The 223,125-nt window shown below is 42.0% G+C and overlaps 16 protein-coding genes across 16 annotated transcripts; 11 read left to right on the top strand and 5 right to left on the bottom strand.

Annotated features, from left to right (window-relative positions):
* Positions 1-1,528: 1,528 nt before the first annotated feature.
* On the bottom strand, positions 1,529-19,277 carry znf106a (zinc finger protein 106a). Its single transcript, XM_078289634.1, has 21 exons — positions 19,197-19,277; positions 18,830-18,891; positions 16,837-17,031; positions 13,340-15,283; positions 12,335-12,833; positions 12,052-12,121; positions 11,582-11,736; positions 11,318-11,378; positions 10,914-11,219; positions 9,511-10,381; positions 8,853-8,902; positions 7,967-8,112; positions 6,923-7,057; positions 6,691-6,807; positions 6,286-6,477; positions 5,628-5,690; positions 5,310-5,429; positions 5,013-5,084; positions 4,584-4,655; positions 3,787-3,933; positions 1,529-3,294 (listed from the first exon to the last, which is right to left on the bottom strand). Exons 1-21 carry the CDS (start codon positions 19,248-19,250, stop codon positions 3,238-3,240), a joined length of 5,388 nt encoding a protein of 1,795 aa, XP_078145760.1. The 5' UTR covers positions 19,251-19,277; the 3' UTR covers positions 1,529-3,237.
* Positions 19,278-22,921: 3,644 nt separating this feature from the next.
* Positions 22,922-29,233, bottom strand: pacc1 (proton activated chloride channel 1). Its single transcript, XM_071909579.2, has 8 exons — positions 29,043-29,233; positions 27,866-27,977; positions 26,771-26,980; positions 25,824-25,978; positions 24,867-25,009; positions 24,392-24,533; positions 24,176-24,283; positions 22,922-24,084 (listed from the first exon to the last, which is right to left on the bottom strand). The coding sequence occupies exons 1-8, from the start codon at positions 29,076-29,078 to the stop codon at positions 23,923-23,925; spliced, it is 1,068 nt and encodes a 355-aa protein (XP_071765680.2). The 5' UTR covers positions 29,079-29,233; the 3' UTR covers positions 22,922-23,922.
* Positions 29,234-30,285: 1,052 nt separating this feature from the next.
* Positions 30,286-31,912, top strand: nenf (neudesin neurotrophic factor). Its single transcript, XM_071909570.2, has 4 exons — positions 30,286-30,440; positions 30,552-30,612; positions 30,934-31,037; positions 31,688-31,912. Exons 1-4 carry the CDS (start codon positions 30,300-30,302, stop codon positions 31,862-31,864), a joined length of 483 nt encoding a protein of 160 aa, XP_071765671.2. The 5' UTR covers positions 30,286-30,299; the 3' UTR covers positions 31,865-31,912.
* Positions 31,913-35,280: 3,368 nt separating this feature from the next.
* Positions 35,281-53,268, top strand: ezra (ezrin a). The gene is made up of 12 exons (XM_071909539.2): positions 35,281-35,367; positions 35,674-35,769; positions 37,216-37,490; positions 38,702-38,785; positions 39,480-39,626; positions 40,185-40,281; positions 40,839-41,002; positions 41,176-41,306; positions 48,714-48,874; positions 49,825-49,917; positions 50,964-51,239; positions 52,127-53,268. The coding sequence occupies exons 1-12, from the start codon at positions 35,305-35,307 to the stop codon at positions 52,289-52,291; spliced, it is 1,752 nt and encodes a 583-aa protein (XP_071765640.2). The 5' UTR covers positions 35,281-35,304; the 3' UTR covers positions 52,292-53,268.
* Positions 53,269-53,994: 726 nt separating this feature from the next.
* On the top strand, positions 53,995-55,699 carry kcnk3b (potassium channel, subfamily K, member 3b). Its single transcript, XM_071909571.2, has 2 exons — positions 53,995-54,277; positions 54,807-55,699. The coding sequence occupies exons 1-2, from the start codon at positions 53,995-53,997 to the stop codon at positions 55,697-55,699; spliced, it is 1,176 nt and encodes a 391-aa protein (XP_071765672.2).
* A 4,230-nt stretch (positions 55,700-59,929) lies between these two features.
* On the top strand, positions 59,930-64,087 carry marc1 (mitochondrial amidoxime reducing component 1). Its single transcript, XM_071909573.2, has 7 exons — positions 59,930-60,218; positions 61,003-61,173; positions 61,606-61,768; positions 62,126-62,269; positions 62,674-62,735; positions 63,086-63,157; positions 63,616-64,087. Exons 1-7 carry the CDS (start codon positions 59,968-59,970, stop codon positions 63,740-63,742), a joined length of 990 nt encoding a protein of 329 aa, XP_071765674.1. The 5' UTR covers positions 59,930-59,967; the 3' UTR covers positions 63,743-64,087.
* A 5,941-nt stretch (positions 64,088-70,028) lies between these two features.
* On the bottom strand, positions 70,029-78,782 carry hhipl2 (HHIP-like 2). Its single transcript, XM_071909582.2, has 9 exons — positions 78,543-78,782; positions 76,528-77,180; positions 75,705-75,848; positions 74,701-75,032; positions 73,979-74,105; positions 73,101-73,246; positions 72,910-72,991; positions 71,260-71,342; positions 70,029-70,651 (listed from the first exon to the last, which is right to left on the bottom strand). Exons 1-9 carry the CDS (start codon positions 78,780-78,782, stop codon positions 70,029-70,031), a joined length of 2,430 nt encoding a protein of 809 aa, XP_071765683.2.
* A 1,634-nt stretch (positions 78,783-80,416) lies between these two features.
* Positions 80,417-87,173, top strand: wdr32 (WD repeat domain 32). Its single transcript, XM_071909575.2, has 7 exons — positions 80,417-81,097; positions 82,224-82,337; positions 84,314-84,511; positions 85,446-85,648; positions 86,144-86,224; positions 86,310-86,455; positions 86,792-87,173. Exons 1-7 carry the CDS (start codon positions 80,625-80,627, stop codon positions 87,161-87,163), a joined length of 1,587 nt encoding a protein of 528 aa, XP_071765676.1. The 5' UTR covers positions 80,417-80,624; the 3' UTR covers positions 87,164-87,173.
* Positions 87,174-90,648: 3,475 nt separating this feature from the next.
* LOC139919725 (putative carboxypeptidase X1) lies at positions 90,649-103,522 on the bottom strand. Its single transcript, XM_071909540.2, has 12 exons — positions 103,418-103,522; positions 101,930-102,069; positions 101,303-101,387; positions 100,870-101,020; positions 100,192-100,280; positions 99,841-99,964; positions 98,009-98,205; positions 96,379-96,558; positions 94,397-94,691; positions 93,457-93,596; positions 93,145-93,247; positions 90,649-91,564 (listed from the first exon to the last, which is right to left on the bottom strand). Exons 2-12 carry the CDS (start codon positions 102,046-102,048, stop codon positions 91,230-91,232), a joined length of 1,818 nt encoding a protein of 605 aa, XP_071765641.2. The 5' UTR covers positions 102,049-102,069; positions 103,418-103,522; the 3' UTR covers positions 90,649-91,229.
* Positions 103,523-109,911: 6,389 nt separating this feature from the next.
* LOC139919749 (RING finger protein 145) lies at positions 109,912-120,391 on the top strand. Its single transcript, XM_071909578.2, has 11 exons — positions 109,912-110,145; positions 110,375-110,648; positions 111,108-111,216; positions 111,753-111,844; positions 112,754-112,995; positions 113,466-113,641; positions 114,255-114,395; positions 115,193-115,375; positions 115,567-115,714; positions 116,800-117,156; positions 118,619-120,391. The coding sequence occupies exons 2-11, from the start codon at positions 110,480-110,482 to the stop codon at positions 119,792-119,794; spliced, it is 2,793 nt and encodes a 930-aa protein (XP_071765679.2). The 5' UTR covers positions 109,912-110,145; positions 110,375-110,479; the 3' UTR covers positions 119,795-120,391.
* Positions 120,392-120,582: 191 nt separating this feature from the next.
* Positions 120,583-128,388, top strand: LOC139919751 (ubiquitin-conjugating enzyme E2 D2-like). Its single transcript, XM_071909580.2, has 7 exons — positions 120,583-121,019; positions 122,170-122,233; positions 123,005-123,036; positions 123,204-123,281; positions 124,141-124,246; positions 124,915-125,008; positions 127,007-128,388. The coding sequence occupies exons 1-7, from the start codon at positions 120,996-120,998 to the stop codon at positions 127,050-127,052; spliced, it is 444 nt and encodes a 147-aa protein (XP_071765681.1). The 5' UTR covers positions 120,583-120,995; the 3' UTR covers positions 127,053-128,388.
* Positions 128,389-129,634: 1,246 nt separating this feature from the next.
* On the top strand, positions 129,635-147,233 carry manba (mannosidase, beta A, lysosomal). Its single transcript, XM_071909583.2, has 17 exons — positions 129,635-129,832; positions 130,770-130,864; positions 130,974-131,079; positions 131,514-131,687; positions 132,503-132,626; positions 137,348-137,517; positions 137,837-137,947; positions 138,491-138,642; positions 139,215-139,332; positions 139,750-139,836; positions 140,215-140,382; positions 141,160-141,378; positions 142,144-142,308; positions 142,985-143,129; positions 144,040-144,182; positions 145,391-145,648; positions 146,152-147,233. Exons 1-17 carry the CDS (start codon positions 129,635-129,637, stop codon positions 146,374-146,376), a joined length of 2,658 nt encoding a protein of 885 aa, XP_071765684.2. The 3' UTR covers positions 146,377-147,233.
* A 661-nt stretch (positions 147,234-147,894) lies between these two features.
* slc39a8 (solute carrier family 39 member 8) lies at positions 147,895-159,695 on the top strand. Its single transcript, XM_078289578.1, has 8 exons — positions 147,895-148,119; positions 148,839-149,001; positions 152,372-152,541; positions 153,275-153,397; positions 154,361-154,508; positions 156,763-157,023; positions 157,965-158,149; positions 159,281-159,695. Exons 1-8 carry the CDS (start codon positions 147,895-147,897, stop codon positions 159,425-159,427), a joined length of 1,422 nt encoding a protein of 473 aa, XP_078145704.1. The 3' UTR covers positions 159,428-159,695.
* A 1,543-nt stretch (positions 159,696-161,238) lies between these two features.
* Positions 161,239-163,563, top strand: LOC139919744 (putative N-acetyltransferase camello). The gene is made up of 2 exons (XM_071909572.2): positions 161,239-161,354; positions 162,008-163,563. The coding sequence occupies exon 2, from the start codon at positions 162,021-162,023 to the stop codon at positions 162,693-162,695; it is 675 nt and encodes a 224-aa protein (XP_071765673.1). The 5' UTR covers positions 161,239-161,354; positions 162,008-162,020; the 3' UTR covers positions 162,696-163,563.
* An 8,859-nt stretch (positions 163,564-172,422) lies between these two features.
* Positions 172,423-205,106, top strand: dctn1b (dynactin 1b). Its single transcript, XM_078289407.1, has 27 exons — positions 172,423-172,656; positions 173,959-174,037; positions 176,297-176,328; positions 187,276-187,455; positions 188,204-188,227; positions 188,967-189,164; positions 190,070-190,274; positions 191,968-192,046; positions 192,497-192,656; positions 193,247-193,351; positions 194,162-194,353; positions 194,834-194,950; positions 195,366-195,518; positions 195,730-195,890; positions 196,121-196,289; positions 196,714-196,782; positions 197,138-197,350; positions 197,817-197,978; positions 198,604-198,735; positions 199,322-199,450; positions 199,536-199,678; positions 200,041-200,207; positions 201,480-201,607; positions 202,211-202,397; positions 203,035-203,108; positions 203,645-203,734; positions 204,469-205,106. The coding sequence occupies exons 1-27, from the start codon at positions 172,429-172,431 to the stop codon at positions 204,604-204,606; spliced, it is 3,714 nt and encodes a 1,237-aa protein (XP_078145533.1). The 5' UTR covers positions 172,423-172,428; the 3' UTR covers positions 204,607-205,106.
* A 1,771-nt stretch (positions 205,107-206,877) lies between these two features.
* On the bottom strand, positions 206,878-222,865 carry alms1 (ALMS1 centrosome and basal body associated protein). Its single transcript, XM_078289334.1, has 18 exons — positions 222,819-222,865; positions 222,028-222,208; positions 221,738-221,858; positions 219,692-221,546; positions 219,194-219,353; positions 217,106-218,275; positions 216,184-216,299; positions 214,372-215,503; positions 213,645-213,767; positions 212,622-212,777; positions 211,290-212,344; positions 210,737-210,854; positions 210,337-210,552; positions 209,631-209,902; positions 208,771-208,936; positions 208,411-208,468; positions 207,468-207,567; positions 206,878-207,147 (listed from the first exon to the last, which is right to left on the bottom strand). Exons 1-18 carry the CDS (start codon positions 222,831-222,833, stop codon positions 207,103-207,105), a joined length of 7,059 nt encoding a protein of 2,352 aa, XP_078145460.1. The 5' UTR covers positions 222,834-222,865; the 3' UTR covers positions 206,878-207,102.
* Between the last annotated feature and the right edge of the window lie 260 nt (positions 222,866-223,125).

Genomic DNA, 223,125 nt, shown 5'->3' with positions numbered 1-223,125 from the left:
TCTTCCTGCACCAGTCCAGCGAACAGTGGATAAACTGGTGCATTGTGGGAAAGGATCATTCTAGCTGTTAACACACTCCTCCCAACCCCAACCCCCCCCCCCCCCCCCAAGTTACATTTCTGAAAACAAACCCTAACTTCCTACACTAGTCCCAACGAATATAGCGCTCTCTGGTGGACAATGGATGAACTGGTAAACTGTGGGGAAACAGTGTTAACACTCAGGCCTTCTGTTCATCCCGGCTCCAGCCAACGGGACCCCCCCCCCACCCCTTCCTCTCCCCCTCCCCAAACCCCCCTCCCACCTCCCACCCCCCAAACAGATAACTCTTGACAACTGTACAGTCTGCCAGTCTTTCAGCTCTGCATGTGGATGGATGAGATTCGAGACCTGCCAAGAACACAACAAGAAGACTCTCCGCTGCAAGAACAACAACAAAAAAACAACAACAACAACAACCAAGACGCTCGAGGTTCTAACATGGAGTTGTGAATATGGCTAATGGGTTGGAGCTTTTTTGTGGTTTCTTATTAAAGCTTTGGTCAAATGAGTGTACTGCATTTTTAACCATTTTAACCAAATAAATTCATTGTGTAGTTATTGGTTTGACTGCGTTACAAGTAGTTTTGGCGTTTAGTGGTGGAGGTTTGTCCCGCTATCTGCTTTGTCTGCTAAAAAAATGACTTGCTGACTGATAACAGGGTTCCCACAGGGCCTTAAAATCCTTCAAAGTTTGTGGATTTGATAAAAAAATAAAATAATGCCTTAAACATTTTTGAAAATGACTGAATGTCCTTAAAAGGACTTGAATTTTTAATTTAAATATAGCATCCAAATTCATCAGTATGCCTCAGCTCTCTGGCCCTCTTCATCCTAGGATCAACAGTTTACATCCTGAGGAAAATGAATGTTTGTGTCAATTAGGGCTGCAACTAACGATTATTTTCATTGTCGATTAATCTGTCGATTATTTTCTCGATTAATCGATTAGTTGTTTGGTCTATAAAATGTCAGAAAATGGTGAAAAATCTCGATCAGTGTTTCCCAAAGCCCAAGATGACGTCCTCAAATGTCTTGTTTTGTCCACAGCCCAAAGATATTCAGTTTACTGTCATAGAGGAGTAAAGAAACCAGAAAATATTCACATTTAAGAAGCTGGAATCAGAGAATTTTGACTTATTTTTCTTAAAAAATTACTCAAACCGATTAATCAATTATCAAAATAGTTGGCGATTAATTTAATAGTTGACAACTAATCGATTAATCGATTGACTTGACAAGATTAAAAGTAATAAATGAGGCCTCTATGATGTCTAATTTCGACTGTCATGTCTTACCCCAAAACATGCCAATTTATAGTCCTTGAATTTCACCAACCAAGACCTTTTAAAGTTATTGAAAAGTCCTCAAATTTGATGTTTGATTTGATGAGTGTGGGAACCCTGTGATAATACATACTTCATATGAAATTAATATATAACTTTAAAAAAACAACACACAGCTCATAAAACTGAAAGACACAGAAAAATGTTGTACAACATTGCAGCATCTTTATTACCTTAACACTTTTTAGATTGCATTTTCTTAAAAAATATCTGTTACAAGTTCACAACTTTGGTAATAACTCAAAAACACGATGAAGAAACTCAGGAATGCCAGGTATGAGGTACACTGCATGCTTTCCTCAGTCTTAAATAACGGGCAGATGCGGCGCGTCCGGAGGGTTTGGAAGACGGCGGCTGTGACGACAAACCCTCGACAGTGTTCACAACCAAGAGCTGCCACTACACCAACTGCACCAAAGAGAGCATCGATTGGCCTTTCACACTGGTTAAAAAAAACAACAAAAAAAAACAGCATTATCAACGTATATCTCTGCTTTTGACCTAGGAGTTTTAAGGGGGGTGAGGCATGGCATGGGAGATGAATCCTAATTCTGTCCTTCAAGCTCTTCCCTCAAACACCTCCTCTAAACTTCCTGCACCTCCACACAAACGCCTCTTCATCAAAAACAAAACCTCAACTGTGGAAAAAAAACACAGAGCTCCCGTGGCTCCGACGTGACGCTCCACATATGAAAATAATTCCAAACTTTCCATGGAGGAAATCCTCTCTTTTTAAAAACAGTAGTACAACACACTCATTCATGGTAAACAGGATTACTTAAATCCATCTGTCTGTTGAAGAAAACACACACACACACACACATGAATAAACATATGTTCTCATATGGGAACACACACACACACACACACACACACACACCACCGTGTCTTGGTGCTCTGTCACAGCAAAAGTAAATCCTCAAATGGCAATCTCAGACCAAGTCACACAACACTGCACCAAAGTCCCTCAACGCCTTAATATCAACGAGCAACACAAAAAAAATAAATGTTATCCCGAATCACTAACAACATAAAAAAAAAGCGTGTTAGCAAAGGGTTTTGAAAAAGAATGAAAATGGGTTATCATTTAAAAACCAAACCAACAAAAAATCTCTCACTTCAATGAAACTCCTTGAAAACGTTCAACTCTTAAAATATCACACTGTTGAACTGAAATATGGCCTGGAAAACTACATGAAATCTCCAAAAGGTTTCAGTCACTCGTTAGGTTACTTTATTGTCTGAACGTATCAAAACTTAAGGCTACCTTGAGCGAATAATGGCAACTGTACTTCGAAAAAAATAAAATAAAAAAAAGCTAAAAAACTAAAAGTTGCTCAACATGACACATCACAACTGCACTCGTAACAGCAACGATAAAAACATCTCTTAACCCATGCCATATTGTAGCCAACCAATCTGGAAAACGGAGGCAATATTGCTTTTTGTGGCAGTTGAAACAGAAAGCATAGCAATCCCTCTGATACCGGCAACACTCAAGTTTCTTCACTTTAAAAAAAAAAAGAACAGTCCTGTATTTCTTTGTCTTATTTGGTCAGTGAGAAGAGGAACTGTAGTGTGCATGGTCACAGAAACAGAAAGAGAGGAAGGTGTGTTTGTAGAATGTAAAAAAAAAAACAAGCAGCACAACCCTCCTTTCGTTACTAGTAAATATGGTTGGATTCCAACACCGGACATAATGGATGGAGTCGACGGACGCCGCTCGCCAGGCTCTACGTGAGCGCTGCTGAGCGGGTCCAAGGAAGATCCCCCCCAATATGGGAGGTTAAATAGGGGGGCGAAGGCGACGGGGCGGCGGGGGAGGAGAGGGAAGACAACGTTCCCTCCGGCCTCAAGGCTTCAGCTTCATCTCCTCCTCAGCATGTTTCTGCATGTGCATGAGCATTCCCTGCAGGAAACAAGTATACTGCATGTGACAACTTCCAAAAACTCAAATGTACTTTGACAAAATGAAATTTACCAATAAACAGAATCTGATGCAGCTATCCTCTGTACTGTTCAGCTATTATTTCCCCTTAAATTTCCTCTTAAGTAGCTTCAAAGTTAGAAAAAATATTTTTTCCCATACTGTACAACAATATCACATACATCTTCTGTCTCTGCTTGTTCCAATGCATCATTAAAGCTATATCACACTTATATTGAGAGTGAAATTTTCAAACCCAAGACGCCATTTTTTTATGGCTTCACCATTACATCAAATGGAAAAAATCCACGTTTGTCCAAATTGTATACACGTTTCCCTGTAATTCTGACATATTTGGTATCTTTGGAAACCTATCATTAGATGTTTGGTTGAATTAGGACAATAACACCTCTAGAAGGCTCAAACATGAACATAAGTTGATATTTAGGATGAGAGGAGAGCACAGCTTTATACCTGTTTGGAGCCGCTGCGAATGCAGAAAAACTCCTCGCAGGTTTTCCAGTGGCACTTGAGCGTCCGCAGGTTGGTGCTGGTGTGGTCGCTGATCAGGTGATGCTGCAAATGCTCCAACACCCCGAAGGTCAGCGAGCAGCCATGCCACTGCCAGTGCAAGACAGAAATAAGCATTAACAACCAGGGGCAACACCCGGGCGGTCTGCAGGAACACAGCAAGCGAGAAGAAGGAAAAAGAGGCAGGAATGGCTGATATGGTGGGAGTTAAGGCAGACTGTAAGCTGTACTATATAAGGAGGCCTAAACTGGGGACTTAAATTAAAAATCCACCCTAAAACACTTCATAACACCGTCAGAAAACGGCTATTGGCAGAGAATCAGATACTGATCCTGGTTTGATTCTGTTGTCTTCATTGCTATTTGAAATGATTATGATATTGCATTGCTTAATCGGACCAAAAACAACAATAATTTCCTTCTTGAATGAATTTAAGCTGGAGCAGGTTCTAATGGGTTCAGGTAAGTTGTTCCAAAAAAGTAGTCCTCTGAATCTAATGGAAAATTGGGAAAAGGTTGTCCTGAAGGAGGAGGGATGAAGATTATTGTCTGATCTTGTATGATAATGATGGATTCGAGAATACATTTTGAAAACAGACCGGGGGTAAGTTGTGAATAGAATGAAAAACAAAAAGACAAATTTGAAGATGGTTTACATTGACAAAGAGTGTGGTGATTATCCCTTGCAGGGCAATGAAGATTGTGTTTAAAGGAGATTATGCTGTCCCACTCTATCTTACCCAACAGCGGTAGTTCTGCATCAGGTTCAGCTTGACAGCTTGCACGCTGCCATCGTAACCGCCTGTGTAGATCTGAAATGCAAAAACACAACAATGATGGGTTAACGTCTAGTCTTTTAACCTCCTGTTTTCCAAAATCTGCAGCAAAACTCAAGATGTCACCTGCTTATTTCTTAACATATTTTGGAGCCGCCCAACAACACTGAAGACATGCAACTGGTTAAGATTCCTCATTTGAAAGTAACAGAAAGCATACTTTTTATAGTTCTGATCACACTAGAGAGCAAATTAAATTGAATAATAATATAAAGTTTAAAGTATAAAGTATAATAATAAAAAGTTCCAGTGAATGCAAAATGTGTTTACATTTCACAAAGTGACATCATGCATTTTCATGGCATATAGCGGTGGAATGAGCAGCTGCCTCACCATGCTCTTGTGGATAGCCATACACATCACCATGTCCTTGTGTCCACCGTACACCTGCAGCTGGTCTTGGGACTGTGGGGAAAAAACAAAGCTTCAAATTCATTCAAAACTCCTCAATGGGATCTATTTAAAGATATGAAAACATGTTGGAAATATGCAGAAACCTGAGCTGATGTTTACATGCCACACTATAAGATTTAAATCCAAAAAGGCCGTTTATTTGAGAAATCTGATGGGGAAATCAGCACTTTTGTAAGTTAGTCTGTACTTTAAAGGCAGATGGTCAGAGAGGCAGACCTGTAGCTTGTAGACGCGGACCAGTTTGTCCAGACATGCTGTCACCATCATCTTCCCCAGGATGGCCACCACAGTAACAGCATGGCGGTGACCGTTGTAGACCCGAACCAGCTCTCCAGTCTGTATAATGGCAGGAAAAAGAAACTGTGATGCCAAGAAATACATCATTTCAGACTACGGGTTTTATTTTCAGAAATTAATTCTTTTATCCTCAAAAGTTATGAATAATGACTTCATCCTGTGCTGCTGGTCTATTTTAATAATAATATATTGTGATGGCAAGTGCACAAAAACTCTAAGTTGAGCAGGGTGACTCACATGGAAGTTGTGTGCGTGGACAGACTGATCGCTGGAGCCGCTGAAAACCAGATCGTTCACCACCTGAGAGCAGAAGAGAGAAGCAAAGAAGAAATAAGCTCAGGATTCATCAGCATCAGCATACACTCCCAAAAATAAATTCATGCCATGCAGAAAATGTAAAAAGGAAAGCACTGAGATGAGTTGGCATCCAATTATTATCACAGATCTTTCCCCTAAATTTCTTTCCGGTGTCCTAGCACTGTTCTTTGGAAAAAAGACAAAAAGATCATATAGTATAAGATGTTTCCTGTCTTTGTAACACTTACTGACGTTTTTGACAACCGGAATGAAAAAACAAAGCATCAAAAACTTAAATATGTTATGCAAAATGTTTTCTATGTTCTCCTTATATAAAACGTCTTTATGAGTTCCAGTTGTGTCTGTTCTATACTCTTTTTTTGTCGGCTCCAATACTTTTATTTTCTCCAAGAATCAGTTATGCTCTCTTAAAGCTACTTGTGTGTGAAATTTACCCCAACCCCGAAGAACTCCTGGAGCAACCCGTGCTAAAAATGTATGCATTCAATGTCCACCAAACGGCCGATGAAGTCGCCACCATAAACTTCTCAGACAGCCAGGGAAAAACCCAGATTTCAGATTCAAAAGCCACACCTACCTGCATGCAGAGCACGGTCTTGGTGTGTCCCTCCAGAGTGCGCAGCAGCAGTCCGTTGGTGGCGTCTCTCACGCTGATGGTGCTGTCGTACGAACCCACCAGCAAAACCTTCCTGGCTCCCTCCTGCGCCGACGCCAGGCAGCTCACCGCCCGCGGCCCGTGGCAGTCAAACACATCCAGCTGCTTGTTTGTCTGAAGGAACCAAGGAGTGAAAAATGAAAATGAAAGCCTCCGGAGACAGAACATCACTCTTCCTTTATGTAGCTAAATATATTTTGGGACTTTTCCATGACAGTTACAGGAAAATGCAGACCCTGAATAACAGTATTACTTTGATACATGTGATTTGTTCAGCGCTCAGCACATTACACATTATGATTCATTGTGGTACACTGCAGTTCTCACCTTGAGGCTAAAGGTCACCACTGTGCCGTTAGCCAGGCCGGCGTATAAAACCCTCCAGCGGTGGTGGAGGCAGAGGACCCGGTCAGACAGACAGAACTGCTGCTCAAACTCCTTTGTCTGCGGACAAGAGAAGAACATCAGAGAAGGTCCGGATATGAACTAAAATCCAATAAAACCGAAAGCGTAAACTCATGCTATTAGGCACTTAGTAGAAGAAGACATGTGTTTTCACCCTGAGACTGTAGCAGCGGATGGTCTGGTCACTGGAGCCGGAGTAGAGGCGGTGATGCAGACCCACCGCCGCCGACACCAGCAGGCAGTTCACTTTGGAGCTGTGGCCCTCAAACACAGTCACACATTTGCGGCTCTGCAAGGGGGAAGGAGAGGAGACGAGAGACGTGAGAGGAGAGGACGGATCAGAACAGCTGAGGGCGAATGAAAATACAGCAGCGTTTGATTATTTACAATTCTGAAACCTGTCAAACATAAGAAGGTTCATACATGGTCCTTCTAGGGCTTCTCTAGAGCTTCTCATTTGTTAGATATTGCACAGCCTATATGTTGATGTTTTCATTTATTTTCTTACTGCATATATAATCATGTTTTTCATGTTTTCATTTCGTATATATTTTTATTCACTTTTTCTTTGCCTCAGTTATTTTGCACACCCTTCATACACACTGCAATGCATAAATATTCATACTTTTCATTCATATATTCATATGTTCTAGTGTTGTAATTGACATTATGTTTTATACCCCACATTTGCTCTTTTGTATTTGTATTCTATTTTTCTTTGCTGTATCCTAACACTATTTGCTCCTGCAACAACCCAATTTCAAGTATAAAGTTTCATCTTATCTTAGGGAAATTGTTTGGGCACTGTGGCTTTGATCCTTGCAAGTTGTAGTTGCTTGTAATATTGTAATATTGGTTATCTAGGAATCTGAGATTGTTCTACTGCATTCATTGTGCGTTGCTCTGGATAAGCAACTTAGCCAAATGCCTCAAATCTAATCATCTGAGAATGCAACAGAATACATATAAAGATATTTTCATTACTTGAATGAAAACAATCTAAGTTTTTTTTCACCATTAGGGATGCAATAAGGCCAACACACAAAGGCAGGGAATATTGAGAGAAACGCAGGAAAACAGTACGCTCACTTAAAATCAATGGGAGCTCTGTGTCCAAAAAATCCTGAAATACAAGTGAAACATGACATCCTTGACATTACATAAACGCAAACAGCAGCAGCGCTTCATCAACACGCACCACCAGGTTGAAGGCCTTGACGGTGCGGTCTCCGGAGCAGGTGTACAGCAGCCCTTTGTGGATCTGCATGGCGTTCACCGCCTCCTGGTGCCCCTCAAACGCCCCCTCAGTGGGTATATCGTCCTCACCGGGGTCGGAGGAGACATCTGGAAAACACACAGGCACACAGAGAGAGAGAGATAAGCACACACACACAGAACAAAATGTATTAATACAGTGCTAGACTTTTCCATATGGACAGACTCAAATTCACTCCTTTCCTTTCCTCATATAAATGCGTTCTAGTCCAAAAAAACTCTATGCATTTATTGTGGTGATTACTTTGCCAGGTGCTGACATTTCTGTCCTTTAAAACTCACTTTCCATTCTCTGTTTTGGAACAAAACAACTTATAAAATGACCTAAGATGAGAAGTGTTATTCGACTCGCATCTGCAAGCGAGAAGGAGCACGAAGGAGGGAAGGTAGAACAGCAATCAATCAATATGCATCAGGTTAAATATACACACTCTCAGAAAGCAGTGTCAGTGTAAATCAACTAACTGCTCTATGAATATCTTGCCCATAAAAAGTAATTTGGGCACTCCAGGGGCTATTTTAACCTGCTGAAAGAGTTTGGCATTTCTAATTCTGTCACTTCAGAATGTGATACGATTTTATGTTTGGTTACATATTCAAACTTCAAGGGCGTCCTATTTATTGGATGTCATGAATTGTATGTGTTTCCTCTGTATTCATTCAGCAGTGGTGTGTACTACCATCACAGTAACATGAACAACACTGCTACAGAAAATGCTAAATAAAAATTGATAGTGGAATTTAAATCAAATAACTAAATAGGAAAATCCTGCAACACGGATAGATCCGCAGAGTAGAGATTAACGTACCTGATGACGTCTTAGATATTTTGGCCAACGCAAGGGACATCTGCATTTCACTGTAGGAGGAAAAGGTGGAAAGGACAATGACAGGATGAGAATGAGAAAACTCCTCCGACTCTTTTAATGGCCTTGGAAGAAGCGCTGCAGTGACTGATTGGCTCTTTGGCTCTTAGTGCTTCATCTAAAATTGTCTGTAATTAGACTCCATGTGAACGGGGTTGAGGTTGTGCTGTCACGTGTCCTGTAGCTGCAGAGGCAGAAGGTCAGCTGTCATGACCTTTGACCTTTTTTTAAATATCCCTTTTATATATTTTACTGTTCCTTGTTCTTCCTTGCCTTTTTGTAAAGCACTTTGTGAACTGCTTTTGGATGAGTGCTGTGTAAATAAAGTTTATTCTTATTTGTAATACTGAGGGGTGCTAGAGCTCCTGCAAATACTTGGAGGGTACAGCGAACTGTCTAGTCTTTCTACATAGCTGTCAGCATTACGATTATTATTTATTGTTGGTATATCAACACATTATAAATTTAAAATGCAAAGCAAATGGACCCCATGGACTCTTGACAGCTCTTTTAAATGCATGAATAAATGTGTTGTTTGGGTCATGTGCTTGAAAGATAACAAATTACAAAATTTGACCAAAAAAACAAAGATCAATCTCACCTCTCATAGGGCTTGACAACAGGAGACACATCCATATCACTGGTGGAGGTGACCTCGTTACAGGCCAGACTCTGTGGCTCTGGTCTGGAGGAGTCTGGGACCTGGACTGGGGACAGGGACAGGGACGAGAAGGGGGGCGGGGCTTGGCTGTCCATCTGTGGCTGCTGGCAGACCGTGGTGACCTCCATGCTCTCCTCCGGCTCTGTTGTGTCAGTGTTCAACAGCTCAGCAGAGGCTGCCTGGGGAAGCTCCACCAAGTCTAGGGAGCACTCCATGTCCTTTTCCTCGGGGCGGACGGCGTCGAAGGCCTCCTCGAGCCCCTCCCCGTCCCCCTCCATGACCCTGTCGCACTCCTCGTCCTCCACAGCGGTCGGCGGAGTGGAGGTGCTGACGTGAGAGCCGCCGCTGGGTCTCCTGCGCGCTCGAATCCACCTCGGCCTCGAGGCTTCTCCGTCCGCCTCTGTGTCGCTGCTCTCGGGCTGCTCCACCCCTTGGGCCTTCTTCAACACCCTCCTCTTCTTCAGCCTCCTCACACGCTTTCCGGCCCTCAGTTCGGATGGGGAGAGAGGCATGGTAAGGGCCAGCGGGACTGAGGAGGGCTCGCAAGACTGGGAGGCTGTGGGATCAGCAAGGCTCCCCGCCTCGGAGCTCCTCCGGCTGGCTGAGGAAAGCGCTGCGGCGGGTTTGGAGTCCAACGAAGGGGTGAGACTGTCCCTGGTAGCCTGCACAGCCCTTTCCATCATCTGAACCACACCTGATAAGGTCTCTTTGCATTCTGCAGGGGCTCCGACGCTCTCCTGTGTAGGTTCTGTGTTAGCTTGATACAGCTCAGGCCTTCTTTCAGGAAACGACTGGCAGTTTTGGGCAAGGTCTACAAGTGTTTCAGAGACATATAGATCAGTACAGTGGAAGTATATGTGTGTGTTTAATGTCAAATTCTACCTGGACTGGGCATTTCTACTTATCCATGGATTTTCTATATAATCTAACACAATTTCCTTCAATATACACAGAGAAGCAGGGATAGGCAGAAAAAACAAGCAGGAAACAGGCTCTCATTCACAGCTTGTAGACTCCTATACAAACCATGTATTTTTAGGTAATCAGTGAACCAAATGTGAACCTCCTTTTTGTGTTTGTTAGCCTGTCATGATTTTAGTCTTGTTGACTTTTAGATATTTGGTTGTGTCCACTGTCAACAGCCTGTGAAATAGTAAGAAATGTAATGCTAACAAGTATAACGACATGCTATCGAGTTAGTTGTGCCCTGCAAGTACCTGAATGGACTGTTTGTATCTCTAACCAACATTTGTCACCATGTTTCAATTTTGTTGATTGGATTTGAATTGCACTGGGAACACTGACATGCTTTAAGTAGGAAAGTGCGCACGAAATGACGTTACCTGGGTGAGAGGCTGCAACAGGAGGGACATGCAGCTCTGGAGTGGTGCTGTGAGCACAGTGGACTGTATTCTCCACAGGGTCTGGCTCTGTGCTGACGTGGACAGGAGATAGAGGCTCCTGCTTGATAACTATAGGCATGAAGGGAAGGGTGGAGGAGGGAGGAGAGGCACACTGGGCAGCGGGGCTGGGACTGGGGACAGCACCGTCGGTGATGGAGGAGAGCACGGAGGCCATGTATGGCTCGAATTCTGCTGAATCCGTCTTTTCTTCCTTCACTTTGGGTTGAGGTGCATCCTCAAAACCACCTGGACAAAAGATCACAAAGTAGACGTACTACTGGTCACTACTGACACATTTTTCAGCATAAACTCCAAGTATATTTCAAGGCAAGATAAGTTCTTACCTTGCATCCCTTTAAGTAACTCAATGCGCTTGTTTCTCAGCGTGGTCATCTCTCCAGTCACCTGAGAAAGCATAAGCCATAAAAGAGCCATCAGATAGGAAATACATTTTTCCAGCTTGCAAGCATCTATAAGGGTAATAATTAACCTGGAATCTTAACCTTAACCATTATAAGCTTGCAGTCATCACTCGCTCACAGACAAAAACAAATAGACAGATGGACGGACAAACAGATAACAAAGGTTTCTCTTGTTTGCGGACCTACCTGCTGTTTTACCACCATGAGGCGCTGCACCTCCATGTAGGCGGCCTCCAGCGTGGCTCTGGCCTGGATCAGGCTGCTGTCCACAGTCTGCAGGGAGCGACTCAGCTCCTCCTCCCGCAGAGACACGGCCAGGAGCTGGTCCACCTGTAACCGCTCTGCACCGCGCCAAAACCACATGTAAACAGTCAGTGGCTGAGCTGTCACGCACAATTCTGAGCTGGGTTTATCGAAACCTTTGTAATATTAAGATGACCTTAGTTGCACTGCAAGTTAGTGCACTCAAATGATGACTGCAACTTAAAATAATATTACAACATCCCACCAATGACAGTGCATTCAATTATCAGAGACATACTGGCATAACACCGCAGCAAAAAACATGTATTACTGAGCAGCGGCGGGAAAACTACACCATCTTATACATCATATGAATACACTGAAATAGAACATCTCTATGTTTAGATACTAACCTCTCTTGGATTTGATTTTCCTTCTTTTATTCTTTCGTTCCAAGCAAGGAATCTCTGGGCTTGGAATATCCTAAAAGAGAATAAACAGAGACACAGTCAATACTAATACATCAGTTTGTATTTTGCTCATCTGTAGATATAAACAAAGTGATTAACATATCAGTCACAAATGTGTCACAGTGAGTCTAGCATAGGCTTATTTCCCTCACAAGTCTCTAGATGGGCTGTTTTGCTCATTTTTATTTTTACACTCCTCCGAAACAACATAATTTCCATCACTCACCCCGGCCGCTCTACGCTTCTTCCCTGCTCCCTGACCGTCGTACAGCTCCGTCCCCGAACTGCTGTCCCCTAGCGCTGAATCAGACCGCTGGAGGGCCTTCACTGCCCCCGTCGGTATTCTGTCCAGCTGTTTCTGTGCCTTGGCCTCACATTGACCAAGCATCCGTTCGTCCTCTTGCTGCCACTGATTGTCTCTGTTCCCTTGGGCTGATATGGGGCTGGGAGAGGTGGAGGATCCCTGCTGCTCCGAGTTGTGTATCCCAGGCCAGCTGAGGCCTTCTCTATGTGCAGTCTCCCTTGAGATGTGGGAGGGGAACAGGGAGTGGTGGGACGCAGAGCAGTCGGGGGCGACGCTGCTCTCTGATAAGCAGCGTTTGCGAGGGGCGACTGGGGCGGGGATGTCCATCAGCGACTCCCACTGGAGACCCTCTAGCAGGCGGATGTTGTCCTCCTCCTGGCTCTGTTCCTCCTGGTCGCACGACACCATCTCTATCCCAAACCTAGAGGGTGACGGGACATAGCAGAGGTGCTTGATGTTAACTGAAAGCACAAATCACTTTGCATTTGATGTTACTCTATGTATTGACACCCAAATGTGTTAAAACACATGATATATGTATATGACGTTCAGCTCAAGACAGATATTAGCCATGAACTTCTGCACTTAAATACAGAAAACTGAAATCTCACATTCACAGTAACTACTCATATTCAGAGTATTGACCCTTTAAAAGTGTAAAAGATAAAATCGAAGATCAACATCTCACATAAGTATACTTTACAAGAGTCACAGGAACTACTTACACTGATCATCTTGACTCTTTAGTAGTGTAAACATTGGTTTTTATAACCCCCTTGGGATTTTTATCTCAAATGCAAGAATATAGAAATTTGTTTCCATTGTTTCAGTCTTTTTTTTATCACTCTTTTATTACGTCTTTATCACTTTACTCCTATGATCTATCACTGTGCAAGTAAAATCTAAAGTGTAAGCTCAACACCTCACCTTGGCATGCCTTTTCCTTGTTCTTGCTTCTTTCTGACCTCCTGGTACACTTGCTCCCAGTTCACATTGCGCCGAGACCCCGAGGAGCTGATGAGCTGTCGCACGGTCGGTTTAAGCCCCGATTCCTTCTCGGTCTCGCCTCTCCGGGACTCGCTCACGTTCCGGACCCGCCTGGCGCTGTTCAGGTTGGGCTCGTGGCTCCCTGGTTTGCTCTTGGAGCTGATGTGTTTGGTCAGGTCACGTTTCAGCGCAGGAGGCAGGCCAAGTTTGGACAGACCGGGCGCGGTGGATCCTGAGACACTCTGTGCTTCGCCACTTCTGGAGGTGTCACTCTCTGAGCCCTGCCCTGCCTCCACAGCCTGCATGGCCTCATCTGGGGCCACTGAGCCCATTTCTTTCTCCTCTCTGCTCCTGTCCTCCTCCTCGTCTTCCCTGCACGAAGCTGCAGGCTCTGAGCTTTCCATCGTGGAGGTACTGACTTGTACTGACTGGAGAAACTGGCTGCTGTCTGAAGACGGCAATGCAAGGGCTAGGGTTACCTTCTCGTCTCCACAGGGATAAGGCCTGATCGAGTCAGGGAAAGTTGGTTTAGCCCCATTCTGCCTACAGTTGTTTTCTTTGTTCACTCCAACCTGACTCTCTGGCTGTTCTTTTTGTTGTTCCTCCACAATGTGAAGTGCAGTTTCCATCCTGTTGTCACTGGAGATATCCACAGAGCCCCTCTTTTCTAACACTGTCTCTTTCGCTTTCTTCAGCATTTCTGAGAACTGCTGTTCTTGCTTTGATTGTAGCAGCCCAATGGGTGAAGATGTAGAACTGAGTCCACTGTGCCTTGAGGCTGACTTGGACTGTTCATGCTCTTGACTGGAGGCCTTGCTGAGCTTAGCTCCGCTTTTAAGCCCAGAAATTAAGGACAGCTTCATATCTCTATGTTCCGATGGCTTATCTGCCTTCTGCTTGGAAGGGCCAGGTGAGGAGGTTTGGTGGCAATCTCTCTGAGCACTGCTGCTTCTGCTGCCGCTGCTACTCCTGTCTCGGTTCTTCTTGTGTCTGCGCCTCTTTTTACCTTCATCACCGTCCCCACTAGGGGTCAGCTGTCTTGGTTTTTCTTCGAACCGGGAGTGCCCGTTAAAGCCACTGGTGTCAGGTGCCCTTTCTTGTTTCTGAGGTGTGGGGACTTTGGGGTACTTCTCTGAGGGGCTGGGGTGAGTATCCTTTTGGGGTGCAGATTCAAAGAGCTTTGTGGGTGGATAGGGAGACCAGCGACAGGCCTTGTCCAGCTTTTGATTGCTGCCAAAGGTCTTGGAGCTGTTGCGGTCACATTCTGCATTTGGTCCCTCCCCGTTTTGATATCCATCACCCGGTTGCTCTCCCTGGCCATTGCCTTGATTTTGAACCTGGCATACAGCACGAGAAAAAAAAGTGGGTGGAGGTGGATGCCTAGGAATAGGTCCCAAGAGGCTCAGGGGCCGGCTCTGTTGTGGGCACTGGGGAATGTTGTTTCTGCCGTAGACACCATAACTGCTGCCTCCGTTGCTCAACCAGGGCAGTCGACCTCTCTGATTGCCAGAGAACGCACCCTGATCCCACTGCTTGTTGCCCCAACCCTCCTGGCTACGCAAGCTTCCTCCAGCCCAGTCTCCGGATGCCCAGTTCTGGAAGTTGGGGGGCTCCTGAGCATGCCAGGTGGCGCTCTTCCCCTGCTTCCTGTGGTGCCAGGGTCTTGAATCAGCCATAGCCTCCCCTGCTCTGCCACCAGACACGTTGTTCCCATACCAAGCTCCTTGCCGATTGAATCCGCCAAAGCCCCTCTGTGGCTGTCGCCAGGAACATTCTTGCCGGAAACGCTCCTTCGCTTCTTTCAGCCTCTGCTGAAACTCCTGCTGTTTCCTTCGTTCCGCCTCCTCTTTTGCACGCTTTGCAGCAGCAGCCTCCTCCTCTTTTCTAGAAACAAAAGATATATACAGATATATAGCATACCAAAGCGTTAGATTGACTTTCATTCATAATTTTAGTAGAATGGTCTTAAAGACCTAGACCTAGAAGGAAAGTAGTAAGGGTCAATAGTAAGGAATACAAGGGTTAGAGCCACAGTGCCATGATAATAGATGTAGAAAAAACTACACCACCTCTGGCTCAAAGCCAAAGTCAAATCTTCAGACTTTAATCCTTTGCAGTTGTGGGAAACTACACACAAATCAACATTAGATACACTGCATTTAATATGTGTACAAGACTAAGAAAGTCTACCTAGCAACCATATCTCTTGCTGCATAGCGGCAGGTGTCAAGGCTTGGTTCCCTCACAGTGTGACCTACAGTGTTGAACTCGTGGGGTGTGAGCAGAGGGGAAGGATCTGGCATGTGACGAGTTGACAGCTGCATGCCAGCTTTTGCCTGCAACAGTCTCAACACATATCACACTTTCCCAACTGCTCCGGTCAGACACCTCTCTAAGGTTTCCTGGGAGACATTGAGGTCAGCGTTCATGAGTGTAAAGCCAGTCATGTGCGCAAAAGGCCTGTTCCAAGAGGCTTTTCCCGATATCTCGCTACTGCACTCAATTAGAAATAATTGACAGCAGGAATAAGAGTTTTGTGTTTATACAATCCTAAAAATAAAAACATGAAAGGTGCAAATCATGTGAAAATCATCTATCATTTATCACAAAACTTTGAACATCACAATCTTAGAGTGAGAGGTTTGGTTGTGTGTTGCCATTTGTAGGCAGCAGAGAGACCAGATAACTTGAGGCAGAATGTGTCTGAACTTTGAGTGTGGGTGCAAGAGAGTGCAGTCATGCTTTTTTTAGGCTGCAGTCCTGACATACGACTCCAGCCTCTCGGTTCAACGTGCGGCAGCGCAGTTCAGCTAAAAGAAACCTGTGAGTACTGCTGAGCAGAATGTGACTATACATGGTTCATGGACCCAGAGATAGCTTATGGGATATCGCCAACATGTACGTTTGTGGTTCAATCATTATAAAAAAGACTAGGGCTGCACAATTAATCCAAAAAAATATATTCAAACTGCAATACTGACCAGTGCAATTTCAAGAATTTCATAAACTGAGATAATTTTTTAGAAGCCTCCTAAACAAGATATTGTGGTGCTGCACAGAATCTGGCCTACAAATCCAAGTGGCATGTTGACAAATGTATTTTGTTTTGTTGAAACTGAACAAATCCCAAGGACTAGCATCTCATTTCTCCAAGACAATTTTCTGAACATTTTATGAGCACTGAAAAAGAGAAAAGGTGTTTCTACATTTATTGCAATTAAACTCACAATCACAATATTCAGCAAAAACAGACTTTTTGATAAAAAATTACTTTTGACTGCCCATTTATTACATACATTGTAGATTATTGTAAACTATACTACGCTACAATTAGACACTATTTTTGGACTTTACAGCAATGCTGAAGGGTGTTATTCCCCCATACCAAGAGACTAACCAGATGAAAATAGGTTCTCAACAAACATTAAGTGTCTTACCGGATCAATTCCTTTCTCTTCTCAATCAAGTCCACCAGTGCCTGGTCAAAGTAGTCCTCGTCTTGGTCGTTCCCAGCATTCTTTCGTTCCGCAACCTCCACATTCTGCTTGTGCGAGGGGCTGGAAATGTGGCTGGCATAATCAGTCAGGCTCACCACCGTTACCTGGCACACTTTGCACTCGTGTCCACAGTCCCTGGGGAGGGAAGGGGAGAGCGGGCGTTCAATGGTTCCTTCAGGCATCGTTCTGATCTAGCCTGGTTCGGTTTTCCTGCCTGCAGAGCCTACAACAACGTAGAGGCTCTACTTTTCAATACTTAAAAGTCAAAATAAAATAAGGAGAGGAGAATACTCAACAATCCTTAAAAAAAGCTTTTCTCAACAAAAAAAAAGCTTGTCCAAATTCTCTACTCTTCACAGATCAGGAGGTAAACTAACTTGTAATTTTCTCTTGTTCAGTTAAAATCTTGATCGTCCTGATCTTATTTTTCTCTTCTTCAGCAGGCCATAGGTGGCAGGGCGAGGGCAGAGGGGGCAGCCAGGCTGGACCCAGGCAGCATGCTAATCTAGCGGTGTATGTCCAGCCACGCAGCACAGCGCCGGGACGCGCAGACGGGAGACAGGCGCCCTCAGCCTAGCACGCTCTCATGATGGTGTCCACTGTGCTCTGAGACTCTATAGAAGGCTGTGTCTGTATTTCACCTCAGACTCATCCCCAGCCCCCATCCAGGCCAGCATGTGTTATTAGAACAGATCCCCCATGGGCTGCAGATCCTGCTGACCAATCCGGAGCCCCGTGTAACTGGAGCCTTGTGCAGCTGCACATAATCCCCACTTTAAAGCCTCTCCCAAGTATGTCATGCTGTGGGTCTGAGAGGAGTGGTGACTTTGCTGGCCGCTGTTCAACTTCTTTTTCAAAATTGTGTCATGGCATGCTGCCATTTTCTGACCTCTCAAGTTGATAAACTCGTTATCAATAAGATTGGGTTACATTTTTTTTCCGGCATGTTCTTTCTCAGTTACAGCGGTGGGGGAAATGAAACATGAACATAAAATCAAAGTAATGATGATTTTTTTAAATTGTAATTGTAACTTGTAACTAAGCAGAGACCTCGCTAAGGGAAACTAATAGCCTTTGACTTGCCAGTGGCATCCAATTTCTGGACAAATTGATTTCTGAATAATGCACTCTCGCTAATAAATTTACCTCTTTTTCCTTTATAATTCCAAATAGATTGTATAGCCATAATGCTTAAAAATATGCTTAATCTTCAGATCAAAGTTTTTACAAAGTTGCATGAGCGTAATGTTTAAAAAGATGCTTGATTTTTGGATCAAAGTTTATATGAAGTCCCAATAAACTAGTGACCGCTCTGGCCCGGAGCCTGAATCCCTATTTGCTCTACCCTACATTTCTCCAAGTCACTGACAAGCCACATACTTTTAGTAATCTACATGGCAGTCACGAGATAGCCAGTTGCCTTCAATCGGTCATGCCTCTTGTTCCGGAGAGATTGTGTCTAAATATATATGGCACAGTTGAGACAGCTGCCCCTCTACCCACTTGCCCGTTAACAGTGATGCACACGTGCCCATGCCTACACGTGCCTCGTGACCAAAATGGTCTTGAATCAAAGTCAAAGCCTTTTAATTACAGTTACGAGTTCAATGAAAATTAGTGTGTGGAACAGAACACAATTATAGCCAAAATGATCATTCTGAATACTTTGCTAGATGTTGTGATCTGATTAGTAATCATGATTGTTTTCCCTGATTATTCGGGAAATTTTTTTTTGCACATTTTTCATCTTATACCAACTTCTTGACGATTTTCAATTACGTGGGCATTCAAAAGTAAATTAAATGTAATTATATGTTTCAATATCACTGATCTCTACAATTCAATAATATACAATTACACCCAACTGTGTAGTCATAGTGTTGAACGAATCAGTGCACATGATTTGTGTTCAGTGCAGCTTAACCCAACTCACCGGCCTTTCAGGTTCTCCAGCTCACGGTGATGTAGCATACTTCTCATGTGCTCGCCCATCTCCTGCGAATACACAACGAAAACACAGCTTTCCTTTTAGGCATCCTTCAAAGTATACGTTTCTATGTTTGGTTAGGTGATTGTGAATGAGAAATGGTGTATTCTACGTGGCACACATTATCTGCAAAGAATGGAGAAAAAACATTTGTTTATTTTCTATGTATGGTAGTTTGTTTAGTAGTATGTTTACATGGTACACCACTGCAGCATGATGTTTGGAAGTGGAGTGTGCATGTGGGCTGGGCTCCTGCAGTGCATGGCACTTGAATAAAGGTAAATACAGCATTGTTTACTTGAGGCTAAATTACCTGCTTGGAGTTGCAGACCATTTCACAAAGGATGCACTTTCTTTCTCTCCCCATTTTGAAGGCAGGTGGACATCAGCCCATTACTGTCAACAGAGAGAATGTCTTTAGTAAAAGTATACACCATTAACAGCTTACAAAGCACCAAGCTAGAAAGTTCTGCGATACCGTCCTGAATTATAAATAGTATGGTACTATGGTTCGACCTTAGCGAGACATCATGAATATCACAACTAATTCTATGTATGGTGCAGATATGCAGAACGACTGCCAGCTATCATCTTAGTAGTTGACGTCTCGGCAGCAATGCAGGACTTTGACACACCAAACCAACACTGTGAAGCAGGCTGAGGGCTCATTTTCTTTAACTCCCACACCTAGCTCTTCGACAACATGCCTCGGTGCCATAGCCAAATTCCAGCACAGATTTCAAACTGGACTCTGGTCTAATTACAGCCTGCTGATAGAGCAACTCCATAGCCAGAAGGCAGAGCCATGGGAACACCAGGGCTGTGTCTGGACTTGTTCAACATTCACAAACAGGGTGGGAAATCCACAAGCTAAATGCTGGTTAATTTCAGCTGTGGCTGGTAAGTTTGTCAACTCCAACAACAACTTTGGCTGGATGCCAACGATCATTTTGAGGCTCTGTTCTATTCTAAAATCTACCTGGTTGGTGAAACAGTGAATGTGGCTATGCATTTTGGGATGAACCAGCCACTGTGGCAAGTTAGCTTCTTGTTCTGAGTTCAGACAGAACTTCAAAACAAAGAACACGTTTCATCTTCATGTCTTTGGTCTAGGGCTGGGCAATATATCGATATTATATCGATATCGTGATATGAGACTAGATATCGTCTTAGATTTTGGATATCGTAATATCGTGATATGGCATAAGTGTTGTCTTTTCCTGGTTTTAAAGGCTGCATTACAGTAAAGTGATGTAATTTTCTGAACTTACCAGACTGTTCTAGCTGTTCTATTATTTGCCTTTACCCACTTAGTCATTATATCCACATTACTGATGATTATTTATGAAAAATCTCATTGTGTAAATATTTTGTGAAAGCACCAATAGTCATCCCTACAATATTGTCGCAATATCGATATCGAGGTATTTGGTCAAAAATATTGTGATATATGATTTTGTCCATATCGCCCAGCCCTAGTTTGGTCCATGCTGAACCAAAACCACAACAAAAACAAAAAGGGAAATATCATTACACCCCTGTCTCTGTTGTTGTTATGGTCTGATGAAGTTTGGGGAATTGAATGGTAATCTACACTGAGAGAACTACTCTCTAAAGAGACATAGTGCCATTAAAGTGGCCAATGACAGCTTTTTCTACTCAGACCTGGGTGTTGATGACATGTACCAAATAACCCTAACCCTATTATCCAAAATGGACAAACTGAGACCATCAACTCCCTACAGCCAACATCTTACCAGGCCCTGCTGTGAATATTGAGTGGTTATTTAGTCAAAGAGCAAAGTTTAATATAGAATAAGGACAAAGTCTAATATGGGACATGGACAAGGTCTGGAGATCCCATCATCATCAGTGGTTAGACCTATATTCTGTTTATGACATTATAAAATGCCTAACAATACCTCCATCATCATTTCTATTCACTCCCAAGCTACCAGAGGGCAGTTATTTATAATATTAGTATGATCCAGGGGTCATATTCCCTCACACCCAGTGAATCTCTAGGGGGCAGCAGGCTGCACAGTGAAACTGTCTCAGTTAACTGAGTTAATAGTGATGTTACCTACAATTGTACCTATGGCAAGAATGTTTGGAGACGGGTGGGGGAGGGAGAGATGCTTGATATTGGTCTAACTTAGAAAATGTTTCATCAACACGGGAACTTTCTTCTGCACGTCTCGTAAACTAAATAAACCCCTGCCAGTTTGCATTTGTTGGGCGAGTTAGTGTGCAGAATCACCACACAATATAACACTAGGCCTAAGTTAAACACTGGCCTTCAATTAATTCTGCAGGAGCAACAAGGGACAACAATCAAAACCAGCATGTCTGCCAAAAAAAGTTCTGCTAAAAACAATGAATGGTTAGCTACTTGGTGCAAGAGTGTGTCAGCACCAACGTTAACTTGCACACATCTAGTTAGTGGCTACAACAACGTCTTACTTACGTCGAGACTATTATAGTTACCACATGACTACTTAGCTAGCAAAACAGGTCCTTGCATCCTGTTTGTTGTTAGCATAGCCGGTAGCTAACTATACAGTTAGCTGTTGTTACACAATGCAGACGTGTCTCTCAATTTACTTAAACAGCAATCGGAAAATCAGCAGACCATCCAGCTTCATGAATCATGAACTGCTGATAAATTAGAAACGATTACTAATAGATTCACCGTTGACTCTAACTGTTAGGTAAAAGCTAAAGCAAGTTAGCAAGCTAACAGCTCAGCCTGCTAGCCAACGTTACTAACGACCGTAACAACACCAATGTAATGACTTAACGAAAACGTGAGGGAACATAACACAACATTTGCTAATGTTTTGTAAATATTAAGACATTACTGTCTGGCTACCTTCATAATATCCAAATGTGTGTAACTACTGCATTTTCTCATCCACCGTTGAAGCTAACTTAGCAGTACATCCTTGCCCCCAGGTTGAACTTTGACCTGAGCTGCGTTCAAGAACCTCACTGTTCATAACACCAGAGGTAGTACCCACTAGAAACAAAGGGTCTATAACTCTTATTTTACAGTTTATGGTCTATAATCTGAAATGTGTTTTATTATTTTCCGTTGCACGTTTAAAGTGGTACACCAGACTAATTCACTGAGTTATGTGATTCCTGGCTATGCTCATATAATATAAAATAATAATAAGATGATATAAAACATAAAAAACTTGATGCTCCTGAAGAGAGTTGGATCTGTATTGATAAATGTTTAAGCTAAGGAAAGACATAGGAGTCCCGTCCCTTTGATGCAATTTGTGACAATGCATCGATTAAAATAAATTGGAAATATCCAAATACGGTGATTGTGATCTCCTTAATAACGTTTTTTTCATTTTTTCACTTTTATTGTATTGTGATTTTCACAGATTGTTTAGCCTACTTAATTTTGTGTTTAACCATTGGCCCTGCCTGTTAATTGCACATTGTTCAATAAACAACAACAACAACAACAAAAAGCTCCAAATACTGTGATATGTATGATGTGTGCTCCTTTTGTGGACATTTTTTTCAATTAATTACCATAACTTAATTTTTTCTGATAGAATTTATAAAATCGTTACAAATGATAAATAAAGAGTGATGGTGAAAATATTCACTGAAAAAAACTTAACATGTACATTTTATTTTTATTTTCTCTGTATTTGTTTTATTAATTTTCCAGCAGGTATGTTCCTGTATTACTGTGGTCAATTTTTATGGTCTCCTTACTGCTGAAATGTCTATACACTTATTTTTTACATATTGTAAATATGGTGATTATTCATGATATTTTCAGTGGATCAGGGTCATTTGAACCACCAAGAGGTAAAAAACACACTGAGATATCAAAATCCACAACATTATTTTTTCCTATTCCTTGTCAAATGGAGGCAGGATCTGAGTGTATCACATATTAAAGTCTTTGTTTTGAGTTGTTCCATAAAACATGTCATGTGCAATTCTCAAACTTAGTTGTTTTATCCTTTAATAAAATTCAGCCGGTCATAAAAGTATATTTATTGTTTTTTATTTTCCAAAATCTCTGAAAATCTGAGATACAACATGGAACACGGTCATATTCATATAATAAGATTTACATCAATTCAAGTACAATCCAGATCATCCCAGATATTTCCCTTAAAGTCTTTAGGCAGAAGCAACAGGGGATGACAGTCATTTTTGAATAATGGTCACACTGATAATACATTTTGAAATGCATTATGTTAAAATCAAATAAAAACAACATATTTGAACATTTATACATAAGTTAGGCCTATAGGCAGAGTTATGCAGTGTAATATGAATAGTAGGTCACTCTGATGAAAGAAAAGTAGTTCTTGATAATCCCTTTAGAGTTAACTATTATCAATATAAACTCAATCCAGAAACATTTCCACGATAATGTATTGTGGCATTAAGTTGATCTCACACTACATCACATTGTGCACTACCTTGAAAACAGCAGGGCACACGAACAAAAGACTCTCTGCGATCTTCCCTTCAGAACAGTATTATCAACATGAGAACAATCCAAAATTTTGCAACATTTTGACATTTCACATTTGTTCAGTTTTAGGCCTCAGAGATGAACGACGTCCCTTAACAAACAACTCTCAACTCTTAACAAACGAGTCCTCAGCTTTCAGCAACATTTTCTTTTTTGTGCATATAAAATAGCATTTTCCAGTCATGTTTTTGAAAAAATATCTCTTTTGAAATGAAGATAAAATAAAAGAAACACAAGTTCAGTGACTTAATCATTGTGAATTCAACCTTTTTTTTAAAGAGATGATTGAGCCAGCTTTAATATTCAGTTAGAACATGTGACTGACATCCAGCAGGTGAGTGACGACACAATTTTTACAGATAAAAATCCCCTAGTGTCCATAATCCTCACCACCGATTGCAAAATGGTGCAAGTAGTGATCTCAAAACACGTGTTAACGATCACAAAATAAATTCTTGAAGGCACTGCCGATTTACAGAAATTGCGTCATCAGTGCAAATGCTTTTTTTCGCAGAGCATTTCAGCTTATCTTGTTCAGTTCCCTTGTTCTGTTCCGCAGATGTCTCTTCCGCATTTTGATGATCCACTGAACACTGAGTTTAGCGAAGTTAGCGGCCTTGAAGAGAGCCATGAAAACCCCACAGAGAATGGCTATGGAGTTCCAGGGATTTGCTGTCACTATCTGTTGGGAAGGAAGCAAACCAGCGTTACAGAGACGAGGATTAGGGTTAGGGGTTCAGATCGAATGGGGAGAATGTCAAGTGAGAACTTACCAGTCTGATTTCTTGCATGAAAGGATCCCGCCATTCAAACACAACGAAGAAAAGCTGATTGGTTTTCTCTGATTCAGGCCTTTTGTCATTGAATTTCACCACACCGGACTGGAAGATCCAACACGTTTTTTTAACATCAACAGTCACACCTCTAACCCAAACAGAAATTCAAAGGATGCTGAAAAATGGGTTAAACACACAAATAAAAAGCGATACCTCTTGCCGAAACTCGACGGCTTCGTTGCTTTTCCCGGATGTCCTCACTAGAGACATCTTGACCCAGGTCCTGAATCCTCCGGAGAACGTCCACATGGAGTAATTCATCTCACAGTCCATCATGAACTCTGACTTATCTGCACTGTCGGGAGGAGGCACAGCTGACACTTTACTACTTGCCTCTATCAATGAGACAAACTGTTATCAGACAGACTGGGTACAACAGCATTTGCAAATCATTCTTTGTATTTGTTTCAACAGGCATGGAGTACCAGATATCTGGCAGTTCAGATAGTGTGAGGAAAGTTGTCAGATTAAATTGACTTTAAAATACTTTCCTGTGTTCCTAGACGTCCCCTTCCCCACCAGCAAAACAAAACAAACCAGAAAAGGTATTTACAAATGCTGCGTGTTGCTGATCAGCTGTCACACCAGTCAGACATTACATCATCAATACATCAATGCTTGCTGTTACCTTTCAGTCAAGTCGCTATACTTGGCAAAAAGCATGTAAGTGATGGCGCTGAAGTCCTCCTCTGTTTCATTGTGACTGAACTGCATGAAGATTAGCTCTTTCTTTCTGACTTCAGACGGGCCGCGGACCACCAGAGCTTTTTTCTACGATAGAGAAGTGAAGAGTTAGTATCATCTGCTTTTAAAACAAAGAGATCACAATGGGGGCAGTTTCACACACAGAAATTAAGCCTGGACTAAAGACTATCAGAGGGAAATATATTTTTTGGTTTGCATTATAAAACATGAAAGCAAAAGCAATATAGAATGTGGGAAGATGAAATGCTTCCCACATTCTTCTTCACTGGAAATATGCTGTTTAACACGTTTACTATTTAAAGTGGTAATCCGCAAGATTCTTGTTTTTTTTATTTTGGCTCCATCTTTGTTGCTAAGCGCTCGTTGCTGTGGTGTTCCTGCACTGCACTTCCCAGAGATCACCTGTCAATCAAAACAGTGTGGGCGGGACTGTGACGTCTTTTTCCTTGGATTTTCTGTTTGATGAAGTTTGAGTTTCTCTAGGTGGCGCTCTTTTATTTGCCCGTTCAGCCGTGGTGGCTATCGCTGCTCAAGCTAACTACCCAGTTCTTCTTCTGTTTATTCCGAACAAACCGCTGCTGCTGCCGGAAACATAACACGCATCACTTCCTGTCCGCTGGAGGATTTTTCCCGGGAAAGAGCTACCAGAGAACATGTGTTTAGAGCAGCAAATGTAAAAGCTTTCATGAACTGGCGGTGGGTTGAATCACTATTGTGTTGTATCAGTCGGTGATAGAGAGTAGCAAAATAGACATTTAAATTGATATTCTAGATACATGATTTTTGCATTGCTGATTAGTTTCCCTAACCATGTCAGCAGACCTTTAATTCATGTCTGTGAAACCACCCAGCGAAAACAATTCACGGCAGCGTCTCTGACCTGTGTTTGATTAGAGAACGGCCCTCGGTAAGTAACTTCTTCAATCAGACAGTCTCCTTCCTGAGGTTTCCCTGGGTCCACTAAAGGAGGGATGTAGTCATGGTAGTGGTGCTTACAACCCAACAGCTGCGCTCTCCCGGGGTACAGAGCGATACCTGCTCAGAAACAAACCACAGGATAAATAATGTATGACGAGTGCTGAAGCTGAAATAACCCAGCAAGCACCAGACGGACAGCGAAGTGCAGGAGATGGCCGAGTCCAACCGCTTCGGTTTACACGACACGCAGGTTCAAATTCAACCAAAACAAACCCAAAATGTTCACAGTATGATATTACGGCACGGTAAAGGTTCACTGCATACGTTTCCTCCGTTAAACTGTTAAACTTGTTCAAACTGAAAGGTTTAATAAGGTTTAAAGAAGCTGCTTCACTTCAACACACGTGAGGAACAGTACTAGTTTGTTTATGCATTGTCAGAATCTGCTTTGTCCACGTTCATTTATGTGCTAAAAGTGTGATTTTGAGACCTGTTCCTCCATATAATGGCAGTGAATGGACAAGAGACAAAAACACAATTCTCCAATCATCTCTACCGGAGCAACAGATAACAGAGAATCAGCGATTTTGGGGTTACATCATGGAGGAAGATACACAACCCAAGCTACTACCAAAGTTTAACATAATTTTAAAGGTACATTCACTAAGACTGGAATGTGGACCATGTAGAGTCAACTGTGATACAATTACGTTGAATATTCTTAAAATAAATAAGCATAAAAGATCATTCTGAACAGCAAAACATCTGTATTTATGCCACTTGGAGCGTGACTTTAAAGCTTCACCTATTCAGTTTGAGTATAAAACAATTTCACGTAGCACACTGGCTGCTACCTGCTAACCCGTTCAATGGCCCCAGATTGTACCCCTATTCGTTATTTATACATACCAGGGGGTGCGAACGAGTCAACCTCTTTGTAGGTGACGGACATGACGGGGTGGTTGAGTTTCTCCATGAAGTCGGTGATGGTCTGGTAGGCCAGGAACACCGCCACCGCCGTCAGCAGCAGGTAGATGAAGATCAGAACCACCATGAACACGTTCTTCAGGCAGGCTTTACTGAATCTCATCGACGGGCTGCTTTCCCTCGTGTCATCCTCTGAGAAAAGGAAAGGGGAAAAGGAGGAAAACGGTGAGGGGAAGTGTAATCCCGGCGTTTTCTGACTGCCTTATGGGAGCAAAGGCTCATGGGATCAGTCTTAAAAGGTTTGTGTGGATAAACAATGAACTCCACGCCTGAACACCACAAGGCAACAGCAAATATAATTAAATAACTATAATTACAGAATTAATACATTTTTAGTAATCATTTTAGTCAGAATGTATGGGGTTTTTTTTTGTAAAGACCCTATTTTCATGAAATAGGGTATTTACTCAGGCTCAACTGATATGGGTTTTTGAAGCCTGACACCAATGCCAATATTTTTAGACTTAAGTGGCAGACAACCAATACTTTGTGCCAATATTCAATATCTTTAACAATTTTAATGCCAAACAAGTATTCAGTGTTTCCCCCAGAATGTTTTTCTTGGCAGGGTTGAAAACTGTTTTGAAGCCACATTTAGAGCATCATGGGAGAATAAAACTCTACATTGAAACCCAGACTAATGAAACTCTTTTACCACACCTGTTCAGTGGAAGGGGAAACTTTAGGATACATTAGGCCTTTAAATGAAGAATTAATTTATATATCAGAGGTGGACGACGTGACTGGCTGGTATTTGATATTTAATAAAAGGCCAATATCGGCCCGATATATCTGTCTAACCCTAGTATTTACATCAGTTTTTTACTGTAATGTATACTTAACATGTATTTTATATATATTTACATTGTATTTCTCATCTTAAAAAGTTGGGTTAACTATTTCAGAGGTAAAAAAAAAAAGTTTCGAGGGTTTGGTTCCCACTGGGGCATCCAATGCCAGAAACATATGAATATGAATGCATAATGCGACATGTTCCACCAGGTCACTGGTCCTCACCTGGTGAGATGCGACCGTTCGGCTCATCTGGCTCCAGGTCATCAGTGATATCTTGGTAAAAAATTGGGGACTGTGTTTCACCTTCATCATCATCATCATCATCACCATTGAACTGTAAGGATAAAAACAGTACACTTTAGCAGAGAATAGGAGCAGAGAGAGAATGTGGGTTGGTCCATTAATGATCTGATGACTTGGAATTATGATGACTAGTCAAAAATGAATTACAGATATCTATTATAGGAGGCTGATAAAAGTCAGTGATAAAAGTTTATCCATTATGACTGTTGTAATTAAGTTAGCTATAGGCCTACTTATAATTAATGTCATGGCTGATTGATAGATATCTTGAATTGACATTTTGACAAGTCATCTTAAAATTTTAGATTGAATTATTGATTGAATTATAACCTAGATATAGAATTATGATATAGTCATAGTAGATGTTTAGAAATCTAGAGATAAAGAAATAACATTTTGACTATTCATAACTGAAATGTATATATGTATAATTTACATTTTGACTAGTCAATTGATAGATATATTTAATTACTTTGACAAGTCATATTAGGCTATCTAAATATCTTTATATTTTAAATTCACATCTTGACAAGTCATAAGTGAATTATAGATATCAAGAATCACCATTTACACAAGTCATATTTTCAGCATAGTTCGATTAGAATTACAACTTCTACAACTCAATCAAATGTTAAAACTGGCGAACAAACACAAGGAACAAATTTCAAAGGGGCTTATAGTGTTTCTAGTGAGTTTACAGTGACTTCATCATACTTCATGGTATCATCACTGGGCCTATATTATTACCACTAAATTTCTGTAATATTCCTCCTGGGACTCAAGGTTTTGCTGTGATATTTGTATAATATTGGCTACTTCTAGAAATTTGAAAGACTGATTATCAGCTCTGTAGTGAATCAGAGTAAAATGGCAAAACATGCAGTCAGCTCCTCTCACAGTTGGCTGTTATTACATAACACCGTCAGCTGTCCTGTCACATGATATAAAGTGCGCTCTACACACACTTTTTGACAGTGTATTGCCTCTTCCATTTCGCGAGAAAGTTCAAATTAGCAGGTTATTACTTGGTTATTAAGACAAAGCTAAAATCTAACTGGAAACAGTGTAAACACAATGGGAGCTGTAACTTTCTTACCTCTTGGTATGACCGGGAGCTTTCGTTCCCAAGCATTCCGCTGCACTTCTTTCAGTGAATAAACCTATCAGTGCTTGCCTTGCAGGAGGGAAGTTAGGCGATTCACGCGAAGTCACAAAACAAACTTTAATAATAGAAGCATTTTTTTTTTTTTAGGAAATGGTGTTTCCCCCGGCTCGCGCTGCGGTCCCAATTTCCGCTCAGAGGGAGACACGGGGGGTTGGCGACGATAAAGGCCCATCCCATGATAATAAGCAGCAGCACCTACAGGCCGCGCTCCAACACAATGCTGCGTCTCATTCCCTTGGTTCCCTTGTCTTGCTTCCTACCTCCTTCTGTTGATAACTTTACTGACCTAACGCTGCCTTCACGTGCTCCTCGTAAGCGCCTTCTTCCGAGCTCAGGAGTCGTAAACAGTTTAAACGGCCCCGCCCAAATTTCGCATTCATTTTCTCCATTGACATGTCAGAAAATCCCAAGATAAAGAGTTTTATGTTTTGAACAGAACCATCTAGTTGAATCATGAGTTTAGAACAGCAGATTCAGAAAAAATATATACCTAGATGAAAACCACCTGTGTACATAAGATACAGCGTTGTGACACCATAAATTCACTTTCCTGTATTTTCAACAGTGATACTAAATAATATAATAGCCTAATATAATAACGGTGACTAATTTGTTATCGTTTTCATCCTAGCGCACATTCGTCTCCTCCATAAAAACAAGACATAATTTTTGACAGCGAAACCACAGTGGAGCAGTGCAAATCACCGATACAGGTTGCTAGCCAACTGTTAGCCTACTTAACATTACGTAAATAATGACGAAATTGACCCAGTAACAATAGTTTTTCAGTGGATGTTGTTTTACTTTGGAAATCAAGCCGCACAGAGATAGCCTATTTTGTGAAGCAGCCACATAATTAAAAAGGAGAAAATGTGCATAAGGCATGTAGCCTAAGTGATGTTTTGATTAGTCTAATTTATAAGCCAAAAATTGTTTAGCTTTTACCATCAGTCATGGCTTTTCATTTCATTTCCCCTGAAGACTTGTCACCTAAACCTCACATGTCGGCAGCTCGTGTGTCAGAGAAAATTCACACTTTCCCAGTCGCATTTACATCTCTGTTGGCTCGTTCATGCGCGCTCGACGCGTGAAACTGATATTTCCGACGACACCTAAAAGCAGCATGAGCGCCAGAGGGAAGTGGACGCTGTAATTTCCGCATTACTTCGTCCAAACAGCGAACCTGCCATGGCAACAGCGCAACTTTGTGTCATGTTGATCGCTCTTTGTGCGACTTTAGCGGACGATATTAAATTAAAACATAAACCTGCCACCAAACCTGTAAGATTATTCACTGAGGAAGAGCTGAAAAGATACGATGGCAGTGAGGTAAGTTCGTGTGTGTGTGGGTGTGTGGGTGTGTGTGTGTGTGTGCGTCTGCGTGTGTGTGTGGGTGGGTGATGATTTATCTCCCTTTCTCCCTTGTTCCGACTGTTTTAGGAGGGACAGCCCATCTACATGGCAATAAAAGGAGTGGTGTTTGATGTTACCAAGGGAAAAGGTAAACAAAACATTCACTGCACCTTTGAGATAATTCATGATTTCCCAGATAGAAAACTAGAAACAGGTGGCAAGTTACTTTCTATTCACTCAAATAAAAATGTAAAACTGAAATGGACACAGTAATGACAGAGTCCTCATTCTCAATACTTTCCTCAAATACTGGAGTGGAAAATTAACAGCAAAAGATTTCCCAGTCTTTGAATTCTGCAGAAATTGAAAATATATTGACCCAAATCCTAGACTAGAACTACAGAATTAATTGATCAGATGTTGCATTTACTGCACTCCAACCATGGCTCTATTATTTTATTCACTGCAGAGTTTTATGGGAAAGGCGAACCGTACAACATCCTGGTTGGTAAGGATTCGACCAGAGCTGTGGCCAAGATGTCGCTCGACCCAGCACACCTGACATCTGACACTGTGAGTCAGTGGTTGAGATGGTATTCTGGCACTGGGAACACTGGGAAAGAGCAAATTCCCAGTGTTACTCGCAGTACTGAGAACAAAGATCCATTAATAAAACTGACCCGTTTCAGCACGTGGCATTCAGTCAAGGTTTGAAGGTTTTACTAATAAATTACTAATAAATCTTTGCTCTCGCTATTACAACTGTTACTGCAATTTCCTCTTTCCCAGAGTTGGTAAAGAGCAGCAGGGAGGAGCAAAAACATTATTAAGAAGCTCAAACCTTGTGTCTCTCCATTTGGCTTTTCCTCTTAGGCTAATAAATTGAATATTTCATCAAAACTGCAATTGAGTACATCACTTAAAGCTGCACTAGGCAAGATTATTATGTAAAAATACACCTGTCTTATCAGCCTAAATCATAAAATGGGGCTGCAACAGAGAAGAGCGTCCCATCCCCCTTATTAAGACCCTGTAAATTTGACCAAATTAAATTCTGGTGTCAGGTACGGACACTTCTCCACCCCCAGGAAGTAACAAATTGAAACTTAAGCATGAAATACAAACTGTCTCCTGAACAGCTGTCGGTGATCTAGCTGGATATAAGGTTAAATGTAATACACAGGTAGTAAAAAGAGTTCCCCTTTTCACCTCTTCATCCACAGACGGGCCTTACCGAAAAGGAGCTGCAGTCTCTGGAGAGTGTATTTGAAGGCACGTACAAAACAAAGTATCCCATCGTGGGATACACAGCGTCCCGTATCCTCAACGAGGACGGAAGTCCCAACGAGGGCTTCAGACCGGAGGAACAGCCTCAGTTTCCAATCAAAGATGAGTTTTAGTCTTGTTTCAACTTCTGTAAAGGATCGTTTTTTTATTTTCCTTTTCATCAGGAAGAGTGTCTTGTTAGCTCTTTGAATATTTTCTCTTCACTTGATTAGAATATGAATCAGAATCACATGTGCCAAGAACAATTAAATGTACAGTAATTTATCTTTTTGACACTGGTGCAGGGACAAATCAGTAAGTGACACACACGGTAAAACAGCACCTCACACACAGTACAAGGGGACAGTGCAACACATATGATAGAGATTTTCTATTCATATTTACTTGAACTTAAGGTTTGCATTGTCCTTTATTATTTGAGTGAGTTTTATGTTCACAGGACCCAAGAAACCAATTCAAAACACATTATATCTTTCCTAATAACACGGTCATCAATATGAAAATTAGGCTGTTTTTCTTACTTCCTCAAATGTTCTTGGAACATGCAAGGTTTTGAGCTATGACAATATTATATGAGAATATTATATAATATGGTTTTGAAGGGTTTTTTTGTTTTAACTTTAGACTATATGTAACTGCAGTACATTATGTGATTGCAAGACTGTTGTTCTTCACTCCGGTGGCCAAAGTCAAAAGGGCAAATGAACTCAAGAAGAAACTGAATCTGACTTTGGTGTTGATTTATGTAATAGAAGAACTTGATCAAATGAATGAAATACCACAAACCCTCCACCTGCTCAGAAGTAGGAGAGTGCGCTGATAAATCAGATGCAGTTTATTAAATAAAGACATGTAGTCGGTGCTCATATGAAGTTGATTTTGACATGAAACGATGCCGACAAATGTATTAAAATCAAGTTCAATGGCATATTTATGGGATATAAAACCTTACGCTCTGATGCTGTGTGAATGTTTACATTGTTTTCTGCTAGATTTACTTTTCATATCATTAAAGTCTCTAAATCCCAAAGTTTTCAGAGTTTGTGTTTGCATTCAATTCACCACAAAAACACGCTCTAATTTGTATATTATGTCTTTGTGGCAGCCCATCCCTCTCTCATGTCATTTTCAAACAGGCAACATAAATAGGACCTCGAGCCTATATACCCCAACATGCTCAGATCAAAGGTCACAGCAGCCAAGGTGCTGAGACAGGTGATTGTCTTTGGGCAGGACCGTGCGTTAGTGACTGAGTCAAGCCTCCCCGTGTGTCAGTGTGAGCGATCTACAGCCGAGTTCAAAGGACAGAAGCCCAACCCTTGGGTTTGCCAGCGAGAGCAGAGCTACGTCCTTTTATCAGGTGCAGGTCCTGCTGGGAGTCGGCCACTGCAGTCTCACTCAGCCTGGGAAACACTTTCTTCTGCTGGAGCTCGCACACCGGTCGCAGCCAAGATGCCCAAAACAGTAAGACTCTCGTGCTTGGAATTTGTTAACATGACAAGATAATTAAAGTTTCCTCCTCCTGGTCGAAGTTAAATTTAACGAAACAGTGGGCAGCCAGTTGCTTAAGATTGCCTCTTCACATAAATGAACTATCGAAATGTTGAAATATTTACATCTGTGGAAGAGAAAAAGAGAGCATTTCTTTTTCTATGTTTCTATTAGGTGTAATTTGGATTGTTTAAATCAGCTGCTGACTATCTTGCCTTCATTCATTTGTTCTGTTCAGACTTGTGAGTTAATTCCAAGAGGCACCTAGCCTCCTTGGCACTTACTCATTAACCAGAGGTAGAGTTTGACCCATACTCCATGCATTCATGGCAGTAAAATACGACTCCATGGCTTAATTTGGGTCGTGTGTGTCTGGTCTTGCATAACCGGTGTGATAATCACAGGAATTACCTTTGATGACATTGGAGTGATATGTAAATGTCAAGAGTGATATTCACCAAGAGCTAATGACTGTACGGGTTAATGAACTCTCAACTGCTGTATTCACCCCCTTTGATTTTATGACTATAATCTATAATCCATTTTCCATCGGAGGTTAGGACCTTTTCCCATCAGTTTAAGAAAGCCAAAAGCAAATGAATCCATATGCACTGATTTGCTGTAAGCGTCCTGAACGTCCACAATCAGAATTCATGAGATATAAGGCATTAGTCTGTAGGAGAACTGTGATAAGAGCAACCGCCCTGTACATTAACGACTGAAGCCCTGCGCTCTTATCGACGCTCCAAGGAGAAAGCCTCTCCAGAGGGTCACACTGACATCTGTATCAGAATCTGACGTTCCTGTGATTTGATAAAGAATTCAAATTTATGAGTAATGCGAGTGCTGCTGCGTTAGGGCACATGTTGTTCTAGAAGAAGCTGAAAACAAGTTAGGCAACTTATGTGGTGTTTTTAGGCCTGTATTTGAATAAATGGATTGAATAGAGGGCATTACAAGTAGTTTTTGTAATGTATATAAACTAACAAGGTAATAAAAATGTATGATAGTAGCATAGGTGAATCAAAAGACCCTTCAAAGGTTATTTTTGATGGATTTGTAATGGATGACTGCTTCTATTATGGTAATATATCCCAAGTCACCGAGTTCAGAAGGTCAAACTGTACAGCAGCTAGCACTAAGGAATGCATTAGCATGACCTTAAGATGTTAAGATGTTATCTTCTGCATATGATCATGGAGGGTGGAAACAGTTGGGAAACATGCTGGAGGTTTTATAAATGGATGTTCCAGTTTTTGTTGCCCAAGTTTCAGCGGTTTATCTTTATAGCTCCGGGGTGTGCTCCGGTGTAAGTTCATAAAACGGTTGTGTAACTGCTGCAAGCCTACGCTTTCATGCAGCCAGGGGTCATGGGGCACTTTATGCAATTGTTAAATGTACAATTGTCATGTTTTTGGAAAAATATTTGAAATCGCTGAAGTCTTTTCCTTTTTGGAGGTGAATTGCAGAAACACGTATTATGAAAGCATTTCCTTCCTTTAATTATAGCAGCGAATGCGTGAATTCTGTTAATCAGTGGCAATTTGATTGCTCTCGTTATAACGGAGGTTGATCTTACTAACAATGGTGAAGTCTAAAGGCAACTTGGCAAGCGCTGGCTATTTTGATATTTTAATCTGCTTTTGTGCAACCTTGTAGCACCTCGCAAGGGTAGTCCAAAGTCTAATGAGATAGCGAGCAATTATGGTTTATGAACAATCCACTTCACAGCCCCGCATTAAAGGCATCATACACACAAATGACAGTATTATTTATGTTTTTTATCTTTGAAGTAGAACGTATCATGAGATGTTGGGACGTAACCTTCAAAAGATAACGTGCCCAAATTAATATACTTTTGAACAGTTATTGAAAATGGCCCAAGTGAGACAAAGGCAGCCTGGAGAGTATAGAAATTCCTCTCCAAGATCAGGGAAAAGAGCTAAGTGCTTGGGACTGAATGTAAAGAGGAGGGTCCATGTGTATCAAAACAGAAAACCTCAGAACCGCATGTGACTAACGAATGACCTCTTTGCTGCAGGTCAACGTTCGCGTCACCACGATGGACGCAGAGCTGGAGTTTTCCTTCCACCCCAACACCATGGGGAAGCAGCTCTTTGACCAGGTCGGTATGTCGCAGTTGAGAGTATACGCAAATTTATGACAAACATAAACATATCGCTGTTGTCCTGTGAACTCCAATCTTGGTTTTACTTTCAGTTGAAGGATTCCATGCTCCTGTATACTCACCTAAAAGCCTGAAATTACCTTTCACTTGTACTGAATGTCTGTTTCTCTGCGGCATGTTACGTATATTTACCCATACTTTTGCCCTTGATAGGGAAGTCAGTACAGTATGTTCTATGAAACTCTTGTTACTTGGTGATCCAGACTGTTGTAATATGTTTCCGTTCCTCCCGGTGCGTTCAAGGTGGTCAGGACTATTGGACTGCGTGAAGTCTGGTACTTCGGGCTGCAGTTCGTGGACACCAAGGGATTCGTCACATGGCTGAAATTTGATAAAAAGGTAAACTTTGAGTGAGTCGGCGTGTCGCGTCACTGATCGAAACGAATGGAGGATAAAGGATTTCTTTGTTCTTTGTTCCTGTTGGTTGCTGCTGCAGCACAATGACAAGTTTTACCTGCAAATATCTAATGAAGGTTTCTCTACTCTACTCTACTCTACTTTATCATACTCTAATCTACTCTACTCCATTCCACTCTACTCTATCTGACTCTAACTCCACTCTGCATTATCATATTCTATGCTACTTTACTCTACTTTATCACACTCTACTCCATTCCACTTTACTTTATCGTACTCTATCATACTCTAATCTACTCTACTGCTCGACTGTAATCCACTCCACTTTGCTGTACTGTACTCTTCTCCACTCTACCCAACCCAACCCCACTCTACTCTATACTCTATTCTACTCAACTTTACTTAATCATACTCTACTACACTCTTACTCTTCTTTATCATACTCCACTCCACTCTATCATAATCTACTCTACTCTACTCTACCCTACCCTACTCAACTCTGCTCTACTCTACTCTACTCTACTCTACCCTACTCTACTCTACTCTACTCTACTCTACTCTACCCTACCCTGCTCTACTCTACTCTACTCTACTCTACCCTGCTCTACTCTGCTGTGCTCTACTCTGCTCTACTCTACTCTACCCTACTCTGCTCTACTCTACTCTACTCTACTCTGCTCTGCTCTACTCTACTCTACTCTACTCTACCCTACTCTGCTCTACTCTACTCTACTCTACTCTACTCTGCTCTACTCTACTCTACTCTACCCTACCCTACTCAACTCTACTCTACTCTACCCTACTCTGCTCTACTCTACCCTACCCTACTCAACTCTACTCTACTCTACCATACTCTGCTCTACTCTACCCTACCCTACTCAACTCTGCTCTACTCTACCCTACTCTGCTCTACTCTACCCTACTCTACTCTACTCTGCTCTACTCTATTCTACCCTACTCTACTCTACTCTGCCCTACTCTACTCTGCTCTACTCTACTCTGCCCTGCTCTACTCTGCTCTGCTCTACTCTACTCTACTTTACTCTGCTCTACTCTACTCTACTTTACTCTACTCTACTCTACCCTACTCTACTCTACTCTGCTCTGCTCTACTCTACTCTACTCTACCCTACTGTACTCTACTCTACTCTACCCTACTCTACTCTACTCTACTCTACTCTGCTCTGCTCTACTCTACTCTACTCTACCCTACTCTGCTCTGCTCTACTCTACTCTACTCTACCCTACTCTACTCTACTCTACTCTACTCTGCTCTACTCTACTCTACTCTGCTCTGCTCTACTCTACTCTACTCTACTCTACTCTACTCTACTCTACTCTACCCTACTCTACTCTACTCTACTCTACTCTGCTCTACTCTACTCTACTCTGCTCTACTCTACTCTACTTTACTCTGCTCTACTCTAGGTCACAGCCCAGGAAGTAAGGAAGGACACTCCGCTGCAGTTCAAGCTGAGGGCCAAGTTTTACCCGGAGGACGTGGCGGATGAGCTGATCCAGGACATTACCCAGAAGCTCTTCTTCCTGCAGGTGAAGGAGGGCATTCTGGGAGAGGAGGTCTACTGCCCTCCGGAGTCCGCCGTGCTGCTGGCCTCCTACTCCGTCCAGGCCAAGTTTGGGGACTACAACAAGTTTGTGCACCGGCCGGGCTACCTGTCCTCCGAGCGCCTGCTGCCCAAGAGGTGAGTGTGAACCTGGGGATGAAAGAAGCGCAGTTGGTTCTTCTACCAACATGGAATGAGGTTCTACTTTAATGTGGGAATCTACTACTGTGACGCCTTTTTCCTTGGATTTTCTGTTGATGAAGTTTGAGTTTCTGTAGGTGGCGCTCTTTTCTTTGTCTGTTCAGGCATGGTGGCTGTCGCTGCTCATGCTAACTACCCAGTTCTTCTTCTGTTGATTCCAAACAAACCGCTGTTGCTGCTGACAGAAATGTAAAAACGCATCACTTCCTGTGCAGCAGAGGATTTTTCCCAGGAAAGAGCTACCAGACTCCGGGTGTTAAGAACAGAAAATGGAAAAGCTTTCATGAACTGGCTATAGGTTGAATCTCTGTTGTGTTATATCAATAAGTGATAGAGACTAGCAAAATGGACAGTTATTTATACGAAAATGCTGCAGATTATTACTTTTAATTAAAAAATATGTTAGAGTGGAAGGTGCAGGGAACTCTCAATAAATCTGGTTGAAATGACTCTTGAAATGAACCTTGTTGAGTCATTTCAAACGTTCTCTGGCCTTGAAGGGATTCCAGCTGTGAGTTGGCAGATGGAAGGTAGCTGGTAGTACATGTATATCTCTCTGAAGTGTGAAGTGTCTGCTGCTTACCTGACTGAGATTCTTTACTAAGGTGTTGGACAGCCAGTCGAACCCACAGTGAAAAAGATCTTCTGCACACTTAGATCCATGCAATTTACATTCGTAGCATGAAAGCTCGGCCTAATAAATGTAAGTTGCATGCAAGTGTGCAGACGATCTTTTTCACTGTAACTGATCTCTCTTAAGAATATGAAGAATGAATGAAGAAATATGTGTAGGGGGCTTGTGTGTGAGGAAGGATAGGAGGAAAGACAAATTCCAGTTACCTCACATAAACTGGCAAATAAATAAATCTTACTCTTAAATGTCATGTTTTCACCACAGATGGTTAACTATCCTGTTACACTGGAAATCGTCCAGCCTAGTACCATTGGCGGTCACTCAAGCTGTTAGTGACTCAGTTATTGACTCTCTCCTGAATGCACTATTACATACTCACCATTGCCAGCAAAAAGATATAGCATGTTCTGTAAGACGCAACAATGCAGCATGTGTTTGATTTTAGCACTTTATATATACACAGACTGTTTACAGTTTGACCAAATGGCTGCTGATAAGCCGTCTCTCCTCTCAGAGTGCTGGACCAACACAAGCTGTCCAAGGAGCAGTGGGAGGAGCGGATCCAGGTCTGGCACGAGGAGCACAGATCAATGCCCAAGTAAGTTGAGGCTGATTTACACCCAAACTTACCCCTCTTCCCGGCAAATGTCTGTACTGGCAACGCTGCCATGTATTACGTTACATTTTAGGCACTTTACCTCACGCTCTTATCCCGAGTTTGTTCTCGGTTTCTGAAATCACACACAATCTTGAAAAGTTGGTGATTGAATTCAAAACTTTGTAGCTTGTTATGATTCTCACCCCGTCTGAATTTTTTTTTTGTAACTCTTTATATTGAGTTTTTCATAACAACAACAAATATCAGACACTCCCAGTATAACAGATAAGGGGAAAAAATGAAATAAAATAAATAAAAAAACAGAAAACCAATGAATGAGCAGATTTAAGAGCATACATTAAATGTATATTACCATTGCATGTTACTATTTGTTAAAAGTAATAATACCTTAATTATCATCATTACTGACCTTATGTGGGGGGGTGGGGGGGGGGGGGGGGAATAAACAAATAAAATAATATCTCTAAAATATATCTCTAAAATTTTATGAAAATAATGATGATTCATTCATTAGTCCACAAGGAAATTCTTTTTGCGTCAAACAGCCACAGCCATTCACAAACCTACAACACAGTAAATAAATGATAGATGCAGTCAGCTACATGCAAGCCAATTTGTGCATCTGTTTGTTTTTTTCTTTCATTTTTCTATTGTCTTTGTCTATCCTGAACAGGGAAGACTCTATGCTGGAGTACCTGAAGATCGCCCAGGACCTGGAGATGTACGGCGTCAACTACTTTGAGATCAAGAACAGGAAGGGGACGGACCTGTGGTTAGGGGTCGACGCCCTGGGACTCAACATCTATGAGAAAGAGGACAGGTAAGACCATGAAACAGGGACTTAAATCACGGCTAACACGTCTTCCTGGTGGTTCAGTACTCTTCAGTGTCGTGGGTATGAATTCGTCCTGTGATATTTTATGTCACGTCTTTCGCTCCCTCTGTCTCTCTCTCACACACACACACTCCTTTCCTGTTCCTCTCCACTGTCAGCTGTCTCATAAAGCAGAAACTCCCTTTGAACCTCTCTCCTAACCCGACATTTGCAGCATGTATTGAGATGATGACAGACTCACAGCTCTGTAGACAGGAGGGCAACAGACTAGCAGTCAAGCCTCAGTCATTGACCCCCGCTGCCTTCCTACCAACATGTTTGACCGCATGGCTGTTGTTTTTGAGAGGCCATTGACCTAATTCTCCCCATTCTACTACAACATAAGTATACAAGGTCTTTTAACCCTGTTGTCCCTGTACCACGTGTGTCAGTATGTACTCTGAGACTCTCAAAGTTGTTGAAATTTAAAGTGTTCCTGCTTCAGATTCTGATACAAGAAATGTACCGTTGCATATGTTGAATATTTCTCATCACTTCTTTCAGGCTGTCTCCAAAGATCGGATTTCCCTGGAGTGAAATTAGGAACATTTCTTTCAACGATAAGAAATTCATCATCAAGCCCATAGACAAGAAAGCTCCTGTAAGTATTTCATGAGTATAGTATCCTCTGTCTAATAGTATCCTAAGTGTGTGTAAATGGACAATCACAAGTATGATGGGAAGGCAGACGTGCACCATGAAGGTTTGTGGAACAAAAACAGGGAATAAAAGTAGAAATGTTGGTTGTACACAGCTTACTGGAAATGCAGTTGTGCAAGGAAAGTCACCAAAGTTGCAGTATGTAGTTTAATTAATGACAAATACTCACATAATAATTATCTGCAAATGCCTGGAAATTATTTCAAATATCTTCCCATATTGTAATCATGACCTTTTGAAGAAAAGGGAATCAAAAGTAAACTGAGAGGAAGCTTCTTTGTGTGGTAAATGTAGAAGGAAATGCGGTTTCCTAAACAGGCAACACTAGGGAAACTAGAACTAGATCCTGAACTTTTTTTGACATATCAAAGGTTCAAATTTCCTTTCTAAAACTACAAAGCAGCTTTAAACGCATAAGCAGCCCTGAACCAGTGGGAAACATGTGAAACAGAGACAAACTGTCCCTGACATGTATTTTATTTTGTATTTTTTTTGCAGGACTTCATATTCTACGCCCCACGCCTGCGCGTCAACAAGCGCATCCTGCAGCTGTGCATGGGCAACCATGACCTGTACATGCGCCGGCGTAAGACCGACACCATCGAGGTGCAGCAGATGAAGGCTCAGGCCAAAGAGGAGAAGCAGCACAAAAAGATGGAGAGGTGAGCAGTTAACGGGCTAAAGGGGGATACCACTCAATTCAGTAAGTCCTATGTGATATTGCCATGGTCTCAGACGGTCCAATCAACATTTATGAACACAAACACCTCTCCCAAAGGCCATAAACCTGAGAATTAGGACTTGAACTTGGGTCTTTCCCTCTGGTGTTCTGCAGAGATCAGCTGGAGAGCGAGAAGAAGAAGAGGGAGACCATCGAGAAAGAGAAGGAGGACATGGAGAGAGAAAAGCAGGAGCTGATGATGAGGCTCTACCAGTATGAAGAGACAACCAAGAGAGCAGAGAGAGGTGAGACAGAGATGCTTGACTTGACTTGACTTCGATTGACTTAATTTGATAATTCAAAGAGTAGCAGTGTGCTACAATATACACTAAACTATCAGGGATAACATGATAAAGCCAAGTCTAATCTGTAGTGCAGTGAACTTTTTTGAAACTCAACCACATAACATGGAACTGCTGCCCTCTGCTGTTTATTTGCCTGACAGATGTACAGAAAAAAAGCAAAACTATTGCAGCAGAGAGTGGACTTAATTTTCTTTTGTTGCTCACTCAATTGCAGTATAATATGCATTTAACATTAAAAGATGTTCATCATGTTTACAAACCCTTATACACACCCTTTTGATTAAGGGTGTGTATATTTTTTGCATTCTGAAACATGCCAAAACAGTGTTAAAAGCAACTTGAGCTCACCATCACAATACTTTGCCTATATACTGTATCAGGGTGCGAAATTAACAGGGGCTTTAAAGCAAAAAATACCCCTAAAAGTTAATTAAAACCCCCATGAAATTAAAAGTGAATAAGAGTTGCCAAATCCCACCATAGGCGATTTCTGGGTGAGAAAAATTGAGTGTTTTTTGATCAGAAAACAACCCGAGTACACAGCCTGAAGCAGTAGAAAATGTTGGCACCATGCAGCCAGCAGTGGAAGAAAATACTGACTTTACAAAACCACTGCATCAACAAAAATAAAAGAACCAATATCATAAAAAAAACAAAAACAAAAAAAACGCCACAATCGAGGAGTGGAAGATGGACTAGGTGGGGAAAATGGCACCATCCTCTTCTGTAAGTCCTACTGCAAGTTCCAGCATTGGGAAAGAAGTTAAAATACATTTTACTGGTACAAACTGAGCATTTATGTGCCATTTCTAATACAAATCCATTATTACATAGTCACTAAGTAGATAGATAGTTCAATTGCTCCTGAAAATAACCGAAATGCCCTTAAAAATCAGATCAAGGGGGCAGAAAATGCCTCTGAAACAAAAGCTAATGTTTTACCCTGTATGATATATGTATGTACACTGTAAAATATAATAAGTTGGCTTTACTTAAAAAAAGTATGCAAACTCATTGCCTCAGAAAAATTAAGTAAACTTAAGATGGTGAGTTAGAGTAACTTGTTTATTCTGAGTGTGCAATACTTAAATTAAGTTATTAATTAGTACAACTAACATAAACTTTTTAATTTTATGTAACTTAAAAGTCATGCTTTGTGATAACTTAATTTTTTCATTTTGTGTGCACTGCTTGATACAAATTGAACCCTACTTAAATCAATCACTAACCACAACTTAAGACTTTTAGTTCTACTCACTCATAATTTTTCAGGTTCACTTAATTAAATTAAACATTGCCATTATTTTAGCCGATGATTCCAATATTATTGTAAATATTATCCAATTTAAAATTTACATTTGCTTGTTTTGTAGTTTAAAACTCTTATATAATAACCTTACAATAATCAATAAAATGTTCTCCATCCTTTCTCGTATTTAATATGTATTTTGAAACTAATTTTAAATTGTCCATACTGTGATCTTTGTAATGTAAGTTACACTACTGCAATAGCAATATGAATTTAATCTATTGTTCAGCCTCAAGTGTACAGACTTCTGTCCCTAAATATCAATCTCTCGTACATTCAAGTATAAAAGATTAGCTCAAACAACACACTTTGGTTTGATATTGAACTGCAGAACATGAGGTTTGCGTATGCTGTAGTATTGGACAAAGCAAAATAAAATCACATTTTTATGTGTTAATTCCTTGCACCTGAAAAGGAAGACATACTAACCATTAAGTGTCTCACAATATTAAACAAGTAAGCACCTGTTAACTACAAGACTGTGAACCTATACTGGTAAAGCCAACCGGACCTAATGCAATTCGGACATAATACATTAAAACATTTAAAACAATTAAAACATTGTGTCCCAAACCGAGCATCAGTCCTAGGATTAAACCAACACATCAACTGAGAAGAAAAACATCACTCCTTGGGTTCTCCACAAATATTAAGTATTTGTATGACATATTAGAACTCCATTAAACGTTTTCAAAATGTAAACAATGCACAACCTTTGCTTGATTCTTTTCTGGCCACATTATCCTAGCCTCCTTTGTTTTTCTTTTTTTTAAACACTGAGCAACCAACTCTTGCAGTCACAAGGGGGCGCTATTGCCACCACTGTAAGAGCATTCCATGGTACAGATTTGAATGTGAAGTGAAGATTGTAGCAATAGCTGGGACAGCAAATAAGTGAGTACCGTTTCACAAAAGTATCTAACTTCTCTCATAACAATTAACAGTACCGTTTCACAAAAGTATCTAACTTCTCTCATAACAATTAACAGTACCGTTTCACAAAAGTATCTAACTTCTCTCATAACAATTAACAGTACCGTTTCACAAAAGTATCTAACTTCTCTCATAACAATTAACAGTACCATTTCTAACTTCTCTCATAACAATTAACAGTACCGTTTCACAGAAGTATCTGACTTTTCTCTCATAACAATTAACAGTACAATAATGATTGCAAAGGTTACCAAGTGCTATCTGATAGCTGATGACTCTTCACTGGTCTAACCCAGTAGACTGTTTTTCAGAGTTAGCAGTTTTGGTGAGAGGGTTTTGTTTCCCAATCCAAGCATTACTGTTTGGATGAATTTGAGTGTATTTGCCATGCATTTTGGGTAATCCAAATGCAAAGCATATGCAAGCCCAAATAACAGGCAAACTGCCTGAGGCAAGTCTCTAATATTGTCCATGACAATACCTCCCTCAAGTACAATGGCACTGGAGAGGGGCTGGAGGTGCTCTGATTTTGGACCCTGATGAGGACTTTCTTCACTGAGAACAGTCAGCACACCAACTGTGACGGATGCTAGGGCCTCATCTCTCGCCGCATCCTGCAAAGAAACACACATGTTCTTTAGAATAGCAAGTTATGTTTGCTACCCATTGGATTTGCTCTTCTTATGAACATTCATTTTTGGTGTTAAAGTATTTGCTAGAGAATAGAGCTTTAAATACACATTCACGCTGCATTGTAACACTGTAGCCAAAGAAATATACTAGGGCTGCAACTAACGATTATTTTCACTGTCGATTAATCTGTCGATTATTTTCTCGATTAATCGATTAGTTGTTTGGTCTATAAAATGTCAGAAAATGGTGAAAAATGTCGATCAGTGTTTCCCAAAGCTCAAGATGACGTCCTCAAATGTCTTGTTTTGTCCACAACCCAAAGATACTCAGTTTACTGTCATAGAGGAGTAAAGAAACCAGAAAATATTCACATTTAAGAAGCTGGAATCAGAGAATTTTGACTTATTTTTCTTAAAAAATTACTCAAACCGATTAATCGATTATCAAAATAGTTGGCGATTAATTTAATAGTTGACAACTAATCGATTCATCGATTCATCGTTGCAGCTCTAAAATATACGTGGTATGAATAAACTAAATCTATGGAAGCATACACAACAAGGTCCGTACGTTTTTGAACAGTGACACTGACTTTTCACTCTAGACTCCTGCTCCTGAGATTTGAAATGAATTAATGACTTTAAGGTTTAAGTGGCAACTTTCAATTTTAATTACAGGGTGTTTACATACCTATCAGATGAATTGTGGAGGAATTGGAGCACAAAACACGTGTCACTGTACAAAAACGTACAGACCTCACTGTATATTGTGCAGACAGAGTTACATCTTTGTTCTACGTCTGTATGAGTACTGGATATGATTTTTCAATAAATGCAGACCAAACTGTTTTTTTGTGTGCAAGTACTTACAAAGCATGTCTTGTTGAATTCACTGGAGTTGTCGCCGACTACAATGGGAATGCCTTTGAGGACAACAGAGCGCTGTGCAGTCACGTCTGGTGTCTAATGATACAGAGACAGAAAAGATCAGTTAAGAGACACATTTACAAGGCCAGCACATTAAGTAGACATCGATTCGATTCATAACAGTTGTGCAAACTAGCAACCACTATAGCTTACAAGATAGAAAGACAAGGTACACTTCTAGCTTGCTAAAATACCATTTTCAAACAAATCAGACTAGTGCATATACTACTTTCTAACCAACACAAAATACTGATTTGTATCAATAAATCCTGTGTGTATGAACAAGATTTCTTCAACTTGAAAAGAATGTGTATTAACGTTCCTACAAGTGTGCTGAGATTTCTGGCCTCACAGCTTGAATTTGGTGCGTTTTGATTTTTGGCATTTCAGGCACTATTCAGGTCAAAAATGGTAGCTTACCTGTCTCTCCGTGAAAAGTGCTTGCCATCGTTCAACCATGTTCTTTACTATCTCTCGTCTGCGTAGTGGGAATGTTTGGTCCATCATTTGTGAGATGAGAGTGTCATTTGGTCATTTTTTTTCTTCATTTCCTCCGTGAGAACCTTTCTGCCATTTTCGAGGCTTGTTTCATCATGTCCTTCAGGTAAATTAGGCAGATAATTTGCTTCACCTCTTTTTGGCCGTTTGATATTCTTGCTTGATGATTCCTCCCTCTGGGTTGCCTTTACTTCTTTTACCCCTGTTGATTGCTACATCCTCACATCCGGCTTTTCAAAGCTTTGTGCAATAGTTGGCCATCTTAAATTTAAGGCAGTCATACCATCCCGGCTGAGAACCAGGCTCAGTAAGGCAGGGGTGCTTGCTAATCAGTGCTTTTGCAACAGCGCTGATGTCATCATCTTCGGGATAAGCCTTGAAACTGTACATTGTCTCAGCAAGCTTTTCAAGTATGTCCATCTTTCAAAAAGGCAAGATCTCCCTGTCTAAGTTTGTACTGAACATCAACTGAGAAATCGGGTATGTCAAAGAACTCCGGCCGTTGTTGTCTTCTTAGCAATGGTGATGTTCCAGCAGTCGACAGGATCTCAGTGTCCGATGATGTGGTGGGTGATGACAGGTCTGTTAAACGGAGAGTCACGAGAGGGATGATTTTCAGCGTAGCTCTTTCAGGCAAATCTGTCGTTTCAGTCAAATTGCAGAGGGCATTATTGAAGTCTTGATCTTCATACTGCAGTTTAAAGTCATACTGCTGAGAGATGAATTGTCCAATGTGTAGACATTAGGTGAAAATACCCTTTACTGCTGGGATTATGGAATGTGTGGACTGGATCTGTTTAAGCCTGAACGAGGGGCAGTTAAGAAGAATACAACAATTTAAGGCAACTATTTAAAAACAGACATTTAAACTTACATATAACATAGCAGCAATCTCAAACATGACCAAACCTCACCTCACATGTTGTGTCAAGTGCAAGTGAAAAATATGACATAGGCCTATAAACCACAAAGACAGTTCCCAGTATTGACATTTGGATATCCTGGACATGATGACCTTAAAGAATAATGTAGGCAACTGAGTATGCCAGCCAATATCTTCACTATCATAACAGGTTATGATAAAATTGAGTGTAATCACTATACTCTTGTTAAATTTATTACAATAGAAGTAGTTTCTGATGGAATCAGGGTCAAATTAGCATAATATGATAATCTTAATAATAAAAAATGTTATAGGTGATATAGCCTATAATTACTGTCTACATGACTCAACTGTCACACATAACTTCTGAATTTGTGTGGAAAACTCCCTGATGTGATGTGTGCACAACATTAATACTACTCACATGTGTTTTTAAAGGGAAAAAAGACAAATGCCTTCCGAAGAGCTAGGCTATATTATATCCGAACCTCAACTCATCCAAAAAAGACTGGATAATGCAGATAAGCCCAGTCAGCCCTTGTCTATCTTCGCATCTTTTATGTTAATATACTCTTTAGTCTATCTGGTAAATGCTGTGAAACTAAGGGTAATTCCGGTATTTTTAAACCTGGGCCCTATTTTTACATATGTTGCTGTCTAAATGACTAATAGGTACAAAAAGTTTTGGAATTGGTTAATCCTTTGGGGCAACTGCGCCTGTCAAAGTACGTCCACTAAAAGTGCACTGACAGGCTCAGATTGTTACTCTAAGGGTCTGACAACATTATGGAAAGGATCCCTACAGACATAGACCTTTTTGTTAAAGAATAAGATGCTTTTTGTTTAAGCCGTTATATCGCTCTCTTCAAAGCCACCAGAGTCCATTGACAAAAACAGTAATTTTACCTCGCAGAACACGGGAGTTGCGTTCCACCTTTCCATAATGTTGTGAGACACTTAGAGTAACAATCTGAGCCTGTCAGTGACAGAAACAAGCGTTTTAAGTGGACGTAACGTTACTTTGACGGGCGCAGTTTGGCCGTTGCCCTCAGGAATTAACGTTAACTTTACGTTGCAGCCATTGCAGCTCGTTTCGCGGCTGCCGCTGGAGGCGATCTACTGGACCAATTACTAAAATATGTAAATATAGGGCCCAGGTTTAAAAATACCGGAATTACCTTTTAAGTTTTCAAAGTCGTGGGTTGACAATTTTTACCCTCGTGGGCCAAGTTGCAACAGGATTTCGCCACATGGTGTCGGCAATATTTAAAATTAAGCTAAAGTTAGCTAACTTATCCCTAACAAGAAAGCACATAAGCCTGGCGCTGAATTAACGTTACAACAAGACAGCAAAACGGTTTGCGCAAGGGTCAAATATTTACTCACCAAATCAGTGTGCCAAGCACAAGAATCACGGTAATGCCGAGAATAATGACCGCTGCCGTTGAAGTGACATCCTACGGAGCCCCTAAAGTCCCGAAAGGTGATATTTTTTTAATTTTGTGCGCACAAGTTAATTATCTTGTGCGCACAAAATAATAACTTGTTCCCACAAGATAATTAACTTGTGCGCACAAGATAATAACTTGTTCCCACAAGATAATTAACTTGTGCGCACAAGATAAAAAAATATCACCTTGTGCGCACAAGATAATAACTTGTTCCCACAAGATAATTAACTTGTGCGCACAAGATAAAAAAAATATCACCTTGTGCGCACAAGTTATTATCTTGTGCGCACAAGTTAATAACTTGTTCCCACAAGATAATTAACTAATTAACTCAGCGCACAAGATAAAAAAATATCACTTTTCGGGACTTCAGGGGCTCCATAACATCCAGCTGCACCTGGGCTTGCTCAAGCATGTGCTCAAGAATTTTCCAGAAAGTAACGTAAAGCGCCAAGTAGATGAGGACTGATCTGCGCATGTCTAAATGTTGAAATAATTTTTTTTGTGTTGCCAAAACTCAAGTACATTGAGTTGGTCAGCTTTTTCGACCCCAAATTACAAGTAACTTTATTTAAAATGAGTGTTAATAACAGGTTGAAACTGAGTTAGGTCCACTAATTATTTTTTTTATTAAATCCCATGTTAGTATTTACAGTGTATATGATAGAGTACATGACATGACACATCATCAGACCTTTCTGTGTGTGGCTGCAGAGCTGCAGGAGCAGCTGGACAGGGCCTTCAGGCTGGAGGAGGAGAGGAGGAAGGTGGAGCAGGAGGCCGCCCGGCTGGAGGCTGAGAGGATGGAGGCCATTATAGCCAAGGAGGAGCTGGCCAGGCAGGCTGAGGACCAGATAAAGAGCCAGGAGCAGCTGGTGAGTAGGGTGATAATGATAATGATATAGCTGTGTGGTATAGCTGCGGGCGGTGGGGTTGACTAGTGGTTAGAGAGACAAGAAAACCCCCAAGTCAGCAAGCTTCCTGACCTCTGACCTCGCTGTGGAGCGGGGACAACAGAAAAGAGAATTTCCCTATAGGAGAAAGTGTCACATAACTTTATACTGTAGTTAGAAGAAAGTCTAGTATAGTAGTAATTAGGTTCTAAAAAGTCCCAATTAATATTAGCAGTATAGCTGGAGTAGAGGGATAGATTGGCCTAATATGTGAGACATTGTATATCTCTACAAAAACACAAAGCTGACACATTTAAAAACATACACTACCAGTCAAAAGTTTGGACACAGCTGATTGAATGTACTATGTTTTTCATTATCTTAAAGCCATTTTGATCTAAAGGCTTATGCTAGAAATGCTTGAAATTTGTTTCTTAGACAAATATAAATAGTGAAGCTGATGCCTATGTATGAATTTCTTTCCAAAGCCTTTGCCTTTCCATCAAGGCAAAGGGCGGCTACTTTAAAGAATCTAAAATATTATAGTTTTGATTTATTTAACACTTTTGTGGCCACTGCATAATTCCATTTGTGTCATTTCATAGTTTTGATGTCTTTACTATTATTCGAAAATGTAAAAAACAGTAAAAATTGAAGAAAAATGTGTGTGTCCAAACTTTTGACTGGTAGTGTAGTGGATATTTTTGTTAATTCATTCACTTAAATACAGGAAGCAACTTGCATGTTAACAATGGCGTTAGCAGCAGTGGGCGTTTGATTTTCCTTCAGGGTTTTTCCATCCATCCATTCATAAAATAACATCTCTCGCTTTACTAGAGACCCTCAGTTAGAGAAATGTTTAAGTGTCCAGATAAATGAGGTTGCTGAGGTAAACAGGTTTGAGACGACACGGTTTGTGCCTCTTCCCTCAGGCTACGGAGCTGGCGGAGTACAGCGCCAAGATCTGTCTGCTGGAGGAGGCCAAGAGACTGAAGGAGGAGGAGGCTGACTCATGGCAGATCAAGGTGAGTCTCCTGCAGTCCGCACACGAGCGAGGACACTGAACCCTCCAAATCACAGGGGGATTACCTGGCGAACATCAAAACGTACCCTTTCCTCCTCTTCGCCATTTCAGTTTGTTCTGTTCATTTTTTCTTTGTTTCTTCTTGAGGTGAGATGTGTTTACAAGCCCCTTTTTCATCTCACTTGTACATTCTGCAATTTCTTCCTCTGTTGTCTGTATGTTATCATTTTTAAATGTGCAAATACACTCTAAACTAAAAAGCCCCCTTTTCTGCCCCTGCGAACCGAGATCAAACTGGCCAATAAACAGTTTATGTCTTTCCAAATGTAAAAATAATGAGTAAGGAGTTTCTTAAGGATCAACAGAGATTTAGATCCATCAGCAAAACTGCTCTGTACTAAACCCTTCAACATCCAACTAATGAATGCATAGGAATTTGACTAATCAATGCGTAGAAGTTGAAGGCCTGTTACATACACATGTTTCTACAGGTGAAATCCAAATTGTTTGTAGTGCTGGGAAGAAAATAAACCAAACATCGATAAAATTACTTATTTTATAGGTTGGAAAAGGTCAGTAAACATCCAATAGTGGCTAAGACCAAGACAAGTCCAAGATGTCAGTAAAGTGGTCTTGAAACCGTAATTAAGACGGAGACTTGAGCACTAGGCTGCAGCTCTGCCTGCTGATGTAATTTGTCCACAAACTGCTGACAATCATTAGAAAATTGAGATACTGTAAATAAAGTAAACTCTTGAGCTGTATACACAAAGTACAAGACACTCTAAATCCAGTGAGAAGGGAAGAGACTAAAAGCTTGAAATTGAAAAAGCCTTTATGGGACTCAATAAAGGCAAAAAACCCCAAAAATAATCTTTAAAAAAAGCCTTAGTTGTCATGGCTTAGAGCCAACACTACTGAACAAATGTCAACACACAGGATTAGTTTAAGTCACAAGGGATGTTTACATCAGATGCTGTGCAGCAGTAACTGTCAACCAATCAAACCACAAGACATCCAGTAAAACCTCTCTCTCCTTCCTCCCAGGCTAAAGAGATGCAGGAGGATCTGCTGAAGACGAAGGAGGAGCTGCACACGGTGATGAGCTCTCCTGCCGTCCCCGCCGCCGCCTCTCCCCCCCCCGCCGCCGCCTCCTCCTCCTCCTCCTCCTCCTCCTCGGACAGCGAGAGCGACCACGAGCACAGCGAGGAGAACAGCACCTACAGCGCCGAGCTGCAGACGCAGGGCATCGACGACCACCGCCAGGAGGAGGAGCGCCTGACCGAGGCCGAGAAGAACCAGCGCCTGCAGAAACAGCTGCTGGTGAGTCCAGGATCCAGCTCAGGTTCAGACACAAGATGAAGGCCTAATTGCAGGTGTAGCTATTATAGATTAGTCTCACTTTCTACATACTTCCCAAGCTGCACTGCTGCTACACCCTCAAGAAAAACAGTTTGGTAAATTGTGCAGTATGAATGGAAGTTAGAGGCAGGGAGTAGGATTTTGACAGTAGCTTCCACTGTAGGCTATTAAACATAAATTTAAAAATTCAACCATGATCTTGAAAACCTGTCTGAGATGACAACAATTTTGTCTTAATCAGCTGTAATCTCTTGCTAAGTAAAATGTATTAGGGCCATTGTAGGTCTTTTTGGGTGTTTTTTACCACAGCCGGGGGGAAGTGGGTAGTATTATGAGAGAAAACTAAAAATTCTGAGATTAAAGTCAGAAATTTGCAAGAAAAAACCCTCAGAAACTTGCGAGAAAAAAATTCTGAGGTTTTTTTTTGGAAAATTTCTTAGTTTTTTTCTCACAAATTTCTGAGTTCACTCTCAGAATACTACCCCCTCCCCCCTGTGGTTAAAAAAAAAAATGTACACCTACAATGGCCCTACTACTCTTCCGTATTATCGCTCTCTCCACCTAGATGTAAAACCCACAACTGAAAGAAACAAGTTAATGTCCCTCTTGTGGGGGTTGTCGAACGGCATTCTGGGAAATGTAGGAAATCACTAACTGAAGTAGACCAGGCAGGTTGAGGGAAAGTGGGTTCACGAAAAAAATAAATGTAATAAACACTTCATCACAAAATAGCATCACAGATTGATGATATCTAACAGTGTAAGATAATCCAAGGGTGGATTTTTCCTTTAAAGTGGAGACAGTGAGTCCTTCTGGTTTAATAACAACTGGATGTTTTCCCCCCACAGGCCCTGAGCTCGGAGTTGGCCGACGCCAGAGACGACAGCAAGAAGACCCAGAACGACCTGCTGCACTCACAGAACATGCGAGAGGGCCGCGACAAGTACAAGACTCTGCGTCAGATCCGCCAAGGCAACACCAAGCAGAGGGTCGATGAGTTCGAGGCCTTGTAGAAACCTCAGACACCCGAAGATCTCCCGACGGCCCCAAACACCTCATGGAGGCCCTATTTGATTTGATCTTAAAGACCCAGAGAAAAACATGTGTTTGATCTGCAGAATAGTACCTCCATGATGTGTTGTAGGCTAGTCTTTTGAAGTTTTGCTTGAAAGCACTGTGGTTATTTTTTTTTTGTAGAGCTCAAACATCTCCAACAGCACTGTAATCCCATGAAAATGTCATATTGGATTTACGATTGTGTGTATATCATTTTGGAAACCATAACAGCACTGTTTTTGCCATAGTTGAGTTTTCTTAATGTAGGAACAAAGCTAGTGTGTTGATCTTTAGGTGTGCTATAGAAATTATATATGATAAATGATCTTAAGAGAAAGTTGTCATTGCAATTCGGCTTTGCAGTTTCATTATAATGGCAAACTAAAGCGGATTGTTTTTAGCGTTGTGCCACTATACAAAAATATGCCACTATACAAATAGTGCCAATAAGTGTCCAAATAATAATGCATTTTATTTAACTTGTTTTAATGTGCTAATCTTCTCACATAGCTTAAATGGGTTTTATGATTTGAAATTTCAATGTGTAACTCTTTAAACATTTCTGATGCCAAAGAAGTTGCGTCATCGTTGTTGGTTTTATCACATAGGAATATCTAATAGCCAGGAAGGATTTTAATATGCTTTTGAAACCAGGTCTCATTTAAATTGCCCCCTGCTGGAAGTGCTGCCCATCTTCACTGGCCAAAAAATTGCCCAGTGTACTGCCACTGTTTGATGCAATGCCATTTTATCAGGTAGGGTCTTTATAATCTGACATACTATAACTAAGTACTTTACCAGTAATATTTATGGGCCATCACAAGCAGAACTTTTATCTGGTGCAGCTTTATATTCAAGAGAACAATATCAATGACAGACTTGATAATAGCAGATGGTGCCGATGTTAGTATCTTATGTATCTCATAAATAATGTCTTCTTCCATGCCATAAAATAAAAAATATATATACATACTCATTCATTTTCAATGTATTCATTATTTTCCCATCTGACATTGTTAGATAGCTTGACAAAAGTTTCATTTGAGCTCGAGAGTAAACGGTGAAAAGGATGTGCCTTTTAAATATTTACTCATTGAAAGGAAGGTCATCAAATTAGGTTGCTAGACAACTTGTGAAGCCCGGAGACCTTGTGTGTTTGAACAGCCACTGAGTAAATATTGTATGTGTGAGTGAAAGCATGAATCATACTAAGTAATATTTGAAAACGTTGTTGGAGGCTGAATCGGACGCTCTGTTGAAGGGTATAACCGCAGGTAAAAGGTAGCAAAATATTTATTCAGGCTTCAGGGAAGCTGCGGTTCAGCCGCGGTGAGCGCTGCCAACCAACATACACTCTTTTCCTGCAAGAGGTTTTGTTATGAAAGTAAAATTTAAGCTACTTCAAAAAACACTTTTTGAGAGTCTGTGGGATTGCCCTCTGTTTCTTCTCTGCAGAAGCTAAATATATGCACGGTGACAAATAGTCCAAATACAGTAGCACCCAACTGTGATGTGGGGGTGGTGCTGAAATAACAGCTCCCAATCAATGTGCGCGTCTCCAAAGTCCCAGTGTTGGATCCTCATTCCGCCAAGAAGGTCGCAGAGAGTTTCAGCTCCCACCTGCAAAGGAAGCAAAACTTCAACCAAGAGCGTCTTTAACATGAAGAGGCAAAACGCCAGGACTCTCGCCCTCATCATCAGCATCTTAACCTACCTGGTGGTCGGAGCTGCCGTGTTTGACACTTTGGAGTCCAAGCAGGAAAAAACTCAGAGGAGAAAACTCGAGGCCAGAAAATATGAACTTATGCGCAAATATAACTTGACCAAAGAGAACTTTGACGAACTGGAGCTCGTCGTTTTGCAGCTGAAACCTCACAAAGCCGGGGTGCAATGGAAATTTGCCGGATCCTTTTACTTCGCCATCACTGTGATAACGACAATAGGTGAGCACCAGTTACTGTTTAACCTATTAACGGGCGAAATCGTGGTTTTGGTGAGTTTGAAGCTAAATGCATTCCATAAAAAGATACTCGATTTATGACAATAATATTAGACCACTAAATATTAACCAAGGACAAGGCGAGGGCATATATTTCTGGTTTTATCCAGTGTTTACATTGTCTCCGTTAAGAACAATGGATCAGTCTGTGAGACAAATAAACGGCTGTTAATTCACAGCGTTAAAGTCAGTTTGAATTTGCGTGGTGGGGTTTTCCTCTCACGTGATAAGTGGGTGTTGGTTTTGTGTTTGCTTTAATTCCTTATATTTGACTCAAGCAACAGTTTTGAAAAATGCTAAAGCTATCCACCTTGTACAGATAATCAAATCAGCTGAGGGACTTTATCAGATACCAGCTTCATACCAGAGTTACCAAAACACAGAACTGAGTAAACAAAATGAAACTGCTTCTTCTTCACTGTGTCATCCCATGTGTACTGCGGCTGCAGTTTAAATATCTGCTGTCTTTTCAGGGTACGGCCATGCAGCGCCCAGCACAGACTCAGGGAAAGTGTTCTGCATGTTCTACGCTCTCCTGGGGATCCCGCTCACCCTGGTCATGTTCCAGAGCCTGGGCGAGAGGATCAACACGTTCGTCAGGTACCTGCTGCACCAAGCCAAGAAGTGCCTGGGAATGCGTCAAACGGAGGTCTCCATGGCGAACATGGTGACCGTGGGCTTCTTCTCCTGCATGAGCACCCTGTGCGTGGGGGCCGCGGCGTTCTCCTACTGCGAGGGCTGGAGCTTCCTCCACGCCTACTATTACTGCTTCATCACGCTCACCACCATCGGGTTCGGCGACTACGTGGCCCTGCAGAAGGACCACGCGCTGCAGAACGACCCCCGGTACGTGGCCTTCTGCTTCGTCTACATCCTGACGGGCCTGACGGTGATCGGGGCTTTCCTCAACCTGGTGGTGCTTCGCTTCCTCACCATGAACACCGAGGACGAGCGGAGGGACGCCGAGCAGAAGGCCCTGCTCTCCGGCGGGAAGCCCAGAGGAGAGATGGCTCGCCTGGTCCCGGTCTCCGCCTCCACCTCCTCCACGCCCATCGGAGACGACAGCGTGAAGGCTAAAGATTTAAAAGGCGTCTACACTGAGGTGCTCCACTTCCAGACAATATGCTCCTGCCTGTGGTACAGGAGCAGGGAGAAGCTGCAGGGCTCGATCCCCACCATGATCCCTCAGGAACTCGCCTTCTCTGATGCCTACTTGCAGCAGAACAGTAACTATCCTCACTACTTGGAACCTGGATCTACAGGCTGCGTGTGCAGTCCACGTCAATGCACGAGCATAAGCTCCATAACAACAGGCCTACACATCCTCTCTCCGTTCAGGGTGTTCAAGAGACGCAGCTCTGTGTAGCCTCCAAAACACAGCAGATTACAGTACAGCACAATACAGTCTATACCGCCGAGTGGACAGTAGATACTTGGCAGTCCTCGCAGCAAAGACATGAATACAAGTAGATGTTTGTGGTGCTATAATCCCAGTAATCCAACAGTAGAACATGCAAAAGAGGAAAGCAGCAAATTCTTATTTATTTGAGCTGTGATGTTTTTGACTCAAAGGCAGTTGTGTGTGTGTGTTTTGCCCGGTGGTGTAGCCATCAGGAAAACCATTGGGTTACCACACGCCTACCGCAGACATACTGCAATGCACGTGGTACTCAGAGTTACACAACATGCAGGCAGCAGCACAGCGGCAGAGCAGGTGCTGCAGGGTTGAGTGAATCGCTCCAGGCCGCATGTAGCCGATAGCGTATAGGATCCTGACTGGTGACATCAGCCGCAGTTTGGCGCCGCCAGGTCATTTGGTTTCTCCAGAACTCAGTCCAGACAAGAGCAGATACTGGTCCACTTCATGGTGTTTCCAATGTGCTGCTTCCATCAGTCCTTCAGTGTAGATACACACCGGCCATCCAGGTACATCCAGATGCAGCTAATGCACTACCAACGCTGCCTGAAGATCTTTCTGCCTGTTAGCAGTTAGAAAATGATCACCTCTTACCATGTCATTGTTTGTTTACCGCGGAGTCAGAAAAATACAGAAAAGCTGACCCGATTAACATCGGGACAGGCTAACAAAAATACAAAATAGATCCTTAGATTTTGGTTCACAGATGTCTTTCAAAGTACCTGGTTGGGGTGTGACTCTAAGAGCTGCGTTTTTCCTGTTTTTTTCTGCTTTGTCCTGCTTCTCTGTGTGAATCTCTCTCTCCACTCGCCTCTTTTTGACTTGAAGGACTGTGCAGCTTCACAGAACTCAGTGCCTATCAAACCAAACACATCAGTTGTCCAGATATAGCAGTAAGTAGTAAGTGTGTAGAGCTGTCTAAATCACTTCTGGACCAAAAAGTAGATGCAAATCATTCTTAGTATTTGTTTTAGCCTGCTTGGAGTGTCAGATGGGAGGGGTTTACCATATTAGAACAATGGATAACGGGCAAGTTGTCATTCACAGAAAAGTATATTACAGTACATTGACTCTCAAACACTTTCCTGATTGTCTTACTTGGAAAATCCACCCTAAAAACAGCTATTGGGGATGTACCTTGAATTTCTAGGCCCATTTTGTTGTTTGGTGGTGTATTTTTCATTCCTGTGTATAACTGGCCAAACGTAAACGCAGAAAATGTTTCAGCGATCTAAAACATCAACGGTCAACGTCAGATTTTGGTGTCAGTCCCTCAGAATCAAAGAGCGAGGGCTTCTTTCTAGAGCCGCCATTTTGCACTGACGTTCAACAATCATACAGGGAGAAATCCATCGCAGAAGAGGCAGAGAGACCAATTTCTCCACCGACAGTAGCCATAATAGACCAGAATGCATTGCAGCCACAAGACATGATGTTGCATTTTCAATAGTTGACACAATTCTCGCTTTTTACTCAACTGGAAAACAATCGCTCTCTCTACCTACATGTATAACCCACAGCTGAATGCAACAAGTTCAGGCCCCTTCTCTTGAGGTTGTTGAAAGGCATTCTGGGAAATGTAGGAAATCACTAACTGAAGTAGAAGCAGACGAGGCAGGTTGAGGGAAAGTGGGTTCACCAAAAAAGTTAATTACAGCACTTGATCACAAAATAACTCCTAGAATGCATTAAACATCACAAATTGATGAAAAATAATAATGTAATGTAATGTTTTTCCTTTCACTTTCTGGAACTCATTGTATTGCCCTATATGGTAAAAACCCCACCCATCTGGTACACCGTGCACATAAAAACAAATGCCAAAAATGACTTGTAAATACTATTTGATCTAGATCTGGTCTCCATTGAGAAACTAGGACTGGGTCGGGTCTACATCCAGGAAACTGACCTGCTGTGTTGCACTGTACTTCACCGAACGAGGCACCGCATTTATGTACAAGTAGATACTGTTTGCACATGTTAATGAAAGGGAAATAATGACTATGATGCATTCCATTTTTGGTAATTAACAATTACTGACCCAGAATACAACAGCCTATATTTTATGCAAGTACTGTATTAGTTTTAATGGACTTTATCAAACAGTAGGACTACATCATTATGTTGCACTACCATAAACAGGTTTCTCTGTTTCTTACTTGGAAATGTTATGTACAAAACAACATTTTGTAAAGATGACAGGAGAAAAATAGTACTTGAAAACATTTGGCGTACTTGAAAAAAAAAAAAAGCACTTTTTTTTTTTTTTTTATCTTATCTTGCAAGGGATGTGTCTACTTTTGAGACTGTTCAAGAGTCTGGCAAGATAAATCAAGCGCACCTCATCTAATTAATTCAAATATTTGAATCAATATTCCACTATATTTTGCCCATGTTTGGAAAGCAGCATTCATAGAAGAACATTAAAAACATGGAGGCGTTTCTCCAACAAATCTGAGTGTTTCTGAGTTTCACTAATGCCTTGCTGAAATTTCCCTCACAAATCCATGACATCTGAATTATTAATAAGCTATTCCCAGTATGTGTTCATACTCTATCCCTAATGTTGATCACTGTGAATGATTATCACTATAATTAAAGTACTGTCTACAATCTAACAGCTCAGAGAAAAAAATGTATCGTAGTATATTGATTGGTGATTCATAGAGAAACATTTTTATCTCTGAAATTAATTTGTACGCAAGATATAGGATTTGTATATAAGATGATGTCATTCAATTTTGCAACAAGGATCTCATATGAACCTCAGTATTGTTTATGCACATGTAGTGTGTGAGAAAAAAATCCTGCTGAATGTATAGAAATCACAGTTTGGTCCAGATGGTTTCCCCATGGGAATTTTGACTGAAGTCCAGTTCTGGACAACCTACAGCAGGTTAGTCACGGGTGAGAGTATGGTGGAGTATGATGTTGTGGTACGTGAGAGTTTATATCTGATCCTATGTTATTTTTTTCCTACCTTATTTTATGTGCGTCTGGTTTTGTTTGACTTATACATTTAATTTCTATCTTGAGGTGAAGACATGATGCTCCATCACATATGCATTTGTCTTTATGTTTCTGGATGTTGTTGTTGGGCTGGTCTTGTTGTTACCTTGGTGGATTAACTTTACCAGTCTGGATATATAAAGGTCTGTTAGTCACTCAGTCAGTCAGACAGAGTTAGATGAGTAGAAGTAACACCAAGTTGACTTTATATGACAGAAGTGCAGGACTGATGCAGCGAAGAGCATCAATAAAGAAAACGATGAACATAAGGTAATAATGCAGAATTGCAAAATCAAATCTTATATACGTATATAAAAGTAAAACTCCACTAAGAACTGAAATATACCATCAAAGTGAAGCCCAAAGTACAGCTGATCCTGATGGCACAAAGACAAGATATACATACAATTACAAAACAACTGCCTGTTTTCATTTCTTTTTTCCTCTTCAAAATCATTTTCTTGTGCGTTCTCAGTTGTTGAGCATATAGAGCAATTAAGGTTGTACCTTGTTATCAAAAATTGCTTGCCATTGCAACATCAAACCAGCTAGAACTGGCCTTGTGCCCGTGAATTTGCCTTCAGCCATTAGACGCGCACAGAAAAGCAACAGAAGGAGTATCCATTCGACAAATCCCTGTATTGACTCCCTGTGGTTGGAGCATCTGCTGTTTTCTACTTTGGCCATAGACCTGAGTATCTATGTCAAAGACAAAAATAGTTTCACTGAGAAGGTCAGCTATGGCATTACGTCACTTGGTTTCTTCTCTAAGACCAACTGTTTTTGGAGATTAAAACTGAATTGGTGTCTGCCACATATTTAGGCCAATTTAACAGGGGTGAGGAGAAATGAAGTTGTTGCAGCAGCCAAATTAAGTGCAGGTTTCGATTTGTCGTGGGGCCCACAGGCTACAGAGGATTTACATTTTTACTTCTTCCACCACTGCATTTAATGCACCTTGCGCCGTGATTATATTGAATTGAACAGATGTGTCCGAATAAAGCAAACCCCATCGCCTACAGCTCTATACTTCAGTGCTCCTCCACCTTGGCTTCATAAACCTTTATTCCCTGCAGCCCAACTGCCAAACTCAAGTTCATACGTGTGATGCTCTTGAACAAACCCCCGTGACGTCACACGCGGACGGACGGAGCCGCCTCTCTGTTGAAGTTCAATGTCCCAAACAAACAAGTCGCTGGAGCTCCAAAATGGACCTGAAAGAGCTCGCTGTGAATGCGTTCCTCCAGCATAAGAAAGCCGCTCTGCTGATCGGCGGAGCAGGTGTTGCTGTTCTCGGCCTCGGTCTTGGATATAAATACTTGCGAAAGCCAGAAAAAGTTTGTCGCGTAGGCGTGGTGTCACAGCTCCTCATTCACCCCCTGAAGTCCGGGAAAGCTCTGTCTGTGGCGCTCGCGGAATGCCAGAAAGTAGGTTTGAAGTACGGAGAGCTGCAGGATCGGTGAGTGTTGCGCACGAGCGTCTGATTTGACGAGTTAGAATGAGTTACACCAGAGTTTATAACGCTCACAGTGTTAGGTTACCGGCAGAAACACATGAATCAGCTGCTTCAAATTGCAAAAAACCCTCATTGGCCACACAGACTTGGCCTGCCTCCTTTAATGAGAGCGTGTATTTCCCACTTACTGTGCAGCAGAGAGATGCACATGGTTCCCAAGTGTCTTATGGGTCTGTGCATTACTATGAGGTTGTGATTGAATGACACTTTGCTATGGTTAAATTAATGTCTTGAACCAATTAACACCAATTAAGGCATCCCACTTAATTAAGATTTTAGATAATTGTGAAATCCTTATACAAGACGAGTCCAATTCTTGCTGTTATTTTATTGCCATAGAGCTTTTAAAATGTTGCAGGATCTCTTTTAAGGCCATTTTACTTTGCACCTCTGCTAGTGAGCAAACATTCAGTTTAATTCAGATGAAGAACACAAAATGACATGAAAAAAGCAAGTCACAACTGCTTTTATTTAATTTGAGACATTGACTGGTAGTTTTGGAGGGCCATTTTGCCTCCCTCCCAATATACATAGAATTTAATTCACTCCGGGACACAAAATGGCACAAAATGAAAGAAATTCACAACTGCCTTTGCACTGACACTGACTGGTAGTTTTGGAGGGACATTTCCTTTCCCTCCTGGTAAAAACATCAAGTTTAATTCAACCAGGGACACAAAATGGCACAAAGGAAAGCAGCCCACAGTTGCCTCTGTTTTGGCTGCAGACACTGGCTGGTGATCACAGAGGACGGTCACATGGTGACGGGCAGACAGGAGCCTCGCCTGGTGCTGGTGTCTCTGAGCTGTGACGATGGCCAGGTGTGTCTGAACGGCCCCGACATGGAGGAGCTCCGCATCCCGCTGCAGCAGCCTGACCGACCCGTCATCGACTGCAGGTCGGGACAGAGTTTTACCTTCGGCACCGCAGTCTTCACTGATCGGATCAATAGCTGCTCATGTTTCTTGTGGACAGTTAAAATTTGTTACCAATAACTACTTGACTGCAGGTTGATTCAACATTTTACCCACAGTATGGCATAATAAGAAAAAAGTCATATATCCATTACCTGAAGTTCATCATTCATTTTTGAAAATATAGAGGATACAGACTGTAAACGTGTAATCATTTTGTCAACCAAGGACTTCAAGTTACCCACTGTTCCCAAAAGAAGACCATAATTATTAAGCTAAATGACTATAAGTGTAGATATGATATCTCATTTTGGACAAGTCCCTGGTTTACACAGGAACTTGTATACACGTATTTTGACAGAATCACTTAGTTTTGTTTTCCACTATCTGTTTTCAAACTTCTTTTCGTGCTCCAGAGTGTTCAGCACTGACATTCAGGGCCGCGACTGTGGCGACGAAGTGTCCAGCTGGCTCACTCGTTATCTTGGGGCAGAGAAAACCTTTCGCCTGGTGCACTTTGAACCTTGGATGAAGCCCAGGAGGTCGGCGGAAATCGAGCCGCTTTTCTCACAATATGAGGTAAAACTGGGCCTTGTACTGAAGTGTGATTTCCTTTTTTTTTCCTGCATTTTATTTTGAGGATTGCAGACACAGCTCTATTCATTTCTCAAGAGAAGTTACTGTTTTTTTGCTTTTCGTTTGCTTTTATTCTCCCTGATCAAATGCCGGTGTGTTAATAATTGAAATCCCAGACAACGTCACCTTTGTTATGTAGCCTTTTTGAGAAGCAGCAATAGAATAACAATCAAATTTGGCTTTTATGGCTAACTTTTAGTTGCTCATAATGTCGAGGGTTTACCTGAAATGACCTGTTGCATGCAGGAGAACCAGATTTCCCTTTGTGATTCTATTCTCTGTGTGTTTACGCTCATCCAGCAGGTGGCGTACCCTGATGTTGGACCTGTGATGCTGCTGTCGGAGGCCTCGGTCCGGGATCTGAGCAGCAAACTGGACAAGGACGTGACGGTGGAGCGCTTCCGCCCCAGCATCGTCGTCAGTGACTGTGAACCTTTTGATGAGGTGATGCATCCACAAGTGTTGCTCTGACTTCTTTTGTTTTGCCTTTTGATTTCTCTCTAAAGGTGACTGCATAAATTTACACATGAAACAGAAATCAGATTTTTCTTTTTTAAGTCCTGGAAACGTCTCCGATCTTCATTGCGGTCTGAACAAAGAGAGCCATGAAAGACAGACATGAAAACATAAGATCAGAGCCACAAAGGGTTAAAAAAAACAACTTATTTTTTTTATTCCTCTGTACACTCAGCTTATGAAGTTTTGTTTTTTCTCCATCTGAGGATTCATCATTTCGGTCCTACGGCTGACTAATACCTTGTCCTTTTCAGTATGAGCAGTGTGGGCTAATTTTATCTCAGACTCAAAAACAAATGCCATTTTTTTTTTTTTTTTTTTTTTTTTTTTAGGATTCGTGGGAAGAGATCTGGATTGGCAGTGTGCGGCTGCACCGTGTAATGTCATGTGGAAGGTAACATGGTTGATGCTTCACATTGGTTTTAATCAGAGCCAGAATCACTTTATTTACCAAGTACAGTGAATCCACAGCTGTACTGCAGGGTTGAGGGTTTGATTCCCGGGCTAAAAAAAAATGGAAATGTAAGGCGCTTTTGATTGAAGCGTCCACTTAATGTTATATGTTAGAAATACACATGAATTTCTCTTGGGTGATATTAGTGCAAGGATGTATGAATAGCTGCATTTACCCTTTCACAGGTCACATTTTCATCATTAGAGATCCATAATTGCCGTAAAAATAGACATTTGCAGTATTTTTCAAGAATGCAGTGCAAGCTAACCTCTAACTTTTGTTGTTGCCAGGTGCTTGTTCACCACAGTTGACCCTGAAACCGGTATAATCAATAGAAAAGAGCCTCTGGAAACTCTGAAAAGGTGAGATATTAACAAAAAATGATTCAAGGGAGGTTGATATTTAACATTTCGGGCCAATATGGTTCAGTATGTAAGGACTTTATTTCCTCTCACTCAATTTGGTGTTGGTGAATTTTTCATTTCTTATAATAGACAAATAATCATGCCTTTTTTTTTGTGTGTGTGTATTCTTGAGTTTACCTAATTCATTCATAACTGCCAACACAAGAGTTTTCCTTACTTTTGATTTAAGGAAATTTAAATTTAAATACGATTTCCATCCTGGAAATGTCAGACAAATTGATCCAAATGGAAACTTTCCCTACTCTCACCAGGCACTCTATCTTTCTAAGACATGGAAAGCCCTATGTATGCTGTTACATGTAATCTTATATTTATATAACTTGACAGTGACCTTTTTTACCGGTCGATGTCAAACCTAAACGTCCTCTGACTTACTCTGATGTCTTTTTCCACAGCTATCGCCAGTGCCAACCGTCCGAGAAGCACATATATAAAAAGTCTCCGCTGTTCGGACAGTTGTTCACGGTGAAGAAGACGGGGATCCTGCAGGTCGGCGATGTGGTGTACAAGATCAGCCGCTGAGAGAGGAGGAAAACACACCGACGATGCTCTGTCACGCGTTTGAAGGAGGAAGAGGTGTCTGTCATGAGCACAATTAGCACTTAAAATATATAATCATATAAAAGAATAGGATACTAAAAGAATATATAGCACAAAATAGAAGAAAAAAGACCGGACTGTATTTTTTAAATTAGCCCATTTGATTCACGGACAAAGAAACTAATGCATTGAAAAATACATAATTCATTATGCACTTAAACTGAGGGAGAATAACCAAGTACCTTTTATTGTGTATTTTCTTTGTTGTTATTCTACTGGGATGTATCATTGGAGGAACATGTTATATAACACTAATGAGACCTGAATTAAACATATTTCTATCAATTCCACATTGTGTACACTACCTTTTGGATCCTGAAAGCACATGTTGCTATTAAAAAACATTAAAGATATTAAAGAAATGCAGCTGGTCTGAAGTCTTCGCAGTGGAATACTTTGATCTTTATATACAGAATTATTCCTGCACCAACCAGCACAGAAGAGCACTGCTGTCCATAACCTACAGTACTGAAAAAGTACCCTAACATTTTGTTATGTTATCTAATCAACTGCTGAAAACTCATTCATATGAATAATTAACACCCCCACACACACAAATACAAACACACACATTTCCATTTCAACATTTGAAGGGTTGCTCTCCAAAATTGGATATCCACTGTTCAATTACAAAAGGATTGGAAGCACAAAACTAAAACAGCTAATGGTACATTTTAAAGGATTAGTAGGTAAGATGAATCCTTAGCTGAAAAAATTACACAAAAAGATATGATCATCTAGATTTTAAAGATACTTCATAATGAACCTAAGGTAGTGAGTTTTTCCAAAATAGATGTGCAGTATTTTGGAAATGAACCTTGTTTTACAGCAGAAAAGAACCATCGTGTCGTCAGTTTTGTTTTTGGCTCCAACGCTGTCAACATTTTTAGCTGATGCTCATTATGACAAGCCTCTCTTGGGCTCGCTGTTAAAAATGTTTTTACCAACCAACAGAGAACTGAGCCTGTTTGGTTTCAGATGTCATGGCGAATGTTTTCCAACTCCCCTGTTACCTTTTAACTAATGCTTTTATTCGAGTGACACATAGCTGTGGATCGGACCTGTGACCTTTCAGTTACTGGCCGATTCTCTGACCACTAAACCACACTGGCATCATGTTAGACCAATAAAAATTCAGTGCGTGTTGGACATCATGGAGCACATTTTCCAACTTCCTAGTAACACAACAGAACATTTGCTGCTCTCTCTCTCACCCAAAACTCTTTAGTGCCAGGACTGTATACATTTTTATCATGGGTGGTCCAGAGTGGGAATCCAGGCTGTAACTCTGGCAGTGTTATACAGGACTGCCAGCAGGGAGCAATGTCCCATTACTTATAACAAGAGCCTATAGAGTGGATTAGTGGATTAACTCTCATCTTCAGCCTAGTCCTCTTTACTTCCCTCTGATGCAATGTTTAGAGTAATAATCCACATTTTCAGATAAATAAATGTCTGTTTTGCTACTGCTCTATCACCAGTTGATATAACATAATAGTGATTCAACCTATATCCAGTACATGAAAGCTTTTACATTGTCTGTTCTAAACAGCCGGTGTCTGGTAGGTCTTTCCCGGGAAAAATCCTCGGGCGCACGGGAAGTGATGCGTTTTTTCATTTCCGGTTTGTTTGGAATAAACAGAAGAAGAAGAACTGGGTAGTTAGCATGAGCAGTGATAGATAGCCACCATGGCTGAACACACAAAGAAAAGAGAAACTCAAACTGCATCAACAGAAAAGCCAAGCTCCGCCCACACTGTTTGATTGACAGGTGATCTCTGGGAAGTGCAGTGCAGAAACACCACAGCGATGAGCGCTGAGCAACAAAGATGGAGACAAGACTTTAAAAAATGAGAATCTGGCAGATCACCACTTCAGATTTCTAAACAATACACATGTTTTAATACAGCTGTATTGAAGGTTTGAATAACTGATGGCAGAGCTTTATTGGTTTAGAAGTTAGTGATTTATCATATTTTTTTTCAATTAAAATTGGTTTCAGTAATCATAATCCTGCTAAAGAACAAAAGTCTGTTTTTCTCTTAATTGATTCCAACATGAGGTTCACATTTCACTTTGAGGTTTTGGTTGGTTTTATTTAGCAATGTGGGCCCTAATCCCATATCTACTTCCCTTTTTTTTTTCCTAAATCAAGATAGTAAGTCACGAACTGACTGGTTTTGCGGTCAGTTACAGTTCATCATTTCTACACTGAGAGTAAGTTGTGGCATGGTGCTACATTTCTCACACAGCTGAGAGGTTTCACTGGTGTTGAACTCTGGCTTCATCTTAGAGGGGATCTTCTTGGTTTTTTTTTATCTGAGAAGATGATGAACCGCTTCATATTTGATATTTTGAGGATTACTGCAAGAGACTGTGAAGACAAGTCTATAAATTATAGAATTTGGCTCCGTGTCTTCAGCTCATTTTGATTTCTCCTCTTAGATAGTCAGTGGTTTCACTGTAAAAGGGGGATGATTTAAAGACAAACCCTTTGTAGTGCAACAATAGCCGTGGCACTGTTCCTGTGTCTTCTCCTCAGTATGGATTAATATTCTTTATGTCAGAAATGCTGACAGAGCGGTGATTAAGTCATAAATCAGCAAGATGATGTGTAAATTAAATGTGGTGTTGAGCTGAGCTGGAAAAACACACCAGCAGGGAAACACATTCCCATTCAAATCAGGTATTTTTAGATTGATAGTGAACCAAACTTAACATCTATTGTGCATTTGTTAGCTTGTCATGATGTTAGCCAGGTCGACTTTTACATATTTGTCTGTCTCCGCTGTCAGCAGAATGAAACAGTGAAAATTACTAACTGGCTAATGCTTACAGGCATGAAGACACCCTGCAACTACATGGATGTGTGGTGTATATCTCTGTTTTTTATTGAAGTCAAGGCCTTTTTAAAAGTCAGTAGGCAGTACACCTTCTCTAGTGTGTATTTTTCAGGTGAGGATAAACAGCTTTGACCTTTTTCAGTGAGGATATACCGGAGAAAAAGGTGTAATAGCAAACTACTGAGACACAATCACAGTAAATAGGCAACATGCTACTCCATAGCTTACATTAAAAGCTCTATTTGTTCAATAATAATAATGAATTTGATTTACCCACTTATTCAGGAATATGTCGCTAAAAAATGCACTGAGTTTCAGATGATAGCCTACAATAGTGTGAAAAGTCATGTTTGTTAGTCGCTTTGGACAAAAGCATCTGCTAAATGACATAATGTAATGTAATGGGTTAGAGTTAATGTTAGGGTTGCATAGTCTGTAAAGATGTAGCAAATAGGCAAGTGATATTTTGTTGAACATCTACTTTTAGTCAGCTGATAGTTGAGTATCAACACTGGACTGTCCAAATAAGTTTTACTTTTATTAACATCCAAAATCAAGTGAAGTATCTCTGAACACAATTCAATTCATCTTTATTCAAGGAAATTTAACTAACATGTCAAAGCATTGTAACCCATCGACATCCTCTTTAACAGGACAGAAAATAAACATGTTGCGTGTCGCGTCATGTGTCAACAAAAGTGGCTTGTTAGCTGAAAACCGCCATGCATCGCACTCATCAAAGGGAAACCTCCTCTAGCAAAACAGCCGCAGGTAATGACAAAGTGAGATCTAAGAGGAGCAGTTGCTCAACAGGAAAGAGCCACTTCTGAACCCCCGTCCGCCTCTTCACCGCTGCAAACTGGGTAATTTAGAGGAAACATTTGTGTTTTTGGGTTAGATAAATGTGTTGAAACACCAGGTCGCGGGTTCAGGAGACCGATAGCTTTGTAGTGCCACCATGTCATCTAGACTGGTGACGCTTCAGCACAATTATGTAAGGGTGTAATTTGTGGGAGTCCTGTGGTTTAAAATGCCCTCAAAGGACCTCAACATACTGTACAGACCACAACATATAGAGGAGACACTGAACCTTTACATTTCACACCCGGCTCCTGACTCTTTTTAGATGTAGGCCCACAATCACTCATAATTTATTTGATGCATCTTATTCTAATCAGTATAAATTCCTTTTTTCTACACTGAACTGATGCATGATTGGTCACTAACTATACTGGGGAGCTGTAGTCGGGGGGGGAATAGGGGTACTGACTACCCAGAATCCCTAAAATGTCTGGACTAAAATGCCTTTTGTGGTCCTCAAGTGTATATTTATTAGTATTTTACACCTTTATTTCACACTGCTCTGGTTCGGATACAGGGTTTGGTTGAAATCTACAAAACTGCAAACAAATAAAACTTTCTCCAAAATAGGATACAGCAACTGTTGTGTTACCTGAGACGAACTGAAACAAGCAATAATAAAATGTGGCGAGGTTTTCTCTGTGCAGACTGAAACAAAGCTCCCTAGACAGATTTTGAACATGGCGACAGTTTGGTCATGACAGCCGATTAGCGCTATCAGAGTAATGCCCCAAAAAACAAAATTTCAATTACGATAATTGCTCAGTAAACGAATGTGCGGAGGTGTATTTGTGTGAAGGTTGTCATAAATGGAATAACGGTGGTGTGAGGATGAGAGGAAAGTGGAGGGGGCCCAGAGTCACTCCCTGTGCACAGGACCCATAATTCCTAGCTACACTCCTGACTGTATGCCACACTGTATGTTTGTGAATGTATATAGAAGTCATATACGTATAGTCCTCTGTCCATAATATGTACTGCTTAATCCCTTCACACTGTTCTGCACATGAAGTCCTGTTGTTCTTGTCCCAGTCGTGTCTGGATGTTTGTGAAACTAAGTTGTCAACTTTTATTGCACTTAAGAGATTAAAGTGATTCTGATTCACTTCATGATTTACTACAGAGACTTTAACAGAGAGCAAGTTAATGCTCGTTTCTGACAAGGGGATGAATGTGTCACTGGCAGGATAATGAGAACCACATCACATTGCTCCATGTCGGCTTTTGGTTGTATATCTTAGTGTAAATTCTGCACAGATGAAAAACTGCAGTACTCTGTCCTTACCGATGCAGCATGTGCATTATATGTTTAATATATTGTAGTGTAAAATGAAAACCTTACCTTAAACCTTGTTGAATGAGGGAGTGGATGTGTGTGAGTGTGAAGGAGACTGTATGCATGGGTGATAGTATGGACACATGAAGTCTTGTCAACAGCAGGTACAAAATACATTTTTATTTATGTGATTATTGTTGTCTTTTATGTTTGTATTGTGAGCAGCAGCATTTTTTCCTGTCAAAGATAAATTTCCCATCAAAGACTGATAAAGTTCATCTTACCCTATCTGATCAACAGGCCTACAATATCTTATCTTATCAATTCCTTATCTTACAATACAATATCTTATCAATTCCTTATCTTACAATACAATATCTTATCAATTCAATACAATAAATTATCTTATCAATACAATATCATCTCAATTCAATTCAATACAATATCTTACTTCCCGCAGATTAGGGTTAAACTGACATGAGAACAGCTGAGGAAAATAGTTGAAGAAAACAATTCATTTGAGTGAGTTTGGCCTTGGTTGATCTGTCTTTCACCAGAATCAAAATAGAAAAGTCAGACTGTATAAAAACATTTCATGCTGCGTTTCCAGGAATGATAAAATACACACTGCTGGTCTTTAGATTTCATTTTACCCTGTTATGTTTTGTGGCAGAATAAAATGTAAAATTGTGAGATTGGTGTAATGTGTCCCTCAGTGTGCTGCTCAATGTTACACACTTGAAGTCAGGATCGCTTTACATTTACAACAGTCATTATGCAAACCATGATCATGGTGGTTTCAGTTATGATCAGTGGTGTGGAGTGAAATTACAGAGGGCTTCTGGGACACACACACACACACACACTTTTTAATGTTTATTTTTAACACTTGAATGTGCTGTAAAATTAGAGCAATTTAACAACACCCGGGTTTGGTATAGTTAGAAGTTTAAAAACTTTTTTTGCTGCTTATTTCCACTTCAGACCTGTTTGATATGTTTTAAACATAGACAGAGCGGTGATTAACTTGAACAAATGACTTTACGACTAAAAATAAATGTCTAAAATGTCTAAAATAAATGAGTGGGGAAACGTTCCTCCTTACATGCAGAATTGCACGCAACAGCTGTGTGTGTTATACCTTTAAATATAGAGTCAACACTGATTGCATCGTGAACACAATATACTGTACAAACATCATGACTCATTCAAACAAAGGCTTTATGCTTCAAAGCACTTCTGCATCTCTTGACTTTTTGCTCTTTACCTGTACTTTATTTTGCATTATTTTCTTGCCTTTGACATTCAAGTTTGTGTCGGTTCTGTTAGCAAAAGCGTTGCTTTCTCTCGCAGACACTTTAGTCTTTATACTGTTCTTCTTATGTCCGTTTCTTTGTTTCTTCAGAGGAATCTTCTTCTTTCTGTGGACTTTGTTATCTTTAAGGCTGTTAGGGGGTTTCAGAGTCTTCTTTAACTTAGCTATGGCTGTTTGATTGTTGCCATTTTTCAGAGTGTTCTTCTTCTGTGGTGCTTTGGCTTTGTCTTTGTTGGGCTTTTTCACAGCGGTCTTCTTTGACTGTACATTGGATTTCTGTTCCAAAGTGGTCTTCTTCTTCGTTGCCTGTTTGCTCAGCACTTTTTTATTTTTCTTCAGCGTGCTCAACTTGTTTTTATTGAACACTTTCCTATCGTTTGATTTCCATTTAGGCATCACGGTAGCGCTCGTACTCGTCGTCGCGCTGGCTGTGGTGGAGGTATGTGTGGTCTGGCTCGTCAGCGGCGGTTTGGTGGTGAATTTGAATTTTCTAGGTGGAGGTCTTGTAGGTTTGTCGTCCGTGTCCAGCACAGTCACTAAAACGGCACACATGTCAGTAAGCCTCGCCTTGTTCGACCCTGAAGCCACATATGTTGCATTTTACGAGGCTGGATTAAAAATTTTGCTCTGAAAATGGGCCTGAATGTTTGGAATGTTTTCCTCTTTTGTCTCTCTCTATTTTAATCATGTTTGATGTAAAACAGGATACTGCCTTTTATAGTTTTATAGTTTTATATATGGCTTCAGTCCTATTATACAATTTGGCAGCATATAGACAGAAAGTGGAAGAGAAAAAAACTGGTTCTGTTGGGGTCAAGTCGACTAAAGAGTCAACAGATGTTTTCTGCGTGAGATCTAATCTAACCTCTAACATCAATTTAAGTGACTTGATAATACATCATATATTCATTGTGCACCTAGATCAAATCACAACAATATTTTCATTCGCTTAAAACTGACAAATTCCACGTACGTATTCCAATTTGAGGTATAATTTCACCGGCTCCACTTTGTCAGGCAAGCTCAGTTCAGTCAAACTAAGTAGCTCTTTTGTCTGGTATGTGCACCGTGCAAATAACTGACATAAAGATATAAGTATATATAAGGAAGCGATAAAAATGCAGAGGTAACTGAGGTGACTTACGTTCCCTGGGAGCAAAAGGAACCTTCTTCCCCCGCACTTTGACAGGCAGCGGCTTCTGCTTACATTTCCCTGGAGGTGCTCTCCTGCAGGAATTGAGGATAAAACAAAAAAGAGAAAATGGTTTATGAACAGGTCAAGTTGATAATGTTAATATTAAGCTAACCAATGCCAGAGACAACAAATGCCATGACGTTTTTACGCTGATTATTCCAAAAAACGTACAAAAAGGATGGCGAATTATTGTTGTCAATGCTCAGTGTTTTTCTTACTTGAACAGAAAGTTTAAAGGCCTTAAAATGAATGGCTGATCAATTTTGAGCCCTTGAATTGGTATCCAAGTGGGTGTGTATATGGGCCACAGGGTTATAGGGCCACTAAGTCTTCTGTACTCAAGACTAAACAACCTACTTCTGAAGAACAAGGTTCACAAACATCGGGGGAAAGATCAGCTTCCTCTGGTCTCATGACTGTCGGACCTTGACAGCTGTTAAAACTCCATTGTAAAATTTAAGGTTAGGGTTCTTGAGAAAATCAGCATTCGTTTCCTCATTCCTGAAAAACACACTTTTTGCAGAAACCCGGTTGCTGTCTGACAACAGCTTTATGCAGGTTTGAGGAACAAGTGAGTCAAGGCTCTCCTGAATGTTTCCATCAGTTGTGGATGGACGGGGGCAAACTGAGCATTTAGAGTCTTTAAATGAATTCAGATGTTGGTGCTGAGGTGCAGGAAGTATGACAACAGGCACATGATCATTTCTGGAGGAAGGTTTCACACTTGAATTTGGTTTGGGGGGGAATAACTTGCTTTGCTTTGAAGTTCCCTGCTAGAAATTATGATTGAAAATGTCCAACATGAATTATGTTTTATGTTTTTTACGTTATGTTTTTACATTTAGATTCTCAGCTATCACCAAAAAATCCACTGCATATGGTATCTTTCCAAATTAGAAATGGCTCATATCCTAAAAAAAACTACACTGATTTTTTGTGACAATATGTGACAAGAAAATCATCTCTGTGTCTCCTGTAGATAGCTTTGTCGGGTGCCTATGCTAACGCTTTAGCATAAGTAATGGTTGTTTTTGGTTGATGTTCTTCAGCTGAAAGAAACAAGACTGAACAACTCTCTTAATGCGCACATCAAATTGCTCAATTTATCATCAAAGATTACAGCTAGGTTTCTTGTTACTGGCTTTACGTTGGGAGACAGATGACCTAATTCATGGTGAATGAGTCACGCTCTCCTCTCCCTCAACAACAACTGTTGAGGTGCCCTTGAGCAAGGCCCTGAACCCCCCTGTTGCTCTGGTGGAGTTATTCAGTGGCTGCTGCTGCGTTCACGTCTCATCAGAAGAAGCGGAAGAACTGGGTGACTTTTCGTTGCTTTTTTATGCATTCATTTAAAATCAACCATAAACAAACTACAGCAGGATGGGTAGAATTTGTGTGAAAATAACTGAATATTTGGATTTTTCTTTTTTTTTTTTATGGATTCCCTGCTATGTTTACTGCTTGCGTTTACACACTTCCGCAATTCATGACAGCAAGCGTCTTTATCTTTCCCAGGAAAGATAAACGTGTTACATATCATCTTTCCCAGGAAAGATAAAGACAATTACACTTGTGACTAAACTGTGACTCATACTCTACCTGGATGGGTCCATGAATTTGAAAACGGTTCCAAAGGGAGACATGGCACTGGGGTACGACGTCGCGAGAAAATACAATTCCCCTGAAAAAAAAAAAAAAAACCCGACCAAGACAGCAATGCAGCTCATCATTATATTAAATTGAAGCAGAACTGTATATGTGAGATATTAAAACACTGAACTAGACGTTACCTGCTTCATCTTCAGCAAAGGAGATGACGAACTTGTGGTGATGATTGATGAGTCCGGGAAAGGAGCATGTCTTGGTGTCTCCCATACACACACTCCTCTCTTTCCAGTTTCCTGTCGTCTTATCCTCTTCCAAAGCCATGATTCGACTGGAAGATTGATAGGAAACACTCATTTAATACTAGTGTTCGACCAATATGGGTTTCTGAAGGCTAAATTGTGTTTAGTTATATCTAGCTAGACACATTCTCTGTAAAGTCCTCTGAGATATGCTTGTGATAAAGGGCTATATAAATAAACTTGTCTTGACTTGATGTTTTTGGATTGAAGCTGCCAGTCGCCGTTTTTTTGTGCTGATATGTAACACGTTTAAATTTGACCATTTTTTAAGGCCAAATAATAAAGAAACGGCATTCAGTGTTTCCCCCAGAATTTAAGTAAGTAAGTAAGTAAGTAAGTAAAGTTTATTTATATAGCACCTTTCACAGAACAAAGTCACAAAGTGCTTCACAGGAGTAAAATAGTTAAAATAAGACCATCAAATAGTAAGAAACAATAAAACATAAAAACAAAGGACATAAAAACACACAGAAATACAGACACAAGAGGCTAGACAAAGGCCAGTCTGAACAGATGAGTCTTCAGCTGCTTTTTAAAAGTGTCAACAGAGACCGCAGATCTTAAGTCCAGTGGAAGAGCGTTCCATAGTTTAGGTGCTACAATTTCAAAGGCTCGATCACCTTTTGTTTTGAGTCTGGAGCGAGGGACGACCAGTAAGCCCTGGTCAGAAGACCTAAGTGACCTGCTGGTAATGTAGGGATAAATTTAAATACTATTTGGCCCCAGGTCTGTATAGAAATGCAAAATTAACTTCATCTTACCCACTCATAAAGTCTCCGAACATGTACAGGCCATTCAGATTGGGTGATTCACATCCTCTATACACATAGCCCCCAGTCACAGATTTCCCAACATGGTGGTCATAAGCAAATATAGGGAGGATATCATCTGTTATGGTGGAGAAAGATGCATTGAATTTACATACAGTATGATCTGAACCATCAAAATTAGATTAAAAACAGGTGAATATTGCAGAACAAAAAGTTGGAGAAAGTATCGATACAACACAGTAAGACTTTTCAAAATGAATTAATTTGGGGATCAACAAAGGTAAGTCAAATAAGAATAAAATGTACATTGTATATGTACAACTAGGAATGGGACAATATATCAAAATTCAGTATAAAGCAATACAAAAATGTGACAATATGTATCGAGGGGCAGAAAAATGAATCGCGATATTAGCTCCATTTTATTCTGCTGTAGTAATCACAAATGGGATGGCTTGCCCATCACAATTTCACAAACTCTCCATTGAAATTGTATTATTTACACTTTGTTATGGCATTTTTAAATTGTTGTTAACATTCTAGCAAGCCAATGCCATTGCTAGAAAGATTTGTGTCTCAGAAATAAACATAATTCTGCTTTTAACTTTTATTTAATACATCGTATCGTGGTTGTATTGAATCATGAACCCCATATCGCGTATCGTATCGTGAGATAAGCGTATCGTCCCATCCCCAGTCCTCAGTTTACTCACTCAAGGAGGAGTTGTGGCACAGTTTGAGGTCGTAGCACTCGAAGCCCTCTTTGGCTCTCCATCCGTAGTTTCCTCCCCTCACGATAATGTCCACCTCCTCGTAGCGGTTCTGGCCCACGTCTCCGCAGAATATCCGGCCCCTGCCGTAGCGGCTGACCGGGTCGCCGCGGTCCACCGAGCAGCGCCACATGTTTCTGACGCCGTACGCGAACACCTCCGGCCGAGCGTCCGGGTCGCCGAGGAAAGGATTATCGGGGGGGATCCTGTACTGCTTCCCGCTGACGTCGCTCCCATCCACATCGAGGCGGAGGACTTTCCCCAGCAGAGCAGTCCTGTATCAGATCAAACAGGATTTAACAGCGTTTGAAAGGAAATTTAAGCAGAGGTGGGGACTCGAGTCACATATGACTTGGACTTGAGTCACAATTTTAATTGCTTGAGACTTGATGCATGAAGAGAATAGTTGAGACTTGACTTGACTTGGGGTCTGGTGACTTGGGACTTGACTTTGACGGTTTGAAGGTTTCTAAAGTCTTGACTTGAGATCTTGTGTTTGTGTAAATGACTCAGATTGAAAGTGATGAGATTTGTTCCAGCAGACGACTGAATTTAAATTCTGTTTTCTGAATTTGTTTGGAATGATTGAATTTATGGAAGTTGAAACTGATTATAGAAATCAAACTCATGATGCTCTTACCAAGTTTTTATCCTATTAAAACCATATTGCATTGAAAAGTCCTAGATATTTAGTTTTCTTTAAGATATTAAATTGATACTGGACTCTTGATTTATTCTGACTTGACTTGCTGTTCTACATTTAGACTCGGGACTTGACTTGAGACTTGTGCCTCAAGACTTGAGACTGACTTGGGACTGGAGCAAAGTTGACTTGGTCACACCTCTAAATTTAAGATTTGAAAGATGTTCAGGTATCACATCTTGCTGCATTCCAATGGATCAACTTCATTCCTCGCACATTCAGAAACTTGGAGCGCCTTACTTACTTGTTTTGTGCATTGCCGTACTTCCCAAACGGATCCCCTGCTTTTCCGCCGTCTCCAGTAAAGATGTACAAATACCCATCGAGACCGAACAGGATCTGACCTCCGTTGTGGTTTGCTGCTGGCTCCTCGATCTCTAGAACGACCCTGAAGGAAAGGAGGACAGGCTTCACTGTAACCACACACCCAGTAGGTAATATTCCTGTTTTCCAGTCACAAATATCTGGTTGGCCATCCTTCTTATATGCAGCCCTCTGTAGCCTTTAATCACAGTTACAGTCTCAAAAGGCTTCACAACATGAAACAATGAAATGAAAACGACATCCTCCAACCTCAGACCCTCACTGAGAACAAAGTAAAACTCCCACCAAAACCTCATTAGGAGAAAAAACGGAAGAAACCTCGGGAAGAGCCTCATAGATAGATGTTCAGGTGTGCAATGGGTGCCAATGGGTGGGCAAACAAAGATTAAATGTTGATAACTAAATGGAACATATACAAAATACACAGGATAAAGAAGGTAAGAACTCTTCCCCCCCTCAAGCAATCCTTTATCCACCTTTATCCTGTTCAGCACTGATGCTCTGCTGTATGTCACTCACTCCAAATCCAGTGTTTATTTGTCTTAGCAGTGAAAAGTGAGATGTTATGCACAGAACACGCTTGTGCAAGTCAGCTGTAATGCAATTCGAGCCTGAGGAGGGGGTGAGGAGATACTTTAGACTCCATGCTATAGACTGGCAAGGAGTGGGTGCAGACCTACCCATCACCTGCCACACATCAAAGCTGTAAAAAGAGCAGAGAAACTTTCCCCAATCCCGCGTACCTCTCTGAATAAGGATCAGCCGTGTTCATATCATAGGCGGAGACCCTCATCTCACTGATGCGGACCTTCTCCAGCTGGCCGTTGACCAGGATGGAGTAGTAGATGAAGAAGCGGCCGTTGTCCCGGTACCGGGGGTGGAAGGCCATGCCCAGGAAGCCCCTCTCGTCCCCCAGCCAGGGCGTGGTCAGCACCTCCCCGCTCATGTCCAGGAAGGGCCGCTCCAGCCGGCTGCCGTCCCGCAGGTAGACCCACACGAAGCCCACCTGCTCGGCGATGAACATGCGGTGCGTGTCGTCGCGGCTGTGCAGCATCAGCACCGGGTTCCTGAGGCTGTTGGCCACCTCGGTCAGGCACAGCTGCAGGCAGCCTCCGGGGGCCTCCGCCACCTTCCCCAGGTTGTTGTTGAGGTCGGTGCTCTTCAACACGTTGGGGTAGCAGTAGTCCCGGTCGCTCAGGTCGACCAGGCTGCAGAAGGTGGGCGTGTCTCGCTCGCCGGCCTCCTGCAGGAGCTTGTTCCCCGTTAAGTATTTCACCACGTGGCCACATCTGCCGTGAAACTCTGAGCAGAAGCCGAAGCAAAGGCCCGGCAGCTCTCTGACGGGGGTGTAGGGGTCCTCAGCATCATACAGGTGGGCGGCGTAGGGAGAGCACTCCTGGATGGGATGAACACAAGGTAGAATACTGTACTGATCATTCCAGGGACATGGGAATTTTCTGTAATAGAGGTGGGGACTCGAGTCACAATTGTAATTGCTTGAGACTTGATGCATGAAGAGAATACTTGAGAGTTGACTTGACTTGGGCTCTGATGACTTGGGACTTGACTTTGACTTGTACTTTGATGACTTGAAAAGATTTCTAAAGTCTTGACAAAAGATCTTGTGTTTGCGTAAATGACTTGGATTGAAAGTGATGAGATTTGTTCCAGCAGACGACTGAATTTAAATTCTGTTTTCTGAATTTATTCATTTGTATGGAATGATTGAATTTATTGAAGTTGAAACTGATTATAGAAATCAAACTCATGATGCTCTTACCAAGTTTTTATCCTATTAAAACCATATTGCATTGAAAAGTCCTAGATATTTTTCTTTAAGATATTAAATTGATACTGGACTCTTGATTTGTTCTGATTTAACTTGATGTTCTACATTTAGACTTGAGACTTGACTTGAGACCTTTGCCTCAAGACTTGAGACTGACTTACTTGAGCAAAGTTGACTTGGCCACACCTCTGATACACAGTATATACTGTATACAGTATACTGTCAGGGTGCTGTGGCTCAGATCCTTGCATTCCTTGCAGTGTTAGTGATCTAAGAATTTAAGCTTATTCTACTGTTACAGTCATTATAAGCCACTCTGGATACAAGCCTCAATTTGCCTAAAATGCCTAACAAGTAAATGTAAATGTATTGGAACACTTTGGTTACTTATTGGTTTTGTGAAATGCTCAGCTTATATAGGTAACATGACTCAAGTCTCTTGATTTATAGATATCATTACGCTTAATTATACCCTCTGTTTTGAGCCCTGCCCATGTACAACAGTTAAAGTTTGGCATACATTAGACTAAGCTTTATTTTGTTATGTTGATGTTCAGCCATATAACAAATTCAGGGTTGTATGACAGCTTAACTTTAATCTTCACAAATTTGAGCCTTGGCCAAGTACAACAGTTAATTAAACGTTGGCTTAAATTAGAGTAAACTTCATTTGTTATTTCAATGTTTACCCGATAACAGATTCATAAGTGGATACCCAGAGAGTTGTCTGATACCTAAACTTTAACAAATTGTTGTGGTTTAGGTGAATAACAAACATGCACAAATACATAGACAAGCTTCCTTCAGATGTGAAAAGAGACTGTAGTCAACTGTCAATCACCAAAATTCATCAGCAGCCAATGTTGGGAAACACGCTTTTGCAATGCCAGAAACCTTTGGCCACTTTCCATTCATTACAATAGAATCCTGAAAAGCACAACTCAACTCTTAGAGAAGAAAGTTATTTACCTGGCACATGACTTCCTTCAACAAGTCACCACACAGCTCGTATCCCGGCACATCCAGCAGGTCGATAATGTCCCAGTATCTCTCCGCGATGCTGTTGTCCGTTTTCTGGTCGCAGCAGCCGAACTGCTCGTACTGCGTGCAGAACTCCAGGTGCCACGGAGGTTTGAAGGGAGGCTGGAAGTCCAAACACTGAGGATGAGGGGACACTGGCAGAACTGGGATGAGCAACAGGACTGACATGATAAATATGATAAACCCGGGAAAGCTCCGGGTCTTTTTGGCTGATCCTGGTTTCGATGCCACGCGTAAAACCGCGCAACCGGCTGCGCTCGGATGGAGAGCAGCATGCCGCATCCCTGGCATTTTTGCCGTCTGCTTCCGAAAGAGTTGGACTGTTTACTCTCCTTGCTCTCATTGAACTGTATACGTGTGTGTGTGTGTGTGTGTGTGTGTGTGTGTGTGTGTGTGTGTGTGTGTGTGTGTGTGTGTGTGTGAGAGAGAGAGAGAGAGAGAGAGAGAGAGAGAGAGTGAGTGAGTGCGTGCGTGTGTGTTGGATGGATGCTCGTCCCCGCAGCCTCTCTCTTCTGCACTAGTTGCCTTACCTGACTCTCTCCACCTGACTGCAGCCAGGTGAAAACGCTCCCAGCCGCCAGTTTCTGTCTCCCATTAAGCGGATTAAGCTGATTATGAGCAATTTCAACAAAATTGATTCGTAATAGCAGTCAGGTTAAATGGGGATTTAGATTTTCTTCTCTTACAGATGAATCTGTGGTTCTCTGTACCGCAGCTAAAGGGCAGGTACACATAAACACCCCCCCTCCCACACACACACACACACACACACACACACTAGTGCACAGTGTCGAGGAATGCAAACATTAATCCCACAACACAAACTGTAATTTTGTCTCACATCTATGTCAGTGCCTCCAGGCAGCGCGCTGTTTTGTTCGGCAGCCTGAGCTTCATCCCGTGGATTTACTGTCACAGCATGTCTTTCCACGAACATTTGCATACACGGTAAAGCGTTGCTGTCATCATGTTGCACTACTGCCAAAAAAAACACCTCCTTCAACGCTTGACAATCTTTATTATAGGTTATGCCACAAAAGTAATCACCAGGACCAAGGGATTGTGTAACTGGAGCCTAGCAACATATAGCCCTGTGGTTTTTTTTTTTTTTTATAGGTATTTTTGATGTGATATTAAATATTTAAGTGTATGTAAACGATGCAAAAGGTGTCATCTCTCAGAGGAATGGTTAAAAGAACCAACCTGCCCCCTTGTGTGCACTGCAACAAATGAAGTGTGATGAAAATGGACACCGTAGCCTATTAGTTAAAACAGTAGGCATGTTAATTGTTCTTTTAACTAGTACCGCCCATTCTTTGATCTCAATAAAGTATCCAGTCACTTTATCATAACGCCATCAATACACAAATGAACATCCAGCAATTATCCAGCAGGTGGCAGCATCCAATCAGCGACTGCACCTCAAGTGGACAAGGAAGCGGAACTTCGTCACTTAATTTTATTTTGCATTTGTTTATGATGAGGTGAACAGTGTCAAGTCAGCTAGAATAACGATAGGAAACTTCCGTATATAATTTTCAAAATAAAACCTTTATTGACAAACGGACGTTGCCGCGTTTTGAATCACAAAGCAGCAAACTGAAAATAAAGAATACATTAAGGAGGAATCCGTAGTAAATCTAATTATTCCTCTGTGTGTTACGATACATTTTTGTTGTTATAATATGAACACCCCAATACTTGTTTTTTCAAAAGTGACAAATCTGCGCTTTTATTTTGAAGGTTAAATCTGTAAACTTCCGGTGTTGTTCCAGCTATCTCTAACCAGTTTGACGCGGCTGATGAGGCGCTGCCAAGTCTGACAACAAAATATAATTTGGCTAACGTTACGTATACAGTTGAAAATCCACAGCCATGGGACATTAAATGGTTGGAGGGAGACTTGGTTTCATGCTAGCTACGTAACTAAAGTCGGTCTACTTTTCGCCGTTGAACCGAGACGCTGCGCCCCAAAACACAAACGGGTCTCTGGACCCTGGAGAAGCTACAATGAGCTCGGAGCACCAGAGCGACAGCGAGGACGCCGACGAGTCGCAGGACAGGCCCAACAACGGCAGTGTTTCCGACAAAGAAGAAGACCCCGACATCGAGGATTCAGATGATGAAGATGACAACCCGCGGAGGGTTTCTCCCGCCCCGCCGAGGAGCAGCGGCAGCGGCAGCGGGGACGGGCGGGAGCGTAGTGCGAGGTCGCCGGCGTCCGAGGAGCGTGAACCCCGCTGCCAGACGGCCAAGGAACCGACGACTGGGAGCAGCGGCGGGACCGTTAGCGGCAGCGGGAGTAGCCTGTTCTCCTGGCTGCAAAGCAGGACTATAAGAAGAGGTATCTTTGTGGATCCAGCTAGGGATAACTTCAGGACCATGACCAACTTGTACTGCTCAATGAATCCAGCTGCAGACTCTGTCAACCTGAGCACTCAGACTCACGGCGCTGTGTTCAACCTGGAATACTCTCCGGATGGGTAAGGCAGCGCTGCTTTTACATTTTGGGCCTTTTACTGACGCTCATATTCACAGGGTTCCCACTGGCCTTGACACCCCTTGAAAGTTTATCGATTTGAGGAAAAATGAAATGAAACAAGGCCTTAAAAGTTTCTGAAAATGAATGAATGGATGGATGGCCTTAAAAGTACTTGATTCTCCCAAATGCAACATTCAGTAGCCTATGCCTCACCTCTCTTCATTCCAGTATCAACACTTCACATCCTGAGGAAAACCCTGTGATGGAGATTTTTGTTGTTACAAGAGCAGTTTTAAAATTGAGGATTTCACCAGGTTTTCCTGACTTGACAAGATCATGAGTGTAAATTCTCTCTGATGTCCTCTATGATGTCTAATTTGCCCCAAAACATGCCAATTCTATCTTTAAATTTCAGTACAGTAAACCTAAACTTAGGACGGGAAGGGTTCAAGCCTCAGCAACGAGACAACAGATGTCGCAAATAAATCCTGTAGCCAAGCCAAGCCAGGCTGAGAACAACATGGGTCAAATTCTGTCTGTGCGCACATTTGACAGCAAGACAAACTGTATTTCCTCCCTGCACACTGACCTCTGGGGAAATGCATTTGTGCAGGAATTAAGGCTGCATGTGCAGATCAAAGGATCCTAAACCTGTTCAGCCTCGTATCTAAATTTCTCAGGACCTAACTGGGAAAACTAGTGTTATCCTGGGGTACAGTGTTATTAATGTTATTCTCATTATTACTCCCCTTGCTATGGGAAAACCAACCACACCTATTATTTTTGTGGAACAGAGTTTACCCACCGTTTTAGGTTGACATGAATCTTTATGATGTAAATCCATAGTATACTTCATGGGAAATTAAGCTGTATTTCTGAAAATATAATAGATTTTTGGTTACATTGATGATTGTTTGCATTATGATAATCACAGACTGCATGTCATGGTTTACAAACCTTCTAATTTCTCACTCCCAACCCAAACGCTGGTGTAGATGTATGAATGATGTCCAGAAATGGAAGAAAAAGATGAGTTTCCTTGTGTAAAATGGCCATTGAGGTCAACCTCTTCTTCTTCTACGCTTCAGTTCAGTACCTAACTGATGGTGTGTGTCTGTTCTGACCAGGTCGGTGTTGACTGTGGCCTGTGAGCAGACCGAGGTGCTGCTGTTTGACCCCATCTCATCCAAGCACATCAAAACCCTGGTGGAGGCCCACGAAGACTGCGTCAACAACATAAGGTGTGTGTTTTATTTTTTTAACCTTTATTGATCCAGTGAAGGTTTACAGAGCATGCATGCTGTCTTTCAGCAACGTCCCGCTTCCCATTCACACAGTTAACACACATTCACACCTGGGAACTGACCAGTACAACCACCGTCTTCTACTGTCGGCCACTGGGAAGCTCTACTGGAGCTGTTTGGGGTGAAGTGCCTTGCTCAAAAGCACCTCAGTTTAGGGCTAATCCTAATCAGGGAACAAATGCTCAGGATGGCAACTTGATCCCTTCAAACATCTTTATTGGTCTTCACATTTCGGAATAAGCTCCTTTGTCAGGACATGAAACGCGTTGGCCAATAATGATGATTGAAAATTGGTTGTATCAGTTTCTTCTTTGTATTTGGTTATGATTTGTGTGTATGATTTTATGTGTGTGTTTTTATAGGTTTGGACTCTTTATCATAATAGGGTTTGTAAGCGTTTAATGTTGTTTGTGTCTAACTTTAAATTTTGTGGATGTTATTTTAAGCTAGCTTTTAAGGGTCTGTCTCTTCTTAAAGTTGTTTTGTTATCATGTGGCCTTTTTATGTCTTTCATTTCTTTTTATTCTCTCTTTGTATAGCGCTTTGTAAACTGTGTATTGTCACTAAAGTTTTACTTACTTACTTAAAGATGATTGAAGGGATCAAGTTGCGATCCTGGACCTTTTTTCCCCATTGCTAGTAGAAAAACTATTTTCCGAAATCAAATTTGTAAGGCACATCAGAACCCTCAAAATGTTTTGTAAATCGAAAAAGAAGATGCAGCTTGTGCGTCACTACGGTTTAAAAAGTTGAAAACAAATCTTGGCAATCCTTTTCCTGTTTGACAGTGTGGAATAAAGTCACATAAATGTCACTGAAGGATGGGCAGAAAAGAAGGAAGACTACAGTAAAAGTGTCCCAGTGATGTTATGTTTTTTTTTCCAGGTGATTTTATGTTTTCACATTCTTTGGACATACTTCTGTCATTTTTTCCCCCCCGTTATCTTTCCATAAACAGTAGGAGAGCAGAGAGGGATACACAGCTGGGGAGACAGAGGATAAGTTTGTGGCAGGATTCAGTTTGTAGGCCAGCAGGTGTTTATGTAGTTCCAGATCCGGGGGGGTTTGTTCACCTGTGCACCGTCTCTGCAAAGTACCATTTCTAACTAAAAGAGATTGCAGTCTTCCACCGCACCCCATTATCTTTTTTGCTTTTTTTGTGTTGTAGACCTGACCACACTCTTGGGCTCCCATTGTGCAATGAATTGTAGGATTAGACTGATACATCAGGCTCATGCTGGCTTTTTATTATATATCAGATATTGGCGGATCAATGTCATCCGCCTCCGATGTGATGGAGGTTCCTCCCTCAGTCTGTAAAGTTTGCAATGAAGTTTTTTCTTTGCATATTTTACTCATTCGTTTATTTGTTCAGTCATGTTTTTCGTAAATTAATTCTTCATCTAAAGGCAGAAATGTATCCCAAAGTTCCCCCTACTACTGAGTAGGCGGGCGGGGTGAGTCACCCTCCCTTAAAGCAGCTATTAATTGTAAAAGAATTTCATTAGTCTGCGTTTCATTGGAGACTTTTAGTGTCCTTTTATGGTCTAAATACTGTTTCAGAGGCTTTTCCATCCTGACAGTAACAAAATTCTGGGAGAAACACTGAAAATGATTAATTTTTTGGCATGAAAATGGTCAAATTTAAAGGTGTTGCATATCAGCAAGTATCATCTATCTGCGACTTCAATCTAAAAATATCGATATTGGTATTGACTTTCAAAACCCCATATCTGTCCCTAACTAACTCTAAGGAATTATACACATAAAAATCTCATAATAGACCTATTTCATATCAGCATAGCAGCAAAGCCCAAATGTTCAGACTCTATTGTTCTTTTATATGACGACGGCAGTATGTCCACTGAGAGTCTTAAATGATTTTTTTGTCTGATTATTTGCCCTCTCTACAGGTTTTTGGACAATCGTTTATTTGCCACCTGTTCCGACGACACCACAATTGCATTATGGGACCTCCGGAAGCTGAACTCGAAGGTTTGCTCGCTGCACGGCCACGCCAGCTGGGTGAAGAACATCGAGTACGACACCAACACCCGGCTCCTCGTCACGTCCGGCTTTGACGGCAACGTCATCACATGGGACACTAACAGGTGTGTGTGCAAGTACATGTGCATAATATACAGCGCACATGGTAACAAGTAAACATGGGAAAATCATAAATGCACACATTTAAAGATGAATGCGGTGATTGTGCATTGTGTGTGTTTCTCTGCACCCGAAGGTTTTCAAAGGTTTTTTCTTTGATGAGTAATTAAATCAGATGGATGCTTTAAAATTGTTGGACATAATTCTGAGAGGCACATTTACCATATATTACAGAAGGCAAGCTATATTGTGAATGTATTATGTGCTTTACCAGTTCATTGTATAATGTATTGTCTGATTTATACAATGAAATGAAAAATGGCTTTTTCACTTTGTTAGCTAAGTCTTTATATCATAACATACACCTATTTAACAGTAAATTCCAAAATGTTTATTCTCATATTTTTGTATCAAAATCCAATTACTTTTACTGGGGAAATTTTGTGGTTACTTCATGGTGTACCTGTAGGCGAATATACAAAAAAATCCAATAATAACATCACAGATTTTGAAACCTGCAATTTCACAGCTTTCAAAGTGAGATGAGTGGGTGGATTTTGGGGGAAAACCCTGTTTTCTTTTCCACCATGACAGCATGGTTATGTTCCACTGGCTGAAATGTATTCAGTTGAAAGAAACCAGATTTTGAGACGGTTTAAGATTATGCGAAAAGCATTTCACAGTAGATTGCTTCACCAACTATACCCAGTATGCAACAGGCTTCACTGCTTTACTCTCTCCATGTTTATTCTGGTCCAACCCTCCCACTTTTGAACAGCCCCTCCCCGCTTTATGTCCCGCTCCACCATCCTGTTTCAACCGGAAATACATCGAATTACAGAAGCAAGACGCCATCGAAATGCCGTGCCCTTGTGACTTTAAACACCGTTAAAACTGTTCTGATCCTTCGTCCTTTGATCCTCCGTCCTTCCTCCGCAGGTTCACGGAGGACGGCTGCCCGCACAAAAAGTTCTTCCACACCCGCTACCTTATGAGGATGCGGCTGACGCCCGACTGTTCCAAGATGCTCATCTCCACTTCCTCAGGGTATCTGCTCATCCTCCACGACCTGGACCTCACCCAGTCCCTCGAGGTGGGCAGCTACCGCATGCTGCGAGCGAGACGGACTCCGCTCAGCTCAGGTGAGATGAGGGTCTGCTGCCTGGTGGGTTTAAAAAAATCTACTTGTCTCTTATTTCTTTACCTCACACTTCTCTGTTACACACAAATATGGAGGGACACAGGAGTATTTGTTACATTTGTTGTCTTTGTGCAGTGGTTTTGCCCTTGCTCTCCTTATTTATTTGGTTGCAATTGTGGTATTATATGAATTTAAGCTTTTTCCATTTTTGCATTCATTCTGTGAATTAATGCATCAGCCAAATGCTTAAATGTAAACATTAAAGATGACCCTTCATTTTGTTTCCTTCTTCTCCGACTCTTATTCCTGCTGTTTTTGTGTTCTGATCACACCCGGATAAAAGCTTAAGACAGTTTTGTTTCGTTTTTTTTGTTCTGGTTTTCACTGTCTGTGTTAGTTCCTTTCTGTTAAATCTCCTGCCAAATCCTATTAGCCACTTCATTATCGTTTCCACTACTTGAAGAAAATCAGTTTTGACCCTCTTCTGACTCTGTAGATGGAGGCACATCGGCGTCCCGGTCGGCTGGGACTCCTCGCCAGGGAAACGACTCCAGCAAGATCCACCCTCATAGAGAAGGTCAGAGAGAAACTCGTGGTGTAAAAACTGAGTAACAAATGCCAACCCTGGTTCTCTTAACTGATCATAATTATGGTTCTCCCAGGCCTTTCTCCCAGGAACAGCCTTGAGGTTCTGACTCCGGAGATTCCCGGAGAGAGAGACCGGGGGAACTGCATCACCTCCCTGCAGCTGCACCCTAAAGGCTGGGCCACGCTCATCCGCTGCTCCAGCAACATGGACGACCAGGAGGTGAGCGGCCTTTGGCTACGGATACACCTGACATTTCACTAGGCTTGGGCCAATATCCGATATCACCTGGCTGCGGCACCATGTGATGCTTAGATCACAACTGTGCAAGCTTTTAACCTTAAAAACCTATAATCTACTAGCAACCTTCTCCCCATAAGTCGCTGTGTTTTGACATCACAACAAAAAGCCACTAATGATTGGTTGGTCTCACTGTGGGTCCTGGACCAGCAGTAATTTTGTCGTTCAGGGACGACAGCAACACAGCTAATACTATTGGTCCCGGGTCTGCTGCAGTGACATCCAGCCCCTAACCCGGTTCTCTTTTCCCCCCTGTAGTGGACGTGCGTGTACGAGTTCCAGGAGGGGGCGCCCACCCGGCCGCCCGTCTCCCCCCGCTGCTCCCTCCGCCTCACCCACTACATCGAGGAGGCCAACGTCGGGCGGGGCTACATCAAGGAGTTGTGCTTCAGCCCGGACGGACGGCTCATCTGCTCCCCATACGGCTACGGCGTGCGCCTGCTGGCCTTCGACGAGCGCTGCGGGGAGCTGGCCGACTGCCTGCCCGTCCAGACCAGCTGCCTTAGGGAGGTTCGCTCCATCTACTCGCACAGCGACGTGGTGCTCACCACCAAGTTCTCCCCGACACACTGCCAGCTGGCCTCGGGCTGCCTCAGCGGCCGCGTGGCTCTCTACCAGCCCAAGTTCTAGTATCCGCTGCTGTCGAAACGGGGATACACTGCAGACCTGGGCACTAGCAGTAGTTGTGATAATCCTGCACAGGTGTGGAAGGTTTGGGAATGTATGGAAAAAGAATTTGGTGATGTAAGTTTGAAAATTGCACAAGAACGTGTGGAAAGTACAGAAGAATATAAGTTATGTCCCAATATACACCAGACTACATGTTTTCTGTGGTTTTAGACCCCCGTCATCTCACATATGCAGATATTTGTTGCTGTGAAGAACAATCTTTATCTATAGAGTGATATGGCATCGTTAGCAGGGACAAGACGACTATCGGCGTTAATCAAAAGTAATTAAGATGTTGGAAAAAGTTTGAAAATTTGAATTGAAACCCTGAATAATGAATGAATAATGAAACCCTGAATAATTCCTAGCATTTGTTTTAAAGTGCTTGGTGGACCAGATGGGTGGGGTTTACTGCATGCAGACAATTCAGATGTCAGGCAAGGCGTCAATCACAGTCTGCCAGGATACTAAATCGACTTTCAAATACTTGGCTTAATACTGTGATTTTCTAAACTTTCCGACACTCGCTCTTTGTGGGGAAAGCCCCACCCGTCTGGCACGTAAGGAGGATAAAACAAAACCGTGAAAGTATTTGCAAATACTGTTGGGGCCCAGGTCTGCAGCTGTGGATCAGACTGTGTTTGGGTGGGAACCATCAGCTGACTGCCACTGAACTGGAAAAAAAAAGATTTAAAAGAAGGTGAAGACGGCAAGTGTGCTGACTCCACGGTCAGGATGGAAACTTCCAGCCTCTCTGACCCTGAACTTGAAAAAAAAAAATGAAAACAAAGACTTTGAGGTAAAAAAAAAAAAAAAAGGAGGGACTTTGAAGACTATAGCTGAAGACTGAGGAGAGGGTTGCAAGCCCAAACCTCAAAGCTGTTGCTCACCGCTCGCTCGGATCCAGAGATGCAACGCGGCGTCACTCAAAAGAAAACAGACGACTTTGTCAGATTGTCTGTTGGGTCTTTTTCATACTAAAGATTAATTTTGATCTATAACTATAGCATTAGATAACTTTGAATCTTATTTTGAGACTTAAGTAACACATCCCGATGTTCCTTCCTTGGGGACGAAAACACTAAACGATGCAAAGGACGGACGTTAATCGCAACGAGACAAACAAGAAAGCGGGCATGCTTTGTGTGGACCGTCCTCCAGTACGGATCGTGTTGCTGGGACGTTTTTTTTTTTCCGTTCTCAGCTGCTCCGCTCTGCTCAAGCCTTCTCCATAGGTGCTGCTTCTCTGCTCATACAATCTGAACTTTGACCCCCGGACCTCATCATCGACCTCTTTTCCTCTGCGGCTCATGGACGGTGACACCTCTCCTACCTGCTTTTTCTACTTTTCGTTCCACATCCCCACCTTAGTTCCCCTCATGGTCTTTGATGGTTTTTTTTAGCGCTTTTATCGGTGTATTTCTGAAGAATGTTGTCGACACTATTCGTAGCACGGTGTATAAGTTTGATTCGTTTGATTCCTCGGTCGCCTTGTGCGGACGTTGAGGCCCCTCTAGGAGTATTTTTTTTATTATTTTTGGAGACGCTTCTCATTTCCACCTAATATCTGTGTTACATTATGTGCGTTATGCTGTCTTGACACTAGAAAAGCCCAGCTGCTGTCAACAAACTGCTGTTTTGAATTTTAGAACTGAATGAAATATCTCGGCTTTCAAAATGTCCCGGCCTGACCTTTTCGAGACCCACTTTCTACAAACCAGTATGGTTAGATCTTGAAAACGATGCAAGGAAATAGTATTACAGACCCCCCCCCCCCCCCCCCCCCCCCCCCCCCAGTTGATGACATGTTAACCTTCTCTTAGACCCCAAAATCCACTGGTCTTTCTAGTGTTAAGGCAGTGATACACCGGGCAACTTTTTGGCCAACAATCCCAAAGGAGTTGCTTTAGGAGTTGCAATATTGTTGCCAAGAAATATTTGACTCGTTTTCTGACCTTGTAGCTCATGTTGTTGGTTTTTGCAGAGTGCTGTCCATCCACATCACCGCCCAAGTTACTTCTACTAATTTCTTCTCTAGGGAGTGAATGGGTCGCTCTGATTTCTACACTTCACAACTGTGTCAGCGTCGCCATCGCTCTTGTGTTCGCTCGGGAAAAACCAATGTAGTATAGCTACTGTAGGTCTAAGAGCCAAGCAAATGCCTGGATATTACACCTTAATGACAGTTACAACACATAGTGACTGAAGAATAGATAGTAATGTACTGTTATGTAAGGAAATGATAGACATGAGCCTATACTACTATGCATACCAGCCTTTACGAATATCCTCCTTTCTAATTTATGCGAGGGTGATGCTCTGTGTGGAGCCGTCACATGCCAAAATACGTCTTAAGATTGTTTGGTCCAGGCTGAGGTCGCTCCTCACCTGCTTCTCCTCTGCAGTGAACTGTGAGCTGAGAACTACAAGTGACCATCTGATATTTTGATCAGTCCATAAACAAGTCTTTACATGTGGCAGCAGTTGAGAATGCCTGAGTGGGAAAGTAAAAAAAGCTAGGTGGGAGGTGGAAAGTGACGACACTGAATATCTAAAAACGACTCTGAACGCAGATGGGATCTCATAATTCCCAGCTCACAAAATGTTTCATCCTGACCCGGTCCTGTATGTGAGAAGGAAGGACGCGTTTTACACTTTGTACCTCAGTTAACTGCTCAAAATGTGTTCAGTGTTCTGTATTTCACAAATGGGATCAGTTCACTTTCAGTTCATTCAATTCATATTGCACTTTTTACTAAAATTACAGTGCTTATAACCAGTCGTAAAGAAATCATTGACGATGAATCCTATTACATTAGTGACTTGTAGTTGAATTTTTTTTTTTTGACTGAACTGAAAGTTGATCAGGCCCAGCCATGCTGTATATTCACTGCTGCTTTTTAATTCACTTATTCACAAGCTCATCGGTGAGAAGTGTCTTATCTGCCATTTTCACTATGGGTATAGCAACTAAAACCTGGGTTCGTTTTTACGATTTTTTTTTGTTTTTTTTTGACAGTCATGTTTTTGGTTTTTAAACTGTACTGGGTTGTGATTTAATTGAACGTTCTTAGTTGTTTTGTCATTGCGGGTGCACTGTCACCTGGTTTGATCACAGCTGGATGGGTGGACGAGGAATGAAAACATGTTGGACGCTCGCACTGTTGTTTCCTAAATGGCTATAAGTTATCCCGACAATGATACTAAAATGGTACTTATTATCACTGAAATAAAAGGTAGCTTTTTTGCACTACTGACTGTTTTGTTTTGACTCGAGTATTCATTACTCCACACATGCAGCGCTGAGAACCTGCCACTAGATGGCAGTCAAAATCCCAGGAACCGGATGATGGAACCCCACTGAGAACCTGGAAGATGCTGCAGAACGGCTCTTATTTAGTGCAAAAACACTAGAACATGGATTACACAAAAAGGAATATTTATTTGAGACATTGTGGTCCTGGTGGACTACAGTCATTGTCAAAATACAGGTACAGTGTTAGAACAGTGAGTGTCACATATCAGACCAGCTGACACTTAAAATCCTCAACTCGATCTCTTTACAAAAATGCAACCTAATGTAGATCACTACAGCTGAATCAGCTATAATATGGTGGAATTAAAGAGTTCATTTACAAAAAAACCTATAGTTTAGTAAAAGGAATTTGTACCTTAAGTTCATCATTTGAACAGGCTGTAAACGTGTTGTCACTTTGTCGCCCAAGGACTTACCTACCATCACTCAAAAAGTTCCATAATTTGTTTTATTTGTACACTATCGATTTGTAACAGATTTTTCAAATGGTGCCTTGGGATGAAACTCCTGCTATGTAAGCATTCTCAGCTTTTCTTAGAGTAGGTTTCACTATTTTGGGACACTGGATAATTTGCTTTACTGGTGTGCTGTCAGTCACTGGGCCAGCATCACTTTTTTCAGATGGTAGATTTCTCGGTTTGGACCAAAACTCGTCAGCCCATAATCTGAATCAGATTTTCAGGCTTCATCAGCCACTCCTCCCCTCTGCTCTCATGCTCTCTGAGCCCGAACGGACCGAGCTTTCCTCAGTTTTTCCTGCTGCTGCTGCTGCTCTCTGCGGCGGTTGAGGACCTTGGTGCTGACGCGAAGCTTTCGGAACCTCAGAGCGCGAAGACGCAGCTGAAGGTCCTGGGGGATCTTCCCTCCTTTAGCCCTGATCTCCTTCAGCCTCTGAATGGGAAATTTGGTCAGGCTGAAGTCGCAGATGGTGGGGTGGGGCTCCAATCCTACATGGCATCGACGCATGGAGGGGAGGTAGCCCTCGGCCCACACCACCACCTTGTATTCCCCCGGGTTCAGCAGACGCCAGTAGTCCCCGTCCGCAGCTGCAGGGAAGGCAGTCCAGGAGACAGAAATGACCATTTATCAGAGGTGTGACCAAGTCAACTTTGCTTGAGTCCCAAGTCGGTCTCAAGTCTTGAGGCACAAGTCTCAAGTCAAGTCCCAAGTCTAGTACTAGATTACCAAGTCAAATCCAAGTCAAGTCCATGTCATTAATGTCAAGTCTCAAGTCTAAATGTAGAACAGCAAGTCAAGTCAGAACAAATCAAAAGTCCAGTATCAATTTAATATCTTAAAGAAAACTAAATATCTAGGACTTTTCAATGCAATATGGTTTTAATAGGATAAAAACTTGGTAAGAGCATCATGAGTTTGATTTCTATAATCAGTTTCAACTTCAATAAATTCAATCATTCCATACAAATTGAGAAAACAGAATTTAAATTCAGTCGTCTGCTGGAACAAATCTCATCACTTTCAATCTAAGTCATTTACACAAACACAAGATCTTTTGTCAAGACTTTAGAAACCTTTTCAAGTCAGCAAAGTACAAGTCAAAGTCAAGTCTCAAGTCTTCTCTTCATGCATCAAGTCAAGTCTCAAGCAATTAAAACTGTGATGTTCATTGCATTCTAGGAGTTATTTTGTGATAAAGTGTTCTGATTTACTTTTTTGGTGAACCCACTTTCCCTCAACCTGCCTCATCTACTTCTACTTAAGTCAGTGATTTCCTACATTTCCCAGAATGCCTTTCAACGATCCCAAGAGAACAGGCGTGAACTTCTTGCATTCAGCTGTGGGTTATACATGTAGGTGGAGGGAGTGATACCGATAGCATAGTAAGAGCAAGAAAGCGAGAGTTTTTCCAGTAGCACCATTTACTCAAAAGCCAACCTGCCTTGTGGCTGCATTGCATTCTGGTCTATCTCCTGCTCCTGTGGGTGGAGAAATTGGTCTCTCTCCTCTTCTACGATGGATTTCTCCCTGTATGATTGTTGAATGTCTCTTGGTGCAAAATGGCGGCTCTAGAAAGAAGCCCTCGCTCTTTGATTCTGAGGGACTGACACCAAAACCTGACGTTTACCTCTGATGTTTTAGATCACTGACATTTTTTCTATTGATCTCGACATGACGTTACATCATCTACGTTTGACCAGTTATCCGCAGGAATCAGAAAAATACACCAAACAACAAAATGGACCCAGAAATACAAAGTGCATCACTAATAGCTGTTTTTCTAACATTGTTTAAGTGCTTTAGGGTGGATTTTTCTACAGGATTTCTTGAACTAATTAAGCACTAATTTTGTTGTTGTTGTCCCCCAGCCAATATGTTAATGGTTCTACGAGCGTCCAGAGACGGTCTAGTGGTTAAGACCTCCGCCCCTGGAATGACATGTATGTATCTCTGCTGAACCACGAGTCAAACCAGAAACTTCTTCCAAACTCTGTGACCCTGTCGCCATCCTAGCTTCAGAGTAAAGAAAAAACACTAAGGGGAGTGAGAAAGCCTCAGAGAAAGACTAAATCTAAACCTCCTTTTCACCTCTCAAAATTGCAATCTCTTAATGGGTATATATTTTTTGCAATGCATCCCAATTCATCAGAAGACGTTCGTGTCTTACCCGATCGGATGTCATGGTTGTGGTCCTCCACCTTAATTATAGCGTCCGCAATCCCTCGTTTGGTCAGCTTGTCCCTCACCACACCTTTAATCCCTCTGTGCACCTGAGTGAAGAGAGAACGCAACACTGTGAGGCGTTCGAAGACAAACTTAAAAAGTGGAAATAAATTGATTCATGTGGGGACAACGGCGGACTGATGGTTAGAGTGTCATTTCCTATCTCCATCACATTTTTTAGTCATTCTCCAGTGTGTGCTGTCTGCCAGAATAGCGATGAATAAATAGACAGATAGAAAGATAAACAGACACTGACCTGCTCCATGTAAACTAGCAGAGACTCCTTGTTGTTTTCCCACTCGATGGGAAGCTCGCTGACATGGGGGAACTTGTCACAGGAAAGCTCCACCGTCACCTCGAAGCAGTTGGTGTGCAGGTAACTGAAGTCATTCATACCTGCAGAGAGGAGACACACAGGTCCATGGATGACAACAGAAACAGAGGGTACACACTTTTAAGAGCTATGGAGGTAAAAAAAACAAATTCAAATTCTACATAAACTGAATGCTTCAAGTGTAAAAAAGTGATTTGAAAACCCAGAGTCAGTTCTGTAAATCTAGAAACAGGATTTGTAACCCAAGTCAGTCTCAAGTCTTGAGGCACAAGTCTCAAGTCAAGTCCCAAGTCTAAATGTAGATTACCAAGTCAAATCCAAGTCAAGTCCGTGTCATTAATGTCAAGTCTCAAGTCTAAATGTAGAACACCAAGTCAAGTCAGAACAAATCAAGAGTCCAGTATCAATTTAATATCTTAAAGAAAACTAAATATCTAGGACTTTTCAATGCAATATGGTTTTAATAGGATAAAAACTTGGTAAGAGCATCATGAGTTTGATTTCTATAATCAGTTTCAACTTCAATAAATTCAATCATTCCATACAAATTCAGAAAACAGAATTTAAATTCAGTCGTCGGCTGGAACAAATCTCATCACTTTCAATCTAAGTCATTTACACAAACACAAGATCTTTTGTCAAGACTTTAGAAACCTTTTCAAGTCATCAAAGTCAAGTCCCAAGTCACCAGAACCTGTCAAGTCAAGTCTCAAGTCTTCTCTTCATGCATCAAGTCAAGTTCCAAGCAATTAAAACTGTGACTCTTCTTTCTTTCTTTCTTCCAAAAAAGCCTACACAGCATTTTCAGAGTGAAACCAGTCAAATCGACCTAATCGATCAAAGCGCCTGCTGATTGACTCACTGCCAGGAACGGTGTGCCAGGCTCCGCCGTTGATGATGTTGTTGTGCCGCTGGAAATCCTCGTAGTGGCAGATGCGGCGGTCGGGGTTGGCCATCACCAGGTTAGTGGAGGCGTAGACGGTGGCCAGCCAGCGGAAGAAACTGTTGTCCGCCGTGGGGGTGTCCTCCTGCGGGGCCCAGTCCCGGGTGCAGTCGTAGGGATACGTGACCACCAGTTCACCCCCGTGCAGATTGGCACTGAGCACAAACGGAATATCCTGCATCCAGCTGATGACGGCGCGGGTCTCAGGTGCAACCTGGGATAGATGGGTGAACTGCATTAGCTGCCGTTGTTCCTGTCACTGTGACATAGAGCTGGGCGATATATCGTATAATATCGATAGCATGATACGAGACTAGATATCGTCTGGGATTTTGGATCTAATATTATTGTGAAATAACTTAAATGTCACTTCTTCCTGGTCTTAAAGGCTGCGTTACAGTAAAGTGATGCAATTTAATTTTCTGAACTTGACAACAATGATTGGCTTCACCTGCTCATCATATCCATATTACTTAGGCTATTACTAATGAGATTACTAATTAAGATTACTAAAGATCATTACTAATTTTCAAAATTTTAAATATCTTATGAAAGCACGAATCTCCATCCCCAAAATATGGCCACATTATCGATATCGAGGTCTAAAATATTGTAATATTTGATTTTGTCAATATCGCCCAGCCCTGCTGTGAAATACTATAAATCTGGCCCAAAACTTTACATTGCTTTGTTTTGAGAGAGTGATTTATATGGCCATGATTCAATTTCATAATAAAAGATGAGCTTTATTGTTGCCTTATGCGTCAAAGCACAAGTGCATAAAACAATTAAAGTTGCAATCCGCAAGATCTGCCTTTTTTATTTTGTCTCCATCTTTGTTGCTCAGCGCTCTTGCTGTGGTGTTTCTGCACTGCACTTCCCAGAGATCACCTGTCAATCAAACAGTGTGGGCGGGACTGTGACGTCTTTCTCCTTGGATTTTCTGTTTGATGAAGTTTGAGTTCCTGTAGGTGGCGCTCTTTTCTTTGTCTGTTCAGCCATGGTGGCGCTGCTCATGCTAACTACCCAGTTCTTCTTCTGTTTATTCTAAACAAACTTCTGTTGCTTCTGCTGGAAACGTAAAACGCATCACTTCCTGTGTGGCAGAGGATTTTTCCCGGGAAAGAGCTACCAGACACCGGGTGTTTAGAACAGACAATGTAAAAGCTTTATGAACTGGATATAGTTTGAATCACTACTGTGTTATATCAATCAACTGATATAACACAATTAAGAGTAGCAAAATGGACATTTATTTATTTGAAAATGTCACAGATCATTACTTTAACTACACACACATGTTCACATTTAATTATTTGTTGCTGTCTTTTTGCTTCTCAGTAATTGACAAAGATATTGTGTAATCTCTTTTACACCAAGAGGCAGAGTTCCAAAATTTTTTCGGTTTTAACAAGGAAACTGTTACCAGACATTGAGTGACACAGCTCCTCTTCCAGTAAAATCCTTTCCTGCACAGAGGTTTTCAGTTTCCTCGGCACTTATATTATTTCCTGTTCTAAGGATATTCAGATGCTCGCGTGTGGAAACACACACATTTTCAATTTGTCCATAAACTCCCCTGAGAAAAACTGTTGGTCAGTGTGCCCTACATTTATTGATTGATCAACTGGCAGCCTACAATCTATTACAGTATGTCATTCATTTTGTTCTGAATATGAAAAGTCCCCTAAATTTACAGATTAATTCTTTGTTATTATCTGTTTTTTTGTTGTTGTTTTATTATCTTCTGTAGGAGAGTACAGTCTATTTTTTTAAAGGCATCTTCTTTGGTATAATACTGGATGTCTTTAAACGGGATTTCGGAGTCATTTACATCCTCATCACTTCCAATTATTTGTTCTAACATGCTGCTCTTTAGTAATAGAGTTAAGTCGGCTTACAAAAGCATCTTCTTTGGTGTAGTACTCTGGGATGGGGATGTAGTGGTTGGACACTTTAGATTTGTCCGCTGCGACCTCCTGGGAGTCCCACATGATGTTGTTCAGGTCTGGGAAGTTGTGGTTCAAGTCGATTCCTTCGAAGCTGTATCGTCCGTAAGCCCAGCCGGCCAGTTCTGAGCCCTACGGCGGATCGATAATCAGAATCATTAAGTACAATAAATGCATATGAATTCACACTACATACTGATACGCATTGTATGATGAAATAACGTCAACAACTGGGACAAAGAGAGATGGTTTAGTGAAATTTCCCCCCCACTCTCTGTCCCTCACAGTCTTCCCTCTGTCTCAATAAAGAAATAAGTAAATATGTTGTAAGCATGTTGTAATGATGTAAGCACCCCTTGGGCCAATCAGTAACAAGACGCATCCTCCCTCCAAGTTTCATCAAAATCAGAACAGTGGTGTAGCAGTTATGCCCTTTCAATTTGAAATTTTGAGCTTGAATTACAACGCCCCCCTCAGGCCAATCAGTGTCATTTTTTAAACGCCACACAGTGCCAAAATGCATCTTCCCTCCACGTTTGAGTTTAGAATTTTGACCTTTAGCGCCCTCATTAGACCAATCACTGTATTTTGTAAGGACAGTTTAATGTGTGTGTTAAATTTCATGTCAACCGGATCGGACTTGAAGGAGTAGAAGTTAGAGTTAAATTAGAAATGTTTAGCTTTTCTTATTGCGCCCCCATCAGGCCTATTAGTATAATGCTTTTATATGCCAGAAAAAAGTGCAGAAATGCATCATCCCTCCAGGTTTCGCCAAAGTCAGATCCGTGGTGTCTGAGAAATCACCTGAGATATCACTTTTGACAGATGGACAGATGGGCGGACAGACAGACAGATACAGCCTGATCCAATTACATTTTGGGAGGGAAGAAAGGGGGAGGGAGAAGGGGAAGAGAGGGGAAGGTAAAGGGGAAAAAAGTGTGAAATCCTGGGTGTAAATGTGACTTAACTTTATGGTTTTCCAACAAAGATCAACTATTCCTGAGTATCAGGAGAAAAGTGGTTTAATATACAGTACTTCTAATTAATAATATACAAAACCTCGCATTTTTATATACTGTATATACAGTATAAGGAAAATCCAGCAATGGCGTATGGTGTATTAAGATTTTTGTTTACATTTATGAACTTTTTTCCATGTCTTCTGCACATTATGAAAAAGTTAGTGTCAGCAAGAAACTTCCTAAACTGAAAACCATTGTGGATAACACTGTTGTGCAATGTGTTCAGGGGAATGGATGAATCAAGAATTACAGTAAATTTTCTTTCTAATGAAATAATAAAAACCAGTGTTGTGAAATGTGGGAAGTCTGTGTGAAGCACTATGGGCTCGGTTTCTCTTTTTGACGTTGCTGGTTTGCTTATCTTTGTTCTTTTGTGGATATGACTTTTGCTTTGGCTCTGTTCTTTCACCTTTATTTTGAAATCTATATGCTATCACTGTAATATTGAGCAAATAGCAAATATTGTATGTAACCACAGACATTTGCACAATAAAGATGCGTTAATAAAAACATCTTGGGCAAACTACAAGACATACGCCTTCATTTCCTCCCTTGCCCACCTTCTCATAAGCTCCTTCGTAGCCGTCGGGGTTCATGGAGGGCAGCAGGTGGATCCGTGTCTCAGTGACCAGGCGGACGATGCGCTGGTTGCCCCTCTTGTATTCGCGGCACATGTACTGCATGAGGTTGAGCACCAGCTCTCGGCCCAGGACCTCGTTCCCGTGCATCCCCGCCACGTAGCGAAACTCCGGCTCGCCTGCCGAGAGGGAGATTAAGAGACTTCGTACAAAGAAGACACAACCAGTCGCTTCATTCAGCAAGTGGTAACACTTTACAATAAGGGTACATTAATTAAGGGTTAGTTAATGCTTAATAAGCATTAACTAACCCTTAATTAACAGTTAACTAATGTGTAATTTACTAATGGTGTTCATGTTAACTAAGGTATTTATTTATACATTATTTAATAGTTTATAAAGATGACTTAAATAATGTATAAATTAATATTAGTTAACTGTTAGTTAACATTAGTTAACTATTAATTAAGGGTTAGTTAATGCTTTAACTAACCCTTAATTAACAGTTAACTAATGTGTCTGGTAATCATTTACTAATGGTGTTCATGTTAACTAAGGTATTAATTTATACATTATTTAATAGTCATCTTTATAAACTATTAAATAATGTATAAATTAATACCTTAGTTAACATGAACACCATTAGTAAATTACACATTAGTTAACTGTTAATTAAGGGTTAGTTAATGCTTATTAAGCATTAACTAACCCTTATTAAGCATGAACTAACCCTTAACTTAGTGTACCCTTATTGTAAAGTGTTACCCAGCAAGTAATACATGAACAGGAATTAGTCTCGGTGGTACTTGTGCAGAAACATGACGACAACGTACTGTATATAGTAACAGAGTACACAGAGTACTGGGGTTATTTACACATAGATGGGCATCTGGAACTGGAGCCCAGAGTCACATCAGGAACACATGCAATCTCTCTGATAAAACTTTCAACCCCTGTGTATTGTGTTAGGCAATAGTGTGAAGCTGTACCACAGTACCTTGCCAATGATTATAAATGGATTGGCCAGGCTTGACATTCCTGAATATAAAGCACGAACCGGCCAAGACTCCACAGACCCAAGATCTGCACTTGATCCATCAGCATTTCAAATACACAGTGTTCCCGTAAGACTCTATGAATAAATATGAAAATATGAAAATGTGTGAGGCCTGCCTTTCTGCTACAGCCCAAAAAAGAAGAAGAAGAAGAAGAAGAATTTGGCACCAGGGTCTAATTAACCATGACACCGCTGAAGCAAATATCAGCTGTCAAGACATAAATAACCTCCATTCTCTTCATTCTGTCTCAGGAGGGAAGCAGTTTCAAAATGTGTTGGTGCCATTCGTCTTTGAAGGAACAAAGACTAGCTCTCTACTCTCTACGCTTATTTTATTTACACTTTTTTTTTTGGCAGAAGCAGCGAGGCCACAATTCGCGTTCGGGCGGATCAGCCAAATGCGGCGGATTATCCCACAAAGCGCGCATCTGAAGTCAATACGACAAAGGAATCTTTCTTGTTTGCTGGAGAGGACGGGGGTCTTGAGTTTCAAACCATTATCAGTTTGTTTACATAAGAGAGGCCTTCTCCACAAGACACTCCGGGTTCCCTATCCGGTCCTGCTGCAGGACCCAGCCTGTGTAAACACTTGGGGATGTTGAGCCGGGCCTCTAAGCAGCCGGTATCAGAGAAACACAAGGAGGAGGAGGAAGATGAACTCTGTTAGACCCGGAGGCTGCTGGCTTTAAGGCTTCACCTCAACATTGACGAGAAAATGAAACTGCGCTCGCAAGAGACGAGTTTAAATCGCTCTTACCAAGTTCGTGCTTGCCGGGATTATCTGAGATCTCCATGACGTAGAGTTTGAGGCCCGTGTAGCTCTTCCCTATGCTGTAGATGCGGGTGATGTTGGGACACTCCTCGTTCACAGACTTCATGAGCTTCAGGGTGACAGAAGACAAGAAGTCAGCGGCTTGGACTCGGCTGGAAATGTCTTTAAAGGGTTAATGAAATCTGCACTCTGGGGGAAGAAATCTGCAAACTGTTAACAGTCTGAGTAAAAACTTTGGTATTAGCTTTCGGGGAGTTAAAGTGAGTCTTAAGGTCACAGACATTGTTACTCATCATCACGCATGTGTGGTTTCTCAGTTGTTTATCACACTCTAACCTTCCTCATCTCGTTGTAGTTGTGGTGCTTGAAGTCCAGATCATCCCTTGATCCTGGTTCTTGCTCTGAGGAGTAGATGTCGTCCGGATCTATGAGGAAACGTCATGAGATTTCAGTGCCGTGGATCACAATTAAATTGAGTTTTCCAACTGAGTTTTGATCAAGGCATAACCCAAAAATAAAGTGCAAATGAGAAGTTCATGTCCAAAAGGCTATACAGACGTTTTAGAACAAACATAAAGACGGAAAAGACGGAATTCTATTGTTTATTTTTGGTGCGTCAGCTCATATAGACAAAGTTGAAAAAAAAAACAAAGATAGCCCGCACTCTGTTTCTTCTCATTCCACTCCTCCCTCCAGTCTTGACATGGACATTTCGACTATCAAGCGTTCCTCTGCGTTTTTATACAGACGTTTTAGAAACAAAAAATACCCAAAGTTCATCATTAAATATCTATAAAATATACAGTCTGTAACAGTGTTAAACTTTCTTTTGTTGACTTGTAAGTTACCACATATCCTTATAAAAGTAGCAGAATTTGTATTCATTTTGAGCTATAAGTCAATAATGGACTTCTTATCCGGAAACTAAAGCCTTGACATGAATCATTAGACTGAATTAGCATTAGAATCAGCGACACACTTCTGCACTAGTGTAAATCTAGAAATATTTACTACCATGAACGCGACAGCCGAGTATCTCTGCCCGGAGGCAGATGGAGCCGTTGGAGTACCAGGTCTGGGGGTTGATGCGGATCAAACGGGCGACAGTGGGAACAGGCAGGAGGCCGAGCACCGGAGTCTCTGGATCCTGGGTCCCTTTAAATATCTGTACAGTTCAATGTGACATTACATGGGTTTGAACCGGTTTGATAATTTTAGGAGCCCCTGCAAGAGTCATTCACAGACTTAAGTTGCCTACAATCCTCCAAAAAGTACCATCATTTGTTTTCATTTGGAGTTATCAATTATTTTCTAAGACTAGGACACTTTTTTCAAATGGTGGAAATCTCAGTTTGGAACAAAACATTTCAAAATCTGTTTTGCATCTCCACAAGGTTCATAAGGTCATAAAATATAGGTGGTGAAAGAAAACAAAGGTAGTCCTTACTGCTTCTTCTGTCCCGTTCATGCAGGTTTCCCAGGTTTCAGAGTCGTTACTCAGCTGGACTTTGTAGGTGTGGACCCAGTCCCAGCTGCAATGAACACCAAGAAGGCAGATGAAGTTCAAGAAATCAGCGGTTAATAAACCACAATGTCCTGAGCTGCCAAATGAATGGCTCATTAATCTGTGAAAATTGTACGTTTTCTTTGTTTTGGTGACTCCTTCCTCCTTAAAATGTGCAATCCTTGATCATTTTAAGCTACATGTGTTGCAATAATTAGTAATTAAACTAAACTAAATCAAACCACACCAAAGTAAACTAAATATTCTTCCTGACTGCCCTCCTTTATTATAAATGTACAATCACAAATATTTATGAAGATTAAGCTAAACCAAACCAGCCTATACTAAATGAAGAGTTCATTTCCAAAACACTTTATAAACATATTGAAAAGAACATAATTTACTTAAAATCATCATTCAAAATCTCTAAATTATAGAGGATCCAATCTGTAAAAGTCAATTTGTCAGGACTTAAGTTACCTATTATCCTGCAGAAACTACCATAAGGTGTTATAATTTTGTGCATTTTGGAACCAAACTCTTCAGATATCGATGCGGACACTACCTGACCTCCAGATGGAGTTTCTGCCTTGCAGGACGACTCCAGTGAACAGCGTGAGGTGGATGGCGTCCACTTCAAGCCACTGGTTCCTGTCTTTATACTCCGCACACCAAGCCCCGTCGTACATGTCCCCATCCTCAATGCCAGACTAAAAATACACATTACACTTTATTAAGTCTCTTCTCGTCACGGTAGGATCCACTGAGCCAAAATCCTACTTAGAAGCACTTGGAAACAGACAGGCACAGACGTTTCCAAACTTTACAGCATAGATTTCAGTACTGACTTGAGCCATGATTGTTAAATAATTGCTTTCAGATTGCAGTCTGCAGATTTCAGACTGCAGAACGAGAGGGAGGAGGTAGGGTGGGATATTGAGTAACACTGACCGTGCGTTCAACTGATTATTTCACATAAATGCCAAGTGATTACATTCATACAAACTGTGCAAAAATACTTCATCACTTTAACCTCAGCAAGCACTCTTCCAGCAGAAAATGCGGCCACTGCAGTCGATTATGTTCATGATTTTACGTGCCAGTAAAAACTAATGAGAACAAAAGTGATGGAGAGTGTGGGCGAACCACATTCTTTCAATGTTCCAGTGGTTTCAGGACTGTACAGTGGAGATAAACATGAAACTGTAGACAGAAATGAGACAACATGCAGTGACATGGGCACCAGAATTAATATAAAGACATTCTGCAGACCAATCAATATAACCTGAGTGGTCTCTACCTATAGATATATATATCAATACTTTAGAGCAAAAGGGGCATAAGTGACATTTCATAGTAGAGCAAAAACAAAATGTTAAATTCTTGCATCGTTTTTATTCAAAACATAACAGGAACTATCCGTACTTTTACAGAGATTAAGATTCAGAAAACTGATATTCCATAAAAAGCTATCAAGTGCAGTTACGCCCTTTTTGCACCAAATTGAATTGGGTTTTCAGAGACTTAAGTATCTTGGATTTTCTCCTTTATTTTAATAGTTTATGGTTACAAATGTGTCTATGATCTATGAACAAATGTGTTGTTTTGACATCAGATTGAGCTCAGGAGCTTTGCAATGATTTATATAATCATTGGAAATTTTCAGCCAAAATGTCACTTGTGCCCCCTTTGTACCAAACCCTCAATATATTGAAAATTGAATTTATATATATGAAATGATATGTATAGTCTTCTGTCCATAGTGAGTGTTTCCTATCAGTTTCGTACCATCAGTGTCACTATATACTTTGAAACTCTGTCATTTACTGTACTTGGCATTTTAAAAGACTCTGATCCAGATTCTGATTAGACTAACCCGGATATTTAATGAAATGCAACAGAAGATCCGCACACAAAAATGTGCCCATATTAAACATTTTAATAAAGAGGTGACGTTTTGCGCAAGTAGTCTGTGTCAGATTTTTCACTGTGTGTGGATCTTATGTTTTTTGGATGTGGGTGTCTTTCTTGTGATGTTGATGTTTTTGGATGTTTGACCTGGATATTGAGCCGGCCCCTGTGAGGACCCAGTCCGGTCCGCTGGTAGGAGGAAGCCCGGATCTGGCTGTCATCGACCCGCAGAGACTCCAGGCCGAGGGGAGGGCAGTCTGGAGGGGAACCAAAGCATTAGGAGATAAAAATCTTTGCTGCGTTTCTGTCTGTGCTTGTCTGGAGATGCTGATCCTAAGCAGAAATCCTCTGGACTGACTGCCGAAGGGTTAAATGCTCATGGCCGATGTAATATGAGAGAGAGAGAGAGAGAGAGAGAGAGAGAGAGAGAGAGAGAGAGAGAGAGAGAGATGTAGGCTGTATTACACTGTTATGTTCACCGCAGTGTGGAATATCCCTAATTCTTCTGGGTCAGATCAGTGGAGGTTTGGAGGCCTCCCACAATCCCCCTCTCCTCTCCCACAACCCCCCTCTCCTCTCCTCTCCTCTCCTCCTTTCCTCTGTCCTCCTCTAGTCTCCTCTCCTCTCCTCCTCTCCCCTCCTCTCTTCTCCTCTCCCCTTGTCTCCTCTCCTCTCCCCTTCTCTCCTCTCCTCTCCCCTTGTCTCCTCTCCTCTCCTCTCCTCCTCTGAGGGAAGTGGAGGAAAGTGCTGATAAGTGAATGCGTGGAAAACTTGAATGTAACCTGAGACCGGGTGAAGGGCCTACAGAGAGTCAAGTCAAACCCGGAGCGGAGCAGGGAGGACAAGAGCTACAGCTGCAGGCTTTTTTTTATGGCTTTAAGAACAAGCAATAACATTCCCATCAATCACCAAGCAGGGCGAGCTGGCAGGGCAAAACAACTTCATTAGGTCAAGCAATGTTTTCAACTGCAACATCTTCAACATTAAAGTAGGAGTTGGCTGATTTATGGTGGTTTTAGTAGATTATATTTGCGTTCCACAGAGTCACAAACTGAGAAGCTCTGGCCGAATCCCTTTCACACAATCTTGATTTAATATCTCATCCAATTTAAGATATGAAGCATTTGGGGGGAAAAAACACGTGGCTGCAGTTATCCAGCCAGTTTCATCTTACATGTACCAGCACAAATATTTGGGATTTCAATCAGCCCAAATGGGACAAGCAACATAGTAACAAAATTAGACCAAGTAATGTTTACTTCGACTGACTTTAAAACCTTTTTTCCTTCATAGATCCACACTCCCTACAAAAACAATGTAAAGCAGCTTTACTTATGTTTCACATGGTTAGAAAATTAAGCAAGCCAGTCAAGGGATGTAAATGAATGACGGCATCATTAAATAGGCTAATTGAATTTAATTAATTGAGATTACTAATTGAGTTTAATAAAGTTGGGATTTCTCAGGTTTAACATAAGAAAGGTCTATGTGGGTTATTTGGCTGAACTTTGATTTAAAAAACAAACAAAAAAAACCCAACTTTGATAATTATTTCCTTACCGAGTGCTTTTTTGGCATCTTCTGTCTTGCTTTCTTCTTCGTCTTTACCGGTGGGTTTTTCTTCATTGTCTCGGCTGACGTCTTTCCTGTCCGGTTGATTGTTCCTGACAGTTGTGGGGAATAACTTTGTCTCCGGTGTTGTCGGTGCTGCTGTCCGGTCAGCAGCAGCGGGATTCACAGTGACAGACTCAGTCCGGTGTAAAGTTGCAGTTGCAGTCGTGTTGAATGATGAAGAAGAACTCACAGTCGTTGCATCGCTTGTCAGCCCGCCGACACCGTCAGAAGCTCCCAGGATGATCACTGCCGCCAGCATGCACAATGACTTTTCCATCTTGCTCTTTGTTTGCTGCACAAAAAAAAAACCCTGAGTGTGCAGCTTATATGGAGAGATGACAGACCCAGACCTCCATCCCTCCTCCCCTCCTCCTCCTCCTCCTCCTCTTCCTCTTCCTCCCCTCAAAGTCCTGCAAAAACCGTAATCCATAAAAAACAGGCGCATGGCTGCAGTTTACATAATGTGGGTTACACAGACATCAGTGACCCACATGTTACTACATCCAAGGAATCAAGGTTAAAATGTTTTCAAATATCTTTACTGGTGGTGGAAAAGAGAAAGTATATAGAGTTCACACTGTTATTACGACCATAGCTTATTTTGTGTCTTTGTCCCACTTTTTTTCTTTTTTCTTTTACTTCCTCCTGTAGGGAAGGTGGGTGGGGATATAAGCAAAAAAAAAATGTGCTGGTGATATTATATAACAATATGTATACCTTTCTCTCTCCACCAAAAGAGATATTTGAACACATTTTGACATATGCTACTTAATTGAAAGTAGGCCTATATTTCCATATATACAAATCAGACACATTTTGTTTGTCTGCACTCAGTTTATCAGACTTTCTGCTATTTCTTCAACTTACTCACTCACTTCTTCGATGTTTGCCTGCTTCTTCGATTCTTTTTTTCCAGAGGGGGAAAAAAAAAGAAGTTGAAATTTGTGTGATCAGCTCATTTCAAACCATGAATCTGACATAGAAAAACTTGACCACAGCTGGATTCAATACTGCATTACTAGACTGCTTATTTTCCAGCTGGTAGACCGTTTTCATGCTTTGACATTGACATTTATCTTTATTTAGCCCAGGATGGCAGAACAAATGTGATTCACTGAAGTCGCTGAAGATGATGGACTGATGCCAGGTGTTGGTCTCTGTAGGATCTCAGTCTCTCTGCAGCAAAACCCCCAAAACCAGATCCTCTACAGCTGGAATGAGCGAAACAAGCATCAGAAACAATAGAGATTTGCATCAAATGAAACATGTTTTCATATTTGCAAAATTAGCGAGAGTTTAGTGTCACATTTAGCTCAGTTGCCTCCTTCATTTGCTTTCTCCTCTCTTTAGCTTTGTGGTGTTTCTTTTGTGGACTGTAACAATACAATGGAGGTAAAATCATATTATCTATTATACAATACTGTCAATTTTATACATACATGACAGATAATTATATAAGGCCTACTAACACATTCGTAAAGGCAGTGACAGCAAAATTACTTGCATGGCACTGGTCCATTCACTCTCAATTCAATCAATTCAAAGTGGAAATTCTCAATTACAGTAACTAACCCTTCTTAATAGGTCAGGTATTGACAACATTGTTCCAAAAGGTTTTCAATATTTCATGAAGAAAATCCACTTCCTGAACTTATTGAATTGAACGTGAATTGAACCGAGCCTTGATGGATAGATAAATTATTAATTTTATGTCCTTAATTGGTGGAGAGAAGGTTTCCTTTGACACTTTCAACCAGTCTCCTGCTCTGCTCAGTCTCTTTTTCAGGCTGCTAAGGAATTGTTTCACCATGAAAAACAATGGAAGCATGGGTGCAGAAGCATCTCAGAAAATGTACATAGTAACACAGTACAGAGAGAGTACATGACAGTACATGGTGCAGGGACTACAAAGCCTTTTGCACTGAATATAAAGTCCTATTGTCCCTGTAGCATGCATGTTAGTATGTTCTGAGTCATTATATAAGCAGAAATGTCTCTGTACCACAAGCACCAACACAAATTCCTGTACATTTATTGTATTTGATGACTAAAGTGACAACAAATAGAGTGAAAGGACAATAATGTATCCTTGTGTTTGCCACAGTAGCCCTTTTGAAACTACTTAAGCCTAAATATCTCTCATTGGTAGAAAGGGTTCTCCTTAGACTAACCGGTAGATGCTTTGTGTCCTATCTGGGAGATCACAGTTCAAATTTGGTGTAAAAGACTCCTGCAGGTGCATCCTGTTGAATGGCAGAAGCTCTGCTGTATCTGCTGTAATGACAGTTACATCTGAAATCAGCTCGCTTGGGTTATTGGTGTTTTTTGCCAGGGAGCTGGGGCTTTCTTCTTTTGTCTCCAGTATATAGATTTTCCCCAGAAGAACCTAATTTCAGTGACTGGGAGCTCACAACATTGGTGGGTTCATATGATTTATTTTCATCAGTGCTGCCTGTAGCTTAACAGACTCTAGCTTCTTCTTCTCCTGTTGTTTTCAGGTCGGGTCAAAGTGCAGGTTGAAATCCTGAAAGTGACAGGAATGACAAACGAGTCGTGCATCAGCAGTGGCTTATTAAAGATGCAATAAGTCAGATCTTTACTGCACCATAGGTCCAAATGACCAGAATCTACCTGCTGCTGGGGGCTGATAGGGTTGTTGATGAGATTTCTGGCTTTCAAAACTCACTTTCTGGCCCATAGTCTGTTTTAGAACCAAGAAAGGTCAGAATTGTGATGTTGAAATAGATGACGTGTTTGGAAGACAAAAATTCCCAAGAACAAAAGCATCAGTACAGCAAGTCTGAAAAACACACTTGCTGGATACACAGTCAACACTGTTTTTAGAGGAAACCATAACATCTGTGTTGTATTTTAGTTGTCCTGTCATGAACCTGAAGCCATGTCAACTTTTACACACTTGTGTTGCTCTCTTAGCTGTCAACATACTGTAAAATTAATAATGTTTTAATGGAAGCAGACATTAAGAGAGACTGATGCCAGTTGTACCTGACATGTGCCCAACGCTGTAAATAGAGAGACAACCTTTGTTTAAGTGTCCAGGTTTGGTTCAGCTTTAAAGGTTCCATATTATTCAGTTTCCATGATTTTGTTTTCAAATCTACTATGACTCAGGATGAGAATAACGTTCTTCTTGTCTAAGCAGTTGTTCCTTGGTCCAAGGCCAATCTGTTTGCCAAATCTTATAGAAATCTGTTCATAAGTTTTTGAGATATCCTGCTCTCCTATCCTCGTGCACATTTCAGCCTTACTAAAGAATTACTGAAATTCTTTTTTAACTTCCAATCAGGCCCATTTGCAGGGTCCAGTATTGTGAGAACGTAGTCTTCAGATTCGTTCAGTTAAACTAACTCAATTCAACCTCTAACTAAACTACATTTATTTAGATTTTAGTAGCAAACTGGATCTGGTATTTCCATCATTAGATGATGATTGTTTTTTTTTTTTATAGCCATAACTATGAGACTAAAGGAGATAGACCCTTGATTTTCAAATAAGGGCATGTTTGCAGGCTCAAGAAATCAATTTAATTTAAAATTTAAGTGATAGGAATGATCCTGGTAGCTCAGTGGTCTATCCTTGAGTATATGCAGTTGAAAGCATAACCAATATAGGAGTCATATTTTCAAAAGGCTCAACCCTGGATTTGCTAAGGCCATGGTAAAGGCCTCCTCTATCCACTGAAGGGGGTAAGCTGTGTTAAGAATCTATTTTGCATATCTGAAGCTTTTTCAATATCTGCTGCATGGCAAATGCACCAAAGTCTAAAAACGTGACTTTTGCATGGTGCTGTCCTTAGTGGAATAGGATGGAAACAATTTACCATTAGTTAACTGTTTCTATCAGCCAGAAAACCTTTTCCACCCACATATCCAGGAAATGCACTTTCTTCATATCAGTCATCTTTTCCTGAGAACTGATGGCAGTGCATCAGACATCTGACTTTTCAGCACAGCCTGTAGCAGCGTGACCCGATCCTGAAGACTCATGAGAGGATCTCTACGGCGTCTCCTGGCTGCTCTGGGAAAGGGATTTGTGATTTCTTTGTTTTGCTGTGACAGGTATGTGTTGTGTACTTTGAGAGGTATTGTATTCAGGAGGTTCAAGTATATCGGCCTTCTCTGCAGTTTGAAATTTGAGAGTACAACACCTACCCTTTGTTGCTGTGATTTCTTTATCCAAGATCTAAGCAAACACGTGCATTAATAATTCCTGCAGAAAAAAAGTAGAAATTAAATGGTGTAGTAGAGAGTGTTCGTTTAATGTGTGCCTCTTAGTTTGTGAAATCTTGAAATATAAGAACAGAATATCCTGCTGGGGTTCCAGTAATCAACAGTAAGGATCCGTCAATGCTACAAAATAAATGACACATCAGTCATTACTATGTCTTCTACCACTGCTATACAGAATGTGAGAATAACAAGGCATTATTCCCACATTGGGAAAACATAGAGATGTACTTTTATAGTATTCCATTTCTACTTTCTACTTTTTTTTTTGAATTTTTTTCATTGTGTACAGGATAAAGAAATGGCGACTATAATGTAGGTTTCAGTTGCACTTTGTACACGGTTTAAAAAAAAACACTGTACAAATAAAGTCTATCATTTTTAGCAGTAGTAACTGTAGTAGGCTAGTAGTAGTAGTAGCAGCAGTTATAGCAGCAGCAGTAGTACTACAAGAAGCAGTAATAGTAGTAGTAGAAGCAGTAATATCACTAGCAGTAGCAGTAGAAGTAGTAGTAGTAGAAGCAGTAGTAGTAGCAGTAGTAGTCGAAGTTGTAATAGCAGTAGTAGTAGTAGTAGTCGTAGTAGTAGTAGTAGTAGTAGTAGTAGTAGTAGCCTAATTAAGTCCTCAAATTCAGGTTTGAGCATGTGCTTCAATAATCTTTAGGCGTGTGAATTACGTGACTTTTATTTTGAAATCGAGACATTTTCCTGAATCTGATTGGTGCATTTGGGATGTGACGTGTACACGGGAAATGGCCACGCAAGCGACTGGAATCATAACATTGCATTAAAAAGTCTCTTTACACACCCTTATATCGTTGAATATTGTGCTGTTTGGTGTCATTTTCTCTTCCACGACTATTTCTACTTATCTCGGACAAGCGGAACTTACGGAAAATCCCAACATATTTGCGTGTAATATTATGAAAACATGTTGCTGGCCATTGTGCGAGCTAACCAGCAGCACCTAGCTAGCAAATGGCTGTTCGACAGTGATGCGAGATACTGTGCAAAGTAAGTACACCAGTATCTCCTCAATACCTTGCCTCTATACATGCTAATCCAACGCTTTACAATGGTGATAAATTCGCTATCTAAAGCTTGTACTTCTCCAACGAATATGAACGGCTAAAACTTGTGAGCTAAGCAGCAACACATAGCCAAGGACGAAGCTGATGTTTTCCGATTCCAGTTTTTGGACGTCTGTTAATGACTGACTGAGGGGATTTCTGTGTTTTTACAGATGACAAGAGGACGATCGAAACAGTAGTCAAGCTGGTTATAAACTGTTCCTGTGGTAACAGCATGTGACTCAAGCTCCCCGCTCACCAAAAAAACTGGTTTCAGGATGCCTCGTTTAGAAGAGTTTGCCAATGTTGCCCTTAGGGTGCCAAGCATATTGGTGCTGGACCTGCTGTATAAATGTGACATTGATGGCTTGACAGAGCACCTCAAGGCCAAAAATGAAGACATGCTCTTCAAATACAAGTATGTCATCTGGAACATGTACTACCTTGGTAAGTATGCATGTGATTAAATAACCAGAATGCATTTACCAGTTTAACGTTACCATGTTCCCCATTTTACTGAAGATCTTACCCTTAAGTACAGATATGCACAAGCCGCTGTGTATGGTATGGGTACTGTGTTAGTTTTGTGTGTGTTTATGTATGGGTACTGTATTAGTAGTGTTATTGTTATTAGTTTGTATAATTCTATAGTCTTTTGGCAGCTTAGAAAGTCCAATAAGTAACATAAACATGGTTAAAATCATGACAGACTAACAAAAATCCAAACTAGACGTGATTTGGTTTATCAGTGATTTAATGATACACGGTTTGAATGGGATTCTTCCTTGTGTGCACCTCTAGTGTATTTTTTTTTCTACTTTCCCATGTGTGTCCATGATCTAGGCTACCTTTTGAAACTAACAACAAACGCAAGCGACATAATGAACGCTCCCATTTGCCTTCCAGGTCATCTGATTAATGTGGTGGTGTTGGTTCTGCCACTGAGACACATTGTGACGCTCTACCTCCATATCCTCGCTGCCCTTCTCCTATACGTGGGGCATCAGATTTCCAAGTGAGATACCCTACTACTACTACTACTACACTTCCTAGATATACCATACCTCGGATCAGTTGTCTGTCTTGACAACGCTTGGCTACGTTCACAGTGTCTGTCCTGCTGTGTATCCAGTATCCTGTAGCCTGCCAAGATGCTGATCCTTGATTTTAGGGATAGAGTGTCTTGTGTTGAGGCTATTGTTGTTTAATGCTCTCTTGCTTGCAGATTTTGTTTTGCAACCAGATTACAACCAGGGATGGCAATTTAGTAGAGAGCCTGCTTAGTAGTTAAACGCCTGCTGGCTTAATTCCCAGTACTGACGGTACATAATATGGTTAAAGTGCTCCTGAACAAGTGCAAGTAACCCTCATGTATATGTATGCCAGCCAGCTCCAAGGACTAGTATTGCAAACAAGCTAACATTAGCTAAATGCAGTGTAATACAACACAGCGGTCAGTTGCTTGCAGTGTGTCCTTTTGATGGTATCTGTACCACACATATACATACATTTATATAACCAGTGTGTTTTTCTTTTCTATGTGTTTTACAGGGATTATGTGCGTGAGGAGGTGCAGTTTGGTTATGAAGGAGCAGTGTATCTTGATTCTCTGGCCTTCAACCGATTCGTCTCTGCACTAACTAGTAGGTCCCACCACTTAACTCAGATACATAGCATTTAGGCTCTGTTGAATTAGGCAGCAGTCATTAGGTCATGCACGCTATAGGTAACGTTATGTTGTATGTTAACAGCCTCTTGAACCAGACTGATGTGTAATGGCACACATAAGCAAAATAGCACCTCAGGTTTGAATTATGTATATATGTCAAGAAATTTCAGCCAGTTTCAAAATCTGAAACTTAAGGAAATCATCTCTCCTATAGGGCGCCAGAAGGGCCAGAACTGCCACTGAGTCTATTCATTAATAATAATAACAATAATAAACTCTCTATTTGTGCAGCACTTTTCTAAAGAGCTACAATGTGCTTTACACAGGGCTTCACAATTAATCATATACTGCAAGTTTAGCTTCTAGAATAGGGTGTAAAATATTGCCGCTTTGGCAATACTGAAATATTTCATTTCACTTAGCATGCCCACTGTATCTGTAACAGTCAATGTGTTGATATTAGTTGCAAAAGATTCGGTAGCATAATTTGGTCATTCGTCATCAAGACCAGTGGTTCTCAACATGGGGTCCGAGGACCACCCGGGGTCCTTGAGGGGGTTTCAGAGGGCCCCCAGCAAATTGATGAATTGTTAGACTTCTCCATTATTTCATTTATAAGAAGTTAACACAATTAGAGAATGTAGAAGAATTACTATTTTGATCATAGTTTCACTGTTATCTCTCTACCTACAATACAGATAGTCAAAAATAGGACAAAATCATATCTAATAATAAAAAATATTCTCAGATTTGGGTCCGAGAGACAAAATCTCATCAAATGGGGGGTCCGTGGCCCTAATGTGGACTAAATTAGGGGTCCATGATATGAAAGCAACAGCTGTGTTAATCTGATGTGTGTTTGTGTTGTTGTTTTTTTGCATAGGTCAGATTATTCTCAGCACGCTGTGTGCCTTTCTCATGAAGACCAGGAAGGTGTGGCTGTTTTCTGCTCACATGCTGCCGCTGCTGGCCCGCCTCTGCGCTGCGCCCCACGCCACGCTGCTGACCGTCAACACCTTCTCCTTGGGTCTGACTGGAGCGGGAATAGCCATGTTCCTCCTCTCAAATCTCTTTGTGCCATATCGCCTAGCAAGGGCTGCCTATTCAGAGGTGCTTCAGTTGGAGGTACTCTTATTGTGAAATCCTTTTAAGCAAAGTTATGTAAAATTTCCAACTGTTAAAGTTTAGTTTTGCTCAGGACTGTGCTGTCATACTTCATCCATCTATTCACTTATTAGAAATCTCCCGCCTCCTCTTACCTCTTAATTCCTTGCTTGTGTGATTGTTTTTTTCTCCATAACAGTTGAATACCTGTCATATATTGAAAAATATCAGTACTTGATTTGAGTGAGTTTCATACAAAAAGCAAAGTAAAAAATGCAATACATATATAATAACATAAAAGAAAAAGAAACAAATGTGATCATACATATACACATACACAGTGTACAAAGGGCTTTTCAAATGTCTGGCAAGTAAATAAAATGCACTCAACTTGGGTAAGAGCATCAGCTTAATGGCGAAAATGTAAATGTAGATTGCTGTTTTCCTGCCTTGTTTACGTTCCTCACTACATCAGTGATTTCCTCCCTCAGGTGATTGAGCTGTACAGACTCCTGGCTGTGGGCATCTCTCTGTGGAACCAGTTTGCCGTCCCGGTGCTCTTCAGTGTCTTCTGGTTTGTTCTGTTCATCGTCCAGCTGTGCTCAGACACCATGACCGTCAGCGCCTCAGCGGGCCATCAGGGAATCCTGTTCTTTCTGCTCACAAGGTGTGTGAGAGAGTAGAGAGAGAGGAAGAGAGAGTGTGAAGAGAGAGAGAGGAAGAGAGCATGTGAAAATAGGGCTGGGCGATATGGTTGAAATCAATATCACGATAATCACAAGGATTTTTTTCTATATCGATATATATCACGATATGGCTCGCGTATGCAAAATCACATGTTAAATAATCAAATTAATGTTCATCCCATTGAACCAAAAAGTAATGTCAGATGTGATGTCAAACAAAACTGAAATTTTCAAATCATATTCCTACCATACCTCATTTTGTCAAGTGTTTTTAAATAGAATTTGCTTGTTATCATCAGTTTATACAGCAGAATTGTGCGTCACGATTATCCCAAAATCAGCATATCATCACCATATGATTCCACTGAAAGATGATAAACAGTAATATTGAATTATCGCCCCAATCCTATGTGAAAGTGAAGTGTGACATTTTCCGGTCACATCAGTATTGTTTGTGCCCCTGTGTTTATTGCTGTATTTATGTGGGCATATATAAATGATTCCTGTGTATGTGTGTGTACTTGACATTCTAACATTATAAATGTTCTATTGGGTTGTTTTTCTTTGCTTCACTTGCTTAACTTCCCTCCACAGTGTCTCTGAATGTTGTGCCACGCCCTACTCCCTCCTGGGACTGACGTTTGTGGTGTCCTACCTGGCTCTCGGACTGCTCAACCTATGCAAGTTCTACCTGGGAGGCTACGCGGCTGTTCAGAATGAGAACGTCATGCACAGGTGAGAGAGTCCGCCACCGCAGCCAAACTGTCTTCATTTTTCTACCGTCACGTCACAAAATGTTACGTTTATTATCATGTTATGTCAGACAAATCTTTGTTTGCTATTTATGTGTTTCTTTAACTCTCTCTGCATGGCATTATATTACCCAGGGAGGTCTTTTACTTTAAGACCACAGGAATTTTATCCCCTCCAGAACAAAGATTTTCTCTAGCTATCCTGCTAAAATATACCATCTGAAATTACCTACTGTGTTTTGAGTTAACTCTGACATCCTGGGGTCATTTTAATCCAGTCCGGATCGACATCTGGTGTTTCAGGGCCGTAAAACCAGCGGCAGGGTGGAGCAATAACCCTCTTAAGGTTAGATTGGATTAAACTTTATTGAGCAGCAAAAGTGAGACGATTCAGCAGGGAAAAAGACAAATGGAATATAAGCGCGCAAATACAATCAAAAATAAGCAATAAAAAGGAAGAGATGGTGCATGTAAGCACAGTTTGCTGCCTAGAAAAATAGAGAAAATGGTGGAAAAGAATGTGAGTTGCTGCATCTGGCGTTACAAGGGATATGGAGACAGCTGGAGAGAGTTTTGCTGCTTTGTGGGTGATGTTATGTGTAAAATTATTTCACCGTCGGGATGACTGACTAAAATTACCGATGTGCATGGGCAAAAATCTAATTACTGGCCTCCCCTGGTAATCCTAATGCTGTCCAGAGAGGGGTTTTTGTTGTACGTCTGTGTATTCTTCTGCTCTATATTCTCTGTATTCTTATTCTCATCATTCTCCGCCTTCAGAGGTGTGACTGAGGGTGTCACTTTGCTCTTGCTTGCACTTCAGACCGGTCTACTGGATATGCAAGCACTGCAGCGCACCTTCCTCCTCAGCATCATCCTCTTCATCGTGGTGACTTCCACTTTGCAGTCTATGATCGAAATAACGGACCCGGTCATTCTAGCCCTGGGTGCTTCCCGCAACAGGTAACGGCATGAAGAGTTCATTTCCACCTCAAAACTTCTCAAACCGAGGTGTCTCAGTGTAATATTTACATTTTAGTCTACATCAGAAATAAAGTGGCATGTGCTAAACTGAACAAGTTTTCGAAAGGCTTCTCATAAGTTTGCATTGTTCTCATCAATGTGCTTGTATGGCATTTCTTTTGTGCTTCTAGGAGTCTATGGAAACACTTCCGCGGCCTCAGTATGTGTCTGCTCTTGCTGGTGTTCCCAGGATTTATGGCTTATAAAATCTCCCAGTTCTTCCACATGGACTTCTGGCTCCTTATACTGGTGTCCAGCTGCATGCTCACTTCTCTTCAGGTGGGGGAGTTACTGTATATGGCTAAGGAAAGTGAGCTGGCTTACTAGTTGCAGTATTGCCTCTACACTGCTTTACATGTGGACCTGTGTAGCTCAATGGATAGAGCATTACACTAATGCTATTATTATTTTCTGTTCTTGTTTTATTTGTTTTGTCTGCCTCACTGTGTAAAGCGTCCTTGGGTCTCTTGAAAGGCGCTATATAAATCTAAGTTATTATTATTATTATTATTATTATTATTATTAATGCTACCAGGGTTAGGTGTTCAATTCCCACTGGTGACACCTACAGCTAAAAATATATACAGTCATGGTACTGTAAAACATTTTGGATGAAAGTGTACCTTAAAGTAAAACAAACCATTTTTACTTTATCTCAGAGTAGAAGAATCCTTCCATTAAAGGATAAGGCTGGTGTTTTTTAATGCATTTCTTACCGTCAACAAATCCTATGAAAATAACAAAATCAGCAATGAATTTGCTAACAAGTCTCGTCCATGTAGCCGATGCCCAATAAAGCCATATCCCAGTAGCCATTCCATTGTATTAAAAAAACTATTAAAAACACGTCAAAGAGCCATGCCGTTGCTCTGGGCAACATATTTCATCATCACGATGCACCGGGCCAGCCGACTTTTTCCTCAAACAACTTAATAAGCCGTCCGTAAACACGTTTTCCATCTCAGGAAAGTAGTTCCGTAGCACCGAAAATAGTCCCCGGCGTAATGAAGAATTTGTTCCCATTTGAATTTGATTTGGTAATAACTACAACAGCCTGACTTTTCATGGTAACAGTTAGCGATTTTTAAATTTGAAACTATGTCTTTGTGAGCTGTATTTAAAGGTTTTTAGCTTACAATTGGAGCCAGTGACTTCCGGGTTGAAGGCTAAAAAGGGAACGTGGGAAATCGGAAAGTAATGGGAGTAGAGAAAATGCATTGTTGATTTTGTTATTTTCATATGATTTGTTGACGATAAGAAATGTATTTAAAAACACCAGCTGAATCCTTTAAAGTTACAGAATTCCCTCTGTGGTGTATTAAGAATATTCTAATGAGTTAAGACGTGTGTCCCGTTTGCCGCAGGTTACAGGCACTATGCTGATCTACTCCCTCTTCATGGTGGAGCTGTTCCGCAGCGACCCGATCGACAGCCTGGACGAGGTGATCTACTGGGTGAACGCCGTCAGCCGGGTGCTGGAGTTTGTGGTGGCGCTCTGCGTGGTGGCGTACGGCACCTGGGAGTCTCTGTTTGGGGAGTGGAGCTGGATGGGCGCCTCCGTCATCATCATCCACTCCTACTTCAACGTTTGGCTCAGAGCGCAGTCCGGCTGGAGGAGCTTCCTGCTCAGACAGGAAGCGGCCAAGAAGATCAACTCCCTCCCCAGAGCCACGGCGCAGCAACTGCAGCAACACAACGACGTCTGTTCCATCTGCTTCCAGGTTAGTCACATTATCATCATAGCATAATAGATGTACAGCCTTTTTTATTAGGGATGGGACTAGTGCTGCAACGATTAATCGATTAATCGATTAGTTGTCAACTATTAAATTAATCGGTTTGAGTAATTTTGTAAGAAAAATAAGTCAAAATTCTCTGATTCCAGCTTCTTAAATGTGAATATTTTCTGGTTTCTTTACTCCTCTATGACAGTAAACTGAATATCTTTGGGTTGTGGACAAAACGAGACATTTGAGGACGTCATCTTGGGCTTTGGGAAACACTGATCGACATTTTTCACCATTTTCTGACATTTTATAGACCAAACAACTAATCGATTAATCGAGAAAATAATCGACAGATTAATCGACAATGAAAATAATCGTTAGTTGCAGCCCTAGATGGGACGATGTACTTATCTCACGATACGCTTCGATACGTGATATGGGGTGCGTGATTCGATACAACCGTGATACGATGTAATAAATAAAAATTATGTGCAGAATTATGTTTATTTCTGAGACACAAATCTTTCTAGCGATGGCATTGGCTTACTAGAATGTAAATAACAATGTAAAAATGCCATTAGAAAGTGACAATAATATAATTTGGATGGAGAGCTTCTGAAACTGTGATGGTCAAGTGTCTCATTTGTGATTACTACAGCAGAATAAAATGGAACTGATATCACCATTCATTTTCCCGGCCCACGATGCGTATTGTCACTTTTTTGTATTGCGATATATTGAATTTCAATGTATCTTCCCATCTCTATTTTTTTTATTCTTCTTAGCAGTACAAAGTTATTGATTCTGTCTATTTTACAGTCTTGACAGCAGAGATGGACAACTATTGTTGTTTTGTTTTTGTTGTTGTTTTGTTTTATTCTGTATGTACTGCACTTTTGTCTTTGTTGTGTGTTGTTTTGTTTTATTCTGTATGCTGCTCATTTCGTCTCTGTTGTTTGTTCAGTTTTGTTTTTATTCTGTATGTACTGCTCATTTTTTGCTGCTGCTTTTTTGTTTTTCTTTTTTGTCTCTGTGAAGCACTCCCGTTTTAAAAGGGGCTATATAAATAAAGCTTTACTAACTCCCTATGTAAAAGTTGACATGGCTAACATTGTGACAGGCTAACAGAAATAAAACAGATGTTTAGATTTGCTTCACCAGTGATCTACGAAACATGGTTTGGATGGGAAGCATGTTTTTCCTGTTTTTACCCGCTTAGCCCCGCCTCTCCGTGTGCAGGTCAAAATTCTCTGACTTTGAACCATTTGGTTTTGGCTAAAACCAGTGAATTATGTGTTTTCCTGGGGACAACTATGACAACTAATAACACAAACAGTAACCAGTTGTAGACAAGGTGCAAGTCTTGCTGTTTGCTGTTCACTTCATATGAGAAATTTGAGTGTTTCATGTTGTTTTTTTGAGTCAAACATGTCTCTCTCTCGCTCTCTCTCCACAGGAAATGAGCTCTGCTGTGATCACATACTGCGGACATTTCTTCCACGGCAACTGCCTCCGCAAGTGGCTGTACGTACAGGAGACCTGTCCCATGTGCCACCAGGCGGTCCGACCCACAACGCCGGGTCCGAGTCAGGGTTCAGGCGACGCTCAGGCCGCACCGTCTCAGAGAGACATGGGACCGGATCTGGCTGCGCAAGAGAGAGAGAGAGATCAGACCGCCGGCAACAACGCTGCCCAGGAGGCCCCAAGCGATCCGGTTACTCCCAGTCCCGCCGAGCGGCAGGAGAGGACCGAGAGCTCCGGGGACGGAGCCTGCGGTGGCGCTGATGACGACTCGCCAGGCGACCCTCGCAAGAAGGCTGTCCAAGGTCTTCGATTCAGCTCCAGTGGAGACTTTGTTGGCTTTGTGAGCCCGGTGTCAAGCTGCTCTCCAGGGGGGATTTCTAGTTCCCACGCATCGCTGGGTGAAACTCCTCCTAACAACATGCACAGCCCAGGTGAGGAGAGCGGTGAGACGCAGTCTGGACACGCCGGGGTGAGTTTTAAAACGCCGGACGCATCGCTGCCGCCTTCGACTCCTGCTGCTGTGAACGAGGACGATGCGGAGAGCAGATCTGATTCTGAGGGAGCTGGACTTTGCGCAGCACTTGAAGGCATCGCAGCTTCCTCTCGTACAGCACGACGAAAAAGCGATGGTAACCGTGAGAGCCATGAGGAAAACGGCGACAGCGCGATAACTAAACTGGACTTTGTCGATGGCAGTGAATTAAATGACTTGACTGAGTTGTGTGAAAATGGATCTGATGCAATACTGCCTGAGGAAACTCGAAAGACCCAAATAATGAAGAATTGGGCATCAAATGCTGCTGGTCAGACAGCAGCCAGGGATGGGACACGTAAATCATGGAACAGTCTTGATTCACCAGAAGGAAATGATACCGACAAACATCCGGAAGCTTTCTCATCTGGTATGAGCCAAATGTCTATCAAACCAAGCAATGAAAACACAGAACTACTAGACAGTGTAAGGAGTCCTCGAAGTCGCTATCGAAAAGGGCACAGCACACATTCAGACTTGGACCTGGACCGGTTCGGAGAGGCCAAATCTGTCCCGCGGATGCCCTCGCCGCCCACAGATGCCACCTTCTCTTGCACAAGCACAGAGAAACAGTGACCGCCCTGCGTCAGTGCCTTGAAGGGTGTGAGGGGGTGATTCTCCAAAAAGTGGACTGAAACACATTTGCCTTCTCTCCGTGAACCAATAGGGAAAAATTGTATCCTTTAACTGACAGTAAAATGAATGTGCTTCTATTCAGTAAATAGATGGATAAATGCGTATGGATTTGAATTTAGAGACAAAAATGTACTGGTTGAAAATGATATCTGAATTGTACAACTGTACAGATATTGTAAAAAATAAAAAATTGAAATATATGTAAAGCAATTATCATGCTTCAATATTTACCAAATTATAGCAGGTTACAAGTAAACATGTTTACTTAGAGAAACTGAAATGGTCTTTGATTTATGATTTATTTTAATTTCCATTGTCCTGACTGTTTCTATGTATAGTAAAGCAGAACTCAGCTCCCATGCCATGTCATTTTTATGGGGCAATATGGCAAAAAAAAAACTTCAGCAATTGTCTGTTCATGAATCAGCGTTTTGTACTGTGTAGCCTGTGTCTCTCAGTAATTCACTGGTTTTTTTTGTTTTTTTTTAACAGTAGTCTATTATTAATTAAATCATGACACTGTGCATAATATGCTGACATGGCGAGTCTAATTTATGCATTCTAACCAGAACATTACTTTTATTATTTTAGCCTTTATAAACGTAGGCCTAAATAACTGAAAACCTGACATGTCTTCACGCATGTTTTTTTTTACGCAATCTTGTAACCAATCTGCCATCACATCCTGCCTGTCACTCACAGCCAGAAGGACCGCCTTAAAATACGCGTAGACAGCAGCTAGGTAGCTACACAGTATCGACAGAAACCAAAGGAAGAGGACCTTTGTTGCCTGTCTTCCTTCAACTGAAACACGCACTTATTCAGCCACAAGAAGGGATACAAGTGACCCGATATAAGACGTACCAACTACCGAGAAAGTACAGGCTATCAAATCGTCGGGTAACGTTAGTCTTGCGGCGAATATAAGCTGGATAAGATAGCTAGCATTGTTAGCAACTCCGCGCATACGTAGTTTAGCTTGCTAGCCAGCTAGCGAACATTTGCGCTAGCTTGAGAAGAAAGGCCGTCGAGCTGACTTAACGTCAGTTGTCAATAAATAGCTAAGCATCCTGGCATATCACGGTTGCCCCCCAGTACTTGGATCTAAAAACACTCAAATCGAAGAGAAAATCGAGAGAGGATGGCGCTGAAAAGGATCAACAAGGTAAGTTAGCTTAGCTCGCCGCGCTAGCCTCCCATATGTAACCTTACTTCCCTGTGAAACGTTAGCTAGCTAACAGCTGTGGTGTAACATGTTCGTGGAAGTCTGTTAGCCCGCAGTAATCCTGACGTGTAAACATTTGGTGTGTCTCGGATTGAGTGAGCGAGTTTCAATGTTGGCACTGACTGGCACACGGATGGAGGGCAAGCTTTTGCTGGCAAACACTATCCAGCTAGTGACTTAGCGTTACTTACTAAGGCTTACTGTGTTCACCGAGGACACAACTGAAGTGGGTTGACGACAGAAGAGGCCACACAAATTGCCCAACATTTCATACCTTTACACAAACGGACGACACCGGAATGCTGTCGGGCGATGGCAACAAGACTTCACTTGAGCGTCACGTAACGTTAGATGGTATTTGGTTCATAATGTCCATGTCGTCAGCAACTATTAAAACATCGTATGTTTCATGACCTCGATACTTAGTGTTACCAGAACCCATGACTCATATCACTCACTGAAACTGTCTGAGCAGCCTATCCTGTATTCATGATACATTTCCTTGGTATGTATTTGTTGAGTCTGTGCACATCCCAGGAAATATGTTGGTGCTTAAGCAGAGTAGCACAATGCCTCCTGCGCTCATAACATGGCTTGAACTCGTTTAATGTGTTGCTAACTTGAACCTTCTGGGGAAAATCCATAAACTAAACGTGAACTAGTATGTGACACACAGGCCCAGGGTTGGGCGTTGCCCCCACCTCACTCTAAAATAGCTGGAGACCTAAAAATAACAGCAGAGGCAGTAGTAGCCGCTCAGGTCTCATCTTGCCATCAACCATGGAGCCGATAACGAGGTGGCCTCCTGCCCCCGAGCCGACGCAGAACTGAACATGGCGTGGGGAGATGATAAACCTGGCAAGAGGGTTTTGTGAAATAAACAAAGCTTACTATCTCTAATGTAGCATCTCTCATTTCCCTGGGCGTCTCACTTTGCCTCTCCGTACTATCAGGGTCTAAATCTGTGCCAGGATGTTAAGTGGTACTCGGTCTTGTGCATTGATTTCAGATTGAGTCTCATTATTGTTTTGTCTCTGTGCAGATTGATGCAGTCTAATCGGTTATTGTTCCAAACCTCTTTTCATTACAGGAGCTTAACGACCTGGCTCGTGACCCTCCGGCACAGTGCTCAGCAGGCCCGGTGGGCGACGACTGTAGGTGTCTCAGTCCTGTTCAGAGTTCAATAATAACTGAATACATGCAAGGAGAGGGGTTGCCTTCCGAAATGTGACTTGCACCATTTGGAGGAAGAAAGTTACACCTGCTCTTACAAAATGATTGATGTCACAAATTAAAACGCATTTTGGTACATTTGGAAGGATAGTGGGTGACAAAAGGAAAAGAAATGGCAAAACAAAACTTACAGACTTGATCCTCTATATCTTTAATGATTGATGACACAAAATTAAAACACTTTTACATTTGGAAGGATAGTGGGTAACAAAATGAAAAGAAAAGACAAAACAAAACTTACTGACTTGATCCTTTATATCTTTAGAAATGATTGAATAATTATTAAGTGCAATGTCAGCAGAACAACACAAAAACTACCACCACTTGAAGAGAAAATGTGGAATTTACTAAACGTTGTTGTCATTAAGTCTAAATATCCAAATAAAAATAGTTAAGTGTTGCAACCTGCACTAAAACAGATGCAGGGACCAATAGAACGATTGACATGGAAACAAAACATTGTTTTTCCCGACCACCATGGCTACAAATTAAAGAGACGGCTGCTGAGAAAAACATTGCGGTGTGAAAGGAAATGGTGTCACCTAGATGTTGCAAAGACGGAGAGTTTATCAGCCTGTCGGTCTTGTCAGAAGTACAAGCGTAGTTCCTGTCAATCAGCACATCTGCGGCTTTCTTGTCGGTTCAGTTAAAGTTACCTGATTGCTAACTCTCACATTCTCTGTTCTCTGCAGTGTTTCAATGGCAAGCCACAATCATGGGACCTGTAAGTAGATAATCTGACGGTTTTTTTTGCATCATGTTGAATTTTGCATTAAGTTTGTGTTGCTGGATGCTTCAGATTTATTCAGAAGGTTGAAATTTGATGAGACGGTGATTAGTTATGGGTAATTATTATTTTCTAAAGTGTGTTTATGTCTTTCTTCCTTTCAGAGCGACAGTCCATATCAGGGAGGCGTCTTCTTCTTGACAATTCATTTTCCAACAGACTACCCTTTCAAACCACCCAAGGTGAGCCAGGATGGTCGCTCACACAAACTGTGGTTTGCCCCTTGTTCTACTTCATACTTTTGGGAAATGGCTGAATTTAAGTTTCTTTCTGTCTTTCTTTCTTTCTGTCTTTCTTTCTCTTTCTTTCTTTCTCTTTCTTTATTTTTCTCTTTCTGTCTTCCTTTTTCTTTCTTTCTGTATCTTTCATTCGTTCTTTCCGTTTCTTTATTTTTTTCTCTTTCTGTCTTCCTTTTTCTTTTTCTTTCTGTCTGTATCTTTCTTTCGTTCTTTCTTTCTTTTTTCTCTTTCTGTCTTCCTTTTTCTTTCTTTCTGTATCTTTCTTTCTTTTTTCTCTTTCTGCCTTCCTTTTTTTTTCTTTCTTTCTCTTTCCTTCTTTTCATAGGTCTAGCCATTCATGTGTTTATCTAGCCTTCTTTCATCTAACAAGCCAGCTACAGTATCTATACATACACACTTTAAACAGGACCCTTATGTGTATGGGAATGAATGCCTTGTGTTTTTAAAGCACTTGTATAATGGGGACTATTCATGTTTGTGACACAAAGAAATGCCCAGTAATTCCGACATAGGGTGCTGCACCCAGTAACATTCTTACAGACTCCCATTCTACACATATAAATGTTTTTTTTTTAAAAACTGGCAACATTGATGGATTGTATATGAGACAGTTTAGCAGATTAGTATCTAGAAGATTATTTGCTATGTTGTTCCCCTTGATGTAATGCTTGTTAATCCATTAGTGGCTATTGAGCCAGCCTTGGCTTTTACCTCCCTATGTCAGCAGTCACAAAGCCTGACCTGATGTATGATTGGACATTATTTCCTTTGTCCTCACTGCATGTTGTGTTTTTCTTTTCAGGTTGCATTTACAACAAGAATTTACCACCCAAATATAAACAGTAACGGCAGCATCTGTCTGGACATCCTCAGATCGCAGTGGTCTCCTGCACTTACTATTTCTAAAGGTATGGATAGTCGCAGCACAACACCTTACTGCATATTTTTTCTTGTATGTGACATAAATAATGACAGTCGTTGACTATTGACGTCAAATAGTCAACGATTGGACGCCGGCAGGGTCTGAAATTAACACCCGTCAAACGCCGCCAAGTTTTGAATTCACACAGCACCTAATGCTATACACAAAATGGCATTGAAAATGGTTAGAGTGATGCATTTCTCTGTAAGATGTATAATTATTTTGGCCAGTAAAAATTATTCTTGCCAGGAATTTTTATTTTTTTTTTTGGTTTACCAGCCCTTGGCAGGTGAGCCAAAAAGTTAATTTTAGATACGGTAAATATAATTTTAAGTCTCATAACATGAACTATGCTGTTAGATGTCAACCAATATCATTTCACGAGGAATTTATCTAGATGATTACATTTACCAATACAGTGTCTATCCCTTTAGTTGTGAAAAGTATGGTGAACGTCTGTATAGACGTGTAAACTGGCTTGGACGATACTGGAAATGTCAAACATCCAATCTCAGTTTCTACGTATCCCAGAAACGGGGTTAGAGTTTACATGTACAGATAAGGCTAAAAACACAGAAGACAATAAAGGCACTTCCTGGTAACTCATTTGAAAAACAAATAAACAGGATCAAACCGTTTCCTGTTTTCTTGCAGTTCTCCTGTCCATCTGCTCACTCCTATGTGACCCAAACCCAGACGACCCGCTAGTGCCAGAGATCGCACGAATCTATAAAACAGATACTCAGAAGTAAGTATATATTGCATATGTTGTTTTATATACATTTTTAACCATCATTTAAAAATTGTGAAAAAAGAATACCTGCCCTATAGTCCATGTAGATTATGTGCAATCGGTACTAGCTTCATCGGGCTGAAAAATCATATGAAGTACAGCCTGAATCTGGTGTGTAACCCGGTTTCACTCCGTCAGGTATAATAAACTAGCTCGGGAGTGGACCGAGAAGTATGCCATGCTTTAGGGTAAGGCCAAGAGTTGGCTAGTGGTATGGATTTGGTCGATGTGTTTGTGATGCTCTTGGTCACCTTGACATAACCAGAGGCGCTTGTTGCTGCCTCCCCAATGTCCTTCTGCAGTCTTAAGTCTAAGTTTTGGGCTTTGGATCTGGTTCACCAAAATGTGTGGCTGCCGTGTGGGACTGATAACAAGTTGGTTTTTTTTAGGTGATTGACTAAGGTGATTATACTAATCTCTGGATACGTTTACATGTACAGCGTAACCCGGAAAGCAGCCATACGCCAGTTAAGGTCTTGGTTGAGTTAAACTGTTGAACTGTTAAACTGCACATTTTATACCCTGCGATTGAGTCTACCTGTCACCAAGAATAAACCAGTTAACATAATATTAACGGTATAATAACGGTACAAAACGTTCGGACGCCAGCTACTCTTTTTTTTTTTTTTACTCAGCAGTAGTAGGTTACTTCTAATACAGGTGAAAGAAATGAAGATCGCAATAGTAGTAATAAATACTAGGGCTGCAACTAACAATTATATTCATTATTGTTTTGATTTTTTTTTTTTTTTTTTGGATTAATCATTTAGTCTATAAAATGTCCAAAAAAAAAATGCCCATCACAAGTTAACCGATCCCAAAGTGATTCTTAAAATTGCTTACTCAGTCTGACCAGCTGCAAAAAAAAAAAAAATTAATGTAATTATGTAAAATGGAGAAAAGAAAGAAAAAATGTAGCATCTGTGTTGTTTGGTATTTTTACTTGATAAATGATTTGATTATCGAAATTAATTTTCTGTCGTTCAACTAATCGATTAATCGACTAAAGTACTGCTTGCCGTAAGAAGTTTCCATGCGACAGTGTTTAATACTGCAGTAAGCCAGGCATCTTAACTGTGTTTCTCATAATCGGAGTACATAATGTAGTTGTAAATGTGTAAATGTGCCGACCCAAAACCGTCAGTTGAGTAAGCAGGTTAGGATCAGAATCCTCTGTGCATGTGAATGTAGCCTCTGTTTGTTAAAACTAAACGGCCGTTGGTTGCTCTCTGTCGGCAGCATGAAGGTGTTTGTTTCTGTTGGGAAGCGGGTCCTACCGAACTTCACTTTGTCTTCCTACAGTCAGCATGATGATAAGGAATCTGATGTGCTAACAGGAATACACTCAACTTTTTGTCAAATTAGCTCTTTGCTCAACTTTAGCATTGTGCAGCAAAGTTGGGAGCAGTTTCCCGTCTGTGTGTCCAGTATTTTGTGCAAACACAGTTGTGACGATGCTAAGCAAGCTCGCACCGTTCACTAAACCGGTGGTTCTCAACGTGGGGTCCGGGGACCACCAGGGGTCCTTGAGGGCATCCCAGGGGGTCCCCAGCAAATTGATGAATCGTTAAACTTCATTATTTCATTTACAAGAACAATTATAGAATGTAGAAGAATGACTGTTTTGATCATAGTTTCACTGTTATGTCTCTACCTACAATACAGATAGTCATGGAGTTCTGGACAAAATCATATCTAACAATAAAAATATTCTCAGATTTGGGTCCGAGAGACAAAATCTCATCAAATGGGGGTCCGTGGCCCTAAAGTGGACTACATTGCATGCGCTGTAGCAAATCACATCAATCCTGGACGCACAGAGGGGAATGTGCTACTGTTTTTGATCCAGAAGCTTATTTGCCAAGAAGTTGGTGTGCTTCATCAGTAGGTTGAACTTTGTGTTCAGTCTTCCTTGTGTGATTTTTTTTTTTCCTTTGTCTTCCTCTCTTACAGATACAGCAGAATAGCAAAAGAATGGACACAAAAATACGCAATGTGATGGCATCCTTTGGAAAGCTGGTGGAAAAAGTTGTCGCTGGATCCAACTTAAAATTTTCGGGTTTCTTTTTTCTTTTTTTTCCTTATTTTTTTTTAAATTTTTTTTAATCAGACCATTTTACCCCCTCTCCCTCCTTTTTCACCCGTGCGCTCATAAGAAGATAGTGTTTTTCTAGTTCGGACATGTGCCAGTTTTCAGTGAAGTTTTTCGGCTGAAGTTTTGTACGGAGTTTAATCACCATGGTTCTGAACTCTCTGTTTGAGCATGCACCAGTAAGAAGGCCGGGCTCGCCTGCGCTGACACTTTGTTATTCAACCCCAGAATTGATGACGTTACTCATTATTCTGCACACACATTGTAGACGCTGATCCAACTGCTCTCCTGACACTGACCCAACTCTAGCCTGCACGTCTTCCCATCCCGATCCAGCCAGGTAACCGGCTGGATCCTGTGGGACCGACGATACGTTTACTCTGGGTTTCTCAGAGCATTCGTAGATCATTTTCGTCTTTAATTTCTGCCCTAAATTATAAAAAAAAAATTTCCTACTAGCAAAAATCCTCATCTGTCTAAATTGGGACAGCGGTTATGTGAGCAAGTTGTAGAACGGAAAGGGAGAACTTGTTAAATCTACGGAAGCTGTGGGAAACCGCGTCTTTGCTCCTGTGTTCGCCCCCTGGACTGGTGTGATGTCGGTATGCTCTTCTAATCATTAGTATTAGAAACCTATTACCTGAGGAAAAAAAAAAGTGTATTTTATTCCACAATCAAGTGTGTGTACAAAGAAGCACAGCAGTATATATCAATGTTAAGGATACAAAAGTATAAGAACTTCAATGTTGTATTTTATGCATGTTAATAAAGGTAGGCTATTATATCTGATATGTTTCTGCAAATTGAGTGGATTGTAAGGCTAGGCAGTTGGAAAATTTGGTCCCCCTCAAAGGCTTTCTATCATTTTCTTTTCATTATTTAGAAGTTAGTAGAAGAGCTATTAGTTTTATGCCCACTCAAACACTGTCTTCTTGTAGCCCTGAAATATTGATGCAAAGCTGACGGTTGATAATCAACTCGTCGCTCTGTCTCCTTTTAGTTTTCCCTTCAATAAAGTTACTTAAATCATTAAAACAAACTAGACTGGTGCTTTTAGTTCTTTTCTTTTTTGATGGTGAATTTTTTTTTTTTGAGTGATGTTGAATATGAAAGATTAGCAGTTGAAGGCCAAGGCCTCTATGCATAATGTATCTTTGAAATCACCAGGCAGTCTTGTATAAAAAGAATTGACCTATTCTCATATATGCTGATTTCGTTCTTGTATAAACATGCTTTTAATTAATGCTTGGCATAAATTGCCTATTTGTGAGCTGTCATTTTGTTTTGTAAAGCACTTAGTAACATTATTGAAAATTGTTGTACATTGTTGACTTCATTTGGCCTCAGGAAAAATTGAGCCACCTTCCATTCAGTCCTAATTGAATTGAAAGTACAGTGCAAAAATAAATTAATTTTACCCAAAATTTGAAGCATAGTAGCCTACAGTTGCCTCATAATGACTGCCATTGATTTATTGGTGATAATACATTTATCTGATGTCTGTATGGTCCGACCATACATCCCAGCCTGTGTACCAAATGAAATCACATGGAAAACGTATATTTAAAATAAGGGTAAAATGCCAGAAAAGTAGTAGACAGCTTCTTTTCTGAGAAGCTCATGATATTCCATACATTTGGGTGTTTTATGTGTAGAGTAGATGGTGTAGATGTTTGTGCTTTCTGCAACACACTGTTTTTATAGAAAAAATCAATTTACAAACACTCATAGCCTACGAGTTCAGTTCAGAACAATAGGCCTCTACATCAATAAGTGAAAAAATGAAAAGAAGTCTTCATCAGCAAAACATTTTAAAACGAATTATTGCAATGGGTGCAATTAGTGAGGTGGAACTGAGACATTTGGGCTCCTGGATATGACATTTTCCAATAAAAATGAAAAGACAGGGCTACTATTGAGGACAGTTTATAATAATTACATTCAGAATAAATATTTTTCCTTTCTATTATAATAAGGCCTACATGTGATGTTTTGCACAATAGATAGGCCTTAAAGAATTGGACTTAAAGGGTACAGAGAACAGCATAAACTGAACATGCAAGTAAAAATAAAACGTAACAAAAATAATGGAAAGTAAATAAAATACAAGATCATTAGTGTAAATTAAGAATTAAGTACGCTACATAGATAGGGTAAGGAAACAGCATAAATACAACAGTACATGTTTATATGTTTTCTTTTTGTTTTTTTGTTTTTTTTTATCAATCAGTTTAATTTTAATTAAAGGTGTTAAAAAATCTTAAAATATACAAGTTGGTCAGGTATGACGCAATTCTTTTTAACTTTCGTACCAAATGTCCCCATGCTTGTCCCACGTGCAAGAACTCTGATCAGCTGACTGCCACCCGGACGGTCACGTGACAAGGAAGAGCCGTTCAGTAAACACCATGAAAACCAAAACCCAAACAGTGGAGTGTTTTTAAAGAATATGCCCTTGGTTTTACATGCCCTACAACAGCGCACTAACTATGTCTCTGTCAGGAAACATTTTAGTGTATTTTCTGTGCGCGTGTTGCAGCGTCGTTTCATCAGTTTCCTCAGAGCAGAAACACAAACTCAGTCTGAACGGCAAATGGAGACTAACAAACTCCAACGGATCTCTTTCATTCCCTGCAGAGGTGCCAGGCTGTGTCCATTCAGCTCTGCAGCAGCAGGGATACATCCAGGTAGGGTGAAGAGGATATGACTAACTGTAAGGGTTTCACGTGTCTTCCCATCGACTATACTGTATAATGTGTTTATTCTATATTGTAGCATGTATTTATGGTGCAGTTTTCTGTCGTTTTTATGCTCTGTGAGGTGTTTTTGTTCTTGAGCCCAAGTCAAATCTCTCCCTTGGGAAACAGAGTAAACTTTCACCTGACTTCTGCTTGAGCTATTGGTGATCTGAACATAAAACTGATCAATATACTACACTGGTTGTCTATAGGAACCTGAATCGATTCTAATGCAACATTTTGATTGGGTTCCACATACATGCATAAATGTTCCCCTACAAAAAAAAGACACGTGAATTCAAAGTACTGTGTGATGTGCCTTTTGTACACATGCTGGTTTTCATCTGTGAACATGTGAAATTTCCCATGTGAAAATGTACATTTATACCTGTGTATTGTCTCTTTACATGTGACATTAAGTTTTCACATGTGAAGCAATATTGTCATATGTGATGGCAGGTGAAAAAGGGTTCACTTGTGGAAAAAACAGTAAAAAAAACTGTCAATTGATGTCAGAATACACAGTGGAAGCAATTGTTCACATATGAAAACCAACATGTGTCCAGAAAGCTCATGTGCTTTGAGTTCACATGTGACATTTTTGTAAGGGGTTCTTATTCTTCTCATTGTTTATTGTGGGTATCGATGGAGACTTTTGGTCTAAATGCTGTTTCTAGCCTTCCAGCAATAAAACTCTGGGGAAAACACTGAATACTTGTAATATTTTGAGGGATTTTTATAGCCTAAAAATGGTATTGATATTGATGTTGATATTTAAACCACTTACCCACCTGAATTAGCCTGTATGAGTACAGAGAAATAAAATGAAAAAGAAAAACAAATTTCATTCCTGCAAGCTAAATTCTTTTCTCTCCTACTCCTACAGAACCCGTACTTCAGGTTCAATGATGTGTCTTACCGGTGGATTGCTCTTGACAACTGGACATATACAACCTCGTTTTCAGTGTCTTCTCAGCTGAGGTCAGTATTATGATTTTTAGTTTATTTTTTTTCTCAAAGACTCTACCACGTTCTCTTCTTTGCACAGGCTTTATACTTAGACTTATCTGTGGTTTTACTGCGTTAACAGGTCCAGACGGAAAGTGCTTCTTGTCTTTGACGGCGTCGACACTGTAGCATCAGTTTGGCTGAATGGAATCACCGTGGGGAAGACGGATAACATGTTTCGCCAATTTGTATGTTAAGTGGAAAATGAGCAGTACATAATACACGATGCATATTCACAACAACATTAGAGTAAGGCTGGGCAATTATTCAATATTATTGTTTATCGTCTTCTTTCAGTGGAATCGTACGCCGATTTTGGGATATCGTGACGCACAATTCTGCTGTCTAAACTGATGATAACAAGCTAATATTATTTAAAAACTGACAAAATTAGATATGAAACATTTTAAGGAATATTATTTGAAAATGTTGTTTGACATCGCACCTGACTTTACCATTCGGTTCAATGGGAGGAACATTCATTTCATTATTTAGCGTGATTTTGCATACGAGAGCCATATCGCGATATATATCGATATATTGTGATATTGATCGCCCAGCCCTACATTGGAGTGTCATTTGTGCATGTTTCTTTAAAATGGCTGCTCTTCCTGGTGTGCAGGACTTCCCCGTCACAGACTTGCTGAAGGAAGGGGAGAATGTGCTGAGAGTTAGCTTCCTGTCTCCTGTGCTTTACGCCTCTGACCGGAGGAAAGCCCACTCTGCCTACAGAGTTCCCCCCGAATGCCCCCCAGAGGTTCAGAAGGGGGAGTGTCATGTCAACTTCATCAGGAAAGTGAGTGCTTTGGTTTTTAGAGGGTTGCCTCTGGACGCCTGAACTGTCCGAGTCAGAATCAGATCCGTTTTATTCACCAGGGTTCAGTTTTTCCCAAACCTTTCTGATAGGATTTCAGCAATCGGATTGCATTAAATCTGAAAATTGGGTTTTTCAAAACTGATAACTGAGATTCGGATAATTCAGATTGGGATTTGGATCCAATTCTGCCTTCAGTCAAGCTGCAGCAGGATGGACCAGCTGGGCGGACAAAAGAGACGCTCTTGTGAACCTTTATTTTTAAAAGAGTCCTTGAGTTAATGAATGAAAACAGACTTTGCAGAAATGGGTTAGTTATTTCAGTTAAGTTATATAGTTAATTATTGAACGATTTTTGCTATTCAATGAGGTTTTGAATTTTCTCTTTCAGTTCTTATGCATTGTATACTTCTGCAGATAAATGAACAAAAGCAACACACAATCTGTACAAACTGTCTATTACACTTTTTCATCTAGTTTACTCTTGTGGCATCTGGATCAGATTAATCCTATCTGATGATGTTTTTGGAACTGGCTCAAAATCAGCAAGATCAGTCAAATCCTAGATTGCAAACAAGCAGATTTGAAAAACTGTATAATTCTAATCCAGATTAAAAAACTGGATATAATAAATATGTAACGTATCCTGATGTTAAAGACATATTGACAGTTACACAGTGCATGCTGAAACACACAGACAATAGCGCAAAGAGGACAGTTAAAGACACATGATAGACAGTAGACCATACACTTCACTCTACATATAAATATGAATTAATAACTCTGTTTTGGTGTAGGAACAAAGCTCGTTCAGCTGGGACTGGGGGCCTTCTTTCCCCACCATGGGGCTGTGGAAGGGAGTTCGGCTGGAGGCGTTTGATGTGCTGCAGCTCTTCCAGGTTTCCTCTGTTCCTCTCTACAGTACGTCTCACTTTGTTATTACCATCACTCTTATTATATTTCTCTCTCTACCGGAGCTGGGTCAAATAGTATTTTCAAAAACTTTCCTTAGTTTAAAAATAGAAAAAGAAAAGGAATGTTGCTTTGGCTTGAAGTGTGTACTCTGAAACTATCAAGAAGTCTTTATTTATTTGGCTGTTGCTCGGTGCACCCTGATAAAGGCAATTATACAAGATGCAATAGCTAAACAAATGGGGTTGCCTTTAAAAGTCACCTTTGGTTCTTACTGGTCATTGTTTGCTGAAGCCTGCTGAGGTGCCAGAGGGGCGGGGCTTCCACAGGATGACTGCCAGAAAGTTGTGACTACTGTAGGAAAGTATTCAAAAGTCACTTTGGCATCTGTGATGGACAGCTCAGTTGATGGCTGACACTGTCTGAACTGTCCTGACATGTTAAACCCCACCCATCTGGCACCCAACACAGATTAAAACCAACGTGGGAAATATTTGAAAATACTATTTGACTCAGGTCTGCTCTTTAATAAACACCTCTTTCCTTAACCTTAGTATTTGGTTGCTTATAATGTTGACAATTTAAGAATTTAAGTTTTGTTCCTGTTTTTTCTCATTATTTTCTATTGGTTGTAATTATGGGCGGTTAGGGTTATGTGTTAGAGTCACATCGAATGTCACCCCCCCTATTGCAAAGTTAATATACCCATCTATATCAAACCTCAGCAATATATTAAGACTTCTTTTAGAGCTGCATTATATGAGTAGGATGAGATAAATGTAGCGTAACATGGAAGCTCCACTTCCATTTCTGAGTTTGATTGTTTAGGAGAGAAGACAAGGCCCTCTTTTTAACAGCATTTAAATAGAAAAACCACACAAACAATTGATAGTGAATCTAGTTACGCATACACTATTGAAGTGGAACTTGCAAATCTCTACAGAAATAAAACTATACAGGCAGCACATTATTTTCGATATCATTATTGATATCTTTTATTGAAGAAAAATACAACGCAAGGGGTTTGTGGGAATTTGGGGGATGTAAGGGGGTGGTTGAAAATGGATGGAGGGGGGTTGGGTGTGTGCGTGTATGTGTGTGTGAGCACAGGTGTCAATGTGCTCACATTGAAGTATTGGAGGATTTGTTGGAGTCTAAGTTGGAACTTGGCTCCATCTTGTCCTCCTTGTTCTTCTTCTTTTTCTCCTTGCGTTTCGGAGTAAGGGCATCAGCGAGTCTACGCAGCAAGCTACGCTTCTTCTTCTTTTTCTTCGCGGCCGTGATTCTGGTTTCTTCATCCTGGGCCTTTTCCTGGGCCTGGACTTGGGCCTGTTCTGTGACCTTTTCCTGGGCCTGTTCATGGGCATGGACCTCGGCCTGGACCTGGACCTTTTCCTTGGCCTTTTCCTGGGCCTGTTCCTGGGCCCTTTCCTGGGCCTGTTCATGGGCATGGATCTGGGCCTGGACCTGGACCTTTTCCTTGGCCTTTTCCTGGGCCTGTTCCTGGGCCTTTTCCTTGGCCTGTTCCTGGTCCTGGTCCTTGGCCTTTTCCTGGACCTGTTCCTGGGCCTTTTCCTTGGCCTTTCCCTGGACCTGGACCTTTTCCTTGGCCTGGACCTGGACCTTTTCCTGGGCCTGGACCTGGACCTTTTCCTGGGCCTTTTCCTGGTTCTGTTCCTGGTCCTGGGCCTTTTCCTTGGCCTTTTCCTGGGCCTGTTCATGGCCATGGACCTGGGCCTGGACCTGGACCTTTTCCTTGGCCTTTTCCTGGGCCTGTTCCTGGGCCTTTTCCTGGGCCTGTTCATGGGAATGGACCTGGGCCTGGACTTGGACCTTTTCCTTGGCCTTTTCTTGGGCCTGTTCCTGGTCCTGGGCCTTTTCCTTGGCCTTTTCCTGGGCCTGTTCCTGGGCCCTTTCCTGGGCCTGTTCATGGGCATGGATCTGGGCCTGGACCTGGACCTTTTCCTTGGCCTTTTCCTGGGCCTGTTCCTGGGCCTTTTCCTTGGCCTGTTCCTGGTCCTGGTCCTTGGCCTTTTCCTGGACCTGTTCCTGGGCCTTTTCCTTGGCCTTTCCCTGGACCTGGACCTTTTCCTTGGCCTGGACCTGGACCTTTTCCTGGGCCTGGACCTGGACCTTTTCCTGGGCCTTTTCCTGGTTCTGTTCCTGGTCCTGGGCCTTTTCCTTGGCCTTTTCCTGGGCCTGTTCATGGCCATGGACCTGGGCCTGGACCTGGACCTTTTCCTTGGCCTTTTCCTGGGCCTGTTCCTGGGCCTTTTCCTGGGCCTGTTCCTGGGCCTTTTCCTGGGTCTGTTCCTGGTCCTGGGCCTTTTCCTTGGCCTTTTCCTGCGCCTGTTCATGGGAATGGACCTGGGCCTGGACTTGGACCTTTTCCTTGGCCTTTTCTTGGGCCTGTTCCTGGTCCTGGGCCTTTTCCTTGGCCTTTTCCTGCACCTTTTCCTGGGCCTGTTCCTGGGCCCTTTCCTGGGCCTTTTCCTGGACCTGTTCCTGGGCCTTTTCCATGGCCTTTTCCTGGGCCTTTTCCTGGGCCTTTTCCTGGACCTGTTCCTGGGCCTTTTCCATGGCCTTTTCCTGGGCCTTTTCCTGGACCTGGACCTTTTCCTGGGCCTTTTCCTGGTTCTGTTCCTGGTCCTGGGCCTTTTCCATGGCCTTTTCCTTGGCCATTCCCTGGACCTGGACCTTTTCCTGGGCCTTTTCCTGGGCCTTTTCCTGGTTCTGTTCCTGGTCCTGGGCCTTTTCCTGGGCCTGTTCATGGACCTGGACCTTTTCCTGGGCCTTTTCCTTGGCCTTTCCCTGGACCTGGACCTTTTCCTGGGCCTTTTCCTGGTTCTGTTCCTGGTCCTGGACCTTTTCCTTGGCCTTTTCCTGGGCCTGTTCCTGGGCCTGAACCTGTTCGGCCAGGCCCAGGAACATGAACTGGACCTGGTTCTGGGCAGAAGAGTCCACGTACAGAATCTCCTTAAGATGTTCATCTGCCTCCCTCATCATCTGATATTCCTGGCTGGTCCATTTCCTCTGGGTCTGGGTCTGTTCCTGCTTCTCAGCGGAAGAGTCCAGGCCCAGAACCAGCTTGAAGTGTTCTTCTGCCTCTATCATCATCAGATGTTCCTGGGTGCTCCATTTCTTCTCGACCAGTCCCTGGGCCTGAGCCTGTTCGGCCAGGCCCAGGAACATGAACTGGAACTGGTTCTGGTCAGAAGAGTCCAGGTCCAGAATCTTCCTAACATATTCGTCTGCCTCTCTCATCGTCTGATATTCTTGCCTGCTCCATTTCTGCCGGGTCTGGGTCTGTTCCTGCATCTGGGCAGAAGAGTCCAGGCCCAGAACCAGCTTCAAATGTTGTTCTGCCTCTATCAACAGCAGATGTTCCTCGCTGCTGGAGACTGGGTTCAGGAGCCCAGTCTTCCTCTCCACAGGGAATTCCAGGTAGGTCTGCCTTGATGTGCTGTGGGCGGAGCCTACCTGGGCATCCTCCGGCTCTGTGTTCTGCTGTACCTCCATGTAATTATTCCTCTTGTCTCGTTTTCTTTTGTGTATCGCCTCCATCGCGCCAAAAAGTGAAATGCCTCTGTGGGCTGCTGCACTTGGAATTGTAACATCATAGAGCTTTCACTGTTCTCATTGTGACACCACACTGTATGAAGTTAGTGAGGTTCCAAGTTCCAACTTGATTGACTGGACTGTCAAAGATGCTGTGTGTTTTAGATTTAATTTTTTAATGTGGCTAGCTTCAGTTAAGTGTAAAAAGTATATTTTCTGGGTTTAATTACAAGAAGTGTAATGTGATTTAAGATAATTCCAGTTAGTAGTGAGTGTTTGGAAAGAGTATTGTGGTTCTTCTGAATTGGTTGGGCTTAAGTTGGTACGGTTCAGAAAGAGAATGTACTGTAAAGAAATAAATAAAAAAAAGAGTTTAGCTGCATGTTTATTTAATTAGTGCTTATCGTGATGCAGCCCCTCACCCATAACCTGCACTATAACTTGAACCCTGGACCATTGCCCCCCCCCCCCACAACATGCAATAATCACAATCACAATCCCTGGACTCAAATTAATTTACACAAGAGTCATTCTTCTACATTCTCTAATTGTGTTAACTTCTTATAAATAAAATAATGCTGAAATTTAACAATTCATCAATTTGCTGGGGACCCCCTGGAACCCCCTCATGGACCCCTGGTGGTCCCCGGACCCCACATTGAGAACCACTGCACTATGGGACAAAATCTTATCAAATGGGAGTGTGTGAAATGAAAACTTTCTATATAAAGTCAGCAAGTTGGTACTTTTTGGGCCGTTCACTCATCTGCAGTTTATGATAGATTTTGCTCGGTGATTAATATGAAGCGAGTGAACAGACTGTCAGATTTGAACTCTTTGTTGGCCTTCATTAGTAAACCATAGTAAAGTAAGGACAGAAGCAACAAAAGATAAACCACAGCTAGTGTCAGACTGATGTATTGCTTTGCCAAACCCAATATATGGGGCCGATATTGGTTTTTTAGTAAAAATTGGAGTATTGACCAGTCAGAGAAATCATTGCAGTGTGGTGTGGGAGGATTTTACTCAACAGTCACTGTAAAACCTGCAGTGAAACTCTGCCTCACCCTGCCTTAACGAGCTGAACCCACCTAAAAAAGCATTAGTATGGCTTTCAATGGAGAGTTTCAGTGCCCCATGATGGTCTAAATCTATATCATGTGTGTGTCCAGACTCCTCCCTCTCTCAGTGGAGCGTCCAGGTCGAACTGCTCGTTGATGCCGTTCGGGAAACAAACGGGCGAGTCACGCTGTCCGTACCGGAGCTGCTGTCCGAACAGACGCTGCAGGCCCGCTTTCTCCCAGGAAAGACCAAGAACGCCTTCACCCTGCACATCAACACGGTACTGATGAAGAGAGTGAAAATGAGAGGTTTTCCATTTTGAAGTTGGAAAGGAATGTCCACCAGCACAAAATGTTTCTTCTTGATGAATTATGTATTTCTGCATCAGATGTGTGCAACCAGTAGCCTTACTAAAACGTTTCAAAAAGGATCAAAATGTTATTAAATCTAAAAATAAGGGACTCTCCCTGGTAAATACGTGGGTTTTGACAGCGTTGATCTCTTTAATATCTCAGAGTTTTGTTGTCTAGTTAAAAATCAGTTTTCAGTGCCGCTTTGAGTAAATATTTAGCTTTGAGTGTTTTTTTTTATTTCCCCAGAGCAGCCAGGTGAAGCTGTGGTGGCCCAGTGGACACGGTGACCAGCCCTCCTACCAGCTCACTGTCAGAGGCTTTCTGGATGGACCTTTGACCCTGAGTGCAGACTCCAAGGTAGGAGCTCGCTAGCCATCTACACTTTCATTCCATTCATATTCCCTCTAGGCATTTAGCTGACACACTGATCCAGGGTGACGTACAGCAAGTGCAACAGTAGAGTGAGCTTAAATTCCTAAATCGCTCCACAGCTCCCCACCTCTTCAGTGTCAAAACATGAGAAGAGGTTACATGCTTCAGAGACTTTTCTGAAATTTCTCTTTCATCCCAAGCTGCTAAATTTCACATCAAAAAGGATATCAGAATATACTTAAAACTAACAGGCAGTCGTTACAAAATATTGATATATACAGTATCTCAGAAATATTTCACATTAAAGCTGCACTAGGCAAGAATTTTATGTAAAAATACAACAGAGAATGCAACTGAGAACTGAGAGCGTCCCATCCCCTCTAATAGAGACCCTGTATATTCGCCCTATTTGCCCAAATGAAATTCTGTAGTATTGAAGTTTAAATTCCAACATGTGAAGTTGCCTAGTGCAGCTTTAAGTGCTTCACTCTCAGTGCAGCTGAATGTTTATGAACATCTGTTCTGCAGGTGTATTTTCGCACGGTGGAACTCGTCCAGGAGCCAGTCGTTGGGTCTCCAGGTCTGAGCTTCTATTTCCGCATCAACGGCAAACCAGTTTTCCTCAAAGGCTCCAACTGGATCCCAGCCCACTCCTTCCAGGACCAAGTCGCTCCTGCTGTGTGAGAAAAACATATGAGTTTTTTCCCGCGTCAGTCAACTAACTAATACAATATTTCCAGAAACGGTTTTTCCTCTTTGTATAGCATTATCACAGCATCCAACTGGATCATGAACCCTGCTCTTGTTTCACCTCTTTGAGTCCCTTCTGAGTCACATTTGTTTCAGTTATGAATTAGGGATGCACCGATATGTTTTTTTTTTAGGGTGATAACGATATCCGATGTTTTCCCACCTATATTGGCCCGATACCAGTATGCATTTTTGTAAGGATCTTGGTACAAATGCAGGTGCAAAACAGGTTAAAATTTTCAGACATGCCTATCTTAAGATAATTAAGTGTTTTTTAAGCATGTTAGTTTTATTATGTTGCTAATTTGACAGTTGTATTCAGTGACTCTCTCGTCACTCCGAGAAAAAAGGTCACAAAAATGCCACAATCGGCTAAATATTGGTAGTAAAAATAATATGGGTACCGATATCGCTTTTTAAAGCTGATAGTCTGCTGATATATCATGCGTCCCTATTATGAATGTATACTGCTGAGGCTGACCGGCTCTTGTGTGTCCTGCAGGTTGAGGAACTTGTTGCAGTCTGCTGTGGATGCAAATATGAACGCCCTCAGAGTGTGGGGAGGAGGCGTGTACGAGCAGGAGCTCTTCTACAGCATCTGTGATGAGATGGGAATCATGGTAACTACTGTCGGCCCTCAGTGATACGAATATAGACTTACTACTACGGGGGGGGGGGGGGGGGGGGAAGCAACAGGGTTTATGGGAAATGTGGTCTTAATTTTGAGAAACATAAGCACTAATAATACCACTGGTGTGAGATAGAGGCTGTTTACAGTAATTATACCAAGGTAATTCAGTTGACAGTGATATATTGTTGTTTAAAAATGCTATGTTTTAATTATGATAAAATATAACTTTATCCACAAAAGGGACAATATGGAGCCAAAGCTAAAACTATCCCCAAAGCTAAAACTATCCCCACCATTTCTGTTACATATTGTTATATTTCTGTGGGATTTTGATTGCATAACGCTTTGAATTACAGGCATATTTCAGAACAGATAGATGCTAACATGTTTAAATATCTGTCCTTAGATTTGGCAGGACTTTATGTTTGCCTGTGCCATGTATCCCACGGAGGATGACTTCATACAGACAGTGAGAGAGGAGGTTATCCAGCAGGTGAGCTGCATGCTTTTATTCTGAAGGCTTTTGAAGGTGTCATTTTCTAGATACACATGGAAAGACAGGGCTAAATAGGGGAAAAACTTGGAGAAAGCATGCAAGCGGGGTATTACACTCTCAGATTTTTATCCGAATTACATTTTTAGATTGTCAGTTAACCAAATCGAAACATCTATTTTATACTTTTTCAGCCTGTCGTGATATTAGCTAAGTCGACTTTTAGATATTTGTCTCTTCACAGGCTCCAAAATGGTAACAATAGCTTTGTAACAAGCACTTAAAGAGACTAGTTGACTAGCTGCACGCCAACTGTAAATGTGATGATACAGACAATGTGACAATGTAAATGAGTTTTGTTTCATGTTTTTCCACCAGGTGAGGCGGCTGAAGTCTCACCCCTCCATCGTGGTCTGGAGTGGGAACAATGAGAATGAGGCTGCTTTGGCCACAGACTGGTTCAGCATCCCCGTTTCCCAGAAGCCCACCTACCTGAAGGACTACGTGACGCTGTATGTGAACAACATAAGGGCGATCGTCCAAGAGGTGAGTGATGAATCATATGTCGCATCCAAGCAGAGTTGTCAAGGTTCCTTTTTAAAGCTGCAATAAACGAAATTTTCTGACCACTAGAAGGCGATAGAAACTGCAACGCATTTGTAAACAAGCTCACAGCAAAGCTACTCGCCCACTGCACTACGGAGGCCTACCAAGGACAAACATTGCAAAGCACTGTGCAGAAATGCTAACAGCTAAGCTAACCATACCTATGGAGAAGTCTCGGTGGTTACGAGTCTCGCTTTGCCAGAACTTTCTCCGGTGGAAGTTTATGTGTCCCACAATGACAAGTGAAGAGGTCGGTAGCAAGTTTACTAGTTTAACAAGTTTACTCGCTCGCTTCATTGATTCTACCATTATGAGAAAAGTTTCAGGGATGGGAGGGGGTGAGTGCTGCTTTTAAACAGCGAGGGAGGAGCCAAGCTAGTTTTTAAAAAACGAAAAGCTGCTGAATGAAGCGGGAGGAGCTTTGTTCAGGAGCTGAATTTGACAACAAGCTTTAGAAAAGAGGTGAAAACAGCAACACAGCTGCTGCTGTGTAGATATTGGTTTATATAATTATGTCTCAATGAAATCTCCACATAGCACATGCTAGTTTCAGGATTGGTTATAAGGTCTGATATCGCTTATTGCAGGTTTAAAATGTACTCTTCCTTGTATAATCCCATTATATGCAAACTGTTACTCCCTAACCCTGCATCTATAAAAAGACAGTAGGAACAAAAGGCTCAGATTTGATGATAATATAATAATATCTTCCCTCAGGAGGACCAGAGTCGGCCGTTCCTGGTGTCCAGTCCGACCAACGGAGCTGAGTCAGAGCAGGAGGGGTGGGTGGCAGCGAACCCCTACAGTCCTTACTATGGAGACACGCATTTCTACAGCTACACCCTGGACTGCTGGGACTGGAGGACGTTTCCTCGAACCCGCTTCGCCTCCGAGTACGGCTTCCAGTCCTGGCCTTCCTTCTCCACTCTGCAGCCGGTAATCTCATCCAGGTGTTCCTCCTGCCTTGGGGCAACCAGTCAGCCCTCCGTCTGTATTTTGTTATTCTTGATCATTTTAGATTTGTACTCACTCTCCTCTTGGAAATGTATTTAAGAAATTCAAACACGTAATGACTTTGTCTCTGTTGTGTCTGTGTAAGGGTGGACAAACACTTTCAAGGTTTTTTGTTTTTTTTTAATCTGATTAAGAACCAAAGTTGCCATCATGGTCAAATATCGTAGATTGGAATGCTTGGAGAAAAACCTAATATGGTATTTAAAACCATTCCTCTAAAATTGAGTGACATGGATGAATTGCAACTAAATATAGTCAATTTTGTTGTGTCCATCACACCTACAAAACTCAATAAAAATCCCTAGCTTCTGGGTTCCTACACAGATCTGGAAAGTCTGGAAATGTATGGAAAAAGGATTTGGCATTTCCAGGTCTGGATAAGTTTGGAAAAGTATGGAAGAATACTGTTTTGCTGTCCTGACATGCATACAACTGCACATTTCTTGTCACACATTGTGATATCTGTCAGTGTGAACAATAATCATCTATGGAGTGATATGATAGGTGTTAGTATTATGTTATATATTAGTATTATGGTGTTGAGTATCAGCGTAGATCATACTGAGCACCAAAATCTGAAAATCAAATGAAAGTATGGAATTGTGAAATTGTAATTGTGTAGGAACATTGTAGTTTGTTTGTTTGGTATAAAGATTTGTTTCCCCTGTTGGTCTTGTGATGCTGCAGGTTTCCATAAGAGAAGACTGGAGCTACAGCAGTGACTTCTCTTCCCATCGCCAACACCATGACAACGGGAACCAGCAGATGCTGCAACAGGCTGCGATACACTTCCACCTGCCAAACTCCTCCGATCCCCTGAAAAGATTCACAGACACCCTCTACCTCACACAGGTGAAACACACACACTTCCCTTAATTAATGTCTGATGCTCACTGTCTGTATGTTTTCCTGTCTCTCCTCACTGTATACTATCTAATAAAGTAGAAATATGGAGTTAGAACAGTGACTTTAGTATTTGGCACTGAAAAAACAAATTTGGCATTGAAAAACAGGACGTTGGCATTGGAAACAAAACTTGAACTGAAAAAAAAAAACATTGGCATTGAAAAAAAATGTATTGAAAATAAAACATTGGCATCAAAAAATTTAAACTTGGCATAAAAAACGAACTGAATGTAAAAAAAAACAAAAAACTTTGAATGATAAAAAATGGTCATGGTCAAAAAATGAGTGGTTGTGTTACATTCACTTCGTTTTCTATGCCAATCTTTTATTTTTCAATGCCAATGTTTTATTTTTCAATACATTTTTTTCAATGCGAGTTTTTTTTTTTTTCAATTCCAATAAATACTATTTTCAATTTTCAATTTTTTTTGTTTTCAATGCCAATGTCCTGTTTTTTTCAATTTTGTTTTCAATTCCAAATACAATGCCAACTTTTTTGTTTTCATTGCCAAATACTAAAGTCACTGTTCTAACTCCATACAGAAATGCCAGATTCAAATGAATCTTTTAAAAGCTGCTTATAAATATACCATTATTATTAATGAGCGGACTGGATGCCCAGGTGATGCAGGCACAGTGTGTGAAGACTCAGACAGAGTTTTACCGCCGAAGTCGGAGTGAGATCATCGAGGGCAAAGGTCACACCATGGGCGCTCTCTACTGGCAGCTCAATGATGTTTGGCAGGCGCCGTCCTGGTCGTCTATCGGTGAGTGAATCACTCCTCAGAAGAAAGACACATTCATACACGAACTCCAATAACTCTTAATATAAAAGCTTGTTCATATTTTTTTTTACCTTGTTTGTATTTTTGGACTCTTGCTTTCAAAACCTTGTAGTGTTTTGTTTTTGAGAAAAGCATGTTATGGATAAAACATTTTTATTATCATCATTATTATTTAGTGCTGAAACAATTAGTCGATTAATCAATTAGTCGATCGACAGAAAATTAATCGATTATAATTTTGACAATTGATTAATCGTTTTAAGTCATTTATCAAGTAAAAATACCAAACAGTTTCTGGTTACAGCTTCACAAATGCTAAGATTTGCTGATTTTCTCTGTTTGATATTTTATAAAAAATGAATACTTTGGGTTTTTTTGGCTGCTGGTCAGACTAAGTAAGCAAGATTAATAAATCACTTTAATAATAATAATCTTTATTTAAGCAGGAAGTCCACTTGAGATTCAGAATCTCTTTTGCGAGGAAGACCTGGCCAAGACCGCAGCAAATAAGGAGTAGTAACAATTAAACATTATAAAAGACAAGAAAACAAAACAAAACAAAACAATTGGATACATTATAAAAACAATAAAACACATCTGACCCAGCAGAGAGAGTCACAGAGACGTGGATACCATTTCTCTCACAAAGGCCTTAAACCTGTTCATTGAGATGAGAGTCTTAATTTTTAGATTTATCAAAAAAATAATGGATAGATTAATCGATAATGAAAATAATTGTTAGTCGCAGCCCTAGTATTATTATTATTTGACTGTGTAATGGCTCTGTGATTATCATGACTCGGGGATACAGCTCAGAGTAATGTGCACTGCAGTCTGAGAGTATCAAAATAATAATAATATACATCTTTTCTTTACTTTCCTCTGTCTGCAGAGTTTGGTGGGAAGTGGAAGATGCTGCATTACTTCGCTCAGGACTTCTTCGCTCCCGTTCTGCCCGTTGGCTTCGAGGACGACGGCTCCCTGCTCATCTACGCCGTCTCCGACCTGACCGTCGACCTGAAGCTCAGGGCCGCGGTACGACATCAGTGCCGAACTTTATTTGTATAATGCTGTATTTGAATAAGGCTTTGCTTGTATAATGCTTCTGCAAACAATAAAACAAGAATAGAAGCCAGTAAGATAAACAATGACACTGTCAGGCATGAATCAAAAACAGGATTGCATAAGAGGAAAAACAGACAAATTAAAATGAATTATGTAACTAAAAAATGTGTGTAACAACAAGCATTACCAACCTTGAAAGTCAGGAATTGGCAAGATCATGATTTTGGTCTGCAACGTTGATAACAATCATAACAAACTAACATGCTCTTACTGTTGCTGTTTTATAGTCATTGGCACCATTACTTTTATACTTTTTTACTCTCCTGACTGAAGTACATAAGAACTCTTGATTTTGTAGCAACGCAGATAATGGTCAAAGTTATTATAATAATATAAAGACATAATTTATCACAGTACATTTAATACTGGAGCTTGACCAATATGGGTTTTTGAAGGCCAATCCTGGATATTTTTGGATTTAAGCTGCTGATAGATGATATTTTGTGCTGTATATTTAAATTTCACCATATTCATGCCAAAAGGATTCATGTTTCCCTCCAGAATTTTATTCTTTGCAGGGTGGAAAGCCTCTGAAACAGCATTTAGACCATGGGACATTAAAACGCATGCTAACGATATTTTTAGGTTGGTTAGCTCCTTAAAGTGACAATTAAACCGCATTTAGAGAGCATCTTGCTTCCTTAATGTGATGCATTGCCTGTTGAAACAGGATGGTGGGGTGGGACGTAATGCGGGAAGGAGGGATCAATCAAAAACGTAAACCAATGGGATATCAGTTAAGGAGAGATTATTTGATGTGAGGAAGGCCGGGACTGTTCAAAAATCTGATGGTTGGCACGATGAAGTCACCACTAAAGATTTTCCATTTTCCAGTAAGTAAAAGTAATGAGATTTTAATATAAAACTACAACAAAATTCATTTTTTGTCATTTTTTTGGCATAAATTTTCAAATAGGTGTATGATATAATAGTTAAAAGATTGCCAACCCTGAAGCTGGTTGACTAAAATCATATCCTCACCAACACTGACTGGCTGATATCTGATTTTTATTAAGTCCAATATTGCCAAACCAGTACTCTCTTCACTACATTCAAAACGCAGCTTGCACTTGACTCTTCCCCCCTTTCAGAAACGTGTGTATTGTCTTGTCCATCAGGTGTCTGTGTACACGTGGAGTGAAGTGGATCCCGTGTGTTCGCTGAAGTCGGAGCCGGTCCCGGTGCCGGCGGGGAGCGCTGCGGCCGTTTTCAAACAGCCGGTCGCCGCCCTGCTGGCGGGATGCGGCGGCTGCACCCGCCTCACCTGCCTGCTCACCTTCCACCTGGAGGACGGCAGCGGGCAGCGGGGGCCCAGGAACCACCACTTCCCCTGCTCGCCCAGAGAGGCTCAGGGGATACGGACACCCAACATTACAGTAAGACACCGGGTTCAACAGGAGAGCAGCTTGGTCATAAATAAATAATACGCACAAAGATGAGGGGGAAAACGTCAGATGATGCAAGAGAGATGCACAAAATCCCTGGGCGCTTGAAAACATCTCACTTTCATCTCACAGTTTCATTTACATGGCAGCTAGAGCACACAAATCCAATCATGTCAAATTTATTTTAATTTTTCAGTAAATAAGTTCATCATATTTTTCCAAAGAGGAGCAAAACATTAAAAAACATGACAGAAACCATACAGTTGTAAGATTAAAAGATGACCCCTCTACTTTGTTTGAACTTTATTTGTATAGCAGCTTTTCAAAGAGTTTACAAAGCGCTTTACAGAGCATCAAAAGTCAGTAGTTATGCATAAATTAGTCAAAAATGCATAGGAAAGTTTGTTTGCTTGTTACTGATTGGTGCCTGCATCATTCTCACGGGACGACATGTTTACTTGTCACCAATGCAGCGTGTCTTTCTTTCCCTGCAGGCCAAGGTCCAGGAGGAAGAGACGGGATACACCGTCACCCTCCGCTCTTCTTCTATCGCTCCTTTCGTCTGGCTCGACGTGGGAAACGTCGCCGGGCGGTTCAGCTCCAACGGCTTCCTGATGGTTTCTGGGAAGCGGACGGTGGGTTTTACCCCGTGGCGTCCCACCAGCGCCGCAGAGCTCTCCAGATCCCTCAGCATCACCTCTTTAAGAGACGTGTACTGACCCGAGACCAGCCGGACCTCCGTGTTGAGTTGAGTGAAGCTGCGGAGGCGACGGAGGGGCCCGGTGGTTACAGAGCCCGTCCTGTAACTGAAACCACACGGGTTCAGTCCCAACCAGGGCCAAGGAGTCCATCGGCTGCCAGCTGTCCTGTTGAAGTGTCTTTGAGCAAGATGAGAAAAGGATGGAAAAGTGCCAGCTAAGTGGGAAGAACAGATTAAAAATAATGCTATAATAATAATACAATAATACTATGGCTTGGGTTTGACTGATATGGATCTTTGAAGGCCGAAGCCAATACTGATTTTTGGATTGAAGCTGCCGAGAGATATTTTGTGCCAATATCCAATATCTTGTCTGGATGGAAAAGCCTCTGAAGCATTTAGACCATTATGAGACACTAAAACTCTCTATTGAAACCCAGACCCAATTAAATTCATAAGACCAGACCATAATTTATAAGACCAGGAGTGATCCACCGCCCTCTGTTCAATGTTAAGGGGAACTGTGGGATACAATACTGAAGAATTGTTTTACAATAAACAGTAACAAACCAAATTAATAACTAAAATGTGCAAAGAAAATCACATTTCATTGCAGGTTTTACAGACTGTTTTTCTCTCACTGTGGTCAGGGAGGAAACTTTTTGATATTTAATAAAAGGCCAATATCGGCCCAATATATCGATCTGACCCTGCTATGGCTCTGCACTGATCAATTGATTGCTGTTGTAGAGGCGACAGAACATTTGACTTGTGTTTGATCTGACAGATGATTGTGTATTTTGCACTGAGAATTATTTTCTACTATTTTGCTCTTTGTGTATGTTTGATTTTGTTATCAATTTGTGTATATCTGATGTTTTTGCACACCATTCAGATAATAAACAGCAAACAAATCTTCTATCATTATGCATTGATCAGCAGCTACCACTAGGAGGCGACAGGAACGCGCAAACCTCACGAGCGCTCACATGCACTAATGTTTATGATTTTTTTTCCCCCTTCCAGCTGTTTCATAATTGAGTCCACAGAGAGGCAACAGCGAGTTGCCGCGGCGCATTTTACTGTTAGATCGTCGTTTTTTTTCACCTAAAGCTGCGACCACCCTACTTTGAAAAGCAGTAGGAGTGTGTGTGCGTGTGCGTGTGCGTATGTGTGTGTGAGCACGTTGCATGCCAAGTGAGAAAGTCAGTCACAAAGAGAGCATTGAAAAAGTGACCGCGGCTACATGTGGTCGGTCCCCTCCATATTTTTCCTGCCGAGCTGATCTTTGAACCAGAGAGTCGCAGCCTAATCTACCTCAGATAGTCTGCCAGATTATTCCGAGTAGACACAAATTAGTCCGCCTGGAAATCAAGACACTGATTTCCTTAGTCTGCCATGGACCTGGACCGTGCAGAAACCTCAAGGACATCATGATTTTGGAGACAGTAACTGGTATTTAAAGCTGCTTGACGGAACAGATTTACTGGAGGATCCCAAAGTTCAAAACCAGGATTTTTCTACCTGATCGGCGACAATGTATCAGTTCGGAAGTTTCCTCGCGTGCGCGGTGGTTTTAATTTCTAAATCCCAAAGTATAAACGTGGATGAGCGGGATGGGCAAGGCTTTCTGGAGAATATTTTGCGGTATTATGGTGAAAACAAATCCATCTCAACGGAAAACCTGGGAAATTTAGTGCTGTTAATCTCAGCCAGAAGACCTGAGTTGATAGCAGAAGAAAATCCACTGGAAAACCTAGAGGTAGGTATAAAACCCCCAGCATTATTTATAATCATTAAGAGAATTCCTGTGGTATTTTTAGCCATTCCTAGTTTATAATTAGGCTATTAAATGAGCAAATAAACTTATTAATGGATTTCTGTTTTCCTTTCCCCCTTGTTTTTTTTTTTGTATTCCTATCTTTTGCTTTTAATGTTGACGATTATAATGAATGCACCAATAAATAACAAATGCTTACATGTCTAACAACATCTTTATCTATCTAGGATTATAATATAGCCTAATTAATTTACTACAGTGTTTCATTGAACCCATATATTAGTCATACCTGGTTTATAACTGGGATAATTTATGAACAAATACACTTGGTCATTATTGGATATCTGTTTTTTTTTTCTTCCTTGTTTTATAGCCAATAGTTTTTGCTTTTAGTGATAATGATTGTAATTAATGCGCCAATAAATAAAACTCACAACATGTTAGGTTAGAAAGCACCTCTATTTTTTATAGAATTGTATAAAATTATTAACTTCCTATAGCATTCTATTCATCTTCTAGTCATATTTAGTTTATAATTACACTAATTTATGAACAAATATACTTAGTCATTAATGGATTTTTTTTATCTATTTATTTTTTTCCCTGGCAAATCTTTAGCCGATGATATTCTGCTTTTAGAGTAGAGGATTATAATGAATGTTCTGATAAATAAATACAACATGTCTGTCTCGTCCCCTCAGTGTCCCTCAGTGGGGCAGATCTTGTCCCACTATGGGTTCAGTAATGTCAGTCAGCTGACTGTGGGACATCTGGAGAGGATCTGCCCCGCCGTGTTGACTCAGGTGCTGCTGCCCTCTTGCCCCTACGCCGCCCCCTCTGCTCTGCAGCCTGTTGACTACACTGGTGAGTTGCTTCATCCCGACGTTAGATATCTCCCGGTTTATTTGTAAGACCCCCGCAACACAAATATCTCACGGTTCGTGGGGTCTGTCGTCCTGAATGAGGTCTGCCGGTGCTTTCGTCCGGACACGGGGGATGAAAGACACTTCTCTAATCCGGTGGTTCTCAGTCTGTTTGGGTTGCAAGTCATTTTTCTACTTCTTTGGGGGTCCCGAGCCCCGGGTTGAACCACTGCCAAGGTTCCTACAGGTCTGGACAGTCTGGAAATGTATGGGAAAAGAATTTGGTAATTCCCAGGTCCTGACAAGTTTGGAAATTGCTCTAAAAGTTTGGAAAAGTATAGAAAAATGTCTGTTTGAATCCTGGTGGCTTGCTGTGATGTCTTGGGTTTGAATCCGGTCTAAATCAAATCAAATTTTATTGATATAGCTCAATTCATTGAACATGAAGCTCATGTGCTTCACACAATGAAAGAGTTTGTTGCATGTCATTCCCTCTCTCTCTCTCTCTCTCTCTCTCTCTCTCTCTCTCTCTCTCTCTTTCTTCATGTTGAACTGTCTTAATAAAGCAAAATACCATAAACAAGAGGTTGCGTACTCCTAACCCAATGCAGCCAAGCCACAGAACTGTGACACCAATCATAAACTTTTATTGCCTCTTTTACGTGATTCATTTTTAGAGGCCTAGAACAGTAAACATAATGATTCCACGCATAATATATTTTTAGATTGTAATATACATTTTATTCACGTTATTGTAAAACCCCTGAAAGTCATTTTTCGATCTTGTTGGGGGTCCCGAGCCCCGAGTTGAGAACCACTGCCAGGGTTCTACACAGGTCTGGAAATGCATGGAAATAGAATTTGGGAATTCCCAGGTCCTGACAAGTTTGGAAATTGCACAAGAAGTTTGGAAAAGTATGAACAATGTTGTGTCCTGATACACATACAACTACATATTTTCTGTGGTTTTTAGCTTGTATCACGTCACATATTCTGATATTTGTCATTATGAAGAATATTCTTCATCCATAAAGTGATATGACAGCGTTAGTAGGGGCAAGATGACTAAATCATACTGAAAACCAAACTCTTTAAATCAAGAAATCACGATCTGGAAAAAGTATGGAGCTTTGAAACTGAAACTGTAGAAACTGTGCGCTGCTCTAGTCTGTACAGATCTGGAAACACTTCAATCAGCAAACAGAGTAACTGTACAGACTCCGTCTTGCTGAACCTGGTGCAGAAACATATTGACAACTTGCAGAGTTTCACAGTCCATACTGACACAACATGGCACAAGGAAAACTCGACCTCACACAGAGGGAGCCATCTGAACTCAGGCTCTGCTCTAATACAAAAAGCCCCCTCCTTATGTTGTTGTGGGAACGGACAGAGCATGAAGGGATGCGAGGAACATTTGAAGGGTTTCACTCCAAAACAGTAAATATCTGTTCTGGAAGAAATTGCAAAGACATAGATGATTAGAAAATAAAAACTCAATTACTTTGCAAGAAAAGTTTTAAGATGACCCAACTTTGATTGATTGATATTAATCTTTATTTTACCAGGAAAGACCAATTGACAGCAAAGCTCTCTTTCACGAAGTTGCCCTGAATACAACACGTATGGTGTGTAATACTATACAGAGAGAATAAAAGTAAACAGGTGTATATAAGACAAATAGACAGACATAGCACAACATCGCAAAAGACAAATACATCAAGAAATACACATACATTCCTTTGACAAAACATCCTTAACTTAAAATCTTCCATGCTTGATAATGACAACGTAATAATTACCCATAATGGACTTTACTGTCATGCCACCAATCATTTTGTCAGAGTGGGTGTCCTTTCCTAAGAGAAAGAAATATTCAAAAAATAAATAAAATGAAAGTATGAACCAAGGAGCTAAGACTGGATCCAGGTCCAGGTCTAGGTCCAGCTGATGACAGCCATGAGGTTTCAGAGTCACATTCCTGCAAACATCTCCTGCGGCGGAGCCAAACGCTGCAAAATGTCCTGGATTGACTCATGGAGCCGCTGATCTCTCAGACTCCATGTTAAACATTCCTCTCAGCACTGTTGACAGTGCGGGGTTACGGCCAACTGTGCCTGTTGTGTTGTCCGCTGCAGCTACAGGACGCATGCTGGTCCTGCACTGACCTCGTGAACAGGATTTCTCTTGTGACAATAAATGAAATCTTGTACGGCTGTAAAGTATCAATCCGCAACATTTCATATGATGTCTTATTAAATGTCTGTTTTGCTTGACTGATTGATGTAACACAATAGAGGTTTTGCAGCTGCGTCACAAATCTCCCACCGACAATGTCTGGTGCCATCATGGAGGTCCAGAGGAACTGGCTGTGCGCAAACAATGGTTAAATATATAACAACCAGACTAGGCAGAGACATACCTGAAAAAGGCTGCTGTGGTGTGGGTGTGGGTCAATTCTGGTATAATAAAAAGTGAATAGTCTGATAAGGTGGATTTGTTTCCAAATGCAGGTTACTGTGACACAGTAAACTAATTTTCTTTCTTTAGCCCTAGTCTCTACTCCAAAACACTCTGAGTTGTAGCTTGAGAAGAGTCAGCTCAGTTAACCTGAACAAACTGTTAGCTAGCTAACTAGCTAATTTAGCAAAGTAACCAATGTTCATGTTAGCATGCGACTACTAGCCACTTTTTGCTTCTACTAGATACATTACTTAGTGCACAAATCAGATGTATTTACAACAAGACAGTGTTGGTTATCTGCTAGCTAATAAGCTAACATTATCTAAACACAAATCAATCAGATGTATCAGTGGGGAAATGATCAGTTCCCAGTCAAAAACATCACAGAAAGTAACCATGTCTTTTCTATTCTTTTGAGACGGCTAAGTTGTATGTTTAGAAACTCAGTCAGCTGTTGCCCAAGAGCTGAGGACCTCCAATATGGCCGTCAGAGGCTGTGTTATGTCACCTTTAAGCCCTCTACAGTGATTCAACCTATAGCCAGTTCATGAAAGCTTTTACATTTGCTGTTCGAAACACCCGGCGTCTGGTAGGTGTTTCCTATGAAAAATCCTTTGTTTGGAATAAACAGAAGAAGAACTGGGTAGTTAGCATGAGCAGCGATAGCCACCATGGCAGAACAGACAAAGAAAAGAGCGCCACCTACAGAAACTCAAACTTCATCAACAGAAAATCCAAGGAAAAAGACGTCACAGTCCCGCCCACACTGTTTGATTGACAGGTGATCTCTGGGAAGTGCAGTGCAGAAACACCACAGCAACGAGCGCTGAGCAAGGATCTCAGGGATTACCACTTTAAATATTTGATAACTTCATTGTAACAGTTTCTTCTTCTTGCCTCCTTGACAGTGTGGGGGTACGGCTTCCTGGCGGTCACTGTGATAAACCTGTCGTCTCTGCTCGGCCTCCTGCTGATCCCCTTCACCAAGAAACCTTACTTCCCCAAAGTGCTTACCTACTTCATCGGCCTGGCCATCGGGACGCTCTTCTCCAATGCTGTACTGCAGCTCATACCAGAGGTTTGTGAGAGGGGGGGGCGGGGTGAGAAGCAAGGTCGGAGCCATTCATGAATTTAACTGAGAATTCATGGGAAATTCCAATTCAGATCCTGGAGTTGGAATGTCACCCAGCTCTAAGGAAAAATAATTGGATTTGAATTGAAGTGACAGTAAACAGAATTGAATTCCATTAAATTCCATGAAATTCCACTTCTAATAGAGTTTGTCTTGACTTGCTAAACATTATAAGTCAAACATTATGGATCAACTAAAAGACAGTTTAACAAATACATTCAATCATAATGTATGTATTACGATTACATGTTATGCATCAAATACCACCTGAAAGGAACCTTTAACATTTTATGATATTCAGTATTGATAATATATAACACTATGTGTAATCTCAGATATGTGGCAAGAAAAAACAAAACAAAACATGGAATTTCACAGGATTTCAGGTTTTTTCAAATTCCAATTCCTCAGGTGAATTGGAATTGATGAGTTTGACCCAGACCCTGGTAACAAGGGATGAATCACCAGTTAAGCACCAAATCAAGAAATGTATTCACAGTATTTTGAAGCTCTTTTAATGTGTTACAGAGCAACACAGAATCTAAATACAGATACAGACGAGAACACACACTTCACCAATTTTAAGATATGTGGCCTTTTTGTGTGTGTGTGTATGTGTGTGTAGGAGGATTGCAAGAGATTTCGGATATAGTACTAACAGTCTCCCATAAATCCACAGGCGCTGGGCTTTGATCCCAAAACGGATAACTATGTGATGAACGCAGTTGGAATATTTGGCGGGTTCTACCTCCTGTTCTTCGTGGAGAAACTGTTGAAAATGGTCCTGCGGGTCGATCATGAGGTAAGATAACAGCAGAGTTAGTGAGTTCATAAGGCACTAAGATCTTTTATTTATTACAGTCACGGGTCATTGATATATTTTCAGCTGTATAACTGCTAATGAATAGCCCTGATTTATTGCTGTATCTCGATCCTAATTAGTGACTATCATGATAGCAATTACTCTTTATGGGCCCATATAGAATAGCAGTTCATACTGTACTGTACTGTATAAGGGGCCGAATAGAGTTGTGAACATCAGGAAAGAGGGAAAGTCACAGATGATATAGCGATGCTGACGTGGCCCTCAGGATCAGACACTGTGCAACGTACAATATATTAGGAACGCCTGTTCTTCCAGTTGAGAGCTGTGGATCTCACCTTCATTACCTAACCCTTATTGATTCTTCACCTCCATTTCGATCACTTATGATTTTTTTTAACCTTAATTTACGCATATTTACCCATTTGCTGAGCACGTATGCTCTTTCTCAGCTATGCCCTGCTTCACATTCATTCACTTTTCACACGTTCCCACCTGGGAGCTGCCCAGTACAACCAGTTTATACTGAGCAGCTCCACTATAGAGCAACTGGAGGGTTAAGCAGCCGTTACCCATTCACTCATACAGATTTTCATGCAGGCTGGTAATGATGAAGATTAAGTAGGGAAATAACGGACACAATCTGAAGGCTTGAAGCTAAGTTTTGAAAACTTTAAACTAGTTTTGAAAGTTTGAAGCTCTGTGTTGAATCTTTGCAGGAATTAATTTGTACTGTGTTTGAGGTTTTGTGGTCGTAAGAAAGTTTTGCAAACTTGAAAAAGGAAAAAGACAATTGAGGCACAGACTGTGGAACAGGGGGATCAACCCTTTTCTCAGTCCATCTTTTCATCAAACCTACATGATGTTTCACTCTGTCCATCAGTTATTTTCATCCACTCTACTCATGTATTCTCATCTGATTCTGTTGTCTTTCCTCCTCAGCATGGACACAGCCACTTCTCTCCTGCAGATCAGCCTCAAGAAAACTCCCTGCAGAACGGAGACGTGTTGGAGAAAAAAGACTGCATCATATTGACCAGCGTCAGCACCATCACCACAGACAAGAGCAGCCCGAATACAGACCCTCCACATACAGAGGTGACACCTTCTCAGGTACCGGAGCACACTCTCCTCATCTACATTAGAATATAGAGGGGTTGGAGAAGCACTACTGTTTCATTTTTATGTTTTCGGGTTGTCCGTCCGTCCGTCCGTACGTCTGTCCGTCCCATTCTCGTGAACGCGATATCTCAGGAACGCCTTGAGGGAATTTCTTCAAATTTGGCACAAACGTCCACTTGGGACTCAAGGATGAACTGATTAGATTTTGGTGGTCAAAGGTCAAGGTCACTGTGACCTCACAAAAGACGTTTTTGGCCATAACTCAAGAATTCATAAGCTAATTATGACAACATTTCACACAAATGTCTAATAGGATAAAATGATGAAGTGATGACATTTTATATCCAAAAGTTCAAAGGTCAACTTCACTGTGGCTGAGAAAACGATCTTGGGTCATTCTACAAAAACGGTGGAAGTGCTGTCACTTACTTTTGCAGACACCAAAATCCTTTAAGTTGACCTAATAATCACATTAATTATACAGTATATGTTCAATAAATAAAGACTGTCCTTGCAATGATAAAACAAAGTTTATTGGCGGAGGCATACAACCACGAGGCGGTTATTTCTAGTATTTATTTATTTATTTATTATACTTTATTTTTATTATCTTAACAGGGTTATAAACAGAAGTCGGTAACAAAACAGAAATATAAGAGGGGAGTAGGTTGCCTGGAATTACATTTTCTTTTTCCCTTTTTTAAACAGACACTTCACACTTAGTTGCACTAAGCTCAGACCTAAGCTGCTGAAATCACCCAGCTGGATGCCAGCCAATTAACCTACACATTATTGCAACCTTGTACTCAATTTCTCTACTATCTCATCTAATGAGTAGCTCAATCTTCCTAATGAGATAGGCTTCTGGAATACTGAGGAAATCTTATCAGGGTGAGTAATGTGTGCTTGATACAGATTTGCTGTCTGCCACATTCCACTATCACAAATGGCGTCACAAACACAATAGTACACCTGCCACGAATTCATGGACTGTATTAAAAAATAATTTATGGCTGCATTTTAAACATCTTATCAGTCATGGTATGATGTGGAAAGTAATATGTTGCTAACCCTCGACTATTGGAAGGGGGCGATAGAAGTAGTTCGACCTGCAGCTTCCCCCCCCCCCCCCCCTGCTCAGATGTGATGACATCATGCATATTCGCTTAAGAGTTATTCATTGAGCCATTATCGGCGACACGAGATGATTAGAGTCGGCGTTAATGTTTAACAGTGAATCCTCCGAGTCACATGGAGGAGACCGGCTCTGAAGGGATCAAAACACTAAACAAACAGACGTGGCGGTGTCACACAGGGCTCAAGGAATGAAACCGAGCTGCAGGCCTCAGATCCTCAGACCCTCAGACCCCCCCACCCCCCTCTGATAAATGCTGGAATTGTCCGACCAGAGCACAAAGACTCCTTGTTTTCGGCGCCGGCCGATAATGGGCCGGTTTGTCACTGCCGAGTATCACCGACCGAGTCCCACAAGCACGGTTTGGTTCCGCCTGTTCTCAGGTTTTGCATTAGGAACACTTGTGCCTTTTATAGTTGTAATTGAAGAGTTGTGTTGCAAAGTGCTGCACATCCATTTAGGGGAAGAAGAAAAAAAAATATTTCCTGCAGTGCGTCACTCAGTATCTCTTACGTATCGAGCCTATTAAAGTGGAAACGCTTTGTCGATTAAGGCCCTTAAGTAAACAGCATTTCCTCAGAGTTTGTGCGTTTTCCGTAAAAGCTGAATAGCAGTGTGTAAGCGATATCCACCGCAATACAAGTTGAATAAAGCTGTTTCTGTTCATGCGGCGATGTCCAAATTAAAATGACTTGGAAACGCCTACAGCAGTTAAACTGTCAGACCCAATCGTAACCAAAATCTAAGCACCTGTAGCTCTACAGTTTACCGTACTGACGTAGAAAAGGCATGAACATGCACCTGTTTATTATGTCCGTGTTTCAGTTTATCAGACTTTCTCAAGAAAAATCAGATGTTAAGTATACAAAGATTGTCTTGAGAAAGGTTGATTGCATCCATAAAATAAAGGACTTTGTGTATTTTCGACTTCTTTGTTTTTGGATGATTTGGACTTGGGGTTTTAGGGGTTAAGCATAGTGATGTGCATGTTATCTTCGTGCATCATTGAATCCACATGTTTCATTGTTTGCATTTGCGCTGGAATATGACTCTTCTTTGGCGTGAACAAACAGCGGAGCGAGTTTACCTTCAACCTGTCCTCTCTCTCTCTCTCTCTCTCTCTCTCTCCCGTCCTCGCAGGAAGTCCATGTGTCGGGCGTCATGTGCCACTGGCTGCGCGGCCAACGCATCTCCAACATCAAGACGGTGGCGTGGATGATAACGCTGAGCGACGCTCTGCACAACTTCATCGACGGCCTGGCGATCGGCGCCTCGTTCACGGTGTCGGTGCTGGCGGGGTTCAGCACGTCCATCGCCATCGTGTGCGAGGAGTTCCCGCATGAGCTGGGTGAGTGAGCAGCAATGGAAAACTGAATTGATTGACTGATTGATTTTATTTGGCGTGATTTTTAAGTTCCAAAGGAGACAGAGAGTAGTTATCCCTCATATAAAGCCGGTTACATCCTATTGCTTAAATTTAAAGTCACACTGAAATTAAAAATCACTTTATTGCCTTCTTTAGTGGTGACATCATCGTGTACCAGGAGGCAAACATAAAAATTCCAGCCAATAAAACCATCAACCTCCGCCCCTCAAATCAAACCTTTCTCTCCCTAACTGATACCCCATTGGTTTACACTTTTAAATGATCCCTCCCTGCAGTATGTCCCGCCCCAATATCCTGTTTCAACAGGAAATACATCACATTAAGGAAGCAAGATGCTCTCAAAATGTGGTTTCATTGTGACTTTAAAGGGGCATCAAGTAATCTATGACACTTATTGACCTCTGTTGGTGACCAGTAGGAATTGCAACAACATTGATGGAACTTAAATCTTCTCCTACACAAGTCCTGCAGAGTGTAGGAGTGTACGTCCTGTATTCATAGTTGCATCGAAACCTTGATGAATATGTGTTCTATATGTTCTGTGTAATTACCACAATGAAAATCTGATTTTTAATTCCTTTTTTGCCTGAAAATGAAAAAAAATGTAGACCTAAGCCTGTAAAACTCCCAAATTCAGTCGGATTTCAGATGGAATGACTCTTTTTGCTGGGTGCTTTTAAACAAAAAGAATATCCATATCAGATTTGTGTTTTCCCCAAGTGAAATTTATTCATGGGCACTTTTGGTTCATCACAAAGTTCTTTACAGAGCAAAAAAGAATGTGAATACAGACAAATACAAGAGAGAAGAAACCGAACACTTACATTTCAATCAGGCTATTGACTATTTATACATTATTGTATCAGCTGTGGTTAATCGGCTGCGTCTCTCTCCCTCTGCAGGCGACTTTGTGATCCTGCTGAACGCTGGTATGAGCATCCCGCAGGCCATCTTCTTCAACCTGCTGTCGGCCATGTCCTGTTACATCGGCCTGGCGTTCGGCATCCTGCTCGGCAGCGCCTTCGCCCCCAACGCCATCTTCGCCATCGCTGGAGGCATGTTCCTGTATATTGCACTGGCAGACATGGTGAGTGAGACTGTCCCGTCTGAGGGTGTGTATGACAAAATGGCACTTCGCTTTCTGGAGGTTGTAATGCATAATTGATAGGTTATAATTTATAACTGTGGTCTTTGGGGCTTGTGCAATAGCTTTCCTTTGCATCTGAAGTTGTCTATATATTGTATTTTAAGCTGTTTGAAATGTTGTTGTGTAATGATGTTGATGCTTTTTATTGATAACAACAATACAAACTGTAACAAGTAAACATGTCGTTCCCCACAAATGATGCAGTCACCTCTTGGGCCAATCAGGAGAAAGATGCATCATCCCTCCAAGTTTAATCAAAATCTGACCAGGGGTGTCAGAGATTTTACATCTGAGTTTAAAATTTTGACCTTTAATTTTTGCGTCCGTTAGGCCACTGAGGGATTTGTAAGGAAAGCTGGATTTGTGTAGCAAGTTTTGTGTGAACTGGACTTACTGTAACAGCTGTAGGAGTTGGGACCTTAGACATTTTAACATTTAATTACAGCGCCCTCATCAGGCCATTCAGTGTCATTTTCTAAACACCAGAGGACAGTGCTAAAATGCATCACCCCTCCAAGTTTCATCAAAATCAGATCAGTGTTGTCTGAGAAAACACCATGGGTGGAAATAACTAATCACAGTTACTCTTGTTATTGTAACTGAGTAGATTTTTTGTGTACTTGTACTGTTTTGAGTATTTTTTTTAAATTGGTACTAGTTTTACTTTTACTTACGTACATTTTGACTTAAGCATTGTACACTGCTAAATCACATCCATTACAGAGTACAAATTTGTAGTTTCTCCATAAGCATTACATCAGAAACTGGCCAAATTGTGAAGCCATTTGACAGTGAGTGGTCAGTCAGCTGAGAAAAGAAGAGTAATCCGGCTTTATTTTGTGAATTTTTTTTTTCCATTTAAAAGAATCTAGTTTGAATTTTGTCCTCTCTGCCCTTTAGAACTACATGGGAAATATCACAAACCAAATCATACTTCCTTTTACTACAACTGCTCATAGATTCTCACTTCCTCTATAGCTGCCTGCTGAACAATAAAGCCCAGTGTGTGTGTCGTCTCTCTGGAAGTGTTTTGCATGTGACAGAAATCTGACTCTCACTGTTGCTCCTCAGTTTCCAGAGATGAACAACATAATGAAGGAACAAGACCGGACTTCCACCAAGGTCATCTTCTTCCTGATCCAGAACGCTGGGCTGCTCACTGGGTTTGCCATCATACTACTGATCACCATGTTCGCTGGAGAGATCAACCTGGGCTAGAGAGATCAACCTGGGCTAGAGAGATCAACCTGGGCTAGAGAGATCCACCTGGGCTAGAGAGATCAACCTGGGCTAGAGAGGAGAGACAGGGCAACACAAACTGGAAAGAAAGAGCGTCTGAATTGAAAAAATAGTGATGAGCTGCTTTCATTTCTGCTCACAACTTGTTTGGGCAGGAAAGTGAATGTAAAGTGAATGTTTTGTACAAACAAAACTCAATGTTTAAAAAAATGAATTGTTTTCTATCTTTTGACTATCGCTGTAGCTTAACCCCTCAAAAAATGGAAAATCTTTACAATCATTTGGTGTGTGGAATCTAGACAAATTTGTTTTAAGAAAACAATAAATTATTTTTTCAGTCTCCATACATTGTGAAATATCTGACAGTTGTGGTAACTCATTGGTGTTGTAGACTAACACAACCAGTTTTACTGTGGCAGCAGTGACTGTTATGGCATCAGACTTTGACCTCTGGGCCGGTCCCTTTTTTTGAGGATATATGGCTGAACTAGTTTGGTTTATTTTTGTCTATTTTTATATATATATATACATACATATTTATAAATATACTGATTAGCCCAAGGAGGAGGGGTTATGGGATTACAACTGCAGGTCAAAATAAAAAATCATTAACAGTCATATCCCATACCACAAGTTCAAATGACATGAAATTAATGAATAACATGAAATTTGGTGCACATAGCCTACTGTATCTAGATTGTTTTGCTACCTTTCACAAATTTGCCTCCAGGACCATCAGTGTTCGCCATATTAACATATCCACCATTTTGATTTTCTTGTAAAGCAGTTTTCTCTATTTTCCCTTTTCCCCTATCCCTAAGGCTTTATTATTTACTGCTTAGGTCAAGGAGTGACAGTAACTATCATTTGTACAATCGACCAATATGGGGTACCACGAATGCCAAAAAGAAAACCTTACCAGACAATACAAATATATTTGCATTGTTATGTAACCTACTTGAAACTTTTACCTTTTCCCCCCATTTGTGTAAGTTTTGTTTTCAGCAACTGTTTTCATCCAATTTATCCAACTTTCCCACCCAAATGTACAAACATATTCCCACTCAGACCAGCTGCTGTCTGACATACAAAATGAGAACCACTCTGCTGTTCTTTTGCACTGCGATCTTCATGGAGACAGAAGCCGTATTAGAGCGTTACAAGTAATACTATTGATTTGTTTGCCTGCTTTGTGTTATTTTGCACTGATCTGATTAATTGGAAGACAGTTGTAAACCATGTGATGAGCTGTTCTGGATTCCCTCAGTCTTCCCTGCACACTTGTATACTATCTTCTGTTATATTTTCTTGTAATCTGTGAATGATGAAGTAAATAAGCCCCCGTCCAACAAGAAAGGTACACTTACACACCCACTTTAACAGCAAATTCAAGGACTTATCCATGCCTTTCAAGGTCTTGTGTGGTGGAATTAAGGACTCATGTTTTGGGGTAAGACATGACATTCAGAATTTGAATCATAGGCCCTCATGGTGAAATCCTTGGGGTTAAAGCTGGGAAGTGACTGATGAATTTGGTAGCTTTATTTTAATAGAAAATCAAGTACTTTCAAGGCCATCCATCCATTCATTCATTCATCTAAAACTTTCCACAAATCCACAAACTTTCAAGGATTTTCAAGGCCTTTTATTATGTATGCCACTGATATTAGCGAAATATTACATCAGATCATTGCAGACAAATGGTTGTATTCAGGCATAACAAAGCACTGTTCTGCTGCGAGCGCACGCGCCACTTATCCAATCCGCGACCAGCATTCCTCAAACCAGGAAGTGCTCCAAGTGATCCGAGTTGAGGAAGAGGAAAGCAGATGAGACGAGTTTGACTTCAGGCAACTTGCTGCGCGCAGCAAAACTCTGATTTAGCGTCCAAGCGTTTCAAAAACAGGTTAGTCATATTTATTTACATATTTTCTCCTCCAGCGAGTGAGTCAGACTCAAACCTCAGTCCGTCACTGGCAGCTTAGAGGCGAACACTTTGGCTAGCTGCCTTTAGCTAACTTCGCAGCGAAATGTCGAATTAAAGTCTTGTTATCTGTTTACATGTCCTATAGTACACATTACCTGACTGCACATTCAGTGTTATGTTTCATAATGTTTTGCTTGAGAAGAACAAGGGGCTAATGACGTTATTTAGCCTTTTGCAGTAACAGTTAGCTAACGTCAGCTAGCTTATCGCTAGTTAATTATAAGCTTACCTTTGGAGTTTGGGGTCACCCGGATTCATGTGACCTGGACGCCGATTTTGGGTCATTTTGAGGGTCATGAGTGATTAGTGCTGAAGTTGGGGGCAGGGAGACTTATCCCATTTCTTCTCCAGTGTAACTTCGCCCTAATAATTCATGATGTGTGTGATATTTATGCTCTGTCAAGGGTGTTTACCTGCCTTCTGAGCAGTGCATCCTGGGATAGGCTGCAGCCCCCCTGTGACCCTGAAAAGGAATAAAAGGGTTAAGAAAATGAATGAATGATGTTTAAGTATGTGATTGGCAACTCCGTAGTTTGTCAGCTCTCACAGTTGTCTTACTGTTTCATTGAAAGACGGTGCCGCATCATGGCCAGTATCCAGATCCGGAAGTACCGGGACGAGGACTCAGAGGCGGTGAAGGAGATCTTCACCCTGGGGATGAGCGAGCACGTGCCCTCGTCCTTCATGCACCTCCTGAAGCAGCCGCTCACCCAGATGGTGCTGATGTGCGTGTTCTGCGCTCTGATGGCCAGCTCCAAGTCCTTCCTGCTGCCCATCCTGGCCGTCACCCTCGTCCTGGCGGGGGCGCGGCAGTTCGTCGGCTACATGTTCTCCAGCTACATCGACACGTCCCTCAAGAAGGACCTCAACCACATCGGGGAGACCTACCTGGAGCAGAAGGACGCGTGCTTCTGGGTGGCTGAGAGCGAGGGTCGGGTGGTCGGCACGGTGGCCTGCCTGCCCGCTGAGAAGGTGTCGGGCTGCTTGGAACTGAAGCGCATGTCTGTGCGCCGGACGCACCGCGGGATGGGCATCGCCAAGGCTCTGTGTCGGACGGTAGCGGATTTTACGCGGGAGAGGGGTTACGCGGCCGTCGTCCTGTACACCTCGGTGGTGCAGACAGACGCTCAGAAGCTTTACGAACACATGGGCTACGACAAGATAAGAGAGTTTGTCATTCCTGAACTTGTTGCCAAAATCACCAACTTCTCCCTGGTTGAGTACAGACTAGATTTACAGCAAGATCGGAAAAGGGACTGAATGGACTGAAATATAAAAACACACACACACAAAAATTGCTTAACATTTCAGAATGACAGCATTCTCATGAGTAATCTACACACAAACTGGATCGAGCATTTATTGTTTTTTGCCATTTCTGTTACCTCATTGAATCATCTTCCTTTATAGTTGATTTACATGTAACATTAGTCCTTAAGTATGGATAAATCTGTTCTTTCCATGGTTGTGCTATCCAGTGTTTTATGTTGATTGATTTGCTTGAATTTCATTATTATTATTATTCAATTATTTGATTTTGTAAATTATTCATGCCTATTGGATGCTTAGAATAAAATGTTAGAGCTAAACTGTGTCTCTTTTCATTTTTGTGGCATGAAAAACAAATATCTGTAAAGTGATTTTTTTTTTTTAAGAATTTATTTTTAAATAGTATCAAGAACCCAGTTTCCCCAGCCTGTCCTAACCACAAAGATTATTTCTTATAAGATAAATGAGGCGATCCTGATTAGGTGAACACTAAGATGCTAATGAGAAGCCCATCCATGTTTTGGTAAAAGATGCTGAACAGGTGACATGTTAGACCATGAGAATACATAACATAATACTAACAATGTATCGGGTATATTTGAAACCTTGAGATGAATAATCATAGGTGTAAGTCTGGTTTTAAGTATTTTAACAGCTAACATAACTTGCAGTTGCATATTCTTTTCATATTAGATGGAGTGCAAATGTAAAACATGACCTGCAGCTACATAATCCTCTGCTGTTTTCAACTATGAATGTTCACAGTAGTCAAACCTCCAGTGTTTAGATATCTAAAAACATTGCTTACTGAAAAACACAACATGTATTCGTATAGCGTACTTCATCATGTCATCTAAAAATACATTCTCATCTTCACTTTTTGTCTGCTAGCGAGCTGTGTTATTCTTTCCAGGACGACCAGGTGGCCAGTTTTTCGGCGCCGTCCTTCCCGGGACGAGGACAATGGGAAATGTGTTCCTTTGGTTTCTCCTGAGCAGCTGAATGCCGCTGCAGCTTGTGTTGCTCTGCTTTCTCCTGGCAGCCAAAGCCTTGTCTGGATCCCTCCTGACTCCACTAATAACCACGATCTGTCTGGTAGCTGCTTCACCCAGGGGATCCAGCTCGGTCTCAGACGGGACCAAACAAGCTACATGCAGGAAGGACACGTCTTGTGTTTTTGTATGGCTGAGGGTCAGGGGAAGGTTGTTAGGAGGGAGTTTGAAGGGTTTGGGCATCGCCAGTGCGTTGTTGTAAAGCTCTGGAGTTTGTTTCACGGCCTTGACAGAATCGATGAATTTGTCTGACTGTCCCCTGCCAGCCAAGCTGATCAACTTTATGATGTTTAAATATGGATACAAGGCGCGTCAGCAAGAAGCCTCGCCTGCGGATGCACGAGTAGTCAGGATGAATTTCTCTGTTTCCTCTACTTGTTGATGTTTTTGTTTCTTTTGTTTTTTTCCTTTTCCTTGACGGTTTTTGTTGATGTTTTCCTTTTCCTTGTTTGTCTTTCTTTTGTTATTGATGTTTTTTTCCTCTGTGTTTTTTTTTTAGCTGTTGCTTTTTCCTTGATGTTTTTTTAGTTGTTTCCTATTTCCTTGGGTGATTTTTTTTTGTTTTTTTTGCTTTTTTCCTTGGTGTCTCTTTTCCCCCTCGACGTTTTATTACATAACTGTATTTGTAGGTACAGAACTTTTCCAATATGAAGTTTACAAAGAGCTTCACATGGCAAGCAAAAGAGAAACAAGATTACTGAAGAAAAGAAGACAAAGAAAGAACATCTAATTGACTTTATTATAATTTATGCCATAATTTTTCTGTTCCTTTACATTATATTGATATATTTCAACCTTGTCAGCTGTCCTCTTTCTCACCGATGAATGCAGTAATGTACTCAGTGTGTATATAACCTGATACAGTGTTAAACATGTCAGCAGGCTCCACGGTTTGACAGTTGTGGTCAGGCAGCAGGTCGGACACCTCAGGATGTTGCCGGTCAGATTTCCATGGATGGATGTAGCCTGGCAGGGACGAAGCTGAGCGGTTACATTTAACACAACCAGGTAAGATTTCAGCACACACTGCCACCTGGACTTGGCTGATACATGCAGGAAAGCTTTGTTAAAACGCAGGTGTGTGTGTGTTTTGTTGTTAAAATGTCCCGGGTGAGGCTCGGGGAAAGCATGAGAAAGCTAACTGAAGCTAGCTAGGCTACTGTTGCTAGCAGCTGAGCAGGGAGTGTCCAACCAACTGACAGCTGAGACTGAGGACCAAATGTCGGTTTATACTGTAGAGATGATATTAATGACAATCACAGCTATTAAATACAACGAATGGACATTAAAAACACGCATTTTTTTGGCTGGTGATTGTTTCAGTTATTTAATTAGCTGTGGTTGATGCTTATGGGGGGGGGAGCGGGGGGTCGGACAGCCAGCCCACATGGGATGATTTGACTTAATTTGGCTTTAATCAGCAGTCCTCAGATTTATTTTCTCATTTGGCAGAAGCCTATTTCGTTAATCTGCCAGGATAAAATGCAATGTAATGTAATGTCAGGCTGCAGCCACACCCATGCTGTCAATTAATATGATTCCCTACCAGACATAACGGGCCAAAAATGATTAGTTTAGCCTCTGTTGTATTTAGGATAATAGTATAGCTCATTTTAATTAAGTTAATTTACTGACAAGATTATTGTTGTGGTGTATTCAGTGGGGCAATATTTTTTTGAGGCAATGGTGCCCTGCCTTTGAAATCACTAGATGGCACCAGATTACACATTTAGCATTTCCCTTTCCCCTAATTTAGACTCAGCCATCTTTATTTATACATTAGCCTATTTTGATGATGATGATGCATTTAAATCAAGCACTTTGTTGCTCATTTGATGCACACTGGAATAAAGCGTCAGCTACACATCTGTACCTAAAATGAATAGGCTCTATCCTTGTGTTTGTATGGATGACCTACTTTTCATGTATGCATGACATAGTGCTGTCTGAGAGGAGACCTAAATATATCTGGCAAGCAGGTAGTGGAGGGTGAACCCAACTTTCAATTTGAGAGATACAGTTAATCCACCGTTATTAGTCTTTATGGTATAAGTACTTTGTAGCAAGAAATATCAGATTGATGTAGGTTACATGGATATAAGGTCATTTAAAAAATAAAACACTATTCTGTGCTTTTTTGTTTTTCACTTTTTGTAATGTTGGTGATTCTCCTCATGGCGATGACATATTTGAGCTCATAGTTTACCCATTAATGAAACATTTACCACAGTATTACTAATCATGAGGCCAAGACATCATGTATCCCACACAGTAAAAGTTGTACTGTTAATATTAGGCCTAACAATAAATGTTAATACTAGATGACAACTGCTGCAGCTTTAACCTTGGTGAAATAGCTTTATATATCGACAGTTTATTTCTATTCAGTTTCAGTGACCCTGCCGTATCATTTACTGAACTGAACTCTTATCAAATGAAACCCTCGCTTCCTATTGATTTTTTTTTCCAAGCCCTAGAGATCTATACCTTGATGACATAATGATGCTGTGTGAAACCAATCACAGCGTGACTTTGACACAGCGGCTGCTATTTTAGCTCTTCATTCAAGTATCTGTAAAAGGCACGATATCTCTCAGATATGTTGAACTTAAATTTATACTACATTTATACTATACTGCACAACCCATCTTTCTGCTCTGATCTGTATTAGCATTTAGGACGTAGCGATGTTGTTTGTCTTTTACCTTGTCAGTGAGGTGGATTTCTCCTCCCCGGACCGGCAGACCTAGATGCGTAGTGTCGATCCTGCTGAAATTCCAGTGTGTCACCTCTGTTCCCGAAATCTCGACTGTGAGCTCGACTGTAGCTGTGCCGGTTTACGCCTCTCTCTCTGCCTCATTGTCCTCATCTTCTGTGATGAGGCATTTTGGTCGTCTGCTGATCCCATGTGGATTTCAGCGGCTATGCCTTTTTCTTTGGTGAGAGATAAGACCCCCCCCCCCCCCCTCCAACCACCCACCCACCTCCCTCTCCTCCTCCTCCTCCTCCTCCTCCCCCCCAGCACCCACCCCCTCGGTTCTGCTCTGCCCTCCTCATTTGCATAAAGGGGTGCAAAGAGACTGCAGAGATTTATTGTGTGGCCCTAAATATCCTCCACTGTAAGTAGCTCTGAATCTTCGGCTGGCTCTTGTTTAGTTGGCTGTTTTCAGACTTGTATACACCGTTTTGTGATATTGTATGGGGATTTAGGCTGTTTTGAAGACACAGATGCGTTCAAAAGGCCCGGGCTTACATGATTCTGTCAGAATATCCATGTGTGTAGGATATACTAAGCCTACAAACCCCACAATATATCAGCCTGGCCCAAGCTTTGTTGCTGAGGCTTTACGACTGATGCATTATTAGGCAGATATGTATCTCCCTCTCCTGAAAGCTTTGGTCCCTTTGGTTCAGCTGCTGAAATGCATCCTGTTAAAACAAAACTCTCTCATCAGCCTCGATGCTGAAACCTTTTACACAGAAGCCCTGCAGCATTTGCTTCCATTGCAAAAAAACCCCGACAACACATGAATAGAGGATTGAGAGTGAAAAAGCCCCAGCCACGCAGTTAGCTCATAAAAGAGTGTTAATCCTGCTTCTGTGATCTGCCAAACCATCAGGCTGGGCCCTAATGCAATCTGCAGGCCTTTACTTACAGTGTGCTGCATGATGGCGCGTCACCTGGGCCTTTTGTGTCAAACCACAATGAAGTGGAATCGAACCGGTTCACCTTCCCCCGGTGGAAAAAGGCTCACTACCTGTGTTTCACGTCTTTCATTTCTAGGCCAAATGTAATTCGTTTGTCCCAGCAGTCGTGCTTTTAACAGGGGGGAGAGGAAGTGAAATGGTTTTTGAAGAACTTGAAATGAAATGAAAATGAAACAGCCTGCAGTGCAGAGAGAGCATTGTTTCTGGATACATCTGGCATCTTGTATGATGCTGCTTTGTTGCGTTGATGGCTATCAAAACAGTTCAAAGAGTGTTTCTGGTGACCGATCATTCATGAGTCTATTGATTATTGGAGGATTTTAGCAGGAATACACTTTGACGATTGGACTTATCTGGACTGTGAGAAGTCTTGCCTGTCAGCTCTCTCTGATCAGCCATAAAGCTGAAGAAAACAAGTCCAAACGACTGCATCATGCTAAATTCTGAGGATTAAGCATGAGAATAATGACTGTCCAGTTTCTGATATGCTTTTGAGAGGCATATTGCAGGCTTTAGGACCCAGCACCGCCGCCTGGGCCTAAACCACCCTCCCTCCTGCAGAAGCCAGCGCAGACACTAGCGCAGTGCTGCCGCTCAGCTGATGCACTCACAGCAGACCGAGCCTGCTCGTTTTTTCCCCCTCTCTGCTCTGTTTTCCTTTTCGGCCCATTCATCCCCTTGCGAAGTCGGCCCGGCGAGGCGGATTGGGGGGAGCGCCTGTCCTCAGAAGCTCCCAGACTGAGCCGGGCCACCGCCGGCCCCCCTGTGATCAGCAGAGAGGAGAAACGGAGAGTTTGGAGAGCCCAGACTGTACTGTGAGGATTAGGAGAGGGATGGTGTGATCTGTAAGGAGAGAGAGAGAGGAAGAGAGAGAGAGAGACGCTCCGGCGGCATCACCGAACCCCCCCCCACCCCTCTCCCCGACCCCCTTGTGTCTGGCCGACGCTCTCCCCAATAACACGCTCCCTCAGTCAAGACGGCCGACGGGGGGCTCGGCGACCAGGAAACATGTCACAGACTAGGAGGCACACGTACACCCGGGTGAGTGTGCACTACCTCACCTCGAGAGGTGTGTGTGTGTGTGTATACATCCCAGATGGGTGAATGAATAGGCCAGACTGTTGTGTCAAGTTAGTGCTGTTTTGATCTGTGCGCCATTGTTTCTGTTGTGTCTGATCAATTTGTTTCGCTCTGTCATCTGTCCCGATGTAGATTTCTACTCTGAATGGGGGGTTTTTCTAATCCATTTCGGCGGTGCATTCCTCTGTCTGAATTGTTGCCTCTTTGTTCGGCTCCGATGCCCCCCAGGCTAGACATTGGTGTTATGATGTTGGGGTTTGGACCTCTGCGATGCATCTGTAGACCTGTAAACTAATAGCCAATACACGACAGGCGGGTAATAGGTCTTGCAAGGCTTTTGTTACCGCTGGACACACAATCCGCGAGCCCCAGAAGACTTCCTGTTTGTCATCCGTCTCTGAGTCAGGCAGCGTCCCTGTCACCAGGAGGGATGACATCAGTGCTCGCCCCTTCGATTTAGGCTACTTCTCTTTCAGCGTACGTCTCGGCTACTCTGTTCTTCCCAGCTAATGATGAAGCCATTTAGTAGCCATCCCAGGTCATACAAAGCTCCTCACTTCTCACAGATGTCCTCTTTATTGCGTAGTTTGCAATGTAGGCTGCATAACACACAATCAATGAAAACCATGGACAGCACTCGCAGGTTTTGTTTCAGCAAAGCAATACTTGACCTCAGATAAGCGTAACGCTAACAAGTTTTGGCAGCGGCCTTCCTGGGAGCTTCATTCGTCATGAGTGCTCCTGTACAGGAAATGTAGGCTGTGTAATTGTTTGCATCTTCTCTGAGCTTTGTAGTTTGAGCTTGCGTGTGTTGTAAGAGTAGAGTGGCACTGAATTATTCACCATGCCCTCCTCTGGTCCTCCTCCCTGCCTCCAGCACATGGCAGACAGGCCCGAGCATCGTATGAACCATGGTGAATGTCTCCTTGCAGACTGTTGGCGGGTGCACCAGAGCGAGGTAGCCCACCCAAAACACTGGGGTGTCTATCAAGGATTGTCCATTTTATTTTATTGATTTGATGACTTTTGAAACGCATAGTAAAAAACATAATGAATATTTCATTGCAGACCGCTGCTGGGTGCGTTTGAGCCGTGTTGTCTCCCCGAAGCACTTCAACCAAGGATTCCTCCTTTCTTTTTAAAATTTGATTTGATGGCTTGAAAGACACGTTAAGCCTGAATTAAATCACTGAGGATTTTTTCCCCGTTGTGCTCGTCATGACATGCAAAACTCTTGACAGTTAAGACTCGGGGATGCAGTGTACATGCTGGTTAAAGTGTCTCGTTCTTTGTTGGTCATGAATAATAAGCAAGGCTAATTAGACTTTCAGTAATTAGAGCAATTCAGGTTTTGCATGGCTGCTTTCTACATAGATAAATACGGTGATGATAACGTGCATAAAAAAGGTCATCATCCACAATTTGTCTATGATTTCTGCTGTTATATTTAACAAGTGGAGATGGGAAGCTATCCAGGCGTAGAGCTGATCATCCCCTCCTTTCATATTTGATGCAATTGACGACAAATTTAGGCATTTAGCAGCCGCTCTTATCCAGAGCGACGTACAATAGTGCAGCAGTAAAATAAGTGAACATTCCTCAAGCATCAGTCAAGTAGCCAGATGGTTCAGAGTGCGATGAAAACAAAAAGTGCTATAACTTTATTCAAGAAAGGTAAAGTAAGAAAATTTCTCCTATCAACATCTAGGTTCTTCTAGGTTGCATTAAAGATGTTTTACTAGAGAAAAAAATGGAAAAAAAGGAAAAAGTTATTAACCTGTGCACCTTTCAATCGAGTGTTAAGTGATGACAAAGCAGCATGCACCTTCCTATACTGTAGTCTATAACCTTTTGGTTCTCCTTACTGGGCAAGTCCTGATCAGTAAGACCTCTATTCAACGCCTACAGCTGAGAAATGTAAACAGGTTAAATGCCTCTTAAGAGTTGACGCCACCTTTGAGCTTAGGGTTCAATGGTTTCAGAAAACCACGGCTCTTACAATCATTAAAATTCTCCAAGTGATTTCAGAGGGGCCATAAGGACATGAGAGAGCACAGGAACAAAACGCTCTTTATGTCGCCACATTCCTACCTATACTTTACTTAGGGTTTATGCTTTGACCTGGGACAATATGGAGGGATGTCTGTTACTCATGCAGCACTCAGTATAAATGGATACCTCTGACGCAAATTGTTGTTCATTGTTCTAAATGAATGCGCTGATTAATGCAAAAAATTTGACTCATACTGAATCTATTGCTTAGCTCATAAATGTAGCAATCAAGACTCATTAAACAGTGGTTCCAAAAATAAATAACATTGCTTAACTCTGATGCTAAAGCCCGAAATGTCTTACATGACATACAGACGTTTGTATTGGAAAGAATAGGTTCGGTTATATTATTACTGTCTGAATCTGCTAAAAAGCCTGTATCTTGCAGCACTGTGTCTGTAATCTTTGGTGCACTGCCTTCCTTCATCTGGCCCCGGGGGTTTCTGTGTTGTTTAGTATAATCTAGATTAAGACAGTGGTACATAGACAGTGTGATCGGTATATTTACAGTAAGCGTCTGACTCGGAGCATCATCTCTTACAGAGTAATAACATCTAGTCCTCTCTGTGCCGTTCTGCTGAGTCACCATCAGTTCTAGGACACCACACTGTAAATTGGGTTATTCAGGATTATTTGATTACAAAACATTACAGTATTACAAGTAAATTTGCCCCCCTTTTCAAACGATGTGCCGTGCAAATTATGTCGCCACGCATCAATATTGAGTTATGAAATCTCTGAGTGTTGCCATGGAATTTGTCTCGCAAATTCGGCTCCTCAGCTGGAAACTAAAAGCTGGGCTATTTGTGCCTGTATTGACATTTTAGCAAGTACAGTAGAAGAGCAAGGCCTAGCTTTCACTTTGCATGTGGTACTTATAGCTCAGTGGGTAGAGAATGGCACGAGCACTACCGGGGTTACGGGATCCATTCCCACAGGGGGTCACCTACACTAATAATTTATATCCTCATGGTACTGTAAGGTGCTTTTAATGTGAGTGTGCACCAAATAGCCTATGTTATGTCATGCACTGTAGCCATACTGTGTGCTATAGCCTATTGGTTAAAGTAGCAATCTGTGACATTTTCATATAAATAAATGTCTGTTTTGCTGCTCTCTATCACTGATTGGTATAATACAATAGTGATTCAACCTGTATCCAATTCAGGAAAGCTTTTCCATTTGCTGTTCGAACACGCGGTGTCTGGTAGCTAATCCTCTGCCGCACAGGAAGTGATGCGTTTTATGTCTCCGGTTTGTTTAGAATAAACAGAAGAAGAAGAACTGGGTAGTTAGCGTGAGCAGCGATAGCCACCATGGCTGAACAGACAAAGAAAAGAGCTGTAGCCACCTACAGAAACTCAAACTGCATCAAACAGAAAATCACAGTACTGGACACACTGTTTGATTGACAGGTGACCTCTGGGAGGTGCAGTGGAAAAACACCACAGCAATGAGCGCTGAGCACCAAAGATTAAGTACATAGTTATCTGTTTAGTGAAGCAATTGTAGTGATGTGCTTGTAGAATTATAGATGTGGATCGTTAAAGTCACTCCATCTACATGAGATCTACACACACAGTCCAGTTTTTTTATTTTGGACAGTGACCCTCAAATGGTTGAAATGTTCCTGAAACCCTTGTAGTAAATATCCACAAAGATGCTCTCTTTATTTCATTTTCCTCATCATCATCAAACATTCAGTGGCAGCCATCTTGACTGTACAAACTAAACTACTCTCAAAAATGTTGATTTGAATGGGAATGGCTTGTTTTGACAGTCCGAACCTCTGTATCCCCCCCCCACAGACCACCAGCAGCGGCAGCAGCAGGATGAGCTCGGACGGCGGCGGCAGGCCGGCCAAGGTGGGCTCCCTGGTGGAGGTGATCGGGAAGGGGCAGCGCGGCACCGTGGCCTACATCGGCACCACGCTCTTCGCCTCGGGCAAGTGGGTGGGCGTCATCCTGGACGAGGCCAAGGGCAAGAACGACGGCACGGTGCAGGGCAAGCGCTACTTCACCTGCGAGGAGAACCACGGGATATTTGTGAGACAGTCGCAGGTAACTGGCAGACTTGTTTTTTTTGGGTTATGATGAAGGAAGAGTTACTTTTCCAAAATGCTTTATATCCACTTTGGGGGGAAAAATCTGTACCTGAAGTTCATATAAAGGATCCAGGCTGTTTGTCAACTGTGGACTTTGGGAACTGGAAAATTATCAGGGATATTTTGCTGTCTGGCATTTTTGATCAGTAGGTATCAGGGTAAGAAATTAACTTTTTTCAGAGGGAATTTCTTTTGGCCCGCAATCACATTTTTTTTAGAGACGTTTTGGTTGTTTTCAGGGGCAATTTTATTGAACTATGAAATAATGCCCTTGCATTGCATATTGGCAAATAAAAACTCAGTTTTACTACTAAGATTTGTTTTATTTCTGTAATATACCACATGTCCCACACTTCTTTCCCACTGCTGGAAAGAGGATGGAGCCGTTTCCCCCTCTCTCTGTCTCCCAGTCCACCTTCCACCCCTCCATTGTTGTTTTTTACGATATTGGTTGTTTTATTTTTTGTTGATGCGGTGTTTTGTGTGGGGTTGATATTTCCTTCCGCTGTCTGCATGGAGCCAACATTTCCTCCTGCTTCAGGCTGCGTGCTCGGTTGGTTTCTGATCATAAACCGCTCCATTTTTCCAACGCTCTGGCTCCCACGAATCACCTACGGTGGCCCAGGGGGGACAGTAATCGCATTCACTTTATGACAACTCGATGAAAAAATATGAACAGAGCAAAATATTTAATTTCACAGGCATTTTATGAACTTTTAAAGGCATTTTTGCCCCCGAGCTTCTGTTACTTTCTGACTCCACTACAGGAAAGAGTGTAAATTCTTGCTGCTGTGCTACCTGTGACCTAGCTCTGAGTTCACACACACACACACACACACACACACACACACACACATATCAGCTGCAATGCTGATTAGGTGCTGTATCACTATACTTTTAATAAGTCTCCTGCTTAGCTTAACAGACTTGCTGACCCTGAGTGGCCTTGCACCGGAGTTGTAAAGGTTGCTATGGGAACTGAGAAAATTGCAATTCACTTGGCGAGAACCATATTTGAACAAACATCAATAAACAAGCCAGTTGTTTTTCTGCCACTTTGGTCGCTTTCTTTTTCTGTCTGTTTCGCTTTTTGTTTTGAAGGCGATAGCTGATGAATGAAATGGTGGGCATTGAAAATCTGTTATATGTTGGAATACATTTCTTACCGTCTGTGTTTCTCTTTCTCTCTGTCTCTCCCTCTCCCTCTCTCTTTCTATATCTCTCTTTTTCTATCTCTTCTCTCTCTTCTCTCTCTCAGATCCAGCTGGTTGATGATGGGGCAGACACCACGTCCCCTGAGACACCCGAGCCAGCCACTGCCAAGGTTCCCAAAAGAGGTAAGGACACACACGTACACACACACACACACACACACACACACACACACACACAATATTCAGGAGCATATGGTTTTGTCCTTGGCCAGCATTCTGTAGCAGGTTTCTGTATTCAGTCGGTCTTCTGCCAGTAAAAGGGGATTTGATAAAACACGATGAAATCTTGTTGATCCTGACTTCTGTGAAACGGAGGTCGACTGGGGGAAAAGACGTGTTCAGAACAATGAAACATAGTGGAATTCCAAACCTAAGCAAAATCCAAAACATGAAACGTGCACCACACACACACACACACACACACACACACACACACACACAACCTCTCAGCTTTTTCTTACATGAATCAACATCCCTTATCAAACCACTCACAGTTTATGTAATGTAATGGCACCAGGGCAGGGTGGTCCAGCGGGTACAGAGGCCGTCCCGTAACTGAAAGGTCACAGGTTCAATTCCCACAACAGCAACATTGATGTCCATCAGCAGCCTTGTCTCCTGTCACAGTGTCCTTGAGCAAGACAGTGTAACCCTACCTGCTCAGTCTGGTTTAGGGTGTCAGCTAAAGGCCTGAAATGCAAATGTGCTTCAGTAAATATCTCATTACAAGGACGCTGTCTTGCTTCATGGAGGTCCTGTGTGGCTCATTATGCAGAGCATTGCTCTAACACTGCCGGGGTTGGGGGTTTGATTCCCACTTGGGCCACCCATGCTAAAAAAAATGTGTGCACTCATGGTACTGTAAGGCTTTTTGGATGAAAGTGTCAACGAAGATGACATGTAAATGTCAAACTGAAAGGCAGTTTGAGTCAGCTCTGCCTACTTGATGATAGAAGTAAACAGGAGATTCTTCTGTCTCTTTCTAGAAGAACAGACCTGGGAAAAATTAGCTGGAAACTACCAGATGGGATATAATTTGTGATTGCCAGCTAATCAAACAGCCTCAAAAGCGCTAAAATCACTTGGGCTGGGCGATATGGACAAAATGAATATCACGATAATCATAACAAATTATTTAGATATCAGTATATAACGATATCTGCTAACACATGCAAAATCACATGTTAAATAAACAAACTGATGTTTATTGCATTGAACTGCTTGGTAATTTGAAGTATGATAAAAGACGAGGAAGAAGTCATTTTCAAATATTCCCTAATTTGCTTCAGATTTCATTTTGTGAGAGATTATCAGTATTTTCTTATCTATCATTAATTTAGCGGCATATTTAACAGTATTGTGTATCACGATAACTCGATATCATTGTTTCATCACAATGTTATTCTACTGGAAAACGATAAATGATAATATTGAGGTCCAGCCCTTCTTTCAACACGAGAAAAGGAGATTTTGTTGCCTGTGTTTTCCACATCTGTTTACCAACATTTCTGTCTGCTAGAGGGTGGAGTCTGAGGCTGAGGCTGTTTCCATGGTTACTCCTCAGTGCTGCTATGGGGTTTTAGAAGGAGGGGGGTGGGGAGTGGGGGGGCTTAGGAACATCCACGGCCCGGGGCAGAGAGGGAGACTGAGGTGGTGACACATTTGGCAATTTTCTGGGCAATTGTAGATGGACAACATGGGCAACAGGCAACCAAAATATGACTCAGGGTTTATTCAGATGTTACCTGGCAACAAGGTAAACTCCTTGCTGCACTGTAGCTGCTGTAAAAGCCGTCCTGTGCATCACTACCTTTTTAGATAAAAAGAAGATGATTCAGAAAAATTAAAGCAGAATAGGCAATTATATTTACATCTTTGGCATTCAGCTGCTGCTCCTCTCCTGAGCAACTTACTGTACAATGAGTACAACAGCAGAAGCAGCTTTGAATTCCTGGATCACCAGCAGTAAGGAGTGTGAGGGTCAGAGCCACAGTGACCTGAAAATACTCCTGTGACCCCAGAATGATCATATAGGAGATGAACTGACAGAAATGTAACAGTTTATGATGAATTCATGATGAATTTCCTGCAGTTTACCGCAGATGCACGGCCGTCTGACCGGCCAGCAGGAATTGGGCCGAGTGAGACATCCTGTGTTAGCGTCGGCCACCTGGTGAAAAGACTGGCGTGTTGACTTTATTCTGTTTGCCTTGTCAGTTTAAACCAGGATCTTGGTGGGACTTTAGACCATGAGAAGGATGACGCTGATGATAAATAAGTGTTTGTTTCTCTCTCTCTCTCTCTCTCTCTCTCTCTCTACCTCTCTCTCTCTCTCTCTCTCTCTCTCTCGCTCTCTCTCTCCTTCCTTCTTTTTCTCTTCAGAGATCCTGGAGACGCCCAAGTCCACTAAACTGGTGAGTTAGATAGCGCTGCACTGTGGCACAAAGTTCCCTGCCAGGCAATCAGCAGCAGATATGGTGGCATACACTTGGTGTTTCACACACACACACACACACACACACACACACAGACAAACACACACACACACAACAGATGCAGATGGCCGTGCACACACAGATACAAATACTAACAGACGGAAAGACCAACAGACTCACATGTGTATGCATGCAGACATACACACACACACACATGCCTGCACACACACACACACACACACACTCACACACACACACACACACACACACACACATACGCACCTACTCTACATTCTCTGAAGTAAATCCTTTGTGTTTCTGTTGACTATTGGAGGATATCCTGGCTGAGTGCCAGACCTGCCCAGTTTTCCTGATTCAATGCTGATATTTCATCCATTCCTGACTGCCTATCTTGAAATAATTGGCCCTTTACACACTGAAGTATTGTTAGGTGCGAAGTGTGTGGGAGGCTTGGTAGCCTACAAAAAGAAAATAGAAACCTGCACAACACTGACTCTTTCATTTGCAATAATTTTTCCCAGGAACTGCATCTCTTTTCTCAGTAGCATGTTTTAATTCGATGTAAAACATTAATCTATCTTAATACACAGGAGTTTGTGTTGGTGACGTTGGCACAGAGGCTTGCTGATAACTTACAGTACATGCTGACAGATGGTACAAGTACAACAGAGCCTCATAAACAGTGCAAAGAGACACTGCAGCTAGATATTATGAACAGTATACGTTATTCTCCATATATACATGTTAACAAATGGATGAGAGAAAGGCTGAGGCCCTCTTCTCCAGTCCTGGAATATATTAATAGTGTTGGATGTTCTAAACTGTTGAAATATAGTTTAAAAATCCATTTAAGTAACTTCCCCAGTTTGTTGCTATAAGCACTGGTGTGTTTTAAATATCTTCAAGAAAAGTGACATCATCAAGTCTATGTATGCCACCTAAATCAGAAGAAGTGAATGGCCTGTTTTCTTTTTTTGTCCAGCAGAGGGCGCTGCTCACTCATAAATCTCTTCAGTTAGATTGTGATACATACCGTAGGTTGGTTATTTATCAAGTGTCTCTTAGCTGGAATCAGTTTTACCTTTCAGATTAAAATAAATTAGGTGTCTTTGATGTGACCTGATCTGTGACTCTAGGTCAGCAGGCAGCACAGAAGTCATCAATTTATGACTCTCAAAGGCTTTAATTAATACAGGCCAATTATTGCAGCTCTCTCTTAATTATGCATTACTCCTATATGGTTCTAGGATCTGCAGCTGCAGTTGATTGTTCTAAGGAATTTTGAATACATTATTTCAAAGAGTTCAATTGAGCTTTTATGCTTATCAAGTGCAAGTGTTTTGTCAGTAAATCACTTATTCTTTCCCAGTGAGGTTAAAGCAAAACCTGGCATCAGTTCATATGGAGTAAAAACTGATTGATCCTGTAACACCTGCAGTAGATCTAATGTTAAACTTTTTTCATTTCCCTGTCATGTTGGGCGTTCACAGCTAGAAATTTAAAACGTAAAAAAAAAAAAGAAAATAAATAAAACATCAATGTTAAATACTGTAATTTATTTTATATTCTAGGAATTTAGCTGGTGCTCTTATCCAGATAGAATTGCAATAAGTACAACTTTAAAAAAAAAATCAAAATCTATAATAACCGAGATCCCCATGCTAATCTAAAATAATGTAGATCAAGAACATAACATGCAACCAGTAATAATGAGGCATAATGTCCTGAAAATAGATGTGACAATATTCCTTTGAACCTAGAAAGATCATGTATCATCATGTTTTAATCCCAATTTCTCCTGGAAAAAAAAATCCCAAGGAACAATTACTGGACATTAAAATACATTAAATCAAACTCAGATGGTATGTATATAGTTTTGGGATTGGCGTCACCACTGTTAGAGGAAATCCTCGAAGAAGCCTGGTGCTGAGTCACAGCAGCCATGATGGAGTCTCTGTGGATCTGGCTCCTGTTTCACCTGATACTCCTGCTGTCCTCCCTCCTCCCTCCTCACCACAGCACACCTCAAAGAAGAAGTGAATTGTATAATAATTATTAGCAAATATGCATAACTTATGTCAAATCTCATCACATATCCAGCAAAATCCCCTTTTGAACGGAAGAGAACCAGCAGTAAACCTAGAGGATGTTTCTTTGGATTGTAAATGCAGGTGAAAGGCTGAACCACCACAGCCAAACAGAGTCATTTATTCACCACTTAAGATATAGCATTCTTTATTTATTTATTTTTAAATGTCGGAGGTACAATGTATAATTTAGGGTCGAGTCTAGCCAGACCGAATCCAAATCTTCTGCCCACACTCAAACTGAATCCAAAGGGTCAGTAGGTTTTTGTTAACTGTTGTTAATAATTACAAGTTGCCAAAGTGTTTTTCAAACCTGAGCAATTAAGTGAGAAAGTCAGCTCAGTTTGTCGTGTGCAGTCAGATTTTTGTTGGGTTCGGGTATAAATGTCCAACTCTTCATAATATAACACCTTCTGTTTAGTTAATGCTTTTATTCAGAGCGCCACTCAGTAAAATGAGTTCATACATTTTTAGTCTGCAGCAGGAAAATCACTTTAATCAGCTTTATTGACCAAATGAGTTTGCATATACAAGGACTTCAACTTGGTGGGTTACTCATGTTGGTCACATTAAATATAACAACACTAAATTATAAAAGTAGTATATAAAGAAAATGAAAAATTTTAATTTAGGAAATAGGCCTCTTTTCTATACAATATGCACTAGGTCTCTGTTAGAGCCTGACTGATTGCACTGATAGGAAGCTGTGGAAATCAGTGATAGAAAAAATAAACATATATCTACAGATCTAGAGAATATTCACAGTGTTTTGAACACTGCAAGGAAAAAAAATCTACAAATAAAAGTACCATAGATGTAGAGGAATGTGTCTTGGTGATATTGGTGCAGAGACACTTCAACAACTTACATTTTCACGTTGATAAAGACATCCATGTTACACACCAGGGACACACCTGGCTGCAAGCTCCTCTGAGAATATTAGATATTAGATTATTGTGTAATTTCTCTGTAGCAGGATAGTTGAATAGCAAATCAGTCTTTTTGACACTTTTTAATAGAATTTTTCATGTGCAATTCATGTGAAAATGAACTAAATGAAGATGAGGAAATGTGTGAGCGTGGGAGAGAGAGAGAGCATATGTGTGTATTTGATGTAGGAGAGCGCTGACTCACTACAGTCCCCTTCACCTCCAGCATGCCACCGATGAACTCTGACCTCTAACCTTCACCTTTGCACCCTTCCTTTCCTCCTCTCCTCTCCTTCCTCCCTTCGACCACGCAGCGAGGAGTGAAGCCCAAAAAGGTGGTGCATGTTTCTCTAACCTCGGTACAGTGGTAATGTTATGATGACCGTGGTAACTGTGGTAACCGTAGCTATGAATGGCCTAGCTGCTGCATGGCAACGGGGCCTCACCCTCATTTACCCATGATCCCCCTCGCATCTCATCAAAACCCTTCGTCTTTGGTCGTGACGCCGTTTGTTCTGCGTTTTCAGTGCGAGAGCGAATGTGAGATATTTGAGAGCGAGAGACGACACCTGTGTCCTCCGTGCTGCCACGCCCATTTACTGTCACCTGTCTCCTGTCTCCTGTCTCCTGTCTCCTGTCATTTCACCATGCTGTCTGCTCTCTGTTAGCGTTGGTTCAGCTGTGGTCTTCTGTCGCTGCTGTCTGTGCGTTTGGCAGCATGTTAAAGTCACAATGAAATGAAAAATGACTCATAACGTACACCTATTTAACAATAAATGCCCCAAAATGTAGAAAAAGTATTATTTTCTAGTATTTTTATATCAAAATCTGCTTAGTTCTACTCCTGGAAAATGTATTTTTAGTGGTAACTTTATAGCGTACCAGTAGGCGTACATCAAAATTCCAACCAATATTACCATCATCGATTTTTTTAATGATTCCCTCCCTAAGCCCCTCCCATCATATAATTGTGCATTCATGTACTATCGGATATATCGGAAAAACAAACTTCCTACTTGGAAATTTCACATGAATGCCCTCTAAAGTCGGATGTTTAAGTCGGAAACTCTGCTAAAATTTTCCTACCCAAGCTTCCGAGTTATGATGCAAATGGTGACTTTTAACCTTCAACAAGGTGAAAAAATAAAGGTTTTTTTTTGAGTCAACAGTAAGAAAACACAGACCCATGCACCTTTATTGCAAGTTTGAAATTAGCCAGACTAACCTAACATCTGTTTGAATGAGGCTGAGGTGGCTGAAATGTATTCGTTTTAAAAGAATCAGAAATTTGTGGCAGTTCCTCTGAGTCACTTTTCATGTTAGCTCTGGTTCTGAGCGGTCCCGCCCCAACTTCCTGTTTCAGCTGGAAATATGTCGAATTGTGGAAGCAAAATGCCATCGAAATGCCGTTTCCCTGTGACTTTAACATTTTCTGTTGAGCCGATTGGGGATTCATCACAAGGTCCGTACTGACGGTCCGGTGCTCTTTAAATATCCTCGGCTGAGTCATAACGTGGAGACGAACCTGTGCTGCGCTGTCTTGAAAATGTCAGATTGTGACCGAGGTGAAGTGAAAACGAACCGCCCCCTGCCTGACCAGAATAGACCTGGACAGTATGGATTTCCTGTCAGCTCGTCTGCACTCGGCATCTTCCCCCTGCTGCATCTCCTCCTCGGCAGCCCGTCTGTCGGCCGCAGGAACTGCCTTTAGTCTGGAACCAGGAGGATTAAATATTCTGTCGTGCAGCCCGAGTCTAACCGATGGCTGTCAGTAGTGAATGCCACAAAGCGTAGTGCTGCAGCGGATGCAAAAAAGTAGGAAGTGAAATGTGAAAGTCATCCGGATGATGCAAACATTCACTCGATGTAGAAAAGTGCCGCTGGAAATGTTCTTCATGATATTAACACAGAATGTTAAGGGAGAATGAACTATTCTGTCAGAAATTCATAGTCATGGATGTGGAAGTTTCAAGTTATGTGTTTCAGGGTATGCAAATTAAAGGAATAGTTCACCCCAAAATGAAAATTCAGTCATTATCTACTCACCCCCGATGTCAGTTGAAATTGAAGCTGAAGTAGGACCACCAAACACATCTCGGCCTTCTCCTAAACCATTGAAGTTCTTAACGGCTCCAAAAAAAAAAGCATAAAATGTCCATCAAATTTCTCCAAATAGCTCCTGCAGCATAATCCAAGTGTTTTGTAGCCAAACCAGCGCTTTGGGTCCGAAAGTCCAGTATTTACCCCATTATCGCCTACATTTTCCTCTATTCCTTTAAGAGTTCAACAAACCAAATATGTACCTGTGCAGAAATATATCTGAACACTTTAAAATATTTGAAGGTGCATTTGATTTGCTCGCCTAGCGCTCAACCAGCCTCACACTTGGAAACATCCAGACCTGGGGCAAATGGTATTTGCAGGTAATTCGTAGCATTTCTTTTACCGCATCAGGGCAATTTAGATAGTGTCAGGCAATTTGTTAGTCACAGAAAAGCAAACTGAAGTGACTTTCAAATACTTTCCTGTGATTTTCTGCACTTTCTGGCACTGCAGTTGCATCCGTCTGGCGCCTAAGTATCTGTTCCAGGTTTGGAATCATCACTTCCTACATAAGTATCAAGTCGACACAACTTTTTCTCAAATATAACTGCTGCCATTTTGCCCAGGCAGGACAAGCTGGCTGCATTATGTTGTGCAGGTGCTGCTCCGGCAGTAATTTTATCCCTCTTTGTTTTGTTGGAGGCTGCTGGACTGAAGAGCAGTGACCTTAGAGGCAGTGATCCTCCCTGCATGTGCTGGGGAAGCAGGAACTTGATACGTCCCTACATCTCTGTCTCTGTCTCCCATCACTTCTGCTCTGGATGCCCTCCTGGTGCAGCAACTTCAACTGTGTGATGGAGAGAGATAGAGAGAAAGTGAGGGGAGTAGAGAGGGAGGGAGAGGGTAAGAGGGAGGGAGAGGGCAAGCGAGAGAGGTTGCTTAATATTTCAGCAGGACAGATTTCCCTTAGCTGCTCTGTAATGGATACACATAAACATTTTTTCTTTGTAGTGTAGTAGTCCAGTCTCTGAAATCGTATTTTTTATTTAACTCCCATCGATATCAAACATCGATTCCTCAACACTTGTTATGATATCCTCATACTCACTCATACACTTACACCGCCTAGTTTTACTACAACTTAAGCCTCTTCAGGTTTCATCACAGCGATCTTAAATGACTTCTGCCCGTATTCCTGCCCGTGGTGTGAAAGTATTTTAGGTGTAAAGCTCACAGCTAAGTGGAGTTTCCCCCATTGAATTAATCCTCTTAGATGCCTTTTCTCTTCCCTCTGAGCCGTTGGCACAGAGAAGGAGATTAGTGGAGGCTAAGGAAGATATTATGATAGTAAATCAAATGACCCTTGGGTGTAACATAGCTATTTAGGAATGAATTAGCCTAATAATCACTTTTTACATTAAAAACACCTCTTATCGGAATTAGTATTACCTTTGAACCTTAAGACTAGCAGTGTATCAGAGGCGTATTCCTGGAAGTAATGATACATATATGAGATAGTGTTTCAACACATGACACAAGGGTTCACATTCCCCACAGTGCCATATGCACACTGTAGGTAGCCTTATTGTTTTTTGCAAATCTCATTTTAATGAGCCCATAGGAGGAATCTGCGAGCGTTGCTAGGATACAGCGGAGGCTCGCATCAGTGTTGCTACCCATTTACCCCTCTTACCTCAGTTCACCGCCCCTCCCTCCCTCCCTCCCTCCCTCCCTCCTCTGCACACATCCTCTCCCTGTTTCCTCTCTCTGTCCTCAATCACCGCTTCTCTCCTTCCCTTCGTTACACACCCATAGCTCCACAGTTCATCTCTGTCCACACACACACACACACACTTTCTCAAACACACCAGCTCTTCTCACCCGTTCCCTCCAGCTATCTGTAGTCGAGGTGGCGGTGGGGTTGGTGGGTAGCGGAGGGGGAGGAGGGAGGAGGGAGGGAGAGGAGGGAGGAGGGTGTGCAGTGATGTAATGCGGGAGCAGGGCATTGGCTGGGCTGACAAATCACAATAAGCGGAGTGAGAAGGGAGACTGAGACGAGGCGGAGGGAGAGGGGGGGGGGGGGGCGAAAGGAGGGAGAGAGGGGAGGTTTGGGGAGGGGAGGCGTCTCTGTGAACAGAAGCTGGTCGGAGGCTTGTGGCAGCAAGATGTCAGAGTCCTAATCAGAGCAGAAAGGGAGGGACCGACTGAGGGCTCGCGCTCTGGCAACACCCGCCGAGCGGCTCGGATTATGAAAGAGGCTGCGCTGGCAAGCCGGCAGAAAGGACATAAAGGAGGACTCTAGCGGGAGGAAAGGGGAGGAAGGGAGCCTGGGAAAAAAATCGCCGCGGCCATTTGCACTACTGCAGCTTCCCAGCCTGAGCAGAGCGGAGCGGCTGGAGTCTGTCTGTCTGTCTGTGTGTCTGTCTGTCGCTGTCTGTCTGCCTGCCTGACTGTTCGCTGTGCGCCGGACCGGCTGCATCCGTCTGTCTCTGTCTGTCTTAAACCCGGTCTCGGCACTCTTTGGATTGAGCCTCTTCGCCTGTTTTATCACCTTGGTGTGTGACTGTGTGTGGATGTGTATCTCTCTGTGACCGTGTGTGTGTGTGTCTTCTTCTCTTGCAAAAAAAATATGATGAGGCAGACTCCTGCACCCCGGAAGGTACAGAACACCATCTGATGTCTCTATCTGTTGGGATGTTGCTCTTGCTGTTGTTCTTCTTCATCATTTTGTTTGGTTGTTTCGTTGGCGGAGCCGCCGCACAGATCACGCCTGGAAGTTTAATTTATGCCTCATTTTGTTATATGGGGGGGATTGCTTTTTTTCTTGTTGTTAAGAGATATTTTGGTATTCGTAGTGTGTAGAAATCTCACTCATACCTGCAGCTTGGTTGTGCCTTGTCATCTTGCTGTGTGTTTATTCTTATTTTTACCTCAGTGTTGATGGTTGCTAATTCACAGTGCCGTTTTACAGAGTTAATTCATGCTTATTCATCTGTCTGCAGTGGCTTTTTATTTTATTTTAGTGGAGTTCAGTGTTATTTCTCAGTCTACAGTACATGCTTTGTGGTTTATTTTTTGTTAAATATGGCCTCATCATGCAGAAGTCATGCCTTCGACCTATTAGATCACAGCTTGGAGTGTTTTATGAGGTCAGTGGTTTTGGCCATCAGGGAGAATCAATAATTTCACCGTTCATTGCAGATATACCGGATAGGCCGATGTGATTTTAGTACAGTCTGTCCCGTCTACAGTAGGATACTATGGCTTAAGAGGCTGTCAGCTCTTATTTGGTACAGCTGTTAGCTCTGGCTAATTTCTGCTGAATGGTCTCAGCACTAATCCAATAAAGAAAGCTAACTAGCCAACGCTGTGGCAGTGTCCAAGCTGAAGGAATCGGGTTGCAAGGGATAAGAGGAGGAAAGTGAAAGGTAGACGAGAAGAGGAAAGAGGTTAAGCTGCTGATCAGTGAATAGTGTAAGACATCCGATTATTTTGCCATGAGGAATAAAAGAGATAAAGGCTTGTGTACAGACCTGGGTTAAATGGTGTTTTGTCACTGTTGGATGAAAGCCTTGTATCTGTAAAATTACAATTTCACATTTGGCAGACGCTTTTATCCAAAGCGACAAAGAGATTTTAATACAACACAAGCAAGGATCTATGTAATCTTCAACAACTAAGAAAACCAGCCTTGTTTCCAGCTTGACCACCATGCATTTTTGAGTTCATCCAATGAGGTTTAAAAGGTTTTCATAAGGTTCGTAGAATGTTTTCAGTGGAAGTTAAATCATGAAAACCACCAAAATTGAGGATGCAAGCGATTGCCATTTCATTCTTTGTGTTTGTTTTAATCTACTCAGAATACCTGATGGGTGGGGTTTACAAAGGTTACATCAAGATAAATCAGCTAGTGTCTGGTTAAGTTATTAATCCCAGAGAGATATTCTAAATTGACTTTCAAATACTGTTTTTTGGGATTGTCTACACTTCTTGGGATGCACTGTATCGTCCTTTATGGCAAAGCCCACCCACCTGGTGCTCTGAGGAGTTCAAAACAAACGCTCAGTACTGTTTGTGAGCACTATTTGACCCAGGTCTGCTGAACACAATCACTAGAAATGAGATGAGAACTAAGCGTGGATGTTTCCCTGCACACTTAATAGGAAATCCACTTATCCAGACTGGGTGTAGCCTGCTGTCTGGAGCCCACGACCCAGCAAGATAACGAGCTATTATCCCGGCGTTGTTGGGCTCATATGAACCAGATCTGCTGTGTCCACCCAGAGACACAATGCAGGCATTTAGGTCAGTCGCAGCGGCAGTACCAGTCGCTGTGTCCATGTTGCCGCTGAGGTGTTTGGTCACATGGTCAGAGACGAGGCCCCGGAGACCCGCTGGAACAAGAGAGGGATAGACCAGAGGGAAACAAGCGAGGGGGGGGATCCATATGGGCGGTGTTACATGATCTGATAATGGCTTTTCTGGTACACTCAGAAAAACAAGCGTACTTTTATGTTTTTGTAGTCGGTAAAGTAGTTGATTTCAAGACTTTTTTTAGAGCCATGTCAATAATTTCATCACTTCATCTTGTCTTTTTGTCTGCTGATATCCCATTTGATATGAAATTTGCCTTGAATCACTAACCCTGGCTGTTTGTTTCCTTCCCTTCCCTCCTTGCCTTCTCTGCTCTCTCTGCTGCCCTTCGACCTTTTCCGCCTCCTCTTCTCCTCTTTCTCCCTCCCTCTCTTCTGCTCCTCCTCTCCTCCTCAGACCACGGCCAGAAGGCCCAAGGTGAGCCCGGTCTCGTTCAGCAGCAGTCGTCAGGGCTTCACATTTTCATGAGTTTGCATTATTTGATTTTTTTTTCTTTTTTTTTTTTACCTCATGCAATTGTCTGCGTGTGTTTGTGTGAGTGTGTTGCCAGCAAGGTAGTGACAATACATCATCAGATTACCCACCTTATTGCAAATCCATTTTACTTTCATGAGAAGAATGACACAACTTTTGTTATTTTCTACACAACAACAGCTTGCACATTGCTTTTTTTCAACTTCTTCACATTGATATTTACAGACCCAATAGTGTAGCCTGTCTCTCCACTGAGAATTCAACTATTCACTGTTTTCTTTTCTTTTCTTTGTGTCCTACTCTCCACTGGCACTGTGCTGGTGTATGGTTCCCATTCCCATTATATCAGTTTTAACTCATGTTTTGGTTAGTTTTCACCGACAGTTCCACCCAGCAAATTCAACACATACATTCATTGCTTCATTTGTTCACTTTGTTTGCTTTCTGGTGTTTTTTTTTTTTGGAGTTTAAACATTTTCCTATAGAAGCTTTGCAGTTACGTCACAAATCTCCCAGCAACCACGTCTGGTGCCATCATGGAGGTCCAGTGGAGAATTGGCTGTGTGCAAATAAAGACTAATGATATAACAACCTGACAAAAAAAAGAGAGATACCTGAAAAGATTGTTGTGGTGTGGCTATAGGTCATTTCAGTAATGTTCTAAGTAAAAGCGAATAGTCTTTAAAGGTGGATTTGTTTCCAAATGTAGGTTACTGTGACACAGTAAACTGTCTTGTCTTAAGCCCTAGTCTCCAAAACACCAAAACACTGAGTTGTAGTTTGGGTCAGCTCAGTTAACCTGAACAAGCTGTTATTGCTGCCCAACAGCTGAGGACCTCCACTATGGCCGCCAGACGGTGCGGTACATCACCTGACAGCCATCTATGCTCATATGGATCTTCTTATCATTGGCTTTTTATCCCGATGTCCTCCAAGTCCCTTTTCTGTAAGTGACCGGTCATTCTTTACTCACTACCCTCCCTGTCTGTCCTCTGCAGCCCAGCCGACCTGCGGGCGCCGGCGGTAAGGGGGCTCCCTCCGGCTCGGCCTCGGCCTCGGCCGGGGAGATGAGCAGCAGCGAGCCCAGCACCCCGGCCCAGACGCCGCTGGCCGCCCCGGTCATCCCCACCCTGCACTCCCCCGGAGTCCCTCCACCCCCCGTCCCGAGCAAGGTCAGTGTCAGCTCAGTACAACAAAACACTGCTAGGGGGACGGTCACACTGCAGCTGAAAGGGTCCCAATCTTAATTTAGGTTACATCATACAATAGATATGAACAATCATCCAAAAAAATCATCTTATCCAGAGTAACTTAGTTTACCCAGAGTCACCTTAGAATACATAAGTCAATGTAAAAAGTTGATCATGATGAAATATAATAATAAACAGGCTATAATTGCAAGCAGCCTACTAACAATCAAGCATAAGGAATAAAAACAATGCAAATTAATGTCTTGTGATAATCAACTACGTAGCAACAACTTTTTTAATTACTTTAATTACATAATGGTAAAGAAAACAATCTATTACTACTAACTACTGTTATAACTATATATTGTTTGTGTATTCAAAATTAATTTCATTATCAGTCTTTTATTGTCATTTATGTTTTTGTTTTTGAAGTGATAATCCATGAGATTCTTGTTCATGGTGGCTATCGCTGCTCATGCAAACAACCCAGTTCTTCTTCTTCTATTAATTCCAAACAAACCGGTGTTTAGAACAGACAATATAAAATCTTTCATGAACTGGATATAGGTTGAATCACTGCTGTGTTATATCAACTGGCAATAGAGAGTAGCAAAACGGACATTTATTTATATGAAAATGTCACGGATTATCACTTTAACATTTGTTAAATGCCAGCTGCCGTCGTGTGTTAGACTCTAAGGCGGGCGTAATGCGTGTCATCCGTGTTTTTTCTCAGGAGGAAGTCACTATGGAAACACAGGTGCAGTGGTGTGATGTGGTTGCACTTGATATTGAAGTGTTGTTTTTCTCACACTAACGTTTTTTAACACTTTGTCAAAGGTGTGACTGCCAGTGTTTAATTGCTGTGTGTGTTCGGGTGGGGATCTGTCTCTGTCTGAGTTTTGGAAGAAAATTCATTTTAAGTGCAGGATTTACCTAGAATCTCCTGCTGCTTAGCTGTAGTGGAACTGTGTGATTATGTGTGTGTGTGTGTGTGTTTTGGTATGTATATGTGTATCAGGCCAGGCGTGTGTGTGTGTGCATGTGTGTGTATCAACGCTCCTCTCCCCTTCTCTCCTCAGAAGGAGTCACTGCACGCCAAAGCGAGGTTAAAACTTCCTAACGCATACAAAGATGAAAGTACTGCTATCACACACTGATGGTTTAGACCCGCTCCATTACTTTCATTACTCACTGGAGATGAAACGCTTCATTCTCATGTACTTGACGCTGTAAGGAAATATTAAAGAATGAGAGAGACTGAAAGTAATGATTTGAAGCTTTACACTGTGTCATAGAATACTTTCATTTTTTATGTGTGTGCTTATTCGTGCTCTAACCAGCATCTGAGAAAAAGCAGAGCGACCTGTGTTGAAACTTACCAAGTCTCTCTCTCTCACCCTCCCTCCATCCTTTCTCCTTCCATCCTTCCACATCACCAATCCTCCATTCTCAAATATCCCTATCATTTTTCCATCCCGTCCATCCCTCCGTCCCAGGAGGAGGAGGCTCTGCGGGCCCAGGTGAAGGACCTGGAGGAGAAGCTGGAGACCCTGAAGATGAAGCGGACGGAGGACAAGGCCAAGCTGAAGGAGCTGGAGAAGCACAAGATCCAGCTGGAGCAGCTGCAGGAGTGGAAGACCAAGATGCAGGAGCAGCAGGCCGAGCTGCAGAAGCAGCTCAAAGAGGCCAAGAGGGTAAAGAGTGACGGATGAATGGATCGATAGATACTTGGATGGATGGATGTTGGGTGGGTTGCTTGGTGAATGGGTGGGGAGATAGATAGATGGCTAGGTAGATGAATAGATATAATTTTTAGACATACTGAAGATGAATCCATAAAATAGTTGTAGAAACAGAGTATAAAGGTAAAGCTGATGGGTAGATAAATGTGTGGATGGATGATAGATAAATACCATAAATAAGTGTAGAAATTTAATACGGAAGAACAAGGTTTATTGCTCAGGGGGCAAAAATTGTAGATACCCCTTCATTTAAAAAAAAACGTCTTTTTACATAGACAAATCCACAGTGGTGTGCAGAGGAAACATAACCTTCTAAACTATGGACAACCGTTGACTGATATGGGTTTTTGAAGGCCGATACCAATATTTTTGTATTGGAGCTGCTGATGGCTGATATTTTGCTGTTGAACATCTTCCAATTTGACCATTTTTATGTCCAAAAAATTACAAGTGTTCTGTCTTTCCCCCAAAAATTTTATCCGTGTTGGGATGGAAAAGCATTTAGACCATCAAGTGACACTAAAACTCTCCACTGAAACCCAGACTCATTAAATAATTTTAGTGTCAGCAGCTCTTTAAGGCAGGGAGACCCTCCGAACTTATTCAATGGTAGGGGGAAACTCTGGAATACATTACTGCCTTTAAATGAGGAATTCATTTACAAAAACCATTATTGAATAATGAAATGGGAAAAAATAAAATGTGTAAAAGAATAACATTTCGTTGCAGATTTGACAGATATCCAGTATCCCATATCCAATATTTAATCAAAGCCCAGTATCAGCTCTATATATTGGCAAACCAGTACATCAGCCTAATGCTACTATGTACATGAATGAACTTGTGTGTGTTTGCAGGAGGCTAAAGAAGCGCTGGAGGCCAAGGAGCGCTACATGGAGGAGATGGCGGACACGGCGGACGCGATAGAGATGGCCACGCTGGATAAGGAGATGGCGGAGGAGAGAGCCGAGTCTCTGCAGCAGGAGGCCGACTCCCTCAAGGAGAAAGTGGACGAGCTGACCATGGACCTGGAGATCCTCAAGCACGAGATCGAGGAGAAAGGTAAATACTCAGACAGAGAGATAACAAGCTGCTGTTGTCAGGTGAAGAGTCCACTTGTAAGTCCATTTTTTGTGGTAATTATGTGGTTCTGTATGGGATGAGATAATTTTATGATCCTTGGATTTGGGAAACCCTTACAAACCTGGTTGTATATTTTCAGAAACACATGGTTGTCAATCTAGCAATAAAACTGTTAGGGATGCACACATGGGGTTTTTTGGTTTTGTTTTTTTGATTCCGATCACCAATTTTGTAACGGTGTGATTGGCCGATCACCGATTGAAATGATGCATTTACCTATTTACCCGCACTTTGTCCCAACAACACACACATCATGTAAAAGTGCAGAGCAAAGCATAAACAGTAAAGTTTTAATCTAGCACTGTGTTTAACACGTTGTTCCTATGGCTGTATGACACTTCTGGCCTCATCATGTGAAAACAAATAATCCAAACATAGTTATTACATGTTTGTGTTGCATGATGACTGAGATGCTTACTCACCAATTGTTGCAGGTAGAGAATGAAAAAGTTTTTCATCGAGGCAACATAGGTTTCGCCTTTTGTCTCAATACATTAAACTGTTTCCAATCATAAAGGCTAACACAATGTCAGAAATGAACATAATGTGAGCTGTCTGCTTATTAACAGTTGAAAATGGCAAATGAATACAATATTCAAACACTCTCAAAACGTTCTGTTCAGAAATTAGCAAAATGAAATGACGAAGTGTCTCTCTGTGCCGCGCTCCCGGCAATTCTTAAAATTAAAAACGGCAAGGCCACATAAAGAATGGATGAGCCAATTATTAAAAAAAAGCCTGTGCTCAGTTACCGTCAAGTGGCACCGGAGCATCGATGACGAATGTAGGCCTATGATGTGATCGGGCAGCAGATCGGCCAATCACCAGTGACCTGTTGAAAGGTCTCCATCAGTGCATCGGTTTTTCTTAATCCCCATTTTCACAACTGCGGCAAGTGGAGTTCGTAGTGACCAGGGCCGACTCATAAGAAGAAGAATAGTGCCATTTGTTTAATTGAAACTGGCCTCGACATCATCTGTTTTGGCAACAACATGCAGCAACATAAATTTTCTTTGTGACATAAATTAAAAGTAAAAGTTGGCTGGCTGTTTTTGGCCCAGCAGGGGAAAACAAGCTTACTGCATCCACTGGACACAGATAGATAGACACAGATAGACAGACACAGATAGACAGACACAGATAGACAGACACAGATAGATAGACACAGATAGACAGACACAGATAGACAGACACAGATAGACAGACACAGATAGACAGACACAGATAGATAGACACAGATAGACAGACACAGATAGATAGACACAGATAGATAGACACAGATAGATAGACACAGGTAGACAGACACAGGTAGACAGACACAGATAGACAGACACAGATAGACAGACACAGATAGACAGACACAGGTAGACAGACACAGATAGATAGACACAGATAGACAGACACAGATAGACAGACACAGATAGACAGACACAGGTAGACAGACACAGATAGACAGACACAGATAGACAGACACAGATAGACAGACACAGATAGACAGACACAGATAGACAGACACAGATAGACAGACACAGGTAGACACAGATAGATAGACACAGATAGACAGACACAGATAGATAGAGCTCATTTGTGTTATTTTTTGGGTTCCTCTCAGGTTCGGACGGCGCTGCCTCCAGCTACCATGTCAAACAGCTGGAAGAACAAAATGGCAGACTGAAGGAAGCTCTGGTCAGGTAGGTTTGTTAAAATTCTCTCTCTAATATTATAAAGTGCACAAACAAAGTAAAGGCAGATGACTCTTCTCTTCGACTGTCTAGTTTCTGATGCTTGTGGAAAATCTGTCCTCTGTAATGGATGTGATTTAAAATGTAGCTAAGTACAATACTGCAGTAAAAGTAAAATTACTGACTTTAAAAAATACCCAAAAATTACAGTAACGTGAGTAAATGTAATTAGTTAATTCCACCCTTGTAAAATGCATACATGTATGTGTTGAGAAGGAAGAAATACATAATTACACTGTGTAATATGAAGATTGAACAGCTCATAAAATCTCCTCTGCATGACAGTAAATTTCTAAACTTAATTGAATTTCTAAACTTAATTGAATTGCATCTCTAGAGGTGTGCATGTAGGCGTGTGCGCGTGCATGTCCTCTCATCATATTGTTTTCTGCGTGTCAGGATGCGTGACCTGTCTGCGTCGGAGAAGCAGGAACACGTGAAGTTGCAGAAGCAGATGGAGAAGAAGAACGTGGAGCTGGACACTCTGAGGAGCCAGAAGGAAAAACTCCAGGAAGAGATGACCGTGGCGGAAAAGACCATCGACGAGCTCAAAGAACAGGTCGGTGGTTTATAAAAAAAACAGCCAGTTCATGACCAGACCTTGTGACCGGCCGAGCGGCAACTTTACGGCGACTGCAGTGACATAAATCACTCTTGGGGGAGAAAAGCAGGGTTTGGCAGAGAGAGAGAGAGACAATCCTGTTACAGAAAAATCACAGGTTTGATTCCCCAGATTTGATCCCCTTAAGAGCCACTGAATCCCTCTCTGCTGCTCTGGATAAGAGCCTGAATGAATGTAAAAGTATGGAAAAAGTAACTCCCAGAAGAAACTAATGGCGGACTAACGTGTACAAAAAAATGTTATATCCTGGAAAAAAAGAAAAAGAAAGAATAATCACATCCCTGATCACTGCTATCATCAGTTTCCATACCTGCTGTAATGTCAGATTGGTCACTGATGATCATGATGTTGTGATTTATAAAACAGAATATAGAAGCGCTCTTTGGGTCTGTAGTATTGAGACAGAAACTCTTTAGGCAACAGGCAGTAAACAGCAAACAAGACTTGGAATCAACTCATTGCTGCTGGTTCTGATGATGATGATGATGATGATGATGATGATGATGATGACATGCTCTCTGTTTCAGGTGGATGCGGCCCTGGGGGCGGAGGAGATGGTGGAGACTCTGACAGAGAGGAACCTGGACCTGGAGGAGAAAGTCAGAGAGATGAGAGAGACAGTCAGTGACCTGGTGAGTGAAGCACATCAGTCTCACTGTACAGATACTGTTAGCAAACTGAGAGAGAGAGAGACAGACAAATATGTAAAAGCAAGCAGACATGGCTAACATCATAACAGGTTAACAAAAATGCAAAATAGCTTTTGGTTCACTCGTCTAAAAAACACAGTTTGGATGTGAATCTTCGAGCAGCACCGGAGCGCACCCCACTAACTTATTTTTCCGGCTTGGCCCCGCCTCTCTGTGTGTATTTATAGGACTGAGGTCAGTGAAAATTAAAGTGCCACTCTTTGCTGACTCATTTCATTATTGATTCGGGCCAAGGTCATTAATATGTACTGCCCTCTGGTGTTTGTATCCCTGCAGTCATTGTTGAATTGCTATTTGAATTTGATTCAAGTACTCCTCTGATTGATTGACCTCGCTTGGCACAAACAAGCCTGTAGTAGAAACCTTGTCCAGCTCCCGGTCGAGGCAGGCAAAGGCAATCACTCACAGTAATTTAAAATTAAAAACAGCTATTCAAGTATCCTTGAGCAATGCATTTGTCCCCTATATCAACACTGTGAATAGGAATCTGTTCTTCGTCAACTGAGTTAGTTCAAGTAATAACCGGCAACATTTTCATATGAATGTCTATTGAAAGGTCAGATCAGAAAGGTGATCTCTAGGAAGTGCAGTGCAGAAACACCACAGCAATGAGTGTTGCAGGAAAAAATAAAAAAACAAGGAACTTTAGCATTACCACCTTTAAATAATGGTTATTAACGGATTTCAATCAGGGACTGACCCTGTTCGTGCATCACTGTCTCCACGCTGCAGGAAGCCATCAATGAGATGAACGACGAGCTGCAGGAGAACGCCAGGGAGACGGAGCTGGAGCTGAGGGAGATGCTGGATCTGGGCGCGGCGCGGGTCCGAGAGGGCGAGAAGCGGGTGGAGGCGGCCCAGGAGACTGTGGCCGACTACCAGCAGACCATCAAGAAGTACCGCGAGCTCACCGCCCACCTGCAGGTACGATCACCGAGAGGGGCGGGCGAGACCAGTGTGGGGGTCGTTACTGGGGAAAAAGTGATAAATTACACATTACTCCTTACTTTTCTTAAAACTAATGCATTACTTTACTTATTACTCCCTGAGAAAAGTAATTAGTTACTCTACTTGTTACATTACTTTTGCGTTCCACCCTAAAATGATTGTGCTAGGCTTACTTGCGTTCATTGGGCCAATAAATATTGTCGACCTAGGCCCACATTACCAGCAGAAGTCTAAATGACAGACACTAAATCTTTCTTTTAAAGGTTTTTTATAAAAGTGTAATGTGATTACAGTAATGCATTACTTTGTAACGCATTACCCCCAACACTGGTTGAGATGAAATGGCTTACTGGAGTATCTTATTTATTATTTCTTTTAATTTTTAGCATATTTAGCATAAAACACATTATTTGAGCCTACATGTTTCCGTCTCTCTCCTGATTCTTGTGCCTGCAGGAGGTGAACAGAGAGCTGACCAGCCAGCAGGAAGCCTCAGCAGAGCTGCAGCAGCAGCCGCCGGCAGAGATGTTTGATTTCAAGATTAAGTTTGCAGAGACGAAGGCCTACGCCAAGGTCAGACCCCAGTGACAGGCCTTTCTGCTGCGTAACGAGACGTTCTCAGCTGTGTGATGACATGTGAAACGTAATCCTGTATGGGCCTGAATGTCTGTGTGGATGTGTGCATGTCTGTGTGTGTTTGTGTGTTTCTGTGGGTGTAGATGCGAGTGTGCAGATTTGTGTGTTTCTGCTTCCAGAATTAGCAAAGGAAAAAGTAAACTCAGTGAACTCATCTCTCCTGCTGCACAATTAAAGTTTACTAGGATTCATTTGTTCAGCATGGAGTCCGGACTGTAGATTTAATTGCGTGCCTGAGATCGATTTCTAATTAGGATGTGCATATATTATTAAAGAACAGTCTCAGATGTGTACGTTAGATGAATTGCGAGCTTTGCCAGCTGTGTACTGACTGTTCTCTGTGTGTGTCCAGGCCATTGAGATGGAGCTGAGGAAGATGGAGGTGGGTCAGGCCAACAGGCAGGTTTCTCTCCTCACCTCCTTCATGCCGGAGTCCTTCCTGCGTCACGGCGGAGACCACGACTGCATCCTGGTGCTGCTGCTCATCCCCCGGCTCATCTGCAAGGTAAACTCCACACACTGTACTTTACTCAGATTATTTGTACTGAGATGATTTAGACAAGAGTTTTTAAGCTTTGAGGCAAGTGAGATGTATTGAGATGCAACTCAATATCAGGAAGACATCCCTAATGGTTTGTTCAGTGTATTTTTTGTATGTGCGCCCACAATCCCATGGGTGTCACTCTCTGTTTATGTGTGTATGTGTGTCCGTCCAGGCTGAGCTGATCAGTAAGCAGGCCCAGGAGAAGTTTGACCTGAATGAGAACTGCGTGGAGCGGACGGGGCTGAAGGGAGCGGTGGGGGAGCAGCTGAGCTTCGCGGCTGGTCTGGTCTACTCCCTCAGTCTGCTGCAGGCCACGCTGCACAAATACGAGCAGTACGTTTCCCCATGTTCCACTAAAGTTACATAGCAGGAGAGAGGGTTCACACACAGAGAGGACTGACGTGGTTATCTGTGCATTTGTATTAAAACTTTTAAGCACACTTGGCCACAAGTCTTCTCTTTGAAGCATCGGGAATCTGGTGCTGGTGCGGTGCAGTCTCACCAAGTTAACGATTCCCACTCATTTGTGTGTGTGTGTGTGTGTGTGTGTGTGTGTGTGTCAGAGCGCTGGGCCAGTGCAGTGTGGAGGTCTATAAGAAGATCGGGTCTCTTTACCCGGAGATGAGCGTCCACGAACGCTCCCTGGACTTCCTCATCGACCTGCTGCACAAAGACCAGCTGGACGAGACCGTCAACGTGGAGCCGCTCACCAAGGCCATCAAGTACTACCAGGTAGACACACACACACACACACACACGCATTATGTTGTCGTAACAATAATGCATTATTCACAGTTTATTTTTTTTAAGTGGAGTTTCATTTATATCCAATGCTAGCTACTATTTTACATGCAAAGTACTATACATACCTATATGCCTATTTACAGTGTTTGATGTTGATTGCAGCATGCTGCAACAGTCCAAGCTGGGTGATGACTCTATTAACAGTCCAAAACTTATTTATAAAGAAATTAGTTCAGTTAACAGGTACAGCTTTCAAAATAAGAGCCCTCTGATAAAATCAACATAAATATGCCACCCACCTATTCCTAACTCAAAAGCATGAACTAAGCACATAAACCAAAATGCGTGAGCTAAATATAAAGTTATCGACAAAATGTCTCCTACATTTGACATTACTGTCCTGGACTTTCAGCACCTGTACAGCATCCATCTGGCAGAGCAGAGCGAGGAATGCACCATGCAGCTGGCTGATCACATTAGAGTGAGTACCTGCATCACCGACAGCATCACCGCAATCAATTTGAAATGTTCAATCCATTCCAGGGGTTATTTTGTGATGAAATGTTGTAATTTAGTTTTTGGTGTATCCACTTTCCTTCAGTGTGCCTTGTCTACTTTCTACTTCAGTTAGTGATTTGCTACATTTCCCAGAATGACTTTCAACAGCAGGCTTGGTTTATAGACAGATAAATAGCTTGAAAGTGAGATCATTCAGCTGTGGGTTATACATGTAGGTGGAGAGAGCGGTAGCGATAGTAGCTGTGCCTCTTATCCAAAACGCAATCCTGTCAGTGGTCTTCACCAGTCGAGTGTCATTTTCTGATGTTTGTGTGCAGTTTACCCAGAGTGCCTTGGACTGCATGGCCGTGGAGGTCGGCCGTCTGCGGGCGTTCCTGCACACCGGCCAGGAGAAGGCCGACCTGGCCGTGCTGTTCAAGGACCTGGAGACGTCCTGCAGCGACATCCGGCAGTTCTGCAAGAAGATCCGCCGGCGCATGCCTGGAACCGACGTGCCCGGCATCCCCGCAGCGCTCAACTTCGGACAGCAGGTAACCACGGCAACCGATTTCCACCACTCTCCGTACGGCTATGATTAGGAACGTTTATTTGTACGTTTGACCAACGTTTGATGTCAAGTCACAGCCTCAGTTCGCTCAAGTCAAAACATAAGTTTCTAGATTGAACTTTAATGATATGGCATACATTCTCAGTTTCTTTTATTATTGTAAAAGTCAGGATTATTTACATTGAATTTTTCCCATCTGTCATAGAAAATACATTTCCTAAATTGGGTGTATTGAGAGTGAATTGACCCCGATACGTTCTGTCAATCTTTTTTGTCTTATGATGATGAAAATGATGAAGGTGACGATCGTGACGACATTAATTATGATTATTTGTACTGTTGACCGTTTAAATTAGAGAAAATCCTCTGCTGTTTGCCTTTTTATCCCACCCTGATGGTGATAGTAATGTAGTAAACTAGAGATAGTAAATGCCTGACTGTTCCCCCAGGTGTCGGACACGCTGTCAGACTGCAGGAAGCACCTGACCTGGGTGGTGGCGGTGCTGCAGGAGGTGGCGGCGGCCGGAGCTCAGATGGTCTCACCTCTCAGCGAGCAGGAGGGGCTGGCGGCCGTCAAGCTGGAGGACGTCGCTTTCAAGGCCGGAGAGCAGGTACGTGTGTTCATACTGCAGGAAATTAGATACTGTGTCACAAGAGGCTAACCTGGACCAACATAGAATATATCAAAGACTAATAAAATTAAATAAAATCGTTGATGTTGTATTTCACTGAGCCCCTGTCCTTGTCATCCGCCATATTCAGGATCAGGAATACAAACAAGTGCAGATTCTGTTAAGTCCCACGATGCATTTGTGGTGATAATGTATAGTTTTTTTGTTTGATTGTGTGAAGAATACTGTGGGGAAATTGGGTGAAGGTGTAAAAATTCATAGCTAAGGTGTGAAGATTACAATAGTCACAATAACAGAACTTTTACTTTCTTAAATGAAATATTGCTCAGTGAAGAACAGACCTGATCTGTAGAAAATAGCTATAAACTGTGAAAAATGTTTGATAGTGCACAGACTAGATGAGTTTATTTTCCTCTAATGACCATGACATCATAGTGATAACACCATGGTGAAAAAAAGCAGAAACTGAAATAAAGTGAGGGAAAAAAATTAAACATGACATCCCTGTATGTTACATCCCTCCTAATAAGCACTGGGATTAATCCTGATGCAAAATGGCAGATATGACAGTTCTTTTATGTTATGGACATGCTGTCGTTTTCAGATCTATGGATCCCAGGGCGCCAACCCCTACGAGTGCCTGCGACAGTCTTGCGGCATTGTCATAGCAACCATGAACAAGATGGCCACTGCCATGCAGGAGGGAGAGTATGATTCGGAGAGGCCTCAGAACAAGGTAATTCAAATGTACAGGTCTGAAATGTATGGAAAGTATGGAAAATGCAGTTGACAGTTTCCAGCTTGGAAAAGCTTGGAAATTGCATACAAAGAATGAAAAAGTTTGGAAAAATATTGTTCATTCCTGACACACATACTGTATTATGTACATTTTATTTAAGCCCACTGTCATGTCACATGTTAGTTGTTCATCATATTGACCGAAATTTACAGAAATTTAATGGAAACAAGAAATTTAAGTCTGGAAAAGTGTGGAGTTTTGAAACTGAAAATGTGTAGAAATCCTGTCTGGTTATAGTTTGAATCACTATTGTGTTTTACCAATTGGTGATAGAGAGTAGCAAAACAGACATTTAAACATCATTTTTAAATTCTAGCTGTAGCGTCCCGACAACAGATGCAACAAATACTCCTGTGCCCCTCCTGAGCGCTCCCTTGTTTTATTCAAAATGTTTTAGTAGTCGTCAGTGTTCTCCCCTCACTTCTGACAGATGATTTCATTTCAGCTCGCCCACGTTTTTGTTATTACAGCAGGATGTGATTTCCACCTCGGTTCTGACATTATACTGTTTGTCGCCCGCCAGAACCCGCCTCCGGTGGAGCTGCGAGCGGCGGCTCTGCGAGCGGAGATCACTGATGCAGAAGGTCTGGGCATGAAGCTGGAGGACAGAGAGACCGTCATCAAGGAGCTGAAGAAGTCGCTCAAGATCAAGGTAGGGAAACACACTGGCCTGCTCAAATGTAGCACATTCAGTGAAAAATCATATTAAACACGAGTGTGTGTGTGTGTGTTGTCAGGGAGAGGAGTTGAGCGAGGCGAACGTCCGTCTCAGTCTGCTGGAGAAGAAGCTGGACAGCTCGTCTAAAGACGCAGACGAACGTGTCGAGAAGATCCAGACCCGACTGGATGAGACCCAGACACTGCTGAAGAAGAAAGAGAAGTAAGGAAAATGCACGCAAATATGAACTGAAGTAAATGCAGCAGTCAATTAGGCCTGTTTACAAGCTCTGTGTTCGCAAAATACACATTCGAATATGACTGCAAGAATATGCAACAGTTACCTATACAGTAGAACTGCTTAAATGCCAAATGTTCTGATAAAATATTCTGTTAAATTGATTGAAAAAGTCTAATAAATAGATTGTTCTCATAAATGCACACTCAAGTAAACACTCATACACTCATATACAAACCCTACAAATCTTACTTACTGTAAAAATCTTACTTATTACCACTTAAAGTCCAGCTGTCTGATTGGTAGCAGTCAGTCTCCTCATCCCTGTGATGTTGTCGCCTGTCCAGGGAGTTTGAGGAGACCATGGACGCTCTGCAGGCCGACATCGACCAGCTGGAGTCGGAGAAGGCGGAGCTGAAGCAGCGCATCAACAGCCAATCAAAGATGACCATCGACGGGCTCAGAGGAACCTCCCCGTCAGGAATAGCCTCCATCGTCACGGGGATGGCAGGAGGTGAGCGGTGCAAACTACATGGATGCTATTTTTCGTGAACTGAAAAGACTGTTGAAATCCATGTATCTATAAACACACACACACACTAAGTGGCAATAACAGATTTCTCATACTTGTGTTGTTTTTAGATCGAAGTCAGTTAGTATTCACAAATATTTCTCATCATTTGTTTCAACCTCCTTAGATTACCAGATGTGTGGGGTTTGTTGCATCAAGGTGTCACATTGTGCCAGTTAAATTGTCTGTCACATAAAAGCATGCTAACCTTACTTTCAAATACTTACTGCAAACCCCTCCCACCTGGCACCCGACCAGGCAAAAACATAACCATGAAAAGTATTTGCAAACACCTTGTCTGGTTGTTGAGCGGTGAATCATCGTTTAAATCCCAAGTGCTGTTTTTTTGACCCTAACACCCAGTGACTCCCTCTCTTTCTCCTCTTTTCTCTCTCTGTATACATTTCCTCTCTTTTTCCCCTGTAATCTCTCTCACTTGACCTTCTTTATCTGCAGAGGAACAAAAAGGTATCCGCACGCTCGTATTGACTTTATTATCTTTGATCCTGCATGCTGTTGTTAATGTGTCTCTTCTGTCAGAACGACTAACCCGGAATATTAACAGTTTGTGTTTTAATTTTGCATGTTTTGACTCAAAGATTGTCAGCAGTTTAATCCTAGATGTATTAACCTTTTATGAGTTTGAGATGCATCATAACAAAAAACCTAATGAATTATTTATATCCTGTGTTGTATCTGTAAAAGTGATATTTCACTTTGGTGTAGAATTTGCAGTTTTTGGCATGTAGCCTATTTTCTTGCATCATCTCATGAATGACTTTGAAAAACTATTTATATAAAAAGTTATACTCTAAATACACATATACAAACAAGGCCAAGTAGACCCAAGAAATATTATTACGTTCTATGTGATGGATCCTCCTTTTTAAGAAATGAATCACCGTTTTTTGCAGTTATCAATAATGAAAACAAAGGAAAAATAACAGTATGGCGATGATGCAAATTCTTTGGATGGCTAATATTGGCCAGTTAATGAGTTTGACCAATTCTGAAACATTTCTACCAAAGTGAAATGTTGGTTTTAAGTGGGTGGCTGTTACCCAGATGTTATTGGGGTTTTTTTCCCCTGATGGTTGGACATGTTTCTTGGTTCAAATCTCTGGGTCTTCTGAGAAAACGTAGGCGAGGAAAGTGAATAAGCCAACAGGATAAATAAAGATCAGACTTGTAACTTGTCCCTGTCCTCGCCCGCAGCGAGCATGATGGCCGGTGTGGGGTCGGGATCGGGCGTCCAGGTGATCGATTCTCCGCTGCTGACTCAGCAGATCGAGGCCCAGAGACTCTGCATCAAAAACCTGAAGAACGACAACAACCGGCTGAAGGTGCGACCGTCTCTCTGTCGTCTCAACATGGGACCTGTTCTGGGTTTCTGACAGAGGAAATGCACTGGAACCTTTTTGCTTCGTTTTCAAGTTGTCAGCCGATACGATATAATTTTCTTTGTTTTGTCAGTTATTTATGTCATTATCTCGAGATAACCCACTTTGTTTTCCCCGAGGTAATTGTGCTTTGCTATTTCAGATAATAGACATGATTTTCTCATTATCTATGATTAAAGAGAACTGCGATACGATGATTAATGTACTCCTGCTCCTCTAATATTGAACACAGAATGATCACATTTCCTGAAATTATTTTAAAAGCAAATTATCTCATTATCTCGAGAGAAACAATTTTGTTGTCTTGAGATAATGAGAAAATAATGAGATATTTTTCTTATTATCTTGGGAAAACAAAATGTGTTACGTTGAGATAATGACATAAAAAAACAAAGCAAATTAACTCGCCATCACAGGAAAACTGTGTAAATAAGATGCATGAATATATGTCCTCAATGGGCTTCCGTAATTAAATATCCTATGTATTTATTGTTATGTTAATGTTCAGGTTAATATCCTGTAGTGCTCTCTGCTCCCGTCCCGCAGGCTGAGAAGATGCGCGCCCAGCTGGCCTCTCTGCCTCCGCTCCACGTGGCGAAGCTTCCCTCCAGAGACGCCGGACGTCCCGAGGTGCTCTCCAGCGCTCTGTACCGCAAGACCGACCAGCTGCTGGAGACCCTGCTGCAGATGAGCGCCAACGTCAAGGTGGTGGACATCACCGGGAAGTCCCCAGGTGTGTGTGTGTGTGTGTGTGTGTTGCATTAGGAAGGAGACAGGACAGTGCAACAGGGGAGACATTTACTCTGCTGTGTGTTTAACAAAAGCAAAAGTAGCACAAAGGGCAGAGGGACAAAATTGAATATCAGAATATATTTTAATGCTAGAAAAATCTTTTAAAGTGTTGGTTTTTCCATCACAAACAACACTGTGAAGTTGTCTCTGTATCTTTTTGTATCAACAAAATTCAATTTAGTGGATTCAAACAGTCACTGACATCTTACAAGTAAAATATCATTGATTGCATTTTAAAAGGATCTAGTTTTCTGTGAATCCTTTCAGATAAAATGCGTCATAGCTTCCAGCCTTAGTAAAACATGTTACTGCCTTAACCTCAGTGGATACAACATCAGTCAAACAGCCGACTCCAGCCAAGCAATCCAATTAGTGAAAAAGATGGTGTAACTGTGCTGTGGGAGTCTGTAAATCTTTACAGCGCTTTATGAAAAATTGAATCGCTAAGCTAGGAAGTGGTAGCCAGAGAGAAAGTTAAACATCTTCTTTGTTAATACACACACACACACACACAGCCATAACCAGCTGGGTTCACGTTTATCTCACACTAACATAAATAAATGATGATTTTTTTGCAGTTACCCCTGGTGCTCAGCTCCTGGAGCAGACCGCCAGACTACAATCCCTAAATGACACCCTGGACAGACTGAAGGTACACACACACACACACACACACACACTTAAATGTTTTTACCACTGCATTTGACATGGCCGACCACAACTATGCTGAAAAAAAAAAAAACTACAAAAATATATTAATTGTCAAAATGGCAAGTTCAAACAAACAATACAAATGGCAACATACTGGCACCAGCTCACCTTGTGTATAAAATGTAAACGCTCATTTAACTGACGAATCAGACGCCTGGTTTATACTGAGGCTGACCAATCAAATCATTAGCACCACATGTATTAATTGGCTCCTGATCAATCATATAGAAAACACACAAACACTGAATCAGACTCCTAACTGCTAGAGGTTTAAGAAATGCTAAGCGCCGAATTATGGTGACGTTAGTACGCATACAGACTTGCTCAAGAATTTTTTTTTTTTTTTTTGATACCACAAGTTACTTCTGCAATTCAGAGATCCAAGATGGCAGATTGTTTGTTGCTCAGAAATATTGCATAAGCCTTGGTGACGCTGTAATCATATTGTAATTCCCTGTTGTCCCTCCTCTCTGTCAGGACGAGGTAGCAGAGCACGTCGTCAACCACCAACCTGGAGCTCGAGTCTCGTCCGACTTCGCCACGTTCCCCTCCACCTCGTTTGTAAAGGTAAGAGACGAATCACTGACCCGCTGTCATTCAAAGATCTTCACTTACTTACCTTTCCTTGGGAGGAAACTGAAAGGAGAGGCTGGTTAGAAAGACAGTTTTTGGATGTCGCAGGCATCATTTGTGACGTTGTGTGGCATTTTGGAGCCTATAATGAAACTTTGTCATCCCACACACATACTGTACACTACTTGCTATAAGAGTTGCACTTATATACTATATATATATGAGTTAGGGAGGTGTGGTGCTGTCCTGTTGTCACCAACCTATTCAAAACCCTGTGAGAATATGAGTTTGCAGAGACAGTGAAAGCCAAAAGTCAAATGAGTAAGATGTTCTCATGCCCGTTTAATATTGAAGTAAGCCAGGCATCTTAATCAGGTTTCTAATAATCAGTTTACCCCGGTCATTCCAAGTTAAGATGTTTACATGCGTCGACCCAAAACCAGATTACTTCAGTAAACGGGTTAAGGGACGGACTTCTGCCTGCATGTAAACATTGCCACTTGTGTGGTCTTTCCTGCTTTTTTCCAAACATTAGAAGCCACTCCACTCCTCCTACATGTTTTTTGTTTTTTTTATTAAGAACAGTCAAATGGCTGAGAGGGAGACAGAATAGGGAAAACCCAGGTGAGAATATTCTTGTCCCTGTGGCTCCAGAAGAAAAGGGTCCTTCCACTGCAGCATCTCCTGACACATCACTTTCTAACATCGCACCTTCTTCTGTCCTCCAGGCTAAGGAGGAGAAGCAGGGCGACACGGTGCTGGTGGGCCGGGTCATGGTGCCGTGCCCGCGGGGTCAGGAGCAGGTCCACCGCCTCGTCCTGTCGCAGACTCAGCTCCAGAGAGTCCACAGCCTCCTGCGGACCTAGACGCCGCTCTCCCAGCCGCTCCGCTCCGCCTGCCCCCCCCCGTCCATCCCGCCTCCCGCCTCCCGCTCCACACCTGCTCCTCCATCAGCTTGGTTTCCACTCCAGGGCCAAACAGGGCGACCTGGGAGAAACTCGCTATTCCATTGTCACAAGTGGTGAGATTATGACTTGTGGGAAAAGATCATCCTCTTCTGTGAGGGATAGTTGATGATGTTTCAGTCAGGGCTGCAGTTCTTGAATCCGGTCTCCGTCTCGATCCCGGTCCCCAAACCACTTTTCTAATGTCTTAAACTTTTCTCGGTCTCACACCTATTTTGACTCGGACTTGTCTTGGTCTCAGCTCGACTTTTTATATCAAAATCCCCTTACTTCCAGGAAAACTGGTATTTTTTAGTGGTGACTTCAAGACTTACATAAAAATTCCAACTAATAATACCATCACAGATTTTTCAACAATTCCCCCCTTGACCGCTCCGATCATATAAAACCTGCAACTTGACACGAGTGTCAACATGGTACAGCGGTGAGACACCTTGGTTGTGTCCCGGTGGCTGGAATTTATTGATTGTAAAGAATCTGAATTTGCAACAGCTCAAGATAACACGCAAAGCATTTTTAAACCGGAAAACATCCTGTTTCAACTGGAAAAATGTCAAATTATGGAAACAAGACACCATCAAAATGCCGTTTCATTGTTCAAGAAACTCCATTAGTATTATTTTTTACATTTGGTAAGACACTGCCTGTTTTGGTCTCAATCTTGAACAGGACTCGATTTGCTCCGGTCTCGGTCTTGACCCGAAATTGACTTGGACTCGACTAAGGCGGTCTTGACTAACAGCCCTGGTTTTGTACTCGTACAGAAGGTGGAGATACTGTGACTCCACCCTCCAAAATAGCTGTGTATACTCCGTTATGTCCAGTAAAAGACAGAGAGAGATACTCCGTATGCCTGCGTACACTACTGCACACTACTGCATGCTGCCCAAAAACGAAAAATTTGTATTTCACTTTAGCGTTTTGTTGCACAGATGATTTCCCGAACCCCGCTCTGGCCCTGGTGTGGAACCTGCAGTGTGGTTTGTAGCTCGCTGCAGCACATTAGGCCAAAACATTGGATGTTTGTCCGCGTGTTCGTACGTCATTCTGTCGCCGCTGCTGTCGACGCCACACGCGAAGGTTCATGGCTCTGTGTTATAAGTATAATCAGGTGTTAATATTGTGTACTCCATTTTATAACTGTCTAAAGGGAAGGAAGGATTATGAAATTTTAGATTGTTTTGTCCATTTTAAATAGTGGGCATTTTACTGTGCTTTGATCAAAATCCTGTGGACTGCACAGAAAAAAAGAATAGCTGATTAACCTCAAGGGATTTACTGTCTGATTTAATGTTTTGCTTTTGCAGATTTATCATGTTTATTTAAAACAGCCTGACTGTACTTTGAAAGTTGTCAGATAAAGCATTATATGGGTTAAATTATTTAGTATTTATTACACACACACGATGTATATGCCAGTAAGCGGTTACTACTTAATGCTTGGTATGAATGACATGCCAGTTGTATTGGTGATGTTACTGAATCACAAAAGAACAATTACATTGACTTGTGTTGCTTCGGTGCGATAGGAGACTCGTATTGCCGTTTTAGACTTAACTTTGTCCGAGCCTTAAACCTGCAGAGAGCCTTGTGGTAAAGATTGGTCACCTGCCTTATTTTTCATTTGTTTAGACCAAACCTCATTTAAAAAGCAAAACTACATCTTTGCCAAAGAATCGTTGTTTTACTTCACCACGTTTGCCATCGCAGATTTTAAAAGGCTTTTAGTTCTATTAATCCATGCTAAATGTCTTATTTAATGCATTGTTAGACTATTTATTTATATTTACACAGTATTATGTAGTAACTTAATGTTTTATTTTGGAGTTATTCATTTATCTAATTAATGGGCATAGTGCATCTACATGGCAACTACCAATTAAAGAGGGAAAATTATACAGACATCATTTTTCTGATTTGTCATTCATTACCTGGATGATATCTGTGCTCTGAAAGGAGCGCCTGATGGATTGAACTCTGCGACTTGTCTGACTTGTCTTACCTTTCCCAGTGTTGTTTCCTGCTCTTGCACAACCGATAACTGATCAATAAAGACATTAAGGCCAGTGTCTCTTCGTCTGTCTTCATCTTTCTCTGCCTCAAGGCAAAAACACGGAAAAGTATAATATATATTTGCAGAAACGTGGTTTATTTTTCTGTTAAAAAAACACATTTTCAAGTGTATCCAACTAAAACATTCCATTGGTCCATGAGTCGATTAAAGACACTTCAGAAGTAGCATTCTACTTTTCTACATAATCTTTTGAACACGCAGACAACTCGTTCACACATAAATAAAAAAGTCATTTTTGTTAAGTTAGGTAGTTTTGATCTGAATGCTATTAAAATAATAATAAAAAGTTTTCACATCTACAGTAAAAAGCTGCACTGGTGGGATCACTGCCACGGTGTTCGTCTGCCAAGGACACGGTTGGTGATTCTCTGAAATACACAAGAAAACGCTGCGTTCACTGCTACGATTCACACAAAGTATTGCAGAAATATGCTTATTTGCCTCTTGATCCAGTCCATATAAAAATATACAAGAAAACTGAAGGTTAAGATCAGGGTAGGAAGTTCACTCCAGCCACCAGCCAAATATTTTCAGTGTTTCAGTGGTAAATTTGTCTACTTTACCCTTTTGTAGATCACCAGCTTTTACTCTGAGCTTGTTTTCTGTTGTACAAATCATTTTGACTTGTGAATTTTGTAATCCACTGTTGCTTGTGGATAAAATAACAGTTTTTTTGCGCTGGCTATACCTTATTGTACAGTTGTGCGTTGAGCCGGTAGGAGCGATACTCTGCTTTTCTTTGTTCCTCCTCTTTCCTTCTTTGCACCTCAGGCAGATTCTCATAAATCCTGGAAGAGGAGACGGTGTTTAGAGAAAGACTTGATGGAAGACAAGCATAATGGTTTTTTTATTCCAGACCTTTCTGTAATGTCTGTCTGTCTACAGAGGTTCTCGCATCTCAGTTGTACACTTCTATTTTTTACTGTAATTGACAGCTGATGTCTTTCATGAAGGGCACAGTTGTTCCTCAAATCAAGTCCAATGAGCAACACAACTGGGACAATCACTTTAACCAAAATCGTACAGCCAAATGTGTCAAATCATATAGAAAATGTGGCGTTACTTGGGCCTAACCATTAATAATGCATTGTTAAATGTTATAAATAAATGAACAAACAATACACTGGTGTTGAATCCTCTTGATCATTATTTAGAAATCTAACGACTAAAAATAATAGCGTCTAAAGGTTTATGTAGCCAACAATAATATGCCTTGTAATGAGCCATTTTCCTTAAAATAAATTAGTAGATGTTACTGAATCAAAATAAATCAAATACAGAATCTGTAATGAAAGTAATGATTTTATTTTGTAGAGGATCAAGTCTGTCCTCTGTGCAGCCTAACAGTTTTCTCCAGACAAGTAATCTGAATGGTCATATGGGCTTTTAACCTGTGTTTCAACACCAGTTTATAAAGCACAATTTACCATAACTACTAACTAACTAACTAACTAACTAACTAGTTCTAACTAGTTCTAGAGATAACCATTTCTCGAACTTGTTTGGATTATTTTTATGCATGTAGACTGGATTGAAATGATGGCATTATTGCCATGTTATCTTAGAATAATGAGTCGCTCCTAATTTTTGATTCAAAAATTATCCCCCAAAATAGCAAAACACAAGCTTACTGTTTGGACCTCTGGATCATCTCCTTTCTGGGGACGGCCCTCCTGAACTGAGCGGTGCCTTGACAGAGAGAAAACAAGGTGTAAATCAGTCCAGTTACTACAACAGAACATCTAAATACTAATAGTACACAGCTTCTAAAACCTTTACTCCACTGGATAGAGCATCAAAAACACCAGGGTTAAGGGCTCCATATACTAAAAAAGTAGGCGCTGTGAGTAAAAGCATACACCAAACAGTATATGTTACTGTTGTATCATTGTAACTTGTACGTCTTTGAAAGAAAGCCAGCAGAGTAAAGCCTCAACTTCATAAAAGAGACAGATCAGCCCTTTTCCCTCCTGGTGTTCGGTGTTTGGTACCTGCAGGCCTCGACAGCCTCCCCGCCCCCCCCGGCCGGGTAAAGAGCTCGTCTCTCTCTCTGCTGAAGTCGGCCTGCAGCTTCCTCTCCTCCGCCTGCAGAGCCAAGCGCCTCGTCCTCTGCCTGGACTGGGAGATGAACTCCGGCCGACGCATCTCCAGAGCCTCCTGCAGGAGGGAGTGGGAGCGTTAAGAGGGACGTCAGAGGATTTTAGAAGGGCTCTAGTTACTGTTTGTCACTTTTTTGGCAAGCCCTATGACAATAAACACATTATCATCATCATAAGACTTGCAAAAAACGGTGACAAACTCATATAAAATCATACTGCTTGCATCTTACCAATTGTGGTTTAAGTTTTTAACAAAGTCCCATTCATTTTCCAGACCTTTTTATCTTGGCTTGATGCAAAGCTTTAAATCCAGCCAACTGACTGGGCAAAATTATTAAATGATTCTTTGTAACAACAAATAACCCAGTATGTGAAATGTGGCTCAACAGCCACAAAGTGGGTCTACAGCTATATAAAATGTGTAGTAATATTTATATCAGGACTGACCCACAATATTTTCCTTACTTTTCTTAACATTTTTGCACAATACCCCAAACCAAAGAACTGGAATTATTCAAATTTATCATCTATATTTTTCAAGACTTCCCGGACCTGTGTAGGAACCTTGAAATTACATAGCAGAAATGAAAAAGGCAGCATGTCGTAACGGATGAACAAACGGAAGGAAACCAATCCATGGTCCCCTCCTCAATTTCATCTTGGGGAACAAAACAAATGTACAATACGCTATTTTGAAACTGTGGAACTGGTATACAATGTATATTTTGTTTAAGACAACAATACAAACCAACCTGGAGCGAGATGCGGACCAGACCAGAGGAGGCCGTTTTGTTTCTAGGCTCTGGACCGGATTCAGCATGTATGACGCCAAGCTGCCTGTGTCTGTCCTCCTGGACTTGTCGCTGTCTGAGCGGTTCTCTCCAGGGATTGGTTCTGCTGTAGGGCTCAAACCAGGCAGCGCTGGGCCTCCAGGCCGGCTCCTCCTCCTCCTCCTCCTCCTCCGGCTGGTTCTCCTTCCTCGCCTCTGCTCTCAGTTCCTCAGCAGAGACGAACCACGAAACACCTAGAAGGGAACAGGGTGGGAAATGAACACCAGTCACCAGCTAAATTCTGGTAACTATTTGGTTCCATTTAGGTAGGGGATATACACTTTACTAATCAAATTCCATGAATTTATAGGAGTATTGTGGGACATACAGCACTATTTGTGAGTTACTGTTTAGTTGATTAGCTGCTTTGAATGCCCCAGGTCTTGTTTTATCACTTGGAACACACGCAATCAGGAAATTTGTTATTTGGGCTGTTATTCTTTCATAGGTACCACGATTTACTAAGATTTACTTTAAAAACTTTTAGGGTAGGAATCACTTTCAATAACTTTCCAAGCCTGGAATAAATTATTTTTAAATTGTGTGACTGACCTAGGTTTTCCATCGCTGTGGGAAGCCTGGGTGTAGGTTAAAACAAACACTTTGATAGTTTTGTAATGGGTCATACCTTGAGGGTAGCTTTTCGGCTGGCTTCTCTTGCTCTTCCTCTGCTTTAGGAACCCCTGTGTTTTTGAGGGAGTCCTCTCCCCTCCTCTTCCTCTCTCTACACTGGAAGAAGACGATGAAAGCTGCCTGGGAGCCCTGGCTTCACCGGGGGAAGGGAACGTGGTGCCAACGTCCCTGGTGTGGCGTCGAGTCCCGTTACTAACAATCTCCAGGTCACCTGAGGAAAGATAAAGCCATTAGTGTAAAGAATATTCTTCCAGCTCAACAAACTAAACCTCGTGGTGAGGCTGAGCAAGGAGGGATTTGATCCATTGTTTCTGGTAACTGTATTCTATTCAATGAGATTTACAGCTAATTACTGCTTAGTACATTATGCGAATGCAAAAAGTGGCTTCACTGACCTGCCTGGATGCCTTTGCTGACCAGTTTTACAGCCTTCTTAGCTGCCAGAGTCTGGGAGGGGCCGCGGTGCGAGGGGAGGGTGTAAGTGCTGGTTGATGATGCAGAATCAGCAGCAACCTGCAGACCAAAGGCATCAATAGGTTATACCTGTGTCCAATGTCCATAATGAACAGTAAATATATTTGTAGAATGATATGTACAGCCTACTGTATTGCATGTGAGATCGGGCTGTCCCTGTACCGTGTGTGTTTGTTCTGTGTAAGTACATTAGGTGTCAATATGACTCTGCACCAGTGCCACCAAGACAGATTTCTGTGCTTTTATTCAGGGTTCAAAGACCTTCAAGATCTTCTTTGTTGAAATTCAAAACTGTCTATTTTTTTTATTAAATCCACACAAACATTAAAGGGTTGTCAAGGCCCATGGGAACTCTGTTTATCGCACTTGGCAAATAAAGATGATTCCACTTCTGATGTGCAACAGAAACTTGTGTAATTAAAACAGCTCTATTTCAAAACAGGAAAGTGCACAATAATCTGCAGAGAGACGTACTATGGAGTCGTCTGTGGTGTCTGACGGCGTGACGATGTGAGGCGGCTCTTTGCTTCTCCCTCTTCCTCTCCTCTGCTCCCTGCCTTCTCTCTGCTTGTCGATGGTGCTGTAGAGTTTACTGAGGCTGGAGCCCGTCTTCAGGTGCCGCACCCTGTGGGCGCCGAACGCCCGGACCAGCCGGGCCGTATCTATGGTAGACATGGAACTAGACATGGTGGACATGGTCTCCGACTCGTCTCTCTCTGCGGGACAGAGGTGCTGGCTGTGGGACAGGCTGGAGCTGAGGGAGACGGGGCTGTCCTCCTCTGCGGGGTTCGGGGTTTCCTCTTCCTGCAGCTCTTGCGCCCAGGCCTGTCGAGGAACGGAAGGTTTACTGTCAACCTTCCTTCCCCCCCTCACTTTCCTGTCAGCTCGCCCTCTCATTTCTCCGGCCTCGCCACGTACGCTCCTCTCCGCCTCTTCAATATTCTCTTTTCTTTCTCTCCTCTTCAGCGCAGCAGCCTCTTCCCTCCTTCTAAGCTCTTGTTCTGCGTCGTAACGACGTCGATACGCCTCGTCCTCCAGTTCTGACAAGCTAGTAGACCCCGTTGTGCTGTGAATAAGACGGGACAGGCGCTCTAGCCGCTCCAGCAGCGACGCCTCTCTCTCATTGGTCGGACGGGACTCCTCCAGGCTCCACCTCTCGCTGAACCTGCGCCACAGTTGGTCCAGAGTGCCGCCGCTCTGCCGGGAGGCGGGATGAGAAAGGTCAGGGTCCCGCCTCCCTCGCTCTCGCTCCGTTCGTGCCTGAGGGACAGAGGTCTGGTCCAGGTGGGTGTTGGGGTGTCGGCTGTAGTCCATCTCCGTATGAACCGGACGAAACGCCTCGCCGCTCGCCTCTGATTGGTTGTAGCTAAGGAACTGGACCGGGCTGGTCCCCTGGTCTCTCCTGGAGCGAGAGGGACCTTGGTTGCTTGATAAAGGCAGCCTGGTTAAGGCAGCTGACACCTGAGAGGACGGTTGTGGAGCCTGACTCGCACTTATTTGCGAGCTTCCACCCACTGCCACAGACACATCTATAAGGAAAGAGACAAAATATGTGTAAACAGTGTGAATTAGGATAAGATAGACTTCATTTCCCTAAAGAATATGTCTTGGACACATGTGATGCTTGTTTCAGAAAAAAAAAAAACACACTATAAACACAATAACAGCATACTATAATTGCCCATTTTCCATCATGCATGCATTATCATATAACTTAAATACACGTCTAAAATTCGATTCGACAGAGTAATTCTGTATGCATACGGCTCATGTGCTATAAGAAACTCCAGATCCTCTTCAGCTCACCTCTGTGTTCAGGTGTTTGCATCTTGAAGCTGGCCGTCTTCAGCCTCTTGCTGTAGATGCCCTCTGTGTGTATGATGGTGACTCCGCGGTCCAGCCCCGGGTCCTGGCTCCCCAGGACCTCACTGCTGAAGAGCGGGGGAACAGCGTCGTCCGAGCCTGGGGAGTAAATAACAGCAGCATGTTACCCCATAATGAGTACTATTCAGACAGAGCTAGACCAAAACTATCCTCACTGCAAAGATAACAAATAATACGGCTGGAAAAGTGCCCAAAATCCTTAATTTTCAGCCAGAAAAGAACAGAAAATGGTCAGGGACATGGAGATAAAGTCCTCTCTCTCTCTCTCTCGCTCTCCCTCTCTCTGCTGGGGCCCCAACTCTGCCTTTGTCTCACTCCACCCCTGAACATGAATAATGAATGCACTGCACGGTGCACGTTACAATAGACCAGCTGCTACCCAAACGGGCACAGGGGAGATGAGAGCAGAGTCTCTTCATTCATTATGGATTCAGTTCGCTACTCTATTCTCTGGACCTGATGACTATATTATACTAATGATAACCTCTCCAAGAAATCCACAGTCATTTCCTTGATAAAGTCCTTAATTCTTAATTTGTGGAAATATCTGGATGGCAACTATTTTTTTTTTTACAATTTGTTGCATTTGATGAGTCAGTTGCCACAGGATGAGGCCTGCAAGAGCTGTCTGTAGAATTGTTTTTCCAATTTTCAATTATTTTTTAAAAACACATGCACATCACACACACACACACACACACATCAAATAGTTGCATGGCCTCGCTCATCTATTGTCTGTGTTTTGACATTTATTGACTGGCTTCTGTGGCTTTGACCCTTGCACTCCTTACTCTTGGTTGTTTATAATGCTGTCAATCAAGTTGCCCTTCTAGGAATTTAAACTTATTCTATACTGTTTCCCTCATTATGGATGACAGTGTCAGCTAAACGGCTAAAATGTAAAATGTCATCAAGCTGCATGAGTTGTGTGTGTGACAGTCGTACCTGGGTGGGAGCTCTCCATGGTGGTGTCGGAGCGGTTAGTAGAGGAGACGTCAGCTTCGGTCTGAGGGACGTAGAAGAGCTCCTCACTGCCGTGGGGTTTGTAAGGCAACAGGACAGGCACTGCTGCAGGAGGGAGAGCATAAAAACCACTTTGACACTCATTTTCCATTAGAAGAAAGCAGCATTTCAGAATATGTAGCCTGACTCAAACAATGTTTCACGGGAGAACGGCAAATACTATGTCTGCTCCAGAGCTGGTGTACAATCAACTCCTATTGTTTTTCTCTGTCTCTTTGCCACACCTACAACTTGGCCCTCGCATTTTGACCAATCATCTATAATAACAATATTTTTGACCCAATACCTCGATATCGATAATGTGCATATTTTAGGGATGACTACTGGTGCTTTCAGAAGATATTTACACATGAGAACATTTTGAGAAACAAGCATTACTAGGCTAATGTGGATATGAACACGAAGCAGGTAGAGGCATTCATTATTCATTTCACTCTAGAACGCTAAAACAATCAAATAAGTTCCGAAAATTGTATAACTGTAAAAGATAACTGTAATACAGCCCGTAAGACCAGGAAAAGACAGCATTTAAGCTATATCACAATATTACGATTACCAAAATCCCAGAGGATCTCTAGCCTGACATCACGATATTGATATTATATCGATATATCACCCAGCTTTTAAAAGCTTTTCATAAGGTGCCTACCTGGTGTTTGAATGGCTGAAGACCTCGGTGGCCTGCGATATGGAGTGAAGGATTGTGGGGATGTTGAGGTCATCCTTCCCTGAGACACGATGGTTTTGAACAACGCGGAGGTGTCGGCTCTTTCCGGCCCTCGCGCTCTTATTGGCTCGTACGACTCGGGCGGACTGGACAAACCGAGACCTTCGTCCGGACTGCTGGTAGGCGAAGAGGAGTGTCTGAGGGGGACGAACTCTTTAGGCTGCAGCCGCGGAACAGCAGCGGCGTGGCTGGACTGCGTACCGGGGGCCAGGCTGTGATCGGGCGCTTTAGGGGACAGGGTGAGGTGGAGGTGCGAGATGTGACCCGTCCTGGTTGGGGAATCGACGGGAGACAAGCCTGCGGAAAGAGAGCTGTACTGGTTGGATAACAGCGGCTGTTCAGTTCCCTCGTCTCTCTTGAAGGCTGTGTCAGCATCCTGCAGATCTCTCCTCCATGACACTTGTGTGTTTTTATCCTGGACATTGACATCCTCTCTATCTAGACCCTGTGATGATGGAGGAGGCTTGTCATACTGGCCTCCTACTGCATCCTGTCTCCCCTGATTCCCTGGTGCAGATTGGGAATCCAACAGGTTTATGTCTCTGGTATAGAGACTGTTCAGTTCAGACATTGATACGGTTTCTCTGGGTGTTCCCTGTGTTGAAGCAGCGCTATCCTCCTCATCCAGGGTGTGGGGAAGCTGCCTGTTGGCTGTACGGGGTTCGCCTGCTGCTGTGCAGAGCTGGTTCAGATGGAGCGGCTCCGGGGCCGGGCTGAGGGGAGGAGCAGGGGAAGGGGAGGGAGAGGGGGAGGTGGAGCGCCTGCAGGTGGAGATGGTGATGGAGGTGAGGGCCGGAGGGTTTGACCTGGGGAGGGTGACCCCTTCTCTGGCGGCGATCTCCTGCACCCGAGCCTCCAGGTCCTGGCGGAGGGGGCGGTGAGGCTGAGCAGTGGAGTCAAAGAGGGTCGTGTCGAGGCGCTGCTGCTGGTGGGACGGCCCGTCCTCAGCAGCCTGGAGTGCGGTGAACGTCTCTGCCGGCTGGAGGGGTGCCTGCCCCCCCGGGCCTCCAACGCTGGACACCGCACTGCTCTCTGTGTCTGTGCTGCCCTGGCTCTGGAAGGAGAAGCAGAAAACAACAAGGTCTGTGAGGCCAGGTGAGGTTCGTCTTCGTCTAGTTCCCCGTGAATTCATACATCCAACACAGCAAGCAAATCGCTACCACTGCAGCAGAAAATGTCAAATTAAAATAACAGTATAATATAGCTGTGTAGTGTAGCCCTGATGTTTAGAATTAACATTTTTTTCATGATTAAGTATCCAAATTAATCTGTACACTTAAGAAACATTTTAGCACTGCAACCTGCACTGGAACCACAACTGGTACCAATTTTAATTCTATTTGTCCAACAGTCTGACATGCATGTATAAAATAATACAAAAAACAAACCTCAACCTCAGTTTTTTATCTTAATAACATGCTTCCTATAAAATGGACTTTAAAAAACCTCGACACACCATGCCTCTCTGCGACACACCAGTTACCTTAAGCACGACACCTGTACAGTCCAGAGATTGCAAAATAACAAAAACAAAAGAATTTAGATGATTTAAAAAGTGTGTGTGACAAAAATAAAGATTAAACTTAGATTGTTAATGTTGCTTTGTTTGTTAAGTATGTGAAGTAAAGTGTGATACAAATAAAGCTTTTATGATTATTATTGATTGATAAGTGAGGTGTAGTGATGATAAACCACTTCAGTGAGTTTCATGTTAACATAATGAGCTCTTCATACCTTTATGGGGTTTTTGAATAAGAGCTCTCTCTTGATCTCTTCAATCCGCTTCCTGTCCTCTATGTCCAGCTCCAGAGGCTCACACTGCTGCCCCGACACCTTCAGCTTAATCCACTCTGCAACATCAAAAAATATTATATCATAACAAGACATTACATGAAGCTATATAGCAATATAGCATATTTGAAGGTATACTGACATAAATCCTTTCAAAAAGGTATGTGTTTTCATGACAACGTTGTCAACAATATATTTTTATTTTGTTTTGATTTTTTTGTTTTTATAGTGTCTAGGTTACTAATAAAAACAGGGCAAGTTAACTTTGATTGTTTTTATGGTTTCTTCTTTTAAAAAAGCTATTTTGGATGCTTGATGAAGACTGAAGGGCAGCCCACTCTCCTTAACAGGGGAAATTTACTTTACTGAAACAGTAGGTAAACTCAAAATGAACTTTGTCTCACCTGCCAAAGGGTGGTAAACTAAAAAAAATGACCTGCATGAATATTATTTTTTATAATACGTCACCCTACCTGTTTTCAATGCTATTTTGTGTATAGAATCAGGTGCTGTGTGAAACATTCAATTAAGATGCAAGAGCCGTTTTAGAGTTTTAATTTAACACTTGCTCGCTCACTTAGACAATTGATCTTTTTTTTGTCTTTGTTTGCAGAAATTTAAACACTTCTGCTTTGTGTAGATACAGCATAACAGGCAGCCAATCAACAGCCTGTTGAGTGTACGGTGGCCAGCAAGGACAAAGTCTGAGAACAGGCAAAGACCAAAAGCTGTATATAACTTAAGGACTTACCAGCCAGTGCAGCGGGCAATCTTTATTTATGTATCCACCAAAGACTAATTTTACTGCCATCTGGCACTCAGCAGGCGTTAATTTTAGACCCTGCCTGTATGTGAACCTTCTTACCTCTGGCTCTGCTCTCCTCCTGGTCTACAGTGCTGGGTGTACTGGACACCATGGTGGCTGGAGACTCGCTCTGCAGTAACTTGGCCACTCTGGCTGCCAGGGAGCTTTCACTGCTCCCATCACTCATCCCTTCCTGTTCAGGGTCGCTGAGGATGGGAGAGGAGGAGCTGCTCTCTACAGGACCTTCCTGTGTGCTCTCTACCTCCTCCTCCTCCTCCTCCTCCTGCTCCTCCGCTGGGACGTCCCCTGTCTCTGTAGGACTGGAGGCAGGTTGTGGTTTGCTTACAGCTGGTGAAGGTTTGGTGACTGGCGGCTGTGCTGGGCCTGTGTTGTCGGGGGGTGCGGCGCTGCAGCCCTCAGGCTCCGCCCGCCGGGCCGATTTGGAAAGGAGGAGGGACGACGCTGCACCACCACTCACCGCACCATTCTGTGGCCTGGTGTATGTATTTGCGGCGGGTGCAGTGCTGAGGGCTTGTGTGGATGGATAATCCAGTTGCCCAGATGATATCACGCTCTCCCGACCAATAGAGCTTTCTCTCAGTCTGTCTGAAGTCAGCATGGAGTCGGAGGAGGACCTGGCCCACAGCAAGGAGGACTGAGTTCTGGAGAGCCCAGCAGTAGATGAGGAGGTGAAGGAGGAGTCCTGGAATCTGCCGGTTTTCTTCCTCAGTGAGAGGAATATGTCGTCGTCAGAGTGCAGATGGGACACTGCAGAGGAGAGTGAGGAGGCCATTGAGGACCCACCGGATACAATGTTGTCCGCCCGGTCCAGCAATTTACGGATCTCCTGCAAGGCCTTGTTGCCAACAGAGGAATCTGCAGTTTGCTCCATGCTATGGCTCGTTTGCAAAGGTGACTCCAAGTCTCTTTCCCTGCACCTAGCCTTCGTAATTAACGAGCTGTCAGACGCAAACTTGTCTCCAAGCTGGATGGTATTCTGGCTGCTGTCCCTCTGCGGTGCAGGGAGACGGGAGGCTTCTTGGGGCTGAGAGCTGGGTGCCGCTCTCTGGCCGCTCTGGCTGGCTGCTGTATCTGACGAAGGAGAAGCCCTGGTCTGTTCTGGGAAGGACACTGCGGGACACAGACTGTCCACGCTCAGCGGTATGGACATACTGGAGTCCACTGACAGCAGGCTGGACCTGGAAAACTCTCCTTTATGGGGACTGCCACCTGCAAAAATAGGAAAGGAAAAAGGAAATTTTGAGCTTTTGAGTTGTATAGCAATGTACCGTATCATGAAGGGCTATTGGGAGTTAATACAGGCAAAAGAACAGAAAACACACACAACAATGAAAATGACAAAAATTATGCTTACTAGAAATTTGTGCATAAAGCGGACAAAAATCCATTTTTTCCCTCATGTGTTCTTTAATGGTAAATCTCTCAGTGAGGTTGAGGTGCGGTGCTGCAGGCTTGTTTACAAAGTAACGTGTATACAAAGTTCAGCCAGCTCATCTTTACCACCGATCAGCATGCCGGCACTATGGTGATAAAATCACTGTAATCATATTTCATTACTGCTTAGACATTTTTATTGACAATAAAACACTGTGTAAACAGTTACTGTTGTTGGGAAGTTGAGTAGTGCTATCACCAATGTGATGCACACCCTCGAATAACTGCCACCCACACAGCACTTCTTATTAGAGTAATGTGTCATGAACTGAGCTTTGATTTCCTTTTCATCGGGTTAATGAAACTGTATATATTACAGGAGGCACTACTAAGACTGTAGTCAAATGTGTAAATACAAAGTGGAGAGGTTTATTCAAAAATGAAGTGGAGAGGTTTATTCAAAAATGAAGTGGAGAGGTTTATTCAAAAATGAAGTGGAGAGGTTTATTCAAAAATGAACTATCCACCTTTTGAAAAAGTGACACCTACTTCTACACAGTGGTTGATAGAACAAAATTAAAACAGATTATAGTACTTAAAAATAATAGTAGGTAACTTTAGCCCTTGGAGTACAAAATGCTGTCACTTTTAGTATCTTCTATATTTTAGGCATATTGAATGATGAACTTCAAGTAATTCTAGATGTTTAGCATTCTGATACTCTTCAAGTATCATTATAGCAAGTATAGTTACCTTCAGAGGGTTGAGTGCTCTTGGTTGGGGTTCCTATTGATCCCTTAATGGTACAGAGATCAGTAGGAGAGAACTCAGGCTCTCTGATGGGGCCTCTGGGTGCAAAAGGAGTCAAGATCGTTGAGGGAGACTGGTCAATACCCAGGTTATGGAGATACAACTGCAAAAAAAACAAACACACATCGTCTGTACAGTTATGGATGAAATGATAATTGTAACTATTCTGGGAAATACTGTGATCACAATTCTCAGTCTTGATGATCTGAGGAACGTAATTATTTTACTGCACTTTTTGAATCTCATATAAACAGCTTGACTCTTTCCAAATACATCGGGCATGCTTAATAAAATGAATTGTTTCAATATTGCCGACATGAAAATATTGTGCAATTATTAATTGTGGAAACAGCATTTGCAATGTATGATTATACACGATTAATTGCACAACTCCAACATAAAAAAAAGAATATGTTAACCTGTTTTTTTTCAGTTCCTTACCGGAATTCTCTCTTCGATGTTCAGCTCTCGCGGCCTGGGCAGAGGTTGTGGCGTTGATGGTTTTGAGTTCCAGTACGGAGCGTAGTTATCAACCTCCAGGCTGATGACAGAAGAGGCTCCGACAGAAACTCCCAAATTCTGTCCGCTGTTGTAACTGTCTTGGGAGTTCGAGAGCGTCACGTCTCGATCGAGCGACACGTCGCTGAACCGACCGAGGCTCATGAGAGGCGAGGGCTGAACGGCGGCGCTCGGCTGCTGAAGGACGTCTTCCTGCGTCTGACTCCTCTCTTGTTCTGCCAGTCTCTCTGTCCGTTGAGCTTGCTGGATTGATGCGACAACCGTGCTGAGAGAGGAGTGGGACTGCGACCCGCCAAGGGCAGAAGCAGAGGGCCACGTTGCAGACCCAGTGTCATCTTTGTCATGGGGAGCACTGCCCACCGCCTCCCCTCTTCTGGGGGAGGAAGAACCAGAGCGAGCCGTGGAGGAGGAGCTCTGTGTAACATTCTGGTTGGTAGCGCTTGAAACAGGAGGCTGTTGTAAACTCTTTCTCTGCTCAGTCAAGATGCGATTCAGGGAGTCAGATACTGCGTCATAGGCTTTTTTTTTAGGAGAGACGCCGGTAAAGCCTTGCAGAGCCAGGCTGTCAAAAAGTGAGGCCTTGCCTGAGCTCTGATTCGCCCTCCAAGCATCTACTTTCTGCATATAGTTGAGACTTGGAAGAGCCTGGACTTTTCCAGAGGTGGGTTCCTCTTGGTGTGGCATTGCTGTGCCAGGATGATGGGGATCTAGGTCAGTCGCCTCAAAATCAGCAACAGCTGGCTGTGGGGAGATTCTTGTGCTTGACTGATGTGAGTCCTCCATGTTGGACTCTATGGCAGAAAGTCGCACTAGTGGAGTCTTGACACTGGATTTGGGTGGTGCATGAAAAACCCCCGGAGTGGACTGGGACTGTGGGAGAAAACCCAGGTAGGATCCATCAATCCCTGTTTGATTCCCCGAGGACCAGAGGTCTCTCTCTTTGTGGCTCCGTTCCACACTATAACCTGCTGAAAACCGTGGCTCTGTCCCAGGCATGCAAGCCAGGTTTGTCCTGGTCACACTTGGCTTCCCTTTGGATACCTCAGTGGGATTCGGTGTAAGAGACTTGTAGTCTGGTGTAGGACCTCCCTGCTGTGGGGCTTTAGTTCCAGCTTCACAACTGCTCCTCCCTACCTCAGACAGCAGCTCTCTGTGCAACGCTTCACTGCTGTCGTCAGGTTGGGTGTTCCGGGAACCGAAGGTGATGTTAAAGACATCAGATGACCGTGGATGTGATTTGTCTGGATGTGAATCTCTTTGAGGTTGTTGTGTCTGCTGCTGGGAAAGAGAAGCTTCACCTGGAGGACCTTCTCTTCTCCCTGTGCTTTGGTCGATGTCTGGTTTGGAAGACGCTGTCCTCCTCAGGGACGTCTCTGAGGCAGAGGAAACAGCGCTACTGCTGCCGCTTGGCATGCCAACATCTTTCTGTAGGAGCTCCAGCAGATGCCGGGCAGAAATGTCCTCACTCAGAAAGAACGTGTCATCTTCAGCCTCTCCCACTGGCTTGTCTAGCGTTTGACCAGCCCTCTCTTTGTTACCTGTCCCGACCTGCCTGTCGTCAACCACAGTGGCAACCACTGGAGAACGAGCCTCTCTCTGTCTGCACTCGTCCCCTGGTGACATCCTGTGCTGGGAGAGAGAGCAGCAGCTGCTTGCTCCGTCTTCAGACAGGACGGTCGCCTGGGCCAGAGGGTGCTGGGACAGCGAGCCGTGGGAGGTGCAGTCTTGAGGTGGAAGGTGGAACCTCTCAGATGCAACAGAAATGTCTGGGGATGCTCTTTAAAGGAAAAAAGAAATGTATCAATTTAGAACATTCAAATTACATATTACACACATAGTTAGAGTTGAGTTATATCTCTGGGTGTACCTCTTGCACCGTCAGCGAACAACCATTTCTTTGTATTGATACTATGTCAGGTTCACTCACCACAGTTGAAGTTACTCTACTAAATAGTTAATTGGCCTTACCTTAAAGGGGCGAATTCCAGGTCACTTTGTTGGAAAAGAGAATATTCAGTGAAGTTGTGTTGCACTGCAGAGTTTGACGGCAACAGAGAAAGGGCAGGTGACAGGTGACTATCCTGAAAATCTGATGATGCAGAAAATGCAAAAGGTAATGAATGGGCATCGCATTGCATTCTTAAAACTTACAAAAAATGTATGGGTTTATACCTTCAGACATAAAAACTTGTTTTGGTGATAAATACATTTCTGGACAATATTGAAAACAGGACTAACAGTGAAGTTGTTGGACATACCTAGCTGCAAAGATGTTCCCCCCAGTTGTTGAAGTTCCCAGTCATCTGCTGTGAGCCTGGGGAGCCTCTGGTCCTTGCTGGTACCTTGATGATTTTGAGCTCCCAGAGGGTTTATGGAGGTTTGTCCAACAGATTGACTCACGCCAACATATGCAGGCAACTGAGTGGATGACTTCGACCTCTGTGAATCAACAAAACAAAGTACTGTTACTGTCTTCTGGTACAATTTAACGTTACTGTGTACATCCGTGAAAACATGGTCAAGTGACTGTCAGCTTGTTTGGGCGGTTTAAAGCTCGCCTTCATGTTTTAGTGCCATTCCCGTTTCTCTGTTTGTATGGTGTCACTGTTAGGAGGCGGACTACCCGGTTACTACATTGCCGAAGTTATCTTAGCTGTGAATTGACGTTACAGCGAGGAACACATGACAACCTACTGACACTTCTGCATCCATTTGGCTAACTTAAAGTTGCATGGCCAGTCTTCTGTGCTGCCAACGTTATTATTAACCACCAAAGATAAATCGGGGGGAGTATTTTTCTTCCTACATGTGGATAACGTTGGTGTTACGTTTAAAAGGAGCATGAACGGCTTTGCTGAGAAATTAGCAGTTAGCAAAATTAGCCGATTAAGCTAGCAAAGCAGTTAGCTATTAGCTACACAGTGGCAGTTAGATTTAACTGGCAGGGGTGTTAAATATACGGAAATGCACCGATGGACTGCACAGAATCGACACTGCTTTACCATTAGATTTCTCACTGTGTTTTCGCCTGTCTTGGAGTACACATTACCTCTTGAGGTTCCATGTTGTTTTTGTCTGACCGCCAGAGTGAGCGCGCTCCCTCCACCTCGTATCCAAGGAGCGTTGCTAGGAAATGTAGAAAACCCGGAAACTTGCGCGGGGGATTTGAAAAGCCATCGACAAAGATCGTCTATTTAACAGATGAGTCACTCAGTAGTAAAAAAAATAAAAAAAAATAAATAAACTTGAACCACTTTCTGGTCTGCAGATGTGGGCGTCAACCCTCACGCATGTGCTCAATATTGCCTCATTATCATATGGCTGCTCACAAAATTATGAATTTTAGCTCTGGATGT

This window comes from Centroberyx gerrardi, chromosome 17, assembly GCF_048128805.1.
Source record: "Centroberyx gerrardi isolate f3 chromosome 17, fCenGer3.hap1.cur.20231027, whole genome shotgun sequence".
In the NCBI taxonomy this organism is placed as follows: domain Eukaryota; kingdom Metazoa; phylum Chordata; class Actinopteri; order Beryciformes; family Berycidae; genus Centroberyx; species Centroberyx gerrardi.
This window is presented reverse-complemented; position numbering and strand designations above follow the sequence as displayed.

Excerpts from the sequence above, each read along its gene's own strand:
- znf106a (XM_078289634.1), bottom strand. The coding sequence starts at position 19,250 with ATGGGGAGAGAAAGAAAGTGCATCCTTTGTGAAATGGTCTGCAACTCC. Across the intron at positions 7,058-7,966 it reads TCAAGGCCTTCAACCTGGTG|AGCCGCAAATGTGTGACTGT; the intron begins GTGCGTGTTGAT and ends TCCCCCTTGCAG. Across the intron at positions 5,691-6,285 it reads AGACCGTGCTCTGCATGCAG|GTGGTGAACGATCTGGTTTT; the intron begins GTAGGTGTGGCT and ends TTCTGCTCTCAG.
- pacc1 (XM_071909579.2), bottom strand. The coding sequence starts at position 29,078 with ATGCTTGGGAACGAAAGCTCCCGGTCATACCAAGAG. Across the intron at positions 26,981-27,865 it reads GAACGGTCGCATCTCACCAG|AGGATGACACGAGGGAAAGC; the intron begins GTGAGGACCAGT and ends TCCTTTTCTCAG. Across the intron at positions 24,284-24,391 it reads CCGTCGAGTTTCGGCAAGAG|TCCGGTGTGGTGAAATTCAA; the intron begins GTATCGCTTTTT and ends TGGATCTTCCAG.
- nenf (XM_071909570.2), top strand. The coding sequence starts at position 30,300 with ATGGCAACAGCGCAACTTTGTGTCATGTTGATCGCTCTTTGTGCGACT. Across the intron at positions 30,613-30,933 it reads TGATGTTACCAAGGGAAAAG|AGTTTTATGGGAAAGGCGAA; the intron begins GTAAACAAAACA and ends TATTCACTGCAG. Across the intron at positions 31,038-31,687 it reads CACACCTGACATCTGACACT|ACGGGCCTTACCGAAAAGGA; the intron begins GTGAGTCAGTGG and ends CTTCATCCACAG.
- ezra (XM_071909539.2), top strand. The coding sequence starts at position 35,305 with ATGGACGCAGAGCTGGAGTTTTCCTTCCACCCCAACACCATGGGGAAG. Across the intron at positions 39,627-40,184 it reads ATCTATGAGAAAGAGGACAG|GCTGTCTCCAAAGATCGGAT; the intron begins GTAAGACCATGA and ends CACTTCTTTCAG. Across the intron at positions 49,918-50,963 it reads CTGACTCATGGCAGATCAAG|GCTAAAGAGATGCAGGAGGA; the intron begins GTGAGTCTCCTG and ends CCTTCCTCCCAG.
- kcnk3b (XM_071909571.2), top strand. The coding sequence starts at position 53,995 with ATGAAGAGGCAAAACGCCAGGACTCTCGCCCTCATCATCAGCATCTTA. Across the intron at positions 54,278-54,806 it reads CACTGTGATAACGACAATAG|GGTACGGCCATGCAGCGCCC; the intron begins GTGAGCACCAGT and ends CTGTCTTTTCAG.
- marc1 (XM_071909573.2), top strand. The coding sequence starts at position 59,968 with ATGGACCTGAAAGAGCTCGCTGTGAATGCGTTCCTCCAGCATAAGAAA. Across the intron at positions 61,174-61,605 it reads CGACCCGTCATCGACTGCAG|AGTGTTCAGCACTGACATTC; the intron begins GTCGGGACAGAG and ends TTCGTGCTCCAG. Across the intron at positions 62,736-63,085 it reads CGTGTAATGTCATGTGGAAG|GTGCTTGTTCACCACAGTTG; the intron begins GTAACATGGTTG and ends TGTTGTTGCCAG.
- hhipl2 (XM_071909582.2), bottom strand. The coding sequence starts at position 78,782 with ATGTCAGTCCTGTTGCTCATCCCAGTTCTGCCAGTGTCCCCTCATCCT. Across the intron at positions 75,849-76,527 it reads GCTGATCCTTATTCAGAGAG|GGTCGTTCTAGAGATCGAGG; the intron begins GTACGCGGGATT and ends CCTTTCCTTCAG. Across the intron at positions 71,343-72,909 it reads AAATTCATGGACCCATCCAG|GAGAGCACCTCCAGGGAAAT; the intron begins GTAGAGTATGAG and ends CAATTCCTGCAG.
- wdr32 (XM_071909575.2), top strand. The coding sequence starts at position 80,625 with ATGAGCTCGGAGCACCAGAGCGACAGCGAGGACGCCGACGAGTCGCAG. Across the intron at positions 86,225-86,309 it reads GATCCACCCTCATAGAGAAG|GCCTTTCTCCCAGGAACAGC; the intron begins GTCAGAGAGAAA and ends TGGTTCTCCCAG. Across the intron at positions 86,456-86,791 it reads GCAACATGGACGACCAGGAG|TGGACGTGCGTGTACGAGTT; the intron begins GTGAGCGGCCTT and ends TCCCCCCTGTAG.
- LOC139919725 (XM_071909540.2), bottom strand. The coding sequence starts at position 102,048 with ATGTACGACGGGGCTTGGTGTGCGGAGTATAAAGACAGGAACCAGTGG. Across the intron at positions 93,248-93,456 it reads TGCTAGTTTACATGGAGCAG|GTGCACAGAGGGATTAAAGG; the intron begins GTCAGTGTCTGT and ends CTCTTCACTCAG. Across the intron at positions 91,565-93,144 it reads CAACCATGACATCCGATCGG|CTGCGGACGGGGACTACTGG; the intron begins GTAAGACACGAA and ends CCTTCCCTGCAG.
- LOC139919749 (XM_071909578.2), top strand. The coding sequence starts at position 110,480 with ATGCCTCGTTTAGAAGAGTTTGCCAATGTTGCCCTTAGGGTGCCAAGC. Across the intron at positions 114,396-115,192 it reads AATGAGAACGTCATGCACAG|AGGTGTGACTGAGGGTGTCA; the intron begins GTGAGAGAGTCC and ends CTCCGCCTTCAG. Across the intron at positions 117,157-118,618 it reads TCTGTTCCATCTGCTTCCAG|GAAATGAGCTCTGCTGTGAT; the intron begins GTTAGTCACATT and ends CTCTCTCCACAG.
- LOC139919751 (XM_071909580.2), top strand. The coding sequence starts at position 120,996 with ATGGCGCTGAAAAGGATCAACAAG. Across the intron at positions 121,020-122,169 it reads CGCTGAAAAGGATCAACAAG|GAGCTTAACGACCTGGCTCG; the intron begins GTAAGTTAGCTT and ends TTTTCATTACAG. Across the intron at positions 123,282-124,140 it reads ACCCTTTCAAACCACCCAAG|GTTGCATTTACAACAAGAAT; the intron begins GTGAGCCAGGAT and ends TTTTCTTTTCAG.
- manba (XM_071909583.2), top strand. The coding sequence starts at position 129,635 with ATGTCTCTGTCAGGAAACATTTTAGTGTATTTTCTGTGCGCGTGTTGC. Across the intron at positions 132,627-137,347 it reads TTCCTCTGTTCCTCTCTACA|ACTCCTCCCTCTCTCAGTGG; the intron begins GTACGTCTCACT and ends GTGTGTGTCCAG. Across the intron at positions 142,309-142,984 it reads ACACCCTCTACCTCACACAG|GTGATGCAGGCACAGTGTGT; the intron begins GTGAAACACACA and ends CTGGATGCCCAG.
- slc39a8 (XM_078289578.1), top strand. The coding sequence starts at position 147,895 with ATGTATCAGTTCGGAAGTTTCCTCGCGTGCGCGGTGGTTTTAATTTCT. Across the intron at positions 148,120-148,838 it reads ATCCACTGGAAAACCTAGAG|TGTCCCTCAGTGGGGCAGAT; the intron begins GTAGGTATAAAA and ends TCGTCCCCTCAG. Across the intron at positions 157,024-157,964 it reads GGAGTTCCCGCATGAGCTGG|GCGACTTTGTGATCCTGCTG; the intron begins GTGAGTGAGCAG and ends CTCCCTCTGCAG.
- LOC139919744 (XM_071909572.2), top strand. The coding sequence starts at position 162,021 with ATGGCCAGTATCCAGATCCGGAAGTACCGGGACGAGGACTCAGAGGCG.
- dctn1b (XM_078289407.1), top strand. The coding sequence starts at position 172,429 with ATGAGCTCGGACGGCGGCGGCAGGCCGGCCAAGGTGGGCTCCCTGGTG. Across the intron at positions 176,329-187,275 it reads CGCCCAAGTCCACTAAACTG|CCCAGCCGACCTGCGGGCGC; the intron begins GTGAGTTAGATA and ends TGTCCTCTGCAG. Across the intron at positions 187,456-188,203 it reads CCGTCCCGAGCAAGGTCAGT|GAGGAAGTCACTATGGAAAC; the intron begins GTCAGCTCAGTA and ends GTTTTTTCTCAG.
- alms1 (XM_078289334.1), bottom strand. Across the intron at positions 219,354-219,691 it reads ACATCGAAGAGAGAATTCCG|TTGTATCTCCATAACCTGGG; the intron begins GTAAGGAACTGA and ends TTTTTTTTGCAG. Across the intron at positions 212,345-212,621 it reads GCAAACACCTGAACACAGAG|ATGTGTCTGTGGCAGTGGGT; the intron begins GTGAGCTGAAGA and ends CTTTCCTTATAG.